The sequence below is a fragment of the Scyliorhinus canicula genome, chromosome 18 (assembly GCF_902713615.1).
Source record: "Scyliorhinus canicula chromosome 18, sScyCan1.1, whole genome shotgun sequence".
NCBI classification, from domain to species: Eukaryota; Metazoa; Chordata; class Chondrichthyes; order Carcharhiniformes; family Scyliorhinidae; genus Scyliorhinus; species Scyliorhinus canicula.
This window is the reverse complement of record NC_052163.1, coordinates 90,723,980-91,012,337: the sequence shown is the minus strand read 5'-3', so window position 1 is coordinate 91,012,337 and position 288,358 is coordinate 90,723,980. Positions and strand designations below refer to the sequence as shown.

Below are 288,358 nucleotides of genomic sequence, written 5' to 3'. Positions count from 1 at the left end.
GTTAGCAGCAAAGTTCTTTGTTTAGCATTGAGATGCCAACCTTTCATGTTGAACAAGAGCATCTCATAATCTTATGATCCTTCAGACACAGCACTAAAGCTTTCAAACCAAATCCTCTCCAAAATCATTTACTTCCAGTTTCACAACCAAATCAGCTCTTGGCCACCCATTGCTGAATCATTTATTTAGCAAATTGTCACTTCCAGAGCCAACCATTCTAATGAGCCCTTTACAGGCGTTCCATCCTTCCGAAACTCAAACTTTCTCAAAACTGGAGCATATATTCTGCCCCATTTATCAATAATTCCATCTTCATTGACCTACTCAAGCTCACAATCTTTGAATGCATTACATTTAAAGTCCTTGCTTGCATTGATAATCTCTTCATGGTTTTGAATCATCCTAGTTCTGCAATTTTCTCCAACCCTGCAGCTCTTACCAAACACTCCGATCTTCTGGTGATTCCCAATATTGTTGCAACTACTTAGACTTCTGCCATGCTAAGCATGCCAAGCTTTCAGACACTTAACTCTCTCCTTTCTGGCTCACCATCTGTTTTTTATTACTTATTTCTGAAACACTTTGGAATGCTTGTGTTAAGGTGCCATATAAAAAGAAGGGGCAAAATTCTCTGTTTGGAAGACTAAGTGTCGACACCAGGACAGAACTGCGGTTCATTTTCTCATTGGGGGCATACTAATGGGCCAACACTCTGCAAATTCCAAACAATTCCTGGTTCAGTGGATGTTCTTTTTCAAATTTTAAAATTATTTTTTTTTTAAAAACAAATTTAGAATACACAATTATTATTTTTTTCCGAATTAAGAGGCCATTTAGGGTGGCCAATCCACCTAACCTGCACATCTTTGGGTTGTGGGGGTGGAACCCACACGGAGAATGTACAAACTTCTGGCGGACAGTGACCCAGGGTTGGGATTCAAACCCAGGAACTCAGCGCCGTAGTCCCAGTACTAACCACTGCGCCACACTTCGAGCGGATATTCTGACCGCTGGGGCCGGAGTTAGTGCCAAAAGAGCCCGGCAGGTGAAGCTGTTTTCAAGCACCACTGACTACACACTCGCTGCAGCACCAAGAAGGCTTAGAGAAGACCTGCCCCCAAGGTCGGGTGTCCGAGGTAAACTCACAGCTCATGTTAGCGTGTAGCGGAGGGACACCCTCTTCCCCAGGGTGGGCCGCAAACTCTCGCCTGCCCTCCTGAACACTGCCTGGGAGGTGGTGGTAGAGGCGGTCAACCCTGCCAGTCTCACAAGGAGGAGACAGCTGGTGATCCGGTGGGGGTCACTGGCGAGTCCTCTGCCCCGAGAAGGGCAGAGAACCAGGGAAGGTTCCAATGGCTGCAGTGCAGGTGTCCTCTGGTTGAAGGCGAGTTCTGCTGATCCCTAGCTTCCTCTGCAATAGGGCAGTGCTTCTGAGGAGTGCCAACACCTGGTGGGCTTCTGATTGAGCTTGGCACTTGATGATACAGCTGGGGTATGAGGGTGTCCAGAGGAGTGGCCTGGGTGGGCTTCTAGATGACCAGAGGCCTTCTGGGCATTTAAAGGATACAGGCAGCACTCAGCAGAGAGAGCAGCCAGGAACCTGTAGCACCAAAGGGATGCACATTTAAAAGACAGACTGCAGCAATGGTGATCTGAGCCAGTCCAATACTTGTAGTAATTCGCGATTGTGAGACTTCTCCCTGAGAGGGGCGGAGAATCGTGGAGACCCAGAGCATACTGGTCAAACTCACTGATGACATTTAAATGCATGCAAATGCCAGTTTTGCATGCTGCCAATTTGTTATCGCCGCCAGCGTGAGACCGGAGCATGGCATCCGATTCAATTTTGGCCGGATGCCCGATTCTCCGCCCGATCGCCGTTCGCAGCGTCACGAGGCGGAGAATAAGTTGTTTTCCTTGAGAAGAATTACTTCGGATTTTTCTCTCACTTCATAGGCATAATTTTACTTTATTTCTACATTTATAATTTACTGAATTCTACATTTATAATTTACTGAATTACTAAATATTTAATTGTTCAGGATGAACAATTCTCAGTAACAAGGCTCATGAAATAAAACCTTTATTTATACTCAAACATAAGAACGTGCACTGTATCACCCAACTATCTTCAACATTTTAATCAAGTGCACAAGTATCTTATAGAAATGTAATCAAAATAAATAACATTTAAATGACACATTGTCATATCTCTTATGTTGTGCCATTTCATATATAATTACTTACATCTGAAACACAGTCCAGTATGCTTTTTCTTAAACAAAGCAACGCTATTTTCCAAGACATTGGGAAAAACACCCTCAATTTGTACATATAATGATATGGGATGGATCATATTTGCAGCACTCCAAACAGAGACAAAATTCCAGTTTAGTTTCTCAACTGAACAGCAGCATTTCTATCTGTGCAGCACCTGGTGTATTGTCTTGGAATATCAGCAAAGATTCGTGCTCGAGTGCCAGAATAGGCTTGGAACCTACAATCATTTACAGTCAACTCCCACTGTTAATGACCCCTTCCACCATGAATTTGTTCACCCTCACAAAAATGCTTGTACAACGTATCATGGTTCACGAACCCAAATCTTTGCCCAAACACAAGTTAACATTTAAAGCTTCTCACCTAAATACACGTCGATCCTGAAATAAATAAAAGACTGAATTTAGCAGCCATAAAAAAAATTATGTTTCCGTGTTGACATTCCCATGTAGAAAATGCACACTGCACATGGTTTGCTGCGATTACAGGAAACTAACTCCCAACCAGTATTTTGCAGTTCAGGCACAGTAAAGCACTTTACTAAAAATGAACAAGTCAGCGCCAAGCAGAAAATGTCTCAGGAAAGTAATGGCACTTGAACAAAAAAGGTCACAATTTTGGGTAGACGGAAAAGTATTGCAAATGCTACCATGGTGGCCAGGGCATACTCGGTCAATGAATGGGGTATATTACGCCATCTGAGGAAAAAAATAAGGGGCAGTGTTAGTGTTTCTTACTGCCAGGTTAAATTTTGTGAGCAGGAGAGGAAATGGTGAAGTTACTCAACATGTTGATAGAGCACCAGCATGAAAGGAGGACCCCAGTTAATGGCCCAATTATTTGAAACAAAGCACTTGAATTGTACCAGCAGATACAATGGTAGTACTGGTGTCACTAGTGATGATGTGGTGCCGAAAGTGCGTCTGCTTCAATTTCCAAAAGATTTTCAGCCAGCACAGATAGGTTTGATCGTTTTAAAAAGTGTTTTGGGCTGCATAATGGTGGGGGGACTGTTTCAGCTGACCTTGCAGCTAGAGTTTTCCAAAGTGCTGCAGGCACACATTGAGGAGTGGCTACCAGGTAAAGCAGGTCTTCAGCAGAGGCAAAACTGGCCTGGTTCTGGAAGATGATGTCAAATAGGACCTACATTTTGAAAGAAGACAGCAGCACCTGGTTTTAAAGCAGCAAAGGACAGGCTAACATTTCTACTATGTGCTAATGTGGCTGGCTTTAAATGTAAACCAATGCTGGTTTATAAGTCAGAAAACTCTTGAACTTCTAAAGGGAAAAATAAATCTCATCTGCCAGTCTTTTGGAAGGCTAAAAGCAGTGCATGGCTTACAGCAGCAGTCTCTGAAGACTGGTTTGCCAATTGCTTTCTGCTGGAGGTCAGGATTTATCAGAGGGAAAAGAACCGGTCTCTCAAGGTCCTATTAATCCTCAATAATGTACTTGGGAAGGGCAGCACTGTGGTGAAGTGGGTTAGCCCTGCTGCCTCACGGCGCTGAGGTCCCAGGTTCGATCCCAGCTCTGGGCCACTGTCCGTGTGGAGTTTGCACATTCTCCCCTTGTTTACATGGGTTTCACCCCCACAACCCAAAGATGTGCAGCGTAGGTCGACTGAACACGCTAAATTGCCCCTTAATCGGAAAAAAATGAATTGGTTACACTAAATTTATATTTAGAAAAATAAATGTACCTGGGCATCCGAACACTCTCATTGAGCCACCCAGATGTTGGCATTTTGCTTTTACTCCCAAATACTACCTCACTTATCCAACCAATGGACCAGGGAGTCATTCAAGGCTTCATTCAACCATAGAAAAGTTGCGGTGCAGTAAAAGGCTTCAGAACTCTCTTCCTTAAAAGGCAGTGAAGCGGAGTCTTTGAACATTTTTAAAGCAGAGGCAGCTAGAGTCTTGATAAGCAAGGGGGTGAAAGGTTACTGGGGGGAGGCAGGAATGTGGAGTTGAAGCTACAATTAGATCAGCCATGATCTTATTGAATAGCAGAGCAGGCACGAGGGAAAGAGTCGTCTGCTCCTAATTTGTATGTTCGTACATATTAAATAATCACTTGAACACTAAACAGGATCTAATGCTATGATACTGTTAAGAGAACAGCTGATGATGAACACCAGGGTGTGCAAAATCCCAAAAGTGAAACTTGAAACACCTGCTCTCAGCTGCATTTTGCAATTTGGTATAATGTGAGGAAAGGTGTGAAAATCAGAGGAGGATGTCCCAAACATCCTTGTGATGATTTTAAACAAAATGTTTATTAAACAACAAAATACACATTAATGTCAATTAGAAATACACTTAACTCAATGGCTGCACACAGTATTCTGAAATGTATCCAGTTACAAATCCCTTTATTATCCTAACTTCAAAGTTAATTCTCCCCAAACAACATCATATAAATTTTAGAAAAATCCAGCAATAGCTACCACACGAGGCACCTTTATCTTTCTGGGTTGCTTCTGATGTAGGGCAGAGCAACTGCTTATTCAAACAGGATTTTCTACAGACACACCTTGCTGGGAGTTCACACAACTTTTCCGGTTGTGGGCTGCATTCTCAAAACAGCTAACCTGCATATATTGAAATTGCTCCTGATATACCATTTCTTCATTATTTCTTCCCTTATCTGAACTAACCTCCTCAGAAGTCACTCGTAATTTATTTAATTTGTGAGCCCACCTTTTAGAATGTAATAGTAAAATTCACACCTTGTCTCCTCCTTTGAACTTCTAACATTACTAGAACCCTTTGAGATTCTATTCTTCATTGTTACCAGCTTGCCTTGGGTAAACATTTGTTTACAGGGCTGCTAGATTTATCAACATATCAAAAGCACTAGTTCCATCGACCTAGCCAAACTGTCTTTACCACTAAAGTTTCCATTTGAAAATAGTTTTTAAAAAACATATACTCAGCAGAATACATTGAAGTTTTAATTATTTTTAATGCAACTAGCAAGAAGAAAAACATTGCTCACTCCAATATTTCTCCTCACCTAAAAGGGGGTAGGAACAGTCCACATGTGGTTCTGCTTATGATGGTGCCACTTGACACAGGACTTCTTGCCACCCTGTGTTTTGCCCCTCTATTTGTTAACTCACTTTATAATTAACCTTCTTTAAAGCAAAACTGAAATCAGAAGAGACATGTTATTATTTTGTTGACTTTCACCTGGACTGTGCAAACTATTCTCCATTCCCTCTACCAAAAAGCACCACAGTTGTAATTGGGGAAACTCTCAGCTCAGGTTGAGAACTAAATAGTTGTGGTACAACCTTCAGCACTATCTCACGCCATCAAAATCTCATCCTATATTCATTATCTTGGAAAATTCCAAATTCAAGCCGTCCACCTTAAATATGAAGCAATGTTGGAGACACTACTGTGCAAGTAGTCCACCCACTACTCTAGAATATGGAGACAGAATATTAACTGAAGGGCCATGCGATGTGATCACAAGACTGGCTGCACTTTCGCAAATTCTGTCCTGGCTCTTTTAACGCGTCTTTTCATCCTCGCACACATTTCATATTTGCCTCTTCTTGGTTTACATGGTTGTTATGTCCCGAGAAGTGTTTGGTCAGTGTTTTTGAATGAAAGACGATAAAATGCTGACATCTTCCTTTGTTCGTGGCAGCTGGAGTGGGTTGGGGTGGGGCCCTGCTTTCAGTGATGCAGTTGTTATTGTGCGGGCTCCCGCCTTAACGATGCTGTATGAATGATGGCTGCTAACAACGATGCTATTCTGGCTGAAAATCTCAGCTTTGAGGTAGAGGTTTTTAGGGTTCATTTCCAAGAATTGCAGGGTACTATTATGGAGGTGATGGAGGCACACAAGGAGGATCTTGCAACAGAGGATCTTGCAACAGAGAGAGCACTGGCGCTGGTGGGGGGCCACCTCCATACTGCTGCATGGCTTGTCGTCCATTGTGGCAGATTCAGGGAAGAGAGGGGTGGGGCGCTGTGGTGGTATATATCACTGAGTCTTGCCGAAAGGTGATGGGTGAGTTCCCAAGTGAGTTTGCAAATTGGCTGCCATGTTTCGGTAATCTTGAAGTCTGGCCGTTATCAAATTCGATGGAGCACAACATATCCTGTCTTCAATGCCTGGGGTCGGTTTGGCCGACTAATCACTAGTCCTATTTTGGCCTGTTCCTGATGCTGTTTGGGAAGGGTTGAAGGTGCCGAACTGGTCGAGCCATCTCCCCCGGCTGGGGCCTGGGCTGTAGGTCACCTTGGTGTCGGTGATGTCATGGTGTCTCTCACTTCGATCACTGGAAAACTTGACAGATCCGGACGGGTGCTCATTGATCCTGTTTCACCCGTGGCTATGCATTCTGTGTGTTTCCGGGAAAACTCTTTATCCTAAGGACTGCCCTGCATTTCAGTCGTTATCGTGGATTTTGCTCCCGGTTGATCATTTTGTTGTTTGCTTGATGTCGTCTCATTTTTTCCCACAGGGGACTGTCTAATGCAGGTGTGATGGCCAGTATCTTTGGTTATCCTGATTTAGCAAGTCTAAATTGAGTTGAATGTGGAGAATGGGATTTGTACACAGTTTCAATCCTAAACGTAATTATGCTTTATTATGTCTGATAATTTTGTGGTGGAGGGAGGGTGCAGTGTTCTTTATTAACTCCCCCACCCCCCTCTCATTTAGGGGGAAAATAAGCACAGCCAGAGGAGGGAGAGCTGTGGAAGGTTGGGGTTGATAGGGCTAGTTTGTCTTCACTGTGATTGAGGATCACCCTCTGCCCAGTTAGAGATAATCCGTTTTGGGTTTTTTTTTTGCTTTTGAGAATCTGTGTTTTCATCTTTATTTGGCCTGGGCAGACTTCTTGTTATCCTGGGGAAGACTGGGTCTACCGACTCTCCCTTCGGATCGAGTTTGTCTTTTCTCCTAACATGGGTCACTCGCTCTCTTTAGCTGTTTTCGGTGCGATTGCAACAAATAGCGTGTCTAGTCCGTTATTGAAACAGACCATAGTGGTGTCCGTGTCTGCGGCTGGGATGAGGATGGCCTTGAGTATCCTTTGTATGGCGATGGATTCCGCGATCCAGTTTAGGTATCCCCTGGCGGGGGTGGGTTCATATTACTTCTGTTATCTGGGTGAGTGGCTGGTCCTGGTGGAGTGGGCAGGGGCATTGGGTGAGGAGGACTGACCCTCCCTCCCAGGACAACAATAGATGGATGTCTTGACAGTTCTTCTTCCGGACTGGGTGTGCATTCGGCGGTTGCCCGAAAGTTGGGGGTCTGGGCTGAATGCCGATATCCAGTGATTAGTTCTGATGGTTCTTGATATTTCTTACCCTTTTTCTCTTCTGAGACACCGTGGAGGTGATTCTCACCTTTCGGCTGGGACCGAGGCATAGCCTTAAATTCTGGGCCTCATGGTTATCCTGTCGTTCCGCCTAGGGGTGTGTTGTTGCTTGGCACTCGAGTCGCCTATTCTCCCATGGTTGATGGATACTTACGAGTGTTGTGACAAGTAAGGACCTGGGATCAGGCGGGTCGATTCTGGTGGCTCAGAGGTGGGATTCTCCGTTGCCCGACGCAGATATCGATATCGGACGGAGAATTAACTCCGCGCCCAAATTGGAGCCGGCACTGCCGGTTTGACGGCGCTCAGCCATGTTCTGCCACCTCGGAAATGACATCATTGCGTCGCGCGCCATTGCAACGCCATTGGCGCGCCTTAGGCTGGCCCTTTCGCGATGCTCCACCCCCCCCCATGGGCAGAGTTCCCAACGCCACAGGACACATGTGGTCACAATGGTCGGGAACGCAGCGAGGCGGCTGCGGACTGAGTCCAGTGCCGCCACAGTCGGCTGGGGCCATGGGGTCGCGGATAGCCGTGGGCCTTCAGCCATGCGCATGCGCGGCCAGGGACCTGGCCATTCTCCGAACATTTTCGGCACGGGAGCCAGGAGTTTCACTCGACGCCGCTGCCAGCCCCTCACTGGAACCAGAATCGGTGAGGGGTTCGCGCCGTTTTTTTCCACGTAATCCTCCTGCAAATTCTCCATTCGAGCCGGCACTTAGCTGCTGAAATGGAGAATCCTGCCCCAGGTTTTTCCCCTTTTTTTCTTCTTTTTCTATGAGAGACCCTGCATCTGAGTATAATTTCGACTTGCTGTCGCTGGTGTTTTCTTCATAATTTTGTAGTCATATGACTGATGTCAGATCTGTCCTGGGCCTGGATGGGGGGTTGATTAGTATGGCGAGGTACAAATGTAATTCCCCCTCGTGCGAATTTCCATTTTTTGTAGTGCTGGTATGATGCATCTCCATGTTGGTTTTTTATTCTCCTTTTTCATATTTTCTCCCAAATTTACACCCAACAATAAACAATAATCAGTAACGAATGTAATGTCAATCCCCATAATCAATAACAACGATCCCATCCTCCCACCAAACCCCAGACATTAGCCCGCATGTCAACATAAACAAATGACAAAAAGGAATCACCCATAGTCACCATTAACACATACAGTACCCCCCCCCCCCCCCAATGTTTGATGTGATCCAATTCTTGCAAGTGCATAATGAATAATGCCCATGAATTGTAGAACCCCTCCATCCTTCCCCTCAGTTCAAATTTGACCTTTTCAAGCATCAAGAATTCCAGCAGGTCCCCCCCTGCCACGCCAGGTTGGTGAGGTTGATCTCCACCCTAACAGAACCTGCCTTCGGGCGATCAACGAGACGAAGGCTACAACATCTGCCTCCGCGCCCGTTCCCAATCCCAGCTGGTCCGACACCCCGAATATGGCCTCCCGTGGGCCCGGGTCCAGTTTCACATGCACCACTTTAAAGATTACCCTAAAAACCTCCTTCCAGTAATCCCCCAGCTTTGGACAGGACCAAAACATACGAACGTGGTTTGCGGGCCCCCACCCCCAGCATTCACATACATCTTCTATACCCTCAAACAGCTGACTCATCCCCGCCCTTGGATGGTGTGCGCTGTACACACCTTCAGCTGTATCACACTAGGTGGAGGCGTTCACCCTCCGGAGCTCCTCATACCAGAACCCCTCCTCCATACCCTCTCCCAACTCTTCCTCCCACTTTGCCTTGATCCCTTCTAGCGGGCATCTCTATGTTGCTGATTACATCCTGCATTGGATGGAAAGGTCTTATATCCGAGGAAGCGAATAGTGTTCTTAATTCATCCTGTCTTGTCTGTTCCCATGTTTTCAAACTTAAAAATCCAATAAAAATGCTTATTAAAAAAAGATTAAGTGAATCAAAATATTTTAAAATCAATTACACAGGCAATGGCAAATAAATACCAAAAAAATTATTTGATTATTATTTAGCCTAAGTTTTCAAACAATTAAACACACAAGTAAATAAACCCATACGACTAGATGATGTCAGACTGACTCAAATTAGGATCACGTGCTATAAACATCAATAGAGCGTGCAGTACAACAAACATACCTTTTTTAATGTTGCGACCAGATCACTGTGTTTCTGCAAGAGCTGTGTCGTGACTTGCAGTGTCCGCAGTTCTTCAAGTGCCTCCACACATTTCTTGACATCCTACAAAACAACAGCAGTTAAAGCATTTGTTAACAAGTTTGGCTTCTGTATACTGTTTGCTTAGCTTTCAATTACTTTTCAGTGGAATCTCTGTATCCCTCTTTAAGATCATAAGAAATAACAGCAAGAGCAGGATTAGGCCATTCAGCTCATTGAGTCTACTTGCCCTTTTTAAAAAAATATATAAATTGAGAGCACCCAATTCTGTTTTTTTTTTCCAATTAGGAGCCAATTTAGCATGTCCAGTCTACCTACCCTGTGGTTTGGGTTGTGGGGGTGGGTCGCACACAGACACAGGGAGAACATGCAAACTCCACACGGCCACACCCGCTGCTTGCCCTTTCAATAAGATCATCTAATTGTGGCCTTAAGTCCATTTTTCTACCTGTCGTCCATAATCCTAGACTCCCTTGTTGATCAAAAAATCTGTCTATCTCAGCTTTGAATATATCCCATCACCTAGAGCGAGAAGAACTTCCTCCTCATCTCTATCTCAAATGTGGGACATCTTATTTTTAAACTGTATCCTCTGGTTCCAGATACTCCCACTGGAGGAAACAACCTCTCAGCAGCTACTCTGTCTTTGTTCAGAGTTATGAAATAGCTCTTTAAATGTTTACCATTCATTCTCTACCTATTTTGCCATTATACTTTAGTCAACTTTGTCTTCATCCCCTTGTAATTGCCTTTATTTAAGTTTAAAACACTTGTTTTAGACCCAAATTTCTCATCCTCAAACTGAATGTGAAATTGCAACATATTAACATCACTGTTAGCAAGAGGATCCTTTAATAATAATAATCTTTTTATTGTCACAAGTAGGCTTACATCAACACTGCAATGACGTTACTGTAAAAAGCCCCTAGTCGCCACATTCCGGTGCCTGTTCGGGTACACAGAGGGAGAATGCAGAATGTCCAATTCATCTAATGGCACGTCTTTTGTGACTTGTGGGAGGAAACTGGAGCACCCGGAGGAAACCCACACAGACACAGGGAGAACGTGCAGACTCCACACAGACAGTGACCCCAGCCGGGAATCGAACCTGGGACCCTGGAGCTGTGAAGCAACAGTGCGAACCACTGTGCTATTGTGCCACCCACTATGAGGTTATTAATTCATCCTGCCTCTTTACACATCACCATGTCTAAAATAGCCTGTTCACTAGTTGGTTCTGAATTATTTTGTTCTAAGGAACTGTCCCAAACACATTCCATGAACTCCTCCTCCAGGCTACCGTGGCAAATTTGATTCATACAATCTATATGAGGACTAAGGTCTCTCATATTTATTGCAGTACTTTTCATACTAGTCTGTAATTTCTTGATTTATGATCCGCTTTTGTCCATATGCTAAACATCACAAGCTGTTATACAGTCCTAAATTCTTAAATTGTCTGGCTTCCCTGATATTTCTAATTCTGTTTTTTCCACATATTATTGTACTGTAATAGTAACAGGGTAACATTTATTACTACTTTCTATGCAAAATAAGCCATGCCTGTGACTTTTAGATACACAAAACCAGAGCAATGATGCCATCCAGTGACTTGCTATGAACAGGGTGTCTGAATGGCCTGACTAGAGAAGTCACTTATTCTGCTCTCAATCTCCACAAAGAAAATAGTTGTTTTCCTTTCATGTAACAATGGATATATACAGTAATAACGCTTCCTGTTGTATTTCAATTGTGCAGCTTGAAAGCTAATTCCTATTATTACAATCCTAGAATCCTTACAGTGCAGAAGGAGGCCGTTCGGCCTATTGAGTCTGCACCGACCCTTCGAAAGACCACCCTACCTAGGCCCAATCTCCCGCCCTAGGGCCCTGTAATCCTACCTAACCGTTGGATACTTCGGGGCAATTTAGCACCTAACCTGCACATCTTTGGAGGAAACCAGAGCACCTGGAGGAAACCTACGCAGACATGAGAAGAATGTGCAAATCCACACATCACCCGGGGTCGGAGTCGAACCCGGATCCCTGGCACTGTGAAGCAGCACCGCTAACCACTGTGCCACCAGACCCCAACAGTGGTTAGGATACTGGACCGAAAAAACAATATTTTATGTTTAATTTTGTAAGATTTTGAGCAAAGGATACTTCGCTCCAGGAGTGATTACATGAAGAAATGGGGATATGGTATTTAAAACAAAAGTCTTACTAACAGTAATAAAATTGTAAGCATACCCTTATTTGCTATCTTTATTCCCACTTAAAAAGAAAATAGACCATCTCAGCTCTCAATCCGTCCGAAGTACCAATAGCACAGAAGAATACTTGCTTTACAGGCTTATTCTTTAAGAATGAGATCTCTTGACACTGCTTTACAGAACTGATCTGACTGCGGTCTGAGCCCTTTCAAAAACTCCATCTGGATATCTTTCAACCCCATTTTCAACAGGCTTGTTTCAGCTCCCCCTTATCCTCAGATAAGTCTGCTCTACTTTTTTTTTATATTCGTTCTTGGGATGTGGGCATCGCTGGGTGGGCTAGCATTTGTTGCCTATCCCTAACTGCCCTTGAACTAGTGGTTTGTTCAGCTATTTCAATGGGGAGCAGTTAAGAGTCAACCGCATCGCTGGGTGGGTCTGGAGTCACATGTAGGCCAAACCGGGTAAGGAGGGCAGATTTCCTTCCCTGAAGGACATTAGTGAACCAGATGGGTGTTTACGACAATCAACAATGTTTCATGGTGACTGTTCGACTTTTAATTTGATTTTTATTGAATTCAAATTTCTCCATCTGCCCTGGTGGTAGTCGAAACTGGGACCCCAGAGGATTACCCTGGGTGTCTGGATGACTAGTTCAGTGACAATACCATAACACCACTGTCTCCCTTTAAATATAGTTAATCTTTTTTAACTAACTTAGTGAGAACATAGAACAGAGAACGATACAGCGCAGTACAGGCCCTTCGGCCCTCGATGTTGCACCGACATGGAAAAATACTAAAGGCCATCTAACCTACACTATGCCCTTATCATCCATATGCTTATCCAATAAATTTTTAAATGCCCTCAATGTTGGCGAGTTCACTACTGTTGCAGGTAGGGCATTCCACGGCCTCACCACTCTTTGCGTAAAAAACCCACCTCTGACCTCTGTCCTATATCTATTACCCCTCAATTTAAGGCTATGTCCCCTCGTGCTAGCCACCTCCATCCGCGGGAGAAGGCTCTCGCTGTCCACCCTATCTAACCCTCTGATCATTTTGTATGCCTCTATTAAGTCACCTCTTAACCTTCTTCTCTCCAACGAAAACAACCTCAAGTCCATCAGCCTTTCCTCATAAGATTTTCCCTCCATACCAGGCAACATCCTGGTAAATCTCCTCTGCACCCGTTCCAAGGCTTCCACGTCCTTCCTATAATGAGGCGACCAGAACTGTACGCAATACTCCAAATGCGGCCGTACTAGAGTTTTGTACAACTGCAACATGACCTCATGGCTCCGGAACTCAATCCCTCTACCAATAAAGGCCAACACACCATAGGCCTTCTTCACAACCCTATCAACCTGGGTGGCAATTTTCAGGGATCTATGTACATGGACACCGAGATCCCTCTGCTCATCCACACTACCAAGAATTTTACCATTAGCCAAATATTCCGCATTCCTGTTATTCTTTCCAAAGTGAATCACCTCACACTTCTCCACATTAAACTCCATTTGCCACCTCTCAGCCCAGCTCTGCAGCTTATCTATGTCCCTCTGTAACCTGCAACATCCTTCCGCACTGTCTACAACTCCACCGACTTTAGTGTCGTCTGCAAATTTACTCACCCATCCTTCTGCGCCCTCCTCTGGGTCATTTATAAAAATGACAAACAGCAACGGCCCCAGAACAGATCCTTGTGGTACGCCACTCGTAACTGAACTCCATTCTGAACATTTCCCATCAACTACCACTCTCTGTCTTCTTTCAACTAGCCAATTTCTGATCCACATCTCTAAATCACCCTCAATCCCAAGCCTCCGTATTTTCTGCAATATCCGACCGTGGGGAACCTTATCAAATGCTTTACTGAAATCCATATACACCACATCAACTGCTCTACCCTCGTCTACCTGTTCAGTCACCTTCTCAAAGAACTCGATAAGGTTTGTGAGGCATGACCTACCCTTCACAAAACCATGCTGACTATCCCTAATCATATTATTCCTATCTAGATGATTATAAATCGTATCTTTTATAATCCTCGCCAAGACCTTACCCACCACAGACGTTAGGCTCACCGGCCTATAGTTACCGGGGTTATCTCTACTCCCCTTCTTGAACAAAGGGACCACATTTGCTATCCTCCAGTCCTCTGGCACTATTCCTGTAGCCAATGATGACCTAAAAATCAAAGCCAAAGGCTCAGCAATCTCTTCCCTGGCTTCCCAGAGAATCCTAGGATAAATCCCATCCGGCCCCGGGGACTTATCTATTTTCACCTTGTCCAGAATTGCCAACACTTCTTCCCTACGCACCTCAATGCCATCTATTCTAATAGCCTGGGTCTCAGCATTCTCCTCCACAATATTATCTTTTTCTTGAGTGAATACTGACGAAAAGTATTCATTTAGTATCTCGCTTATCTCCTCAGCCTCCACACACAACTTCCCACCACTGTCCTTGACTGGCCCTACTCTTACCCTAGTCATTCTTTTATTCCTGACATACCTATAGAAAGCTTTTGGGTTTTCCTTGATCCTACCTGCCAAAGACTTCTCATGTCCCCTCCTTGCTCGTCTCAGCTCTCTCTTTAGATCCTTCCTCGCTTCCTTGTAACTATCAAACGCCCCAACTGAAACTTCATGCCTCATCTTCACATAGGCCTCCTTCTTCCTCTTAACAAGAGATTCCACTTCTTTGGTAAACCACGGTTCCCTCGCTCGACCCCTTCCTCCCTGCCTGACTGGTACGTACTTATCAAGAACATGCAATAGCTGTTCCTTGAACAAGCTCCACATATCCAGTGTGCCCAACCCTTGCAGCCTACTTCTCCAACCAACACATCCTAAGTCATGTCTAATGGCATCATAATTGCCCTTCCCCCAGCTATAACTCTTGCCCTGTGGGGTATACTTATCCCTTTCCATCACTAACGTAAAGGTCACCGAATTGTGGTCACTGTTTCCAAAGTGCTCACCTACCTCCAGATCTAACACCTGGCCTGGTTCATTACCCAAAACCAAATCCAATGTGGCCTCGCCTCTTGTTGGCCTGTCAACATATTGTGTCAGGAAACCCTCCTGCACACATTGTACAAAGAATGACCCATCTAATGTACTCGAACTATATCTTTTCCAGTCAATATTTGGAAAGTTAAAGTCTCCCATAACAACTACCCTGTTACTTTCGCTCTTTTCCAGAATCATCTTTGCCATCCTTTCCTCTACATCCCTAGAACTATTAGGTGGCCTATAGAAAACTCCCAACAGGGTGACCTCTCCTTTCCTGTTTCTAACCTCAGCCCATACTACCTCAGAAGAAGAGTCCCCATCTAGCATCCTTTCCGCCACCGTAATACTGTCCTTGACTAGCAGCGCCACACCTCCCCCTCTTTTGCCCCCTTCTCTGAGCTTACTAAAACACCTAAACCCCGGAACCTGCAACAACCATTCCTGTCCCTGCTCTATCCATGTCTCTGAAATGGCCACAACATCGAAGTCCCAGGTACCAACCCATGCTGCCAGTTCCCCTACCTTATTTCGTATACTCCTGGCATTGAAGTAGACACACTTCAAACCACCTACCTGAACACTGGCACCCTCTTGCGAAGTCAAATCTGTGCTCCTGACCTCTATACTCTCAATCTCCCGTACCCCAAAACTACAATCCAGGTTCCCATGCCCCTGCTGAATTAGTTTAAACCCCCCCAAAGAGCACTAACAAATCTCCCCCCCAGGATATTGGTGCCCCTCAGGTTCAGATGTAGACCATCCTGTCTATAGAGGTCCCACCTTCCCCAGAAAGAGCCCCAGTTATCCAGAAATCTGAATCCCTCCCGCCTGCACCATCCCTGTAGCCACGTGTTTAATTGCTCTCTCTCCCTATTCCTCATCTCACTATCACGTGGCACGGGGAACAACCCAGAGATAACAACTCTGTTTGTTCTCGCTCTCAGCTTCCATCCTAGCTCCCTAAAGGCCTGCCTGACATCCTTATCCCCTTTCCTACCTATGTCGTTAGTGCCAATGTGGACTACGACTTGGGGCTGCTCCCCCTCCCCCTTAAGGACCCGGAAAACACGATCCGAGACATCACTTACCCTTGCACCTGGGAGGCAACATACCAAACGTGAGTCTCTCTCGCTCCCACAAAATCTCCTATCTGTGCCCCTGACTATTGAGTCCCCAATTACTATTGTTCTACTCCTTTCCCCCCTTCCCTTCTGAGCAACAGGGACAGACTCCGTGCCAGAGGCCCGTACCCCATGGCTTACCCCTGGTAAGTCGTCCCCCCCACAAGTATCCAAAACGGTATACTTGTTACTCAGGGTAACGACCGCAGGGGGGCCCTGCACTGACTGCTTCTTCCCAGTCCCTCTTACAGTTACCCATCTATCTCCAGTCTTTGGTGTAACTACTTCCCTGAAGCTCCTATCTATGACCCCCTCTGCCTCCCGAATGATCCGAAGTTCATCCAGCTCAAGCTCCAGGTCCCTAACACGGTTTTTGAGGAGCTGGAGTTGGGTGCACTTCCCACAGATGAAATCAGCAGGGACACTGACGGTGTCCCTCACCTCAAACATTCTGCAGGAGGAGCATTGTACTGCCTTCCCTGACATCACCTCTAGATTTTAAAAAAAACAAGAAAAAGAAAAAGAAAGGAAGAGCTTACCTGATATTACCTCAAACCCTGCTCCCGCTGAAAGTTAAGCAAATTTAAAGGCACTCACTCACCTTCACGACAGGCCCCTGCTCCTGCTTCCCAACCACCGTGGGGTGGGGGGGTTGGTTAGAGGAGGAGGTAGGGTGGGGGGGTTGGTTAGAGGAGGAGGTAGGGTGGGAAACACTCACAAAGTGTTTCGGGTTTAACTGTCAGTGGCCAACAGCCCCTCCACAAACCACCTTCAACTTAGGCTGACCGCACTGCACGTATGCAAATTTCCCCAGAACAGCTGATCAGTAGCTCTGCTCTGCTGCCCTCTGCTGGATGCTTGTCTTCACTCAAACTCCTTGGGTCTCCTTCGCCAGTTCACCTTCAACTTAGGCTGACCGCACTGCACGTATGCAAATTTCCACAGAACAGCTGATCAGTAGCTCTGTTCTGCTGCCCTCTGCTGGATCAAACTGCCTTACTTGGTCTCCGCTTCAGCCAGATCAGAACTCAACTGAAAATGGTTTCTCAAAATGCCTGATGCCTTAGCTCCACCCAACAATGACATCATCTCACCAAGCTAAAATCTAATTAAACCAAATTGCATTAGCCCATACTTTTGCTTGCACCTTTTAATTGCATCTCAGGCTCCTAAAAGCTGTCCTTCAAACCAAGATTATTTTAAAAACATAACCGCAGCAGTCGAACACACTAACCCAGGCTTTTAACCATTACTTCACTAACTATTTATAATACAATATATCTAAAATCCTACATTCATCACACTATCGAATCTTTGTTTCTCGGTTGTAAATTCTGCGTTTAATAAGGCAAATAATATTAGTTCTAAAAAAGTAGCGGAAATAGTGCAAGGGGTTGGGGGGAAGCACAATTCTTGTTTTTCTGCATCAGGAACTTGCTTTCTATGTAGGGGGTTACACATTTGGGGTTTCTACTGTACAGTATAGGCCTTTGGGTTCTGCATTTTGCAGCATATTCCTTTGGGTGCACTTTTGTGTAATTAAATCAGCATCCTTTATGATCAGCAATTAACATGTATGTGAACCGGATATTGCAATCTTACATCAGTCCCTCAATCTTCTGGACAGCACTTGCTTGTTCCAGGCAAGGCCAATTACAAAACAATAAACTGATTAATTTTACACATGGATGAACAGAGTAATTATACAATGATTTGTAAATAGTTTTCTTAGTGCTCCTCTTGACATAGTGTCTCCACAATATCCACATTTAGCTGGCTAAATGTTTTCTGATCCGCATTCACCCACAGTCTAGTCATACTAGATCTAAAACAAGACTGTTTTTCTTATTTACTTCCTTACTCATGCAGACTTCTCACATTCTTTCACTCACTGTGCCTCCTTAATGATGCATAAAGCAAAAATCTCTGACCCTTACTGCCACTATTATAGGCATCAGTTTCCTGTAATGATTTTCATCACATCATTCCACCACCGCCTCACCCTGCACCCAATCGTTGCTGGGCCCGCATGCATAAAGCCGTTCAGTATCAAACCCAATTTTCTGTGAGATGCGTTGAAAGATTCTAATTTGCTCAAACCGATGTGGTACTTGAGAAATACATCCTGGACAAGCACCAAGTCTAATTCTCTATCAGTTGAATAATAATCTACAGCTCCAAAGGTTGTATGTTGTGAACCTAACCTCAGTTTGACTGCATTAAACTTTTTTTTAAATATAAATTTAGAGAACCCAATTCATTTTATTTCCAATTAAGGGGCAATTTACTGTGGCCAATCCACTTACCCTGCACATCTTTTAGGTTGTGGTGGCGAACGCCAGGCAAATACTGGGAGAATGTGCAAACTCCACACGGATAGTGACTCAGAGCCAGGATCGAACCTGGGGCCTCGGCGCCATGAGGCAGCAATGGGGCTGGTTTAGCACAGGGCTAAATAACTGGCTTTTAAAGCAGACCAAGGCAGCCCAGCAGCATGGTTCAATTCCCGTACCAGCCTCCCTGAACAGGTGCTGGAATGTGGCGACTAGGGGCTTTTCACAGTAACTTCATTTGAAGCCCACTTGTGACAATAAGCAATTTTCATTTAATTTTTTTTTCAATGCTGCCACCGTGCTGCCTTGACTGCATTAAATTTAGCAGAATATATTGATGCAGGCTATCTGAAATTCCTCCAAGATGAAAACAATCCCAAAATAAGTTATTTGGTTAATTGGAGGCCTCATCTTTGTGTGGTGGGCTTCCCTTGGGAGTGTCATGGGAGTGTCTCTTTAAGAAATGTTTCTGTCTTATCACATGGCTTCAGTGATGTCATTGTGTGGGTGGATCTGGGCTGTGGCTCAGAGTTTTTACTTTCACTTGTGTTTGGACTGGTTTGAACTGCACAGGTTGAAAGAAGCGTCTCTCTTCATTTTAAAAGCTGTTTCCAAACTGCTTAATAACGTAAAAGAGATAATTGCTTTCTGGAAGGAATTCAAATCTGCTGTTTGAAAAGGGGAACAGAATATCAATAACAAGCCTTATATCAGTAAGAATGCCGTGTGCTGGACCGCCTTGAAAAAGGGGTTTCTGGTTTTTACTTGGATTTTGTTATTGAATTGGAACAGTTATGGGGGGATACATAGATTACTGTATCTGTGTGGGATCTTTATGTTTGAAATTGATAAAAAAAAGTCTTGCTGTGTGTGTCTATACAAATGTTAACTAAGTTCTTAGAAAAAAGCTTGTTTTTTTTTACTAAGAAGTCCACTGAACAACACCTGAAAGGCAGGCTCTTGTGGTCATCTTAGCTAAATTCAACAAACAGTTGTATGTCAGGTGAACTCCATAATATACTTTGGAGTTGTTAAACTCTGGTCCATAATAAGTGTCTAACTTAAATAGCTTGATGCATGTACTTGGTCCCAATCTCCAAGTGACTGGATATCCTTGCTTTAAGGCATTTGATCTTAAAATAGGATTTATCTTCCTAATCTGAATTATATAAATTAATGCAAGTGTAAACTATGATATGTCCAGGCAGGAAAAGAATTCAGCACAAAAAAAATTAAACAGAATAAAGAAAAGCTTTACACAAAACGATATTCACTTTAAAGTTGCTTGATTCTTTAAAGTGTTTGTAATTAAAAAGACAAATTATTTTAAATCCTATACAAGTTTCAAATCAGCCCCAATGGAAATACAAAGTCTGGCCTTCAAGGCAAATCTTTACTGATACTCACAGGATTGTCAACCTTCAGAGCATGTTTAATGTCTGTGTGTATCTTCTGAAGCTTCTGCTCTGCCGTCATCTCTGTTAAATAAAAGTGTCATCAGAAATGTGTTGGATCTTTCACAATGTCTTTATGAACCACAAGAGGGAGACAGCATGAACTAAGTGATCAACTCACTTGGTCTCTATCATTTAGGCAGTAGGGTTGATGTGTGCACATCAGTAACCACAAGTTAATGGTCTGGTTACTTAAAGAGGGCAAGATGTGTTTGGCATATAAAAAATCGCCCTGCTCTCAGTTACAAAAACGAGCTTCTGCAAATACAAAACTTCAGAACCCCAGATACTACGGAGAGGCTGCTCCACCACAAAATATTGGCCAGGATTTTGCGGTTGTAATGACAAGACTGTTGGCATTTAGCATCCTTAATCTGGTGAAAATGACAGCAACATTTAGGTGTCCACACATCTCAATTTTTATTTTGCTTCTAAAATTATAGAAAGAGAACTGCAAAGCCTCTAGGGCAGCACGGGATCAAAAGTGCCTAGCACTGTGGCTTCACAGCACCAGGTTGCCAGGTTCGAATTCCTGCTGGGTCACTGTCTGTGCGGAGTCTGCCCGTTCTTCCAGTGTCTGTGTGGGTTTCCTCCGGGTGCTCCGGTTTCTTCCCACAGTCCAAAGACGTGTAGGTTAGGTGGATTGGCCATGATAAATTGCCCTTCGTGACCAAAAAGGTTAGAAGGGGTTATTGGGTTACGGGGATAGGATGGTAGTGAGGGCTTAAGTGGGTCGGTGCAGACTCGATGGGCCAAATGGCCTCCTTCTGCCTTGTATGTTCTAAAAAAGCCTGATTTTACTTCTGGCTTGCTGACATTGAGAATGCTTCAATGTGATTGGCTGCTTGGCTGACTTGATGACATTACTATTTCTGAGTGTCATGAGATCCACTACAGCTGGCACTGGGATAAAATTCACATCGGGGGGAGGTGAAATCAATACCAAACAGAGTGCTAGATCTTGTGGGCAAGATGGGAGTGCTGTCACTTCATGCTGACCGGCAAATCTGGGCTATCACATTCCCTTTAGGCTGCATGTTTAAACTGTTTGTTTCCAGCAGGTCTTAAATCCTACGAGGTATGTACCTTTTTTCTTTTCTAGTTTCCTAGCTTGCAACTTTTCTTCTTTCTTCTTTGCCTTTTCTGCTTTGGCTGCCCTGCAGAAAAATGAATTACATAAATGAGAAAAGAAGCAAAAAGTCTTCAATTAGTAACTTCAATTTTGGGTTTCGGTAGTGGCATTCTTCTTCTAAACAATAAAGAGAAAGATTGCATTTCTGCAGTTTTTTGACCTTGGGGCATTGCAAAACGCTCAAAACTAGTCCAATGTAGGAAACGTGGCAGCCACTACGCATAGAATAAGGTTTCATAGTCAGAAATGTGACTTTAAAATATTTTTATTCATCTTATTTTCGTCATGTTCGCCATGCAAACAATAAAACCAGAAAAACAACAAAACAACCATACCAATGAGAAAACCGAAAACATCAACTCGCAAGTTAAAAAACGGAAAGCAAACAACAAACAAGCCCCTCCACCTCCCACCCCCCACTCGCATTCAACGGCAATCAACTCCTGAAAGTGCATGATAAATAAACCCCAAGAATTGTAGAATCCCTCCTTAACTCAAACTTCACCTTTTCCAGAGTCTAAAACTCCAGCAGGTCCCCCCCGTCACACCAAGGCAGAGGGTGGAGAAGCTGACCTCCTCCCCAACAGGACCGGCCCACGAGCGATCAGCGAGGCAAAGGTTAAAATGTCTGCCCCCGCATCCAGCTGCAACTCCAAAAATGGCATCTAGAAGACCAGGCTCCAAACCCATATGCAACACCCCCGAGATAGTGCTAAATACCTCCCTCCAATATCTTTCTATCTTCGGGCAGGATCAAAACATATGAACATGGTTTGCGGGACTCCTCCCATATCACTCACGAACATCCTCCACCCCCTCAAACAGCCGGCTCATCCTTGATTTTGTGAGGTGCACCCTATACGCGACCTTCAATTGTATCAGCTCCAACCACGTGCACAAGGTTGAGGCATTCACCTTTCACTGCATTTACATCGCTCCTCCCCCCGCAGGTCTATCTCCCATTTCGGCTTAACCCCTCCATGGACACCCTATCCTCCTCCAGATTCCTCAATAAATCACCGATACCACCCCTTTCTCCAGCCCCCCCTTCTCCAAACGCCGCCACCCCAGCCCCACTCTTCGACAGTACCGCATCCCACAGCGAGGGGCCCGGCATTATCGGGAAGGTTGAGAAAGCCTTCCTTGCAAAATCCCAAATCGGCAGGTATCCAAAGCCTTCATCCTGCGCCAACCCGTACTTCTCTCCCAGCTCCCCACAAGCTCACAAATCGTACACCCAGGAACTGATTTTTCATTTCCTTAATCCCCCTCTCCTCCCATCTCCGAAAACCTACATCCAGCCGATACCACCCCTTTCTCGAACCTATGATTCCACCTAATCAGCACCTCCCTGACCTGGCCCCCAGCTTAAAGTACTGTCTAAACTGTCTCCAGATCTTCAAAGTAGCCACCACCACCGGACTCACTGAATAACAGCCCTCCTCCATCAGGAGCGGCACTGTTGGCAGTGCCCTCAATCCCGGACCCCCCACCCCACTACGAGCCCTCCTCCATCTTAACTCATCAGACCCCCCACCCCTCCCCCCTTAACCACCCCCACACCTTCTCAGCATTCGCCACTCAGTAACAGTACAGCAAGTTTGGGAGGCCTGGTCTCCCCACCTGTCACCTTCTCTGCAAGACCACCCTCCTAACCCTGACCACCTCTGCCCCCCACCCCTCAAAATAAACAAGGTGACCAATTTGTCCACCTCCTTGAAGAAAGATTTCAGGAGAAAGACCAGCAGGCTCTGAAATAGAAACAGAAATTGTGGTTGCACATTCATTTTAACTGCCTGCACAAGGCCTGCCAAATCAGCCTTCACCATCCCCACCAAACTAGTTAAATTACACCTTCGGAGCCCACCCCAATCCTCCGCCACTTGCATACCCCAGGTACCTAAAGTGGGTTGCCGCCATACGAAATGGCAGCCTCCCCGCCTTACTGGCTAGGATAACATAAAATACTCGCTTTTCCTTATGTTCAGTTTATACCCCGAGAAAGACCCAAATCTTTGGAACAGCCCTATTATATTCCCCACCGCCATGCTCAGCTCGGAGATGTACAGTAGCAAATTGCCAGCATATAAGAATACCCTATGTTCCACCACGTCTCCTCACTATACCCTTCCACAACCCCGAGCTCCTTAGTGCGATGGCCAAAGGCTCTATAGCCAATGCAAACAACAGGGGGGGAACACAGGTCACCCCTGCCTAGTAACCCAGTGCAGAGCAAAGTAGCCCAAATTCATATTAGTGCGAACACTCACCATCAGCCCCCTATACAACAGCCGTTCCCGCGATGTGAACCTAAACCCAATCCCAAATCTTTCTCAGATCATCATCAAATAACCCCACTCTTCCTGATCGAATGCCTTCTCCGCATCTAGTGCCACCACCACCTCAGTCTCCTTTCCATCCGTCAGCAACATGATCGCATGTAGCAACCTTCTGACATTCAAGAACAGCTGCCTTTCCTTCACGAACCCAGTCTGATACTCTCCTATCACCTTCGGGAGACACCCTTCCAACCTTGTAGCCAGCACCGTTGCCAAAATCTTGGCATCTATATTCAATAGGGATATAGGCATGTACGGCCCATACTCAACCGGCTCCTTATCCTTCTTTAATAGCAAGGAAATCGAAGCCTGCCCCAACGTCTGTGGCAAGACCCCTCTACCTATCACCTCCTCAAACATTCCCACCATCAGCGGTGCCAACTTGTCCTTAAACGTCTTATAACATTCCACTGGGAATCCATCTGGTTCCGCCACTTTCCCTGACTGCATCCTCCCAATTACCTCCTGTTCCCCCACCAGCCCCCCCAGCCCTGCCCTGTCCTCCTCCCCCAACCTTGGATACTCCAACCCGTCCAGGAATTCCCTCATCTCTCGCTCCTCTCCTGGTGGCTCCGACCTACACACTTTCTTATAGAACTCCACAAAGACTTCATTGATATGCACCGGGGCCATCGCTAGCTGATCCGTCTTATCCTGTACTGGGACTATCTGCCTCCCCTTCGCCTCCCTCCAGAGTTGGCCAGCCAACATACGCCCGCCTTCTGCCCATATTCCTAAACTGCCACTGTCACCCTTCTTAATTGGCGCACCGCTTTCCCTGTGGACAACTGATTAAACTTTGCCTGAAACTCATTCCTTCTGGCCAAAAGGGCAGGATCCGTGTCCCCTGCGTATCTCCTGTCCACCTCCAGCATCTACTGTCAATTTTTAGTGCTCCTCCCTCTCTTTCTTGTCCACCTTAGCCTGAACCAAGATTATCTCCCCCTCACTACTGCTTTCAGAGCCTCCCAAACTACCAATTGCGAAACTTCCTCAGTGCAATTAAACCCCACATATTCCTCGATCACCTTCCCGATCTTATCGCAAAAACTCTGGTCCATCAACAACCCCACATCCATTCTCCACCCTGGGTTTCTGGGCCACCCACTTCTCCAGAACCACATTCACCCAATGCGGCTCATGGTCCGAAATAAATATCGCTGAATACTCCGACCCTTTGGCCCCAGCCAATAACTCCTTCCCCACCATGAAAAAAGTCTATTCTAGAGTACACTTTATGTATCGGGGAGAAAAACGAACTCTCCCCATTTCCTCGGGTGAAGAACCTCCACGGGTCCACAACTCTCATCTCTCCCATGAGCCCAGCCACTGTCTTTGCCCCCCACCCCCCCGACTGGACCATTAAGCATGGCTGTGACCTGTCCATCCTCGCCTCTTGCATCAAATCACCTCAGTCAAACTCTCAACTGTGAAGGACGTGGCTCAAGCCAGCGACACAGTTTCCGCGATCTTTCCTGCAGTCGGGCTGACCCGCTCGCTCAACAGTGAACGTTCGCTTGCCCCTTCTTCTCAGCAGCTTTTTTCTGGGTCTTCGACATTCCCCTCCCCCTCCTTCCTTAGGTCTACTTGCACCAGCTTCTTCAAAAACTGCTCCTGGAACCAGGCATTAAACTCCAAAATTCAGAGCCTCAAGCAGGGGCCACCCAATGTGCGACTTCCACCTACATGCCACCAACGGGAGTCCTCCCCTTTAGTCATAAATGTGATCATGACCAAATTGCCTTCTACTTTTAAAGTGTTGGTTGAGGGATAATTATTGACCAGGGGAGCTCCCTTATGATTCTTTAATAATATAGTCATGCCATATTTTGTTTTAAATTTAGAGTACCCAATTCATTTTTTCCAATTAAGGGGCAATTTAGCGTGGCCAATCCACCTACCCTGCACATCTTTGGGTTGTCGGGGCGAGACCCACGCAGACACGGGGAGAATGTGCAAACTCCACACGGACAGTGACCCAGAGCCAGGATCGAACCTGGGACCTCGGCGCCATGTGTTATGCCATCTTTTCGTCCAAGCGAAGATTGGGTCGCGATTTTAAAAATTTCAGGAGCTTTTTACAGGCTGTGGTTCCATGGCACCGGTAGCCCTCTGGCAGCTATTGTTTTGGGAGATTAGCTGATTCTTAGTCAAGAACATTATCTGCAAGTCGAATACTATTTTTAGCTGAGGCACTGCAAGTGCACTGGGTTACGACTGCTGTGAGAACTTTGGCTGATTTTGCTTCCTTAGTCCAGGGAATTATTCAATTGCTTGTGTGAGATCAGTCATGGATTGCTTTCTCCAAAAACAGGAAGGCATAATTTACTGAGAACTTGGATGTTTAATAGATTTTTGATCACTTTTGATATACCACTGGGTAAACAAAAAGTGCTGACGGCTGACTTCTTGTAGTTGCAGAAGTACAAAACAAAACTCACCTTTCTTTCTGACGTTCTTCCAGCTTACGTTCTTCCAGTTTACGTTTTCTTTCTTTTTGTTCTTTTTCTTTTTTCTGTTGATTCTGCTTATTTGTGGGCTCGGGGGGCGGTTTCTTAGACTTTTTCTTCACCTGTAAACAATAAAGTGATACTTATTTACTTTTGTTCAACAAACCCCGTCCACTTAATGTATCATGTTTTTCCTAAAATTTCCTGACTTTCATATATCTTAACCTTCGATATGTAGAGTTCGATTTTTCTGGTACGAAGAGATGTTCTGCTGACCAATTTGACGAAAGCAGACAAAAATCTTGTTCTACCAAAGCAGCAACTCTCTCTCTTCTCTCCAGGTGTACTCCGTAACCAATACAAATATATATTCATAACCAAGTCATCTTAGGCAGCATTTATACTACAACTTTAGCATCAATTCAGGCAGTTTGCAGTGTAAATCCAGAATCTAATTAAAGTGGACCCATTTCCTTTGTACAGTGTGAGGTGGAGGCAGTGGAAGACTTCCTCATCCAGGGTGCAGTCAATACATCAAACCAGAGGGAGGCACGGTGGCACAGTGGTTAGCATTGCTGCCTACGGCGCTGAGGACCCGGGTTCGAATCCCGGCCCTGGGTCACTGTCCGTGAGGAGTTTGCACATTCTCCCCGTGTCTGCGTGGGTTTCACCCCCACAACCCAAAGATGTGCAGGTTAGGTGGATTGGCCACGTTAAATTGCCCCTTAATTGGAAAAAATGAATTGGATATTCTAAATTTTAAAAAAAAATACATCAAACCAGGTGAAAAAAATCAACAGTTCGTCAACTTGCATGCAATGAACTTAAATATTTAGAGAGTGGAGAAAGTGACTCGCACACCAGTTAAACATTCAAAATGTAACTGCATACATTCACAAGCACACAGTTCTCTCACCTGAGCAGCAGAATTTATGTTTCAACTAGTCAATGTAAACTGCCAGCTGGAGTGAAATTGCTCCACCAAGTTGGAGTTGGGCTAATTCTTTTCACTGGCCGACACAATCCAAAAGACTGGTTAATAACATACTTCTATTCTTTTCATGTGTCTCCCTGAATGCATCTATGCATCAAAACTCAACAGCTGAGCAAGTTCCACAACTAACCAGCTGTCTATTATAATTCTCAAAGTCAAAACTGTGTCAAGTTATTGCATATGTATTAGTTGATGCATCTCTGTATCTCATTTTATCTTTGATGAACTAGCTAATTTTGTCATGTGGTGTGCTTTGCTGTGATCAGTGGCGTTTAGGAACTATTATTTGAACTGGGATACAATACAGTTCATGGGAAACCCAAACTTTGGAATCTAAATATCGATGTTTTTCATGTGGACTTGCAGAAGGTAATTCACAAATTCCCTCTTAGAGATTGTTAGCTAAAGTCGAAGCTCAACAGGGTCTGGTTTAGCACACTGGGCTAAATCGCTAGCTTTTAAAGCAGATCAAGGCAGGCCAGCAGCACGGTTGAATTCCCATACCAGCCACCCCGAACAGGCACCGGAATGTGGCAACTAGGGGCTTTTCACAGTAACTTAATTGAAGCCTACTTGTGACAATAAGCAATTTGCATATTTTTGTTTCATGAAATTGAACACACCTGGCTCGGAAATTGGCCAAGTGACAGGAGAAAGTGTAGGGATAATGGGCAAGTACTTAATTGGCAGAATGTGACCTAGTGATGTCCTACAATAATGATCTTGTTATGTGGCTGATCAGGCTCAAGATACTAAATGGCCTGCTCCTTTGTTTCAATAGAGGTAAATACAGACATTTTGCTCACACAATGTACAAAGTAACAGCTCCCGTCATTATTATTATTATCCAGTCAAATAGCTTGCCACCATTCACAGTGTGGACGCACACATCTAGTATAGCAACTTGAATGAGTATCAGTTGGCAGCTAATGGCCATAAAACGGCACCCCAAAATGAGTCGGTGCCTTCAACAATGTTAGCATGAACATTTAAACGAAAAGATAAACATTTTAAATTCAACGAATAATGAAGATGTATGAGAAAGCAGTCACCTCTTTTTCCACTTCCGAGTCAGAATCAGAGGCATATTTCAATTTAGTCCTATTTTTTTTTGTCTTCTTTGATGAATCTTTCTTCTTTATGTCATCTACTTCATTAAGTATTTTGTCCTGTTCCTCCTCTTTTTCTTTCTCTTCTTTCCGTTTCCTCCTTTCTTCCTCCTCCTCCTCCCTTTCCTTTTCTCTCAACTTCTTCAGCTCTTCTTCCTGCTGTTTCCTCCTCCTTTCCTCTATCTCTCTCTTTCGTTCCTCATCCCGTTTTTTCCAGTCGCTGATCTTGCTTTCAGCATCGCTGTCACTGTCACTGCTAAAAGTTAAATACTAAATGTAAGATACATTCGCCATTCGCCTTTTCACATGGAATTTCTAAACAACTAGTACAGGTGCAATGGGCCAAGCAGAGAAGCTGTATTTTAAATAGTTACAATTACAGGTGGGGTTATACCAATTCTTGGATTTACTAATAAACTTGTGTTCTTTAACACAAGTCATTGATTTTGAAAAATTTATTATTCTGCTCGTGTCAAGGTAATCTACAAGGCAGTAATAACCAAATTTTGACTTTAGTGGACAATTCTAGACGATTTCCAAATTATTTTTTCCTTTAACATACCAACATATACTTCATTCTGTTTCAGTAACTTTGTAAATCCAATTTGGTCTATTTGCAAAATCAAATAGTTTTGACTATTTTACTAACCTGAGGCTGCTGGAGACAGACGGTAACCTTTCAGTCTTTGGCTTCCTCCCTCGAGGTTTTGGAGTCTTCTTTTGAGTTGCTGAATAAAAAGAAAAATAAGGATGAGGTTCTGTCTAAAGTGGGCCTGTAGTTAATCTGATATTCACAATTTATTTGTTGGCTGTACAAAGCTCTGTATTTTCAACATAATAAACTAACCACATTATATCTTTAGAAAGTTAGATATTGTAGGCTGCAAAATAGCAAACAACATAATTCATTTTGTTTAATTAATCCATCATAGGAGAGATAGGTTACAAATGCTAATAATGGCAGCGACAGATTGCAAATTGATTAATGTTTAATTGTTACTATGTAATAATTAAACTAATAACAAACTAGTCCACTATCCAATATTTGGACACGACCAAGGGTTATGAAAAGAAATGCTGAAAAGTTCCAGAAATTATTGACCCTCATTGTTATACCTGGTTTCCTGCCCCTGACAGGTTTCTTTATAGAATCATCAGAGTCAGATTCTTTTTTATATTCTTCATCATCATCCTCATCCTCCTTAGCTTGTTCCAGCTTCTTCTGTTCTTCCTCTTCCTCTTCCTTTTCCTTTTCCTTCTCCTCCTCCTCCTCCTCACCCTCCTCCTGATCTTCATCATCATTCTGCTTCTCATCTTCTTCCTCCTCCTTTTCAGAATCAGACTTCTAGAAAAGGTTTACATAGAAAACAATGAATGGTTTTCCTATTCATCTTGTGGGAGGGGTGGGGTTGGAGTCAAACTACACAAAATCTGAGTGGTTGGCTTCATCCAAAAATTAGACAGCTGCTTGCAAATCACTCATAAACAACATTTGCATTTAGCACTTTTAACTAATAAGATGTCCCAAAATGCTTCACACCGAGAGAGCCAAATGAAAATAATTGTTTTGAGGGGATTTTTAAAGTCATGGAGGGAAGTCATGCAAAGAGGTTTACCAAAGGTTGAGCCACCTTCACCAAAGGTTGAGCCAACATGGTGAAGGCTCTGCCACCAATGAGGTTGCTGAAGGGAATGGGTTCAGAGAGAGAGAGAGAGAGAGAGAAAAACAAGAGTCAGAGATGGTTGCAGAAAAATTGGGGATCGTGTTTATGAAAGATAGTGAAGTAGTGGTAACGTCACTGGACGAGTAATCCAAAGGTCCAGGCTGGTGTTCTGGGGTCACGGGTTCAAATTCCACCACTGTAGCTGGTGGAATTTAAATTAATAAAATAATGAAATCGGGGCAGCCTGGTAGCGCAGTGGTTAGCACGACAGCTTCACAGCGCTGAGGTCCCTGTCTGTGTGGAGGTTGTACATTCTCCCAGTGTTTGCATGGGTTTCGCAGGGATGTGCCTGGTAGGTGGATTGGCCACGCTAAATTGTCCCTCAATTGGAAAAAATTAATTGAGTACTCTAAATTAAAACGAAACAATTAAATTATTTGTTTTTTCAATCTGGAAATGAAAGCTCGTCTCAGTAATGGTGACCACGAGGACTTCCGGTGGCAGCTATGAAGGAATAAGTGGCACATTTGGTGGCTTCCGCTCGGGTCGGACGTTTGGACCCTTTCCCCCAATTTTCTACCGGACTTGAACTGTAAAATTGAAGACAGAGGCAACTGTGTACTGAATTCCCACATCGGTGCATGGAGAGAAGGACTAGAAGTGCTCATAAAGGCACAAACAGAAAGACAGAGAAGGCTTGGGCTGAAGCTGCAGCGGGAGACAGCATGGCGGAGGACCGGACCTCTTGTCGACCCAGCGGTCAATGGAGCAGCTGAAGCAAGTTATTCAGGAAGGCTTTGCGAAGCAGAAAAAACTGTGTGGACCCGATAAAAGAGTTGATTGAGCGGCTGGAGCTTAGATAGGACGGCCAAGATTGGTCGATCCAGAAGGTGGAGAAGGCGCTGGCTGAGCAGGAGGAACATCAAGCTGATGTGGAGTTGGAGGTGGGGATGCTGAGAGACCAGCAGAAGAAGCTCCTGGAGAAGGTAGAGGACCTAGAGAATGGGTTCCACCGGCAGAACATGAGAATCGTTGGGCTCCCGGAGGGGTCCGAAGGAGCAGACGCTGGGGCACACATCGCAGATATGTATGAGAAGTTGCAGGGGGATGGGATTTTGTCCTTCAGGATTGAGGATTGTGTTCCGGACGTTTTTGGGGAGGACCAGACGGGGTTTATTAAGGGTATGCAGTTGGCGGCCAATGTAAGAAGGCTGTTAAATGTGATCATGATGCCCCCGGAAGGTAGGAGGTGGAGGTAGTGATCACAATGGCTGCAGAAAAGACTTTTGATCGGGTAGAATGGGGTTATCTGGAGATACTGGGACGGTTCGGATTTAGGCAGGGCTTTATTGACTGGGTCAGTTTGCTGCATCAGGCTCCTGCAGAAAGTGCACGGACGAATAGGATAACATCGGACTATTTTAGACTACACCGGGGGACGAAACGGGGTTGCCCCCTCTCCCCACTGTTGTTCGCGCTATAGAGCCGTTGGCAATTGCTCCGAGAGCCTCAAGGGGCTGGTCCGGGGGGGGGGGGGGGGGGGGGGGGGGGGGGGCGGCGTGCACAGAGTCTTGCTCTATGCAGACGACCTGCTTCTGTATGTATCGGAGCCGTTGGAGGGGATGGAAGAAATCATGAGGACTCTAGGGCAATTTGGCCGGTTTTTGGGGTATAAGCCAAATATGGGGAAAAGCGAGATGTTTGCAGTCCAGGCGAGGGGACAGGAGAGGAGATTGGGGGAGCTGTCGTTTAGATTAGTAGGGGGGGGGGGCTTTAGGTACCTAGGCATTCAAGTGGCGCGGGAATGGGACCGGCTGCATAAATTAAATCTGGCCAAGCTAATAGACCAAATGAAGGACGATTTTCGGAGATGGGACGCACTCCCATTGTTATTAGTTGGGAGTGCAGACGGTGAACATGACGGTCCTCCCGATATTCCTGTTTGTGTTTCAATGTCTCCCTATCTTTATTCCGCGGTCTTTTTTAAACGGGTCAACAAAGTGATTTCTGGCTTTGTTTGGGCGGGCAAGACCCCGCGGGTAAGGAAGGTAATGCTTGAGCGGAGAGAGCGCGGGCTGGCGCTGCCAAATTTTTGTAACTATTACTGGACAACGGATATAGGCATGATTAGGAAGTGGATGGTGGGGAAGGGGTCAGCATGGGAGCGTATGGAGGCGGCTTCATGCAAGGACACCAGTTTGGGGGTGTTGGTAACTGCGCCTCTGCCGTTCCCGCCGGCACAGTACTCCACCAGCCCCGTGGCGGTGGCGGCCCCGAGAGTCTGGGGGCAATGGAGGAGACATGTGGGAGCAGAGGGAACATCAGTCTGGTCCCCAATCTGTAATAATCACCGGTTTGCCCCGCAAAGTATGGATGGGGGGTTCCGGATATGGTGGAGAGCAGGGATCGAGAGGATGGGGGATATGTTCACAGAGGGGAGCTTTCCGGGTACGAGGGCGCTGGAGAAGTTTGGGTTGGCGATGGGAAACAAATTCAGGTATCTGCAGGTGCGGGACTTCCTACGTAAACAGGTGTCAACCTTTCCGCTCCTACCGCTAAGGGGGATTCAGGACAGGGTAGTTTCCAGAGGGTGGTTGGAGAAGGGAGCATCGCGGACATTTACAATGAACATATGGAATTAGAGGAGACGCAGACCGAGGAGCTGAAGCGCAAGTGGACACCAGAAGGACCTGGGAGGAGAGATAGAGGATAGCCTATGGGCAGACGTGTCGAGTAGAGTCAACGTGTCCGCAACATGTGCCAGGCTCAGCCTGATACAATTTAAGGTTGTACACCAGGCGCACATGACAGTGGCCCGGATGAGCAGATTCTTTGGGTTGGAAGACAGGTGTGTAAAATGTGCGGGAGGACCAACGAACCATGTCCAAGTGTTCTGGGCATGTCCAATGCTTCGGGGATTTTGGCAGGGGTTTGCAGATGTCATGTCGATGTGTTAAAAACAAAGGTTGCCGCTGAGTCCAGAGGTGGCGATTTGCGGGGTACAAGACTCAGGAATCCAGGAGGAGAAAGAGGCAGACGTTCTGGCCTTTGCTTCCCTGGTAGCCCGGAGACGGATACGATTAGCTTGGAGGGACTCAAAGCTACCCAAAGTCGGAGACCTGGCTACCGGACATGGCTAGCTTTCTGTTTGGAGAAAATCAAGTTCAACTTGAGAGGATCACTGTTAGGGTTCGCCCGGAGGTGGCAATCGTTCGTCGACTTCTTCGCGGAAAATTAATCGTCAGCAGAAGGGGGGGGTGGGTTAGTTTAGCTTAGAGTAGGGGGGTTAATAAAGGTGTGACCTGTAAGGGAGGGAGCCGACTTTGGCAATATGTTTATAGTTTCATGTACATTGTTTATTGTGTTGTTGTTATAATACCAAAAAATACCTCAATAAAATGATTATTTAAAAAAATAATGGTGACCATGAAACTATCAATGATTGCCGTAAAGACTATCTGGTTCACTAATGCCTTTTGGTGCAAAACATCTGCCATCTTTACCTAGACATGACTCCAGATCCACAGCAATGTGGTTGACCCTTAACTATCCCCTGAAATGGTCTAGAAAGGCAGAGTTCAAGGTCAATGAAGGAAGGGTAACAAATGCTGACTCTGCCAGCGACACCCACATCCCATGAAAAAATAAAAACAGTGTTGCATGGTTATGGGGTGACAATTGAAGTCAGCAAGAATTTAGTGTCACATCATAATTGAAGGTTCCTTTGTTTTTCTGTCTCCGTAGATAGTTCAGGCAAGTGCCCTATTGGGCCCCCTCCTCCACCAACACCCTGACTCCCTCCCTCCCCACCACCCTCCTTTCCACTCTCTCCCCACTCCCGCCCTCCTTTCCCTTCTGTTGGTACAGAGGCGAGGGTATTTGGTGTCTCCAGTGCAAAGTTTAGTGCTTGTACCATTTATTTTTTGTAGAAATGTGTTGTGAACCGTTTTAATAATCAGAGTATCCAGCCCCCTTCCCGTACATTGGTACTGAGGGCTGGGTACCCTGTTTCTCTAACACAAAATTAGCGTTTGTACCATTTGGCCTTGTATTTTTTTTTTGCTGTTTTAATAAAAAGATATGGATTAGGAAGCAAGCACAGGATTGTGAAACAGCTATGTAACAAAGTCAGAATAAGGGATAGGAGTACAGGTAGACAATATTGTGGCAGTGATAAGTCTTGGTTATAGACAGGATATGGGATTGAAGCTCAAATCAAGATCAAGAGAACATCAGTATTGCATAGCATGTTTCAGCCTCATCACTGGAGGTAAAGAATCACAGAATTGTTACAGTGCAGAAGGAAGTCATTTGCCCATAGTGTCTGCACTGGCTCTCCAAATGAGCATCATGCCTAAGCAGGAACGTTTTTCCCCTTCTACCCTCTCCAGTACCGTCATAATTTTGAACATCTCTATCACATCTCCTCTTAGCCTTTTTCTCTCTAAGGAGAACAGTCTCAATCTTTCCAATGTATCAAAACTGATGTTTCTCTCCCTGGAACCATTCTTGTAAACCTCTTCTGCGCTCACTTCAATGGATTCACATCCTTCCTCGAGTGTGGTGCCCAGAATAGTCCAGCTGAGGTCTAACTAGTTGTCTTGTATGAAAATAGTTTCATGGTCACCATTACTGGTGCTCATTTTATATTACAGAATTACTAATTCATTGACTTTAGATTAAACCAGCTGTCAAGGTGCAATTTGAACCAATGTCCCCAAAGAATGAACTAGATTTTGGATTGGTTGGGCCACTGTCTCCCAAAAACAAACCAGCCATTTAACTTTACACAAGTATTGAAGCTGGTGTCCGTAGGTTAAAGCTTCTTCTGAAATTCTCATTCCACATCTTGATGACTAATTTGTATTGGTAGTCTCTAGTTTAGCTCTTCCTTACAATCAGAAACACCGTGTCTATTCAATCAAACATTTTCATAATTTTAAAGACCTCTATCTGCCCTCGGCCTATTCTTTTTATGGGAAAAGAGACACAGTATGTTCGATCTTTGCCGATAAGTGCAACCTCAGTTTTTGAACTGGGGAGTGCGCAAATCTTATTTGCACTCTCTCCAGTTCCTCTACAACCTTTTTATAGGATGTTGGACATACTACTTAAGGTTTAACCAAAAGTTTAGTAAATCTTCTCCAGGTTTCCATTCTATCGCTTTAGAAAATGAACCCTAGTGATTAGCTTGGTTTTATTACGCCCTCATGGACCTGCGTTACTTATTTGTATACCCAGATCCCGATGCTCCTCAAACCCACTTGATTCTGATCTTTCAAGAAATATGTGACCTCAATTTTTCTTACTAGAATGCAATTCTTCACACTTGTGTTGATATTCAATTGGCAATGATATGCCCATTTTGATTCCTTGTAATTTGTACAGTCCTCCTCAGTGTTGAGTATTCTTCTCAATCAGTCATCCACAAATTTAGGAAAGCTGCTTTTGGTTCAAAGTCTAAATTGTAGAGGCCCAGCACTGATCTTGGAGAGGCCACACTTCCTGCCTTTTGCAACTCAATAACTACTCCTTATTGGAGATTGACAGATGATCAGATAGAGGTATTTAAAATGTTAAAAATATTTAATAGGGCAAATATGTAGATGCTATTTTCTCTATGGGAGGTTGGGGCAGCATTTCTAAATTTTGTGGATGACTGATTGAGAAGAATAGTCAACACTGAGGAGGACTGCACAAATTACAAGGAACTATTAATAAACTTGCAAAATGGGCACATCATTGACAATTGAATATCAACAATCAAGGTGGTCTAATTGGAGGAGCATCAGGATCTGGGTATACAAATACACAATAAGTAAAGCAGGTAAAAATACCCTATCCTTTAATAACACTTTCTTAATCTCATAATAGAAATCCACTCAAGCTCCACCAAAGCTTACACCTTTGGATCATTAATCAATCAGGCATTTTCCAATCTTCATAAGAGAACTCCATTACCCTGTCACAACCAGACATTAGTACAGTGCAATCCAGTCACAAAGTTGAAAATGCGAATTACCTTTTTCTTCCTTCCAGCTGCAGGACCTCGCCGAGGTGTTCTGGAAACTACTTTCTTTTCTAGCGTAAATTCCTAAAGGGACAAATGCGAGAGTATTCAAAAATCTTCGATGGTGACTGCCCTGGGGATTGTCCTTGGCTGCTGTGCATTCGACTGGATAGATTCGGCCTCACTAACTCAGAATCACCAAATATCATCTCACAGCAGCAATTAGCTCACCACAAACTGGGACAAGTCAGAGACCCTTCTGGCCTGTGTAGCTTAACTATTCAGTGGATAAACGCATGAGCCATCAAGAGAGCTTTCTACTTTAGAGTGAAATGGTGAGGGAGGTGGGGCGGGGCAGGGGGAGCAGAGGGAGATGACTGTCAATTGATGTGTCTGACACTGCCGAAACGGAGACCGATAGATTTCTACATATTAAAACAGGAAGCAATAGTGCGGGAAAACGGTGCTGAAGTAGATCAGTCATGATCACTCACTGCTCCAATTTCTGTTCTTGTGTTCTCCAAAAATTGTGCGCAAGTATGAAAAGGTAAAAACTCATTTTTATTATTTTCCCTTTGATGAATCACTATTTAAATGTTTATACTTACTTGGTCACTATTTTTCTCAGATTCTGAAGAACTTGCTTCAGAATTCTCCTCTAGCGAGTTGGAACCACTTTCCTCTTCCTCTTCTTCACTTGATTTACGAGCTCGCTTTGGAGGTGGTTTCTACAGATTTACAAAAAAGTGAATATATTTTTTTTTCCCCACTGATGAGCATTGTTTGCTGCGGGTTGGGATTTATTGCTTTAAAAAAAAAGGCAATTATGATTAACTTGAATTAAAGATAAATATGCTACAATTATTCCGGACACACTTTAATTAGTTTCCCATCATATGACCCTAGAAAATAGGAATAGGATAAAGCCATTCAGCCTTCAAGCCCATTCTACCATTTAATAAAACTATGGCTAATCTAACACTCACTAATTCCACTTGCCTGCCTTAGCTACAGAAACTTCAATTCCCCTGTTGATTAAAAACCTGTCAATCTCAGCCCTGAAAATGTTCAAGGACTTGACCGCCACAGCTTCCTGGGGTAAAGAATTCCAACGATTCACTACTCTCCAAGAGAAGAAAATCTTCCTCATATCTTTCTTAAATGAGCAACCCCTTAGTCTGTGACTATGCCCTCTGGTTCTCCACTCTCCCATGTGTGGAAATGGCCCCTCAACATTTACTCTGTCTAACTCACGTATACGTTGCAATCATGTCACTTCTCATTCTTCTGAACTCCAATGAGTTCAGACCCAACCTGTTTAATCTTTCCTCATATGTCAGTGTCTCCATACTTGGGATCATACTAGTAAACTTCCTTGATACTGCCTTCCAATTATAATACATCTTTCCTTAAATAGACGGACCAAGACCAAAACTGTACACAATATTCAAGATGTAGCCTCACTTGTACCATATACAGTATCAGCAACAGCTCTTCACTTTTATATGCCAGCCTCTTTGGAATAAAAGCCAGCATTCCATTTGCGTTCCCCGTTACCCTCTACACCTGTGTGCTAGCTCTCTACGTTTCATGAACAAGGACCCCCAAATCCTTTTGTGTTACTGCTTTCTGCAGTCTCTCTCCATTGAACTAATAATCCGCCTTTTAATAGTTTTTTCCAAAATGAACAGTCTCACATATTCTCATACTGAATTCCTTCGGTAACTACATAAGACTGGAGGAAATTATTTATAGTAGCTACAATATGTAACCTTTCCAATAATTTCTCTAATCCTTCAGAAATACTCAGCTTCTGCTTTGCATGAATGATTTCTTATATTAAATGCCACAAAACAACAGTGTAATTCCATGGAACACCACGCAAGACTGATTTCTGTTATTAATACCTATTTTTGGGGCAGCATGGTGGCACGTGGTTAGCACTGCTGCATCACGCGCCAAGGACCCAGGTTCAATCCCAGCCCCGGGTCACTGTCCATGTGGAGCATGCACATTCTCTCAGTGTCTGCGTGGGTCTCAACCTCACAACCCAAAGGTGTGCAGGGTAGGTGGATTGGCCATGCTAAATGCCTCTTAATTGGAAAAAACATAATTGGGTACTCTTAAATTTATAAATTAAAAAAATGAATACCCATTTCTGATTCAATTTTGACAGCAATAAACAAACCCTTTAAAAAATGTTAAAGGGCTAAATTGGGCTAACGGTACAATACTAAGATGAGGAAACAATGCACATTTATTAGCCCCATATTAGGATAGAGCATCCTAATCGAGACATCTGGAAAACAGATCAAGTGCCTACTATCTGTTTGCAGAAGGAATGACAACTGCATCTTCAATGTATTATATTGATAGTTGGATGGTAACCCTAATTTGAAAAAGTCTGGGTCAACACTGCTAAAATTGTAATCAAATTTGTCGAAATTCACGTCAGATAAGCCAGACATTTTTTTTCTGCCCAGCTAAATGAAAAGGCAGAGTTATGGTATTGTGGCTTTCTTTGAGTTAAGTGCCTGATCCTTTGAATTCAGTACCATTAATTTGATAGTTGATGATTTTCTATAGGTTTTGTTTACTTTGAAAAGAATCCAGAACCAGGTCGTTACAGATAATCTGTTTTGGGAGGCAAAGGTAGCTCATGGGAGCATTTTGAGTTTTGATTGTACAGCATTAATTTAATTTATAGAATTTTCATAACGTTAAGTGCAACATTTTTGACTCAACATAAATTAGTAGACATAAAATATGTTGATGAACTTGAATATGTTGTTGAAGCCAAGGTAGCATATTTTCTGTGAGATTTTCATTGGTGTGTGAATCAAAGGGGAAACATTGTCAATCAAAAAGACCCAGCGCTGACAACATCTTGGGCTTAGCAAGAATGGTCTTCATTCATTGTTGATGACAGTCTACTTTGTTTGTTGAGAGATCTGTTGGAAGCAATTTTGAAAATTAAGACGTCAGCATTTTCAAATTCGCCCATTTCTGGTTTTAACAGAGCCAGGATGAGGGTCAGTTGACCAATCCACACTACTGTTAACTTCTGTCGGATGACTTTCCGATCAGAAAACAGGAAAGGAAAGAGGGGCAATCTGGAGGCGATCCAGATTGTCATGTGCCTTTACATCACTGCTTGTGGGCCAGGTGGAGCAAGAGTGTTTATTCATGGCATAAAGAACTGACCCTACAACCCATCCTCCCAGACTGCCTGACCCAACTCCATGATCTGTTTGACAGCAATAAACAAACCCTTTAGAAATTGTTAAAGGGTTAAATTGGGCCTCTTTCCCACCCTCGTATCACTAAACCTACATGAAAATTTTCCTGCTTAACATTCAGACAGCTAGTCTGTCAACCAGGCTGGCTGTTGGGTGGAATACCTGGCAGAGTTTAAACATGCCTTGGGAGTTAAAAATCAGGAATTTAATAGTTCCTTTTTTTTTCTCCTTGGAGAAGTCTCTCTCCACCTGTAACCTCTTCCAGTCCTACAACCCTCAAAAATATCCAGAATTTAGCTACTCCACCATTGGCTGCCTCCGCCTCAAGCTTTAAAGTTTCCCTCAAAGTTCTCTATCTCTCTTTTTCTTTATCGTGCTCTTTTAAAGCCAAATCTTTGACCACGGTTTTGTTCTGAGAGATTCCTGTGAAGTATTTTGTAGCGCTTTACCAGATTAAAGCCACTATGTAAATGCATGCTGTTGTAATTTTCCCACTCTTGTCCAGCTTTATCTTTTTTTAAAAACTTTCTCAGCTTGTTAAACTTGGTGGCAGATTTGCTGTGATAGTAGTTTTGATGTCTGGCTCTTCATAATTACCTGGCATATTCCCACATTCTCTGATCTGTTCAGTCCTACGAAGCAGCTCAACTTCCATTTTCCAGCACTGTCCACATTTGAAATGCTAACCTGCCTTTTCAGATATTGCTGGACCTGCTCCTTATTTCCAGCATTTTCTCTTATTTTTGTTGCTGAACTGCTTAGTATATTTCCTAAGCAGCTGAAGGAGATACAAAACCAATATTTTACAGACCCACCATTATACTTCATATTCAGCACCACACAGTTGTGGTGGTCGGCAGCAAGGTGGCGCAGTGGGTTAGCCCTGCTGCCTCATGGCGCCGAGGTCCCAGGTTCAATCCCGGCCCCGCATCACTGTCTGTGTGGAGTTTGCACATTCTCCCCGTGTTTGCGTGGGTTTCACCCCCACAACCGAAAGGTGTGCCGGCTAGGTGGATTGGCCACACTAAATTGCCCGTTAATTGGAAAAAAATGAATTGGGTATTCTTTTTTTTAAAATAATTTTAATTCATATTTTCACATTTTCACAAAAAAGAAAACAATAACAGATAATTCTAAGAACAAATAAAAAGCAGAACCCCCCCCCCCCCATAAATACAAAGGAGAAACAATAAATTAATGCTCGTCATTGGCAAAAAACAGATATTCAACCCAAAACAAAAACAAAGCCCCCCCCCCCCCCCCCCCGGTTGCTGCTGCTGACCTTTTGGGCGAGATTCTCCGCAAATGCGGAGAATCGTAAAGGCTGCCGTGGGACAGGCCGTGACCCACGGCAACCTTCACGCCCACTTCCGGGGCCGATTCTCCCCCCCCCCCCCCCCCCCGGGTGGGGCTAGGAGCGCGGCCCCGTGCGTCATGGCCTTGACAACGGTCATCAAGGCCGCACGTCAAGCATCACGCCGGCTGACGCGGCCGATGACGTCGGCCGTGCATGCGCAGGTTGGACAACGCCAGCCCGCGTATGCGCAGTTGGCGTCTTTTCCCTCAGCCGCCCAGCAAGACGTGGCGGCTTGATCTTGCGGGGCGGCGGAGGGAAAAGAGTGCGTCCGTTACTGACGCACGGCCCGCGATCGGTGGGGGGGGAAGAAGAGAATAGCGGGAGGGCGTGAAAAATGTCGGGAGGCTATTCTCCCACCCGGCGTGGGGGGTGGAGAATCGCGCCCTTTGTTTTTAGCGTTCTGCCAGGAGATCTAGGAATGGTTGCCATCTCCTGAAAAACTCCTGCACTGACCCCCTCCAATTTAATAAACCCCGCCATATCGTTGACCCAGGCCTCCACGCTTGGGGGGCCTCGCATCCTTCCACTGAAGAAGAATCCTCCGCCGGGCTACTAGGGACGCAAAGGCCAGAACACCGGCCTCTTTCGCCTCCTGCATTCCCGTCTCCACTGCAACCCCAAATATTGCGAGTCCCCAGCCTGGATTGACCCTGGATCCTACCACCCTCGATACCGTCCTTGCTACACCCTTCCAAAATTCCCCCAGCGCTGGGCATGCCCAGAACATGTGGACATGGTTTGCTGGGCTCCCTGAGCACCTAATACACCTGTCCTCGGTCCCTGGCTCATCCTTGTCCCGGTCATATGAGCCCTATGCAGTACCTTAAACTGTATGAGGCTAAGCCTCGCACACGAAGAGGAGTTCACCCTTTCTAGGGCATCCGTCCACGTCCCCTCCTCAATCTCCTCACCCAGCTCCTCCTCCCATTTATCTTTCAGCTCCTCCACCGAGGCCTCGTCTACCTCCTGCATCACCTGGTACACTTCCGAGATCCCCCCCTCTCCAACCCATATCCCCGAGAGCACCCTGTCCTGGACCCCACGCGGCGGCAGCAGGGGGAACCCCGCCACCTGCCGTCTATCAAACGCCCTTACTTGCATGTACCTAAAGATGTTCCCCGGGGGGAGCCAGCTCACCCAGGCTCGCAAACTTCCCGTCTATGAACAGGTCCCCCAGCCTCCTGACACCTACCCTGTGCCAACTCAGGAACCCGCCATCAATTCTCCCCGGAACAAACCGGTGGTTCCCCCGTATCGGGGACCCCATCGAGGCCCCCACCTCCCCCCTGTGTCGCCTCCATTGCTCCCAAATCTTGAGGGTAGCTGCCACCACCGGGCTCGTGGTATACCTCGTCGGAGGGAGCGGCTCGTACCCACACAGAATGCCATCTCCAGCCTCTTCCATGCCGCCCCCTCCCCGTCCATTACCCACTTACGCACCATCGCTGCGTTGGCAGCCCAATAATACCCACAGAGGTTGGGCAATGCCAGCCCCCCCCCCCCCCCCCCACTGCCCCGCTCCAAGAACACCAGTCTCACCCTTGGAGTCCCGTGTGCCCACACAAACCCCGTAATGCTCCTGTTAACCTGCCTGAAAAAGGCCTTCGGGATAAGGATGGGGAGGCACTGTAACAGGAACAGAAACCTCGGGAGCACCGTCATCTTGACTGACTGCACCCTACCCGCCAAAGACAGCGGCAGCATGTCCCACCTCTTAAACTCCTCCTCCATTTGCTCCACCAGCTTTGTGAGGTTTAGCTTATGCAAGGCCCCCCAGCTCCTGGCCACCTGAATCCCCAAGTACCTGAAGCTCCGCTCCGCCCTTTTCAGTGGGAGCCTCCCAAATGAATTGGGTATTCTAAATTTTTATTTTTTTTTTAAAAATTGTGGTGGTAACCCAAAATACTACTTCAACGTCAATATTGTTCTATTTTATAATTATTTAAATTTGGGTTGCCTTTCAATACTCCACGGTTATCATTTGATTGATAATGTTAAGTATTAGAGAACAGTGCATGGCATGGGTGACACCCTGGGCTAGTGAGTAGTCAATTCCAGCCCCAATTGACCTGGAGTCGCAAAATAATTTAAATTAACTATTAACTTTTTAAAAAACACCCAAAGTCTTTGACTGCCCAAAAACGAGTCATCAGGTTTGAAAATTTAAACACAATTAATTTTTATTAATAACAATAACTATTAAATAGGCAGCAAATACAACTGGTTAACTATTATCTAATTCTTAATCTTCCTTCTTTATCTCACCCCCTCTGCACACACAAGACAGACAAACACAGAGGGGTGTAAAGGAAAATAACATGAAAAGTAAAAGGATAAAAGTCTCTGTTTCAGATAGACGTCTTCCAGTATACCTTTCTTCAGTCTAGGCCTCCAGTTAGATACGGTCTATGCTCTCAGGCTGTAATGGTTTTCATTGTAGATTCATCAGTATCTCAAAACTTCTCTGCAGGTTCACAAAGAGCGGGCAAGAAGCATTTTTGGAGAAAGAGAGAGCGAGAGACACATAAAGATAGGCAACTCACAGCTTCTTCTCTCAGCGTCCAGGCGTGTTCTGTCCCTCTGGGTTCTCTGAAAACATCCCATCTGGCAGGACCCAATCACTTGTCTGTCACAGGCAGAATATGGTCTTTGGCCAATCCAATGGCCACCAATCGAACTGTATCCCTCCAATCTCAGGTGCCAGAAAGTCTGAGTTCTTCGGTTGAAAATCTTCATAGCACAGTGTACTACCTTGCAAATTTTGAGTTCCTCACTTCCTCTACTCGACTTAAAGATATATGCCCATTAAATATCCATGGATCAAAAATAATAATGACAAAGTAAAAGAAATGGGAAACAAGGAAATCAACAGGATGGGCCCTTACACGGGTTCTTACTCAAATTTGAACATGACAAAAATGAAGGACAGAAAAAGCAGGATCCATCAAGCCTGCACATTGTGACCCCCATCTGCCTCATTTCCAGCCCCTCCCCTGCCACCAGCAAGCCACACAATCTACCTCAGGAGACTAAATTGTGTTCATTGATTGTTAATGTAAATATGAATTATTTCAATTTGGGAAACGTTGCAGCATTAAAATAGTGCCACGTGTCCAAGTTCATAATATCTATTGGGTTTCATTTGGTTCCAATGCATCACGATAATTCACCAGCTTTGATTACAACATTGCTGTTGAGGGATTCGATCATTTAATACTCTATAACCACTGCTTCATTACACCTATATTGCATTAATACAGAATTAAAATTGTACACATTACCTAGGACAACAGCAGCATTAATATTTAAGAGCCATTGGTCACCATTAACAATGCAATTTTACAGAGGTAAATAACAAACACTACAATGGTACCTGCTTGTACCAGTACAAATAATAGCAATAGTTTTGAACATCCCTCGATTAGTGCTGCAGGAAACATGTCATGGCATGGCATTTCCTTGTTGATAATGTGATGTTGTCAGTAAGAATACACTGCAGCTGCAAGGGAGGGAGAAAGAGAAAGAAAAAAAAGAGGGAAGGAAAGAGAGAGTGAGAGAAAAATAATGAAGAGAGAAGGAAAGAAGAGAGCGAGAGGGAGACCCAGAGAGGGAGACTTTATACATCTTCCGAATGTCCCAAATGATTCATCAACATTAAAATATTCTAAAACGATTATGCAGACAAAAGCAGCAACCAATTTGCACACAAGTTCCCCACCAATTTCAACGGTGTAATGGATTAATTATTTACTTTCTTTTTTAAGAATAGTGTTGGTTGAGGTAGAGATGTTGGCCGTAATTAGAATTCCTTGCGCTTCTTTGAGAAGGGTTGTGAAATATTTCATATCCACCGGAACAAGCAGCTGGGTCCTTGGTTTACCCTCTCATCCGAAAGACAAACCACCAGTCCCTTTGGATTGCATGGGAATGTCACCGTGGTGTATCTAAGTTCATATCAACCCGTTGACCATCAAACTCAGACGAGCATGCTACCAGCGAGACAAGCTGGCACATGCTAGCACCAAGAGTTACAATGCAGCTATATTTCAGCATGAATTAGCATCTTCAGGAGAGATGGAGATAATGTGGGGAATTAGGGTGCAGGGGCAGAAAGAATATCGCTCTTAAAAAGATTACATTTCTTAAAAAGCACAAAGACCATGTACCTTTGCAAGTAGGGGCTTCCTCTTCATTCCACTCTGTTCAATGCTGTCCTTCTCAGATTCCACATCACTCACTTCTTTCTCCACTTCTGCCCCACTTCCTGGGACTACTTCATTTTCTGGAACTTCACTGTCTGATGAACTTGATGGCTAAACAAAAGAATTAGAAATGGGGTCAGCTACCAAACCTTAGCAAAATAGAAAATAAAAGCTCCAGAGTCATTGCTTATTCATTCTCTTCATTTTCAAGGAAAACATACACGCAGTCAACAACTCTGGAAAAGCAGTGTAAATAAACAAATTACATTTGGAGAACGTTTAATAATATAAAACATTCCCAAAGTGCATCACAGAGCATAATCAGACAAAAAATGACTGAGCTGTAAAAGGAGGTATTAAGGATGGGTGACTATAAACTTGGTCAGAGACATCTTAAAAGAGAGATGTGGAGAGTTTAGTGAGGGGCTACTGAGTAGCAGTTAAGGGAAATAAGATGTTGGTGGTACAATTCAGGTTTTCACAGATACTTTATCTTGCATGCAACCTAGAGGTTTGGCACCCATTCGCAAGCTCTTAACCCTCCTGTGAAGCAAAGCAAGGTCTTGTGTGCCTGTAGTACTTTTAGATAAGTGCCTTCGATAAATATTGGCTTAATATCTCTGGATTACATATAGGCTTTCGACATGATGCCTACGTCACTTGATTGGTATCAGTCACATCAGACACATTCTCAAGTGAAATATTCAGAGGGGTCATTTGTAGAAGCTGCATTAAAAGCCAATTATGGTACAAATACCAGCCCATGAAGTTGTGGTAAATTACAATTCCCTTCTAAACAATAAAAAGTTGCTACATTCTTGCAGAACAGAGTTCTGCATAATGAAGTGCAAGAATATTCCACCGTCCTCGAATGTCAACTGCTTACTAAACCTAGTTCTTCAGAACATTTCAATTAGGCAAACCATGATTGTCCATCCCACACTTACAACTTTGATATATGAATTGAGACAAAGAAATTTGTAACGGTATATTTTCACAATTAAATAAAACTAATAATCAAATCTAGAGTTAAAGACATAGATCTTTTTCCAATTCATTTTTACAGGTGTGGGCTTCGCTGGCTAGGCCAGCAATTGTTGCCCATCCCTAATCTCCCTTGAGAAGGTGGTGGTGAGCCGCCGTCTTGAACTGCTGCAGTCCATGTGGTGTACACCCACTGTGTTATTAGGGAGGAAGTTCCAGGATTTTGACCAGCAAGTGAAGGAACAGCGATATATTTCCAAGTCAGGATGGTAAGTGACTTGGAGGGGAACTTCCAAGTGGTGGTGCTCCCATGTTTCTGCTGTTCTTGTCCTTCTAGATGGCAGTGGTCATGGGTTAGAAGGAGTTGCCTCAGGAGCAATGGTGAGTTCCTGCAATGCATCTTGTAGATGGTACACATATCTGCTGCTGTGCGGTGGTGGAGGGAGTGAATGTTTGTGGAAGGGGTGCCAATCAAGCGGGTTGCGTTTTACTGAATAGTATCAAGCTTCTCAAGTGTTGTTGGAGCTGCACTCATCCAGGCAAGTGGGGAGTATTCTATCACACACCTGACTTGTGCCTTGTAGATGGTGGACAGGTTTTGGGGAGTTACTCACTGCAGGATTCCAAGCTTCTGACCAGCTCCTGTAGCCAGTATTTATATGGCAAGTCCAGGATGTTGATAGTGGGGGATTCAGCGATGCTAATACCATTGAATGTCATGGGGTGATGGCTTGATTCTCTTTTATTGGAGATGGTCATTGCCTAGTACGTCTGTGGCGCAAATGTTACTAGCTACTTGTCAGCCCAAGCCTGGATATTGGTCTTGTTGCATTTGCACGTGGACTGCTTCAGTGTGAGGAATCGCGAATGGTACTGAACATTGTGCAATCATCAGCAAACATCTCCACATCTGATCTTGTGTTAGAAGGAAGGTCATTGATCAAGCAGCTCAAGATGGTTGGCCCTTGGACACGACCATTAGGAACTCCTGCAGGACTGAGATGACTGAGTTCCAACAACCACAACCAAATTCCTTTGTGCTAGGCATGATTCCAACCAGTGGATAGGTTTCCCCTTGACTCCAGTTTTGCTGGGGCTCCTTGATGCCATACTCGATCAAATGCTACCTTGATGTCAAGGGCAATCTCACACATCTCACCTCTCGAGTTCAACTCTAGTTCAATTATTTTGTCCACGTTTGAACCAAACAGGAGCCAAGTGGTCCTGATGGAACCCAAACTGAGCGCCAGTGAGCAGGTTATTCAAAGTAAACGTCGCTTGGTTCTGTCTATCACTTGTTGCTTATGATAGTTTTTTTTTGTAAGTGTGCCCAATTCATTTTTTCCAATTAAGGGGCAATTTAGCGTGACTAATCCACTTACCCAGCACATCTTTGGCTTGTGGGGTGAAACCCACGCAAACACTGGGAGAACGTGCAAATTCCACACGGACAGTGACCCAGAGCCGGGATCGAACCTGGGACGATAGTGGCATTTCAGGGTTGATCCCCTGGCTTGGTCATTTGCCTCGGTGCCGTGGGGCAGCAATGCTAACCACTGTGCCACCGTGCTGCCCAGTTGCTTACGTTATTTGGCATGCAAGTAATCCGGTTCTGTAGCTTCACCAGGTTGACACCTCATTTTTCAGTATGCCTGGTGCTGCTCCTGGCATGCCCTCCTGCACTCTTGTTTGAAACAGGGTTGATCCCCTGGCTTGGTCATAATGGTAGAGTGGGGGATATGCCAGGCCATGAGGTTACATATTGTGGCTGAGTACAATATTTCTGCTAAACAAAGAACAATACAGCACAGGAACAGTCCCTTTGGCCCTCCAAGCCTGCGCCGACCATGGTATCTGCCTAAACTAAAACCGTCTGAAATTTCAGAGTCTGTATCCTTCCATTCCCACCCTATTTATATATTTGTCTAAATGTCCCTGAAATGCCACTATCGTACCTGCTCCCACCATCTCCGCAGGCAGCACGTTCCATATATTTACCACCCTCTTGTGCAAAAAAAACACTTGCCTCGCTCATCTGTTATGTCCCCTAGTACTTAACACTCCTACCCGAGGAAAGAGCATCTGACTATCAACTCTGTCCTTGCCACTCAGGTCACCTCTCAACCTCCGTCATTCCAGTGAGAACAGACTGGGTTTGTCTAACCTCTCCTCATAGTTAATGCCCTCCATACCAGGCAACATCCTTGTAAACTGCTTCTGTACCCTCTCCAAAGCATTCACATCCTTCTGGTAGTGTGTTGACCAGAATTGTACACAATATTCCAAAAGAGGCCTAACTAAGGTACTGTACAGCTGCAACTTGACATGACTTGCTAATTTTTATATTCAATGCCCCAACCGATGAAGGTGTCACCTTATCCACACGTGTTGCCACTTTCGGTGATCGGTGGACATGCACACCTAGATCTCTCTGCCCGTCAGTACTCGCAAGAGTTCTACCATTTATTGTGTAATTCCTACATGCATTGGACCTTCCAAAGTCCATTACCTCACACTTGTCCGGATTAAACTCCATCTGCTATTTCTCCACTCAAGACTCCAACCAGTTGAAATCCTGCGGTATCCTCTGACAATCCTCCTCATTATCCACAACTCCACCAATTTTTGTGGTCGTCTGTGAACTTACTAATCAGACCAGCTACATTTCTTCCAAATCATTTATACACACCACGAACAACAAAGGCCCCGGACCTGATCCCTCTGGAACGCAGCTAGTCACAGCCTTCCATTCAGAAAAGCACACTTCTGCTGCTACCCTGTCTTCTGTGCCCAAGCCAGTTCTGTATCCAACTTGCCAGCTCTCCTCTGATCCCATGTGACTTCATCTTTTATACCAGTCTACCATGAGGTACCTTGACAAAGGCTTTACTGAAGTCTATGTATACAAAAATCTAGTGCCTTTCTTACATCTATCATCTTTGTCACTTCCTCAAAAAACTCGATCAAATTAGTGAGGCATGACCTCCCCCTCACAAAACCATGTTGTCCATCACTAATAAGTCCATTTGTTACAAATGTGAGTAAATCCTTATTTACAACAATCGACAATGGTTTCATGGTCATCATTAGACTTTTTATTCCAGGTATTTATTGATTCAATTTCCACCACCTGCAACGGCAGGATTCGAACCTCGGTCCCGAGAGTTTTATCCTGGGTCTCTGGATCACCAGTCCAGTGACAATAGCACTATGCCACTACCTCCCCTTTGATACTGCCTCATTTGTTTTTTTGTACCTCTGGTATAAAAAAAATATTTTCCCCATGGGGGATGCCCTGCATCATTCATGGTAATCGTACAACTACTGGTTAACAATTGAACTGACATGGCCTTTGAAATGACATTTGTAGGAAACGGTGACATTGTGAGAATGTCACAGGACTAGTAATCCAGAGACCAGGCTAATGCTCTAGGGACATGGGTCCAAATTCCCACCACAGCAGCTAGTCTAGTTCCTCTAGAGCCCTTGGAAGAATGCTGCAACTTCCCATTTTTGACGCAAGTGTCATGCTGTAAGTTACAGTGCTGGTGCAGTCCTCAACAGTGGCATATCTCTCAGCATTCACCGCCATTGAGGCCATAAAATCCATTTAAATGTCAACTGTAATTCTCCCCTTTTCATGATACTTTTATATTTTTCCTTTTGAAATATTTATTCGATTCTCTCTTTGAAAAATGTTGGAGCCTTGGTCTCAATAGCCATTTGTGGAAAGCACACAGGGAGTCAGGAGCAAGTCTAGCCTTTAAATGGTAAATAATTGGACCACTATTTTTAGGTGTAAAGGAGCCACCTTTTGAAAGTTATGCATTCTGTCCTTATTTTTAACATTCCAAACTATAAATTATGCCAAAATCTACAATGCAAATGGCATGCGTGTACATTTCCTGTAAAGCCAAAACTTAGCTTACGCATTGTACTTAGCAGAGTCCTTAAAGTGTGATTCTCATGCTACTATTGCATACTCATCTCAGACTATACAACTTTCATGGCCAAGTTGGGAATGCTCCTGTCTAACCATACTACCATTCCCATGGGCTATGGACAGGGTGCAGAAAGGCGAGATTAGAAAGGGCACCTGGGTGTCCTCAGGCTGGTATGGACAAGATGGGCCTAATGGCCTCCTTCTGTGCTGTAACCTTTCGATGATTCTATGATCTCATAGAATTGGGCCTGCCTTACCGAACTGTTACTCCACCTTTTCACTGACCCACGCCGTGACTGGGGGCCCTCAGACATTGCCCTAACCGTAAATCTCTGTCCTCCTTGCCACCACTAAACTTCAGGGGTTCTAAGCAATCAAGTGTATATTGTATAATGCAGTTTTAAGGTCCATTTTATAGAATGTTAATTAATAAATGCATTTGAAAGCCCAGTTAGAGTTCTCCGATCCTGCTGTTCAATCACCAAGTTGTCTCAAAATATGACTACGGTGTATTATCAAGCATTTGCTATTCTTAAAACACATTATTTCACAAATTCTTCTCTGGCAATTTCCATACTATCTTCACATACAGTGGAGGAAATTTCATGACAACACCACTGGCGAGTCTGCACTGTGGTTTTAATGATTCAGCAGTGCATTATAAACTATGATAAAAGGACGATAGGTTCTAAATAGCAGCAATGAAAATAATATGACTGCCTGAAAAAAAAAATTAACAACTTCTTTCGTTCTGCCTTCATGGAAGAAGCACAAATAACTTCCCAGAAATGCTATGGAATGAATGAGAAAGAGGAATTGGAAGGAAATTTGTAATACTAGGAAAATAGTCCTGGAGAAATTAATGGGACTGAAAACTGATAAATCCTCAGAGCCTGATAAGCTATATCCCAGTGTACTAAAGGATGTGGTCACGAAAATAGTGGATGCATCACTTGTCATCTTCCAAAATTCTGTAGATTCTGGAACAGTCTCGGCAGATTGGAGGGCAGCAAATATAAACCCGCAATTTTAAAAAGGTGAAGGAAAAAACAGGTAATTACAGACCAGTTGGCCTAGCAGGTAAAATACAAGGGTCTGTTAAAGGATAACGATGCAATAACAGTACACTTAGAAAATATCAAAAGGATTAGACAAAGTCAACATGGATTTTTGAAAGGGAAATCATATTTGACAAACCTACTGGAGTTTCTTGATGACATAACTAGTAGAATAGAGGAGGGTGAAACAGTGGATGTGGTGTATTTAGATTTTCAGAAAGCTTTTGATAAAGTGCCACATAAGAGATTAATGTGTAAAATTGGAGAGAATGGGATTGGGGGGTAACATCTTGGCATGGATTGAAAATTGGTTAGCAGACAGGAAAGAGAGTGTAGGAATAAATGGATCTTTTTTAAAGTGGCAGGCAGTGGCGAGGGGGTTCTTCAGGGATCAGTGCTTGGGCCCCAGTTTTTCACAACACCAATGATTTGGATGAGGGAACCAAAATTAATATTTCCAAGTTTGCTGATGACATGAAACTTGGTGAGTGGTGAGGACGATGTTAAGAGGCTTCAAGGTGATTTAGACAAGCCGAGTGAGTGGGCAAACACATGGCAGATGCAGGAAATTGTCTACTTCGGATGGATAAACAGGTGGCAGGGTATTATTTAAATGAGGATGGATTGGGATATTTTAACAGATAGGGATCTGTGTGCCTTAGTACACCCGTGACTGAAAGCAAGTATGCAGGTGCAGCAGCAGTTAGGAAGGCAAATGGTGTACTGGCATTCATTGCAAGAGGGCTTGAAAACAGGAGCAAGGATGTCCCGTCGACTTTCAGAAGTCCACTTCTATTTAGCACTCAATTGAGCATTGATTGGCAATGTGTGGGAATTCTGTCCACCTTTGGAAGGAGATCCCGCCTTGGAGAGTTGTCAGCCAGAAGAGGTACTGCAGCATCCTGCCTGGAACTAAGTACCGGAACCAAACTATCCTCAAACTATTCTCCTAAGACAGGCTCAATTAACTTATGGGTGTGTGTTTTTAAACTGCTTGGACACAATTGCAGAGCATGTCCATTTAAATTTACTAGTCTTGGATTTCACGCCACAGTGCCTACAGTCCTCAGGCGTTGAGAATTCCAAAGATTCATAACCCCCAAGTAAAGTTTCTCTTGATCACAGTCTTAAAATGGCTAATCCCTGATCCTGAGACTGTGTTCAGGCCTAGTTCTACACTCTTCAATCAGAGGAAACAGCATCTCAACACCTACCCCATCAAACTCTCTTAAGAATTTTAAAGTTTCAATAAGATCTCTAATTTTACTAAACTCAACAACATATTCCACTATTCCCATTCCACTAAATCTTTCATTAGGACAACCCATTCGTCCTGGGCTTGGTTCTAGACCTTGGCATTGAGCACCAGGAATCAAGGTGCTCTATGGGATCCATCAATGCCTGTCACACCATTTGCAGGCGTTAATTATCGCACTCCCAAACGTTTGTGTTGGGACAATGTTCTTCATAATAAGAACATAAGAACTAGGAGCAGGAGTAGGCCATCTGGCCCCTCGAGCCTGCTCTGCCATTCAATGAGATCATGGCAGATCTTTTGTGGATCAGCTCCACTTTCCGGCCCGAACACCATAACCCTTAATCCTTCAAAAAACTATCTATCTTTACCTTAAAAACATTTAATGAAGGAGCCTCAACTGCTTCACTGGGCAAGGAATTCCATAGATTCACAACCCTTTGGGTGAACAAGTTCCTCCTAAACTCAGTCCTAAATCTACTTCCCCTTATTTTGAGGCTATGTCCCCTAGTTCTGCTTTCACCCGCCAGTGGAAACAACCTGCCCGCATCTATCCTATTTATTCCCTTCATAATTTTATATGTTTCTATAAGATCCTCCGTCATCCTTCTAAATTCCAAAAAGTACAGTCCCAGTCTACTCAACCTCTCCTCATAATCCAACCCCTTCAGCTCTGGGATTAACCTAGTGAATCTCCTCTGCACACCCTCCAGTGCCAATACGTCCTTTCTCAAGTAAGGAGACCAAAACTGAACACAATACTCCAGGTGTGGCCTCACTAACACCTTATACAATTGCAACATAACCTCCCTAGTCTTAAACTCCATCCCTCTAGCAATGAAGGACAAAATTCCATTTGCCGCCTTAATCACCTGTTGCACCTGTAAACCAACGTTCTGTGACTCATGCACTAGCACACCCAGGTCTCTGCACAGCGGCATGCTTTAATATTTTATTGTTTAAATAATAATCCCGTTTGCTGTTATTCCTACCAAAATGGATAACCTCACATTTGTCAACATTGTATTCCATCTGCCAGACCCTAGGCCATTCACTTAACCTATCCAAATCCCTCTGCAGACTTCCAGTATCCTCTGCACGTTTCGCTTTACCACTCATCTTAGTGTCATCTGCAAACTTGGACACATTGCCCTTGGTCCCCAACTCCAAATCATCTATGTAAATGGTGAACAATTGTGGTCCCAACACGGATCCCTGAGGGACACCACTAGCTACTGATTGCCAACCAGAGAAACACCCATTAATCCCCACTCTTTGCTTTCTATTAATTAACCAATCCTCTATCCATGCTACTACTTTACCCTTAATGCCATGCATCTTTATCTTATGCAGCAACCTTTTGTGTAGCACCTTGTCAAAGGCTTTCTGGAAATCCAGATATACCACATCCATTGGCTCCCCATTATCTACTGCACTGGTAATGTCCTCAAAAAATTCCACTAAATTAGTTAGGCACGTCCTGCCCTTTATGAACCCATGCTGCGTCTGCCCAATGGGACAATTTCTATCCAGATGCCTCGCTATTTCTTCCTTGATGATAGATTCCAGCATCTTCCCTACAACCGAAGTTAAGATCACTGGCCTATAATTTCCCGCTCTCTGCCTACCTCCTTTTTTAAACAGTGGTGTCACATTTGCTAATTTCCAATCCACCGGGACCACCCCAGAGTCTAGTGAATTTTGGTAAATCATCATTAGTGCATCTGCAATTTCCCTAGCCATCTCTTTTAGCACTCTGGGATGCATTCCATCAGGGCCAGGAGACTTGTCTACCTTTAGCCCCATTAGCTTGCCCATCACTACCTCCTTAGTGATAACAATCCTCTCAAGGTCCTCACCTGTCCTAGCCTCATTTCTATCAGTTGCTAGTATGTTATTTGTGTCTTCCACTGTGACGACCAACCCAAAAAACCTGTTCAGTTCCTCAGCCATTTCCTCATCTCCCATTATTAAAACTCCCTTCTCATCCCCTAAAGGACCAATATTTACCTTAGCCACTCTTTTTTGTTTTATATATTTGTAAAACTTTTACTGTCTGTTTTTATATTCTGAGCAAGTTTACTCTCATACTCTATCTTACTCTTCTTTATAGCTTTTTTAGTAGCTTTCTGTTGCCCCCTAAAGATTTCCCAGTCCTCTAGTCTCCCACCAATCTTTGCCACTTGATATGCTTTTTCCTTCAATTTGATACTCTCCCTTATTTCCTTAGATATCCATGGTCGATTTTCCCTCTTTCTACCGTCCTTCCTTTTTGTGGGTATAAACCTTTGCTGAGCACTGTGAAAAATCGCTTGGAAGGTTCTCCACTGTTCCTCAACTGTTCCACCATAAAGTCTTTGTTCCCAGTCTACCTTAGCTAGTTCTTCTCTCATCCCATTGTAATCTCCTTTGTTTAAACACAAAACAGTAGTATTTGATTTTACTTTCTCACCCTCCATCTGTATTTTAAATTCCACCATATTGTGATCGCTCCTTCCGAGAGGATCCCTAACTATGAGATCATGAATCAATCCTGTCTCATTACACAGGACAGGATCTAGGACCGCTTGTTCACTCGTAGGTTCCATTACATACTGTTCTAGGAAACTATCGCGGATACATTCTATAAACGCCTCCTCAAGGTTGCCTTGACCGACCTGGTTAAACCAATCGACATGTAGATTAAAATCCCCCATGATAACTGCTGTACCATTTCTACATGCATCAGTTATTTCTTTGTTTATTGCCTGCCCCACCATAACGTTACTATTTGGTGGCTGATAGACTACTCCTATCAGTGACTTTTTCGCCTTACTATTCCTGATTTCCACCCAAATGGATTCAACCTTATCCTCCATAGCACCGATGTCATCCCATACTATTGCCCGGATGTCATCCTTAAATAACAGAGCAACACCACCTCCCTTACCATCCACTCGGTCCTTCCGAATAGTTTGATACCCTCGGATATTTAACTCCCAGTCGTGACCATCCTTTAACCATGTTTCAGTAATGGCCACTAAATGTCCATTATTCTACACAGAAGGTGTAAAAGAAATCCAAGGCACAGTTTAGAATATGTTACAAAAACTCCATAATATTGCAATTGTTCATATTTTTATTGTGATTTTATACAAGCTAATGATTTTCCCAAACATGTTTGGTTAAAATAGTGATGTAATTTAATCCCGAGTACATAACCTCTACATTCTAATTCTTGTGGGAGTCTTTCACAATCAAGCCTCTTTGATCTAGGTTAATAATCTGCATATTTGGCATCAGCAATGCAGCTCAAATGGCAAGAATCCAACTGAATCTATTGAGCTTCTTATACAAAAAGAGCAACTATTTAACCCAGTCCTCAAGTCCCTAAGCTCAGGAATGCCCTTCCTCGATCTCTACACTTGACCCAGTTCTCCTTTAAGATGCTCCTGAAGACTTACTTCTTTGATTAAGTTATTTTTCTTATTTAGGTTGGGGTCAAATTTTAAACCATAGAATCCATCGAGTCTATACTGGCCCTTAAAAAGAACACCCCACTTAATCCCATGCCTCCACCCTGTCCCGGTAACCCAGTAACCTCAACTAACCGTTTGGACACATTCGCAATTTAGCATGGCCAATCCACCTAACCTACACAACTTTGGACTGTGGGGTAAAACGGAGCACCCAGAGGAAACCCACGCAGACACGGGGCGAAAGTGCAAACTCCACAAAGACAGTCACCCGAGGCCGGAATTGAACCCGAGTCCCTGGAGCTGTGAAGCAGCAGTGCTAGCCACTGTGCTACCATGCCACCCCCAACCTGCAATCTTCTAACATCATCACTAGAATCACCAAAGTCAGTTTTGTTTGATAACGCTTCTGATAAGTGCCTTGGGACATTCTACAGCATCATATAAACACAAGTAGTGTTCTTGTTGAATTCACAATGTTCAACATACCTTTCAGTGTCATTTACACGACTGTGTATGTCAATTTGTCGGAGGATGGTATTGGGTAGAACAGAATCATATTTCATAATATTCCCACACTGAGTGTAGCATTGACATGGATATCAAAATAACACTCAGTTCAGACAGAATACCTTCTGGAAACCAATCTGGGTGAACTTTTCTAACACGGCCATGATTTTGGTATATCTTAGGGCCACTATTTCTGGATACCATAATTATACCAGGGTTTCTCAGCTGGGGCTCTACTGCCACCCCAAGGTTTGAAAGCATTCATCATAAATACAGGTACACAACTATCACAAAAACCCAATCTTTCTGCTGACCTGCAGCATTTTCTGATTTTTGATTCCCAGAATTCAGTGATTCCGTTCAGTAAATCAGAAATCACTACTGCACCTGCAATAGGTTAAATTAAAATTCCCCAGAACCAGGCAAAACAAAACTTAGCGTCTTCTAAATTCTGTCATTCGCAATCTTCTATCACAATTCTCTGCCATATCCTGGCTCACGAGCACTAGATTCCATGCCCCCAACCTCAATATTAAACCAATTACATTCCAGCTAATGTGAGAGAAACACTGGACAAAACTGGCAGTGGAACGAATAAAGAATGTAACTTGGACAGGACAATGCGTTGCTAGGGGCTGATTTAGCTCACTGGGCTAAATCGCTGGCTTTTAAAGCAGACCAATTCTGACGGTTCGATTCCCGTATCAGCCTCCCCGGACAGGCGCCGGAATGTGGCGACTAGGGGCTTTTCACAGTAACTTCATTGAAGCCTACTCGTGACAATAAGCGATTTTCATTTCATTTTTTTCATTTCATTTCAGTTGTTAGCCAAGTGAGTTCAATGTGAATTTGAGAAAGCAGGAGCACGGGTTTGTGTGCACGTTGTTGCTAACTTATATCAGAACGCGTGGGAAGAAAATTTAAGTGGGAAGGAGTTATAATATTTTTCCTGTATAAAAGGTTGCACTAAAAATTCCAACATCAAAATTTGATCATTTAAAGTGCTCTCCTTTCTGTTCAATTGTTGAAAAAGCATCAATTGTCCTGCTAACCTATTCAGCCTTGTGGTTGCTCTATCTCCTTGACAGGCCATTCCAGTAACGATGGGTGGACAATGGATATGTTTTGAGCTCTTACGTTCTTTCACTGAAGAAACATTGGGTCAGATTTTGGGAGTTGGGAAGATTCTGCGGACCTTTAAACAGTGAATGGGACCCGGATGTGCAAGTCCTGCCCCCACTTCCAATAGATTCCATTTCTGTTGGTAGGGAATTGGGGATGGTGCACGATCCATGCAGGAGAGAATCCAAACCTCAGTAGGGCCATTTGAACTCAGCCGAGTTCAAACAGATCCCATTTTGGCTTTTGTAAGGGCCTTAACCCACAGTGTGGGTGTCACAAATTTCTGAAGTAAACATTCTTGAAGGGTGGATAAGCTCTGTTTCCTAGTCATGAGCGGAGATTTTTAAAATTCGCTACTCTTCGAACTGCAGCTGTTAGTTTAGAAAATACCGCTGCTGAACTGCTTTGATTGGCAGGCCATCTGATGTAGCATCTGTTTGAGCAGTTCCAATCGAGTTCTTTGTTGACACTTCCCCAAGGGCTATTTACTTTGAATGCTTGGCTGAGTCTCAATGGCTATAATTATCTCAGTGAGGTTCAGAGTTCAGTTTGACTGACAGCTTAACAAAGCCCAACCATGTCAACCCTGCACAGTCTGTCGACTCTGCAAAGTCCTCCTTATTAACATCTGGGTGCTGGTGCTTAAATTGGAAGAGTTGCCTTACAGACTAGTCAAGCAGCTGCTGGGCATAGTCATACTCATGGAATCATACCTTCCAAATAACATCCCAGATACCACTATCTCCAGTCCTGGTATGTCCTCTTCCACCGGCAGGACAGACCTAGCAGAGGTGGAGGGACAATGGCATACCGTTGGGAAGGAGTTGCCCTATGAGTCCTCAACATCGACTCCGGATCCCATGAAGTCACATGGCTTCAGATCGAACGGGCAACAAGACCTCCTGCTGATTACCACATTCTGTCCAATCTCAGCTGATGAATCAGTACTCCTCCGTGGTGGACACCATTTGGAGGAAGCATTAAGGGGGACAAGGGTGCAGAATATATTCTTGGCGGGGGACTTCAGTGTCCGTCACAAAGAGTGGTTCGGTATCCCCATTACCGACCGAGCCCTAAAGGACATAACTATTAGACAGAGTCTGCGACAGGTGGTTTGGAAACCAACAAGAGGGAAAAACATACCAGACCTCATACTCACCAAACTGCCTACTGCAGATGAATCTGTCCACGACAGTATCAGAGGGATGACCACTGCACAGTCCTTGTGGAGACAAAGTCCCGTCTTCACATTGAGGATACCGTCCATTGGGTTGCGTGGCACTACCATCATGCTAAATGGGCTAGATTGAGAACAGATCTAGCAACTCGGGACTGGGCATCCATGAGGTGCTGTGGGCCATCAGCAGCAACAGAATTGTAGTCAGCCACAATCTGTAACCTCATGGCCCAGCATACCCTCTGCTCTACCATTATCACCAGACCAGGGGATCAACACTGTTTCAATCAAGAGTGCAGGAGGACATGCCAGGAGCAGCACCAGTAATCCGAAAAATGAGGTGTCAACCTGGTGAAGCTACAACACATACTACCTGCATGCCAAACAACATAAGTAGCAAGTGACAGAGCGAAGTGATCCCACTACTAATGGATCGGAACCAAGCTCGGCAGTCCTGCCACATCCAGTAGTGAATGGTGATGGTCAATTAAACAACTCACCGGAGAAGGAGGCTCCACAAATATCCCCATCGTCAATGATGGAGGGAGCCCAGCATGTATGTGCAAAAGACAAGGCTGATGCATTCACAATAATCTTCAGCCAGAAGTGTTAAGTGGATGATCCATCTTGGTTTCCGCCAGAGGTCCCCAGCATCACAGATGCCAGTCTTCATCAATTTGATTCACCCACACGGGCAGCACTGCAGCACAGTGGCTTCACAGCTCCAGGGTTCCAGGTTCGATTCCCGGCTTGGGTCACTGTCTGTGCGGAGTCTGCACGTTCTCCCAGTGTCTGTGTGGGTTTCACCCGGATGCTCCGGTTTCCTCCCACAGTCCAAAGATGTGTGGGTTAGGTGGATTGCCCATGCTAAATTGCCCTTAAGTGTCCAAAAAATGTGAAATGGGGGTTACTGGGATAGGGTAGATACGTGGGCTTCAGTCAGATGCTCTTTGTAAGGGCCGGTGCAGACTCGATGGGCCGAATGGTCTCCTGCACAGTAAATTCCATGATATCAGGAAACAGTTGAAAACACTGGATACTGCAACAGCTATGAGCCCTAACAATATTCCGGCAATAGTACTGAAGACTTGTGCTCCAGCACTTGCTGCATCCCTAGCCAAGTTGCTCCAGTACAACTACAACTCCAGCATCTACCCACAATGGGGAAAATTGCCCAGGTACGTCCGGTACACAGAAAGCAGGATAAATCCAACCCGGCCAGTTACTGCCCTTTCAGTCTACTCTCAATCATCAGTAAAGTGATGGGAGGGGTCATCAACAGTTCTATCAAGCGGCACTTATTTTTCAATAACCTGCTCACTGAAACTCAGTTTGGGTTCTACCAGGGTCACTCAATCCTGACCTCATTACAACTTGGTTCAAATATGGACAAAAGAGATAAACTCCAGAGGCGAGGTGAGGGTGACTGCCCTTGGCATCAAGGCTGAATTTGACCGAATTGGGATCAAGGAGCCCTAGCAAAACTGGAGTCAATGGGAATCAGGGGGTTTAACTCTCCACTGGTTGGAATCGTATTTTTCGCAAAGGAAGATGATTGGAAGTCAGTCATCTCATCCCTGGGACATCACTGCAAGAGTTCCTCAGGGTAGTGTCCTGGGCCCAACCATCTTCAGCTGCTTCAACCTAAGATCAGATGTGGGGATATTCACTGATGATTGCACAATGTTCAGTACCATTTGCAACTCCTCAGACACTGAAGCAGTCCACGTGCAAATGCAGCAAAGCCTGGACAATATCCAGGTTTGGGCTGACAAGTGGCAAGGAACGTTCACGCTACATATGCCAGGCAATGACCATTTCCAATAAGAGAGAATCAAATAATCGTGCCATGACATTCAATGGCATTACCATCACTGGACCCTCCACTATTAACATCCTGGGGGTCATCATTGACCACAAGCTGAACTGGACTAGCCATCTAAATAGTGTGGCAACAAAAGCAGGTCAGAGGTTATGAATCCTGCAGTGAGTAACTCATCTCCTGACTCCCCCAAAGCCTGTCCACCACCTACAAGGCACCTGGATGAGTTCAGCTCCAACAACACTCAAAAAGCTTGATACCATCCAGGACAACACAGCCCACTTGATTGCACCCCTTCCACAAGCATTCACTCCCGCCAACACTGCCGTAGAGCAACAGCAGTGTGTACCACCTACAAGGTGCACTAAAGAAATTTACCAAGGTTCCTGCAGCAGCACCAACCACTACCACTTAAACGGACATGGGCAGCAGATACATGGGAACATCACCACCTGGAGGCTCCCCTCAAGTCACTCACCATCCTGGCTTGGAAATATATTGCCATTCCTTCACTGTTGCTGAGTCAAAATCCTGGAACTCCCTCCCTAACAGCACAGATGTGCACCTGCACCACATGGATTGCAGAGGTTCAAGAAGGCAGCTCACCACCACTTTCTCAAAGGGATGGACAACAAATGCTGCCAGCAAAGCCAGCATCCCATAAAAATGAATTTTTAAAACCCTTTGAAAATACTTCTTAATAATGGAGAAGACAGCATCTGCTCAGACATTCTGCAATATTCAAGTTATATCACTGGAGGTATGCAGCTTATAAAAATGTTGCAACTCTGTTCTCAGTGCACTTAACCCTGGGCTCAGCAAGTGGATGTCAAGAACTACTTCAAATAGTCGTTGGCAGTACAGCAAAGGAAGCACTATTGGTTGGAACACTGCCAGTTGGTATTGATCTCCGTTGTCAAATTAAAAAGCCTTTCCTTATAGTTCCACTGGGCTTTTTGGTAACCTGATGACCTGTGCTACCCGAGTCAGCCAGGCTTTGAGCATAAAGTCAATCTGTTGAACTTGCTTAGGCTTCCCTAGTTGGCTGTGTGCTGCGAAATTTCATGCAAGTAACCCTTGTGGGCTTTGACAGGAATATCCTACCCCTGAAGCCTGTGGCCAAGCTGGGTTCAGTTGTGGAATCCCTTGCTGCACCAGGAGGCAACCGCCATCAGCTGCCTTGAGGTTGCTTCACCCTGGCTTTTCTTTCCAGCCTACACCTAGCTCCGAATAGTGGACTTCCAAATCAAGATTCACGCTGCACCCCCACAATACGTTACAGAATAATGCATCTTACTCTGGTGTACACTTCCACCGTTCCAAAATTTACTTGATCAGATGGACCTCTTATTGCCCTGAACCTGCTGCAGAACAGTCTTCCCCTTCATTCTGATCATTCCAGAATGTCTTTTCCACACTGGGACAATTAGTGTACCAGAGACAAAGTCGGATGTGTCAAAATCTTCTTCCCCTTTTTTCCAAAATACAGAACACAATATAAAAATAGGTCATTCCTAATTCCTCCATAATACATGCGGCAATTTCATATTTGACTTAGTCTTCAATCTCAAATTTCTGGAAAATTCACCAATTTGAACTGTACTACAGCTAACATAGTTACACAAGTGAAGCTTTCCTAAAGTTCATAGTATAATCTGGCTGTTGCAAGAATTTTGCAATTCTTAATCACTACAAACTGTCACATGCAGAAAGGCCACATCTCTCACTGACAAGACGTCACAGCGGAATTAAACACATGACAGGATAGTGTCTAACTCACCAGTTGTGCAGTAAAGCTGACGTTTGGGTTGTTTTGTATTTCCCACAGTCCTTCATTGAATCCTTTCCTCTTGTTTGGTTTCCCATATTTGTCTTTGTACTTTTCAAATAGGAAAATATCTTTTGGTCCCAAAAATGCCCTGGATAACCAAAATAAAACAAACTAAGCGACCAAACTAAGGCCAAGAGTCAGTGTGACCTTCAAAAATCATCTATGCATCAATATACAAAAAAACTTGCCATTATTTGAGGGGGAAAATGGAAATGGAGGGATGGGAGATTTTCACAAGGATAAAATCTGATTGATAGCAAATCAGAGTATTTTCCCCAGATAACCCTTCTTTTTCTTTTCCAGTTTTGCTTGGTTTAATACTAGAAATGCTAAATTTGAGGTTACTTTGTGGACTGTATTTCCAATCTGTATTTGCAAGGCTGTGCCCATCTACGCACCGCAATTGATGACATTTACTAGGCTTTCTAAAATACTCGAAACCACAATTAGTTTTTGAACCATACACATAATTAAGCATCATCAGTAAACCAGGTTTAGCTGCTTTTACTTAGCAGAATAAAGGCATGTTCCTGTACACAAACATTATATTGTTGAAAAGTTGGATTGAAAGCAAAAAACAATGGTCTAGTCTGGCAAACAAATCCAATATAAGGGCTGATTATACATTACATAGCTGTTGGAAAGCAGAGATACATACGTTTCGTGAGTGCCATAGAAGAAAATTGGGTACTTATTTGATGGAGGTTTCACGGCTCCCTCTGCAACATCATCAATCTGAAATAGAACAATATGGAATTAATATACTGCAGGGTTATCATTCATTTATTAATAAAAATATTCCACCAACACCAATTCTCCAACATACATAGCTCATTTTACAGGTTTGAAACAGGCATGCCCAACGATTTGTTCCAGTCATAGTAACAGTGACCAGTATTTCAGCATGCAAATTATCTGTACATTAATAATCAAGGGAACAAATTTTGCAGCGCAGTAACAATTTTCAATGGTAACTACACCCATTTTTGAACTTACTAATTACCATAATTTCTGAATTCAGTGGCAGTTTTGTGCTTTTAATTCCGATTTTCCCCTCTTTTGGCATCCACCTCCTGCTCCTTAGTCACAAGCAGGTTGGCCTCTCAGCCATGCAACCAAGGCACAAGAAAATGCTCAGGCAGGCCACATGATTCACTTGGGATTTGGCTTCCTTCCCACAGCAATGCGCCGAACCTTGAATCAACATCAACAAAAAAAACACAAACTTGGCTCCCAGGAAAGATTTTTATGCACCTCGAGGTGAAGGATTTGCATTTACATAGCACTTTTATTGACCTTGGCAAGTCCCAAAGCGCTTTACTGCTAACGGGAGTATTTTTGAAATGTTGTCATTGCTGAATAATGAGAAAACCCAAGGGGCAATTTGTGCACAGCAATGTCTGACAAATTGCAACAAGATAAATGACCAGATTATCTGTTTGAGTGTGGTTTAAGGATAAATATTATTATTAATAATAATAATAATCTTTATTAGTGTCACAAGTAGGTATAGGCATACATTAACACTGCAATGAAGTTACTGTGAAAAATCCCCCAGTTGCCACACTACGGCACCTGTTCGAGTACACTGAGGGAGAATTCAGACTGTCCAATTCACTGAACAAGCATGTCTTTTGGGACTTGTGGGAGGAAACCAGGGCACCAGGAGGAAACCCATGCAGACTCCGCACTGACAGTGACCAAAGCCGGGATTCAAACCGGGGTCCCTGGTGCTGTGAAGCAACAGTGCTAACAACTGTGCTACCGTGCCGCCCATACTGGTTAGGACACAGGAAGAGATCCAATAATTTGGTTACTCAGCCTAAATCCAAAGGTACAAATAGATGACCTGCTAAACTTCAAAGACACAACCATCAGCCCTCTAACAGCAAAGGGATTACCATGTCCTGTTGATCATAGCTCATTAAACAGCTAATGTGATTTCCACTTACAGGCTTTAGAACTTATTTGTTCCTCTTTTCACTGATATCATTTACAATTGTTTGAATTCATGCCTCTGGTGTACTAAAAATATCCCGGTGGCACAGTATGCAACCACTGCACACACATGGCCAGAGTTTAGAAACTTTTCCCTTAAAGAAGTTCTCTTGTAAACTATTTATTTATTCTTCACCTAGAAATGCCTAGCTGAGTTATAACAGCAAGCATCCAGACGTTGTAGCACAGTTTTCTGAACTCAACTTTGGCAATTAAACTGGGATTTATTTTCTTCGCCTTTTTGAATAGGAGTCAAAAGCTGCAACTACAAGAACGTATCAGTTTGGAGCTTGTACCAAAATATACAAGCAGCTCCATTCTCAAAGCAACCCAAGTATATTTTAGTTTACGGTAATCTATATTCAAGGTAATCTATATTCAAGGACCTGAAAAGGTGGTGGAAACAGATTCAAGAAAAACTTTTAAAAAGGGACTAGATCAATACTTGAAAGGGAAATAAAAATGGAGACAAGAGCTGAACAACAGAATGACTAATTGAATACCTCTTTCAAAAGAGTTGGGACAGGCGCATTGTGATCAATAGTCTCCTTCAACACTACAATTTCAAATCTCAAAGCAGCACCGTGGCGCAGTGGTTAGCACTGCTGTCTTGCGGCACCAAAGATCCGGGTTCGTCCCAGCCACAGGCCATTGTCTGTGTGGAGTTTACAAATTCTCCCTATGTCTGCGTGGGTCTCACACCCACAGCCTAAAAAGATGTGCAGGGTAGGTGAATTGGCCAGTCTAAATTGTCCCTTAATTGGGAAAAAAAAAGAACTGGATGCTCTAAGTTTAATTTTACAAATTTAAAATCTTGTTTTTTTCTTTAAACATTAGAGTCTTTTAGTGTGTATAACAACAACAACAACTTGGCTGAATAGAACCTGTAAAATTGACCCAAGCTCAAAACAGAATGCAACTTTGAAGTATCCTTACACTCTATACAGGATACGTTATGCAGTTTCTTTCAGATTATGTAGTTTGAAATATTCTCATTACATGCAAGATTTTATTTATTGAATTAAAACGCAGCATAAAGATGGTATCAATTTATTTTTGAATATTTTAAATGTATTTTCAAACAATGAACTGAAAATAAATACGCACCTTGCAATGTGTTTAAGAGGATCACAATGCAAAGGCAAAATAGGTGTTGCAGGCTTGGGTACTCTCCAACAGGTATATTTGTAATTCATTGTTTTCAGATCCAAATAATAGTTATTATTCTCTCCAAAGTTCCCAACTGATCTTATAAGAAAACAATAGGTATCCCATGTATTATTATTTCATATGATCCCAGGTCCAGATCTATATGGAGTCAGTTGATCTGTCACTGCAGCAACAAGGAAACGACAGCTGGACTGTGGAGGAAATATTACTTATTTTGCTCTATGCATTTTCCCAGTTTTTGACTTTAAGAGTCACCCAATAATTCCTGTTGAAAATGTGTGCGAGTACAGAAATCAGGAGAGTATAGCATTTGAGTTCAACTGGTTAAATAGCTTGCTCACAATTATTGCTGGGCTCAGCATTTGAAGAATGGTCTGTAAACCCTCAGGGACCTGGAGCCTCAGAACAGGAGGAATGAACAGTGAAAAATACATATCCTGATTCCCAGTTGGTAGATTTAGGTGGATTTGCAGATGTAAATAAGTAAATTTGCCATAGCCCCAGATGACCATAGACTGCTTTCCTTTTTGAGGAGGAAATCATGAAATTTACAGTGCAGGAGGCCATTCGAGTTTACACCAGCCCCAGAAAGAGCACCCTATCCAAGCCCACACCTCCACCCTATCCCTGTAACCCAGCAACCCCACTTAACTTATGGACACTTCAGGGCAATTTAGCATGACCAATCCACCTGACCCGCATATCTTTCGACTGTGGGAGAAAACCGGAGCACCCGGAGGAAACCCACGCACACATGGGGAGAATGTGCAGACTCCGCACAGACAGTGACCGAAGCTGGGAATCGAACCCGGGTCTCTGGCGCTGTCAATCAACAGTGCTAACCACTGCGCTACCATGCCACCCACAGGGAGAGCTGACTGGTGATGATTTAACCCGAGGATCACCACACCTTGGGCGAGCAGCAAGGTTGAGAAGGCATGTCTTCGCGACGCTGCAGATGATCGCCACAATCTTAGGCTGGGGTGGAAATTGGAAAATATCTTGACCCAACATTATTAAAAGTGCATATGAAGATGGTAAGAAGTCTTACAACACCAGGTTAAAGTCCAACAGGTTTGTTTCAAACACGAGCTTTCGGAGCACGGCTCCTTCTTCAGGTGAAGATGGATTACATTCAGCAGTGCTGCCCATGTGGCTCGGGGGCTTGGCAACACTTTATACAAAGCTCCTATTTGAATAATGGCCATTTGACTGAGGTATTGGAGGGCAACTAGAACCTATGCTATTGTAAACGGAGGAATTAATGGTTACAGAAAACTGAAAGCTGGTAAGAAAAGAACATGTCCACACTACTGCTCCTCGTTTCTTTAAGATAAGCCAGAAAACTTTCCATTTAGACACACCTTTAGTCACAAAAGCTTTTTGACTGTTTATTTTCCTTGTCTCCCATTTCTCTTAATCTGTAATGCATCAATTTCCCATGCTATTTCAGATACACATGCAACCTTCAGATTAAATTGGGAATAACTGGACTGGAGCATGTAGTGTAATTCAGCCTGACTTGCAAATCACATGTTCTATGCTTATATTTCCACTATAAATTCCTACATCTGTAACAAAAATTGCTCATTTAAACTTGAATCAGACCCTCACACTAGTCGGAGTGAATCTGTCTCCATTGGTGTGAAGATGTAATTACAATGCGACAAGTTTATATGAGCAGCTTCCACTAGATTCAGATAGAGGAATTTATAACTGAAAATGCTGGTGGAGATGCCTCCATATCTTTAGCGTAGACACCACCACTGGATTTGTCGAGTAACTTGCCGGCACCAATGGAAGTAGCGCTGTTACCAATGCCACCAAACTTGTCCCCCTACATGACCCTGACTTTATCTGAACCCAGAGAGCCCCCAGGTTTCCACATCACCCCAACCTCTCCCCGCTCTGGCCGCCCAATAACAATACAGCAAATGTGCCCGTCTCTCCCTCTGGAGCATCCCCTCTGAAACCTCGGGGTCAAACTCGCCCAAATAAACTTGAAAATAAGCCGCTAGACTCTTTGGAAAAACAACTTGGACAGGAACACCAGGAGAAACTGAAATAAAAATAGAAATCTCGACAAGATATTAATCTTTTAAAAAATATTTCTTTATTCTTCTCCTTTTTCGCATTTTCTCCCAAATTTACACCCACCAACAATAAACAATAATCAGTAACAAATATGTCAATCCCCATATCAATAACACCGATCCCATCCTCCCACCAAACCCAAAACACTCGCCCACATGTTCACATAAACAACTGACAAAAAGGAATCAGGAATCACCCATAGCCCCATAGCCCCTCCCCCCAACCCCCCCCCCCCCCCCAACCAACTAATTTTCCATGTTATCCAGTTCTTGAAAGTGCATAATGAATAATGCCCATGAATTGTAGAACCTCTCTCTCCTTCCCCTCAGTTCAAACTTAACCTTCTCAAGAGTCAAGAATTCCAACAGATCCCCCCGCCACGCCAGGGCACAGGGTGGAGAAGCTGCTCTCCAACCCATCAGGATCCGCCTTCGGGCGATCAATGAGGCGAAGGCTACAACATCTGCCTCCGCACCCGTTTCCAACCCTGGCTGGTCCGGCATCCCGAATATGGCCTCCCGGGAGCCCGGGTCCAGTTTCACGTGCACCACATTAGAAATTACCCATAAAACCTTCTTCCAGTAATCCTCTAGCTTTGAACAGGACCAAAACATATGAAAGTGATTAGCGGCCCACCCCCCGCAACGTTCACACACATTTTCTACTCCTTCAAAGAATCGGCTCATCCTCACCCTAGTGAGGTGTGCTCTGTACAATACCTTCAACTGTATCAGCCCCAATCTCGTGCACGAGGTGGAGGCATTCACTCTCCGGAACACCTCACACCAGAACCCTCCTCCATATCCTCCCCCAACTCTTCCTCCCACTTTCCTTTGATCCCTTCCAGTGGTGCCTTCTCCTCTTCGAAAATAGTCCTGTAGACCCCTGACACTACCCTCTTCTCCAGCCCTCCTGTCGTCAGCACCTCCTCCAGCAATGTGGAGGCCGGCTCCTCTGGAAAGTTCTGTATCTCCTTTCTGGCAAAATCTCGAACCTGCATGTATCTAAACATTTCCCCCTGCTCCAGCCCATACTACGCTTCCAGCTCCTTTAAGCCTGCAAACCGACCCCTAAGAAACAAATCTTTCAATGTCTTAATCCCCTTCTCCCATTTCCAAAAATGTCCATCCCATTTCCAAAAATTTCCATCCCACCTCCCTTGCTCAAATCTGTGGTTCTCGCGAATCAGCATTTCCCTTGACCCTGCCCCCAACCCGAAGTGTTGGCGAAACTGCCTCCAAATTCTCAATGAAGCTATTATTACCAGACACCCAGAGTACTTCCCCGGGCTGTCGGAAGCGGCGTTGTTGCTAGTGCTTTCAATCCCGACCCCCTGCACAAACTCTCCTCCATTCTGACCCACTGGGAATCAACCCCTCTTACCCAGCTCCGCACCTTCTCCACATTCAGCATCCAGTAGTAATACATCAGGTTCAGAAGACCCAAAACCTCTGCCTGCCTTGCCCTCTGTAGGAGCACCTTTCTAACTCTGGCCACCTTCCCTCCCCATATGTACGACGTAATCCTTCCCTCAATCTCTCTGAAAAAAGCCTTTGGCAGGAAAATCGTCAGGCATTGAAAAATAATCAGAAATCGTGGAAACACGTTCATTTTAACTGCCTGTACCCGACCCGCCAGTGACAGAGGGAGACCATCCCACCTTGCCAGATCAGCTTTCACTCTCCCCACCAAACTAGAAGTGTTGTACCTGCGGAGCCCCCCCCCTCACCAGCCGAGATACCACAAAATACTCACTCTTGTCTAGATTCAGCTTGTACCCTGAGAAAGACCCAAACACTCAAAGCAGCTCCAATATTTCCCCTATCGACACACTCGGTTCCGACATGTATAACAGCAAGTCATCGGCATATAAGGACACCCTTGCTTTATCCACACCCCCCCCCCCCCCCCCAACCGCACTATTTACTTTGCATACCCCTGAACTTCTTGATGCAATGTCCAACGGCTCAATCGCGAGTGCATCCCTGCCCAGTCCCACAGGGAGAGAAAAGTATCTCAAGCTGATGTTGTTTGTACAGGCACTCGCCCTAGGCTCCTTATATAGTAGCTTTCCCAATTCACAAATCTTGGTCCAATCCCAAACCGCTCCAGAACTGCCATCAAGTACCCCCATTCTACCCGGTCGAACGCCTTCTCAGCGTCCAATGCCACAACCACCTCTCTTGTTCTTCCCCTCTGCCGGTGCCGTAATGACGTTCAATACCCTTCTAACGTTTGAAAAGAGCTGCCTCCCTCTTACGAACCCCGTCTGATCTTCACCTTCGGGAGGCACTCCTCCAGTCTACCCACCAGTACCTTCGTCAATACTTTTGCGTCCACATTCAGAAGTGATATGGGCCTATACGACCCACACTCCGTTGGATCCTTATCTTTTTTCAGCAGCAGGGAAATTGATGCCTTCCCCAAGGTTCATGGCAACACCCCCTTCCCTATCGCCTCTTCAAACATCCCGACCAAGAGGGGTGCCAGCTTATCCTTGAATTTTTATAATATTCCACCAGAAACCCATCCGGCCCTGCCACCTTCCCCGATTGCATCCTCCCTATCGCATCCTTTATCGCCTGCTCCACTATCGCTCCTTCTAATGTAGCCCTGTCCCCCTCCCCTAACCTTGGGTACTCCAACCCATCTAGAAATTTCTGCATCTCACGATCTCCCCCGGGTGGCTCTGACCTGTACAAACTCTCATAAAATTCCTCAAAAACCTTGTTAATCAGATCCGGCGCCACCACCAACTTCCCTGTCCTATCCCTCACCTGCACAGTTTCCCTTGCCACTGTTTCCCTCTGGAGCTGACCTGCTAACAGCCTTATCTCCATGCTCGTAAACTGCACCCCTGGCTCATCTCAGTTGGCGCACCGCCTTCCTGGTAGATAGTTGGTCAAAGCTCGCCTGTAGTTTCTTCCTCTTTTCCAGCTTTGCTGGGTCCCAATCCTCTGCATAACTCCTATCTACCTCCAATATCTCATCTCTTACCCTCTGCCGCTACAACCTCTTCTCTTTGTCCACCCTGGCCTTAAACGAGATCACCGCCCCCTCATCCGTACAGCTGAAACCTATATATTCCTTAATTACCTTTTCAATTTGTCACAGAACATTTGGTTCTCCAAAAGTCCCACATCTAATTTCCAACCCGGCCTCTGTGCTACCCCCTTCTCCAGCACCAGATCCACCCAATGCGGAGCATGATCTGACACTGCAATTGCCGAGTATTCCGACCTTTTAGCCCCAGCCAACAAAGCCTTCCCCACGACGGAAAAGTCGATCCGTGAATATACCTTATGGACTGCTGAGAAAAACGAGTACTCCCGCTCTCCAGGGGGACAGAAACCTCCAAGGGTCCACCCACCCCATTTCCACCATTACCCCAGCTAATGCCTTCGCCCCCCACTGGTGGGACCAGCGAGCACGGCCGTAACCTGTTCAATCTTAGCTCCTGCACCAAGTTCCAGCCCCGCCCCCCAACTATCAGTTTCTGTGTGTCCAAGTCGGGGATGGCCCCAAACACCTTCTTTGCGAAATCCACATCATCTCAACTGGGGCCATACACACTTAACAGAGCCACTAACCTCCCCTCCAGTGCCCCTGGCACAATCACATATCTATCACGGGGCAGCACGGTAGCCTTGCGGATAGCACAATTGCTTCACAGCTCCAGGGTCCCAGGTTCGATTCCGGCTTGGGTCTGTCTGTATGGAGTCTGCACATCCTCCGTGTGTGTACGTGGGTTTCTTCCAGGTGCTCCGGTTTCCTCCCACAGTCCAAAGATGTGCAGGTTAGGTGGATTGGACATGATAAATTGCCCTTAGTGTCCAAAATTGCCCTTAGTGTTGGGTGGGGTTACTGGGTTATGGGGATACGGCGGAGGTGTTGACCTTGGGTAGTGTGCTCTTTCCAAGAGCCGGTGCAGACTCGATGGGCCGAATGGCCTCCTTCTGCACTGTAAATTCTATGATACCCCCCTGATCTGCCACCACCTTCTCCATCTGGAAGCGTGCTCTTTTGCTGACCATTACCACTACCCCTTGAGCCATTCCATTAAGTCGAGTGAAACACCTGACTAACCCAGCTCTTTTTAAGTCTCACCTGGCCCTTCACCCTCAAGTGAGTCTCTTGCAGCATTGCTACATCGGCTTTCAAACTTTTAAGATGCGCAAGCACCCTTGACCGGACCTCCTAACCCCCTCACGTTCCACGTGACTATCCTAACTGGGGGTCTCTCTCCCCCCCCTCAAGGTATTAATCTTAACTGATTGGACCGGGCCCATCAACGATAATGGGAGACTATTCCACCTCTACAAGTCCACCTTAACTCTACTCACCAGGCTTGTACAATTCACACTTCAAAGCTGTTCTCTGGATTGCTAGGTATTAAAAACTAGTCCCCGCCAACCAAAATGGCAACCCCAATCCGGCTCCCCTTTTTGATGCACTGACCACAAAATATTCACTCTTCTCTATGTTCAACTTGTAACCGGAAAAGGCACCAAAGTACTGCAAAATACCCATAATATTCCCTATAGATGACCCTAGGTCCCTAATATAAGCAAATCTTCAGCGTATACCAACACCCTATGTTCCACCCCCTTCTAATGATCCCACGCCATGCATTTGAGGTCCTCAAAGCAATGGCCAATGGCTCAATTGTCAACGCAAACAACAAGGGAGACATCAGACACCCTTGCCTCGTACTCCAATGCAACCAAAAGGACCCAGAGCTTATGATGTTGGTGCAAACACTAGCAAACAGGGCCGCATACTGCAATCACACCCACAACACAAACCCAGGACCAAACTCAAACTTTTCCAACACCACAAAAAAGTACCCACACTCCACCTGGTCGAATGCCTTATCCACAGCCAATGATACAATTATCTCTGGTACCGGCCTGGCCACAGGGGTGAGCACCACATTCGGCAACAACTTCTGGCCCTTCACAAACCCCATTCTTCCCCTACTACCTCCAGGAGGCAAGGCTCCAACCTTAATTCCAAATAACTTGCCATCTACATTGAACAGAGACATCAGGCGATATGACCCACACTCTTGTGGGGTCCTCATTCATTTTTTAGAGCAGCAAGATGGACTCCTGCCCCAACATCTCTGGGAGGGGGCCCCGTGCCAAAGAGTCCCTAAACATGCCCAGCAACAATGGATCCAACTGATCCAGAAATTTTTCATGAAATTCCTCCAGGAACCTATTCGGCCCCGCTGCCTTCCCTGCCTGCATTTGCTTCAACGCTATCCGACTATCCTCCAGGCCCAGTGGCACCTCCCACAATTCCTCCTCCACTGTTGGAAACTCCAACGACCCCTCTGCCATCCTTTGTTCGTCCTCTGGCGACTCCGACCAACAGCCTCTCATAAAAGGCCCTAAACACTCCATTCACATTCTCTGGGCCGGAGACCAGCCTATCCTTCAAATCCCTAGACTGAACAATTTCCCTGGCCGTCTCCTGCCACCTTATTTGGTGGGTCAAGAGACAGCTGGCCTTTTCCCATTACTCATACACCGCCCCTTTGCCCGCCTCAATTGCCACACCACCCTGCCCATTAACAGCAAGTCAAACTGCATTTGCAGTTCTTTTTCCTACATGCCAGGGTTAGGATTAGCGAATTTTAACGGCGAAGCATGAGGTGCTTTGACCTGGATGGTGCCACATTCATCCAGGCAAGTGGGGAGTATTCCATCACACTCCTGACTTGTGCCTTGTAGATGGTGGACATGTTTTGGGGAGTTACTTGCTGCAGAATTTCTGGCCTCTGATCTGTTCTTATAGCCATAGTATTTATATGGTTAGTCCAGTTTAGCTTCTGGTCAATGGATAACCACGGTGTTGTTGATGGGGTTTCAGTGACGGCAATGCCACTGAATATAGTTATTGAGCAACTATTGAGAGTTAACTTCAAAATTATTCAAACCGTCTGTCTGCGGCTGGAAGTTGCTATTTCAGATGAGTTAACATGCATAGAATTGTTACTGTATTTGCATTGCAGGCTATGGCAATAACAAGAGGAAATAAACAGAGTGCAAAGTGCAAGTGAACCAATAGCTGAAATTCATCAATATCTACAAGTTTCAAGTTTAGTCACGGTGTCTACCGAAAGTTGCAGGTGGCACAGTGCTTCAGGGACTGGTTTAACGTCACTTGAAAATACTAAATACAGGTCGTACTCTCCTGATGTTTTTTTTAAATTAAAATTTACCTACCCTGCACATCATTGGGTTGTGGGGGCGAGACCCACGCAGACATGGGGCGAATGTGCAAACTCCACACAGATAGTGACCCGGAGCAAAGATTGAACCCGGTTCCCCAGTGCCGTGAGGAAGCAGTGCTAACCACTGCACCACCACTCCAGTCCCGCTCTCCTGATGTTGTCAGATCAAAAGGTACTATGCAATACATTGACAGCGTGCAGGTTGAATGCAATAACATGTGAAACAGCAAATCTAACTGGCTGTCTGCAAGCACGTAACTACGGCTAATAAGAGTCCCATAATTCACAACTCCAAAACATGTGCGCATGGTTCGCTAGCCCCCGCCCACACCTCTCACACTCATCTGCTACCCACTGAAAGAACCCACTCATTCTCGCCCGAGTCATATGCACCCTGTGCACCACCTTAAACTGTATCAGGCTCATCCTTGCACAAGAGGTCCTGTTTACCCTTCGCAGTGCCTCACTCCATACTCCCCAATTGATCTCCATTCCCAACTCCGCTTCCCATTTCTCCTTGATCTTCACCATTATGAAAAATTGGGAAGATTCTGGGAGGGAGTATTCACCGTCTTAGCCAGGACTGTGGAGGAGGAAGTGGACCTGGACCCTTTGGTGACGATTATTGGGGTTTCAGAGAAGCCCGAGGTCATGGAGAGGAGGAAGGCCGATGTCATGGCCTGCGCCTCTGTGATTGCACGGCACCGAATTTTGCTGGTGTAGCAGCATGGTTGGTTGACCTGTACGACTTCATGCAGTTAGAGAAGATAACGTATGAGTTGAGGGGCTCAGCAGGGGAGTTTGAGAAAAGGTGGGGGATGTTTGTGACCGTGTTTGGGGAGCAGTGGGGGGGGGGGGGGGGGGGGGGGGGAGGATGGATGTTTCCAGGGGTGTTTATTTGCTGTAACTACTTTGATACAAGTTTTAATAAAATGTGTGGTTTTTTTTAAAGTCCCAGAATTCAGTAAAGCAAGCATATTGCTAAAACAGTAACAGATACATTTGTACAGTGAATGACTAGTACTAATTACCCACAACAAATTTCAGGAACATATAGATTCCATCCTGGGACCTGGTGTTAGCACTCAGTCTCTAGACAGACGAGAATCACAAAAAAATCATCAGCTCATGCAATTATTTGTGGCAAGAGGTAGGTAGGACCAACAGTCCCTGCCGAGAGAAAAAAAATGAAGGCACAAAGTGCTGGAGCACAAATGCAGAGATTTGTGACACTAATAAAGATTTTTATCACACAGTGAAGAAATCCTCCACTCCAGGGTTTATGACCTGTGTTGAACCAATTCAGGAGGTACAAATGCGAGAATCTTAGAGGCAAAAACAATCACAACTATTTTCCATCAAGAGGACTTTGTTTCTTTCACAATTAAAGCAAAAGTTGTAGAAATCAATAAAGTAAAAAAGATTGCCATTGATACAAGTTTGTCATCTGAATTCTGTAAGTTGCAAAAAAAAAGACAAACCGTCTTACACTGGTCGGGGTTATTCAATTTATTTTCTAGGCCCTTCCCTTTATCTCTACTTTTAACTTCCATCATAAGTTTTACAATTTGACTTTTCTTCCTCTTTCAAGTTCATGTGTCACTGAATAACTTCTGCTGAACTCAATCTAACAAGGTCTTAACTCAGACCGTGCGGAGCATCCTTTGAACCAATAGCAATGCATCACACCTCAAAGCTACAAACTGCAATTCTGTACGCCAAAACACTGAATCATGCTTGCTGTTCGAAATGCACACGAAATTCAAGGGATAAAAGTTTTCTTTATATCAATGTTTCTAAAATAATCCCAGACAAATACACCTGAGCAAGCAGGAGTGCAACAAAGAGATTATTTCAGTAGTACATTTTATACACAAACACCCTTTTTGTCCATAATGATCCTCAATATCCCCTTGCACACTCTGCAACCCCCACCTGACATTATCATCGCATGCCATTTTTTGCTTTATTTTAACTATTTCCTTTGTCATCCATGGAGATAGTTCCTCTTTTGGCAAATATACCCGATTTTAACGCAAACCATCTCTGCCCTGAAGCCCTGACATTGTATTTTCATGGTTTAATTGTTCTGTATCCCTTTCCATAAAAACTTCACATCTTATTATCACTATTTCCCAGATGTTCTCTCACTGGAAGCTCAACTTGATAGCTTCATTCCGTGGAACTAGATTGAACATAGTTCCTCTCTTGTTGGGATAGAAATTTGTACAAAAAGGTTTTTCAGCCTCCTTGTCCTCTACTTTGTGTACACCCCCCCCCCCCCCCCCCCCCCCCCCCTCAGTTCACATTGGCCCATTGGAATCCTGTGTGTTCTATTATATTTTACATTCCTTTGGAAGTTCTCTACACAGATTTGTTCCTCCGTCTAACAATTTGTGTGGTGTAAACACCCTGCAGCGTAACATTTTTTTTTCAGTTCCTTAACACCAATAGTTACTGAATAAATACAACTGCATTATTTTTCATAGTTTACAGTGCAGAAGGAGGCCATTCGGCCCATCGAGTCTGCACCGGCTCCTGGAAAGAGCACCCTACCCAAGGTTAACACCTCCACCCTATCCCCATAACCCAGTAACCCCACCCAACAATAAGGGCAATTTTGGACACCAAGGTCAATTTAGCGTGGCCAATCCACCTAACTTGCACATCTTTGGACTGTGGGAGGAAACCGGAGCACCCGGAGGAAACCCACGCACACACGGGGAGGGTGTGCAGACTCCGCACAGACAGTGACCCAAGCGGGAATCGAACCTGGGACCCTGGTGCTGTGAAGCCACAGTGCTAGGCACTTTTGATCCCGTGCTGCCCTAGAGGCTTTGCAGTTCTCCAATCGCTGTGAAGCGATTGTGCTATCCACAATGCTACCGTGCTGCCCTTGATCCTTGTATCCTTGATCGATACTGCCACCCCTTTACCTCAAACCTCTTCATTTTCTTTTCCAATGTCTTCCAAATATATTGTAGCCAAGTATGTCTAGTTTCTATTCCTGTCCAGGTTTCATTTTGTTACAACAGTCATTACACTTCAAACATTTTTAATTGGGGGACAGCAGGGTGGCGCAGTGGGTTAGCACTGCGGCCTCACGGTGCCGAGGTCCCAGGTTTGATCCCAGCCCTGGGTCACTGTCCGTGTGGAGTTTGCACATTCTCCTCATGTTTGCGTGGATTCCGCCCCCACAACCCAAAAGACGTGCAGGTTAGGTGGGTTGGTCACGTTAAATTGCCCCTTAATTGGAAAAAAAGCCCCTTAATTGGAAAAAAAATGAATTAAAAAAATAATTTAATTTTAAATATATATTTAATTGGTTGTAAAGAACTTCATATGCCAGGTGATCATGGAAGGTGCTATATAAACGCAAGTCTTTTTTGACTTCTGTTATAGTTACTTTATCATAAACCCATATGACAACTTGTGTTTGCAACTCATCATCCTTATTTATAATACTCATATTAATACATGCATTCCAACAATATGGTAGCCTGCCTTGCATTTTTCCTCCCCTACAGTAATTTTTTACCCCCATCAACATTATTTTTTTATTCTGTTGTTCTTTTTCCCTTCTGGCTTTCACCAGTAGTCTTTTACCTGACACATCCTAGTTTGCCTCCCTGCCAAATTAGTTTAATCCCTCCCAGAATGCACCAGTTAACCTCCCTGTGATCCCAAAGTTGCCCAAATTTAAACCGGTCCCGCTATTATCAAGTCCATCCTGCCCCAGAACTAGTCCCAATGCTACAAGAATCTCAAGCTCTCTACTCTTGCACCATTATTCAACTGCACATTCACTTGCACTGCACCACTACCCAACTTTGCATTCACTTGCACCTCACCACTTCCCAACTGCACATTTACTTGCACCACACCACTACACAACGGCGCATTCACTTGCACTGCACCACTTCCCAACTGCGCATTCACTTGCACCTCACCACTACCCAACTGCACATTTACTTGCACCGCACCACTACACAACGGCACATTCACTTGCACTGCACCACTTCCCAACTGCGCATTCACTTGCACTGCACCACTTCCCAACTGCACATTCACTTGCACCACACCACTATCCAACTGCGAATTCACTTGCACTGCACCACTTCCCAACTGCGCATTCACTTGCACTGCACCACTTCCCAACTGCACATTTACTTGCACCGCACCACAACACAACGGCACATTCACTTGCACTGCACCACTTCCCAACTGCGCATTCACTTGCACCACACCACTTCCCAACTGCGCATTCACTTGCACCTCACCACTACCCAACTGCGCATTCACTTGCACTGTACAACTTCCCAACTGCGCATTCACTTGCACTGCACCACTTCCCAACTGCGCATTCACTTGCACCACACCACTATCCAACTGCGCATTCACTTCCACTGCACCACTATCCAACTGCGCATTCACTTGCACCTCACCACTATCCAACTGCGCATTCACTTGCACTGCACCACTACCCAACTGTGCATTCACTTGCACAACACCACTATCCAACTGCGCATTCACTTGCACTGCACCACTATCCAACTGCGCATTCACTTGCACCTCATCACTATCCAACTGCGCATTCACTTGCACCTTGCCACTACCCAACTGTGCATTCACTTGTACCACACCACTATCCAACTGCGCATTCACTTGCACTGCACCACTATCCAACTGCGCATTCACTTGCACCTTGCCACTATCCAACTGCGCATTCACTTGCACCTTGCCACTACCCAACTGTGCATTCACTTGTACCACACCACTATCCAACTGCGCATTCACTTGCACCTCACCACTATCCAACTGCGCATTCACTTGCACCTCACCACTACCCAACTGTGCATTCACTTGCACCACACCACTATCCAACTGCGCATTCACTTGCACCTTGCCACTACCCAACTGTGCATTCACTTGTACCACACCACTTCCCAACTGCGCATTCACTTGCACTGCACCACTTCCCAACTGCACATTTACTTGCACCGCACCACGACACAACGGCACATTCACTTGCACTGCACCACTTCCCAACTGCGCATTCACTTGCAATGCACCACTTCCCAACTGCGCATTCACTTGCACCTCACCACCACCCAACTGCGCATTCACTTGCACTGTACAACTTCCCAACTGCGCATTCACTTGCACTGCACCACTTCCCAACTGCGCATTCACTTGCACTACACCACTATCCAACTGCGCATTCACTTCCACTGCACCACTATCCAACTGCGCATTCACTTGCACCTCACCACTATCCAACTGCGCATTCACTTACACTGCACCACTACCCAACTGTGCATTCACTTGCACAACACCACTATCCAACTGCGCATTCACTTGCACTGCACCACTATCCAACTGCGCATTCACTTGCACCTCATCACTATCCAACTGCGCATTCACTTGCACCTTGCCACTACCCAACTGTGCATTCACTTGTACCACACCACTATCCAACTGCGCATTCACTTGCACTGCACCACTATCCAACTGCGCATTCACTTGCACCACACCACTATCCAACTGCGCATTCACTTGCACCTTGCCACTACCCAACTGTGCATTCACTTGTACCACACCACTATCCAACTGCGCATTCACTTGCACCTCACCACTATCCAACTGCGCATTCACTTGCACTGCACCACTACCCAACTGTGCATTCACTTGCACCACACCACTATCCAACTGCGCATTCACTTGCACCTTGCCACTACCCAACTGTGCATTCACTTGTACCACACCACTATCCAACTGCGCATTCACTTGCACTGCACCACTTCCCAACTATGCATTCACTTGAACTGCACCACTTCCCAACTGCGCATTCACTTGCACTGCACCACTTCCCAACTGGGCATTCACTTGCACTGCACATCTTTGGACTGTGGGAGGAAACCTGAGCACCCGGAAGAAACCTGGAGCAGACACGGGGAGGAAGTGCAAACTCCACACAGTCACCCGAGGCTGGAATTGAACCCAGGTCCCTGGAGCTGTGAGGCAGAGGTGCTAACTACTGTGTCATCAGTTTTGTAGAACACACACAAATAGAGACATAATTCCAAATGTACCTTCCTATTCCCTAAAGAAGATAGACTATATTTTGCTGGTTAGTAAACAAATGCGCAATTTTGTTTTGACTCTTTCCTCTGAGCCATCACAATAATCTGGCCAGCTACTCTTACCTAGTTCTCGTCCCAATCCTCTATTCATTTTATTTTTCATTTTTAATCCCTTTATAGAATGTCTGCCTCAAAAGCTACTTATGGCAATACAGTCCACATTCCAAATAAGTTTCAAAAATTCTTCTAACCTCCCCTTTTCTTAATCTAATGATAAACCCGATTCCACGTCTTGTTATTCTGTCAGCCAGAGGGAACAATCCTCCATTAATTCCTACTTCAACAAGAGTCTGGTAGCACTGTTCCTTCAGAGGCCTGGACTAATAATCCATTCAATAAAACGCAAGCTCAAATTCAGCCATGGCTGTTTGAGGAATGATTCATTTTGAATAAAAACACAGCCAGAATAAACAGACTTGTATCAGTACAGGTGCTGTGACTGACTCTGAACTTACCTCTGAAACTGCTTAAAAATCCAGCCACTCAGTTGCATCCAGTGGTTCAAGAATACAACCTGCTGCCACCTTCTCTTGTTAACTGGGGATATGCAGAAATGCCTGGCCCCTAGAAACTGCCATTGAAACCTACATCCTGAGCTTTTTTTTAATTTGTAAAAAAAGCTCCATTAAATCCTCCCTAGATGTTTCTAGTGAATCTTTCCAGTACCCTTTCCAAGCCTGTAATATTCTTCCCAATTAAGTACCCAAAATTGTGTTGCCTTTGCCTCCTTGAAAAAAAACTTCAAAACATCCAACTACAACATAATAATGGATCACACTGCAATCAAGTGACTCAATTAAATTATCTCTGATATTCTTATTGGTTTGATTATGATTATTGATTATGTTTCTGCAATACAGGCAGCACGGTGGCGCAGTGGGTTAGCACTGCTGTCACGCGGCGCCGAGGTCCCAGGTTCGATCCCGGCTCCGGGTCACTGTCCGTGTGGAGTTTGCACATTCTCCCCGTGTTGGCGTGGGTTTCGCCCCGACAACCGAAAGATGTGCAGGGCAGGTGGATTGGCCACACTAAATTGCCCCTTAATTGGAAAAAATTAATTGGCTACTCTAAATGTATTTTTTTTTTAATGTTCCTGCAATACACAGTTCTGCAGCTAGACAAGGTTCTTCCCATACAACGGTAGCCTCCACTAAAACAGCCCTAATAGCATTGGATACAACCAAGTACATGGCTAAATCATGCCTCCTACCTCAGTATAAATCAGTCATAAGTGATGAATGCATTACAAATTTTAAAAGGCTATTCTACAAACCTATGAATAATCAGTAAATTTTACTTCAACAATGCAGAGTGGTTGATGTAAAAGCAGTATACTTTATAATGCAATTCATGAAGTAGCTCCTCCAGGCACTTTAAGAAAATGTATGTTACAACAAAAACAGGATTTGTATGTTTGACTGTGTCAAAGCGACAACAGATTGGGTTTACAGCCATAATTCCACACATCAAGTGTTCCTTTAGAGAAGGAAAAGGCCAGTGTGAGAATTCTTCTGTTCCACTCCATTCTGGCTTATTGGTTCGACAAAGATTGAATAAAGTATGGTACCTGAGAGTTTGCTGGATTTTCCTCCTTTTAGGTAAGGTAAGAATACATGTAAGAGTGTACACACAAAACTTTGCTTAGCAGCACAGTAAAAGTCATATTTACATCACGTGGAATCCCATGTGAATAGAATAGAATTTGAATCTTCCCATGTCTGTGTGGGTCTCGCCCCATAACCCAAAGGTGTGCAGGTAGGTGAATTGGCCACACTAAATTGCCCCTTAATTGGAGAAAAAAAGAGAATTGGGTACTCTAAATTTTTTTAAAATAATGAAATGGAACCATCTTCTCTACATCTTTCATAATCTCGATTCCCTCGATCAGGTCAACTCTCAGCATTCCCTCTTTTCTGGAGAAAGTAACCCCAACCCATCCAATCGCTACTGATGGGATAACCGCCATATGCTGACATCATCCTTGTAAACTCTTTTTTGCTCCTTCTCAAGTCCCTATGTATCCTATTAAGAATACGGAGACAAGGGGCGGGAGTCTCCCATTCGGCGGCAGAGTGTCCAATCCGTCGGAAGTGTTTCACGGCGGCATGAATGTACCGCTGGGAGTACCGATTCTGACCCGCTCCAGCCTCCCATCCCGGCGCAAACTGTGCGCTGCGGGATCCGCGCATGCACACTGGCGCCAACACGCGCATGTGCGATGGCCTCCCTCAACACGCCGGCCCCGGCGCAACATGGCGCGGGAGTTCAGGTGCCTGCGCAGTAGAAAATAGGCCTAGGGAGCGAGAGGCCGGCCCGTCGATCGGTGGGCCCCGATTGCGGGCTAGGCCCCATCGGAGCCCCCCCCCCCTGTTCGGAGGCCCCCTCTTCCCCCCCCCCCCCCCCCCCACAGGGCGCCCCCCGACCCTGGATGCATACTTCCCGCCGACTGCAACCAGGTGTGGACGGCGCCGGCGGGACTCTGCCCTTTTAGAGCAGCTGCTCGGCCCATACGGGCCGGAGAATCGGCGGACCGGCTTCGTACAGCCGCAGCCAATGGCCGATTCTCTGCTCCGCAGAGAAGTGCGTGCCGGCATCGGGGCGACGTGGCCCGGTTGCGAGGATTCTCCAGACCGGCCCCGGGGTGGGAGAATCCCGCCCAAGGATTGTGCACAGTACACAAAATGCACTATAGGCTCCAGTGGCGTTCAACAACACCACCTCAATAAATGTTCTTTAAACCCATAGATCTATGCATAATATCTATACTTCAGCTTTATTACCAGTCGGAAGAAAAAAAATTGTACTTGTTCTCATGTACATTTTCTACGATAACAGGGTGTTATGTCACTTCCTCCACAGTGGTACAATCTGCAACTAGTGATTCAACTTAGTTTCATACAGCATACAATGCTCTCTTCAGATTCAGTGATTAATGTTTTTTTTCAAACACTGAGCATTATGCTTTAACTACATCCTAGTGTCCAGTGTCTGTCTTGTAGTTACATAGAAGACATCAAAAAGGCCCCAATGTTAACAAATGTCATGACTGGCTGTTCCTTCCGAGGCAAATTTATACACCAATTTACTGGTAAAGCAATCAGTAAATGTCATAGCTAGCACAGCAGTCAATCAATAGATGAGCAGCTAACAGCCAAAGTAAAAACTTGCAGAAAATGTTGGACAAACTGAACAGGTCGGGCAGCATCTGTAGAGATAAAATAGAGTTCACGTTTTGAATCTTCGTCAGATCTCTGAAGACAAGTCATGCAAACTCGAAACATTAACTCTATTTTCTCTCTCCACAGACAGTGTCGGTCTGAGTTCTTCCAGATTTTTCTATTTTTGTTTTAAATTGCAACACCTGCAGTATTTTGTTTTTATTTATAGAAACAAATTGTGATGTGATACTATTCAACAAAACAAGCGTTTTTTATTTATATGGTTACTTTAAAATGGTAGGTTTAACAAAGTATTTCACAGAAGCATTAGTAAACAAAATTTGAGACTGAGCTATACAAAGTGATATTAGGTCAAATGTCCACAAGCCTGGACAAAGAGCTTGGTTCAAGGAATGTCTTTAAGGAGAGGAAAGTGGAGCTGAGGCAGAAAAGATTAAGGAGGGAATTCTAGAGACTCTAGGCAGTTGAAGTCACGAGCACCAGTAGTGGAGTGATTGAACTCAAGGAGCACAAGAGGTCAAAATTGGAGGAGTGCATATATCTTAGAGGGTCACAAGTCTGGAGAGATAAGGGTGAGCAAGTCCATGAAGGATTTGAAATAAGAACAAAAATTTAAAAACTGTACTTGGTGCGAGTTAGGGTATAGGCAATAAGGTTTAGGATGAGCTCACGTTTATGGAGGGTATAAGATGGAAACCCAGCCAGGAATGCACTGGAACAGTCAAATCTAGAGGTAACAATGGCAGCAATGAGGAACAGATCCACTGAGGCAGGGCTGAAGGCAGGCGATGTTACAGAGGTGGAAGTAGGCAGTCTTAATAACAAAGCAGATGATCATGCAGAAGGCCCAGAAGTGTTTAAAATAGTTGTTTAAATGATTGAATAAATGGGTAGAAACAAGCACAAATTTGCCTTTAGGGCATTTTTTATTTCTGTCTGGTTAATTCCTGGGGTGCAGTGATCCCCCAACTCCCCACTGAAAGATCAAGAATAAATCCGAGTCATTTTGTCCTCAATAAAAGCAGCCTGGAATCCTTGTGCCATTTCCGTTTTACTCATTATATTGTCAGAGGGTGCAAACTGGCATGTGGTAAGCAGTTCCATTCATAACGCAGAGGATATATGATCAACATTATATATTTTTTATAAAGAACCTCTATTTGGATGGCAGCTTAACTCTGGGAATGGAAAACCTACTCTGACTATATATAACTAATGTTCCTTTGTACCAGAAATCCTAGATACAGTCATAACTAGACCAATGTAATAATGAAGAAAGTAATTAGGGAAACAGATTTAATGTTTACAGTAAAAAGATTCCTATGATTCCAAACGTTTTGAGCCTACAAGCTCCATTCTGCAATAGTCTAAGAGGCTGTGGAGGTCATAGGTGGTGTTAATTAAGCAAACTCAATCTCCCCACTGATTTTAATTAGAATCAGGTCCATGATAATTAGCTGTTTAATTTATTCAGCCAGGAAGTAGCACAAAATTATCAAGAAATTATGACATAATAGCATAATTTCCTGGGATTTCTGCACCATAATATTGGTGTACACTGTAAATATGTCATTGCAGTATTCTTAATTATCAATAAATTCCAAATCTACACAATCCTGGTTTTGACTCTGTGGTGAACCACTGTACACCTGGATTAGGCGATGCAAGGTAGGACCTGTACTACAGGTTCACCGGTAGCCCCTGCCGGCTGGCTCCGCCCAGTAGGAGGTATATAAATATGCGTGTCCTCCATTGATCTGCCATTTCCCCAGCTGTAGCAAGAGGCCACGCATCTGACTGCAATAAAGCCACAGTTGTACCCAACCTTAGTCTTTGTGCAATTAATCGTGCATCAATTTATTGCAGTCAGATTTTCAACAACATGGATATCAAAATCAAACCAGATCGCCTGCAGCTGGATCCGCACTCGCCCGACGCCAGAAAGGACTTTAATCACTGGCAAGCTTGCTTCGAGGCTTACATCAACGCAGCGACGGAGGCTCAGAAGATACAGGTCCTGTATTCCTGGTTGAGCTCAGGCGTGTTCCCGTTGATCCAGGACGCCCCGACTTACGTGGAAGCCATGGCGCGCCTAAAAGAGAACTATGCGCAGAAAGCGAACTTCGCCAGGCATGTACTCGCCACTCGCTCTCAACTGCCTGGTGAGTCCATTGAAGACTTCTGGCAGGCCCTAATCCCACTCGTCCGGGACTGTGACTGTCAGGCCGTTACGGCCACTGAACATTCTAATTTCCTCATGCGAGATGCGTTCGTAACGGGGATTGGGTCGGACCTCATCCGACAACGACTGCTGGAAGGGACCACGCTCGACCTAGCGGAGACAAAGACATTGGCGCTCTCCATGACGGTCGCCTCCCGTAATGTTCAGGCCTACCCCTCTCGCCGCGCGGCCCACCCTTCCTGGACCCCGCAAACGACCCCCCCAGCTAGGGCCCTGCCTAGCCAATACGCCTGCGCCACATGCCAGTCCACGCACTCCGGGGGTCCCCGCTGCTACTTCTGCGGCCAACAGAAGCACCCCCACCAACGTTGCCCGGCCCGCGCCACCACTTGCAAGTCTTGTAACAAAAAGGGCCACTTAGCGCAGTGTGCCAGGTCGCCGCTATCGCCCCCTCACCCCTGCCAAACGCACAATGGGCACCGCCATCTTCTCCCCCCAGGGCCACGTGCGGCCAGTGGGCGCCGCCATCTTCTTCCCCTCAGTCCACGTGCGACCCATGGGCGGCGCCATCTTGTCCAGCTCTGCTAACATGCGGCCCATGGGCGCCGCCATCTTGTCCCGCCCCCCCAATGTGCGCCCCATGGGCGTCGCCATTTTGTTCCCCGCAGGACCTCCGGATGCCGCCATCTTGTCTTCCCCACGGGGCAGGAACGCCAGCGACATCCCACGACCTGGGCCACCAAATCTCTCCGTCCGAAACCTCTGACGATCACCCGCAGCTCGCCTCGATGACGCTGGACCAGGCTCGTCCACACAACCTGGCCACCGCTTCGACAATGGTGAAAATCAACGGTCACGCGACTTCCTGCCGTCTGGACTCCGGGAACACCGAAAGCTTCATACACCCAGATACGGTAAGGCGCTGCTCCCTCGCAGTCCACCCTGCCAATCAACGGATCTCCCTGGCCTCCGGATCAACTGAACCTCTAACGGACACCGGACCATCAAAACGGACATTTTCTTTCTCCCCACTTCTTTTCTAAGACACTAATTCTCAACGCTGTATACAATTCTACACCACCCCCGCCGGACTCATTTTTAACAGGGGTGAATGTGGTGAACCACTGTACACCTGAATTAGGGGATGTAAGGTAGGACCTGTATTACAGGTTCGCCAGTAGCCCCTGCCGGCTGGCTCCGCCCGGTAGGAACTGTATAAATATGTGTGTCCTTCTCGGATCGGCCATTTCGCCAGCTGCCACGCATCTGACTGCAATAAAGCCACAGTTGTACCCAACCTTAGTCTTTGTCCAATTGATCGTGCATCAGACTCCCAGTGATCATATTCAGAACTGGGAATAGAAGGAAAATCTCAATCCGTTGGCTTGAAAATAATTTCATCTCTACAATTCATTATATTCACAATTGCCATCATCAACAAAACACTCGCTCAATAAAAGTGTATTTTTAAAAAATGTTTATCTAATTATAATGACAGGGGCTTTTCACAGTAACTTCATTTTGAAGTCTAATTGTGACAATAAGCGATTTTCAATTTCAATTTTATTATAAAATGTTTATAATTTGAATGCATTAATCAAGCTTCAGAATCAAATAAATATAAATCAATCCACAAAACCGGAGCCTCTTTGCAGCCTTAATATCACTCTCCGTAACCACTATGTTTTTAACTTCTCAATTTTCCTTCCTCCCAACGAGAGTGCACTTCAAACCATCTTTGTTCCACTCTGAGCCTATCCTGCAAACTAATACAGGTAACTGCAAGTCTGCCAAGAATCACATTCTGAAATATCCACGGCATTTATATTATCATGTGAGTCGTGTCATGCCAAAAAACAAACAGTACTCCTGCTCCCAAATGACAGCAAAAAGCACAATATAAGTATCAATTACAGTTTTGGCACTATTTTAGGTTTTCCTTCCAATTTTCAGATAAAATAGATGGAACTTGTGCCTTTAGAACAATTAATTTGCCTTCATGTGACCAAGAGGCAGAAGGGTTGTGGGTCGACCTGAAGTTATTAAAGTTAAGGGCAGCACGGTAGCATGGTGGTTAGCATAAATGCTTCACAGCTCCAGGGTCCCTGGTTCGATTCCCGGCTGGGTCACTGTCTGTGCGGAGTCTGCACATCCTCCCCGTGTGTGCGTGGGTCTCCTCCGGGTTGTTGGGTTACGGGTATAGGGTGGATGCGTGGGTTTGAGTAGGGTGATCATTGCTCGGCACAACATCGAGGGCCGAAGGGCCTGTTCTGTGCTGTACTGTTCTATGTTCTATAAATTCAAGTGTTCCTTTTTATCACATCCATTACAGTGGTAAACATGGCAGTATTATGGATGTTTCAAAGCACTTTACAAGCAATGACATTTTCACTCAAATGGACTCTCCCCTAAAAGGCTGTGGATACTCAGACAAACACAGTTTTTATGGCTGACAAAAATTTCCATCAAGTAAAGTTATCAAGGGAGATGGAGCAATGGTGTGGCAATGGAGTTGGGAGGCCGGTCAGCCATGATCCAAATGCATGGTAGAGCAGGCTGCAAGGGGTTGGGGGGGGGGGGGGGGGGGTGTAATGGTCTACACCTGATCCCATGTTCCTTAGGAGCATTTGGAAGTGTAGTCCCCATAGCAAAGCCTCACAAACAACAATGAAATAAGTGACCAGGTCACTGGTGCTGTTTAAAAAATAAACATCAACAGGACAAATGAACTCTACTTCAAATAGAATCTTGATGGCAGATTTCATCTGAAAGATGGATTTCCAACAAAAGAGAAAATGCTGGAAAATCTCAGCAAGTCTGGCAGCATCACTGGAATCTCTTTGTTTCAGATTCCAGCATCCACAGTAATTTGCTTTTATTATATGATGTATTTCCAACACTGTGGCAGGCCATCAGTACTGTATTATGGAACTTCAGCCAAGATTATGCACTCCGGAGTGGGGCTTTGAACCCACAATTTTCCAACAGAAGTCAAGAAGGCTACTGAGGTAAGACTCATATTATTGTCACATCAGAATGTAAAGCTGCTAGATGGTCACCCATTATATTAATTAATGATTTTGGTTGAATCCAGTTTCAAATATCTGAAGAAATTTGACCTGAACCTTTTTTCTCCAGGTAACCTGTCAGATAATGATGATACACTGGCAGGGGATAGGTTGGCGAGAGCTCGTGTGTACATGAGAAGCCCTCTGCGCGCTGCACGCTGGGATCTGTAGTCCTGCGGGGAATCCCCGCCTGCGCGGGGCCGCTTCCACTGAGCGGGAGGGACTACAACTCCCGTCGTGTATCCCGAACGCCACGCATGCGCATTACCACCAGTGCGTTCAGCAAAATCCACTGTACATCCGTTCCCCAACAAAAAAAACTTTCAGGCACAAATCTCACGCCAAGAGACCCCCACCCCACGTTAACATTTGCTTTTTTAAAAAAAATAAAGTTCTTATGGGGGAAGAAACGACTCCCAGGGCAGCGCAGGCCCTTTGCCTTTTCCCTTAATTATCAATGGAAACAAAAGAATTAACCACGAGAGAGAGAAAAAGACAACATGCAAATGGCAGATGGGTTGCAATTTACCTCACGCTGGTTCCAGTGCCATATGTAGAATACGAAAAGTTTTGATTAGTGCTTTGTTTCTCCCCCTCCCCCCTCTGTCAGACTCTGGCTCCCTCCCGCCAAAGGGTCTCAGACAGCGGGATACTCACCCGAGCCGGCCAGTGAGGATAACCCTTCATCTTGGCGAAAACCAGGTCTCCCGCTTTGAAACTGTGAGGCATCTTCTAGCCGATCGGGTCTCGATTCGAACCAAATCTGCTTTCACGCCAACACACAGGCCGCGCGCCAGCTGCACCGCAGCGCGATTCCCAGCCTTTCGAATACTGCACAGGGCCCGAGGGGAGCTGTAGAGGGAGGGGGGGGGGGGAGGGGAAAGGGGGCGGGAAGGTAAAACCAAACCTGCTGCCCGGCACAAATCCCGCCTCCTCCCTCCTCTGATTGGCCGCCGTCAGCTCCTGGTGCCGGACCGACGCTCTCCGATTGGGGGGGGGCGCGGCTGTCAAGTCACGTGACCTCAGCGGAGGGCAGGTTCGTGTGATGCGAAGGAGAGGGGAAGGATATTTTTTGGGGGGAATGCAGCTGGACAGAATGAGCTGTGCATGTGGGTGGTGGGGTCCCTGTGCTATTGCACAGATGCTGCTAGTGCTGAAAGAAACCGATGCATTCTGTGCCCTGTCAAATCTCACTTGTCGTGGTCGTCGTGCAAATTTTATGAATTAAGTGGAATTTTGGGAGGGGGAAAATCAATTTTCCGAGATCACTCCCCACGAAGAACCATAGAAAAGTTACAGCACAGAAGGGACCATTCGGCGCATCTTGTCCACCCCAGCCCGATGACTACCCAGGTGCCATTTCTAATCCCACCTTCCTGCACCCGGCCCATAGCCCTGTAACTCATAGCACTAAAGATGCATATCCTCTGAAATATTCCTTCTATTTCTCTTTCCGGGATACTCACCAAGCATTGGCAGCTGTCTGCTATTTTGTAAAGGGGTAGATGTTGGGAGACCACCTCTCCATACTTTGGAGGGGAGGGTTGGAATTGACTGGTAATTTTGATCATGATGGGCAATTTATGACCAGCACATGCATAGCGGTTCAACATTTGCTATTATGAACTGCAGACCCCTCATGCATGCTCTTGGCTTTGTCCAGGATATTGTCCAGGTCTTGCTGTATTTGGACATGAATTGCTTCAGTATTTGGGGAGTCATGAATGGTGCTGAAAGTGTGTAGGCATCTGCGAATATCCCCACTTCTGATCTTATGATGGAAAGGTCAATGATGTAGCAGCTGAAGATGGTTGGGCCGAGACCACTACCCTGAGGAACTCCTGCAGTGATATCCTTAACGAGATAATTGTCTTCCAGCCACCTCAGCTACCTCCCTTTATGCCAGGTGTGACGCTAACCAGTGGAGAGTTATCCCTCTGATTCCCACTGACTTCAGTTTTGGTAGGGCTCCTGGATGCCACACTCAGTCAAATACTGCCTTAATGTTAAGGGTAGTCACTCTCACCTCACCTCTGGCATTAAGCCCTTTTTTCCATAGGCAACACGGTGGCGCAATGGTTAGTACTGCTGCCTGACAGCTCTGAGGACCCCGGTTCGATCCCGGCCCTGGGTCACTGCCCGTGTGAAGTTTGCACATTCTCCCCATGTTTGCGTAGATCTCACCCCAACAACCCAAAGATGTGCAGGCGAGGTGGATTGGCCACACTAAATTGCCCCTTAATTGGAAAAAAAAATTGGATACTCCAAATATATTTATAGAAAAAGCGTTGTTGTCTCACAGCGCCGAGGACCCAGGTTCGATCCTGGCCCCGCATCACTGTCCATGCAGGGTTTGCACATTCTCCCCGTGTCTGTGAGGGTCTCACTCGCACAACCCAAAACTTTATGCAGGGTAAATCAATTGGTCACGCTAAAGTGCCCCTTAATTGGGGAAAAAAATTGGATACTCTTAAATTTATATTAAAAAAGCTCTTTTGAGGGCAGCATGTGGCGCAGTGGTTAGCACTGGGACTGCGGCGCTGAGGACCCGGGTTCGAATCCCGGCCCTGGGTCACTGTCCGTGTGGAGTTTGCACATTCTCCCCATGTCTGCGTGGGTTTCACCCCCACAACCCAAAGATGTGCAGGTTAGGTGGATTGGCCACGCTAAATTGCCACTTAATTGGAAAAAAATAATTGGCTACTCTAAATTTATTTTAAAAAGAGCTCTTTTGTCCATGTTTGAACCAAGACTGTAATGAGATCAGGAGCTGAGTTACCCTGGCGGAATCCAAACTGAGCATCTGTGTGCAGGTTATTGCCGAGTAAGTGAGGCTTGAGAGCCCTGTTGATGACCTCTTCCATAACTTTGCTGATTATCGAGAGTAGACTGATGGGGACGATAATTGACGAGGTTGGATTTGTCCAGTTTCATGTGTACAGGATGTACCTGGGCAGTTTCCCACATTGCCAGATAGATGCCAGTGTTGAAGCTGTACTGGAACAGCTTGGCAAGTTCTGGAGCACAAGTCTTCAATAATATTGTTGGAATATTGTCAGAGCCCATGGCCTTTGCAGTATCCCATCCCTTCAGTCATTTCTTGATATCATGTGGAGTAAATCGAATTGGCTGAAGACTGACTTCTGTGATGCTGGGGACCTCCGGAAGAGACTGAGATGGATCATCCACTTGGCACTTCTGGCTGAAGATTGTTGAGAATGCTTCAGGCTTGTCATTTGCACTGATGTGCTGGGCTCCTCCACCAATGAGGATGGGATATTTGTAGAGCCTCCTCCTCAGTGAGTTGTTTGATTGTCATCACCATTCACAGATGGATGTGTCAGGAATGCAAATATTAGACCTGATCCATTGGTTGTGGAATTGCTTTGCTCTGTCTATTACTTGCTGCTGATGTTGTTTGGCATGCAAGTAACCCTGTGTTGTAGCTTCATTAGGTTGATGCCTCATTTTCAGGTATGCCTGATGTTGCTCCTTGCATGCCCTCCAGGACACTTCATTGAACCGGGTTGATCCCCTAGCTTGATGGTAATGGTAGTGGGGGTTATGCCGGGCCATGAGGTTACAGATTATGGTTCAGTACAATTCAGCTGCTGTGTATCTTCAACACAATGTAGGGTATCCTAAATGTGAAGACATTTTAAAAAAAATTTAGAGTACCCAATTGTTTATTTTTTTCAAATTAAGGGGCAATTTGGCATGGCCAATCCACCTAACAAGCACATCTTTGGGTTGTGGGGGTGAAACCCACGCAGACATGAGGATAATGTGCAAACTCCACACGGACAGTGACCCAGGGCCGGCATTCTGCACCCTTGCCACCCTCAGTGCTTCCTCCAAGTGGTGTCCAACATGGAGAAGTACTAATTCAGCAGCTATGGGGGGGAATGGTATGTGGGAATCAGGAGGAGGTTTTCCTTGACCTGGCGCCATGAGACTTCATTGGGTGCAGAACCGATGTTGAGGACTCCCAGGGCACCTCCCTCCCGACTGTATACCACTGTGTTGCCACCTCTTCTGGCTCTATCCTGCTTTTGAGAAGGGTGATTGTGGTGCCTGGCTCATTATCTGTAAGATCTGATTCCATGAGTATGACTATGTCAGGCTATTGCTTGACTAGTCTGTCAGACAGTTCTCCCAATTTTGGCACAAGCCCCCAGATATCACTAAGGATTTTCAGGCTTGACAAGGCTGTGTTTGCCATTGTCGCTTCCAGTGCTTTGGACAATGTCAGGTCGTACGTTCGGTTTGATCCTTTGTGTTTTTTTTGCAGCGGTTGAATACAACTGAGTAACTAGCTAGGCCATTGCAGAGGGCACTTAAGAGTAAATCACATTGCTGTGGATCTGGAGTTACATGTAGGCCATACCAGTACGGACAACAGGTTGACTTCCCTAAAGCACATGTGTCAATCAGTTGGGTTTTTATGTCAATTGATAATAGTTTAATTAGACTTTTAATTTGAGATGTTTTATTGAGTTTACATTCCATCAGCAGCCGTGGTGGGATTCGAACATCGAGGATTACTCTGGGCCCCTGGATTACAAACCCAGCTATTACAGATCCTGGACCAGACCCCAACAGTTGCTAGGATACTGGACGGAAACAACAATATTTTATTGAATTTTGTAAGACTGAGAGTAAAAAATATTTCACTCCAGGAGTGATTCCAGGTACAAATGGGGATATTATATATTTTATTGTGAACGCAGTATTATTAACTTTAATATCCTAAAGACAGTTGGTGCCGGGGCAAGATTCATGGACTTCTACGACAGCAAAACTGGCGCCATACCTGACTGATTCAACGACCGTTAAAAGACTAGCGCTGCGTCCCGTTGTCGCGCTTGGAGGTGGGGCTCCTGGTGGACGAGGATGTGAGGATGTGAGGGGGCGAATTCGAGGATGCATCGAGAGGTACCTGGAGGCCAACGATAATGAGGAGGTCCGAGTGGGGATGGTCTGGGAGGCGCTGAAGGAGGTGGTTCGGGGGGAGTTGATCTCCATTCGGGCCCACAGGGAGAGAGGGGAGCAGAGAGAAAGGGAGAGATTGGTGGGGGAGATGGTGAGGGTGGACAGGAGGTACACGGAGGCCCCGGAGGAGGAATTGCTGAGGGACCGGCGCAGCCTTCGTGCTGAGTTCGACTTGTTGACCACCAGAAAGGCGGAGGCTCAATGGAGAAAGGCTCAGGGTGCGGTGTACGAGTATGGGGAGAAGGCGAGTAGGATGCTGGCACACCAGCTCCGTAAGCGGGATGCGGCTAGGGAGATTGGTGGAGTTAAGGACCGGGGAGGAAATGTGGTGCGGAGTGGGGTAGACATTAATGGGGTCTTCAGGGACTTTTATGAGAGACTATATCGGTCCGAACCTCCGGCAGAGAAGGGGGGGATGGGGCGCTTTGTGGACCGGCTGAGATCCCGAGGGTGGAGGAGGGACGGGTGGAGGGTCTGGGGGCGCCAGTTGAGCTTGAGGAGCTGGTTAAAGGGATAGGGAACATGCAGTCGGGGAAGGCGCCGGGGCCGGATGGGTTCCCGGTTGAATTTTACAAGGCGTATGCAGACCTGCTGGGCCCCCTATTGGTTAGGACCTTCAACGAGGCGAGGGAGGGGGGGGGGGGCTTTCCCCCTGACGATGTCTCGGGCGCTGATCTCCTTGATCCTTAAGCGAGACAAGGATCCCCTTCAGTGTGGGTCATACAGGCCGATCTCACTCCTGAATGTGGACGGCAAGTTCGGAAAGATCTTAGCCACGAGGATAGAAGATTGTGTGCCGCAGGTTATCCACGAGGATCAAACAGGGTTTGTGAAGGGGAGGCAGCTGAACACTAATATATGGAGGCTCTTAAACGTTATTATGATGCCGACGGTGAAAGGCGGAGATAGTGGTGGCGCTAGATGCGGAGAAGGCCTTTGATAGGGTCGAGTAGGGGTACTTGTGGGAGGTGCTGGAAAGGTTCGTGTTTGGGGAGGGGTTTGTCAGTTGGGTGAGGCCCCGATGGCGAGTGTGGCCACGAATAAGAGGAGGTCGGAGTATTTTCGACTATACCGAGGGAAGAGGCAGGGGTGTCCCCTGTCCACCCTACTTTTTGCGCTGGCAATTGAACCCCTGGCTATGGCGCTGAGGGAGTCGGGGGATTGGAGGGGGCTGGTCCGGGGTGGGGAGGAGCACCGAGTGTCGCTCTATGCGGATGACCTATTGTATGTGGCGGACAAGGTGGGGGGAATGCCGGTGGTGATGGGGATTCTCCGGGAATTTGGGGATTTCTCAGGGTATAAGCTTAACTTTGGGAAAAGCGAGCTGTTTGTGGTACACTCGGGGGACCAGGAGGGGGGGATTGGGAGGCTCCCACTGAAAAGGGCGGAGAGGAGCTTCATGTACTTGGGGGTTCAGGTGGCCAGGAGCTGGGGGGCCTTGCATAAGCTAAACCTCACAAGGCTGGTGGAGCAAATGGAGGAGGAGTTTAAGAGGTGGGACAAGCTGCCGCTGTCTTTGGCGGGTAGGGTGCAGTCAGTCAAGATGACGGTGCTCCCGAGGTTTCTGTTCCGTGTCCAGTGCCTCCCCATCCTTATCCCGAAGGCCTTTTTCAGGTGGGTTAACAGGAGCATTACGGGGTTTGTGTGGGCACACGGGACTCCAAGGGTGAGACGTGTGTTCTTGGAGTGGGGCAGGGATGGGGGGGGGGCTGGCGTTGCCCAACCTCTGTGGGTATTATTGGTCTGCCAACGCAGCGATGGTGCGTAAGTGGGTAATGGACGGGGAGGGTGCGGCATGGAAGAGGCTGGAGATGGCATCCTGTGTGGGTATGAGCCTGGAAGTGCTTGCAACGGCGCCGCTGCCGCTCCCTCCAACGAGGTATACTACGAGCCGGTGGTGGCAGCTACCCTCAAGATTTGGGGGCGGCACAGGGGGTAAGTGGGGGCCTCGATGGGGTCCCCAATACAGGGGAACCACCGGTTTGTTCCGGGGAGAATTGATGGCGGGTTCCTGAGTTGGCACAGGGTAGGTGTCAGGAGGCTGGGGGACACTGTTCATAGACAGGAAGTTTGCGAGACTGGGTGAGCTGGAAGGGAAGTTCAGGCTCCCCCCGGGGAACACCTTTAGGTACATGCAAGTAAGGGCGTTTGGCAGGTGGTGGGGTTCCCCCTGCTGCCGCCGCGTGGGGTCCAGGACAGGGTGCTCTCGGGGGTATGGGTTGGAGAGGGGAGGATCTCGGAAGTGTACCAGGTGATGCAGGAGGTAGACGAGGCCTCGGTGGAGGAGCTGAAAGATAAATGGGAGGAGGAGCTGGGTGAGGAGATTGAGGAGGGGACGTGGGCGGATGCCCTAGAAATGGTGAACTCCTCTTCGTGTGCGAGGCTTAGCCTCATACAGTTTAAGGTACTGCATAGGGCTCATATGACCGGGACAAGGATGAGCCAGGGACCGAGGACAGGTGTATTAGGTGCTCAGGGAGCCCAGCAAACCATGTCCACATGTTCTGGGCATGCCCAGCGCTGGGGGAATTTTGGAAGGGTGTAGCAAGGACGGTATCGAGGGTGGTAGGATCCAGGGTCAATCCAGGCTGGGGACTCGCAATATTTGGGGTTGCAGTGGAGCCGGGAGTGCAGGAGGCGAAAGAGGCCGGTGTTCTGGCCTTTGCGTCCCTAGTAGCCCGGCGGAGGATTCTTCTTCAGTGGAAGGATGCGAGGTCCCCAAGCGTGGAGGCCTGGGTCAACGATATGGCGGGGTTTATTAAATTGGAGAGGGTGAAATTTGCCCTAAGGGGGTCAGTGCAGGAGTTTTTCAGGAGATGGCAACCATTCCTAGATCTCCTGGCAGAACGGTAAAAACAAAAGGTCAACAGTAGCAGCAACCTGGGGCGGGGGGGTGGGGGTTGTCTTTTTGTTTTGGGTTGAATATCTGTTTTTTGCCAATGACGGGCGTTAATTTATTGTTTCTCTTTTGTACTTACGGCGGGGTGGGTGTTCTGTTTTTTTTGTTCTTAGAATTTTCTGTTATTGTTTTCTTTTTTGTGAAAATGTGAAAATTTGAATAAAAATTATTTTTTTAAAAAGAGACTAGCACTGCGCACGTGGAATACAATCAATTCCATTGGGAAGCAGTGCCGGATTCACGAATGACACTCAGGAGGCTAACAAGCTGCAGCTGCATATACACACTTCACTCCCCATACACACCATCCCAACCAACAAGATGGCAGCGAGAAGAATAGCCCATTTTACGGGCACCGAATTTGAGAATCTGTAGGACGCCTGGGGGGGGGGGGGGGGGGGGGCGACTCTACTCCGGCTCGGGAAGGTGGCTGCCAGCTGCCGCCGTTCATCGGGTCTGGGCGCAGGTGGCAGAGGCCACCAGCAATACTGTCCAGACCGGCCAGCAGTTGTGTATTGGATGGATGTTGGAGGTGGGTTTGGCTCAGAGACCACAGTTCAGCCAGCGCTCACCCCTCTGGTGACTCCCCCACCATCTGCCACCGTGTGAAGGAATGGCGAGCTTGCATGCAAGGATCACCCAGGTGGACAGTGGAAAGTGCTACTGTGGGCAGGAGTCAGATGTTGTCAAATGATGCAGAGCACCAGAGCTCATCGCAGAGCGGGTTGTCATCATCCTCCGTCCCATGAACCAGACTCGCTGTTACTGCCAACTCAGGGCCCGTACCCCGAAGTGCAGCAAGTATGTATCATGGTGGTTGGCCGGGTGGGGATGGAATGCGGTGTCCAATCCTTTGGCAAGTTTCCCCCCCCCCCCCCCCCCCCCAACAAGTCAGTGAACCTGGAGGCGATCACCTGCGCGTTGGCCCAGGTGCATACGTCACATCGCCCCTCTGCTGCGCGATGTTCTGGAGGACCCAGCAGGCAACCAGGATGCGGCCACCTCTCCCAGCGCCATACTGGAGGGCCCCTCTAGAGCAGTCCAGGCACCTGAACAGCATCTTCAGGATGCCGAAGCACTGCACGATCACGCATCTGGTCACGACATGGGTGTCATTGTAGTGGGTCTCCATGTCAATCTCTAGCACCAGATAGACGCCATCAGCCACGACCGCAGCGGATGACTCCTGTCGCCCAGGAGCCAACCCCCCCAGATGGGTGGTGCCTCGAAGAGGCCAGGAACTATCTAATGTGCCAGGATGAAGGCATCGCTGGCACTGCCTGGGTATCAGACATGCATGATACACATGTGATGGTCACACCGGCTGCACATTCATCGAGTGGAACCCCTTTCGGTTTGTGAAAAATGGTCTGTCATCTGCAGGTGCTCATAGGGGACATGCATCCCGTCGATCACCCCCTGGACTCGGGACATCTCGGCGATGGCGCGAACCCCACTGCATGGGCATCCTGGTGGACTCGGTCCACATTAAAATGGATGTATTGATCCGCCTGGGCATATAAGGCCTCTGTGACATGCGCAGATGCACCTGTGCACCCAGATCCTGTGAGATCGCGGTTAGGTCCCCACTCGGCGACTGGAAGTGGTCTGTGGGTGTTTTTGCGTATGTGAGACAATCAAACCGTCTTTGAAACAACAGTCCCAACCAAAGCTACAGCCAGTCTGTCCTACCAAATTTTTATAGGACAGGGACATGATGCAGCCTGTCTCAGGAAAGTCCATTTCATCCCCATTGAGGTTCCAATAGGCTCTGTGGTTTCAATGTTGCAGTCTGCCTTCTTTTCTACCTTTGTACTTGGGTATTCACATTCCATTTCACACCCCTTTGACTGTGACCAGCCTCAAGCTTGACAGCTGAAGGCTATCTCAAAGGAGGGATTAGCCTGTTAGTTGTGATAGCATTTGACAGTCCCTGAACTCTCAAGTGCCTCCTTGAAAAATCAGGTTGATATGTGGACTGAATATCCTGCAATCTTTGACACTCAAACAGTGTGCCTTTCTCTAAGTGCATCAGCACCATAGAGGCAGCTGCCCACAATCAAACAGTAAAGAGCGGGGTTCACCACTGAAGATCCATTTGCGGCCAACGGGTAACTATCTGGATGAGCAGAAGAGAGCTGAGCACGACCTCTCTGACATTGCTGGCAGAGGTCTGAGATCTAGGAATTCCTGATCTGAGCAGGAGTGAGTGTGCAGAGCAAAAGTTGCAGCACATGTGGCTCACTGGATGGGACTCCGACAGAAGGCAGGACAATCATGGTAAGGGTGGGGTAGGGTTGGAACTCTGACTCCCCAATGGGCTTAAAGGCACAGTACAAGCTCTGGCAGCACAGGTGCTTTGAGTGTAATGGCGCGACAGCAACAGGATCTTGGGTTGCTGGGTATTGACCATACATAGTTGTATCTTCCTGCATTGACTCTTAGTCTTGTTAGACTACTACAACCATTTGGCCATCAGGGCCAGAGGAATCCTTTATCGTTATCTTGGATGGTGCCCACTCCTGTTTGTACAAAAGAACAGATCTATGCCATGCATATGCAAATAATCTGCCATTGATGGGCAACTAGGTCATCAGACTCTATGAAGAGCTGATGGCTGGTCAAATGAGGTTGCCCGAATGACAATGCATCTTGGCTGTACCGGGGCAACTTGTGCATCCCCACTAACGAGGTTAAGTCTGAATGGGACAAGGTAGCTCAGACCGCGGGTGTATCCGTTTAACTCTGCAGCTAGCAGTCTTTTCCTTCAGTCTGTTTACCCCCTAAATTGCCTGCAACATCTTGGACCCCATTTCTGGATCTAAGTTCTTAATATCTCCCTATCATGACACTTCCCTTCCCAGATAAAAATGAACAATCGATATACACAGGTGGCTTCATTTTCTGAACCCTTTCAATGCTAAACATTTATTAAGATTACATACAGTTGACGTTCTATATGATACATACAATTTCTTTTCATTTTTAAACAAGCAAAGATCACATGAATGTAGTCCATTGTAATCTTTTCCCATATCACAGTCGTGATAGGACATCAGCAATCACATTTTCTTTTGAATACTTTTGCAGTAGTTCTGGTATTATTAGTAGTTCTGGTATTATTAGACCTACAAGTGGTCTCGGTGGCAGTCGCCATACATTTACGCAACAAAACCTAATCAATAATTCAGTTACATGCAGTGGTTTAACTTTACCAGCAGAGTTTTTCCATTTGACCATATGACTGATTGTTGTTGCAGCATTCATCATCAGTTCGTCACATTTTGTCACTGGTTTTGGATCCTGCTTCTTTTGCTGTCTGTTGAGTTCGCTAGTGCATTGGACAGTGTCAAACACCAATCATTGCATGTTGAAAAGTTTGCTGACTATTCTGGCTACATTTGTACCAGCTCTTCAGCCTCCAGATTCCGTATTCCACCACGGACAATGCTCTCTGTGAAATGGTGATACAGCTTTAGTACTTCATCTGTTCCTCACTGTCTGTGTTCCAAAGAACACCACATCTACCACTATCATGATTTTCCTTTTTTCTCTGAGGCACACTCTCCTTAACATCACCAACAACACCTCCTCTGCGTGGACCCCATGTGAACATCTCATATCCCCAGTTCATGTTCTTCGCAGATTTATATTGATGTTGGACACAAACATTGCTTTATGAACCAATTCAAAATCGTCAGTCATTTCTTCTGCGGCCTGTCTAGCCATCTTAACTCTGCTCTTCCACATAAGTTCTCACGACTGCGAGAAGTGAATCTTTAAATTCCTCTAAAATGATTATCTCCCTAAGCGCTTCGTAACATTCGGTTTATTTTTAGTGCTCTTGTCCAGCTATCAAACGTGGCTTGTTTAATCCTTTGGAATTCTATATAGGTTTGACCTGGTCCTTTTTTTAGATTTCTAAACTTCTACCGACGGGCTTATGGCATTAGTTCATAGGCACTTGACCTGGCATTCTTCACATCATAATCCGCAGATACCTCCTCTGATAGTGAGGCAAACACATCACTAGCTTGTTCTTTATTCTATCTACCAACTTTATCCAACACTACCAACACGGTCTTTGGCCAATAGAATTGTTTAGCTACTTTCTCAAAGCTTATAAGAATGCTTCAACATCATTCTCATTGAATCTTGGCATGGCGTGCATATATTTAAACATGTCCCTCCTAAACCTTTGACTAGAGGGTATTTCTTCTTCCCCTAAAACTTCCTCCTGCCTTTGCCTCCAACACTTTAACTTGTTGCTCTCCTTGCAGTGCCAGTTTCCGAAGTTCAAATTCTCTCTCTCTTTCCTTTGTTTCTGCCATGGGTAATCACTCTCTCTCTCTTCCTTTGCTTTTCCATTCTCCTTTGAAAAACCTACTCTTTTTCTTTGGTTTAATTTGCCATCGCCATCTCTCTCAGTTTTTGCTGCATTTCCAATTCTTTTGAGGTGGTGAGCACTGCTGCCCCACAGCGCCAGGAACCCGGGTTCAACTCCAGCCTTGGGTGACTGTGTGGAGTTTGTACGTTCTCCCCGTGACTGCGTGGATTTCCTCCGGATGCTCCTGTTTCCTCCCACAGTTCAAAGATGTGCAGGTTAGATTGATTGGCTTTGCCAAATTGTCCCTTAGTGTCCAAAGTTTAGGTGGGGTTATGGGGATAGAGTAGCAGAGTAGACCTAGATAGGGTGCTCTTTCGGAGGGTCAGTGCGGACTTGATGACCGAATGGCCTCCTTCTACACTGTAGGTATTCTATGATTCTATGATTCATTTTTAATTGGATTTGAGGTCATTCTAATCGGTTAGACTGCATTATTGATAAGTTTAAATATTGAGCTATGGGTCCTTGGGCGGTGACACAGTGGTTAGGACTGCTGCCTGCACCACTGAGGACCTGGGTTCGATTCCCGGTCCTGGGTCACTGTCCGTGTGGAGTTTGCACATTCTCCCCCTGTCTGCGTGGGTTTCACCCCCACAACCCAAAGATGTGCAGGGTAGGTGGATTGGCCACGCCAAATTGCCCTTTAATTGGAAAAAATTTATTTGGTAATCTAAATTATATTGAGCTATGGTTTGTATTATATTTGACCCTTTTGGCAGGGCTAATTGCAGTTTCTTCACCAAACTCAAAAGCTTTGCTTTTGATTCTCATTTTAAATCTCTCTCAGTGATTTCCGCCACTCCCAGGACATCTTTTGCAACCCCAAGTCAAACAAAGAATCTCAATCACGGATCCCCAATTTGTTACGGACAGCTGAACAGTTCTCAACTGAGGTTAAGAGGCTACTGCAGGTGCCATATCTTTTTTTTAATTTTAATGCGGTGCACAAAGATCAATTCGTTCCAAGAGTGATAATATAAGAAATAAGGCTTGGTTATTTTATCTTTTTTTAAATGTATTTTATTACAAACATGTATCAAAACTGGTTGCAGTGAACAAACACCCTGGGAAACATGCTTCCCTATAATCAACTATACAGTTTGTACAGATTTTTCCTCTTTTTCACCCCCTCCCCCATGACGAACTGCCCCTCAAACACAGTCACAAACATCCCCCACCTTTCCTCAAACTCATACTTTATCTTCTCTAATCCGCCACTCCAGAAAAATGTGCCACCGCGCAATCAGAGAGGCGAAGGCCAAGACATCAGGCTTCCTCCTCTCCATGAGCTCCGGCTTCTCTGAGACCCCAAATATTGCCTCCAAAGGGTCCAGGTTCACCTCCTTCTCCACTATCCTGGCTAAAACTACGAACACTCCTGCCCAGAATCTTCCCAATTTTTTGCAACCCCAAAACATATGCGGGTGATTCGCTGGCCCCCACCCACACCTCTCACACTCATCTGCTACCCCCTGAAAGAACCCACTCATTCTTGCCTGAGTCATATCCACCCTGTGCCCCACCTTAAACTGTATCAGGCTCATCTTTGCACATGAGGAGGTCCCGTTTACCCTACGCAGTGCCTCACTCCATGTTCCCCAGTTGATCTCCCGTCCCAACTCTGCTTCCTATTTCTCCTTGATCTTCACCACACGCTCGCCTCCCTGCTCCCCCAGCCACTTGTATATATCCCCAATTCTTCCATCACCTTGCACATCCGGGTGCAGCAGTCGCTCCAGCAGGGTGTATCCCGGCAATCTAGGGAATCCCCTCCAGACCTTTCACGCAAAGTCCCTAACCTGCGGATACCTGAACTCACTCCCCCTCGGCAGCTATACCCTCTCCCTTAGCTGGCTCGGTTATTTTATAAACAAATGTTATTTAAACAAAAGACAAGAAATCAAAATTGAAACTTTTACTTCAGTTCTAGCACTAACTGAGTAAATTTAGTTTCTTAACCTTAGCACATTCATTCCCGTTAAACAATGCATTTAATAAACATACAGCTCTCATACCACTTACATAGACAGGCAAAGATGAGACTCGTATTTACAAAGTAAATTTAGAGGCGGCATGGTGGTGCAGTGGCTCGCACTGCTGCCTCATGGCGTTGTGGATCCGGGTTCGCTCCCGGCACCGGGTCACTGTCCATGTGAGTTTTCACATTCTCTCTGTGTCTGCATGGATCTCACCCATACAAACCCAAAGGTGTGCAGCGTAGGTGAACTGGCCACGCTAAATTGCCTTTTAATTGGAAAAAAAATGAATTGGGTACTCCAAATTTTTAAAAAGCAATTCTCTGCTGTAACCCTTTAGAACCCTTTTCAAAAGTATTTATCTGGAACAGCTTCCTTCATTTAAAAAATAAATAAATTTAGTGTACCCAATACACTTTTTCCAATTAAGGGGCAATTTAGCGTGGCCACTCCACCTAGCCTGCACATCTTTGGGTTGTGGGGGCAAAACCCATGCAAACACGGGGAGAATGTGCAAACTGCAGACGGACAGTGACCCCAAGCCAGGATCGAACCTGGGACCTCGGCGCCATGAGGCAGCAGGGCTAACCCACTGCGCCACCGTGCTGTACTACAGCTTACTTCATGACCTCTCTGGGTAATCTCCTCAGCCTTCTGCTGTAACTTAAAAAAAAAACATTTCTTCCTCTCTCTCTAAGCTCCACCAACTCCCTCAAACAAATGTTTTTCCCTGAGGTGGCCAGACTTAAATCTCTTATCGTTATCTTGGCTGATTGCCCACTCCCGTTTGTACAAAAGAACAGAGCTATGACATTAATTTGCAACTAACCTTGTATTGATGGGCAAATACGTAATCAGACTCTGTGATGGGCTGATGGCTGGGTTAAACAAGGTTGTCCTGAATGACAATGGATCTTGAGGGATCATCCTGGCTGAAGCATGGCATACTGTGTATTCCCACTAACAAGGTTAAGTCTGAATGGGACAAGGTAGCTCAGGCTGTGGGAGTATCCTTTTAACTCTGCTGCCAGCAGTCTTTTCCTTCAGTCCGTTTAACCCCTAAATTGTCAGCTGCACCTTGGACCCAAGTTCCTAATATCTCCCTATCATGACAATATTCTCATCAAAAATAATTTCCCTGAAAATATAAGTGTTTCTCTCCACATAGATGGTGTCTGACATGCTGAGTATTTGCAGCATTTTCTGATTTAATTACAGACCTACTTTATCCACAATATTTTGCTTTTGTCATTGAATTATTCATCTGCCTATTTCCTCCTCAACACATATAGCAAAGAATACAATAATTGGTCAAGAAAAACACCAAACAAAAACAAGGGTTGGAGGTGAGAAGGTTTCAGACATATACAGGGAATTGTTAGAGTGAGAAGGGGCCCCTATCAGAGAGGTGAAGAGGAGTTGGGAGGGGAGCTGGAAACTGAACTGTGGGAAAAAGCCTTGAAAAGGGTAAATGCATTCTCTTCCTGTGCTACACTCAGCTTGATTCAGTTCAAGGTAGTCCACAGGGCCCACATAAGGGTAGCCCGGATGAGTAGGTTCTTCGAGGAGGTGGAGGACAGATGTGGGCGGTGTGGGGGTAGCCCAGCCAACCATGTTCATATGTTTTGGGCATGTCCGAAACTGAGGGAATTCGGGCAGGGATTTGCAGATGTTATGTCGGAAGGTAGGGTAACTCCGAGTCCAGAATTAGCAATATTTGGGGTGTCGGAAGATCCGGGGGCAAAGTGGGGGAGGGAGGCCGATATTCTGGCCTTCTCCTCCTTGGTGGCCCGGAGACGGATCTTGCTGAGATGGAGGGACTCGGAGCCCCCGAAATCAGGAGTATGGGTCAGTGATATGGTAGAGTTTCTCAGTCTGGAGAAAATCAGGTTTGCTTTAAGAGGATCAATACAGGGATTAGCCCGGAGTTGATAGCCGTTCATCGATTTCTTTAACAAAAACTGAACATCAGCAGTAAGAGGGGAAAGGGGGGGGGCGGAAATAGGAGGCACGGTAATGTTAAATAAGGACAGGGAATTTAGTATACGGGTAATTGGGGATAGGGCGGGAGAAGTGGAGTACGTGGTTTCTTGTATGTTGTTACTTTAGGGGGCATTCTGTGCGTCGACCCGCACGGTTGTTTTAGAAATGTCAATATGTTAAATTGTAAAAATTACAATTGCATCAATAAAATATTTTTTAAAAAAGAATAACGCCAAAGTCCCTCTTGCTCCACCAATTCTAATTGTCTGTCACCTTAAATCGCTGATGCAGGGTCCCATTTCTCTCCTTTCCTCCTGAACTAAAATATATTCATTAATTCTGGTTACATAAAATCTCAAAAACCTTTTTTTTCTTTGAAGACTGACTGTCTAACAATTAACTTCTAAACAATGTCTAACGGAGCGTGCAGCAGCGGAGCATGCCTCAGAGGAATAGGAGGCACAAGGCACAACTCAGGAATGCAATGGAATACTCTCCACTTGCCTGGATGAGTGCAGTTCCAATAACACTCAAGAAATTCAACAGACATCTGCTGGAGGCATAGAACATAGAACAGTACAGCACAGAACAGGCCCTCGAGCCATGATCACCCTACTCAAACCCACGTATCCACCCTATACCCCCAACAACCCCCCCCTTAACCTTACTTTTTAGGACACTACAGGCAATTTAGCATGGCCAATCCACCTAATCCGCACATCTTTGGACTGTGGGAGGAAACCGGAGTACCCGGAGGAAACCCACGCACACATGGGGAGGACGTGCAGACTCCGCACAGATTGAATGAAGGAATATACAAGGAAGGCAAAGGATGTCAAAAGGATTCAGAAAACCAGTCATGAAGAAGGTAGGGAGTAAGTGTTCATCGTCGAGTGAGAGGGCCAGCCAGGGAGCTAGCAAGATGGCGGAGGCTGGGCTGCCGGGTGGGGTTGCACTATTCACAGCAGAGAGGATGACTGAGGTAATGTCTTTGGAACTGGAGAAGCAGTTTGCAAAGCACATGGAGGCGTTGAGGAAGGAGATGGTGGTGGCTTTTGAAGACGTTGGTGGAGGAGGCAGTTGTTCCGGTGAGGAGTAGCTGTGGCGAATACAGCGGCTGAGGTGAGGGAGCAGAGCGAGAAGGTGAAGGGAGTGGAGGAGGCCATGTCGCAGCACAGTGATCAGCACACTTCGATGGGGAATGAGCTGCAGAGGGTGGTCAAGGCCAATAAGGGGCTTTGAGCAAAGCTGGAGAACCGCTCGAGGCGGCAATATTAGAGGATTGTGGGCTTGCCCGAAGGGGTAGAGGGCTGTAGGCCGACGCTGTACTTCAGCAAGCTGTTGGCGGAATTGATGGGGGCGGAGCCCTCTCGGTATGAAGTGGACCGAGCCCATCGGTCTCTGAGGCCGAAACCAAAGCTAAATGAGCCGCCAAGGGTAGTGATCATCTGCTTCCACAAGTACCTCATGAAGGAGAAGGTGTTGAACTGGGTGAGGCAGAAGTGAGGGGTGCAGTGGGCTGGTGCTGGAGTTCGCATATACCAGGACTTGACGGTGGAGCTGGCAAAGAGGCGAGTGGCTTTCGGCCAAGTTAGGGTGCGATTTGGAGTAGTATATCCAGCAAAGCTGAGGGTGATCTATAACGCCAGAGATTTCCACTTCGAGATGGTGGAGGCGGCGGAGGCATTCGTGAGGGCAGAAGGCGTGGGACAGAAGTGAAAACTGGAACTGAGAAGGGGTTGTGGACTGCGAATGGGGAGTTGGGAGAGTGTATAAGTGTTTTAAATGTTTTGTTTTTGATCTACAATGTTCTTTATTTACTTCACGCTATTATAGAGTTTAAGTTTTTTGATTGTCATTCTTTGTTGCGATGGTTTTATCTTATTTTATTTCCATGTTTGGGTTTGGTTTTTTCCTGGGACGGGGCGGGAGGGGAGGGAAAGCCTTGGGTGGGGGCCCCCGCGCTAGCTAACTGAAGTCGGCTAGTGAACAGAGGTGAGGTGGGGGGAGGGGCTGCAGACAATGGAGCCCGGCATAAGAGGTGTGAAAGTGGGGGGAGGGGATCGATACTGGGTCAGGGTTTTTCGAGAGGAAGTGTAAGGGAGGATTCTGGGAGGGGGGGGGAAGGGGTTTGTTGTTAACAATGGATAGGGGCGGGTCAGGCTCATGGGGCAGGGCCCGGTGCTACGAAGATGGTGGATAAGAACGGGGGGGGGGGGGATAACAGACCCCCGGTTAGGACAGTTACGTAAGGGGTTGGGTGGCCCAGTCAAGAGATCAAGGGTGCTGGTGCATCTGAAAGGTTTGAAGGCCGATGTGGCGATGCTACAGGAGACTCACTTGAGGGTGAAGGACCAGGTGAGGCTTAGGAAGGGCTGGTTCAGCCCGGTGTTTCATTTGGGATTTGATGGTAGGTTTTGAGGGGTAACGATCCTGGTTAGCAAAAGAGTACTGTTCCAGATGGAGAAAGTGGTTGCAGACCAGGGAGGCAGGTATGTAATAGTGGCAGGGGCATTGGAGGGGAGGCTGGTGGCGCTGGTAAGCGTGTATAGTCCCAACTGGGATGATGCAGGATTTGTGAAGGTGTGTGGGGCCATCCCCGACTTGATAGTGGGTGGGGAATGGAACCTAGTTCAGGAGCCGAGATTGGACAGGTCACAGCCGCGCTCGCTTGTCCCATCGGAGGGGGGGGGGGGGGTTGGGGGTGAAGGCGCTGGCTGAACTAATGGCTGAACCTTGGAGGTTTCTGAACCCGGGGGAGCCGGAGTATTTTTTTTCCTCCTCGGTCCACAAGATGTATTCGCAAATTGACTTTTTTGTGGTGGGGAAGGCACTATTGGCTGGCGTTAAGGAGTCGGAATACGTAGCAATTGTGATATCGGATAATGAGCCGCATTGGGTGGATATGGTGTTGGAGAGGGGGGCAGTGCAGAGGCCAGGGTGGAGACTAGATGTGGGGCTGTTGGGGGACCGAGGGTTCTGTGATAAGATTGGGAAAGTAATCGAGGAATATGTGGGGTTTAATTGTACGGGGGAGGTTTTGCAGGCGGTGGTTTGGGAATCTCTAAAGGCAGTGGGAGGGGAGGTGATCTCGTTTAAGGCAAAGGTGGATAAGGAGGAGAGGGTAGAGCGTCAAAGGGTAATAGATGAGATGTTGGAGGTAGACAGGAGTTATGCAGAAGACAGGGTTCCAGCGCTGTTGGAAAAGAGGAAAGAGTTACAGGCGAGTTTTGACCGGCTGTCCACAAGGAAGACGGTGCGCCAATTGAGGCGGGCAAGGGGAGCGGTTTACGAATATGGAGAGACGGCTGGGCGCATGTTGGCAGGCCAGCTTCAGATGGAGTCAGTGGCGAGGGAAATTGTTCAGGTGCGGGACAGGGCAGGGACGTTGGTGGTGGCTCTGGTGAGATTAATAGTGTTTGCGGAGTTTTACGAGAGATTGTATAGGTCGGAGCTATCCTGGGGGGGATCGGGAGATGCAGGAATTCGTAGATGGTTTGGAATACCCAAGGTTGGGGGAGGGGGATAGGGACATATTGGATGGGGCGATAGTGGAGCAGGAGATAAAACATGCGATTTGGAGAATGCAGTCGGGGAAAGTAGCAGGGCCAGATGGGTCTCCGGTGGAGTATTACAAGAAATTTAAAGATACGTTGGCGCCACTGATGGTGGGGATATTTGAGGAGGCAATAGGGAAGGGGGTGTTGCCACAGACTTTGGGGCAGGCATCGATCTCCCTGTTGCTCAAGAAATATAAGGATCCAACAGAATGTGGGTCGTATAGGCCCATATCACTTTTGAATGTGGATGCTTAGGTGTTGGCTAAGGTATTAGCGGATAGGTTGGAGGAGTGCCTCTCGAAAGTGTTTGGCAAAGATCAGACGGGGTTTGTGAAGGGGAAACAGCTCTTTTTGAACATTAGGAGGGTATTGAATGTGGTTATTGCACCGGTGCAGGGGAGGGAGACAGGTTGTTGTGGCATTGGACATTGAGAAAGCGCTTGACCGAGTAAAGTGGGAGTACTTGATGGCAATTCTGGAGCGGTTTGGGAGTCGATAAGGCTGCTATATAGGGAGCCGAGGGCAAGTGTCTCCGCCCGAATAACATGAATTCGGGATATTTTACTCTGTACCATAGGACCAGGCAGGGATGTCCTATGTCCCCCCTGATGTTCGCGCTTGGGATTGAGCCAATGGTCCTCGCATTGAGGAGTTTGGAGATATAGAAAGAGATAGTGGGGGGGGGGGGGGGGGGGGGGGGGGTTGGTAGAGCATAGGGTATCTTTGTATGAAGATGACTTGCTGTTGTATGTATCGGAACCGAGTGTGTCGATGGGGGGCATATTGGAGTTGCTTCAAGTATTTAGGTCTTTTTCGAGATAAAAACTCTTTTAGAGAAAAGTAAATATTTTGCTGTGTCTCGGCCAGGCGTTGGGTTGCTAAAATTCCGTACGGCAGGGACTCACTTTAGATATCTGGGGATGCAGGTAGCATAGAATGGGGGGGGGGGGGGGGGGGGGGGTGGCGTGGCGGGTTCCGTAGGTATAACATTACTAGTCTAGTGGGGAGGGTGAAAGCAGATCTGACAAGGTGGGATGATCTCCCTCTGTCACTGGCAGGTTGGGTACAGGCAATTAAAATGAACATGTTGCCGCAATTTTTGTTTATTTTTCAGTGCCTGCTGATCTTCCTGGGGGGGGGCGAGAATTAGGGAGGTGCTACTGCAGAGAGGAAGGCAGTCGGAAGGGTTGGGTCTTCCGAATTGTATTACTGGGCAGTGAATGTGGAGAAGGTGAGGAGCTGGGTTAGAGGGGGGGGACTCCCAGTGGGTGAGAATGGAGGAGAGTCTGTGCAGGGGGTCGGGGCTGAGGGAGTTGGCAACAGCGCCGCTCCCGGTGGCCCCGGGGAAATATCTGTGGAGTCCGGTAGTAGTAGCAACTTTGAAAATCTGGAGGCAGTTGCGGCAGCACTTTATGCTAGGGCGGGGTCAAGGGAAATGCCGATTCGGGGGATTCACAGATTCAAGCCAGGGCAGTGGGATGGAAGTTTTTGGATATGGGAGGAGAAAGGAGTCAGGGCACTAAAGGATTTGTTTCTGGGGGGGCCGGTTTGCGGGACTGAAGGAACTGGAGGCAAAATATGGGTTGGGGCAGGGGGAAATGTTTAGGTATATGCAGGTCCGGGATTTCACTAAGAAGGTGATACAGAGCTTTCCGGTGGCGCCGGCCTCCACACTGTTGGAGGAGGTGCTGACGACAGGGGGAATGGAGAAGGAGTGGTGTCGGAGATTTATGGTGCGATTCTGGGAGAAGAGAAGGCACCGCTGGAGGTGATTAAAATAAAGTGGGAGGAGGAGTTGGGAGAGGGCATGGAGGAGGGATTGTGGTGTGAGATGCTCTGGAGGGTGAGCCTCAACATCGTCTGCGAGGTTGGGGCTGATACAACTGAAGGTGGTGCATAGGGCGTACCTCACAAAGGAGAGGATGAGCCAATTCTTTGACGGGGTAGAGAATGTTTGTGAGAGTTGCGGGGTGGGGGGGAGGGGGGGGGGGGTGGAAACCACGTTCATATATTTTGGTCCTGTCCAAAGCTGGAAGGGTATTGCAGGGAGGTTTTCAGAGTAATTTCGAAGGTGGTACATGTGAGGGATGAGCCGTGTCCTCTGGAGTCCATATTCGGGGTATTGGATCGGCCGGGGTTGGAAGCGGGTGCGGAGGCAAATGTTTTAGCCTTCGCCGCATTGATCGCCCAAAGGCAGATCCTGTTGGGGTGGAGGTCAGTCTCTCCGCCCTGGCATGGCGGGGGGATCTGTTGGGGTTTTTAACACTCGAGAAGGTGAAGTTTGAGTTCAGGGAAAGGATGGAAGGGTTCTACAATTCATGGCCTTTGTTCATTATGCACTTTCAAGAATTGGATGACATTGAACATTAAGGGGGGGGGGGTTGGACTGTGTATGTTGTTGATGATTATGTATGGGTGGATGGTGGAGTCCTGAGTCCTTTTCTTTGATGTTTGTATTTAAAATGTTGCGGGTTGTGTGGGAGTTGGTGGGAGGAGGGGCTTGTTGGCCAGGGGATTATCATTGTATTTGTTACTGTTGATTGTTTGTTGGATGAAAATGTGAAAAAGGAGAATAAAAATATATTTTTTTAAAAGAAGCTGAACACCATCCAGGACAAGGCAGCCCGCTTGATCGCTCCACCTTCCACAAACATTCAAACGCTCCACAACCGATGAACAGTGGCAGCTATGTGTACCATCTACAAGATGTTCCTTAGATAACACTTTCCAAACCCACGACCACTACCGTCTATAAGGACAAGAGCAGCAGATACCTGGGAATCCCACAACCTGGAGGTGCAGGAAGTGTGTTCAGTTGCAGCTCCTGCTAGACCGCTTGACGGCTCTGGAGCTGCGGATGGACTCACTTTGGAGCATCCGCAATGCTGAGGAGGTCGTGGATAGCACGTTTAGCGAGTTGGTCACACCGCAGGTGAAAGTTAATGAGGGAGATAGAAAATGGGTGACCAAAAGACAGAGCAAGAGTAGGAAGGCAGTGCAGGTGTCCCTGCGGTCATCTCCCTGCAAAACAGATATACCGCTTTGGATACTGTTGGGCGAGATGGCTCACCTGGGGAAGGCAGTAGCAAGGTTCATGGCACCGTGGCTGGCTCTGCTGCGCAGCAGGGCAGGAAGAAAAATGGGAGGGCTATAGTGATAGGGGACTCGATCGTAAGGGGAATAGACAGGCGGTTCTGTGGATGCAATCGAGACTCCAGGATGGTATGTTGCCTCCCTGGTCAAGGATGTCTCGAAGCGGCTGCAGGATATTCTGGGGAGGGGGGGGGGGGGGGGGGGGTGAACAGCCAGCTGTCATGGTGCAATAGGCACCAACGATATAGGTAAAAAACGGGATGAGGTCCTACAAGTTGAATTCAGGGAGTTAGGAGTTAAACTAAAAAGTAGGTACCTCAAAGGTAGTAATCTCAGGATTGCTACCAGTGCCACGAGCTAGTCAGAGTAGGAATGTCAGGATAGATAGGATGAATGCGTGGCTTGAGAGATGGTGCAAGAGGGAGGGATTCAAATTCCTGGGGCATTGGGACCGGTTCTGGGGGAGGTGGGACCAGTACAAACCGGACAGTCTGCACCTGGGCAGGACTGGAACCGATGTCCTAGGGGGGTGTTTGCTAGAGCTGTTGGGGAGGGTTTAAACTAAGGTGGCAGGGGGATGGGAACCAATGCTGGAAGTTGGAAGGTAGTAAAACAGGGACAGAAGCAAAAGAAAGTAAGGGGGAAAGTGCAAGGCAGAGAAGACATAGTCAAAAATCCAAAAAGGCGACAGTACAAGGTACAGTGACTGAGGGGAACTCAGTGAATAGGCCCAGTAATACTAAAAGGAATAAAACTGGAGATGTTAAGATTCAAAACAGAGGTAAAAAAAATCAACATACCTGTACTTTACCTGAATGCTTGTAGTATTCGGAATAAAGTAAATGAGTTGATGGCGCAAATCATCGTGAATGACTATGATTTAGTGGCCATTACTGAAACATGGTTAAAGGATGGTCACGACTGGGAGTTAAATATCCGAGGGTATCAAACTATTCGGAAGGACAGAGTGGATGGTAAGGGAGGTGGTGTAGCTCTGTTATTTAAGGATGACATCTGGGCAATAGTAAGGGATGACATCGGTGCTATGGAGGATAAGGTTGAATCCATTTGGGTGGAAATCTGGAATAGTAAGGCGAAAAAGTCACTGATAGGAGTAGTCTATCGGCCACCAAATAGTAACGTTATGGTGGGGCAGGCAATAAACAAAGAAATAACTGATGCATGTAGAAATGGTACAACAGTTATCATGGGGGATTTTAATCTACATGTCGATTGGTTTAACCAGGTCGGTCAAGGCAACCTTGAGGAGGAGTTTATAGAATGTATCCGCGATAGTTTCCTAGAACAGTATGTAATGGAACCTACGAGGGAACAAGCGGTACTAGATCTTGTCCTGTGTAATGAGACAGGATTGATTCATGATCTCATAGTTAGGGATCCTCTCGGAAGGAGCGATCACAATATGGTGGAATTTAAAATACAGATGGAGGGTGAGAAAGTAAAATCAAATACTACTGTTTTGTGTTTAAACAAAGGAGATTACAATGGGATGAGAGAAGAACTAGCTAAGGTAGACTGGGAGCAAAGACTTTATGGTGGAACAGTTGAGGAACAGTGAAGAACCTTCCAAGCGATTTTTTCACAGTGCTCAGCAAAGGTTTATACCAACAAAAAGGAAGGACGGTAGAAAGAGGGAAAACCGACCGTGGATATCTAAGGAAATAAGGGAGAGTATCAAATTGAAGGAAAAAGCATACAAAGTGGCAAAGATTGCTGGGAGACTAGAGGACTGGGAAATCTTTAGGGGGCAGCAGAAAGCTACTAAAAAAGCTATAAAGAAGAGTAAGATAGAGTATGAGAGTAAATTTGCTCAGAATATAAAAACAGACAGTAAAAGTTTTTACAAACATATAAAACAAAAAAGAGTTGCTAAGGTAAATATTGGTCCTTTAGAGGATGAGAAGGGAGTTTTAATAATGGGAGATGAGGAAATGGCTGAGGAACTGAACAGGTTTTTTGGGTCGGTCTTCACAGTGGAAGACACAAATAACATGCCAGCGACTGATAGAAATGAGGCTATGACAGGTGAGGACCTTGAGAGGATTGTTATCACTAAGGAGGTAGTGATGGGCAAGCTAATGGGGCTAAAGGTAGACAAGTCTCCTGGCCCTGATATAATGCATTCCAGAGTGCTAAAAGAGATGGCTAGGGAAATTGCAGATGCACTAGTGATGATTTATCAAAAATCACTAGACTCTGGGGTGGTCCCGGTGGATTGGAAATGAGCAAACATGACACCACTGTTTAAAAGAGGAGGTAGGCAGAGAGCAGGAAATTATAGGCCAGTGAGCTTAACTTCGGTAGTAGGGAAGATGCTGGAATCTATCATCAAGGAAGAAATAACGAGGCATCTGGATAGAAATTGTCACATTGGGCAGACGCAGCATGGGTTCATAAAGGGCAGGTCGTGCCTAACTAATTTAGTGGAATTTTTTGAGGACATTACCAGTGCAGTAGATAATGGGGAGCCGATGGATGTGGTATATCTGGATTTCCAGAAAGCCTTTGACAAGGTGCCACACAAAAGGTTGCTGCATAAGATAAAGATGCATGGCATTAAGGGTAAAGTAGTAGCATGGATAGAGAATTGGTTAATTAATAGAAAGCAAAGAGTGGGGATTAATGGGTGTTTCTCTGGTTGGCAATCAGTAGCTAGTGGTGTCCCCCAGGGATCCATGTTGGGCCCACAATTGTTCACAATTTACATAGATGATTTGGAGTTGGGGACCAAGGGCAATGTGTCCAAGTTTGCAGATGACACTAAGATGAGTGGTAAAGCGAAAAGTGCAGAGAATACTGGAAGTCTGCAGAGGGATTTGGATAGGTTAAGTGAATGGGCTAGGGTCTGGCAGATGGAATACAATGTTGACAAATGTGAGGTTATCTGGCTACTCCATGGGATGGGGTTGAGAGCAGAGCTATCCCCTGAGGCATTCCTGCCACCTGCCGCTGGCAGTCTTGGTGTCCCACTGCCGTCTCAACAAAGGTCTGCATTCACGTGGCCATGGAGCACAGGGAGTGGACCACCTCTGTCTGCAACTGCACCATGTTACGCTGCGACTGTGCCACCACCTTCTGAGTCTGTGCCACATCAGCACTATCTGGTGGTCATTAGATTGTGCCATCTCCCTCTGGGACTGGGTTGTTAAGGAATGGGTTAAGAGACATTCCAGTCTCATTTGTGTTAAGTATCCAATAATTGACACTGATTATGTAAAGAGGTTGCAAGTGGCACTTATTTGGTGTGGTGTGATGATAGAGTTTTATATTGATGGTGTTCGAGGAAAATAAAGATGTCTTGGGAAAGAAGCAGAACACTTGACTCTTTACTGAACAGCAGCCAGAAGCTAACAGTGGTAGCAGAAGATGGTTACTGTGCAAATATAAAGGGTTGAAAGATACAGCTTTTCCAGAATAAAAAAACAAATTCTGCATCAACCAAGGAGTGAGTGAGTAAAAAACAAATATGGCTGAACCTGGAATAAAGATATCCGGATATGACTAGCCGCCATTATTTTCTGAAAGGGGATCGTACGACCAATGGAGAAGTGCAGTTGTTATGTGGACGAAGGTAACTGCTTTTTGGGAAAGAGGAAAGAGAGTAAAATCCAAAGCAAAGTGTTTTCTGAACTGGAATTGGAACAGTTAGACTCAGAAGAAGGTCTGAAAACTCTATTGTGTTTTATGGATAAGATTTATCGAAAGGATGACTTATTAGGTGCGTATGAAGCCTGGTCAGAATTTGACAGATTTCGGAAAACATTGGATTGGATTGGATTTTGTATATTATCTCGTGTACCGAGGTACAGTGAAAAGTATTTTTCTGCGAGCAGCTCAACAGATCATTAAGTACATGAAAACAAAAGAAAAGAAATGCAAATAGGGCAACACACGATGCACAATGTAACTACATAAACACCGACATTGGGTGAAGCATACAGGGGTATAGTATTTATCAGGTCAGCCCATAAAAGGGTCGTTCAGGAGTCTGGTAACAGCGGGGAAGAAGCTGTTTTTGAGTCTGTTCATGTGTTTTCTCAGACTTTTGTATCTCCTGCCCGATGGAATAAGTTGGAAGAGTGAGTAAGCAGGGTGGGAGGGGTCTTTGGTTATGCTATCCGGTTTCCCCAGGCAGCAGGAGGTGTAGATGTCAATGAATGGGAGGCTGATGGACTGAGCTGTGTTCACGACTCTTTGAAGATTCTTGCGGTCTTGAGTCAAGCAGTTGCCATGCAAGGCTGTGATGCAGCCAGATAGGATGCTTTTTATGGTACATCTGTAAAAGTTGGTAAGAGTTAATTTGGACATGCCGAATTTCCTTAGTTTCCTGAGGATGTATAGGCGCTGTTGTGCTTTATCATAGAATTTACATAGTATTTACAGTGCAGAAGGCGGCCATTCGGCCCACCGGGTCTGCACCAGCCCTTGGAAAGAGCACCCCACTTAAGCCCATGCCTCCACCTTATCCCGGTAACCCCACCTACCCTTTTTTGGACACTAAGGGCAATTTAGCATGGCCAATCCACCTAACCCGCACATCTTTGGATTGTGGGAGGAAACTGGAGCACCTGGGGGAAACCCACGCAAATATGGGGAGAACGTGCAGACTCCGCACAGACAGTGACCCAAGTCAGGAATCGAACCTGGGACCCTGGAGCTGTGAAGCAACTGTTCTATCCACTGTGCTGCCTTTCTTGGTGGTAGCGTCGTTGTGGGTGGACCAGGACAGATTTTTAGAGCTGTGTACCCCATGGAATTTGAAACTGATAACCACCTCCACCTCAGCCCCATTGATGCTGACAGGGGTGTGAACAGTACTTTGCTTGCTGATGTCAAAGACCAACTCTTTTGTTTTGCTGCCATTGAGGGAGAGATTGTTGTCGCTGCACCACTCCACTAGGTTCTCTATCTCCTCTTGTAATCTGACTCGTCGTTATTCGAGATCCGGCCCACTATGGTCATATCGTCAGCAAACTTGTAAATGGAGTTGGAACGAAATTTTGCCACGTAAAGTAGTGTGTGTACAGGGAGTATAGTATGGGGCTAAGTACGCAGCGTTGCGGAGCTCCGGTATTGAGGACTATTGTGGAGGAGGTGTTGTTGTTTATTCTTACTGATTGAGGTCTGTGGGTCAGAAAGTCGAGGATCCAGTTGCAGAGTGAGGTGCCAAGTCCTGGGCTTTAGAGCTTTGATGTGAGCTTGGCTGGGATTATGGTGTTGAAGGCGGAGCTGTAATCAATAAATAGGAGTCTGATGTAGGAATCCTTGTTGTCGAGATGCTCTACGGTTGAGTGCAGGACTAGGGAGATGGCGTCTGCTGTGGACCAGTTGCGGCAGTATGCAAATTGCAGTGGATCAAGGCGTTCTGGGAGTATGGAGGTGATGCGCTTCATGACCAATCTCTCGAAGCACTTCATTACGACTGAAGTCAGGGCCACTGGACGGTAGTCATTGAGGCACGTTGCCCGATTTTTCTTTGGCACTGATATGATGGATATCTCTATTGAGGACTATATAATGGTATTTAACAGACTATACAAAAAACTGCACAAACACTGCCTGGAATTTCGAAGGTTAGCATTTACCTTCCTGGACTCTGCTAGAGTGACCAATATGGATAGGCTCCTGGTTTTGACAGGAATTAGATTTGGAGATAATGATACCTTATTCGATCAGATGATAGAGGCCTTGAAGAAGTTTCTGGGGAAACATCCAATTCCTAAGGTTCTTATGACACAAATGGGTCAGTCAGCAATAAATCAGACGATGGAGGATACACTACTGACAGGATGGTGAGATCGTATGGCTACAAACAGGTTACGAGAGTATGGAAGGAAATCGGGACCCAGAAATTATGAGAACAGAAACCCATTTAAAATCTATAACAGGAGGTGGGACATGGAGAATGGTAATAGGAAAATGAACCCCAGAAATGCCCGTGGTATGATAAATCGATGTTTTTGGTGTGACTCTCACTACCATATGCTTTCAACTGTCCAACATGTTATAATAGAGTGTTTGAAGCTACACATGACATGCAGTCGGAAGAAGAAAAAGATAGTGACCAGATAGAAGGCATTGTCCTATTAACGAGCAGTTTTACTCTGGTAATGAGAGTGTTGGTTGCAGAATCCTTCAATTGTGCTGTATTGGACAGTGGCTGCACATCCATTGTGTGTGGAATTGACTGTTTTAAATGTTACCTGGACCTGGGCAGCACGGTGACACAGTGGTTAGCATTGCTGCCTCACGGCGCCGTGGTCCTAGGTTCGATCCCGGCTCTGAGTCACTGTCCGTGTGGAGTTTGCACATTCTCCTGTGCTGGCATGGGTTTCACCCCCACAACCCAAAGATGTGCAGGTTAGGTGGATTGGCCACGCTAAATTGCCCCTTAAATGGGAAAAAAATAATTGGGTGCACTAAATTTATATTTAAAAAATAAATAAAATGTTACCTGGACTCTTTAAATGCTGCAAATCGTAACAAGGTTAAGGAATTTGAAAGTTCCACAAATTTCAGGTTTGGGGATAATACCCTGCAGTCGGTGAAAGGAGTGGTGATCCCTTGCAATATTGCCGGAGTGAATCATTTCACTAGAACAGATGTTGTATCAAGTGAGATACCTTTGTTTCTGAGCAGACCGTCGATGAAAAAAGCACACATGAAACTGGATATGGAACAGGATAAGACAACAGTTTTTGGAAAGACGGTGGACTTACAATTTACACAGTCGGGGCATTTTTGTATTCCGTTACTGACAAATAATATTTCAGGTGCAGTTGTTAAGGATGTGTTATTGACAGCTGGAAATGGGACTTTAACTGATAAACAGCTTGTTGTATTAAAACTGCATCGGCAATTTGCACATCTGGCTCCTTGGAGGCTGAAAAATGTATTAAAGGATGCAGTGGTAAAGGATCAAGACTATACTAAGCTGATAGAACAGGTTTGTGATCACTGTGAGGTTTGTAGGAAGTACAAAAATTAATGATCCTAAAGTGGAAGACATAATGAGAGCAAATAAAGCGTTGGTCAAACTAAAGATGCAGGAGTGTGTTTTGAGGTTCCCAGTTTTAGGTGATCTTAGGCACTTGAAAATCATAGTTTATAGTGATGCATCCTATGCAAATTTAAGTGATGGGGTTTCAAGCGCAGGAAGTTTTATAATTTTCCTTTTTGGGTACAATGGTGAATGTTGCCCTCTTATGTGGGAAACAAAGAAAACAAGGAGAGTGGTCAAAAGCACATTGGCCGCTGAGACGTTAAGCCTTGTAGAGCCGGTGGATATGGCCTTTTATATATCCCAAATAGTGACAGACATTTTGGGATTAGGGGATTTGGGTAACATACCCATTGAGTGTCACATTGACAACAAATCCCTGTGGGAAAATGGGCACTCTACATAAAGTGGGAATGAGAAAAGGTTAAGGATAGACATTGCAAGTTTGAAGCAGATGTTAGACAAGGGGAAGATAGCAAAAATGAAATGGGTCGACAGTAGCTATCAATTATCCGATTGTTTTACAAAAAGACAGGCTAGTTCACAGAAACTTTTGGATATTATGATTTCCTTCCAAAAATGAAAAAATAAGACAGGGGAAATTGCGTGTGTTTTTGGGTTTCTTGTAATTTTGGTTTTTCGGGGGAAACCAATATTTACCAAATTATTTTTTTTTCTCCAAGGAAGGAGAGACTGTTAAAGAATGGGTGAAGAGACATTCAATTAGATGTCCCATTGATGTTAAGTATCCAATAATTGACACTGATATGTAAAGAGGTTGCAAGTGGCACTTGTTTACTGTGGCATGTAGTGATAGAGATTTGTACAGAGTGTGTTCAAGGAAAATAATAGTGTCTTGGGAAAGGAGCAGAACTCTTGTCTCTTTACTGAACAGCAGCCAAAAACTAACATCGGCCAGCGCCTGGGTAATGCCGCTGATGCTCTCAGCCATGGCCCGTTGTAACTGGGCCACGTTCAGGAGTGCTGCTGCAATGTCCAAGTAGCTCTGGCACATGGCTGCCTGTGATAGGGCAGCCCTCTCTTGGGCCTCTGCCACCGAGTGCACAAATTGCCCCAAGCCTTGGACATGCTGCTCCACAGCCGAAACCCTCACCCCCAAGACCTCCACCGTGGATGCCACCCATGCGGTGTTGGCCTGGGCGATACCTCCTGCTCCTGCACACAGTTGGACACCCCTACCTTCATCTGCAGGAGCTGGATGCTCGCCGACACCCCTCATATAGTTGCTGGCACTGCAACTGCATCTCCACGATCGATAGGACTGTCCATTTAAGAAGACCGAAACCCATCTGGACAGCAGCTAGTCCCTGGGTTCGGCCAGCCCTCCGACCGTCCGCCCCCTTCGAATTCCTACCTCCACCTGATGAACCAGAGGATTTGTGTGGTGTGCACCAGATAGTGCCCAAGAGCCTCTTCAGTAAAGTGCCCAACCGAGGTGAGTGTCTCTCGGTGGTGGAGGGTTTTGGAGACAGCTGTGATGCGAAATCCGTGTCATCTTCGGACTCCAGCATCGGGGTTTCCAACGTCCCGGGTATATGGCTGCCCTCCGTGTTGGTATCCTCATCGCTACTCGGCACCCGAAGCTGTGGCTGGGGGCGAGGGACACCAGAAGGACTCACTCCATCATCAGCAAGTCCTACAAGACACAAGACAGGACGCATGATGAGACCGCTGGACGTAAGGGAGTGGGGGCGGTGGGGCTTTGTGGGACTGAGGGTGGGGTGCGGGTGAGGGTAGGGTGGGGGTGAGTGACACACTTGCCATGGAGAACCGCAACTCAGTGGGGTCTCACTTATTTGCCCTCGGCTGATCTCAATCCCGCCTACTGCCCTTTCCTCGAGCCTGCCAACCACGTCCAGGGCCCGTTAATCTGCCACCGTGAGGGGCTGCAGATCCAGCGTCTCTCTCCAGTCTTCTTCCACTCCCTGCGGTTAAAGGCGGCCTTTTCCTGGGGTGGGGGGGGGGGGGGGAAACAGAAAATGCACAGTGTTAAGACAGTCCAACGCCTGCAGACCATGGGGTTGGTGGCTTCAGTAAGCAGGGCATCCAGCAATGGCAGACGGTATGGGTGCCGGCAGGTGGCGCAGGATGGGGTTCAGCTGCCCTCCGGAATGGTAGGGTTACGGAGTGTGGGACGTGGGTTGGTGCCAGGGGCACAGTGCTGCCACCCTAAGGAGGCACCCTAGGCCACACTCCTGGGCCACCCTAAGGAGGTTGTGCAGTTTTTTATGGTACTGCAGGCTGGTCCAAATGGTGTTGCACGTGGCACTTACTGCCTCTGCCACCTGCGCCCAGGCACAGCAGTGGCTGGCATCCTCCTTCCAGGGTCGGGGTCCAGAGTGGCGCCCCACTCCTCCAAGGTGTCCAGGCGTCCATTAATCTCAGGGCCGATTTCCTTGCTGTAATCTTGTTGGCTGGATTAGTGTGTGTAGGGATGACGCCGTTTTGGAGGGGCGGAGCATCTGAAAATAGGCACTACCCCCGATTCGGTCGTAAACATGGATTCTTTGCTTGATCGCTGATTAAGATATCGGCGTCGGGCAACGAAAAATCCCACCCAGTATTATTATCTTATATACCTTAAATAGATCTCTTTTTCTTCTCAACTCGGGCCTAAACTGCACAATCTCTCTTAGATAGAACAGTACAGCACAGAACAGGCCCTTCAGCCCTCAATGTTGTGCCGAGCAATGATCACCCTACTCAAACCCACGTATCCACCCTATACCCGTAACCCAACAACCCCCCCTTTAACCTTACTTTTTTTTAGGACACTATGGGCAATTTAGCATGGCCAATCCACCTAACCCGCACATCTTTGGACTGTGGGAGGAAACCGGAGCACCCGGAGGAAACCCACGCACACACGGGGAGGACGTGCAGACTCCGCACAGACAGTGACCCAGCCAGGAATCGAACCTGGGACCCTGGAGCTGTGAAGCATTTATGCTAACCACCATGCTACTGCGCTGCCCCTAAAGGCGCTGTCTTCATAAGACAAATCCCTCATCTTTGGAATCAATCTGGGGCAGCACAGGTGCCATCGAGGTTAGCACGGCTACATCACGGCGCCAATGACCCGGGTTTGATCTCAGCCCCGGCTCACTGTCCGTGTGGAGTTTGCACATTCTCCCCGTGTCTGCGTGGGTCTCATCCCCACAATCCAAAGATGTGCAGGATAGGTGGATTGGCCACCTTAACTGTCCCTTAACCAGTGGCGTGCAGAGGTCTGGTGATGCCCGGGGCAAATCTTGATTGTATGCCCCAAAGACTCAAGTAGCACCAACCCCCCCCCCCCCCCCCCCCCCCCCCCCCCCCCCACTTTATGCGCATGGCAATAGCACTCGTCTTAAAGCAAGGTCAGTCTTGCATTGTGTCATTATAGTTCCTCCGATGCCACACTTTTGAATGCATTTCACAACGCTCTCACTGGGGCCAAGGGACAGTAAAATCCTTCAGGCAGTTACACCGGCAAACGTGTTTCCTTGTGACATGGATAACTGCACAAAATCAATTTGGTCAGAGACCGTTTAACTTTTATTAAAACCTATCCCCATATTAAGAAGCAATAAAATGCTCGAAGCCCGGCCCCCTTTTCTCTCTGTCTGTATAGAAGAAAACTAGTGATGAAAGTGAAGATATTTGTTTGCAGTGATTAATCTCCTCCCTCCCCACTCTTCCAGAAACATTGCAAAGCAAACCACCAAGGCAGCTGTGGGTGAAAGCAACCTGATAAGGCTGACAGGAAATTAAATGGAGGGATGGTGGATTACAAACTCTTCCCCGTCTAGCTCTTCATGACTTGTAAATGGAAAATGGAAATTGAAAGGCCGGGAACAAGCAGCGACATGCCAAACAATTCCAACAAGTACCGAGTGCAACTTTTATTTTTCATTAGTGGATGTCAGTCTTCTGCCATCCTGTGACCTTCACCCATTATTTGTTTCACGTTGATTGTATATTGGGAGCAAAATAATTGGGGAGGGATACATGACCTGTGGCTGTGGCTTCACGGTCCTGGTGTGGACAAACTCAAAGACATCTCCGGCTGGAAACTCCAGGAAGGAGAAACTTGCGGGCCTGGGGGGTGGGGTGTGGGTGGACAGGGGCTCTGATGTGATGCCTCCCAAGGCAACTAGCTAGTACCTGATGCCCAGACCCAAACGTAAGAACAATTATATTGGTGCATTATAGAAGATCACCCCCTCCCCTCCACGTGGATGAGGTTAGATGGAGGATGATTTGGGAGGGGGGTGGGGGTGGTTCAATGCAGTGCCCCTGAGGAATGCCAAACCCTCCCTCTTTTCCCCGCCCCCACACCTGGGGTAAACACAGAACCTAAACCGCACTGTAAATCTGTGCCAGTGCACAGGGGGATCAAATAGCTCTGGAACAAAGGGCAGGATGAAGAGAATGTGAGAGAGAGAGAGGAGAAAGGGGGAGGGAGGAGAAAGGGGGAGGGAGGAGAAAGAGGCCCAGGGGGTGGGGAGGCAGAATTAATCCAAATTCCTGCTTATTTCCTCAGACTCTTCAAAAGGTTGTTTCTCCCCAGGATTAGAAAAGGTGCATTTATAATTCACAGCGCAGAACCCTGCCCCTCCTCCTCTTCCACACTCACTCTCTCTCCCTCCCTCCCAGCCCCGGACCTTCCAACAGGATGGTTCAAACATCCAACAACAGTTAAAACTCTCCAAGCCCCGGGCTCAGCGATGGGCACATTCTGGCCAAAAGATGATTAGGACAAAATTCACAACCCCCAGGTTAAAGGAGAGAGAGAGGGAGGGGAGGCATGCGGCCGGGGAGAGAGAGAGAGAGAGGGAAAGTGAGTGAGAGAGAGAGAGAGAGAGAGAGGGAAAGTGAGAGGGAAAGTGAGAGAGAGGAGAGGGAGAAATGCACAGAAACGGACGCAAAAAAGTTTCCAAAACTTTGCCAAGTTTTTCCCTCTCTCTCCACGCGTTTTTCCTGTTGTTGTGAAACTGACTTGAAATCACAGAGGCTGAAGCAGAAATAGACAAATCCAGACACATCTCCCACCCCGGGATCCCAGCATTTCCCTCTGCATTCTAACCAGTGGCGTGCAGAGGTCTGGTGATGCCCGGGGCAAATCTTGATTGTATGCCCCAAAGACTCAAGTATAAGGCCTAATATACTGAGAAATATTATGAGAAAGGAAAACATTTTGAATATATAAACACAGATGAAACATGAAATAAACGCTTTATTCGATTTTAATATAAATTAATCAATTTAATTAAGTTCTTTTCCCCAAATGATACCTCCTGTCACAAAACACCTGAACTACTTCACTTTTTACATCAGCTGTGAGAAATTCTTTTTCAATGCTTATTAAAGCCAGGTTGGTCAGTCGCTCCTGTGACATAGAAGACCTCAGATATGTTTTTATTAATTTCAGTTTTGAAAATGACCTTTCACAGCTTGCGACTGAAAATGCGATTGTAAGCAGTAATCTGTATGAAACACACAGCGTCGGAAAGACATCCCTCCCATACTGCAGTAAAGACTCCAGAGCATCTTTAGGATCAGGGGGAACTCTATTCCATCCAGCTCGAAGGAGCATCACAAAATCAATAATTTTGTCATATAACTGAATTGCAACCACATCATTGTCATAATAATTTGCAAAGTCTGAACATTCCTTTTTTAATTTCTCTCTTTCTTGCTCATCTTCAATCACTACTGAATTCAAGTTCAGAAGAAAAGAAAATCGGTCACTGAGTCTTTGAAGACGGACACTGCGGTCTTCAATTTCAGTTTTTAATCTGTTCACAATCTCTACCATTACTCTATTCATTTCTTCTTGTGCCGTCAGTCCACTATCTCTTGCTGACTCTCCAGGCATTATTCTTCTTCTCCTTGTTCGTGCAATTGGTATTCCCCAATTTTCACAATATTCATTGGCTAAATCTATTGCATTGTGGATAATTTCGTCATTCTTCAAATTCAAGATATGAATAAGTCCTCTCAGATCACAAGAAGCTTCATGGAACCCCATTTTCGGATCCTGCAAACGTTTTGAGACTTTCTCCACTGATGATAAAACTGAGTACCAAAAATTTAATAAAGCTATAAACGGGAACTGTTGAATAGAGTTCAGTAGCGATCCTGCATCAGATTTAGTTTCCCTTGAAAATTCTCCTTCCAGCAGGTGTTGATTCGTGGATTACTTGCACAGCATCATGGCTGGAACTCTATCTTGTGTCACACTGTCTTTTCACAGTCCGAGTGACAAATGATTTTAACACTTCCCAACGAGAAGTAGATGAAGAAAAAAAAGTAAAGAGTTTTTCTAGAATGCCAAAAAATGTAACAACAACAGGTTGCACCTCACTTGCATGGACACAGGCCAAATTGAGGCTGTGGTTCTCGCAGTTCACAAACACAGCTTTTGGGTTAACTTCAAGAATTTTTTGTTGAACACCTCCTCTCACTCCAGCCATAACTGCTGCGTTATCATATGCTTGACCACGACAGTCATTCATGGAAATTTTGTCTTCTTCCAATTTTTCCTGAATTTTATTTACCAGGCTGACTGCATCTTTCTTGTTGACTTGAAAAAATCCCAGAAATGTCTCCTTTATTTCTACTTTTCTGTTTTCATCAATATGAACGTAACGCAGAATTTCAGAAACCTGATCTTCATGGGCAATATCTGGAGTTGAATCCAGCATTATGCTAAAATATTTTGCGTCCTTAATTTCGGAAATTATATTTTTCTTGACAGTTTCACCAAGAAGATTGATTATTTTGTTTTGAATTCTGTTGGACAAGTAGGTGACACTTTTTGGTTTCTCTTTCCCTCTCTGCAAGTGTTTTGCTAAGATGTCATCATATTTGGCCAAAAGTCTGATGCTAGAAAGTTGCTAGAAAGTTTCCTGTATTTTCACTGACTGTCTCCCCTGGCTCTGATAACCCAGATATTCCTTCTCCTCGATGTCCACGATAGGCCAGATTCTGTTTTGCCAGAAAGGATATAACCTCGACAATCCATTCAGTTATAGCTTTCCATCTTTTCTTTTCAGCAGACATTTGCTGTTGAAGTTCAGCATCTATCGTAGTTGAATGATGGAGTCGAACTACGAGGTTCAGGTATTCCCTCATGTGAGCTCTATGAGAAGGGCTTTTCTCATGGTCAGGTATTGTTGGATTTAATTTTCTCCAAGTGGAGAAACCGTCTTCTTTTCCAAAGTTTGACACAGACGACAAATGCTCCTTTGAAAACAAAAAGCAAACAAAACAGTAGCATGCTTTCCGATATGGAGAGTATAACAACCATTTTCTCTCCACAATTTCTCCGTTTGTGGAAACTTTATCAAACCACTGTTTGGAAAATGATCTCCCATCCTTCTCAGCAAATGGACCACTTTTATTCTGATATCTTTCAGGGCCATGTTGTAATATTGTCATCTTCAAATGATCTGGAATCGGTTTCTTCAAACAGCCAAAATCGCTTCTTTGCAAAAATATGCTAAAATCTTCTTTATTTTCTTCACATGGATCATCATCCTGACAACGAGACTGAGGAGAGAGAGTATTATGTTCTGACCGAGCTGAATCCGTATCAGAAAAATCCTTCTCTGCACCCACATCATCTTTTACTTCTCCAGGTTCTCCTACTTCTTCTTTACTTCTTTTTATCCAGGCATCTAATGCCCCTCTTTGATGGGACTCTTCTTCGACTCTGGCCCTCTTTTTTTTCCTGTTCTGTGCTCCACTCAGTTGTACACGAAATACTCGTAACATTTCATTTTCTATCTCAAAAACCGTAAGACGCATGAGAAAATGGGAAGAAAATGGTAAACAATCGGTCAGTTGCAGACAGATAAACCATATTTCATTTCTTTGTTCCTTCGTATCACATTATTTCACACTGATTCTCCACTGATAATTTTGTGCAATATATCATAGACTTGCAAATTAGTGGTATCTGTATTCGAATATTAGCATGTTAAGGAATAAATGTCTCCTATTCCGAGATTAAATGCCACAGCAGTCCTCTGCTCATCCAGGCTTCACTCTTACTACATCCCACGTAAATATTTCATTAAATATCACCAAAAAACCTATAAAAAACGTAGTTGCACCCGTTCTAGAGCTATTCACTGACCTAAGTAGGTAAAAGAACTAATCTAGATGCACAAAAAGCTGAAGAAAAGACGAGTTATGACTCGAGGAAACGCAGGAACGAACAGCCACATCTGCTTGTTGCTTTTGATGATTGCACCACGTACATCATGCGCATGCGTGTGGGGGGATGGGGAGAAGCACTATTTTCTCTAGACAGAAAGGGTACACCATGTTAAAGGAATAAAGGGCTAACAACTGCCTCGGCAGTGTGGTGAGCCTCCAAAAATTGATTTATTACCGCTGAAATTTTAAAATTACTATCTTATTTCCTTCTCTGGGGCAGCACGGTGGCCTAGTGGTTAGCACAACCGCCTCACGGAACTGAGGTCCTGGGTTCGATCCCGGCTCTGGGTCACTGTCCGTGTGGAGTTTGCACATTCTCCCCGTGTCTGCGTGGGTTTCGCCCCCACAACCCAAAAAATGTGCAGAGTAGGTGGATTGGCCACGCTAAATTGCCCCTTAATTGGAAAAAATAATTGGGTAATCTAAATTTAAAAAAAAAAATTATTTCCTTCTCTGATTGGATGCCCCCATCCAATGGCTTCCCGGGGCCAATGGCCCCGTCGCCCCCCCGCACGCCACTGATTCTAACCAGGCAATATTCCAGGGTTTAGGCAGATTGCAATATACTCACCAAAGCCCTGCTCTCAGCCAGAGGACGGACGGGACTCCCTCTCTCTGTCTCTCTCTCAAACAAAGACTAGGCAGCTGGGAGGAAGGGGAGCCTTGAGGAAGATCTGCTGATGCCCCCATCCAATGGATGCCTGGGGCCAACGCACCGTCGCCCCCCCCCTGCACGCCGCTGCCCTTAACTGAAAAAAAATGAATTAAGTACTCTAAATTTATAAAACTAAATCTCTGGAATCAATCTAGTAAACTTTCTCTGAACTGCCTCAAATGCAAATATATCCTTCCTCAAACAAAGGGACCAATATTGTATACAGTGCTCCAGCTGTCATCTCACCAATGCCATGTACAGTTGCAGCAACACTTCCCTACTTTTATACTCTATCCCTTTAGCTGGAACGGCCAAAATTCCATTTGCCTTCCTTATTACCTGCTGTACCTGCATGCTAGTTTTCAACAATTCACGCACCAGGACACCCAGATCCCTCTGCACCGAAGAACTCTGAACTTTCTCTCATTTAAATAATAAGTTGCCTTTCCATTTTTCCGAACAAAATAGATAACCTCAAACTTAACCATATGAAACTCTATCTTTCAAATGTTGGCCTACTCAAGTAACCTATCTAGAGGGTGACTAAGGGCTTTTCACAGTAACTTCTTTGAAGCCAACTTGTGTGACAATAAGTGATTATTATTATTATTATATCCGTTTGTAAATTTCTTATTTCCTCATTGCAATTTATTATCATACCTATTTTAATGTCATCGGAAAATTTGACTATCGTACCTTCTATTCCTACGCCGAAGTCATTAATATATATTGTAGATAGTGGGTACCTGAGGATCAAACCCCATGGCACCCACTAGTTACATCTTGCCAACCAGAAAAAGACCCATTTATCCCAACTCTCTGGCTTCTGCTTGTCAATTAGTCTTCTATCCAAGCTAACAAATTACCCCTAATTCCACGTGACCTTACCTTGTGTATGAACCTTTTGTGCAACACCTTATCAAATGCCTTCCGGAAGTCCATATATCTGCCAGGATCCCCATTATCCAATTGGTTTGTTACATCGTCACAAAATTCAAGCAAATTAAAAAAACCATGCTGACTCTGATGGATTGAGTTTTGACTTTCTAAATGTCCTGTTATTACTTCCTTAATAATGGGTTCTAACAATTTTCCAACAACAGATGTTAAACTAACTGGTCTATAGTTTCCTACTATCTGCTTCCCTCCCTTTGTGAATAAGGGTGTTACATTAGCATTTTTTCAATCCACTGGAACTTTTCCCATATCCAGGGAATTTTGGAATATTATATCCAATGGATCCTGGCCCGGGTCACTGTCCATGTGGAGTTTGCACATGTCTGTTGGGTCTCACCCTCCCAACCCAAAAAAATATGCAGGGTAGGTGGATTGGCCATGCTAAATTGCCCCTTAATTGAAAAAAATAATTGGATACTCTAAATTTATTTTTAAAAATTATTCCTAATCACCTGGATGGCCTCCCATCCATAAACGTCAACTGCAACTGTGCTGCACATAACCTATCCCACGTCAAGTCCTGCTCACCAATTCTGTCCTTTCTGACTGATTTTGGATCCCAGTGTCCAATTTTCATTCTCATGTCTAAATCCCTTTAGACCTTACTCATTCAATTTATTTTTCTATTCTTCTCACTCAAGGCTTGTGTATCCCCTGTGCATCACTCTGCCTTCAGCCATCTTTCTACTGAAATAGTTCCCCAAACCTCTCTTCCTTTTTTAAGACTGTAGTTAAAAACCCAACTCTGAGTGACCTTTTAGTCACACCAAATTTCTTTCTTTGATATGCTTTGGAATGTTTTCCAATGTCGAACATGATATATAAATTCATTCCCTCTGTGAGTCACCACCTTAATGTGGTGAAGAGGCTTGAGCAAGGTGGAGCAACGTCATCTGGAGCTCCTTCTTTCTGATTGGGCCACTCATGGTGGCATGGTCAGGAGGAGTTGCCAGACAAGGTGTGGTCTAAAAAGTTGGCAATCAATAGCCTGATTTGTTTGGGATGTCCATGTTCATTTTGACACTTTCATGTTTAGCATCAACCGTACAATATGTTATTATTAGTGTAGTAGCTGCTAGAGGAGCGATCTTCTGAATGATTGTGTGACCTGCTCATCCAATTGATAGTTATTGTGAGGAATCGCCGGGCAGAGCGTGGGCTTTTGCTTGGTTCGACCCAGGAGGCAGACTGACAGCATCATGACTGCATCACTCTGCACATAGCATGTTATGTAAATAAACATTCGTTGTTTGTACCTAACTGATGGAGCCAAGTTACTACCTTTAGCGATGAGGTAAAAGTAAGCAGCAAGTGCGCTTGCAAGGTCATCAGCTCAGAACTTGGTCCAGTCAAAGTCAAGCTTATGAAGTGGAAGATAGCTGCAAGCATGCCCGTCTTCAGTAGAAGATTGGTTGCGGAATGTTGAGCAAATGGAGTTGAGGAGGAGGGGGGGGGGGGGGGGGGGGGGGGAAGAAGAAGAAGGCAATATTGTTAAGTACTTGTGGGACCCAAACTTATAATTTAATTCATAGTCTTATGCCCCAAAACGGCCTGATGCAAGCTCATTTTAGAGATTGCGGATTTAGTAAAAAGGCACGATGACCCAAAACCCTCCGTGATTTTGCAATGATTCAAATTCAATTCCATGGGGAGAGCCCAGGGAAGACTATTACAACCTAGTCGCCACTTTCCACGCCTGTTCGGGGAGGCCAGTACGGGAATTGAACCCGTGCTGCTGGCATTGTTCTACATTGCAAACCAGCTATTTAGCCCACTGTGCTAAACCAGTCCCTTCCACAAATATAATCTCAGAGGATCAAACCGGTTTTGAAAAGGGCCGTCAATTATCAGCCAATATATGTTGCCTTTTAAATGTCATTCTTTCTCCCCTCCCCTGTGTGGTAGTCCCTCTTGAAGCTGAGAAAGCTTTTGGCCGGGTGGAATGGGAATATTTATCTGAGATTCTCGGGAGATTTGCATTCGGCCACAAATTTACCTCATGGATCCACTTGTTATCTAATGTCCCCTTGGCCAGAGTTCACGCAAACACTTTGAATTCAGACCACTTCCCCTTGAAAAGTGGCACTAGGCAGTGCTGTCGCTTTCTCTACTTTTATTCGCCATGGCAATAGATACTCTATCTACAGCCCAGAGGGCCTCTAGTCAATGGAGGGGTATTAATCGAGATGGGGTGGATCATCGGGTATCTCTTTACATATTTTTATATATTACAGGCCCAATTCCCTCCATGGACGGCATAATGAACACACTTAAGACCTTCAGCTTCTTAAGACCATTTAGGCACGTTACCCTTTCGCCTCTTCAATACAAGTTTTCAATTCTTGGGGGCCAGGGTGACCCACAATTGGGCCTCACTTCACAAAATGAATTATTCAAGCCTGATCAATAATGTCAAAATGGACCTAAAGAGATGGAACAACCTTCCTCTATCACTGGCGGGCAGAATTCAATCAATTGAAATGAACATTTACCTGCCCAGCTTAGAATCTGGAAATACTTTTGACAGTATTTTAAACACCTTTCCCTTTCTTCACTGGCTCCTATCTGTGACAATCACCTTTTCTTACCATCTGGGCTGGACTCAGCATTTGACTCTTGGAAATTGAAGGGACTGGAGTACTTTGGTGACCTGTTCATGAAGGGGAGATTCACCAGTTTTAGAGAGTTAATGGAAATTTTCAGTTACCTAATTCTGATCTTTTTTGCTATTTTCAAGTTTGGGATTTTTCTTGTGTGGCTGTCCCTTTTCAACTGGCTCCACATTCCTGCTTGCTGAAGAGGATTCTTTCCTCGGCTCAGCCTGGCCAGGGCAGAGGGGGTGGGGGGAGGGTGGGGGTCTATCTCAGACCTATATGGTTACATTCTCCCACCTGATCTTTCCCCACTAGATGGGGTGAGGGCAAAATGAGACAAGGAATTGGGCCCTATACTCACTCGTGAGGCTTTGAGCGAGACCCTCTACACAGTCAACTCCACATCCTCATGTGCCCAATTAAGCCGAATTCAGTTCAAGGTGCTATATAGATCATACTTGACCAAGGCTACGATAAGTGTTTTTTCCCAAATGTCAAGAACAGATGTGATCCTTTCAGCCCAGTCCCTCTGGATAGTTGGGGAATTTAATGTCTTTTTTTGCATTTAAAGAAAATTAATGTCACCATCAGGGGTTCAGTGGAGAGATCCTACGCGAGACGGCAAATGTTTATTTTGTTTTTTAAAGATTATCAGCTGTTAGGTGTTTTAGGTATATTGTTTAAATTTTTTCAAAACTTTTTCTTTGTTTATTTTACTTGATTCTTGTATTTCTGGAAAATTTTAATAAACATACTTTAAAAAGGTAGCCCCATTACAGTGGTGTTATTAAAGAACAAAGAAATGTACAGCACAGGAACAGGCCCTTCGGCCCTCCAAGCCTGCGCGACCATGCTGCCTGTCTAAACTAAAATCTTCTACACTTGCGGGGAATGCATCCCTCTATTCCCATCCTATTCATGTATTTGTCAAGATGCCCCTTAAACGTCACTATCGTTCCTGCTTCCACCACCTCCTCCGGCAGCGAGATCCAGGCGCCCAAAAAACTGCCTTGTACATCTCCTCTAAACCTTGCCCCTCGCACTTTAAACCTATGTCCCCAGTAATTGACCCCTCTACCCTGGGAAAAGGTCTCTGACTACCCACTCTGTCTATGCCCCTCATAATTTTGTAGACCTCTATCAGGTCGTCCCTCAACCTTCGTTGTTCCAGTGAGAACAAACCGAGTTTATTCAACCTCTCATACCAGGCAACATCCTGGTAAATCTCTTCTGCACCCTCTCTAAAGCCTCCACATCCTTCTGGTAGTGTTGCGACCAGAATTGAACACTATACTCCAAGTGTGGCCTAACTAAGGTTCTATACAGCTGCAGCATGACTTGCCAATTCTTATACTCAATGCCCAGGCCAATGACGGCAAGCATGCCATATGCCTTCTTGACTACCTTCTCCACCTATGTTGTCCCTTTCAGTAACCTGTGGACCTGTACACCTAGATCTCTCTGTCAATACTCTTGAGGGTTCCACCATTCACTGTATATCCCCTACCTGTATTAGACCTTCCAAAATGCATCACCTCCCATTTGTCCGAATTAAACTCCATCTGCCATCTCTCCGCCCAAGTCTCCAAACGATCTAAATCCTGCTGTATCCTCTGACAGTCCTCATCGCTATCCATAATTCCACCAACCTTTGTGTCGTCCGCAAACTTACTAATCAGACCAGTTACATTTTCCTCCAAATCACTTATATATACTACGAACAGCAAAGGTCCCAGCACTGATCCCTGTGGAACAATGGCAGGCCATTAAGAATGGATGTGGAGATGCCGGCGTTGGAATGGGGTGAGCACAGTACGAAGTCTTAAACACCAGGTTAAAGTCCAACAGGTTTGTTTTGAATCACTAGCTTTCGGAGCACTGCTCCTTCTTCAGCTAAATGAAGAGGTAGGTTCCAGAAACATATTTATAGACAAAGTCAAAAATGCAAGACGATACTTTGAATATCGTCAAACCGGTGTCTACTTCCATTAAACATGGAAGTAGAAACTGGAGTGGCTGCTACAGTAGTAGGGGAGCAGATCTACAGATATCTTCGAGAAGGGGTTCAGCCTCCCTGGCTGCAGAACACATCAGCTAGATTGGCTACTATTAGGATGGTATGGACGACCAACACACCTGTGAGCAATGGATAACAATCTGCCCCAACTTCCATTAATCCAGGTTTCTGGCCAAGGACTATGTAATGGGCCATTACTGGCTTTAAGAAATAGAATTCAACTGGTTGAAAATTTTCATAATTAAAGAAGGGACCTGCGTGACGTAATCCATAAGTATCAAGATGTTTTTCAGGATGAACTGGGAAAAATCAAAGGTTTAAAGGTAAAAATTCATGTAGACCCAGAAGCCACCCCAAACCTTTTGAGGGTTAGGCCAGTGCTCTATGCATTGCTGGAGAAAGTTGAGTCTGAACTACAAAGGCCGGAAGAACTGGCTATAATCCAGACAGTCCAGTTTACAGAATGGGCAGTCATGATATTACCTGATGTCTTTTTAAATAAATTTAGAGTACCCAATTATTTTTTTCCCAATTAAGAGACAATTTAGTGTGGCCAATCCACCTACCCTGCACATTTTTTTGGATTGTGAGGGTTAAACCCATGCAGACACAGGGAGTTTGTGCAAACTCCACACGGACAGTGACCCGGGACCGGGATCAAACCTGGGTCCTCGACGCTGTGAGGCAGCCTTGCTAACCACTGTGCTGCCCATATTACCTGTTGTTAAGCCAGATAAAACAGTCTGCATCTGCGGGCACTATCAATTAATGAAACCAAGCAGCAAAACTGGACATATATCCTATCCCAAAGGATTTATATGCAAGACTGGCTGGAGGACATTCAGAAAGTGGAGGAAGCAGTGGGGGAGCACGAGGAACAGCTCGCCTTGTTGGTGGCCGAGGTGGGGGTGATGCGAGAGACCCAAAAGAGGCTGAAGGAGAAGGTGGAGGATCTGGATACCTGCTCCAGAAGGCAAAATTTAAAGATCATGGGGATGCCCGAAGGCATTGAAGGAGCAGAGGCCGGCACGTATGTAGCCAAAAGGCTGGAGAAGCTGATGGAGGAGGGGGCCTTTGACCGGCCTCTGGAAGTTGACTGAACCCATAGGGTGTTGCTGAGGAGGCCGCTGGCAGGCAAGCCGCCATTGGCATTGGTGATGCGGTTACACTGTTTCTTGGAGAAAGCAAAGATTCGTCGGTGGGCGTGGCAGATGAGGAAGTGCACCTGGGAGGTGAACGAGCTGGGGTGTACCAAGACTTGGGATGCCGATGATCCTGGTAAACATTTATGCCCCAAATTGTGATGATGTGGAGTTTATGAGGTGGGTACTGGGGAAGATACCTGATTTGGACTCACACCGGTTGATCATGGGGGTGGATTTTAACATGGTCATGGGGTGTCAGCTATGGCGACGGAGCTGAATGGGTTTATGGAGCGTATGGGGGGGTTGAACCCATGGAAGTTTGGGAGGCCGAGGGCGAAGGAATTTTCCTACTTCTCCCATGTGCACAGGGTGTACTCCCGGAGTGACTTTGTTGTGGCGGACAAGGCGTTGCTGTTTGGGGTTGTTCAATTCGGAGTATTCGGTGATTGTGGTCTCAGACCACGTGCCGCACTGGGTGGATTTGCGAGTGGACCGTGGAGGGGGGCACAGCGCCCGCAGTGGAGGCTGGATGTAGGACTGTTGGCTAATGAGGAGGTATGCAAGCTGGTGAGGGCCACCATTTGCGGGCATGTGGAGCTGAATGGCACGGAGGAAGTCACGGCCACCACGCTGTGGGAGGCACAAAAGGCGGTGGTTCGGGGTGAGTTTATCTCAATTCGGGCACATAAGGAGAAGGCGGAACGGGCAAAGGTGGCAAGGCTGGTGGAAGAGATTCTGCGGGTGGACAGAAGAGATTAAGAGGTCGCGGAGGCAGGGTTATTGAAGGAGAGGCAGAGGCAGGGGCTTGGATGGGTTCCCAGTGGAGTTTTATATAGAATTTAGTGGGGACCTGGGGCCGCTGCTGGACATACTATTTAAAAAAATAAATTTAGAGTACCCAATTATTTTTTTCCACTTAAAGGGCAATTTAGCGTGGCCAATCCACCTAACCTGCACATCTTTGGGTTGTGAGGGTGAAACCCACACAGACACGAGGAGAATGTTCAAACTCCACATGGACAGTGACCCAGAGCCGGGATTCAAACCTAGGTCCTCCACGACGTGAGGCTGCAGTGCTAACCACTGAGCCATGTGCCACCCGTGAGGGCATACAATGAGGCTTGGGAGAGGAGGGAATCCCTCCTACACTATCGCAGTCATCCATCTCCCTGTTTCTGAAAAAAGATAAGGATCCGGAGCAGTGTGGATTGTACCGTTGAATATCGTTGTTAAATGTGAATGCTAAGTTGTTGGTGAAGGTATTGGCTTTGTCAATTGAGGACTGTGTCCCGGGGGTGACAGGCGAGGACGAAATGGGGTTTGTGAAAGGGAGACAGCTGTCGGCAAATGTAAGGAGGTTGTTTAATGTGATTATGATGCCCCCAGAGGGGCAGGAAGTGGAAGTGGCAGTGGCGATGGACGCGCAGAAGGCTTTTGACCAAGTGACGTGGAAGTCCCTGCGGGAGGTGCTGGGGGAGGTTCAGGTTCTGGCAGGAGTTTGTGGACTGGGGTCCAGTTGCTTTACAGGGTGCCGGTCATAAGTGTGCGGATGAACTGGGTGAGCTTTGGCTATTTCAGGCTGCACTCCCCTTTGCTTTTTGCCTTGGCTATACAGTAATTGGCAATGGCGCTTAGCGTGTTGAGGGACTGCAGAGGGATTATGCGGGGGTGGGGCAGTGAGCACAGGGTTTTGCTGTACACGGACGACCTGTTGTTATATATTTCGGACCTATTGGGGGGCATTGGCAGGATTTGGGAAGACTTTGATCGGTTCTCTGGGTACACATTGTACGTGGGGAAGAGCGAGGTGTTCCAGATTGTGACCGGGAACCAGGAGAGAAGGTTGGGGGAGCTGCCGTTCAAGGTGGTGGGGGCGTGCTTTAGATACTTGGGTATTCAGGTGGCACGTGGTTGGGCACAGCTACATAAGTTAAATTTGACTCAGCTAGAGGAGCAAATGAAGGGGGATTTGAAGAGGTGAGATGTGCTGCTACTGTCGTTGGTGGGACAGGTGCAGATGGTGAAGATGACGGTGCTGCCAAGGTTCCTGTTCATGTTTCAGAACCTCTCGATCTTTGTCCCAAAGTCATTCCTTAAGAAGGTTAATGTGCTGATCTCGGGGTTTATATGGGCAGGAGCAAGGAGCGGGTGGGGTTGGTGTTGCTGATTATAATGAATTACTACTGGGCAGCAAATATCATTATGGTCAGGAAATGGGTAGTTGGGGAGGGGGTGGATGGAGCAGCCAAAAGCGGAGGAGTGGGTGAGTGACCTGGTGAAATTCCTGAGGTTGGAGAAGGTGAAGTTCATCTTGAGGGGGTCGGTGAATGGGTTCATTCGGAGGTGGAAGCCATTCATTGACTTTCTTAAACAGGATTGAGGTGTCAACAGAGGAAGAGGGGGGTTTCCCAACGCCTGGGTCCCAGGTTTGATTTTGGCTTGCAGCACTGTAGGTGTGGAGTCTGTACGTTCTCCCCGTGTCTGCATGGGTTTCCTCCGGGTGCTCCGGTTTCCTCACGAAAGACGCGCTGCTAAGTAATTTGGACGTTCTGAATTCTCCCTCCGTGTACTCGAACAGGCACCGGAATGTGGCGACGAGGGGCTTTTCACAGTAACTTCATTGCAGTGTTAATGTAAGCCTACTTGTGACAATAAAGGTTATTATTACTATTCAGGGGGTTAAAATGGGGAAGGCAGGATGGGAGGAGGGGGTAAGGCAGTGGGGGAGAGTGGGTTTTAGTTATTTATTTATTTTATTCATTCATGGGATGTTGACGTCGCTGGCTAGCCAGCATTTTTTGCAATCCCTAATTGCCCTTGAAGGGGTAGTTAAGAGTCCACATAGATTATGTAGGACAATTCTTTGGCAAGATGTTTCTACTATTGGTAGAAGCCCACTCCAGGTGGCTGGAAGTATTTGAGATGATTTCCACAACAGCAGTTGCCACTGTCGAAAAGCTTCACCAGTGCTTTAAGCTCCATGGCTTACCTGAAGTACCTGTGCCAGATAACACAGCTTTTACAAGCGCCGAATTTCAAAGTTTTGTGTCTTCCAATGGGATAAAACACATTAGAACTATACTGTGCCATCCGTCATCTAATGGGCTCACTGAGTGAACAGTCCAAACTTTAGCTCTGTTCCTCGTAACGCACAGGACCATCCTTCATCGACCACAGATATATCTCCAGCAGAACCATTGATGGCTTGACATTTAAGGATCAGGCTAAAACTAGTGCTCCCCAATTTAGAGGGGCGGGTAGAGGCAAGACAGTGCATCCAAAAGAGGAACAATTATTCAACTAAAGATGCAAGATTGTTCGAAATAGATGAACCGGTCTAAGTGAGAAATTTCAGGAGTGGCCCAAGCTGCGTTCCAGGAATCATTGTGGCTAAGTCAAGACTGTTAGCTTATGAAGTAAATGTACAGGACAGGATTGTGAGTAAACATGTGGACCATCTGCATAGGAGAGAGTCGTTCCAAGAGCAAATGATTCATTGTTGGCATCTGGAGGTGTTGTCAGCTATCGAGAAGTGAAATTTCCAATCAACCTGGGACAGGAAAAAGCATTGTTTTGACTGAAACAGAGGAGGTTGAAGACTCAGGGCGCGATTCTCCGTAAAAATTTCTAAGTGTGGTAGCGAGCAGGAATTGCCGTGAGCTTCCTGGCCCTCGGCCAGTGAGGCCGGTAATGCAAGTCAATGTTAATTGGTCCATTAAACAAAGCCTCATGGGTTTCTCGCCGCAAATGAAGGCCCGCCAGCTGATACGCCGGGACCGCACTCGCCAGCCCCCGCTAACAAGGTCGAGCAGCACTTAGATTACACTTGCTCAGCCAACCCCAGCTAGCAAACAACAATGGCGCCTAGGAGACCAGCCCCAAGATTGGGGGGCGCTGACCTGGGGAGGCTCCTGGATGTGGTGGAGGCCAGGAGGGATGTCCGGTTCCTCCTGACGGTGTGCCACAAGACAGCCAGTGCTGCCTGGGCTGAGGTGGCGGCAGCCGTAAGTTCCAATAGTATGACCAGGAGGACTGGCCAGCAGTGCAGGAAGGAGGTCACTCAAGAGAACACAAACCAGCGATCTCACTCCCTGAACACAAACCAGTGATCTCACGCCAGAGAACGGAAACCAGTGATCAGGGGCTGGTTTAGCACAGGGCTAAATCACTGGCTTTGAAAGCAGACCACGGCAGGCCAGCAGCATGGTTCAATTCCCATACCCAGCCTCCCCGAACAGGCGCCAGAATGTGGCAACTAGGGGCTTTTCACAGTAACTTAATTTGAAGCCTATTTGTGACAATAAGCGATTTTCATTTAATTTTGTTTTCATGTGCCGCCAAAAAGTGGGCCGGGCCCTTGGGCCCCGGAGGACACCCACCAGGGGTATCGAAGGCAATGGGATGAGGCAAGCAGCTTGTTGCCTCCACCTCTGATGTGCATCCTGGGGAACCACCTAGACGTATTGGTAGAACTAGTTTGGCCAAGCACACTGAGGATCACTGAGGGCAGCGGGGTAGTGGGGAGGGGTTGGGGTACGTTGGGGGTGGACTGGGGAGACGCAGCTCCTTTGGTAGTAGGCTATTGTACAGCACATTAAACACGTTTTTGCACAACAGTTATGATGCCTCTGTCACTTTCTTCCACAATGTGGACTGACCTCTGGACCCTTTGCCCATCTCTCCAGGCATCCCCAACAGCTCCCCTCCACCTCCCTCCCAATGGCACTCACCCACCCTCCGGCCGTTGACACGTCCCCAAAGCTGTGTCCCATCCGCTGGGTGTTTAATGTTGCGTGAGTGGTATTACTTCCCGCAGTATTCAAGCACAGTGTCCAGCCATCAGGGTGTGATTGGAATGCTAGACAATGACTCCCACATGCTACATGGCCCGCCACCCACGGGAATCCACTTGGCATATGTCAAGTGCTCATTTAACCACGATTGTCAATTCCCTATTTACAATAGCCTTCAGCTGCGCAGCCAGAGGCCTCAGCAGTCAGTGGGGGTTATGGATGATGGATAGGGCAGACGGGCAGGGACAAGGGTTGCATCCAAAATGGGTATACATGATCCAGGGATGGCATGGTGGTGCTGCGAGCGATTGGTCTCTGGTTGCCCCCCAAGCGCATCCCCCCCCCCATGGTGGACCACCCCTGCGGAAGGTTCCCTAACCCTAGCCGAAGGTCCCCCTTCCCCCCCACCGAGCACAGGGGTGGCACTCCCAGCACCCCCGGGCTCTCTGCCTGTGAGCCAAGATGGCTATTCACCTTCTCAGCTCCCCACAGAAGCCCTTGCGCCAGGTTCACGTTTTTCAAAAGGAGTACCAATTGGCGCCACCGTGAGCACTTGCTGGGGAGGCAGCTGAATGACGGGAGGCCAGTAGATACAAGGTTGCTCTCGCTGATTTTATGGAAATGGGGCTTAAGTGGTGATAATTGGTTTTTCGCCAGGTGTCAAAAGGATCTTCGCTACAGCGAGATCCTGATTTTGCCTATGGGAGCGGACTTGCTTTGCACCAGGCGCAGATCTCGTTTTTGGCCTCTCCCGCTACTCACCGGCCTTGTTACGCCTGAGCGAGAGTGCAACAAGGCAGGAGAATCCTGCCCTCAGTTCCAGAAGAGAGATCTGGTGCGATAGTGTATACAGAGAGAGCCCCAATGGAAGCATTCCAGTCAGGGGAGTTGCACCACTCTACAACAAAGTGGAAGCCCCCAGTGAGACTGTTTTATTGATGCACTGATTGAAAATACTAATTATTGTAAATTATGGGAAGCTGTATAAGTTAACTACTATTCGGTGTATTGAGGAATTTATAAGAGGAGGGATGTAGTATCTGGCTCCTTTAAGGGGCGATCTTCTGAAAGGTCATGTGACCTGTTGCCTTTTTTACCTGCTATAAATATGGCAATCAATGAGGTTGCCCTTCTTTCTTTAGATATCGATATTATATTGCTCAGAGTCGCCAGGTATCAAATGATACCACCACAGGTTCAACCGGATATCGATCAAAGAGCCAAACACCAGTTTGTTAGTTCAAGATCAATGGTACTTTATGCACACACAAGATTAATAAAGCAACATAAACACTACTAGTTAAACTATACCTATCAACTATGATAACCTGTACTTAACTTCAGGCACCCGGTTTAGGTCAGAGGAACAGTGGCTGTTGCTCGAATCTGGATCTACTGGGTCTGGAGAAGTAACTGCTGCTCAGCTGGGCTCATCCGTCTGGTAGCGGGCGTTGAACTTGAACTTGCTTCTGGTGGCGCTGCAATTAGAAGTGGACGTTGCCAGAGCGCCAGGTCCAAGAGAGGTTGAACACATGGCAGTGCCTCTCTTTATCCTTGGGGAGTTTTGCGCTCTTTTGGGCGGTCTTTCAGTTTGGACCCCACTAATTGGGCAGTTCTTGATCACGGTCTTCGATCTGAGCCAATAAAGGGGCGGGTGCCTTGATGGCTGGGCGTGACCTAAGCGGTCACTGACCCTGTTGTTTACGCTTCCTGAGTACCGGGAGTGGCGCCAAAATGTCTGGGATTGTATTGGTTACTCAAGTATCTGTCATTTGTCTTACGGAGATGGGCCATGAAAATGAAATGAAAATGCTAATCGGTTGGGGGGTTTCGATGCTGTCTGGATTCTTTGCTCTCAAATATACATTCAGGCTCTAAGCCTACCTGAATTTTACATTGTCCCATAGGGCTTTGTTAACGTCCATGTTTCTTGTTGTAAGTGGCCATCCCAGAGGGCTACAGACCCATTCGCCCAAATGAACATTTGCTCAGTTTGATTCAGGCTGCACTACTCTGTAAATAGCATATTGTGGAAATAAATGTTTGTTGTTCATACCTAACCGCTGAAACAATCTTACGACAATTAGAACTCAGCATTATCTTCTGTCATGAATACTGATGTTTGTTATTCCCTGCATCTGTATTATCACCCTTTCTCGAGATGAGTACCATAGTATCCTATTTCCGAAGCTAGTTTCCCCCAAGCACTTTTTCATAGAAAGTTTATATCTGGCTCTCTCCATTTTCCATTATTCCCTTTTGAGATCCAGTTCTAGTCTGTCTATTATACCGATGTGTGATTCAGTTAGAGTCTTGTTCACTCATCTTTGAAAATTCATTCATTATGCACAACATTCCACAACAAACGCCCCCTCTCCTAATTATAATTCTTTATGATTCACCTCTTTTAATTTTACTTCTCTCTTGGGTCCCATTTCAATTTTTCCTCTTTCTAGTTAGCTGGTCTCTGCTGCCACTTGGAGAGTTCAGCAGGCTGCATCTCTCCCATGGCGAAATGCTACATCGTTTTTCACACTTCATTAAACTTTATCTTCAAGCACAGACAGGTCCTTAAGTAGTATTTTGCCCACTTTTATTCTGTTGTTGACTTATTATTCTTTAGCGTTAGTGCTTATTGATGCTGCTAGATTGCCTTTGAAGATCTGAAAAGACCTCTCAAGAATCAAACTCATCAGCCACTATGAGTGGGTCTTATATTTTATTGTGCTACTTAGTTATCTTATTACTTGTGACCTCGAGGTCTCTGATTGAGTTGCCTGAAATGGGTAAGTGTTCAATTTCACAGTGTTAACATGTTTCATTTTAATATGCAAGATCATTTTGTGCAAAAAGATCTATTGAAAAAGAGTGTAAATGAGAATGCTTCAACATGCTTCATTACATATTATGGACAGTAGAGCACTAAGGATTTAACATTGTGACTTGACCACTGCTGCAGCCATTGAAGTACCTTTTGTGATAACGTAGCAGCTCAGAATTCCAAAGCAATGTGCTATCAACTGAGCCAAAATTAAGCTGATATTTTAATATATGACTGAGACCATGGGCAATGACGTGTTGTAACCTGTGTCATTCTTTACTGAAATTAAACCAGAAATTTCAGAAACACAGACTGGCCTGGAATCTCTGCTTTGGGCAAACTGATTTCAAATTTGCAGGGATTTTGACTTTTTAAAAAATTTCTCAAGTTTCTTCTCAAACCCATTTTCATTTTGAATGGCAAGCTTGATAACTTGGTGTAGTTTGAGAGTTCAAAATAGGTTTATCACAGTAAACAATCAGTGTCTAGTCCACCACCTATGAGTCACTAGACTTTAAATAATTGAAAATTATTACAGAAAAATACAGAACCACTTCATATTTAGTTTATTAGCAAATTAAAAGAACTTATTGTGGTGATATGTCCATGAGTAGTATTGTACATAGTTAGCAATGCGACCTCCAACAATTGGTGGCATCAGACCTTGTTCACGTGATGTAGGTAGTAGGACAATAGGACAGTCGCACTTTGAGGAATTTAAATAACTTTGTCTGTACATAAATCTGTGGTTATCTTTCCACATGACTGACAATAAGAACTAGGAGCAGAAGTAGACCGTCCGGCCCTTCGAGCCTGCTCCGCCATTCTATAAGATCATGGCTGATCTTTTCGTGGTCTCAGAACCACTTACCCGCATTCTCGCCATATCACGTAATTCCTTTATTTTTCAAAAAAAAATCTACTCTATCTTTAAATATATTCAATGAAGTAGCATCTACTACTTCTTTCGGTAGGGAATTCCATACTTTTTTAAAAAATTTAGATTACCCAATTATTATTTCCAATTAAGGGGCAATTTAGCGTGGCCAATCCACCTACTCTGCACATTTTTGGGTTGTGGGGGCGAAACCCACGCAGACACGGGGAGAATGTGCAAACTCCACACGGACAGTGACCCAGAGCCGGGATCGAACCTGGGACCTCAGCGCCGTGAGGCGGTTGTGCTAACCACTAGGCCACCGTGCTGCCCTGGGAATTCCATACTTTAACCACCCTCTGAGTGAAGAAGTTCCTCCTTGATTCAGTCCTCAACTGTCCTACCATAAAATATTTGTTTCCAGTCTACAATAAATTATCATTTTAGTTCAACACATATATGTTCTGTGTGTAACCTTGCCAATGGTGGCACCACAGAAAATAACATGGTACTAGGAGTGCAGAACACTTAAAGGTACCAACAGAAGAGATGAAGTGAAGTCGGCTGAAGAAGTAAGAAAGAATAAATTTCTCCACCAACCTGGTGAACTACAGTTATTTGTGACTCAACAACAAACGATAGTGAAGTTTGAGATGGAGATTTAAAGGCACCTCACGACCTTCAAGTCTCAGGTAACGTAAACGAAAACTGGCACGTTTTCAAACAACAGTTTGGGCTCTATGTGTTAGCCCTCGGCCTCCAAGCGCAACCTGACGAGAGGCGCATTGCATTTCTGCTCACGGTTGCAGGTCCTCAAGCAATGGAAATCTACAATACCTTCACTTTAGATAACAAAGAGGAAAGCAGGAGCTACGATGAGGTGATAAATTATTTTGAAAAAAAACCCCAAAGTATTTGAAATATAATATACCTATTTCGGCCACATACTAAAAAAGCCAAAAAAATCGTTTGACAGTTTTGTGACAGATTTAATGTTGAAGTCCCAGTCTTAAAATTTTGATCATCTGCAGTCATCGATGATCCGTGACCAAATAGTCTTTGGCACGTCAAATGATAGACTCCGTGAGAGATTGTTGCAGGAAGACAACCTCACATTAGAAAATGCCTTCAAAACCTCCCAGGCAAGTAAGTTGGCTGAATAGCAGATCAGTAGGCTCAGCTCAAAAAGTGTTAGCACCAATCTCGAAGAAGACGCTGGAGCCATAAGCACTGTGACGCAGTCGAAAAAGAAATGTGCTCTCAGTGTGGGTGGCCATTTTAAGAGCACTGTGACACAGTCGAAAAAGAAAAAGGGCATTTAATGCACACTTGGGATGATCAACTTTGTAGGCAAATTTATTCCTAATATGGCCTCCAAAGAGTCCCACCTGCGAGACTCGATAAAGAAGGACGTGGGCTGGATTCTCCATTTTTGAGGCTATGTCCGGAGGAAGTGTCTAGTTTTATGATGAAAAGGTCGGTGGCGCCCCCACACCGATGCTCCACCCAGTGGGGGGCTAGAAGCCGCGCCACATAAAACTCCCGGCATTCCCAACAGAAACGGCGAGAGAGTTTCTGGGTCCGTGGCCACGCACGGTGATGACCTGCAGCGGTCGCTCCGTACAATATTGCGCCGGCCGCGCATGGACCCGGCCTGCCAGATAGTGCCCCCCCCCAACCCCACCCGCCGAAGCCCCCCCCCGGGCCAGCGGAACGGCTCTTCCCCCCCCCCCCCTCCGACTGTGGCGCCGCTGGACACAGTCCGCAGCCGCCACGCGAGATTGATGAAAACTCAGACCATACGTGTCCCATGCTGTCGGGAAGTCAGCCCATTGGGGGCGGAGTGTCAGGGGAGGGCCTTCAGGCGACGTCCTGAGGCTGTCCCAACATTGTGCGACGTACTCACCGATGATGTGGTTTCGGAGGGGGCGCCACCCCGATTTTGGCATCAAAAGGGATTCTCCGCCCGATCACCGATTACGATTTCTGGTCACTCATCCCCATTTTGCCATTAAACACCACACAATTGTGGTAAGGAAGGACCGGAAATATCGACCTTGAGCGGGAGCCACCAAATGTATGACCACTCACTCCATGGCCATCACCAGGGGTCCATGAGATGCTTTTTAAACAAGCGCAGAAGATTGTGCAAACTTGATTCTTATTGAATGCAATTTGCACTTAGAATTCTGTGATATTTTGGGCTGGCTACACTGATTTCCAACAAATTGCACTGGGAAAACCAGCTTCACAAAAAGAATCTTAAGGCAAGGAGACATACAGGAGAGGGTTGACGTAGATGGTATGGCTGATGTATATATGGATTTTCCAAAGGTGTTTGACGAAATGCTACACAGACTTGGAATAAAAATTACAGCCCACAGATAACAGGGACAATGGCAGTGTGTACACAAAATTTGCGAAGGGATAGAAAGTAGAGAGCGTAAATATACAGTTGAGTTCCCATGGGGTAAGTATGGGAATCAATGCTCTTTTTAACATATGTTAATGACCTGAGACTTGATATAGATCTGTCATACACCGGTGTACCGCTGTGCGGTCAATTCCAGCCCCACTTGACCCGAAGTCACAAAACAGGTGAAATTAGATTTTGTATTAATACCCATGGCTTTGGTTGAGTTAAATTGACCACAGTCACCAGGGGCGGGATTCTCCAACCCCCGCGTGTCCCGAATTCTCCACCCCCGCCGTGTCCCGAATTCTCCGCCACCAGAGATTCGGCAGGGATGGGAATCGCGTGCGCCGGTTGGCGCGCCCCTCGCGGCAATTCTCTGGCCCGTGATGGGCCGAAGTCCTGCCGCTGTCAAGCCTCACCCGCCGGCGGGAATCAAAACACCTACCTGACCAGCGGGATTGGCGGCGCAGGTGGGCGCCGGGGTCCTGGGGGGTGCGCGGGGCGATCTGACCCCGGGGGGTGCACCCACGGTGGCCTGGCCTGCGATCGGGGCCCACCGATCGGCGGGCAGGCCTATGCCATGGGGGCACTCTTTTCCTTCCACCTTCGCCATGGTCTTCACCATGGCGGAGGCAGAAGAGACCCCCTCCCCTGCGCATGCGCCAGACTGACGTCAGCAGCCACTGAATCTCCAAGGCATGCGCGGACTTACACCGGCCGGCAAAGTCCTTTCGGCCCCGGTGTTATTGAAAATATGGAAAGATGTGTCATTTGAAACATGGAAGTCTGGCAATATCTGGTCTGAGAGAAACATGAGAGAATACAGGGAAAGATCCCACGAAGGGTTAGTAACAGCTGCAAAGAGCAGGATTATAAAATGCAGATTCTTTCTCTCAAGCAGGCTTCGCAAACACACAGGATTTTTGTATGAAGCTAAAAACAATGGTTCACACCATTGAAAGTAACTATCTTTTTTTTTTATAAATTTAGATTACCCAATTATTTTTTCTATTAAGGGGCAATTTAGCGTGGCCAATCCACCTACTCTGCACATTTTTGGGTTGTGGGGGCGAAACCCACGCAGACACGGGGAGAATGTGCAAACTCCACACGGACAGTGACCCAGAGCCGGGATCGAACCTGGGACCTCAGTGCCGTGAGGCGGTTGTGCTAACCACTAGGCCACCAGCATGGATGAGAGTTTCAGTTGAGCTACGTGATAAATGTAAACCTTTCAAGTTACACCAAGTGGAGTTTTAGCATACAGCTAAAAGCCATGTTTCACACCTTCATTGAAATTAACTATCTTAGTAAACAGCTGGAACGGAAAGGATGAGGTTCAGTTGAATTTGCTGACAATTCTAAGTCTGATGCCGATATCAGGCAAATTAAAGAAAATTGGAGACAACCTGTCTACGAGAAACATAATTTAGAGCCAAAATCAAAGTCACAATTATGAGCTGGGGACACAATTGGAAAATAAAACTATAGAAATGACAGGAATTAAAAGTAACACCTCTGGAAACCAAAGCATTTTTGAATATCACAAAGGAACTTTGAACATCACAAAGGACAATGTAATCAGATCTGAGGGCTGAGGCCATGCCCAAAATGAATACTTAGTTGTATTAGAATGTTTAGATCAAAGATACTTTTTACAATAAAAATGAAATAATAGTTACTTTACAATAAAGTCAGAAAAACGTAATAACTGTTAGAAAGAGAATATAAACCCAGAGACCAGAGCAGGAACTAGCAGAACCAGAACTCAGAGAGAAGGAGAGAAGGAACAAGAGAAGCAGAGTCAGCTTACAGCCAGCTCGGTCATGAGAAAGATAAGACATAGCAGCCGAGCTAAAACAGCTAATACATCGTAGGAAGACTAGAATTTAAACAGGAGGCAGAATCAGCTCAGAGATAGCCAGCAGAGCCAGCTCTCATAGCTCAGTACATGGGATCGACAAGACATAGCAACCGAGCTAACCAGCGAATACATCTAAAGAAGAACAGATTTTAAAAAGAAGATTGATTGTCAAGTTGGGCCTGAAGGTCCCTTCAACCAACCAGAAGGATCCAGAAGCAAGATCTTTTTACCTTCCTGTAAAGAAAGTAATTTCAGCTTTTGAAAGAAAAAATATAATAATAAAATAACTTAATTTAACCTGAAACAGTGGTTATTAGTCTACTTTACTTACTTAGCAAAGCGGGACCCAGGATCGATGCTACTAAGTGGTAAGTAGATTAAATCTTCAGTGAAGGTATGTGTTATACCGGGGGATAACTTGAAAATATAGTTTGACCTGAATAGCACCCACCGAAGCCTGCATCGGAGTCAGGGAGTGAGAATCCCTGTTCACCATTTAGAATGTCGGCCCTTTTTGGTATAGGGGGAATTCTAAGAATAGTGATGAGTTTTCAACAACACCGGCTGGCGTGGCTCCAAAGGCCGTTCACGCCAGCCGGCGGAGCGGGAACCACTCCGGCGAGGGCCTAGCCCCTCAATGTGAGGGCGTCCGCACCTTTGGGGCCACTCCAACACGCCGGGACCCCCCGCACTGCCGGGTAAGGGAGAATCCCGGCCCAGGTTTGTGAAATATAAACACAAGTAACCTTTTATTATTTATAGTAATTATCGGGCAGCACGGTGGAGCACTGCTGCCTCATGGCGCCCAGGTTTGATCCATGCCCTTGGTCACTGTGTGTGTGGAGTTTGCACATTCTCCCCATGTCTGCGTGAGTCTCACCCCAAAACACAAAGATAGCACTGTTGCTTCACAGCGCCAGGAACCTAGGTTCAATTCCGGCTTGGGTCATTGTCTGTGTGGAGTCTGCACGTTCTCCCTGTGTCTGTGCGGGTTTCCTCCGGGCACTCCAGTTTCCTCCCACAAGTCCCGAAAGACGTGCTTGTTAGGTGAATTGGACATTCTGAACCCTCCCTGTGTACCCGAACAGGCGCCGGAGTGTGGTAATTAGGCGATTTTCACAGTAACTTCTTTACAATGTTAATATAAGCCTACTTGCGACACTCATAAAGATTATTATTATGTGCTGTGTAGGTGGATTGGCCAAAGTAAACTGCCCCTTAATTGGAAAAAATAAATAGTAATTATAATTAAATAGGCAAAAAATCCAACTATCTATCTACTATCAGATTTCTAACCAACCCTCCTTTTCTACCTCTCCCCACTCTTTACACCACACACTAAACACAGAAAGGAAAGAGTGGTGGAAACGGATGAGAAATAATAATAAAATAAAAGGATAAGGATCTTTGATGCATGGAGGTCTTCCAGTTAGTTTCTTTCTTTAGGTTAGGGCTGCAGTTGCAAATTTTCTTCCCTTCAGCTTGTAATGATCTTCACAGCAGACTTACAGAGACAGTAGGCAACCATCAACAGAGAGTGGGAAAAAACACACCTCCTCTTCCTTCGAGGGTCCAGAGCAGGGGTGGGCAAACTTTTCCGTGCAAGGGCCGCATTCAGAAATTCACAATTCACAAAGGGCCGCATAGTATATTAAGTAAAATAATTACTTCACCCGGTTATGATTCTGGGCGCCTCATATAGAACATAGAACAGTACAGCACAGAACAGGCCCTTCGGCCCTCGATGTTGTGCCAAGCAATGATCACCCTACTCAAGTCAACGTATCCACCCTATGCCAGTAAGTAACCCAACAGCCCCCCCACCCATTAACCTTTAAAAAAAAAAATTTAAAAAAAAAAAATTAAAAAAAAAAAAAAAAATTTTTTTTTTTTTTTTTTAAATGACTTGGTGGGCCGCAGAAATACCTTTGGCGGGCCGCATGCGGCCCGCGGGCCGTAGTTTGCCCACCCCTGGTCCAGAGGCTTCTGGCAGGTTCACTCCAAAAAAAACAACTAGCAGGAACCAATCGCTGACTGTTGTCAGGTGGATGCTGACCCTGGCCATCCCATTGGTTGCCAGTCTGCTGGGCACCGAAAAGTCTGATCCTCCCTTCCCAAATACAAAACTTGAGAACAGTGTTCCAGTAGGCAAGCTGTTTGAGACTTTGAGTCCTCTATTTCCTCCACTTGACTTAAAGGTATACATCAATTATCGATCCACTGACCAAAAATAAAAAGATAACATTTTAAAAAGAAAACAAAGTAAATAACAGGAAGGACTCTTACAGAGGGTATACCTTCAAAGTTTTTCAGATGACACAAAACTCAGAAATGTAGGAAAGCAGGATGGTAACAGACTTCAGAAGGACATAACTGGTGACATGGGCTGAGAACAGTTGATGCATTTGAACACAGATAAGTGCAAAAAGTGATTTATTTTAATATGAAAAATGAGGGGAGTCAATATGAACATAAGATTACAATTTTAAAGGGAAGCAACAACAGAGATCTGGGGTTGAATGTACATAAATCATTGAAGGCGGCAGGATAAATTGACAAGGTTGTTCAAAAAGCTTCTGGGATCCTTGGCTTTATTAATAGAAGAATAGAGAATAAAAAACAGAAAGTTATGCTAAACCTTTATAAACCAATGGTTTGGTCTCAGCTGGCATATTGTTTTCAATTCTGGGCTCCACATTTTAAGGAGGATTTCCGAGCCTTACTGGTGGTGAGTTACAGTTCACTCAGGGAGCCCGAGTTGCTGCTGCAGTCTGGAACTATGGATAGCAGTGGTAGAGGCTCCAACATTCATTCCATCACATGGCCGGCCAAGAATCGTTACCTCTCTTACTACCTGCCATTGGCATATGTTGGGAGGATTTTCAGATTGATACTCAACGTGTTTGGCTGCCTTATGATCTTATGTCCGAGGCCATCAAGTCCTGAGGCGGGACTTGATTCAGAGCCTCGGGCTCAGAGGCAGGAGAGATACCCACTGTACCACCAAGATCTCCAGGGCTTAGAGAGGGTGCAAAATTTACTAGAATGGTACCAGGGGTGAGGGACTTCAGATATGTGAAGAGTTTTGAGACACTAATGTTCTTTCTCGAAATTTAAGAGGAAATTTGACAGAGGTGTTCAAAATCATAAACAGTTGTGTCCAGTGGCAGAAGTGTTGGTGACCAGAGGATATGGATTCAAGGCAATACACAAAAGAACCAGAAATAACAACAGAATATTTTTTTACATAGCATAATGCTGTGATCTGATACACCACCTGAAAGGCTGACTGAAACAGATTAATAGAAAATAGAAGCAGGAGGAGACCATTCGGCCCTTCGAGTCTTCTCTGCCATTCATTATGATCATGGCTGATCATTGAGTTCAAAACCCTGATCCCACCTTCACCCCATATCCCTTGATCCCTTCAGCTCCAAGAGCTATATCGAATTCCTTCTTGAAATAACACAATGTTTTAATCTCAACTACTTTTTGTGGTAGTGAATTCCATAGATTCACCACTCTCTGGGTGAAGAAATTTCTCCTCACCTCAGTCTTAAAAGGTTTATCCCTTATCCTCAAACTATGACCCCTAGTTCTGGATTCCCCCACTATCGGGAACATTCTTTCAGAATCTAACCTGTCTAATCCTGTTAGAATTTTATAGGTAGATCCCCCCCACACTCTTCGAAACTCCAATGAATGTATAATCCTAACCGATTTAGTCTCTCCTCATATGACAGTCTCGCCATCCAAAGAATCAGCTTGGTAAATCTTTACTGCACACCCTCTATAGCAAGAACATCCTTCCTTAGATAATGGAAAGAACATCCTTCCTCAGATAATTCAATAGAAACTTTTCAAATGGTTTTGAATAAATACTTGAGGGTAAAACAGTTACGGGGCTATGGGGAGAGAGCCAGCGAGTAGGACTCATTGAATAGTGCTCTTAAAGAGCTGACACAGGAACAATGAGCTAAATGGCCTCCTTCTCTGCAATATCATTGTAATTGTAAGTCAGTCGGTAACCAGAACAATACCACCAGTTAGCTTCAGGCCTTCGCAGGGGCGAGAGGGCAAGATTGGTCACGGGTAGCAATATGTAATTTAGAATCATCATAGAATTTACAGTGCAAAAGGAGGCCATTCAGCCCATCAAATCTGCATCAGCTCTTGGAAAAAGCACCCTACTTAAGCCCACCCTATCCCCGTAACCCAGAAACCCCACCTCACCTTTTTGGACACTAAGGGCAATTTAGCATGCCCAATCCACCTAATTTGCACATCTTTGGATTGTGGGAGGAAAGCAGAGCACCCGGAGGAAACCCACGCAAACACGGGAGAACGTGCAGACTCCGCACAGACAGTAACCTGAGGCCTGAATTGAACCTGGGTCCCTGGAGCTGTGAAGCAATAGTGATAACCACTGTGCTACCATGCCACCCTCAAAATTAATTTGATGAATTTCCTTCATTTCTTTAAATTAGTCATTTTAGTTTCCTAACTCAATTGGTTGCGTCCCCCTATAAAGGGCGCGTTTGTTTTTAGGTTTACTGTTTTACTGGGTGATGTACCATCAATTCACTACAAGACAATGAGAGCGAGTGAACATAGGCTTTATTATCCAAGAACTTGCCTGCCTGTGACTGCTGTAACAACTGAGCCCCGCCCCCAGGCGGCCGGTCTATATACCGTCCGGGGGGGGGGGGGGGGGGGGGGGGGGGGCGGAGCCCACCAGGGTTCCAGTACAATACATGGAAGGAGATCGTATTACCATTCCTTGGCCATAGGCCATAGTACTATACACACAACATATAATATGGTGAATACATTCACCACATTCACCCCCTGTTAAAAAATGAAGTCCAGCGAGGTGAAGTGGGGTCATCATACGTTCAGTCTGTCTGGAGGCCAGATTGTTCTTTTGGACCTCCTCAGCTCTGGCGGTGCGGCGGGTACGGGCAATGTAGCTGTTGACTCCGAGAGCGTGTTGTCTGGAGATTCGGTCCGGTGTGTCGGCGACGGTTGAGGAGTGGGGGTAGGCAGGGGGGTGGTGGATGGCGGCAGGGGGGTGATGGATAGTAGCAGGCGGGTGGTGGATAGCACCAGTGTAGGCGTGGGACAGTACAGGAGCCCCGGGGTGGGGGGGGGGGGGCGTAATGGGTTGGGTGGGTGGCGGTAGGCGGTGGAGAGGGGGGCACGTTGACATGGGAACCAGCGGGGGCCAGGTCCCGGAGGGAGACCGTATCTTGGTGTGCGACGTAGGCATATTGAGGGTTGGGTGTGCAGCAGCTGGACCCTCTCGACAGGGGGTCGGTCTTATGGCTCCTTGTATGCTTCCGGAGAAGGACAGGTCCCTGAGTTGTCAGCCAGGATGGAAGCGAGACCCCGGAGAGGGACTTCCTAGGGAAGACAAACAAATGGTCGTGAGGGGTCTCGTTTGTGGCTGTGCAGAGGAGCAATCTAATGGAGTGGAGCGCGTCAGGGAGGATCTCCTGCCAGCGGGGAATCTGGAGACTTCTAGACCGAAGGGTAAGAAGAATCGCCTTCCATACCGTCACGTTCTCCCTCTCCACCTGCCCGTTTCCCTGCGGGTTGTAGCTCATAGTCCTGCTCGAGATGATGCCCTTACTGAGCAGGTATTGACGCAGCTCATCGCTCATGAAAGAGGTGCCCCGGTCACTTTGGACGTATGCAGGGAAACCGAACAGGGTAAAAATGCTGTGCAGTGCCTTTATAACAGTGGCTGAGGTCATGTCGGGACATAGGATAGCGAAGGGGAAGTGGGAGTACGCCTCAGTGACGGTCAGGAAGTATATATTGCGGTTGGTGGAGGGGAGGGGCCCTTTGAAGTCGATGCTGAGGGGCTCAAAGGGTCGGGAGGCCTTTACCAGGTGGGCCTTGTCTGGCCGGTAGAAGTACGGTTTGCATTTTACACAGACTTGGCAATCCCTGGTCATGGCCCTGACCTCCTCGGTGGAGTAGGGCAGGTTGCGGGCCTGAATAAAGTGGATAAGCCGAGTGACCCCCGGGTGACAGAGGTCATTGTGGATAGACTGAAGTCGGTCGTCTTGCGTGCTGGCGCATGTGCCACGGGACTGGGCATCTGAGGGCTCGTTGAGCTCCCCAGGATGATACTTGTAAGTATAGGTGGAGAGTTCGATTCTCCACCTCAAGATTTTGCTGTTTATAATTTTGCCCCGTTGTGCGTTGTTGAACATAAAGGCTACTGACCGTTGGTCGGTGACGAGGGTGAACCTCCTACCAGCTAGGTAGTGCCTCCAATGCTGCACAGCTTCCACAATGGCTTGCGCTTCCTTCTCGACAGCGGAGTGTCGAATCTCGGAGGCGTGGAGAAAAGAAGGCTACTGGCCTGCCTGGCTGGTTGAGGGTGGCGGCCGGGGTGACGTCTGATGCATCACTCTCTACCTGGAAGGGGACGGACTTGTCCACCGCATGAATCGTGGCATTGGCAATATCTGCCTTGATGTGGCTGAAGGCCGTGCGGGCCTCAGCCATCAGGGGGAATATAGTGGCTTTGATAAGTGGGTGGGCTTTGTCCGTATAGTTGGGGACCCACTGGGCGTAGTAGGAGAATATCCCCAGGCAGCGTTTGAGGGCCTTGAGGCTGTGGAGAAGGGGAAGTTCCATGAGGGGGCGCATGCGGTTGGGGTCGGGCCCTAGAACCCCGTTTTCCACGACATAGCCGAGGATGGCTAGCCGGGTTGTGCGAAAAACGCACTTCTCTTTGTTATATGTGAGGTTGAGGGATTGGGCGGCCTGGAGGAACCTCTGGAGGTTGGTGTCGTGGTCCTGCTGATCATGGCCGCAGATGGTAACATTGTCCAAGTACGGTTAAGTAGCCCGCAATCGTACTGGTCCACCATTCGGTCCACCGTTCTCTGGAAAACCGAGACCCCATTAGTGACGCCGAAAGGGACCCTGAGGAAGTGGAAGAGTCGGCCGGCTGCTTCAAAAGCAGTGTAGTGGCGCTCTTCCGGGTGGATCGGGAGCTGGTGGTAGGCAGACTTCAGATCTACCGTGGAGAACACCCGGTACTGTGCGATCTGGTTGACCATCTCTGCTATGCGGGGGAGGGGATACGCATCAAGTTGAGTGAACCGGTTAATGGTCTGGCTCTAGTCCACAACCATCCGATTCTTTCCCCCAGACCTGACAACCACCACTTGCACTCTCCAGGAGCTGTTGCTGGCCTCGATGACCCCCTCCCTCAAGAGTCGCTGGACCTCCGACTTGATAAAAGCCATGTCTTGTGCACTGTACCGCCTGCTCCTGGTGGCAACGGGCTTACAGTTGGGGGTGAGGTTCGCAAAGAGCGAAGGTGGCCTTAAGGATGGCGAGGCTACATACAGTGAGGGGGGTAGGGGTCCGCCGAATTTTAGGGTCAGGCTTCGGTACTGCATTGGAAGTTGAGTCCATGCAATAGAGGGGCGCAGAGGTAAGGGAGGACATACAGTTTAAAATGGGTCTACTCAACGCCCTGTATCGCGAAGTTCGTGACACAGTACTCCTGGATCTGTACTGAATGGGATCCAGAGGCAAGGGAGATTGTCTGGGACGCGGGGCAGATGTGGAGGGAGAAGTGCCTTACCGTGCCGGGGTGAACGAAGCTCTGTGCTCCTGGAGTCGAAAAGACAGGGGGTCTCATGCCCATTGACCCGGATGGCCATCATCAAATTCTTCAGATGCTTTGGCCGCGACTGATCGAGGGTGACTGCGCCGAGCTGCAGGTAGTCTGCGTGGTCGGAGGTATCGGTGTCGCACGATGGCAGCCCCCACAGGTCGCACGTGCCGGGCTGAGTTGAAGATGCCGACCAAGATGGCTGCCCCCATTGGTCGCACGTGTCGGTTGGTGTTGAAAATGATGGCCAATATGGCCGCTCCCACGGGTCGCACGTGTCGGGCTGAGTTATAGATGGCGGCCCCCACGAGCTACAATAGGCGGATGACGCGTCTAAAGGAGGCAGTACCGGCAAGCATGTAGCCACAGGTCTGCGGGCCTGTGAGTCCGTGGATCGGGCCTGGTAAGATTTTGACTTTGGGGCTTTGGATCGGGTCAGACAGACTCTGGCAAAATGTCCCTTTTTGCCGCAGACGCTGCATGTTACGGTGCGGGCTGGGCAAAGCTGCCGGGGATGGTGGGCCTGCCGCAGAAGTAGCAAGACGGTCCCCCGGGCTGCACAGGCAGCCGCGCGGCACAGGCCTGAGACGTAGTCGGGTCTGGTGAAGGCCGTGTCTGTGGTGCCCACGAGGGGTTCGCTGGGTCTGCTGGGAATGGCTGAGGCTCTGGTAGGCCACCTCCAATGAGGTGGCTAGTTTTACCGTGTCCTGTAGATCAGTGGCCCCGTTTTCCAGCAGTCGCTGCCGGATGTAGTTAGACCGGAGCCCAGCCACGTAGGTATCCCGGATCATCAGGTTCATGTGCTCATCGGCCTTCACATCCCTGTAGTTGCAGTTGTGGGTGAGTAGTCAGGTTCTCTAGATATTCGTCCAGCGATTCCCCAGCGCGTTGTTGGCGGGTAGTGAGGAGGTGCCGCGCGAACACTTCGTTCATGGCTGCACGAACTGTCTCTTTAGAATCGCGACCGTCGCTTCGTACATGGCTGCGTCCTCAATTGTACCCGAGATTCGGTGGCTCACTCGGGTGTGGAGGAGGCGCAGCTTGATGGCGTCAGAGCAAGGCATTTCAAAGGAGTCGAGTTAGGCCTCAAAACAGCGGAGCCAGTGGGAGAAGATTTCCTTAGCTTCTGCTGCTTGTGCGTCGAATTCCAGTTTATCAGGCTTCAGAGCAGCTTCCATAGTGATGTCGTTGGATAATAAATTGTTGTACCATCAATTCATTACAAGACGATGAGAGGGAGTGAACATAGGCTTTATTATCCAAGAACTTGCCTGCCTGTGACTGCTGTAATAACTGAGCGTTGCCCCCAGGCGGCCGGCCTATGTACCGTCCGGGGAGGTGGCGGAGCCAGAGGTGGAGCCCACTAGGGTTCCAGTACAATACATGGAAGGAGACTGTATTACGATTCGCTAGCCGTAGGCCACAGTACGATATAGACAACCTATATTATGGTGAATACATTCACCACACTGGGGCAAACGTTTACCATAATTGAAGAAAAAGCATCCATGTAGAGAAAAGAGAAATTGACATTTCAGGCCTAACCTTTCATCAGAATGAAGGTTGAATGATTAAACCCTGTCTAAACCTTACATCTTACATCTTAAACATTCTCTTCGTCTTTTTCATTCATAAACGCTGACTGGTCAGCTCAGCACCGATTCCTTGCTTTGTTTTTTAGGATTTTCGTTTGTTTTTGCTTAAACTTTGCTCTTTGGACCAATTTTTTATATTTTAATTACTTACAGTTTTTTTTTTTGAAATCTCACTGCCACTGATTGGAGATGGAATTGCTTAAGGTTTCCAACACTACAGCAAAGCCACACTGACGGACCTTTCCCGGTCTCCCTGCAAGAGGGACCTGACCTTGTTACCCCGGCAACGGCGTCGGTGCAGCAGCGAAAAGGTTCACTTCCGGTCCGGGCCGGCAGTGGGTTTCTGGAGTGAGAGAGGACCTTTGATGATGTGACACCTGGAGCTCAGCAGGGGCCTTGGAGGAAGGAGGGAGGGGAAAAAAATGAAGAAATTATTTGGCGACCTGAAGCGGGATATAAAGTTTAAAACCGCGGGGCCGGGCCATGTCCTGACCGAGGAGACCAGGTGAGAGGGTAATTGCGTGGACCTGGCGAGGAGGGTTCGAGGGGAAGCAAGCCGAGGGGAGCCACAGGTGGGACAGCTTCCCTCAGCTCGGAGCTTTGATTCCAGTTAAACTGGCTTCCACCTCCCCTGGATTCGCCCTTCAGTCTTTCTCACTCTGATCAGTCTCTCTCCTCCCTGATAACAACACCGGGCTGTCAGTCTGCACGGCACCCTCGCCGTAATGTGGGCGTAACGCGAGGCTGTGCGATCTGTGCCTACTTTCTCCTCAACCCACAGGAGCCACAGAGAGAAAATAGCTTTAAATCACATTTGCGCCTTACCCCTCTCTCTCTTTCTATACTGATACTTGTCAGGCTGTGGTTACTGTTTGCTCTCTGGTGCTGTGCTGGGTTCTTGTAATCGACTGTTTTGGACGGCCCAGTGAAGATTGTGGTTGAGTTTTCCCAGAAAGAGTGTTGAGGGAACACCTCACTCCCCCCACCACCCCCGTTTAACCCATGCCTGACAAAATGTTGGCATGTGGAGCATGAATATTTTTCCACTTTAAAAAAAAGTATCCCCAAACCCTGTCAAAGCTTTAATGTTTGACCAAGCTTTTTTCAATGCCTCCTGTTTTAGTGTGGTGCTAACTACTCTTGTGAAGTGCCTTGACATAGTTTACCAAGTTAAAGGTGTTTTGTAAATGCAAGTTGTTTATAGTGCTTTCTCAGTGACGGCATCCAATTGTAGCAGGATTTCTTTATTCCTGTTCTCCAATCCCCTTGAAATAAAGCCATGATGTGGCAATGCCAACGTTGGACTGGGGTGGGCACAGTAAAAATTTTTACAACACCAGGTTAAAGTTCAACAGGTTTGTTTTGAATCACTAGCTTTCGGAGCGCAGGTCTTTCGTCAGGTGAATTCACCAGATTCACCTGGTGTTGGAAGACTTCTTACTTGAAATAAAGACCATGATACAATTTTGTCTTTCCAATTGATTGCTGCACCTGTATTCCCTGTATGAGCACAAACAAGTTTATTTGAAAACCAATACTTACAAGTTTCTCACCTTTTAAAATATATTTTGCTTTTCTATTCTTATAACCAAAGTGAATAACTTCACACTTCCCAACATGATACTCCATCTGCCATCCTGTTGCCCAACCATTTAACCTGTCCATATCTCTTTGCAACCTTTGTCTTCCCCACAGCTTACCTTGTCAGTCAGCTTTGTATCATCAGAAAACTTGTATATATTATCCGCTGTCACTTCATCTAAGTAATATAGATTGTAAATAGTTGAGGTCTCAATACTTACGGCACTCAAATATTCACTGCCTACCAATTTAAAAATGCTCTGTTTATTCCCACATTCTGTTTTTTGTCTGTTAACCAATCCTGCCCCCCCCCCCCCAGCTCCATGAGCCCTTATCTTGCCTTACCTTACCTTCGCTTTTGTGTAGCATATGAATACATACCCATAGGAAATCCAGATGTACTAAATCCACCTGTTCTCCTTTATTATCCTACTCAAATTACTCTAAATTTGTCAAAAAGGATTTCCATAATTTCCGGTGGCGGCCATGGAGTGAGTGGTCGCATATTTGGTGGCTCCTGCTTCAGATGGATTTTTTCAGTTCTCCCCACCCGAATCATGTGATGTTTGATGGCAAGGGGTGCATGAATGCCCATGGAATGTAATAGTCCTCTGGTGGGACTGGTATATGGTTCATTGAATGAGGAGTGCCAGGAGGAAGAGACAGCAATTGGAGCAAGAAAGTTTTCAAGAAAGTGCTGCCCGTCCAGTGGTTGATGGGGAAGCTGGTGGAATTCCTGAATGGATTTCAGCAGCAGAGGAAGGAGGACTCGGAGGACTTGGTCAAGGCGGTGGAACCGCATAGGGTGGCGATCAAATGGGTGGAACAGAGGAAAGAGGCTCTGGTCCTGGTGATCCAAAAGGTGGAGTAGTCGATGGTGGAGCATGAGGATCATAGAACATAGGACATTACAGCGCAGTACAGGCCCTTCGGCTCTCGATGTTGCACCAACCTATGAAAATACTCGAAAGCCCATCTACACTATTCACTTATCATCCATATGTTTATCCAATGACCATTTAAATGCCCTTAATGTTGGCGAGTCCACTACTGTTGCAGGCAGGGCATTCCACGCCCTTACTACTTTCTGAGTAAAGAACCTACCTCTGACATCTGTCCCATATCTATCTTCCCTCAATTTAAAGCTATGTCCCCTCATGCTAGCCATCACCATCTGAGGAAAAAGGCTCTCACTGTCCACCCTATCTAATCCTCTGATCATCTTGTATGCTCTACTAAGTCACCTCTTAACCTTCTCTCTAACGAAAACAGTCTTATGTCTTTCAGGCTTTCCTCATAAAATCTTCCCTCCATACCAGGCAACATCCTGGTAAATCACCTCTGCACCCTTTCCAATGCTTCCACATCCTACCTATAATGCGGCGACCAGAACAGCACGCAATACTCCAAATGTTGACCTCGCTGAAGGGTATGGTGTTGAGCAGCCAGAAAAGGCTGAGGGAGAAGCTGGAGGACCTTAAGAATTGCTCCAGGAGCTCCTTCCTCGGGTGAATTCACCTGAGGAAGGAGTTGTGCTCCGAAAGCTAGTGATTCTAGCTCAATATGCGGATTGCGTGGATGCTGAAAGCAATGAAGGTGCAGACGCAGTCTGGCAAGCACGTTCGAGAAATTGATGGGGGAGGTGCCTTTGACCGGCCCCTTGAGATGGATCGAGCACACTGAGGAGGTGAGGGAGCTGCCGAGGGCAATGGTGGTGAGGCTGCATCAGTTCTTGGATAAGGAGAAAATCCTGAGGCAGAATACGAAGTATTTCTGGGAGGTGAGTGTGTTGTGGATTTACCAGGACCTGGGTACAGAGCGGGCCAAGTGGAGGGCCAGTTTTAACCAGATAAAGACTGCCCTCCACAAGAAGGGGTTGAAGTTTGAATTTTTTTTACCCCACCTGCTTGTCGGTGACAAACCAAAAGCAAGAATTTTATTTTGATTGGCCGGAGGAGGCGATGGACTTTGAGAGACCATGCACTTGGAGGACATTATATTTTGGAGAGGAGTTCTGAGTAAATTGTGGGGCACAATGAATGGATTGGGGCAGGGTATGACAGTGGAGCAGTGATGGTGAGTGTGCTTTCCCTTTTCTTTGTTTGCTGGTGGTGGAAGAGATGGGGAAGCGGTGGATTGGCAGGATGAGGGATCTCAGGAGCCTTGAGAGGGGGCCACCATGCTAGTTGGCTGGCCTAATTAACTGGAGTGAAGTGGGGGGTTGTCAGGAGGGTGTAGGGGAGGGTGGAATGGGCTTGTTATTTGTTTGGGTGTGGGGGAGGGTTGCTGACATGGGTATGGTTGGGGTGGTGCAGCTGGGAAGGGAAAGATGGTGGTGGACATCTTGGGGCGGGCTTGGAAGAATGCGGGGCGCGGTCCCAGGAGAGCTGGCTAAAAAGGAGTATGGTTGATCAGGGGTGGGGAGGTGGGGGGAGTGGAGCCTCTCTGACCAGGCTGGTTGCTCAGAATGTACGAGAGTTGAGTGGGCCGGTTAAGCGTTTGCGTATTTTCGTGCACTTGAGGAGTTTGAGGACGGACAAAGTGTTTTTGCAGGAGACGCACCTAAATGTGGGAGAACAGACGAGACTGAGGAAGGGATGGGTGGGGCAGGTGTTCCACTCGGGGTTGGACATGAAGACGAGGGGGGGTGGCGGTGCTGGTTAATACGAAAGTGGCATTTGAGGTGGGGAGCATTGTGGCTGATCTGAGAGGTAGATATGTGATGGTCAGTGGGAAGCTGGTCGTCCTGATGAATGTTTATGCCCCAAATTGGAACTTTGTGGCAGATGTTCGGGAAGATCCTGGATCTGGGCATGCCCCGGCTGATAATGGGGAACGATTTTAACACAGTTCTGCATCTGAGGATGGACTGGTCGAGTCCGAAGTCGTCGCAGGTGTCGGTGGTGACCTGGGAGCTGAAGGGGTTCATGGATCGTATGAGGGTGGGAGGGGAGAGGGGGGTACTCCACAACAGCGCCTATACTTCCTCAGGAAGCATTGATTTCTTCAAGGTGAATTGGGAGATGGGGGGAGGAGAAGTTAGCAAGGTGGGGGGTATGTTGGGATTGGGCGATGGAGGGGCCTGTATTTTCTGTTCATGTTGATGTTTGGCCTTCTGAGATTTTCTCTGCCCTATCCCAATAACCTCTTCACCTATTCTACACATCCCTGGACACTAAGGAGCAATTTAGCATTGCCAATCCACCTTACCTGCACATCTTTGGACTGGGGGATGAAACAGGGGTACCCGGAGGAAACCTATGCAGACACGGGAAGAATGTACAAACTCCACACAGACAGTTGCCCAAGGCCGGAATTGAACCCGAGTCCCTGGCGCCGTGAGACAGCAGTGCTAACTACTGTGCTGCCATGCTACCCGTATTGCCTGCTAAACCTAGCTGACATTTAGTTCACTAACATAACCGCAGAGTAGTGGAAAGCATTTTTTTAGATGCACCACTGTTCTTTTGAAGGTCCAACACGATTTGAGTACTTGGTGAAAAGGGTTGATTTTCTGGCAAAAAGAGGTGATCTCAGTGAATGAATGAATAAACATATTGAATTAAAATGTTATTAATTGATCCAAAATGGCATTTAACTCGTGGGATAGATATAGATTTGTTCTTGATTGCTTAAATATCATTTATTATGGCTCATTAAATAATAATGGGCTGTGATATGAACAGTCACAATATGTATGAAGTATGTAATTACTGGAAAATATTCTTCTGTCACAGGACTGTGTTAACAGTACTTCAGAATTGTGCTTCCTATTTGAATTAAAGTTGCCATAATCCCCAAGAACCATGGCTGATCTCCCCTTTTGAAAGAGAGCTGAGTAGTGGTGATTTAACCAGGTCACCACACCTCAGGCAAGGGGAATGGTTCAGAAGGTGGAGCCTTCATGGATAACCTCAGCCAGTACAGGAATTGAACCCACTTTGTTAGCCAGGCTCTGCATCGTGAACAAGCCTTCCAAACAACAAGCTAACTGATTTTCTACGTTAAGTTGTTATTTAAATTGTATCCATGCATATTCCTGGGAATAGGTGAGAAAAAAATAATCATATCAGTGGTTGAGCTCCACCAGTGAGAACACTTCTATAATTTCAGTGCTGATTGTTGTACACCTTTTTGTTACCGGGGTTATTTTGTTCATTTTAATCCCCTTTTAATGGCCATTTCTCTGACCACAACGTTTGCATAAACGCTAAATATTGCCATAAATTCAAGTGATATGGGGGTGCTTGTCAACCAGTTACACGTGAAAAGTAGTTTGACACCACATTGTTGCAATGTCGTGTAATTTGAGTAGGAAACCCTGAATTAAGACCACCGTTGAGATGGGTTTCACCCCGACAACCCAAAGATGTGCCGGTTAGGTGGATTGGCCATGCTAAATTACCCCTAAAATTGGAAAATAAAATTGGGTACTCTAAATTTATAAATAAAAGGAAAGAATTTGCATTTTATTGTACCTTTCACGGTATAAAGGTGTCTGAGTGCCTCACAGTCATTTAATTACTTCTGAAGTGGCACTATTATTTTGTAACTGGGGCAAAACAAAGATTTGACTGCCTATGAACATCACATAAAATTTCAAAGTTTTAATGTTGGTGAAGAGCTAAATGAATGATTGGCTTCCTGAAAGTTCAATCATCATTCAGATGCCAGTTAGTTCAGCAAACAGGATAAACAGAGCATCATTTTCATTGGGTGGAAACAGAGATACAGAAAGGATAATTTGGACCTACTACTGTCAGCAGGTGCTGATTATTCTGTTGGCCTGGGTTTCAGCACTTTTGTTTTGTCACATCTTGAACTGTGATTGTGATGTGAATATCAAAGTGATCTGTTTCATCGTTTATGGGAGTGTATATCCCTTAGATTTTCCTTCTGTTTGACTGTAAGTGAATCTCTAGTCACACTTAAGTCATAACTTCACGATGGAGATTAATATAATCTTGTAAATGCCGCAGCTGGAAGCCACTGAAGGTATCCAAATGTGAGATGCTAACTAATGTTTATAAAATTGCATTAGAGAAAATAACGAGTGCATTATGCTGCAAATTAGTTTTCAATGTTGAGTTTTCCAGTACTCTCCTTGCTAAAGTACAATTTACATAAGAACATAAGAACTAGGAGCAGGAGTAGGCCATCTGGCCCCTCGAGCCTGCTCCGCCATTCAATGAGATCATGGCTGATCTTTTGTGGACTCAGCTCTACTTTCCGGCCCGAACACCATAACCCTTAATCCCTTTTTTCTTCAAAAAACTATCTATCTTTACCTTTAAAAAAATTTAATGAAGGAGCCTCAACTGCTTCACTGGGCAAGGAATTCCATAGATTCACAACCCTTTGGGTGACGAAGTTCCTCTTAAACTCAGTTCTAAATCTACTTCTCCTTATTTTGAGGCTATGCCCCCTAGTACTGCTTTCACCCGCCAGCGGGAACAACCTGCCCGCATCTATCCTAACTATTCCCTTCATAAGGTCCCCCCTCATCCTTCTAAATTCCAATGAGTACAGTCCCAGTCTACTCAACCTCTCCTTGTAATCCAACCCCTTCAGCTCTGGGATTAACCGAGTGAATCTCCTCTGCACACCCTCCAGCGCCAGTACGTCCATTCTCAGGTAAGGAGACCAAAATTGAACACAATACTCCAGGTGTGGCCTCACCAACACCTTATAAAATTGCAGCATAACCTCCCTAGTCTTAAACTCCATCCCTCTAGCAACGAAGGACAAAATTCTATTTGCCCTCTTAATCACCTGTTGCACCTGTAAACCAACTTTCTGTGACACATGCACTAGCGCACCCAGGTCTCACTGCACAGCAGCATGCTTTAATATTTTATTGTTTAAATAATAATCCCGTTTGCTGTTATTCCTACCAAAATGGATAACCTCACATTTGTCAACATTGTATTCTATTTGCCAGACCCCAGCCCATTCACTTAACCTATCCAAATCCCTCTGCAGACTTCCAGTATCCTCTGCACTTTTCGCTTTACCACTCATCTTAGTGTCATCTGAAAACTTGGACACATTGCCCTTGGTCCCCAACTCCAAATCATCTATGTAGATTGTGAACAATTGTGGGCCCAACACAGATCCCTGAGGGACACCACTATCTACTGATCGCCAACCAGAGTAGCACCGATTAATCCCCACTCTTTGCTTTCTATTAATTAACCAATCCTCTATCCATGCTACTACTTTACCCTTAATGCCATGCATCTTTATCTTATGCAGCAGCCTTTTGTGTGGCACATTGTCAAAAGCTTTCTGGAAATCCAGATATACCACATCCATTGGCTCCCTGTTATCCACTGCACTGGTAATGTCCTCAAAAAATTCCACTAAATTAGTTAGGCACGACCTGCCCTTTATGAACCCATGCTGCGTCTGCCCAATGGGACAATTTCTATCCAGATGCCTCGTTATTTCTTCCTTGATGATAGATTCCAGCATCTTCCCTACTACCGAAGTTAAGCTCACTGGCCTATAATTTCCTGCTGTCTGCCTACCTCCTTTTTTAAACAGTGGTGTCACGTTTGCTAACTTCCAATCCACCGGGACCACCCCAGAGTCTAGTGAATTTTGGTAAATCATCACTAGTGCATCTGCAATTTCCCTAGCCATCTCTTTTAGCACCCTGGGATGCATTCCATCTGGGCCAGGAGACTTGTCTACCTTTAGCCCCATTAGCTTGCCCATCACTACCTCCTTAGTGATAACGATCCTCTCAAGGTCATCACCTGTCATAACCTCATTTCTATCAGTCACTGGCATGTTATTTGTGTCTTCCACTGTGAAGACCGACCCAAAAAACCTGTTCAGTTCCTCAGCCATTTCCTCATCTCCCATTATTAAAACTCCCTTCTCATCCTCTAAAGGACTAATATTTACCTTAGCCACTCTTTTTTGCTTTATATATTTGTAAAAGCGTTTGCTGTCTGCTTTTATATTCTGAGCAACTTTACTCTCATACTGTATCTTACTCTTCTTTATAGCGTTTTTAGTAGCTTTCTGTTGCCCCTTAAATATTTCCCAGTCCTCTAGTCTCCCACCAATCTTTGCCACTTTGTATGCTCTTTCCTTCAATTTGATACTCTCCCTTATTTCCTTAGATATCCACGGTCGATTTTCCCTCTTTCTACCGTCCTTCCTTTTTGTGGGTATAAACCTTTGCTGAGCACTGTGAAAAATCGCTTGGAAGGTTCTCCACTGTTCCTCAACTGTTCCACCATAAAGTCTTTGCTCCCAGTCTACCTTAGCTAGTTCTTCTCTCATCCCATTGTAATCTCCTTTGTTTAAACACAAAACACTAGTATTTGATTTTACCTTCTCACCCTCCATCTGTATTTTAAATTCCACCATATTGTGATCGCTCCTTTCGAGAGGATCCCTAACTATGAGATCATGAATCAATCCTGTCTCATTACACAGGACAAGATCTAGTACCGCTTGTTCCCTCGTAGGTTCCATTACATACTGTTCTAGGAAACTATCGCGGATACATTCTATAAACTCCTCCTCAAGGTTGCCTTGACCGACCTGGTTAAACCAATCGACATGTAGATTAAAATCTCCCATGATAACTGCTGTACCATTTCTACATGCATCAGTTATCTCTTTGTTTATTGCCTGCCCCACCATAACGTTACTATTTGGTGGCCGATAGACTACTCCTATCAGTGACTTTTTCGCCTTACTATTCCTGATTTCCACCCAAATGGATTCAACCTCATCCTCCATACCACTGATGTCATCCCTTACTATTGCCCGGATGTCATCCTTAAATAACAGAGCTACACCACCTCCCTTACCATCCACTCTGTCTCTCCGAATAGTTTGATACCCTCGGATATTTAACTCCCAGTCGTGACCATCCTTTAACCATGTTTCAGTAATGGTCACTAAATCATAGTCATTCACGATGATTTGCGCCATCAACTCATTTACTTTATTCTGAATACTACGAGCATTCAGGTAAAGTACACTTATGTTGGTTTTTTTACCTTTGTTTTGAATCTTAACATCTCCAGTTTTACTCCTTTTAGTATTACTGGGCCTATTCACTGAGCTCCCCTCAGTCACTGTACCATGTACTGTCGCCTTTTTTGATTTTTGACTACGTCTTCTCTGCCTTGCACTTTCTCCCTTACTTCCTTTTGCTTCTGTCCCTGTTTTACTACCTTCCAACTTCCTGCATTGGTTCCCATCCCCCGCCACATTAGTTTCATGCTCTGTTGTCTGCCAAGGCCTCATCTGACTGACCATTAACCATGCCAACCTTCCAGTGAGTTTCACCAGGCTGGTTAGCTACAGTAGACATCACAGTCAAACTTTCTGATCTCACATGAGGCCTCACATATGTGCACACGGGTTGCTGCATAGTGATATCTGACTGACTCTTGTTATTCCCAAACCCCAATACAGGGGGCACTGATGTGTCGCTGTAACCAAGATCAGCCTGCTCAAGAATGGAGGCTGGGACTTTTCTTGTCCGACTAAATCAGTTTACACTATTGTTTAATTTGTCCACTCGGCAGCAGTGTGACTTTGTCCATTCAGAGAGGTTGTTACCATGTTTTGACATGCTTTGATCAGGTACGGTCAACCTACGAACCTTGAACCCTGTTAATCTATTACTTGATGCCCAGACAACACTTATTTCTTATTCACTGATCTGTCTGGTTTTGAATTTTAAGACTACTTGGAAAATGCCATTTCAGAATGAATCCGAGATCAGAATTCTTGATAGTATCAGCCATGTGCACCTTAATGGGAGGATAGATCCAAACATTATGTACTCCCGAACCTCCTAGACGCCATAGTATGCAACTGCATGGCCTGTAGACACCTCTGGGTTTATATTGTGGTAATTTAGATCTGGGGAAACTGCTACTCTAACTTTATTAATGAAAGAGCCTTTCTGTGCGATTGCATGTGTAACAAGCCTACGTTTGCCTTTAGTTTTGTGGTTAAAATCTCTAATCTCTGTAAATTGTCGTTAAAATCGGCTTTGTATCAAGTGATTTGTAATGAAAATGCGGAATGTGGTGTATTTTACCCCTTGCACATCCTGTGATTTTATTCTTGGGAAATGAAAACCTAGGAAATGACGAGCATGCTTCATCCAGTGAGTGGTCGTATCAAAATATTTCATTCATTCCCAGAGCTACTGGTGCTCCAAGGGTCAAGAACAAATAAATTATTTGAACCTTAAGCCTGCCCTGTTCCTGGCACATGTTAAGAAACCTTAAGCAATCACCATGTAATCAGTGTTTAATACCTCTGCCCTTATTACATTTTGTTTACTTTGCTCTCTTTACTTTTAAATAACTTAATTTTTTTCAAATTTTCTTTTTGGGTTGATTTTTTGTGCTGACTAAACAGGTTCAGTTGAAAGTGCATATGTAATTAAACTAAATAGCTCAGAATGTCCTCTGTTCAATCCCAGTCTCACTTGAGTTTGCTGATTTCCTCTGGATGGCAGTAGGGATGCCATGGTGCCTCCTGGCGTCCAGTCAGCAAGAAAATAATTTGGGGTTCCCATTCCTGGTTTTTTTTTTCTTCCGCTCTCATGCCTGCATTTTCATTCTGTTTATGCTTGCGCTTTACGAGTTTGTAAATCCGGATTGTAATCCAAGAGAATGTAGCTTCAACAGGAGTCTTGGGATCTTCCTGGTCCATGTACCTTGTTATTACCTGGATTGCATAGCTTCTGCCTTATTATTACTGATAGAACTGATGCTGGGAGATCATTTTCTTATTTGTGTATGTGGTATAAAAAAGTGATATCAGGATCCGTGTGATGGCTTCAGCTAATGGGAATAGAGGATGATAGCAAAATATAATGTGCTGTCATTTTTGTAGAGAAATAATGCCTACCTGGGAGCAAGGGAGTGATCTCAGCAAAACAGGGTTCAGATGTCATAAACACTCAACTTTGAAATCTCTTGCATGTATTCAATTTTTAAAAAAATACAGGACTGGTTTAAGGTGCAAGGTTCATGGAGAGGTGTGTGCTTTTTTTCCCCCAAAATTTTATTTTCATGAAATGAAAATTGCTTATTGTCACAAGTAGGCTTCAAATGAAGTTACTGTGAAAAGCCCCTAGTCGCCACATTCCGGCACCTGTTCGGGGAAGCTGGTACTTGATGTTTCAAATGGAGTATTTCCTATATCAGACACCCAATGAAATAATTAAGCACTTCCAGGTCAAGTATAGAACAGCCCGATGCTGTTGCCCCAACAAAGTGCCTCACATCTGGGAAGGAGCACACTGTAACAGTGTGCCGTCTTTCACTTTTCCATGTCAGCCATCTTGTTGCTTTAAGAATGGTTTATGACAGCAAGCAGCACCTGCAATGGAGGTTGGAGGTAGGGCTGTTGGCAGACGAAGCGGTGTGCAAGAGGCTGAGGAAGTGCATGCTGAACTACCTGCAGGTAAACGATATAGGGGAGGTCTCAGCAGCGGTGGTCTGGGAATCGCTGAAGGCAGTGGTGAGAGGAGAGCTGATCTTGATCCGGGCTCACAGGGACAGGACGGATAGGGCAGAAATGGACTGACTGGTAAAAGAGGTTCTAAGAGTTGATAGGAGGTATGCGGAGGCTCCAGAGGCAGGGCTTTTAAGGGAACGCCAGAGACTACAGGTGGAATTTGGTTTGTTAACCACCGGGAGGATAGTGGAACAGCTCGGAAAGGTGAAGGGAACAATTTTTGAGCACGGGAGAAGGCCAGCAGGATGCTTGCACAGCAGCTCAGAAAGAGGGAGGCAGCTCGAGAAATACGGAAAGTTATTGAAAGGGATGGGAACTTAGTTGGGGACTCGGTGGGGGTGGGCAAGACCTTTTGGGATTTTTATAGCAGATTGTACAGGTCGGAACCCCCTGCGGGACCGGAGGGGATGAGGCACTTTTTGGACAGGTTGACTTTCCCGAATGTGGATGGGGGGCTGGTGGAAGGGCTGGGGGGCCCGATTGGGCTGGAGGAGATAGTGGACGGTTTGAAGGCCATGCAGTCGGTAAGGCCCCGGGACCGGATGGGTACCCAGTCGAGTTCTAAAAAAAGTTCTCCGGAATATTGGGGCCAGTGCTGATGAAGGTCTTTAACGAGGCCAAGGAAAGAGGGGTCCTGCCCCAGACGATGTCACAGGCCATGATTTCGCTCATTCTAAAAAGGGACAAGGAGCTGGAGCTGTGTGGTTCTTGTAGGCCGATTTCCTTGCTGAACGTAGATGCCAAACGTCTGGCCAAAATTCTGTCCTCCAGGATTGAGGAATGTGTACTGACGTTATAGTGGAGGATCAGACTGGGTTCGTTAAGGGCAGGCAGCTGGTGGCCAATAGAAGAAGGCTGCTAAACGTGATAATGATGCCCCTGGAAGGTAGGGAAGTTGAAGTGGTGGTCGCGATGGACGAGGAAAAAGCCTTTGACCGGGTCGAGTGGGATAACTTCTGGGAGGAGCGGTTTGGAAGGGGCTTTGTTGACTGGGTTAGGTTGCTGTACCGGGCTCCGGTTGCTAGTGTACGGACAGACAGGACGACTTCGGACTATTTCCGGCTGCACCGGGGGACGAGACGGGGATGCCCCCTCTCAGCACTGTTGTTTGTGCTGGCGATAAAGCCGCTGGCAATTGCTCTGAGGGCCTCAAGGGGCTGGTCTGGGGGGGTGGGAGCGGGGGTGGGTGGAGCACAGAGTCTCGCTGTATGTGGATGGCGTATTGTATGTCTCAGACCCAAGGTAGGGGATGGAAGAAATTATGGCAATCTTGGGGGAATTTGGCCGGTTTTCGGGGTATAAGCTCAATATGGGGAAGAGCGAGTTGTTTGTGGTTCAGGCGAGAGGTCAGGAGAGGCGATTGGTGGAACTGCCATTCAGAGTGTTAGGGGACAGTTTCAGGTAGCTGGGTATCCAAGTGGTGAGGGATTGGGACAGGCTACATAATTGAACTTGGCCCGGTTGGTGGACCAGATGGAGGATTTCCGGAGATGGGATACGCTACCGTTGTCTCTGGCGGGTAGAGTGCAGCCGGTAAAAACGACGGTCCTCCCGAGGTTCCTGTTCGACTTCCAATGCCTCCCCATCTTCATCCTGCGGTCCCTTTTTTACGTGGATTAATAAGATTATCGTGGGCTTTGTGTGGGGGTGGCAAGCCCCCACTGGTGAAGAGCACAATGCTCAAGCGGAGTCGGGGAGATGGAGGGCAGGCGCTGCCGAATTTCAGCAATTGTTACTGGGCGGCTAATATACCCATAATGAGGAGGATGCCGGGGGGTGGGGGTGGGGGGGTGGGGGGGGGGGGGGGGGGGGGGGGGTGGGGGGGGGGGTGGGGGGGGGGGGGGGAGCCGGTGTGGGTGCTCATGGAGACGGCTTCTTGTAAGGGCACAAGTTTGGGGCGTTGGTAACGGCGCCCCTGCCGTTCCCGCCGTCGCGGTACTCCACCAGTCCAGTGGTGGTGGCGGCCCTGAGAGTCTGGGGGCAGTGGAGGAGACATGTGGGAGCAGAGGGGGCGTCGGTGTGGTGGTCCCCAATCTGCAATAACCATCGGTTTGCCCTGGGGAGGATGGACGGTGGGTTCAGAATTTGGCGGAGAGGGGGGATTGAGAGGATGGGGGACTTGTTCTTAGAAGGAAGCTTTCTGAGTATGAGGCGCTGGAGGAGAAGTTTGAATTGGCAGGGTGAATGAATTCTGATATTTATAGGTACGGGACCTTCTACGGAAGCAGGTGCCAATCTTCCCACTCCTGCCGCTGAGGGGGATTCAGGATAGGGTGGTCTCTAGAGGATGGATAGGATAGGAGAGCGTCTCGGACATATATAAAGAGCTTATGGGTTCGGAGGAGACACAGACCGAGGAACTGAAGCAAAAGTGGGAGGATGAGCTGGGGGGAGAGATAGAGGATGGGCTCCGGGCGGACTCGTTAGGAAGGGTCAATGCGACTGCAACATGTGCCGGGTTCAGCCTGATCCAATTTAAGGTTGTTCACCGGGCTCCCATGACAGTGGCCCGGATGAGCAGATTCTTTGGGATGGAGGATAGGTGTGCGGGGATGGGGGGGAGGGGGCAACTAACTATGGCAATATGTTTTTAGCATGTCCAAAATTGAGGGATTGTGGCAGGGGTTTGCTGATGCCATGTCCACAGTATTGAATAGGAGGGTGGCAATGAGTCCGGAGGTGGCGATTTTTGGGGTATTGCAGGACCCGGGAATCCAGGAGGAGAAAGAGTCGAACGTTCTGGCCTTTGCTTACCTGGTAGTCCGGAGGCGCATATTGCTGACATGGAGGGACTCGAAGCCCCCAAAATTGGAGACCTGGCTTTCAGACATGGCAGCTTCCTCTGCCTGGAGAAAATTAGTTCACCATGAGAGGGTCTCTGTTGGGGTTCGCCCGGAGGTGGCAACCATTCGTTGACTTCCTCGCAGAGAATTAATCGTCAGCAGGAAGGGGGGAGGGGGGTGGAAGTTAGCGTAGGCTAGGGGGGTAAGTAATGGCAGGACCTGTGGGAGAGGGAGGTTGAATTTGCACTATGTTTATATTTTTCTTGTTATGTATATTGTTGGTTTTGTTGCTGTTATAATGCCAAAGAAATACCTCAATAAAACGTTTATTTAAAAAAAGAATGGATTCTGACTGCTGAAAATAATTTCCATGAAGCCCTCACATACCATGGACTCCAATGGCTTTGCCCTAAGTCTGTATTGGATTTGAACTCATCTTGTGGAGTATTTAACCTACTGCACTGCCCAGTTGTACGCATCTGTATTTTTTTTTGTTTTCCCTGAAAGAATCTTGCACCTTAACAGTTACAAAATTACCTTTCCATGTGTAAATTGGGCAGCATAAGAATGAGGAGCCAAAAGAGCAAATGTTCGATTAATTGAATACTGCTGCAGGGTGCTGATAACAGTGGGTAAATGTGTGAACGATCAGTGAAGAGCTTCATCACACATTTTTTTAAAAAAAAAGAGAAAGTACTGATATGCTTTGGCAGATGGATATAATACAAATCAAAAGAGATTATTTTGTTGCTGTGCAGCATTGGTCAAACTCGATTTGGTCTTCAGGGTGCAGGTGTATCCATGTCATAGAGTCCTAGATGTTTACAGCATGGAAACGGGCCCTTCGGCCCAGCTTGTCCATGCCGTCCAGTTTCTATCACTAAGCTGTGAAGTACTTGCTGGCATAGAGGTGTATAACAAAATTTATTCGACTTCCGGTAGCGGCCCTGTCTGAATAGGTCACGCACATGGCAGCTCCCGCCGGGATCGGAGTTTCGGGCCCTTAAACGGAGCGGCAACGGCACTTTGGCGGTGATTCCCGGCGTGGCAAAGGACGTTGGAGAGGTTCCCCTCACTGCTGCATGGAGGGAACCAGGAGCGGAGCCTTTAAAAGAGCGATTGCGGGAAAGCGAGCAGAGTGGGTCCGGAAAGACAAGATGGCGGCTGGCGCGGACCAAGCAGCGTGGGCCCCGTGGTCGAGAGAGCAGCAAGAGTTTCTGAGAAGCTGCTTCGCAGAGCTGAAGACGGAGATGCTGGCCCCTATGAAGGCCTCCATGGAAAAGATGGTGGAGACCCAGAAGGTGCAGGAGAAGGAGATTTAAAGAGGTGGAGAGGAAGGTATCTGACAATGAGGATGAGATCCTGGGCCTGGCGGTCAAAGTGGAGGCGCACGAGGCCCTACACCAGAGATGGCAGGAGAGACTAGATGACCTCGAATATAGGTCAAGGAGTCACAACCTGTGGATTCTGGGCCTCCCTGAAGGTGCGGAGGGAGCAGCCGTGAGCACGTATGTGACTACAAGGCTGGGGACGCTGATGGGCGCAGGGGCCTTCCCACGGCCCTTGGAACTGGACATAGAGTCCTCGCGAGGAAGCCTAGGGCGAACGAACCACCGAGGGCAATGGTGATAAGATTCCACCGCTTCACAGAGAGAGAGCGTGTCTTGTGTTGGGCAAAGAAGGAGCGGAGCAGTAAGTGGGAGAACTGCGAGATTCGCATATACCAGGACTTGGGAGCTGAACTGGCTCAGAGGTGTGTGTGATTCAACCGGGCTAAGGCGGTCCTCCACAGCAAAGGGTGAAATTCGGGCTTCTGCATCCGGCGAGGCTTTGGGTAACGTACCAGGACAGGCAACATTACTTCGATACGCCAGACGAGGCGTGGACATTTATTAAGCATGAAAAGCTGGACTCTAACTAAGGGGCAGCTGCAAGAGGGTGAAATGCTCTTGCGGGATGTGTAACCGGGTGTTGGTCTGATGTAAGATTGGGAGTAGAATTTAAGTTGTTCGCTCTTCTTTTTCTGGGTTTTTTTCTTTCTTTGTTTCTCTCAGGGTAACACCCAGGTTGTGTTTTTCGTTACACAGGAAGAATCTGGATGGCTTTGGCCCTCTTGCCCTGAGGGGGAAGGGGGGTTGGGGGCCCGAAGGAGGAGACAATAGTAAGGTTGGAGGTAGAGGCGGGAGCGGCCGGGGTCAGCTGACTTATGGAAGCATAATGGGGGGGAATCAGTGCTAAGCGGGTGCTTGGCATGGGGGTTTGGGATTGGCGGGTTTGGAGGGGGATGGGGTGCTGCTTTGCTGACTGAAGGGGAGCCAACTGTTGGGCATGGATGGAGAGTCGGGTTGGGGCTCCTCCAGTGGGAGGGCTGAAGCGAGCGGGGGCGTGTGGGCATGTGGCTGGCCGAAAAAGGGAGATGGCCAGTCGGCAAGGTGGGTGTGGGGTGGGGGGGGGGGGGGGGGGGGGGGGGGGGGGTCCACCCCCTTGTCCAATCTGATCACGTGGAATGTGAGGGGTCTGAACGGGCTGGTCAAGAGGGCCCGCGTGTTCTCGCATTTAAAGGGATTAAAGGCAGACGTGGCCATGCCACAGGAGACACACTTAAAACTCGCTGACCAAACGAGGTTAAGGAGGTGATGGGGGTGCCAGGTGTTCCATTCGGGGCTAGACTCAAAGACCAGAGGGGTGGCAATTCTGGTTAGTAAACGGGTGGCATTCGAGGCAGGGAGTATTGTGGCGGACAAGGGGGGGCAGGTACATTATGGTGAGTGGCAAGCTGCAGTGGGCTCGGGTGGTGTTAGTGAACGTCTACGCCCCGAACTGGGATGACGTGGAATTCATGAGGCACCTGCTGGGTAAAATCCCGGACTTGGAGTCAAGTAACTTGATCATGGGGGGACTTCACCACAGTCCTGGATCCGGCATTGGACCAGTCTAAGTCCAGGTCGGGAAAGTGACCGGCGGCGGCCAGGTGGGAGTTCATGGATCAGATGGGGGGGCGTGGACCCATGGAGATTCGCGCGGCCCAGGGCGAAGGAGTTCTCCTTTTTCTCCCACGTTCACAAAATCTACTCGCGGATTGACTTGTTTATGTTGAGCGGGGCGTTAATCCCGAGGGTGGAGGGTGTCGCGTATTCGCCCATTGCGGTCTCGGAACATGCCCCACACTGGGTGGACTTGCGACTGGGGGCGGAGCAAGGGCAGCACCCTCTCTGCAGACTGGATGTGGGACTGCTAGTGGATGAAGAGGCGCGTGGGCGGATAAAGAGGAACATCCAAAACTATGTGATAACAAATGACACAGGGGAGGTAACAGTAACAACGGTTTGGGAGGCTATGAAGGCAGTTATTAGAGGGGAGTTAATTTCTATTCGGTCCCAGAGGGAGAGGGCGGAGTGGGAGAGGCTGGTGGGAGAGATACTTAGAGTTGACAGGAAGTACGCGGTGACCCCCGAGGAGGGGGCTGTTAAAGGAGTGCCGGAGATTACAGGCGGAGTTTGATTTGCTGACCACTGGGAAGGCAGAGGCATAGCTGAGGAAGGTGAAAGGGGCAGACTACGAGTATGGGGAGAAAGCAAGTAGGGTGCTGACGCACCAACCTTGCAGGAGAGAGGCGGCCAGGGAGATCGGGGAGTGAGGGATAAGGAAGGTAATACGGTCTTGGGCCCAGAGAAGATCAATGAAGTCTTCAAGGAGTTTTATTGTAAACTATGAGTCAGAACCCCCGAGGGGAAGGGATGAAGTAATTTATGGATCAATTGAGGTTCCCAAGGGTGGACGAAGATCTGGTGGAGGGACTGGGCCCCCGATTGAGTTGGAGGAGGTAGTTAAGGGCCTAGACAGTATGCAGTCGAGCAAGGCCTCGGGTCCGGATGGCTTCCCTGTAGAATTTTATAAGAAATTCTCGGAGCTACTGAGTCCACTTCTGCTAAGAACCTTTAACGAGGCAAAGGAGAGAGGAACCCTCCCCTGACGATGTCGCAGGCATTGATCTTGCTCATTTTGAAGGGGAAGAAGGATCCGCTTCAACGTGGGTCCTACAGGCCAATATCGCTCCTGAATGTGGATGCCAAATTGTTGGCAAAAATTCTGGCTACCAGAATAGAGGACTGCGTCCTGGGAGTGATTGAGGAGGACCAGACAAGTTTCGTCAAGGGCAGGCAATTGAACACCAATGTGAGGAGGCTCCTGAATATTATCATGATGCCCTCAGAAGGAGGGGATGCAGAAATAGTGGCTGCAATGGATGCAGAGAATGCCTTTGACAGGGTGGAATGGGAGTACCTGTGGGAAGTGTTAGGTAGGTTTGGATTCGGTGAGGGATTCATAGGGTGGGTCAAGCTACTGTATCAGGCCCCTATAGCAAGTGTATCCTCGAACCGGCTGAGATCGAAATATTTTAGACTGCACCGAGGGACGAGGCAGGGGTGCCCCTTATCCCCGCTACTATTTGCCCTGGCAATTGAGCCGTTGGCCATAGCGCTGAGGACTTCAAGGAACTGGAGGGGGCTAGTTCGGGGGGGGGAGGAGTACCGGGTTTCCCTCTACGCAGACGACCAGCTATTGTATATTTCGGACCCGCTAGAGGGCATGGGGATCCCATGGGACTTTGGGAGCTTCTCGGGGTCCAAGTTGAATGTGGGGAAAAGTGAGCTGTTTGTAATTCACGCTAGGAGTCAGGAGGAGAGACTGTGGGAGCTCCCGCTCAAGATGGTGGAGAGGAGCTTTGTTGTTTAGGTATACAGGTGGCTAGGAACTAGGATGCCCTACACGGGCTCAATCTATCTCGGCTTGTCGAGCAGATGGAGGGAGACTTTAAATGGTGGGATATGCTCCAGCATTCCCTGGCGGGAAGAGTGCAGACTGTGAAGATGATAATCCTCCCCAGATTCCTGTTTGTCTTCCAGTGCCTTCCCATCTTCACCCCCAAATCCTCCTTCAAGTGGGTGAACAGGATTATCACAGGATTTTTGTGGGCAAATAAGATCCCGCGAGTTAAAAGACTGTTTGTGGAGCACAGTCCGGGGGGGTGTGGTGAGGGTTGGCGCTTCCAAAGTTCTGTAGCTACTATTGGGTGGCTAATGTGGCCATGATTAGGAAATGGGCAATGGAGCAGGGGTCGGCGTGGGGGTGGCTAGAGGCGGTGTCATGCAAAGGCACCAGCCTAGGGGCACTAGTAATGGCACCACTGCCGTTCTCGCTTGCACGATACACCACAAGCCCGATGGTGACGGCGACACTGAGGGTCTGGGGTCAGTGGAGAAGGCACAGGAAGAAGGAGGGGGCCTCAGTTTAGACCCCGATACGGAACAACCATAGATTTGCTCCGCCAAGATAGATAGGGGGTTTCAAAGCTGGCAAAGAGCAGGCATTAGAAGGATGGGGGACATGTTTATAGATGGGACTTTCCCTAGCTTGAAGGCGCTGAAGGAGAAGTTCAGCCTGCCCCCGGGAAATGCTTTCAGATACCTCCAAGTCTGCGACTTTCTCAAAAAACAGGTGGGGACATTTCCGTTGCTACCCCCTCGAAGGATACAGGAAAGGTTGGCGTCTGGCATCTGGGTAGGAGAGGGGAAGGTGTCAGACATCTACCAAGAGCTGCAGGAGGCGGAGGAAGCCTTAGTGGAGGAACTGAAGGACAAGTGGGAGGAGGAGCTAGGTGACGAGCTGGATGAGGGCCGATGGGCTGATGCCCTGGGGAAGATGAATTCTTCCTCATCATGCTCAGGCTCAGCTTAATTCAGTTTAAGATGGTACACCGGGCTCACATGACGACGGCGAAAATGAGTAAATTCTTTGGGATGGAGGACAGGTGTGCGAGGTGTTCAGGGAGTCCGATGAACCATGTCCCTATGCTCTGGACATGCCCGGTGCTTAAAGAATTCTGGCAGGGCCTTGCGAGGGCTATGTCCAGAATTTTAGACACGCGGGTGAAGCCGAGTCCAGTAATAGCGATCTTTGGGGTGTCAGAGGATCCGGGAATGCAGGAAGAGAAAGAGGCCGAGGTTTTGTCCTTTGCCTCCCTGGTAGCCCGGAGACGGATCTTGTTAATGTGGAGAGACTCGAAATTCCCAAGTGTGGAGACCTGGGTTAGTGACATGGCTGGGTTTCTCATCCTGGAGAGAATAAAGTTTGCCTTGAGAGGGTCCTTGCTGGGGTTCTCCCGGCAGTGGCAACCTTTCCTTGACTTTCTAGGGGAGCTGAAAAATGTCAGCAGCAGCAATCGCGGGGGATGGGGGCTCAGGTGGGGGAACTGTCTATTTAATGTATATTTTCTTTTTTATATTATGATAACAGCCACCTAGTTTTGTTAAATATTTTTCGTTTATTTTTCTGTTATTATGTAAAAATTCTGTTTGACAAAAGCTTTAATAAAAACAAACTTTAAAAAAAAAAATTTATTCTGCGCATGAGTATTTTAACTCATGAGAAAAGTTCAAATTGTGCTCCTTACTTCTGAGAAGTGACTCTGAGGTGACCTACTCGGCAATATTAATCCAGGAAAGTTGCTCACCATGATGTAGGATTAAATAACCAGGGCGCAAGTTTAACAAATAGCAAAATAAAAGTAAGAGTGACCCGGGGCTAGGATCGAACCTGGGTCTTCGGTGCTGTGAGGCAGCAGTGCTAACCACTTTGCCACCCCTCTAAGAAAGCAAGTTGAGTAGGACTTCTAGCAGGCTCAGTAGGACTTTTTTAACAGTTGGAAATCCATAAAAACTAGGTAATAAACAGAAGGGTAATGGCAACCTCAAAAGGAAATGAGATTCTCTCCGAAAGATGGATGGACACCAATCCCACAGTGCTATGGGACCATTCATGGACACTACTTTCCCTCGTGGCCTGTCTAGCTGTCAGAGAAGGCAATTAAAATAGACAGATTCAAGAGGCATGTGAAGAACATGCGTGAGGTTAATCTTGAAGAAAGTGTAGGATTATTGGGTTTAATGACCTTTTCCTGTTCCTAAGAATTAAAAAAAAAAAAATTTCATGGGATGTGGACATTGCTGACAAGGGCTGCATTTAAATCCCCACCCTTAATTGCCCTTGAACAGGTGGTGGTGAGTCACCTTTTAATTTGCTGAAGTCTATCTGGTGCAGGTACACTTACAGGGAGAGAGTTCCAGGACTTGGAATCAGCGACAGTGATTTAACAAAGCAGATAATGGTAATTATAGCTCCACGTCAGGATGGTTTGTGGTTTGTCAGGGCACTTTCAGGTAGTGCTGTTCATTATGCCTAGTTTAGGACATTTAACATCTCTTGTCATAAATGTAGCATTTTATAGTTTTATTCTGCTGCTACAACTGATGTAGAACTCATTATATGCAGCATTCGCTAAAATAATGGCTGTTTGTTGGCATAAAAATGCAGACACAGGCTTCAAAAATTTGTGGCTCTACACTGACACATATTCTGTTACTGTAATCTTCTCCAGAAACCCCACAGAAACCAAACCCAAGGGGCCAGAGAAGCCTCGTAGACCACCGGCTGAAGAAGCTCAAATGGCAGCAGCTGCAGCTCTATCAAGGATGGATATTAAGCAGCACAGGCGTCAAAATGCATCTGGACCGAGCAGCTTACGGAGTGAGGGTAGGTGGACAGGAAGAGGACCAGTGTGTACTGAGTCAGTTGGTGAAATTGGGCCGGTGACATCTCCGCACGATCTCCGCTGGGTTGCAAGCATTTAAAAACCGAGCAGTGAGATTAGATATTCGTGCACTGACAAATTGCAGCTGTGATTGGTGAACACCTATACAGAGTTGTACTTCACTGGGATAAAACACTGAAGGTGGGAACAGTGAGGGGAAGTATGAGCAGTAGTATGTGCTCTGTGTTTTATCCTTCTTCTCCCTTCCCCCATACCACTCTACTGGCACCTGTGCTGAGCAGATTTGCGTGACCATACGGTGGATCTAATTCTATATAATAGCTCAGCACACTATTGTAAGTATCAATTACTGTTGATACGTCCAACATAATCTGTGGGTCACTTATGACCCACCTCCTCTCCGTGTTAAACTCCCCAGCTGTGTATCAGGGATCTTTGATATTTTTTTTTTTTTACATAGAATTTACAGTGCAGAAGGAGGCCATTTGGCCCATCGAGTCTGCACCGGCTCTTGGAAAGAGCACCCTACCCACTACCCAAGGTCAACACCTCCACCCTATCCCCATAACTCAGTAACCCCACCCAACACTAAGGGCAATTTTGGACACTAAGGGCAATTTATCATGGCCAATCCACCTAACCCGCACATCTTTGGATTGTGGGAGGAAACAGGAGCACCCAGAGGAAACCCACGCACACACGGGGAGGATGTGCAGACTCCGCACAGACAGTGTGCTGCAAGAAGCTGCGATAAGCAATGTATATCTTTGATAAGCTAATAATTGTCTGAATGACCAACCTCACAGGGGCAATTTAGCATGGCCAATCCACCTGACCCGCACTCTTTGGACTGTGGGAGGAAAACAGAGCACCACGCAGACTCGGGGAGAAAGTGCAAACTCCACACAGTCACCCAAGACTGAAGTTGAACCCTGGACACTGGTGCTGTGAGGCAGTAGTGCTAACCACTTTCCCCCTGCCGCTGTGAAGTGGGCTTGGATTTGGTAATGACTGAAACTTTAAATGTGTGAGACTTGCTGGGTTACTTGAGGGGTTTAAGAAACAATTCTGCCACCAAGTGGTCACTGCAAACAGTGAATTTCAGAATCAGAGCGCAGTGGAACTTGGTAAAGGCAGAGGGAGCCCTTACAATTTAATATGCTACAAGAGGAATTATTCAATGAATAGGCTTAGCTTGTGATCAGTCTGTCTAGAAGACAGCCATATCATCATTGTGCACAATACCTCTGGTATAAGAATTGACTTATTTCAAATTGGACACTGGGTTTAAATTTTTAAATTATGAAATGGTTATCTAAATTGTCTTCATTATTTTTAATATAGTAAAGAAGGAACTGACAGCAGAGGCTGAATTGCCTGAAGCACAAACTCCTAACAGTCGGGTAAATATTGCACTAATATTTTACATTAGAAATAGTCTTTCTTAACTGACTTGAAATGTACATGGTTACCTTTGACATGATTTGTAATCTCAGTATTTGTTCACTATCTACTGGAGTTTATTTAACCCTAAATTTAAAACTCTTCCAATGGCTCAATTGGGAATATCATCTGAGCAATGCAGACCAAAATTCACTTTTTTTTTGGCAGTGCCAAACTGTCTTATTTATATGCCACAGTGCTGGGACCTGACTGATCCTTGATTGTACTGAAGTTAGTAATTCTGTACTGGACAGTGGCAACATTGTACAATACGCTGGTGTACCAGCATAAGGCATACATAACTCAGTTACAGACCTCTAAAACACAACCACTGTCAATTCTTAATTGAAACTACATGAGTTTTGTTTTTTGGAAAATAGTGATAAATTCCCATTTTGTATTGTTATTTGTGTTGCTTAATTCAAATTATTTTAAGCACAAAGTGCCTTGAGGCTTAAATCCCGGTCAGACTAACATAACAAAATTCTGCTTTGTCTGTAGTGGCCTTACTGAAGAAAGTACAAACTTCCTTTTAAAAAAAATAATTTTTATTAAGATTTTCACAAAATATAAACAACAAAACAATATTAACCAAACAACCATAGTAAAAACCAAAGAACAGAAACCCCCCCCCCCCCAGCACCGACAAAAACATAAAAAAGAAAACAAAAAGGAAAGAGATAACACCCGCCACATCCAACAAACCCATGTACACAATTCTCCCTCCCATCGAACCAAACTCCCACCCCGGGTTGCTGCTGCTGCCGGCCTATTTCCCTACCGTTCCGCCAAGAAGTCCAGGAAAGGCTGCCACCGCCTAAAGAACCCTTGAACCGACCCTCTCGGGGCGAATTTCACCCTCTCCAGCTTAATGAACCCCGCCATGTCATTGATCTAGGCCTCCATGCTTGGGGACCTTGCATCCTTCCACTGAAGCAAAATTCTATGCCGGGCTACTAGGGACGCAAAGGCCAGAACACCGGCCTCTTTCACCTCCTGCACTCCCGGCTCCGCTGCTACCCCAAATATCGCGAGTCCCCAGCCTGGCTCAACCCTGGATCCTACCACCCTCGACATCGTGCTTGCTACCCCCTTCCAAAAATCCCCCAACGCTGGGCATGTCCAGAACATATGGGCATGGTTCGCTGGGCTCCCCGAGCACCTAGTACACCTATCCTCGCCCCCAAAGAACCTGCTCATCCTCGTCCCAGTCATATGAGCCCTCTGCAGCACTTTGAACTGTATGAGGCTAAGCCTCGCACAAGAAGAGGAGGAGTTCACCCTTTCCAGGGCATCTGCCCACGTCCCCTCCTCAATCTCCTCACCCAGCTCCTCTTCCCATTTACCCTTCATGCTCCTCCACCGAGGCCTCATCCACCTCCTGCATAACATGCTACACGTCCAAAATCGTCCCTCCTCCAACCCACACCCCCAAGAGCACCCTGTCCCGAACCCCCTGCAGGGGCAACATAGGGAACCCCGCCACTTGCCGCCTGGCAAACGCCTTAACCTGCATGTACCTAAATATGTTCCCCGGGGGGAGCCCAAACTTCCCCTCCAACTCACCCAGGCTCGCAAACCTCCCATCTACAAACAGGTCCCTGAACCTCCTAATACCTGCCCTGTGCCAGCTAAGAAACCCCCCATCGACGCTCCCCAGGACAAACCGGTGGTTTCCCCCATATCGGGGACTCCATCGAGCCCCCCACCTCGCCCCTATGCCGTCTCCATTGCCCCCAAACTTTCAGGGTAGCCACCACCACCGGGCTCGTAGTATACCTCGTTGGAGGGAGCGGCAACGGCGCCATTACCAGCGCCTCCAGGCTTCTATTCACACAGGACGCCATCTCCATCCTCTTCAATGCTGCCCCCTCCCCGTCCATTACCCACTTACGCACCATTGCTGCGTTGGCAGCCCAGTAATACCCACACAGGTTGGGCAGCCCCCCCCCCCCCCCCCCCCCTCTATCCCTGGCCCGCTCCAAAAACACCCTTCTCACCCTCGGGGTCCCGTGTGCCCATACAAACCCCATGATGCTCCTGTTGACCCTCCTAAAAAAGGCCTTCGGGATAAGGATGGGGAGGTACTGGAACAGGAACAAAAACCTTGGGAGCACCGTCATCTTGACGGACTGCACCCTCCCCGCCAGTGACAGCGGTAACATATTCCACCTTTTAAACTCCTCCATTTGCTCCACCAGCCTTGTGAGGTTAAGCTTGTGCAGGGCCCCCCAGCTCTCAGCCACCTGGACTCCCAGGTACCTAAAGCTCCTCCCTGCCTGCGTCAGTGGGAGCCTACCAATCCCCTCCTCCTGATCCCCCGGGTTGAGCTTATACCCAAAAAAGCTCCCAGATTTGCTGAGAATCCTCATCACCTCTGGCCTTCTCTCCCCCCCCCCCCCCCCCCCCCTCCACCCCCCCCCCCCCCCCCCCCCCCCCCCCCCCCCCCCCCCCCCCCCCCTCCCCCCCCCCCCCCCCCCCCCCCCCCCCCCCCCCCACCGGGTCCGCCACATACAGCAACAGGTCGTCCGCATAAAGCGACACTCGATGCTCCTCCCCACCCGCACCAGGCCCCTCCAGTTCCCCGACTCCCTCAGCGCCATGGCCAGGGGCTCAATTGCCAACGCAAACAGCAAGGGGGACAGGGGACACCCCTGTCTCATCCCCCGGTGCAGCCGAAAGTACTTCGACCTCCTCCTATTCGTGGCTACACTCTCCATCGGGGCCTCATAGAGCAGCCTCACCCAACGGACAAACCCCTCCCCAAACCCAAACCTTTCCAACACCTCCCACAGATACCCCAACTCAACCCTATCAAAGGCCTTCTCCGCGTCTAATGCCACCACTATCTCCGCCTCCCCTTCCACAGCCGGCATCATAATGACATTCAGAAGCCTTCGTATGTTGGTATTCAGCTGCCTTCCCTTTACAAACCCCATCTGGTCCTCGTGAATGACTCCCGGCACACAATCCTCTATCCTTGTAGCTAAGATCTTCGCCAACAGCTTGGCGTCTACATTTAGCAGCGAGATCGGCCTATATGACCCACACTGCAGGGGGTCCTTGTCCCGCTTAAGGATCAAGGAAATTAGCGCCCGTGACATAGTTGGGGGCAAAGCCCCCCCCCCCCCTCCCTTGCCTCATTAAAGGTCCGAACCAACAGGGGGCCCAACAGGTCCGCATACATTTTATAAAATTCGGCTGGAAACCCATCCGGCCCCGGCGCCTTCCCCAACTGCATGCTACCAATCCCAGTGACCAGCTCAATCGGCGCCCCCAGTCCCTCCACCTGCCGCGCCTCTAGCTTCGGAAATCGCAGCTTGTCCAAGAAGCGCCCCATTCCCCCCCCCCCCCCCCCTCCACCGGGGTTTCAGACCGGTACAATGCCCCATAAAAGTCCCTAAAGACCCCATTAATGTCTACCCCCCTCCGCACCACCTTCCCATCTCTATCCTTCACTCCCCCAATCTCCCTGGCTGCGTCTCGCTTTCGGAGCTGGTGTGCCAGCATCCTACTCGCCTTCTCCCCGTATTCATACACCGCTCCCTGTGCTTTCCTCCACTGAGCTTCCGCCTTTCTGGTGGTCAGTAGATCGAACCTGGCCTGAAGGCTACGCAAAGTACAAACTTCCTAACGGTCAGCAGACATTATTCTCCATCCTGCCTCAAATAAAAACTTTGGCAGTCTCAATAGTCCTTCTAGCCGTGTTCCCAGGTTCCATGTTAATTTCAGTGATGTTTTAATTTCTGAATAAAGAAAGGAACACATGTGCTCTTGATATTAATATGTAACAATTCCAAGATGCTTCACAGGAACATGATCTAACAAAATTTGATACCACCCCACAAAATGAAATTAGGCCACCTCACCAAAAGTCTGGTCAAAGAGTTAGATTTTAAGAAGCATCGTAAAAGAGGACAGCGAGACGAAGGGATTTTGGGGAGTGAGTTTCAGAACTTTGGATGCTGAAGGGAGAGCTGTCAGCGGTGATGTGATAGAAATTGGAAGCACTCGAGGCTGGATTTGGGGGAGCACAGAAACCTTGGAGTGCTGGAGGTCTGAAGGAGATTACAGGCCATGGAGGGTTTTGAAAAACAGGATGAGGATTTTAAAATTAAATTGTTGCATAACTAGGAGTCATTGCAGATCAACGAGCACTGGGGTGATGGGTGAATGGTACTTGATGCAGTTAAGACCCAGGCAGCAGAACTTTGAATGCCCTCCAGTTTTCTGAGGATATGGTATGGGAGGCTGGCTAAAGGTGTGTTAGAACAGCGAAGCCTGAAGGTAACAAAGGCATGGAAGAGGGTTTCAGTAGCTCATGTGCTGAGGCAAGAGCAGCTTCAGTTGATATTGTGAAGGTAGAAATAGATGTCCTGAGTGCAGATATATAGTCAGAAGCTCATCTCATGGTCAAATATGACACCAACATTGTGAAAAGTCTGGGTCAGCTTCATATCGTTTATTGCCACAGAGATTGATGGTGTCAGTGGCTGGTTGGGGAATGGCGTTTATGGCACAGAAGACATAAGTCCTCCCAATATTTAGCTGGAAGAAATTTCTGCTTGTCCAATGCTTAATGGCTCATGAGCAATCTCACAGTTTAGAGACAGTGGAGTGGTCAAGAGAATTGGTGGTGAACTATAATTATAAAATTCTTCATTGTCATCTTAGGATCCAAGCAGTGCTGTGAAGGAAGATCACACCAGCTTCTCTGTTACTGGCGTGTACTTTATCTGCCCTTTAACAAATGCCTCGATCGCCAAAAGTGCAAGAGATTCACACATTAAGGAGACCATTCTTATGGTAGGTTTAAGTTGCAATCATGAAAATAAGATGGTATTTCATAATCATTTAACGTTTGGAAAGAGATGGAGTTCAGTTTTTAAAAATCTGTCTGTATTCTCATGGCCGCAGTGTAACACTCCGTTGTGGTAAAAGAACAAAACAGCTATGAATCTTGTTTAAAAAAAATTATTATTTTAAAATTCCAATTAAGGGGCAATTTAGTATGGCCAATCCACCCACCTTGCACATCTTTGAGTTTGGGGGGGGGGGGGGGGGGGGGGGGGGGCGTTTCCACCAGCAAAGCCAGCATCTGTTGGCCATCTCTAATTGCCCCTGAACGGAGTGGCTAGGCCATTTCAGAGGGCAATCAGAGTCGACTACGCTGCTATGGATCTGGAGTCACGCATAGATCAAACCAGATAAGGATGGTAGATTTCCTTCCCTAAAGGAGATTAGTGAACCATAAGACATAGGAGCAGAATTAGGCCACTTGGCCCATCGAGTCTGCTCCGCCATTCAATCATGGCTGATATTTTCTCATCCCCATTCTCCTGCCTTTTCCCCATAACCCCTGATCCCCTTATTAATCAAGAACCTATCTATCTCTGTCTTAAAGACAACCAGTGAAATGGCCTCCACAGCCTTCTGCGGCAAAGAATTCCACAGATTCACCACCCTCTGGCTGAAGAAATTCCTCCTCATCTCTGTTTTAAAGGATCGTCCCTTTAATCTGAGATGGTGTCCTCTGATTCTAGTTTTTCCTTCAAGTGCGAACATCCTCTCCACGTCCACTCTATCCAGGCCTCGTAGTATCTTGTACGTTTCAATAAGACCCCCTCTCATCCTTCTAAACTCCAACGAGTACAGACCCAGAGTCCTCAAACGTTCCTCATATGACAAGTACTTCATTCCAGGGATCATTCTTGTGCACCCCCTCTGGACCCTTTCCAAGGCCAGCACATCCTTCCTTGGATATGGGGCCCAAAACTGCTCACAATACTCCAAATGGCCAGAGCCTTATACAGCCTCAGAAGTACATCCCTGTTCTTGAATTCTACCCTCTTGACATGAATGCTAACATTGCATTTGCCTTCTTAACTGCCGACTGCGCCTGCACATTAACTTTAAGAGAATCGTGAACAAGGATTCCCAAGTCCCTTTGTGCTTCTGCTTTCAGAAGCATTTCCCCATTTAGAAAATAGTCTATGCCTAGATTCCTCCTTCCAAAGTGCATAACCTCTCACTTTTCCACATGGTATTTCATTTGCCACTTCATTGCCCAGTCTCCTAGCTTGTCCAAGTCCTTCTGCAGCCCCTTTGCTTCCTCAATATTATCTGTCCCTCTACAGATCTTTGTATCATCTGCAACAGTGCCTTCAGTAACTTCTTCCAGATCATTAATGTATATTGTAAAAAGTTGTGGTCCCAGCACAGACCCCTGAGACACACCACTAGTCACCGGCTGTCACCCTGAAAAAGACCCCTTTATCCCCACTCTTTGCCTTCTGTCAGTCAGCCAATCCTCTATCCATGCCAGGATCTTACCCTGAACTCCATGAGTTCTTAACTTATTTAACAATCTCCTATGCGGCACCTTGTCAAAATCTAAATAAATCATGTCCACTGGTTCTCCTTTGTCTAGCTTGCTTGTTACCGCCTCAAAGAACTCTAACTGATTCGTCAGACACGACCTCCCTTTGACAAAGCCGTGCTGACTCAGTCCTATTTTACCATGCACTTCCAAGTACTTGCAATCTCATCTTTAATAACAGACTCTAAAATCTTACCAATGACTGACGTCAGGCTAACCGGCCTATAATTTCCCATCTTCTGCCTCCCTCCCTTCTTAAATAGTGGTGTTATATTAGCCACCTTCCAGTCCTCTGGGACTCTTACTGCCTCCAGTGATTCCTGAAAGATCATCACTAATGCCTCCACAATTTCCTAGCTATCTCTTTTAGAACCTTGGGGTGTAGTCCATCTGGTTCAGGTGACTTATCCAACTTCAGACCTTTCAGTTTCCCCAGAACCTTCTCCTTAGTAATGGTCACTGCACTCATCTCTGCATCCTGGTTCTCCTGGAGCTCGGGCATCCAACTGGTGTCTTCCATCGTGAAGACTGATGCAAAGTAACTATTCAGTTCGTCTTCCATTGCTTTGTTTCCTATAATTACTTCCCCAGCCACATTTTCTAGTGGTCCAATGTCTATTTTTGCCTCTCTCTCTTACCTTTTATATATTGAAAAAATCTCTTCCTATCTTCCTTTATATTACGAGCTAGTTTGCACTCGTACTTCATCTTCTACCCCCTTGCTTTATCAAATGGCCTCTGCTCGCTTTTAAAGGCTTCCCAATCATCTGGTTTCCCACTAATCCTCACCACTTTGTATGCTTTTTCTTTAGCCTTTATGCTGTCCTTGACATTCCTCGTCAGCCATGGATGCCTTGTCCTCCCCTTAACATGTTTCCTCCTCCTTGGGTTGAATTTCTGTTGTGCCTCTGAAGAGATATACCATGCGGTATTAGTGAAGTCTTGCGACACTAAAACTCAGTAGAAATTTGAGTTAAACTTCTCGGATGCAAATAAGAATCTTTATTGCCTCTATTTGATTACAATTAGGAGAAACTCAATAAAGTCCGGCTAGCAAAGGACTTAAAGAGAAGTAACTTATAAACAATTTAACTTTCAAAATAATACAGAAATGGGTTCTTGCTTACTGCAAAACAGCTTGCATTTACTTCAAGAGTTAGTGGAAAAGTGAAAATAGAGAAAGCGAATAGTTAGGTCAAAGTATAGGATGATCCCGGAATAAAGATGGCCGTACGAACGATCATGTTTAAAGATAATTTTATCAGACTCCTACACCTCTATGCTGTCCTAATTGGTTTGGATGAGAATCAAATGCATTTGATTTGATGGTTAACTGTCAATCCTTAATGTGCAACATAAGCCTGAATGTTTCATGTTTGAATATTTGTGTATGTTATGGAATGCAATTCTGTGCTTTTATCAAGACCGGTTTCTACTGGTTTTCTGCTGACTTTGCTTTATCCACATTCTGGTCAATGGTGCCTTCATATTGCTATGGTGCTTACTTGGCCTTGATCTGATTACTGGTGCAGCTTATTTCTTAATGTCAAACTGATTTTGAAAATATTCATTGCTTAGTGAAAATGTTGTTATTATCGCCAATTAGTTTATGCATGTGTCAGGCTTTTGTGCCTCTGTTGAAGCTATGTGTTTTGTCATGGCCTGAGGTTATAGAACAAAGAACAAAGAAAAGTACAGCACAGGAACAGGCCCTTTGGCCCTCCAAGCCTGTGTCGACCATGCTGCCCGTCTAAACTAAAATCCTCTACACTTCCTGGGTCTATATCCCTCTATTCTCATCCTATTCATGTATTTGTCAAGATGCCCCTTAAATGTCACTAACGTCCCTGCTTCCACCACCTCCACCGGCAGCGAGTTCCAGGCACCCACTATCCTCTGTGCAAAAAAACTTGCCTCATACATCACCTCTAAACCTTGCCCCTCGCACCTTAAACCTATACCCCCTAGCAATTGATCCCTCTGCCCTGGGGAAAAGCCTCTGACTATCCACTCTGTCTAAGCCCCTCATAATTTTGTAGACCTCGATCAGGTCGCCCCTCAACCTCCGTCGTTCCAGTGAGAACAAACAGTTTATTCAACCTCTCCTCATAGCTAATGCCCTCCATGCCAGGCAACATCCTGGTAAATCTCTTCTTCACCCTCTGTAAAGCCTCCCGATCCTTCTGGTAGTGTGGCGACCAGAATTGAACCAGTGGGGACAGGGAGGGACAGCCAACTGGTAAGTTGAACTGAGCCTGTAATGTGGCAGAACATGTTGATCCAGTGAGTTGAAGTGAGCCAATGGACTGAGTTGGGGGTGTGACCCTGATACAGTAGGTTACAGTGAGCCAGTGGACTGAGGGTTGGGTGTCACACTGACCCAGTGGGTTGCAGTGAGCCAGTGGACTGGGTGTTGGGCTGCTACACAGACCCAGTGGGAAGTGGTGTCGCACTGACTCAGTGGGTTACAGTGAGCCAGAGGGCTGTGTTGTCGCTCTGACCCAGTGGGTGAGTGCTGAAATCCTTGTTTTAAAATGGGTATTAAAACTGGGTCATAATATTTACATTAAAATAGCCTTTTTACCTATCAGATCCATCAGGAAATAGTTGATTACTATCAGCCTCCCAAATAACCCCTGCCATTGCTGTAACACTGTCTTCCCTGCTAGGCTCCTTCTCCAATCAACAATCGATGATAGTTTCATGGTCACTATTACTGAAACTAGCTTTATAATCCCAGATTTAGTTATCCAATTAAATTCCACCGGCTGCCGTGGTGGGATTTTAACCCATGTCCCATCTCTGGCCTCTGCTTTACTTGTCCAGTGACATTACCAATACACCACCATCTCCCGAGCAAGGCAAATAACATGTGGGCAAATTTAAAAACACACAATCAATCTTTAATCGCAGAGCAGGGGAGAAAAATAGAAAATCAGTATTACACAGAGTATACCTTGATATTGTTATTCACATCAGATCTGTCCAAGAATCATAGGATATAGCACAGAAGGAGGCCATTGAACCTGTGTCGACTCTTTCAGACTTGGCTTTTTAAAATTGCAACTGAAATTAATTGGGGATCAGCTTTGTGTATTTAAGGGACTCCTTGTGTGACTGATGTGTGCTGACCTCATAATAGCTGATCACATTCAATGATGCTGTTTGAACCAATTGTTTAATTGGTGCCTGGTCAACAGCAGACGATAAGACTGAAATTCTTCCCCGTCAAGTGATGCGAGGACAGATTTGGGTGGGTGGTGTTGAAATAGTAAGAATCCCAAAAGAAGAGGAGGAATGATCAGTGTATTTGAGGCTGGCCAGGTAACTATTAAATTTGAACCATGAACCTGCCAAATATTTAAAGAAATTCGACCGTAATCTTAATTAAAAAGGAAAAATTCCACAAATGACATTTATTGTTCATCGGGGTTCACTTACTTGCCTAGATTCTGGTGTAAAGTAAGCTGTGATTTCCTGACACCATTATCCTTGCTGGCTTCAGCTCCCAAACCTTTGAATTCAAAGTCTTTGTTTCCAAACCCTTCAAGGTCTTGGTCCTTCTGATCTCTGCAACCGCCTCCAGCCCTATAAACCAGTCTTTTACCGTTAATCTTCAACTTTAGTCTTCTGTGCAAACTCTTTATTTCTCCTAGGCATGATTTTGGCTCTTGGGACAATTTTTCCAAAGAGAGGATTTTTAAAAATATGTTTATAAATGAGTAATGCTAAATGCTAGAGGAGATTTCCCTGGGTTTGTGTCAAGGTGTGCTGCAAATTGAGTGGGCCAGGAAACTCGCTGCCACAGCAAAAGGGGCTAAACAACTAGCCTCAGGTGCGTGGGCTGGGAAAGGACAAATCAATCTGGGATCCCACTTGTGACGAGTACACTATGGTTGCTGCTGGAAGTGCCGAGGTAGATATGTGTCCATTATATTTATGTTTTTTAGTACATTTGTTTGATGAGAGTAGAACCTGGCTTGGCTTTAATGTCCTTGACAACTGGATATTGTGGCTGCATTTGCTATTGAGATGCGTCCATGAATATAATGGGCCATTTTGGTGATGCACCAGAATAATAATATAATAACAATATAATAATCGCTTAATGTCACAAGTAGGCTTCAATGAATTTACTGTGAAAAACCCCTAGTCGCCACATTCCGGCGCCTGTTCAGGGAATTGAACCCGCACTGCTGGCATTGTTCTGCATTACAAGTCAGCTGTTTAGCCCACTGTGCTATACCAGCCCCTGAAGGTGACTAACAACTCATAAGATCAATTTCAGAAGGCAAAAATTTGTGGTTGGAGTTGGGAGGCTGGAAATATTACATTTTTAATTGGTTTCATTAAATTAAACGAGCTTCAGTGGTTCTGCATGTGTTTTATGGTGAGCTGCATCTCCACGCCATCTTTTCAATCGGGCCATCAGCCATCTCCTTTCACCCTTGTGTCCATACCCCTTGCTCTTTATTAGTGAAATGTTTTGAATATTAAAAATGTAAGTTGTTGCACATTCTTTCTCAATGGATCATATGTTTCCAACTCAGAAATTTGCTGATGATCCTGTGCGAGCCTCTATAATGATGATTCACACATTTAATAAAGATAAAGAGAGAATAAAGATTGCTTGTGAAACTCTTGGCAAGTAAGTAAACGACAATTGTTGCTTCCATTTGATTAATTTTGAACTACAGGAATGCCTAAATATAATTGTTCGTTCAATCTCTCCTGATGGGTATAATCTCTCAATTCAGTATCATTCTAGTAAATCTTTTTGCACCTTCTCCCTTGCGTCTTTGTCCTTTTTTGTAATATGAAGATGAGTATTGTTTACATTAAAGTTCTTTATTAATTTTCACCTCTGAGCTAAGTTCATGACCTCCAGCTGTTGCGGAACAGAGTTGTTTTACACCTTCACTGATAACTTTATTCCTCTGATGTTTGACTGTTGCTTTGTGAACAGTTCTGTGCTCCCCTGGATTCCTTGCCTTTTCCTGTTGTGATGCGACTCTCAGTAGCACTGTCAAACTGTGCTCATTTTGGATTAAATTTGTAGTTTATACTCTGACAGTATCAAAAAAAGTGTTTTCAGCTTCTATATTTTGTATTTTTCCAATCTTTTTATGTAAAAAAGGCATAAGTAAATTAGTTTCTCCTGCATTCAATTAACTATGTAAAATTTATTTAACATTACAGATACATTGATAACATATGCAATAATCCCAATGAAGAGAAATACAGAAAAATCAAGTTACAAAATAAAGTCTTCCAGGTAAAAGCCGTAATCGGTTTTCTTCTTTCTCTTGTCAAACCATTTGGATTGGAGCATTACTCTGAGCCACTTGTGTGTCATGTATGTTGGCTGATAGCTTTCATAAAAGAGTGGATGGAATTGAAACAAAATCTTACAAAAACTGCTGAGAGTCCAGAACGTCATTCAATAAAAATGGAGTTTAACAGATTCAGGTAATCAATAATCCTAATCAAGACCCATTTTCGAAGGGATATAGGAAGTTAACAAAAGTACTTATCCTTGAGAAAATCTGGACAATAAAAATGTTTTGAAGGTGATGTTTGGGTATTCAATTCTCCACCAGGTACAGCACTGTTGAAGTTTCTTCAACTCCCATGTCCGAGACTCGAGGCATTCTCTCCTCTCAACAATTTCCCAGTGTTAGGGTACTGGACCAGACACAAACTTTTGTTAGAATACCAGACGAGAATCCCAAACAATTTTTCGATTTATAAAGCTGTGAGGAAAGGATACTTCATCCCAGGTGTCCCAATTGTTATCATTTTTTCCATTAAAACAAACTTTAATTTAAACTCCGAATTAACCACATTAACGTCAAAGAAAATAGCATTACAATAATCAGTTTAACAGTTCTTAAATAAAAGGGAAAAACCTGAACTTACTATCTACACCTGCCACTAATTCCATTTAAGCGACTGAATGCAGTTCACATGTCACTTTTGTTAACAAAACAGGTTACTTGCTTATCTGTGCAGATCTTTGGAGAGAGTTCCTTTCAAGAGCAGATCTGGAACATAGAACATAGAGAAATACAGCATAGAATTTTGGACACTAAGGGCAATTTATCAATGCCAATCCACCCAACCTGTACATCTTTGGACTGTGGGAGGAAACCGGAGCACCCGGAGGAAACCCACGCACAAACGCAGACTCCACACAGACAGTGACCCAAGCCGGAATCGAACCTGGGACCCTGGAACTGTGAAGCAGTTGTGCTATTCACAATGCTACCGTGCTGCCCTTAAGAACAAATTAATCTACACTCCATTATTCTACCCTAATCCATGTACCTATCCAATAGCCGCTTGAAGGTCCCTAACGTTTCCGACTCAACTACTTCCATAGGCAGTGCATTCCATGCCCCCACTACTCTCTGGGTAAAGAACCTACCTCTGACACCCCCCCTATATCTTCCCCCATTTACCTTAAATTTATGTCCCCTTGTAATGGTTTGTTCCGCCCGGGGAAAAAGTCTCTGACTGTCTACTCTATCTATTCCCCTGATCATCTTATAAACCTCTATCAAGTCGCCCCTCATCCTTCTCCGTTCTAATGAGAAAAGGCCTAGCACCCTCAACCTTTCCTTGTAAGACCTCCTCTCCATTCCAGGCAACATCCTGGTAAATCTCCTTTGCACCTTTTCTAAAGCTTCCACATCCTTCCTAAAATGAGGTGACCAGAACTGCACACAGTACTCCAAATGTTGCCTGACCAAGGTTTTGTACAGCTGCATCATCACCTCATGGCTTTTAAATTCAATCCCTCTGCTAATGAACGCTAGCACACCATAGGCCTTCTTCACAGCTCTATCCACTTGAGTGGCAACTTTCAAAGATCTATGAACATAGACCCCAAGATCTCTCTGCTCCTCTACGTTGCCAAGAACCCTACCGTTAACCCTGTATTCCGCATTCATATTTGTCCTTCCAAAATGGACAACCTCACACTTGTCAGAGTTAAACTCCAGCTGCCACTTCTTAGCCCAGTTCTGCATCCTATCTATGTCTCTTTGCAGCCGACAACAGCCCTCCTCACTATCCACAACTCCCCCAATCTTGGTATCATCTGCAAATTTACTGACCCACCCTTCAACTTCCTCATCCAAGTCATTAATGAAAATCACAAACAGCAGAGGACCCAGAACTGATCCCTGCGGTACGCCACTGGTAATTGGGCTCCAGGCTGAATATTTGCCATCCACCACCACTCTCTGACTTCTATCGGTTAGCCAGTTCGTTATTCAACTGGCCAAATTTCCCACTATCCCATGCCTCCTTTCTGCATAAGCCTACCATGGGGAACCTTATCAAATGCCTTACTAAAATCCATGTACACTATATCCACTGCTTTACCTTCATCCACATGCTTAGTCACCTCCTCAAAGAAGTCAATAAGACTTGTAAGGCAAGACCTACCCCTCACAAATCCGTGCTGACTATCGCTAATCCAGCAGTGTCTTTCCAGTTGCTCAGAAATCCTATCCCTCAGTACCCTTTCCATTACTTTGCCTACCACCGAAGTAAGACTAACTGGCCTGTAATTCCCAGGGTTATCCCTATTCCCTTTTTTGAACAGGAGCACGACATTCGCCACTCTCCAATCCCCTGGTACCACCCCTGTTGACAGTGAGGACGAAAAGATCATTGCCAACGGCTCTGCAATTTCATTTATTGCTTCCCATAGAATCCTTGGATATATCCCGTCAGGCCTGGGGGACTTGTCTATCCACAAGTTTTTCAAAACTCCCAACACATCTTCCTTCCTAACAAGTATCTCCTCGAGCTTACCAGTCTGTTTCACACTGTCCTCTCCAACAATATGGCCCCTCTCGTTTGTAAATACTGAAGAAAAGTACTCGTTCATGACCTCTCCTATCTCTTCAAAATCAATACACAATCTTCCGCTACTGTCCTTGATCGGACCTACCTTCGCTCTAGTCATTCTCATTGATCTAGTCCATTTCTACTCGACCTACCAGCATTTGGCAAAACTGCTGTTCAGTTTAATGAATGGACACTCGCTTGGGTTCCATCAGGGCCCTCAGCTCCTGACCCCATTCCAACCTTGGTCCAATTGTGGACAAAAGAGTTGAAATCGAGCAGAGGTCCTCAGGGTAGTGTCCTAGGTCCAGCCATCTTCAACTGTTTCATCAGTGACCTTCCTTCCATCATAAGGTCAAAAGTGGTGATGTTCGCTGATGAATGAATAATGTTCAGCACCAATCGCAACCCCTCTGATACTGAAGCAATTCATGTCCATTTGCAGGAAGACCTGGACACCATTATGCCTTGAGTTGATATGTAGCAAGTAACATACACACCACCCATGTGTCGGGCAATATCATCTCCGCAAAACAGATTCTAACCATCTCCCCATGACACTCGATGGCATTACCATCACTGAATCTCCCACCATCAACACCCTGGTGATTACATTGATCAGAAACCTAATGGGACTAGCCATATAAATATTGTGACTAGAAGAACAGGGCAGAAGCTGAGAATCCTGCAAAGAGTAACTCACCACAACTTCCCAAAGCCTCTCCACCATCCATAAGTCAAGAGTGTGATGGAAGAATCTCCACTTACTTGGATAAGTGGAGTTCTAACAGCACGCAAAATGTTTAACACCATTCTGGACTAAACAGCTGACACCTATCCACCACCTTAAACATTCACTCTCCCCATCACTGATGAGCAGTGGCCACAGTGTGTACCATTTACAAGATGCACTGCAGCAACCATCTACAAGATGCACTGTAGCAACTTGCCAAGGCTGCTTCGACAGCATCTTCCAAACCCATGACTGCTACCACCTAGAAGGACCAGGTCAGCAGACAGATGGGAACTCCACCATCTACGAGTTCCCTCCAAGACATTGCACCATCCTGACTTGAAACTGTATTGTCTTTCCTTCACTGTTGCTGGGTCAAAATCATGGGATTCCTTTCCTAACAGCACTGTGGGTGAACTTGCAACAAATGGACTGCAGCGATTCATGAAGGCACATCACCACCACATTCTCAAGGACAATTAGGAATAGGCAACAAATGCTGGTTTTGCCAATGACCCACACATCACATGAAATAAAAGCGTGAATATTTATTCAAAGGATGCTTCAATACTGGCCTCTAAATTAAATCTATATTTTTGCTGGAATGAATGTTCCCACTTCAGCTGTTATAAGTATTTGCACGGATGAGAGCCAATTAAATCCATTCATCACATCATCTAGAAAGCTACAGCATCACCATTACAGCAACCAACTACTTCTCGAGTAACACCAGGGTTGTTCCATTTCCCTACTGGGAACTTTCTCTGTCGTGCTCTTTGAGTGAAGTCCATCCTACCATTTGTCTTTTAAATGTTGTACCTGCATCCCCTTTTATCCGACAATTATTTTACTTGGAGACAGCTTGGATGGATTAGCAGTCAGATTTTTTGAGTTGGTGTACATTGAAGTATTCTCTCTCTCATTCCACCTCCCTTCTTTTCTTGCCCTCAAGGAAAGGATATCTGAACTGGAAGGAACACATGAATTTTTACAGTCAATTGGGTTTGAAAGGAAAACATTGCAAGTAGCAGGACAAGGTAACCATGGACCTTCAGTACTCTCAAATAGATTGTTGCCGCACCTGATCAGTTGTGTATCTAGGTGTGTGTGTAAGTGGATTGTTGCCTACTTGTAACAATCTCGACCGTGTTTCAATCATGGGCTGAAGTATCATCTAATGGCCAGATGTGACTTTGAAGTAAGACAGAGTGACAAAACAGTGCTCCCATCACCACAGACTCCACCCCCAACCTTATCATCAGTGCACAGCCTAATTTCCTGGGTCAGTGCCTTCAGTTTGACTTCATGGTTGGTCCAAAGTTCTAGCTCCACTGGCAAGGAATAGAGTTCCTCTGGCATGGACACCTTCTGTTAGTACAGCATTGCAGAGAAAGTGAAACCATTGAAGTGAGATTTCAGAGTGGTAAAGAAATTGGACCTTCTATGCTGTAATATAACAAACCTTTTATTTTTTCTTTGTATAGAAAATGAAGAAGATTTTTACGTGTTAAATGAGGAATTTCTCACCACATTTGAAGACCTTAAACAGTACAAGGATGAACTCTTAAGCGCTGAGCCTGTTAGAGCACAACTAGATCGGCGGATCCAGGTTTTTCGACCTTCGTCCCAGGCAGCAAAATTCGAGTTGCCCAGCGAGTTCTACAACCTGACTGCTGATGAAATTAAACGGGAGCAGCTGATGAGGTATGGCTTGATTCACATATATGGTCACATATACGTTATGATCTCTAGTTTGATCATTGGAAGTACAGTGTTTTTAAAAATTGGGAATGTCTGCATGAAGAAGACCTGAACTCATCCTGTCAGCGTACCAACCCTAGCCGTCTTACTGCACCTTTATCTGAACTCTGCACTTTCTTAGTACTACATTGTCAGACTAGATTACACATTCAAATATTTGCATGGGCCTTGAACCCACCACCTTCTGACTTGGAAATGGACCAAGCTGGCACTGATTATTTTGGCAAAAATGGTTTGCTTAAATAATAATCATTAATTAATAATAATCTTCTCTAGTATCACAAGTAGGCTTACATTAACACTGCAATAAAGTTACTTGAAAATTCCCTAGTTGCCACTCTCACTGTGGTGCCTGTTCGAGTACACTGAGGGAGAATTCAGAATGTCCAATTCACCGAACAAGCACGTCTTAGAACATAGAACATAGAACGATACAGCGCAGTACAGGCCCTTCGGCCCACGATGTTGCACCGACATGGGAAGTCAAAGACTAAAGGCCATCTAACCTACACTATGCCATTATCATCCATATGCTTATCCAATAAACTTTTAAATGCCCTCAATGTTGGCGAGGTCACTACTGTTGCAGGTAGGGCATTCCACGGCCTCACCACTCTTTGCGTAAAAAACCTACCTCTGACGTCTGTCCTATATCTATTACCCCTCAATTTAAGGCTATGTCCCCTCGTGCTAGCCACCTCCATCCGCGGGAGAAGGCTCTCACTGTCCACCCTATCTAACCCTCTGATCATTTTGTATGCCTCTATTAAGTCACCTCTTAACCTTCTTCTCTCTAACGAGAACAACCTCAAGTCCATCAGCCTTTCCTCATAAGATTTTCCCTCCATACCAGGCAACATCCTGGTAAATCTCCTCTGCACCCGTTCCAAAGCTTCCACGTCCTTCCTATAATGAGGCGACCAGAACTGTACGCAATACTCCAAATGCGGCCGTACCAGAGTTTTGTACAGCTGCAACATGACCTCATGGCTCCGGAACTCAATCCCTCTACCAATAAAGGCCAACACACCATAGGCCTTCTTCACAACCCTATGAACCTGGGTGGCAACTTTCAGGGATCTATGTACATGGACACCGAGATCCCTCTGCTCATCCACACTGCCAAGAATTTTACCATTAGCCAAATATTCCGCATTCCTGTTTTTCTTTCCAAAGTGAATCACCTCACACTTCTCTACATTAAACTCCATTTGGCACCTCTCAGCCCAGCTCTGCAGCTTATCTATGTCCCTCTGTAACCTTCAACATCCTTCCACACTGTCTACAACTCCACCGACTTTAGTGTCGTCTGCAAATTTACTCACCCAACCTTCTGTGCCCTCCTCTAGGTCATTTATAAAAATGACAAACAGCAACGGCCCCAGAACAGATCCTTGTGGTACGCCACTCGTAACTGAACTCCATTCTGAACATTTGCCATCAACCACCACCCTCTGTCTTCTTTCAACTAGCCAATTTCTGATCCACATCTCTAAATCACCCTCGATCCCCAGCCTCCGTATTTTCTGCAATAGCCGACCGTGGGGAACCTTATCAAACGCTTTACTGAAATCCATATACACCACATCAACTGCTCTACCCTCGTCTACCTGTTCAGTCACCTTCTCAAAGAACTCGATAAGGTTTGTGAGGCATGACCTACCCTTCACAAAATCATGCTGACTATCCCTAATCATATTATTCCTATCTAGATGATTATAAATCGTATCTTTTATAATCCTCTCCAAGACTTTACCCACAACAGACGTGAGGCTCACCGGCCTATAGTTACCGGGGTTATCTCTACTCCCCTTCTTGAACAAAGGGACCACATTTGCTACCCTCCAATCCTCTGGCACTATTCCTGTAGCCAATGATGACATAAAAATCAAAGCCAAAGGCTCAGCATTCTCTTCCCTGGCTTCCCAGAGAATCCTAGGATAAATCCCATCAGGCCCCGGGGACTTATCTATTTTCACCTTGTCCAGAATTGCCAACACTTCTTCCCTACGCACCTCAATGCCATCTATTCTAATAGCCTGGGTCTCAGCATTCTCCTCCACAACATTATCTTTTTCCTGAGTGAATACTGACGAAAAGTATTCATTTAATATCTCGCTTATCTCCTCAGCCTCCACACACAACTTCCCACCACTGTCCTTGACTGGCCCTACTCTTACCCTAGTCATTCTTTTATTCCTGACATACCTATAGAAAGCTTTTGGGTTTTCCTTGATCCTACCTGCCAAAGACTTCTCATGTCCCCTCCTTGCTCGTCTTAGCTCTCTCTTTAGATCCTTCCTCGCTTCCTTGTAACTATCAAGCGCCCCAACTGAAACTTCACGCCTCATCTTCACATAGGCCTCCTTCTTCCTCTTAACAAGAGATTTAACTTCTTTGGTAAACCACGGTTCCCTCGCTCTACCCATTCCTCCCTGCCTGACTGGTACGTACTTATCAAGAACACGCAATAGCTGTTCCTTGAACAAGCTCCACATATCCAGTGTGCCCAACCCTTGCAGCCTACTTCTCCAACCAACACATCCTAAGTCATGTCTATTGGCATCATAATTGCCCTTCCCCCAGCTATAACTCTTGCCCTGCGGGGCATACTTATCCCTTTCCATCACTAATGTAAAGGTCACCGAATTATGGTCACTGTTTCCAAAGTGCTCACCTACCTCCAGATCTAACACCTGGCCTGGTTCATTACCCAAAACCAAATCCAATGTGGCCTCGCCTCTTGTTGGCCTGTCAACATATTGTGTCAGGAAACCCTCCTGCACACATTGTACAAAGAACGACCCATCTAATGTACTCGAACTATATCTTTTCCAGTCAATATTTGGAAAATTAAAGTCTCCCATAACAACTACCCTGTTACTTTCGCTCTTTTCCAGAATCATCTTCGCCATCCTTTCCTCTACATCCCTAGAACTATTAGGTAGCCGATAGAAAACTCCCAACAGGGTGACCTCTCCTTTCCTGTTTCTAACCTCAGTCCATACTACCGCGGAAGAATAGTCTCCATCTAGCATCCTTTCCGCCACCGTAATACTGTCCTTGACTAGCAGCGCCACACCTCCCCCTCTTTTGCCCCCTTCTCTGAGCTTACTAAAACACCTAAACCCCGGAACCTGCAACAACCATTCCTGTCCCTGCTCTATCCATGTCTCTGAAATGGCCACAACATCGAAGTCCCAGGTACCAACCCATGCTGCCAGTTCCCCTACCTTATTTCGTATACTCCTGGCATTGAAGTAGACACACTTCAAACCACCTACCTGAACACTGGCACCCTCCTGCGAAGTCAAATCTGTGCTCCTGACCTCTATACTCTCAATCTCCCGTACCCCAAAACTATAATCCAGGTTCCCATGCCCCTGCTGAATTAGTTTAAACCCCCCCAAAGAGCACTAACAAATCTCCCCCCCAGGATATTGGTGCCCCTCAGGTTCAGATGTAGACCATCCTGTCTATAGAGGTCCCACCTTCCCCAGAAAGAGCCCCAGTTATCCAGAAATCTGAATCCCTCCCGCCTGCACCATCCCTGTAGCACGTGTTTAATTGCTCTCTCTCCCTATTCCTCGTCTCACTATCACGTGGCACGGGCAACAACCCAGAGATAACAACTCTGTTTGTTCTCGCTCTGAGCTTCCATCCTAGCTCCCTAAAGGCCTGCCTGACATCCTTGCTCCCTTTCCTACCTATGTCGTTAGTGCCAATGTGGACTACGACTTGGGGCTGCTCCCCCTCCCCCTTAAGGACCCGGAAAACACGATCCGAGACATCACGTACCCTTGCACCTGGGAGGCAACATACCAAACGTATGCAAATTAGGCTGACCGCACTGCACGTATGCAAATTTCCCCAGAACAGCTGATCAGTAGCTCTGCTCTGCTGCCCTCTTCTGGATGCCTCCCTTCACTCAAACTCCTCGGGTCTTCTTCGCAGGTACACCTTCAAATTAGGCTGACCGCACTGCACGTATGCAAATTTCCCCAGAACAGCTGATCAGTAGCTCTGCTCTGCTGCCCTCTGCTGGATTTCAGGACTTGTGGGAGGGAACCGGAGCACCCGGAGGAAACCCATGCCCACACGGGGAGAATGTGCAGGCTCCTCACAGACGGTGACCCAAGCCGGGAATTGAACCCGGGTTCCTGGCACTGAGAAACAACCGTGCTAGCCAATGCAGTACCATCTCAAGCTTTAGGAATGCTTGGTTTTATTTGTTGTACATGTTCCATTTCCAGTGGAAAGTCTGCTATCACTATTTCCACTGTCCTGCATTACAGAGCAGTGAAATAGCTCTACATTTACTTTCACACTGAGTTATAGATTTCTTCTTTTTTTAAATAAATTTAAAATGCCCAATTTTTTTCAATTAAGGGGCAATTTAGTGTGGCCAAATACGTGCGCTGCACATCTTTTTGCATTGTGGGGGTGAAACCCACGCAGACACCAGGAGAACGTGCAAACTCCATACGGACAGACCGGCCAGGTTCTAAACCGGAACTTCGGTGCCGTGACGCAACAGTACTAACCACTGTGCTGCCCTAAGAGTTATAGATTTCTGACTTGTGTCCTACAAGGCTTAACTGCTCCCATGTACGAATTAGTGGCAGTTTCTTCACTGACACAGCGATCTCTCTGCCTTCATCCTGATCAAGCTACTTTGTCTTGTGTTAGTATTGTGCCAGCTCCTGACACGCAGGTCGTCTTGTGGCTAGCCTTAGCAAATCTGACAAGTTCATCTTTGACACTATCCCTTCTTAAATTAAAAATAAATAAATTTAGAGTTCCTGATTTTTTTTTTTTTCTAATTAAGGGGCAATTTAGCATGGTCAATCCACCTAACCTGCACAACTTTTGGGTTGTGTGGGTGAAACGCACGCAAACACAGGGGGAATGTGCAAACTCCACACAGACAGTGATCCAGGGGCAGGATTCGAACCCGGGTCCTCAGCACCGTAGCCAGCAGAGCTAACCACTGTGCCACACGCTGCCCTCTTTGACACTATCCCAAGCTGTGTCTGTCTGTGTCAGGACTCTTGGCATTGCGCAGCATTGTAACAAAACAAACATTTTAAAAGAAACTTTTAAGATTTCACGTCGCAAGGAGATTTCATGCATGTGGAAGGTGAGGAGGGATTTCTTTTTTAATTGCCATTTTTCTCTGGTGGTGGTTCCAAATGCTGCTCTCTGAGAAACATTTAACAGACTATTTGAATAACTTAAATAATTGGCAAAGACAAAGATTTTATCGAAGTTATTGTCTGATTATTTTACAGCAAAATTAATAACATTACCAAATTCTGGTTGTGGCGCTATTCTCCCAAATTATAAATTAAATGTGCCAGTGTTTCTTTGTTGTGGTTGCTAAGGGATTCATGAGGGCAGGCAATGTTGCCAGAACATGGCTATTTTCAAAAGCTGTCCCAGGCCAAGTCTTAGTGGGAGGATCAGGTTTCACTGAAGCAAAGGCAATTTAGTGTGGCCAATTCACCTAGATTGCACACCTTTTTGGGTTGTGGGGGTGAGACACACACAGACACTGGGAGAATGTGCGAACTCCAAATGGACAGTGAACCGGGCTGGGATTGCACCCGGCTCCTTGGGGCCTTGAGGCAGCAGTGCTAACTACGCCAACCTGCTTATTGCCATTTTGGCACAGTTGTGCCTCTGTAGCACTGTGATAATTAGTTTCTCTGACTTTGATGTACTATTTCTTTTGTATAACTTTCCAAAGGAATTGTTTCTCCCATTTGATAATGAAGATGTGTTTGTGAAGCAGTGACACTGAGTTCTGTATGGATTTTCTCCTATGTATCTGCTTCTGAAAATGTCTCCTGAGATACAGCTTCATGATCACTGGCAGCCCTCCAGTAGCTATACATTCCTCTCACCATCAAAATCATGTTAACCGATTGTTTGTCTTTGTTGGATGTAAATTCACTTCCGTGTTTGCTTATAAAACAGTGACAATACTTCTTTTGGTAACTCATTGGTTGTAAAGCACTCTGGGGTGATCTGAAGAAATGCAAGGCACTACACAAGAACAGAATTATCTTTTCCATTTAATGTTATCATAATTGAATTAAATACTTTCCTTGTCTTATCACCAAAGTTATTTTTAATGCCCAGAATGAGTTGTTGGCAAGTGATGGGATGGGGAATTCATAGATGACCGGTATCTGACCTGTTCTGGTCTCATATGTAAAAGATGCAGAGACATTGCTGAAGGTTCAAATGCATAAATGATTCACATGGATGATATCAGACTGAGAGGTTATAGCTATAAGGAACGGCTGAACAAGTTAGGATTTTCTTTTTTCTATGAAAGAGAAGGCTTGAGTTAAGGGGGGGATGGAAGGGTTCTACAATTCATGGGCATTGTTTATCCTGCACTTTCAAGATTTGGATGCCATTGAACATTAGGGGGGCAGGGAAGTGGTGAGTGTATTGTTTATTGTTTACCATGTATGGGATGACCGTGGATTCTCTTTTGATCTGTCTTGTTTTGTATTTGGGATGTAGGGGTGATGTTTGGGCTTGTATGTTGAAGGGGATGCTGGTTGGGGGATTGCTATTGTATTTGTTATTGGTGGTTATCTTTTGTTGGATGTATATTTGATGAAAAAGTGGAAAATGAGGTGAATAAAACTAAAGAAAAAGAAGGCTGCAAGATGATCTGATAGAGATCTTTAAAATTAAACTCTCTAATAGGTTAGCTGTAAGGAAGATGCTTTTACTTCTGCAGGAGTCCATAAAGGGTCGTGCATAAAAGATCATCACGAATAAGCCCAATTAAGAATTCAGCAGAAAAGTCTTTGAAGAATGATGAGAATGTCGAACTTGCTCCTGGATTGAGTTATCATCGTATGAACTTTCAGTCAATATTTCTAAAATTTTGAACACACAATCTGTTCAAATGGTCATTGCATATCATGTGAGCTTTTGGCTTCTGACAACCCTGAGTCTCGAACAAATACCCAATTAAATATGGACATTCACAGCCATCTGGAGACTTCACATATCCCTCTGTTTAAGGATAGGCTGTCAACAAAAGAGCTGTCTCCTTCCAACTAGCTCATCTTTCTGTTTCAACGTGGACAAACAAAACATCAGAAGAAAATACAATGTGTATTCGATTAATACGAATTGATCCCCATCGACCTTCTGTTGTATTATGATCGTTTCACTTCCAAACTAGACTTGATGAATTTCAAAGTGTCAAACAACAACACAGGATGTGTAATCATCACACCACTCCTTTTGGGGGGAGAAAGGAGTTTGAACTTGTGCCAGTCACATGGTGAGACCATTTTTGTGGTCCACCTTAAATATTCAGCAAGAAGCTGAGACAGAGATTCATCTGGCAGCCATTGAACCCACTCAAAGTCAACTAACCACCGAGATAATAAACCGCCATCCCTTGAAGCTGGGGGAAGGAGTCTCCCAAACGGGCTCCAACTTCGAGTTCACCTGAAAACTAACTTCCTGGAAATTCGACTACAAGTGGTTTACTGAAAAACCAACCTAGTAGAAGAACTTCACCTCATCTAAACTACAGCCTGCCCCATCACCTGTATCTTACCTTTGTGTGAATGATGGTATGTGTGAGTCGAGTGAGTGCGACGTCATGTTTTTAAACCTCCAGGGCCAGCCTGTGGTAAATAACCATCCTTATTTTTAAATTCACAAAAGGCTTGCCGCTGGAATTATTTAAATTGGGACAATCACTCAAATAAGAAAAAACACTTCCTCAAATGTAAGGCAAAGTGAGAAAACACAATTTGGCCATGACTGTGTGATATAGGCAAATGGCAGAGGCATTAAAAGGATAGCTAGAAAAGACTGTGAGGGAGAAAAGAATAGAAAGGTATACTGATGGGTGAGATGAAGTAAGATGAGGGTGAGAAGTGGCTAATGTGGACCATAAACACCTGCATAGACCTGGGCTGAATAATCTGGGTGGTATGAAGCTATTGGTTTTGAAGGAATGCAAACAACTAAATGTAACAAGAACATCAGTGCTTTGTCCTTTGTTGTGTTCTCATGTGCATTGGTAAATGCAAGTATTTTATATACAAACAATTTATTGTGCTACAGATTCCTAATTTCTTTCTCCTCCCTACCAAAAAGCCTATTGGCACCATCCCTACTGGCTTCGACCCAGAATTGAACCTGTTCATAATGTCAGTGCTGCAGCGGGTGCTGCATTGTTTGTGACGATCTTTGTTGTATTAATTAAAGTAAAGTGGCAATGGGGTGTGTGTTGGCAGATCAGAAGCTTTGGATAGGATGACCAAACTGAGAACGAAAGCCATGCGGGAGAGAGACGAGCAGAGGGAGATGAAGAAATATAACTACACACTCTTGCGTGTAAGATTTCCAGATGGATACATTTTACAAGGTAATCTTGCTTTTTGGAAAATTTGCAGCCAGTCTGATCATTTGAGTCTTTAAACCGCCAAAACATGTCCCTTTACCCATTTTTTGATTTTAATCTAATAATCCCTTCAATTCTTTTAAATCTTGGTGGAATTATATGTTCAACTAAGTAATTTTATTCTATAAAAGATGAACAAGCAAATATCTAACTGATATTAGAATTATCACAGTAAATAGATATGCATTAGATAGCCTCTGGAATGGTTAGGAAAAAATGTAAAGTCATAATTTTTATAACATTCTTTTGTGCACTATGTTTGATACACAGACCTTTTCTGACTGCAGGACCTTGTGTTCCATACTTTTTGTAAAGATTTCTAATGTATCAACTCTCAAGATGCGAGCAAGAGGAATTAAAACTAAATTAGATCAAATGAAGAGGCTTCTATTGTCACCAAAAAGAGTAGCAAGATTGGGAGGATTTTAGAATTTGGTAAAGAAATTGATTAGCAAAGTAAAAAAGTATTAGAGTAGCACTGGAGAGAGGCATGAAAACATTTCCAAAGGTATGGGAAAAGGATGAGATGAATGAAAGGAATCTGGGCCCATTAGAAGCAGAGGCAGAGAACGTGAAATGGTAATGAGAAATAAGGAAATGACAGAGATATTAAGACCATAAGACATAGGAGCAGAATTAGGCCACTCGACCCATCGAGTCTGCTCCGCCATTTAATCTTGGCTGATATTTTTCTCATCCCCATTCTCTTGCCTACTCCCCATAACCTTTAATCCCCTTATTAATCAAGAACTGTTTTATTTGTCTTCATGGTGGAAGACACAAAACATCTCAAATAATAGAGAATCAAGGGTCTAGTAAGAACGGGGAACTTGAAGAAATCAGTATATGTAAAAAAAAAAGTACTGGAGAAATTAATGGAGCTAAGTAGCGACAAATTCCTTGGACATCATGGCCTCGGGCTTTAAAATGGGTAGCTGCAGAGATAGTGGGTGTATGGATTTAATCTTCCAGTATTCTTTGGAATCTAGAGCAAATCTTAAGGATTGAAGGTAGCAAACAAGCCTGTTGTTAAAGGAAAGAGAAAGAGAGAAAATGTGGAACTATAGTGCTGTTAGCCTAACGTCAATAGTAGACAAGTGCTAAGAATCTCTTAATAAGGAATTAGCAACAGAGCACTTAGAAAATCATAGTATGATTGAGCTGAATCAACATGGATTTATGAAGGGGCAAATAATGTTTGACAAATCTGTTAAGTTTTTTGAAGATGTAACTCGTAGGATAGATATGGTGTGGTGTATTTGGATTTTCAGAACATCTACAAGGTATCAGATAAGGTTTTTACAGTTACGATTTGTGGGACTAGGGATCATATTAGCACGGATTGAACATTGGTCAAACTGAGAATAGGAATAAATGGAGCTTTTTCGGGTTGGGGGGCTGTAATTAGCTGGGTACTGCAAGTTTACTAACGATTAGGTGCAAAGGTAAGTGGTGAGGAGTATGCAAGGAAGCTGCAAAGGGATAAAGACAGGTTGCTGAGTGAACAGGAACTGTTCCAGTACAGCTACAACACTGGCATCCACCCTGTAATGTGGAAAACTGTCCAGGTCTGTCCTGTACACAAAAAAAAACGGCAAATCCAACCCGGCCAATTACTGCCCTATCAGCCTACTTTCCATCATCAGCAAAGTACTGGAAAGAGCCATCAACAGTGCTATCAAGCAGCACTTATTCAGCAATAAATTGCTCACGGACGCTCAGTTTGGGTTCCGGCAGGGTCACTCATCTCCTCACCTCATTACAGCCTTGGTCCAAACATGGACAAAAGAGCTGAATGGCAGAGGTGAGGTGAGAGTGACTGCCCTTGACATCAAGGCAGCATTTGACCAAGTATGGCATCAAGGAACCCTAGTTAAACTGGAGTCGATGGGAATCAGGGGAAAACTCTCTGCTGGTTGGAGTCATACCCGGCAGAAAGAAAGATGGCTGTGGTGATTGGAGGTCAATCATCTCAACTCCAAGATCACACCGCAGGAGTGCTTCAGAGTGGTGTCCTCAGCCCAACCATCTTCAGCTGCTTCATCAATGACCTCCCTTCCATCATAAGGTCCGAGATGGGGATGTTTGTGCTTGACTGCACAATGTTCAGCACTATTCATAACTCCTCAGGTAATGAAGCAGTCCATGTCCAAATGCAGCAAGACCGGGACAATATGCAGGCTGGGCTGACAAGTGGCAAGTTACATTCATGCCACATTCAATGGCATTACCATCACTGAATCCCCCACAATCCACATCCAAGGAGTTACAATTGCTCAGAAACTGAACTGGACCAACCACATTATTACTGTGGCTACCAGGGCAGGTCAAAGTTTAGGAGTCCTATAGCGAGTAGCTCTCTTCCTGACTCCCAAAGCCTGTTCACCATCAACAAGGCACAAGTCAGGAGTGTAATGGAATACTTTCCACTTGCCTGGATGAGTGCGGCTCCAACAACACTCCAGAAGCTTGACACCATCTAGGACAAAGCAGCCCGCTTTGATTGCTCCCCCTTCCACAAACTTTCAAACCCTCACCACCGATAAACAGTGGCAGCCATGTGTACCAACTACAAGATGCACTGCAGTAACGCACCAAGGTTCCTCAGCAGCACCTTCCAAACCCACTGGGGGTTCCCTTCCAAGTCACTCACCACCCTGATTTGGGCATGTATCACTATTCCTTCACTGTCGCTGGGGCAACATTCTGGAACTCCCTCCCTGATAGCACAGTGGGTGTACCTACACCCCAAGGACTGCAACAGTTCAAGAAGACAACTCATCAGCACCTTCTGAAGGGCAAGTAGGGATAGGCAATAAATGCTGGCCTAACCAACGACGCCCACATCCTGGAAATTATTTTTTTAAACTAGGCAGCCGGTCCTGGGAGAGAAATCATGCGCCCTGTTGCTTCTCCTGTTTGCAGGCCCCTACTCTCCATACCATATTTTGATTATTCTGGGTGAATGAAGGAGAGAGGGAGGAATGATACGAGTCCGGAGAGAGTAATGTTGGTTATTACACAAGGAAATGGTTTTTCTTACAGGGGCCATGGGATTTTAAAATCTTCAGCTAAAGCTGCAGGAGAGGCAAATGGCTGCTTGTTTTAGCAGCACCGCTGTCCATGCAGCGCTGAAGGTGGCTGGCCCTTAACCTGGGGGTGCTCTAGCCCTGGAGAAAGAGAGGCTTTGATTCCAGAGGCCTGGCACAGGTGGCCTCACTAATCCTGTCCTACCTTTAACATCAACTGGAGCCATTGCAAGATAGGAATCCCTGCCAGGCCCACCCCGGGACTGGCCGAATCGAGACACATTATCACAACTTGGTAATAGAACATAGAACAGTACAGCACAGAACAGGCCCATCGGCCCTCGATGTTGTGCCGAGCAACGATCACCCTACTCAAACCCACGTATCCACCCTATACCCGTAACCCAACAACCCCCCCTTAACCTTACATTTTAGGACACTACGGGCAATTTAGCATGGCCAATCCACCTAACCCGCACATTTTTGGACTGTGGGAGGAAACCAGAGCACCCGGAGGAAACCCACGCACACACGGGGAGGACGTGCAGACTCCACACAGACAGTGACCCAGCCGGGAATTGAACCTGGGACCCTGGAGCTGTGAAGCATTTATGCTCACCACCATGCTATCGTGCTGCCCAAATGTTTATTTATTTTTTCTTAAAGTGCCCAATTAATTTCTTCTTCCAATTAAGGGGCAATTTAACGTAGCCAATCCACCTACCCTGCACATCTTTGGGTTGTGGTGGTAATACCCACACAGACACGGGAGAATGTGTAAACTCCACACGGACAGTGATCCACGGCTGGGATCAAACCTAGGTCCTCGCGCCATAAGGCAGCAGTGATAACCACTGTGCCACCGTGCAGCCACTGCTCGGTTATGTTTCTGATGATTGATATCACCTGGTTTGATTCCTGCTTGTTCTTCCACTACACTCTCCATCGCTCTTCACTGGTCTGTGACTGCTTGCTTTCCCCTCAAACCCCAGCAGTTCCTGGGGCCCTCGTCCTCCCTGACATGTGACTATTAACTATTAACCCTTCACGAGGTGGTGTATACATGACGTCAGTGCCATTCATTGAACACATTACTGCAACACATGACCTCCATTGCCACCACACCTCCTGCTGCCTAGCACTTGACACTGTCACCACCAATCATCACAGTCCTATAAGACGTGACTCCCATTGCTGCCTATGGCTATCCAACATGTGATCATGGGGTCACAGCTTTAGAATAAAGGGTTGGCTTCCTCAAAATGTTTGGAATTCTCAAAATCAGGGAACTGTGAATGGCCAACTACTGAGTATATTCAAGGTGGAGACTGATGATTTTCATGTACTAAGGGAATGTGTGGATATGCGGATAGTTTGGGAAGATGCATCGGAGATCAACCATGACCTTACTGAATGGTGGAACAGGCTCCAAGATCCAAATGTCATCTTTGCCTCTCATTTCTCATGGCCTCATATTCTCTTCACTCCTCTATTAATATGTAGTCAGTTCCAATAACTTAAAAGTCCTTTGATGGGCTTATTTCTCATTCCTGCATCCTCTATGCGTAGGATATGTGCTGCACACCTTTATTAAGGCTCTCGTTGGGATTTCAAATTTGTTTGGGCAAAGGAATTGAATATTGTATCTTAATGTTGACGTGAACCTAATAGTATTATTCTTGAATAAAATGATGCTTAACCCAACAGTTTGAAAAAAATGTGTGGGATTCCACTGAGGCCATCAATGTCTGATTTTGGAAGGAAGAATGTGGAGCGACAGTAACAAATAAGGGGAGAAACTCTTAAGCAGGTGCAGGAACAAAGGGACCTTTTATGCAAGTCAATTGAAGGTGGCCGGGAATGTTGAGAGCAGTTAATAAAGCATAGAGGAGGAAGAAGGCATGTTGAACGTGTATAATATATGAGCTAGGCCTCATTTGGAGTACTGCGCTCAATTTTGGGTGCCTTGCTTGAAGAAGGAAATGAAGGCATTGGAGAAAGTACAGAGGAGATTCACAAGAATTATTCTAGTGGTAAATCATGTCTCTGGTGGAAAGAAAGGAGATGGAGGTGGTGGTGGCACTGGACGCAGAGACGGTATTTGATTGGGTAGAGTGGGGTTATTTGATGGCAGAATTGGCAGAGTTCGCGGTGTGGGCACGACTGTTATATAACCAACCGATGGCGAGTGTTCGCACCAATCATATGAATTTGGGGTACTTTGCGCTGCACCGTGGTTTGAGGCAGGGGTGTCCTATGTCCCTTCTGTTGGTTTTAGAGCCTTTGGCAATCGGGCTAAGGAGCTTGGGGTTGTGGAAGGTGATAGTGAGGGGGGGGGGGGGGGGGGGGGGGGAGGTATTTGTGGAGGACCATCGGGTCTCCTTATATACTGTTGATCTGTTACTGTATATTTCGGAGCCGAGCACATCGGTTGGGGTCGTAATGGGGCTGCTCCAAAGATTTGGGTCGTTCTTGGTGTATAAATTGAACCTAGGCAAGAGTGAGAACTTTATGGTCTCCCGGCAATGGTGGGGGGGCTGCCCTTTTGTCTGGCGGCAACCCACTTTAGGTACTTGGGGGTGCAGTGGTGTGGAATTGGGGTGGGCTCCGGAGGTATAATTTTACTAGTTTTGTGGGGAGGGTAATGGCTGATTTGGCAAGGTGGGGCAACCTCCCTCTGTCATTGGTGGGCCGGATGCAGGCAGTTAAAATGAATGTGCTACTGCGATTTTGTTCCTGTTTCAGTGCCAGGTCTTGCAGAGAGGGTGTCAGGCGGGGGGCCTAGGTTCCCAAATTTACTGTACTATTACTGGGCGGGAAACGTGGAGAAGGAGCGGGGCTGGGTTAAGGAGAGGGAGACCCGATGAGTTAAGATGGAGGAGGGGTTGTGTAGGAGGTCGGGGTTGCAAGCGCTGGCAACAGCGCCGCTTCTGATGGCACCGGGTAAGTATTCGGGGAGGATGGATGTGAGGTTTCGGAGATGGGACAGGAGGAGTTTAAGGAAATGAAGAATTTGTTTCTTGAGGGACGATTCGCAAGCTTGGAGGTGTTGTGAGAGAAGTACGGATCAGCAAATGGAGAAGGATTTAGATACCTGCAGGTTGAGATTTTACAAGGGGAGGGGCATGGAGACAGGGGTTGTGTTGGCGATCTACGGGAGGATCCTGGAGGAGGATAGGGTTACAGTGAAGTGGGAAGAAGAGCTCGGGGGAGGGGGGGGAGGTGCTGTGAAGGGTAAACGCCTCAATCTTGTGCGCGAGTCTGGAACTGATACAATTGAAGGTATTGTATAGGGCACACTTCATAAAACCAAAGATGAGCCAGTTGTTTGAGGGGGTTGTGGAGGATGTCTGTGAGTAATGTTGGGGGGGGGGGGGGGGGGGGGGGGGTCATGTTTTTAAAAAATATTTGTTTGTGGGATGGGGTCGTCGCAGGCTGTGCCAACATTTATTGCGCATCCCTATTTGCCCCTTGGGGGCAGTTAAAAGCCAACCACATTGCTGAGGATCTGGAGTCACATGTCGGTCAGACCTGCTAAGGCTAGCAGATTTCCTTCCCTAAACGACATTAGTGAACCAGATGGGTTTATAAGATGATCTACAATGGTTTCATGGTCATCATTCGACTTTTAATTCCAGATTTTTATTGAATTCAAATTTCACCATCTGCAATGGCAGGACTTGAACCTGGGTCCCCAGAACATTACTCTGGGTTTCTGGTTAACTGGTCCTGTGACAATACCAATATGCCACTGCTTCCCCTGTGCATATGTTTGGTCCTGCCCGAAGTAGGAAAGGTAGGAAGCACGGTAGCACAAGTGATTAGCACAGTGGCTTTACAGTGCCAGGGTCCCAGGTTCGATTCCCTGCTGGGTCACTGTCTGTGCGGAATCTGCACGTTCTCCCCGTGTCTGCGTGGGTTTGCTCTGGGTGCTCCGGTTTCCCCTCTCAGTCCAAAGACGTGCAGGTTAGGTGGATTGGCCATGATAAATTGCCCTTAGTGACCGAAAAAGGTTCGGCGGGGTTATTGGGTTACGGGGATAGGGTGGAAGTGAGGGCTTAAGTGGGTCGGTGCAGACTCGATGGGCCGAATGGCTTCCTGTACTGTATGTTCTATTGGCAGGAGGCATTTAGCACTATCTCGGGGGTTTTACATATGAATATGGAGCCTGGCCCTATAGAACCTGTTTTTTGGGGTGTTGGACCGGCCCGAGTTGCAGGTGGGTGTGGGGCACATGTTTTATTCTTCGCCTCACTGATCACTCGTGTAGGGGGTCTTGTTTGGGTGGAGGTCAGCTTCTCCACCCTGTTCCTCGGCGTTGGCACGGGAACCTGATGGAATTTTTGACTGGAGAAGGTGAAGTTTGAGTTGAGGGGGGGTGAAGGGGAGATCCTACCATTCTTGGGTTTGTTTATTATGCACTTATGGGAGTTGGTTGCTGTTGAATGCTAAGGGTAGAGGGAGTGGGGGTTTGTTTTCATTTTTGTTTTAGGTTTTATATTTTTGGGGTTCTGTTTTTGTTTACTTTCTTTGAATTATGTAAATTATGGTGATAAATGATTCTAGGGATAAATAACTAAGATAGACCGGTGAGGGTGGGCATGTTTTCCTTGGAGAAGAGCAGGCTGAGAGGAGACTTGATCGCGGTATTCACGATTCTGAGGGGTATGTACAGGGTAACTAGTGAGGAATGTTCTCAGTCAAGAACACATTAAGAACTGGAGGGCACAAATACAAAATAATGGGCAAAAGGAGCAGAAGTGATGCGGGGAAAGTTTCTTTCACCCAGAGGGTGCTTGGAGTCTGGAACAAATTTCCCGAGAGGGTGGTGGAGGCAGGTTAAATTGAGGGAATTGGATTGCTATGTGCAAGGTTACGGGAATAAGGCAGGAGAGTGGGATTAGGGAGAATGCTCTTTCAGCGAGCTATTGCAGACTCGATAGGCCGAATAGTCTCCTTCACTAGAAAGATTCTGTGATCTAAAGCTGATTCATCCGTATGTATCAGATTTGGTTTTTTTTACTGCATGTAGAACAAAGTAAATTTAAATCTCCCCTTTTTTTGGTGGTAAATTTATTGAGAGCATTCCTTCCTTCCAGGGACGTTCTATGCCCGAGAGAGGATTTTAGCTCTTCGGGAATTTGTCCACAGTGTTCTGGAAAAAGACTGGATTCCTTTCGAACTGGTGGCTCCTGGAGGACAGAAACTGAAAGATGAATCTGCAATGTTTATTGAAGTGGGATTGGTAAACTGCTTTACAATTTCCCCGTTCAACTTTGTTTTTTCCTTTATACCAGGGGTTAGGATGTCTCCCTGTTCCTTCATTCCATTGATGCTATTGAAAACAATTCGACAGGAGGTGCTCCTAGGTGACCTGTTCCTCCCTCACCTCTTATACTGAAGAACCATCTGTTCTTTTGGCATAACAAGCTATTCAAATTTCCTGCCTTCTGCAGAAGGGAGACGATTGGTGCTACTCATTTTATTTCCTATTATGGGTCTTTGTATGTGGAGAGTAGGAAATTGCAGGAATGCCAACATCTACATGATTGGTCCATGTGCTCTGGTTCTCTGGGCATAAAGCAAATAGTGAGCACAAGAAAGGATTGACTGGCGAAATGAGAATTGTTATAAACGCTAGTTCATGTTTCAAGTAGTGGCCTTTATGCTACTTTCCAGTTTTTCTACTTAGATATTTTCTCTACGGATGCAGATGTGAATTTCCAGTATCTTTTTGATTCATTATCATCTGATGTGTGGACAAGCTGAAAATTATGGAAGGAGGGAGAGGACTAGTATTCAGTCAATGTAGGTAATCAAAAGGATTGTCAGGGTTTGAAAATTGCAGCTATGAGGAGAGATTTGCTTAGGCTAGGGTTGTTTTCCTTAGAACAGAGAGGAGGCTGAGGGGTGACCTAATTGAGATGTGCAAAATTGAGGGGCTGAGACAGGCAAGACTTGTTTCCCCGAGCTGAGGGGCCAGTTACTGGGGCACAGATTTAAGATAGAAGGATTACAGGGGATCAGAGGAAAAACATTTTCACCCAGAAGGTGGTGGGTGTTTGGAATTTACTGCCCGAATTGGTGGTTTGAGCTAAAATGCTCAATTCATTTAAAGGTTACCTGGATCTGCATCTGAAATGCTATAACCTGAACCCTACGGATCAGGTGCTGGGAAGGTGCGATTAAAACGAGCAGCTGGTTCCTTTTTCCCTCTTTTCCTTTTGGCCAGTGCAGACACAATGGGCTGCATGGCCTCTTTCAGCACCGTAGTTTTTCTATGGTTCTATGGAGTATAGGTCTTCAAGCTATTATGGGCCAGGGTTGAGAGAACCCCAAAGTGTATCATGGAGTTCACCTGACGCACAACTTTTAATAGATTGTGGTATGGGGAGCACACGGCTCACTCTACAGGTGTGGTACAGCAGAAATGGAAAAGTGTTTTTTAAAGCAAAATAATGTTTATTCTATGAACTCAAGTTAACCTTTTAAAAACATACAGAGAACATCTTAGCAACCATTAATTCAAATACACCCCCCAAAGAATACGACACTAAGTAATCCTTAAGCTGTCCTTTTAACATCCATAAGACTTTAAAAAAACCTTTAAACAGAAGCACAGCAGGTTAAAATCACTACTGAGAGCAGTTATTAGTTTTAAATCACCAAAGGATCCATTTACAGTTTTTAGATTACAGAGAGAGACTAATAGCCCTTCTGGCTGTGACTGCAACTATCCAGCTCTGAAAACAAAACTAAAACACACCCTGCAGCAAACAGCCTAAAATGAAAGTAAAAAGCTGACCCAGCCCAGCCACACTCTGACATCACTGATAAATACCCATTTCTTAAAGGTACATTTCTTAAACACACATTTCTTAAAGGTACTCTCACATGACAAAGCCCAATGGCCCATTTTAAACTTGCAGCCCTGACATTTTGCTCTTTTTGTTTGCAGGTTCCTGCTGCTTTGCTCACCTTGACATGGGACGCAGAGGTCCTATCTGATCTTGAGGCTGCAGGACAAAGTCATACCAGCATGCTCAAACAAGAACTGCTGTCTAATGTCCAGACACTTGTATAAGTAAAAATGGACTGCCATACACCATTTGAATGTTGTATGTAAATTTATTTTGTATAATATATATGGAATCATGTTAATACTGTATCACGGGGAAGAATAATCAAGAGTTTTTCTGGAACTGTTTGAAGTGGCACGGTTCAAGGCAGGTGCGTACGTTGTGATATTAATATGCCATACTATACAGCAACCTTTAGATGTAACTTCTTGGATGTACAGTTTCCACTTTTCGCCTGGCCTATTTACGGAGGTACTTGCCAAAGGGAAGAAAAACGAAGTGGGTCTGAACCCAAGCTTTTAAGTGTAACCACAATGAGTAGTGAGGCTGATGTTTAATGGATCAATTCTTAGGAAGTTCAGCATGTTGAGTTTGAACTATGAGTGTAGGAGCATTCCTTCCAAAAATACAAGAACCTGGTTGCAAAGAAGGCAGCAAGAAAAGATTTGAGCATTGATAAACCACTGATACTGAATTTGGTTTTGAGCAGGATTTGGTCTTGGTGTTAGTTTTACTATGTTATTCACCAAAATGTCCTGAGCTTAGTATTATAGTATCAGGTAGTGCTGCTGTGTTATCACTGCCCCTTTACCTTCTGACTTCCTGGCCTGGATTCAGATGATTATTTGTAATATTGTCCAGATCTCATGATTGGATTATAGCTGATACTTGCTGAGGTCTTCTATATTCTGTAGTGTATGCAGCATGATAAAATAAGTATGTTGTCAACTGCCAAGGGTTGGCATTTTGTACTTCGTCATATAGTTTCAGAAAAGAACCTGATTTTGCAAGAGAACACCTGAGACTGAATTGACTACAAACACAAAATTTTAATTCAGTGGCAGTGGCGATGTCACTCGGTTGGGATAGTAGAAGCCCTGTGGTTTTCCATTTTTTATAAGCAGGTCTGTGAGCCTTCAGTAAAAATTGAAGCAGTTTAGTGACAGCATATGGAGTTGGTGGAAAGCTACGTTTACACAACCTTCTTCGCATTGATACAAAATGTTTCCATTTGGAATTGGATTGGACTCTACTCATTTACCTGCGAGCTGGTTGATGTATTCTTTTGCATTTCCTATTCTCATCAGGTTTGTAGAATTCTTTGGCTATTATTCAGAGGGTGAAATATGATGCTCTAATTTAACAACGTATTCCTGATGTCAAAATTTTGTCTGTAAATTATTCCACTCGCTCAGTTTCTTTTGCACTGTTTGTAGTAAACCTGTTTTGATACAGTATTAATATGTACCCGACAGCACACTATATATCTACAATATTGCTGGTTAGCAACAAATTCAATATTATTATTGGGCTAGCAATGTAGTATGTCTAACACTTAACATTTATTATGTAAATGGATTTCTAAAAAAGGTTGAAGTTATAATTTTATTCAATACTAATGTATAGTTGATCAGTCAGGAGTGTGATGTGTCCTCCAGGTGTATAGTTCATAAATTACACCAACATATTTGATTTATATGGCACCCAGATAATTTCAAAGCATTTGCTAGTTGAATTGCTTCTAAAAGTATGGTGTCTATTGTGGAACTAAACCATGCAAACCAGGAAAGACACGGATGCCCCCATCTTTCCTGAGTTTACTGATTTTTTAAAGGGGTCAACGCGGTACAGATGCAGCCATTTGCCTCAGCAGCCTTGTCTGAGTCTGGCGCAAGGTACTGTTTAGCACAGGGCTAAATCGCTGACTTTGAAAGCAGGCCAGCAGCACGATTCAATTCCTGTAACAGCCCCCCCCCCCCCCCCCCCCCCCAGCCGAACAGGTGCCGGAATGTGGCGACTAGGGGCTTTTCACAGTAACTTCATTTGAAGCCTACTTGTGACAATAAGCGATTTTCATTTCATTTTCAGGTAGGCATGTGTTCCTACACCTGATTACGTCATGTGAGTTGGGTGAGGTCAGGATTGGATGTGCTCTTAACCTCCCTGTTGAATTCTTCATCAAAACTTGTAGATCTTGTGCAAATTGACACGTTGGTAGGCCAGTGGTCATAGATTGATGCTGAACAAATATTGGGAATGGGGAACTTCCCTTTGTGCAAATGGTTGTGGGTTCAAGCATCACACCACAAGAACATAATCTAGGTTGCCCCATCGGTACAGTAGAATGAAAGTTATCATAGTTTTGGAGGTGTTTCTTTTTAGATAAAACATTGAATCAAGGCCCTGTTATTGCTGAGGTGCATATAAAACCTTCATAGCACTTCCAAAGAGATGCAGGGGGCATTCTCCGTATCTTACTCTACATTTATCTTTCACCAAAAGCAGATAAATTGATAATCACCTTGTATACAAATTGGTTCCTGCGTTTACATGCAAAATTGTGACTACACCTAAAGTAAGCATTACTGTGAAATGCCTGAAGAGGATGTAAAAGGAGAACTATAAGTGCATATCCTTCTTTATAGCACTTGGTTTTGCAACATGAAATGAAGCATTAATTTAAAAAAATGTTTTTGAACGAAAAAAACTTGTAAATGTGCTCTATCTTAATAGTTTAATATACAAATTATAAACTCAATTCCAGATTATCACCAGACCATATCCAGTTGGAGAGCAGAATTTTGAAAGTGTGATTCCAACAGTGGCTTTTAAGTTACGGTAGCACTTTAAAAAAAATATTTGTTAAGATGCATGGCCTGCGTAGACTTTACCAAACATCTGGGGCAACGTTGCGCTTCTTTGATCTGATTACGCTCTTGTGTTTCAATTACTTTAGATGCATACCATACTGTTAATGGAACCATTAAATAGTCAGGGACCCGCCTCCATCTATGCATTGAATGCAGGCTGAGCTGTTATTCTTGGGTCAGTATTAGTTTTGTATCTCTAGTAACAATGAACCTTTAGACGTCATTTAAAGGCACTTAAGTAGGCATTACATCAAAGAGCTTACTCAGTAACTGCATGTTTTTACACAGCTGTTTATCCTATTCGTACTTATTTACCATTGCAGAATGACCTTGCGTTCAAAACTAAGCGAAGCTGAGATTTGATTAAAGCAGTAAATTTTGATTACAGGCCAACCATGAATAACTTCTTTTTGTGAAAACAATTTTGCTTCCAGTCAAGAAGCTTTCCCACGTTTTAAACTTGTAAAGCACCTTGGTCACTTCTTATAGAAAGGAATGCACACTGGAAAAAGCCGTTGAGTAACCTGTTTCAAGCTTAAGACCTAATGCAGCACCATTCCGTTAGTTCAGTGCTTAGTTTCTTCTTCCTCCAGTGCTGATTCTACCTGGGGTACAGTTCAGCAGATGCTTAGTTCTCCCTTGAACGTTGCCACCAACTTGCAGAATAACATAATTGAGCACATTGTTTTTATTTGCCACTGTTCATGTTGGTGTTTTCACTTAGGATGGATTTTATTTCAATTTTAGCTTGGGCACGTATGCTAATTATTTGTAACCTCGCAGCCAAGTCATGTATTTATACTTGTATAATAACTACTGACCCAGACAATAACTAGTCTTTAGAAAGTTGGAAATTAAATTGTATCATCAAACTTCTGAGCACTGATAATATGTATTAATGATTGGCCCCACACAAAATATTGAATGTGCTGTATTTAAAATGGGGTCCCTACTCCCAGAAATATATTGTCAGTTTATGATTTTGTTACTGATGCAGAAACAGAAATCACTGCCTATTCCTCAAAGACTCACCACCTGAGAAATTGTGTAGTAGAAGGATCTTATTTTCCAAGGAGCTAGTTAATCACTTTTGTAAATTATCCCTGTAATTTACAAAGCTACTGCTGCTAAGTAATGGGTTGGGATATTAAATGTATGAAAACTGCCATTGTCCTGATCTTGAGTTTCCATAATTCACTTGTTGGACAAACTAATTACTCAACAATTTGACCATTAACATAGTTCCATATTATTGGGTTAACTGCATCTTACAGATTTATTGGTTATTAAAATTTGTCTGGAGTGCAAATCTTTATCATTGAAAGTTTATCCCAAGTGTTCTTTACCTTGCAGCTAAGGGACAATACAAGAATAACATTCACATCTTAATCTAATCTGTTCCAAGTTGAACTCTTGAGTACCAAGATGAATCTGCTGGTTGATATTACTCATTGAAGGCATGTGGTATTGAAGAATATACAAAAACTTTACACATTGCAGGATCACTGTGCAGGACCACTTTAATGTGCAAACAAACAGGAATGGACCACCCTAGTTGAGGAATATTAGAAAGTTTTGACTCCTAGGAGAAACAATAATATTTAATCTTAGTGTCACAAGTATCCTCACATTAACACTGCAATGAAATGCTGTGAAAATTCCCGTCGCCACACTCTGGCCCCTGTTCAAGTTCACTGAGGGATAATTCGGAATGTCCAATTCACCTAACAAGCACGATCACATTCTTGTGGCTAGCCATAAACAGGTTTGGGATAAGAATGGCCACTTAAACAATCATCTAGATAACTGTCCAATCTGGAATCAGTGTGAAAAGTATGGCAATGTCTATCTAGCTATGTTATTCCAATCACAACACCATTACTAATAGGCTATTGATATTAATCCTCTGACTGAATAATCTAAATCAATTTGTCTACCTGGTTTTCATATCCTTCCTTGAGCCGGTGGAATCCATTATCCATGCTCACCTGGTCTCATAGAAAATAGGAGCAGGAATAGGCCATTTGAGTCTGTTCTGCCATTCAACTCCGTAACCTATTCCTGTTTTCTCTCCAGATCCTTTGATCCAAGAACTATATTTAACACCTTAAAAACATGCAATGTTTTGGCCTCCACTACTTTGTGGTAGTCAATTCCACAGGCTTACCACTCTGGGTAAAGCAATTTCTCATCTCAGTTTTAAATACTTTATCTTGTATTCTTAGCATTCTGGCACATCCATTGGGAACACCCTTCCTGCATCTAGTCCTGTTAAGAATTTTAGATTTCTGAGATTCTATTCCCCCCGCAATTCTTAACTTCTGGTGAGTATAATTCTAACCAACTCTTAAGTCAGTCCTGCCATCCCATGAATCAGCCTGGTAGACTTTTGCTGCACTCCCTCTACAGCAGGAACATTTTTGAGACCAAAGCTGCACACAGTATTCTAGGGGTGGTCTCACCAAGGCCATGAATAATTGCATCAAAATATCCCTGCTCCTGTACTTATGAAAGCCAGCATACCACTTTCCGCCTCCTGCACAAGTATGCTTACTTTCAGTGGCTGGTTTAAGAGGATACCCAGGTAGTGTTGAACATTCACTGCTCAATTTATAGGCATTCAGATAATTTGCCTTCTGCTACATTTATCCACATCCTGCATCTGCCATGCATTTCTCTGCTCACTGAAGCTTGTTCAAATCACAAGCATCCCTGTATGCTGCTCACCCTCCTTTGTGTCATATGCAAATGTACATTTAGTTCCCTCATCTAAATCATTAATATATTGTGAATCATTGGAGTTCTGGTACTGATCCCTGCAGTTACCAATTATTCATTGCCTGCCATTTGGAAAAACATTCATTTAATCATGTTTCCCATCTGCTGCCCATACTCTCTACCCCCTGCCATTCATGGAGTTTAATTTTTATACCCAAATCGTTTGTGGGACTTTGTCAAAAGCTTTCTGAAGGCTGAATAAACCACATCCACTGACTCCGTCAACTCAACTAGTTACATCCCCAGTAAGATTTAGTAAATGCATGCCGACTAGGCCTGATCATGCCAATTTTCCAAGTGGCTCTACTAGTACATGTTTGTAATGGACTCCAGCATTTTCCCCACTACTGAAGTCAGGCTGACTGAACTCTAATTCCCTGTCTTTAAATGGTGGGGTTACATTAGCTATGCTCCAATCTGTAGGAATTGTTCCAGAGGCTCTCTTGGAAGATGACCACTAATGCGTTCTATTATTTCTAGGGGTACTTACCAATCTTCAATTCCCCCTCACTAAACCCATTGTTCCGGTACTTTATTTGTGACAAGTATCTATTTAGTTGGTCAGCCATTTTTGTTTGTTCTTTATTATAAATTTGCCTATTTTGGATGAAGGGACTTATATTCACCTTCACCAATCTTTTTCTCTTCACGTACCAATGAGCTTTTATGTTCTATGTTCATGCATTTTTCCCTTCAAATCCTAAACTGTTCCTAATCCCAAGATTTTTTTTCTGGTCAACTTGACGCTTCCCGCGATCTAATACAATCCCTTAAACTGTGTTTAGGCCACCTTTTTGGTTTCACTAACACCAGATTGGAATGAACAATTGTTGCTGTTCACCCAAGTGCTCTCTGAATGTTTGTCCTTCTATCATCATATGTAACATTCCCTGTTCTATCATAGCCAACTTGTGCCTCACACCATCATGGTTTTCTTTATTTAGGTTCCAGGCCCTAGTCTCAATCAACTACATCACTGTCTTAATGAAAAATTCTATTGTTTTGTTACTCAACCCCAAGGAGCTTTGTACAATTAGATTACCAATTATTCCTTTCTCGAATGGTCTGTTCTTCAGAAAATCATCCCATGTACACTCCAGGAATTTATCCTCTTACAGTATGGTAATTATTGATTTGCTCAAATTAAAGTCATCCATAAGTACAGATGTACCTTTATTGCTCGTCTCTCCTGCTTAAACCATTCCCAACCTCACCACTATAGTTTAGGGCAGTGGTCCATATACAACCACCACTAACATTTTTTGACCCTGGGTGTTTTCAGATCCACCCATACAAATTCCACTTATTGACAGATAGTCTGATCCTTTTCAGAGTCAAGTGCAACACCAAGGGGTGGGAGCAGTTTGGTTCAGCCTCAACAGAAACCTCAATGGATGCACTGATTGGGAACAGTTAAAGAAAATGGTTTGTTTTCCCCTAATGTTTACAGCTCATCCAGCATTGATAATTGTTGAGGCAGTGATGGTGAGATAGAGCTGGTATCACCAATTTACATGTAGAAACATTTGAGAACTAGTGGTCTAAAGATAGATCCTGGGGTGGCATAAACACCCATGGAAGAGGATCTATTGTAAATTATTCTTAGCTACAATTGGAGCAGGATAGAACAAATGACTCATCAAATTGAGAGGGCTGCAGAGATGTTGGGAGGATGGTGTGATCACTTAAAGGCTACAGCCAGATTAAAGATGATTAATTGCCTAAATCACTACTTTTTGTTTAGTGTATATATTACCCAAAACAGATCCTCAGTTTACTGCCAGTTTTAGAACCAAATTTGCAATACTTTCCTCGTTGATACCATTGTAATCCTCCTATTACTTTCAAAAAGCCTTCCCTCCCCTCAAATATCCTGCACATTTCAGAGCTGAAAAGCCCAATATGCACAGTAGCAGGGGGAAGTTTAACAGTCTAATGCCTCATTCAGGTTTTAAAGTCATGAAATCAAAATTGGATTATTACTAAGTATACACAATGCAAGATTAGGAGGAAACTGTAGATTGTAAATACAGATTAGATTAAAAAGACATACCAAAGAATTGAACAATGAATGATCCAACATTTTCACTCAATCTCAACATTGGTCCCTCGTGTTAAATCAGTTTGAGGGGAGCTTTTTACAAGACAATCATTTCACTTGTGAACAGGTGCTGATTTTAATAATCTGGACACTGAATGCACACCTGAACACACATTGGAAGCATGTGCTTATTCTTAAGAGAATGACATCAAGAAACCACACAAGATCAGTCTCTTGAGCTTCAATCCCAGCAACAATTGATGGCCGGATTTCATCATTAAGAGAGCAGTACCCTAATAACCTTAACACAAGCTCTTCAAAAAGAAAATCCATTCGTTTGGATCTATGAAATCACTTGCGTCATTACTCGAAAAAACTGCACTGCAATCAACTTCAAAATGAATACAGCAGATGAACATGGGTTATGTAATTTAATTACACACACTGTTGTGGGTGCTAGGAAGAGGTGAGGGCAAGAGGAGAAAAAAAATGAATGAAAAATCAACATCTATTCGTGAGAATATAAGACGTTAAATACAAAGGTATTCCAAAAACAGGCCATTATCTATAAAGAATTACAAACTAGGTTCTCATGGCTGATAGCCGTATTGAATGGCACTGTCAAATGAATGGATTGCATTACAATGAAATCCGGCAGTTTTGAAAATAAATCTACATGCAACAAATCAGTAACAAGGTTTAAAGTGTTTGTGGAATGTCATTATACCAACATCTTTCACATTGTACAGTAACAGGTGTCTTTATGAATGCCAAGATTTTACTTATATTAATTTATCAAATTACAAACCGATTGGAAAAGTGCCATTTTATTTTTTTATTTTTTTTTACAGAACTTCAAGTATTTTAAGTCAAAGTTTATGAAATGATACAGAAAAAGGTTTTTTAAAAAAGTTTCTAAAAGTAGCCTACGTACATACAGCTATTAGTATATATATATATCTTAAATCAATTCAGGTACTGTTGGATGGTTTGACAGCAGCATTTTCACAGGGTTCAATGTCCATCATCTGATCAGTGGTCAGGTCTGAGCTCTGCTCTGTGGACTGAGCATTAGCAGCTGCTAAACCACAACACAATTCTGCAGACTGTGCCTTGCTCTTGGCCAATCCAGAGCTAGACTTGATCGGCAGCTCCTCACTTTTTACCAACACAGAGCATAAATCTGCAGACTCACCCTTAGTCTCTGCTGAGGGGAGGATGAGGGGGAGCAGAAAAAAAGGGGGAAAAAACTCATTAGTAAAGTAGAAGCCATCTAAAATTCTCAGTTGTTTAATAGATATTCTCTAATGGTGGTGTCGCCTTCATTGAAGGTGTGAAGATAATATACCAAAAATATCTATACAATCACAAACAAATTCATTCCCTTTCTGGGGAAAGAAACAATGTCCTCAGATCACCTATCCCTGTCAGCATTCAAATCATCACACTGATTATTTTAGAAAAAAAGTCTTCACACAAAAAGTTGAAAACTAGCCCTGGTAATAATCACCTGCAACTGGGATGGGCAATAAAAGAGTCCTGGGTATACTACAGATATTAAAATTCAGCCAAATAAACCTGGAATATGTAGCTACCAGACTGTCAAAACAAAAACACATCTGATTGGCAAACATTGGGAGGAAATCTGCTCTCTTTACCCTGTCTGGTCTATGTGACTCCCAACCCACAACAATGTGCTTGACTCTTCCCCGAAATGGTCCAACAAGCCAATTGTACTCAAGGGGTGTCTCATTCTCAGCAATGGACAACTAAACTAGGCTTTGCCAGCAGCACACATTTTTCATTAAACCCAGTGACCAGTTTTGTCCCAATTGAAAAGCAAATGCCGATAAAGTTGTCAACACAGGGACCTGGCAGCAAATAATGGATGAACACAAAAAAAATCACTTGAAGATTGGCTACGAATAGAATAAGTAGATAAAGGAACTGCAAGAGATGGGAGTACTTCAAAGAATTATTCCCAGTGGAAGACTGCTACAGATAATAAAGAAATGGGTATGGGGCCAGAATGACAATACCACGCACACAGGTTTGTCCATAAGGAAAAGGCTCAGGTCTCAAATTTTCCCCAGATGGGTAGCACAGCAATGTAATGATATGCTGAGGATGCTTTTATAGTAAAATAAAAAAGCAAATGCATACCATTATCATTTGGAACAGGCTTATTTGTGTGTATTTCAACGATTACACAATCAGCATCATCATCCTCTTCTGTGTCCGCCTGAAAACCATCCGTCTCAGTTACTTCAGCCTAGAAACCAGAAGTGCATTACTAAGATTAATCTGTTCTTTCAATATCACTTGACAAAAATGAGGGATCACACATGCTGTTGCGGCTACAAAGCAAGCCTTAAATTGAGCTCCTCTGCCAAATCATGGCAAGCAGGAAATAAATTCAGCTAAGCCACAAACATATGACATGTAACTTACTAACTCAAACCACTGGCAAACACTTGGTGACACAACAGGTGTTCATTTTAAACTATACATAGCAGAAAGCAGCACACAGACAAGTAGAACATAGAGAAATACAGCACAGAACAGGCCCTTGGGCCCACGATGTTGTGCCAAACTTTTGTCCTAGGTTAATCATAGGTTATCATAGAATTTTGGACACTAAGGGCAATTTATCATGGCCAATCCACCCAACCTGCACATCTTTGGTCTGTGGGAGGAAACCCACACACACACCGGGAGGGTGTGAACACAGACAGTGACCCAAGCCAGAATCGAACCTGGGACCCTGGAGCTGTGACGCAATTGTGCTATCCACAATGCTACAGTGCTGCCCTAAAGAACAAATTAATCTACACATTATTCTACCATAATCCATGTACCTATCCAATAGCCGCTTGAAGGTCGTAGTTAACATTTGGAACTATTCCATAAGCCTTACTTTCTGCTGCAAGCATTAGTCACCCCTTTCCATCACAGTGGGTGACAGTATTTCTGGCACAGTAGGATATGTGGTTCAAGGACAGATAGTGTCCACTTGATACAAGAAAAACAGAATTTCCACGGTCGTAATTAGAAGCGGCTTAAGTTGGAATTTATGCCTTCTGTGCGCAAGGACTGTGCCAGTGGAAGAAGTCGTAAAAAAGTCCGTTGCCACAAGCCCAAATCCTCCATTTCCAACCAATACAGTTTTCCTACGGAGTTTGACAAGACAATGAAGTGGAACGAAAACAAAGGGCATAATTTTGCCTGACAGAAATCACAGCTGAAATATAAATAACAAAACGATGGAAAAACAGTGGAGCTAGAGGAGAGGATTTCCAAATTGGGGACAATCCTGGCAAGGTGGCAGCAAAAATGTATTAATACTTACACAATTATCAACAAAAGCTGTTTTTAAAAAAAACAATAGCAATTCAGTTCTTTTCTAAAGTAGAAATTTTCACCAATAAGAATTTAACCTGATCTCTCACTTCCAAGTAACAATTTTCCATTCCATTCAAGTTGTTATTGCAGATTAAGAAACAGAGAATTAAATTTAGAAATACTTCAGTAAGCACTGCTGCCTCACGGCGCTGAGATCCCAGGTTTGATCCCAGCTCTAGGCCACTGTCCGTGTGGAGTTTGCACATTCTCCGTGTTTGCGTGGGATTTGCCCCCACAACCCAAAGATGTGCAGGATAGGTGGATTGGCCATGCTAAATTGCCCCTTAATTGGAAAAAATAATTGGGTACTCTAAATTTATTAAAAATAAATACTTCAGTGATTGCAGCCTGGAGTACAGACCCGGAAGATGGTTCTTTCAGTTCAACTGAAAATTTCCATCTTAAAATATCAAAGTTTTCACTACAGGTTCTGGATGACAGAGCTATCAGATGCAACTGGAATCTGAAGGCAGTTTACACCAGCTGCCATTAAAACATATGGGATGAAAATGGAAAAGGCTGAATGCAGTTCTTGGTGGGTCGATTTTGTCAATGCACAGGCGTTTTGTGTTGTCAATGTCAGAAATGGCAAAGGATGACCAGTCGTGGTATGTGGACAATGGCACAATCCAATCGTGCTAAGACGATAAGACTTATCCATAACACTAGCCCACGACCTTTGGGCTTTCCTGCTAATTGCAGTCTGTTGCAGGCCTTGGAAGAAGTTCCAAAAATTAAGCTGAACGTTTGGGTGCCAGGGCATCAACGGCGATGTTTTAGAAGCTTTTGAATATACTTTTACTAAGAAGCTGACTACTGTGCCCAAATGCAACTGGGAAATGATTTCATGTTTAAGACACTTCTAGTTATTTAAAAATCAGGTTCCTCGTTTCCGGGGGTGCGGAGGGGCGGGTGGAGTGACTGGGGGCGCCGATCGAGGTGGAGGAGCTGGTTGGAGGGATTGGCCACGTGCGGTTGGGGAGGGCGCCGGGACCGGATGGGTTCCCGGTTGAATTTTATTAAGGATATGCGGACCTGTTGGGCCCCCTGCTGGTTGAGACCTTTGGCGGGGTATGGGAGGGGGGAGTTTTGCCCCCGATGGTGTCGCGGGCGCTGATTTCCCTGGTCCTGGGGCGAGATAGGGACCCCTTGCGGTGTGGATCATATAGGCTAATTTCACTTTTGAATGTGGACGCTCGGTTGCTGGCGAAGATCTTGGCCGCTGGAGTGGAGGACTGTGTGCCGGGGGTGATGCATGGGGATCAGGCGGGTTTTGTGGGGGGGGGGGGGGGGGGGGGGGCAGCTGGACGCTAGCGTGCGGAGGCTGCTAAATGTGATAATGATGCCGGTGGCAGGGGGGGGGCGGAGATTGTGGTGGCGTTGGATGCGGAGGGGGCCTTTGGTGGGGGTACTTGTGGGAGGTGTTGGGGGGTTCGGGTTTGGGGAGGGGTTTATTAAATGGGTGGGGTTGCTGTCCAGGGCCCCGATGGCGAGTGTAGCGGCAAATGGTGGGAGGTCAGAGTGCTTCGGGCTCTGCCGTGGGGCGGGGCAGGGGTGCCCCCTGTCCCCCTGGCTTTTTGCGTTGGCGGTTGGGCCTCTGGCCATGGCGCTCGGAGAGGTGGAGGGGTCTGGTGCGGGGTGGGGAGGAGCACAGAGTGTCGCTTTATGCAGATGACTTGCTGCTGTGTGTGGCGGACCCGGTGGGGGGAATGCCGGAGGTGATGGAGATTCTTGCTGAGTTTGAGAGTTTCTCAGGCTACAAGTTGAACCTGGGCAGGAGCGAGCTGTTTGTTGTGCGCCCGGGGGATCGTGAGGAGGGGATTAGGCCCGCTGAAAAAGGGCGGTGAAGAGTTTTGGGTGCCTGGGGGTTCAGGTGGCTGGGAGATGGGGGACTTTACATAAGCTTGATTTTACTGGGTTGTGGGCAGATGGAGGAGGAGTTTAGGGAGTGGGACGTGCTGCCGCTGTCGTTGGCGGGTAGAGTGCGGTCCGTTGACATGGCGGTGCTCCCGAGGTTTTTGTTTTTGTTCCAGTGCCTCCCCATTTTTGTTCCGAGGGCCTTTTTGGGAGGGTGAGCAGTAGCATCGCGGGATTTGTTTGGGCACATGGGACTCCGAGGGTGGGGAGGGTCTTCTTGGAGCGGGGCGGGGATGGAGGGGGATTGCGCTGCCCAACCTCTCTGGGTGCTATTGGGTGGCTAGTGTCTCGATGGTACGCAAGTGGGTAATGGATGGAGAGGGGGCAGCACGGAAACGGATGGAGATGGCGTCCTGTGGAGGCACGAACCTGAAGGCACTGGTAACGGCGCCGTTGCCGCTCCCTCCAACGAGGTACACTACGAGCCCGGTGGTGGCGGCTACCCTCAAGATTTGGGGGCAGTGGAGGCGACACCGGGGGGGGGGGGGGGGGGGGGGGGGATGTGGGGGGCTCGGTGGAGGCCCCGCTGCGGGGGAACCACTGGTTTGTCCCAGGGAACATTGATGGCGGGTTCCTGGGGTGGAACAGGGCGGGCATAAGGAAGTTGGGAGACCTGTTCATTGACGGGAGGTTTGCGAGCCTGGGTGAGCTGGAGAAGTTTGAGCTCCCCCCCGGGGAATATGTTCAGGTACCTTCAGGTCAAGGCGTTTGCTAGGCGGCAGGTGGAGGGGTTCCCTTTGCTGCCCCTGCGGGGGGAAGGGATAGGAAGGTGTCTGACATCTACCAGGTGATGCAGGAGGTGTCGTAGAGGAGCTGAAGGCTAGGTGGGAAGCGGAGCTGGGGGAGCAGATTGAGGGGACATGGGCGAACGCCCTGGAGAGGGTGAACTCCTCCTCTTCATGTGCGGGGCTTGGCCTCATCCAGTTCAGGGTGCTGCACGGGGCTCATATGTCTGGGACGAGGATGGGTGGGTTTTTTGGGGGCGAGGACGGGTGCGTTGGGTGTTCAGGGAGCCCAGCGAACCATGCCCATATGTTTTAGGCATGCCCAGCGCTGGGGGAGTTCTGGCAGGGGGTGGCGAGGTCGGTGTCGGGGGTGGTGGGGTCCGGGGTCGGGGACTCGCGATATTTAGGGTTGCGGTGGGGCTGGGAGTGCAGGAGGCGAAAGGGGCCGGTGTTTTGGCCTTTGCGTCCCTGGTGGCCCGGCGGAGGATCTTGTTGCAGTGGAGGGATGCGGGGCCCCCGGGCGTGGAGGCCTGGATCAATGACGTGGCGGGATTCATTAAGCTGGAGAAGGTTAAATTCGCACTGAGGGGGTCGGTACAAGGGTTCTTTAGGCGGTGGCAGCCTTTCCTCAACTTTCTGGCTCAACAATAGGGAACTAGGTCAGCAGCAACCTGGGGGGAGGGGAGGGTTTTCAGGGGGGCATTAAGTTAATTTAATTTATTTTGTTGTTCATTGGGTTTGGGGGGGGGGGGGGGGGGGGGGGTTCGTGATATGTGTTGTTACGGGTCCGGGGGGGGTGTTTATTATTGTTTTTATTATTGTTTTGTTATACATTTTTCAAAAAATTTCAATAAAAATTATTTTTTAAAAAAATCAGGTTCCTCCCAAGAGGAGGAAAACCACATCAAATAGCACCCAATATCAACTAATATTTTTCACTACATTTAAAAAAATTACATTTCAAAATGTTAATCCAATACAATTGATCTTGGCATTCACCAATAAAGAGTTTGAGCAGAAATTTGGTCCTCTTCATTATGGGTAACGTCAGAAAATGTGATTAGTTTCCACTTTTATGCTGGCACCATCTAATTCTACCTTTCTAAAATTGGTGAAGGGGAGAACACAAAAAAAGTGCACACAAAACACTCTACCCCATCAACTTTAATTAGTAGACATTTTCTGCTGGGCTGCACCAAGACATCATCAATGAGGAGCCTTGTTCTGTGGCCCCATGGCTCCAGCTTCATCACCATAGAATTTACATTGCAGGAGGCCATTCGGACCGTCGAGTCTTCAGCAGCCCCTGGAAAGAGAACCCCACTTAAGCCAATGCCTCCACCCTAACTCAGTCACCCCACCTAACCTTTTGGACAAGGGGCAATTTAGCACAACCAATCTACCTAACCTGCACATCTTTGGACTGTGGGTGGAAACCGGAGCACCCAGAGGAATTCCACACAGACATGGGGAGAAACTGCATACTCCATACAGACAGTCACCCGAGGCTGGAATTGAACCCGGGACCCTGGAGCTGTGAGGCAGCAGTGCTAAATCCTGTGCCACCCAACCCAAAGGCAAACACGAGACCACTGCATAGTGGGTGGCCAACTGGCAGTATGCTCTCAAGATTGGCTCACATTCTAGTCTCAAGGTTACAGTTTCCAGTGGTCATCCAACAGTACTATCAATAAGTGATTACATACGTTTGAAGTTTAACTGGTGTGTGTGTCATCTCAGCTCTATTTAAGCAAGGGGTCTCAAAGCACAGAGCTTTGCGCATGAGCAGTGGGAGATCCCGCATCCAGAGCGTGTGGGGTTATCGGGAATTCGACAGAGTGGGAATTTGGTGCAGAGCAGGAAGAGGTTTGCCCTGCTGCTGCAGTTGAGGCCACAAGGCAGAGAGCCGAGTGGGGAAGGTGGAATGGCTTTACCATTTATATCAGTTTGAAAATACTTCAGCAGTTTAGAATCTATAAAGGGCTATAATTGGTAGTAACAAGGACCAGAAAAGAGGAGGCTAGACAATTGGATATAATCTGATATCAAACATCTTCCAACCGTTTGCAAGTCACAGCACGAGAGCCCAAAGCCATGGCTTGCTCCATTTGGGAAGCCAGGAACATTTCCTGTATGTGTGCAGACAGCTCCTGGAAGCACAGGTTTCAGAGCCAGAGCAGCAGCTGGGGACACTGGGCAGCATCTGCGAGGCAGAGAGTGTCATGGATGTCACGTAGAGGTAATTACACAGTAAGCTCAGACCCCACAGGCAGGAAGGGAATGGATGACCACCTGCCACAGCAAGAGAGTTAAGCAAGCAGTGCAGAAATATCCTGCGGCCATTCCTGTGCAAAACAGATATACCACTTTGGATACTATTGAGGTGCACAACAGCCAAATACATTCCAGAGGGGAAGAGTAGAAAGTGTGGAGATGCAAGTTCTGGAGGATTCAATTGAAAGGAAACTAGATAGTCATTTCTGTGGCTGCAAACGAGAAGGTATGTTGCCTCCCTGATGCTAGGGTCAAGGATATTGGAGTGGTTACACAGTCAGTAGTTGTAGTACAAAATGGTACAAATCAGATTTATAAGAAAAAATGGGAGGAGGTCCTTAAAGCAGAATATAGGAAGTTAGGAAGTTGAGAAGTCAGACCTCAAAATGTAGTGATCTCAGGCTTACTCTCAGCCTTCAGTGGCCTTCAGATTTTCGGCAGGAGCAGTGTCCAGGGGCCTGTCGGGAAGTTAAGTTTAAGTCTTTAAAAAACCTTACAGGAGAAGTGGCTTCCAGATTTTCGGCGGGAGCAGAGTCCAGGGGCCTGTCGGGAAGTTAAGTTTAAGTCTTTAAAAACTTACCTTTAGAGCTGCAGGAAGTCGGCCGTGGGGATTTCTGGGAAGATTTGTTAGTACCTGTATACAAGTTGGGTGGTTGCTAAACCCAAGACACTACACATGCAGTGTCCCCCACCCTTCCACCTCCTCTAACCCAAGGGGTTGAGTGAATATCAGGTAAGCTCTTTCTTTTTCTTGTTTTATCTAGAGGGGATGGCTGGGAAGGCAGTGCAATGTTCCTCCTGCAGAATGTTTGAAGTGAGGGACGCCGTCAGTGTCCTTGCTGATTTCATCTGTGGGAAGTGCACCCATCTCCAGCTCCTCAGAAACCATGTTAGGGAACTGGAGCTGGATGAACTTCGGATCATTCGGGAGGCAGAGGTGGTCATAGATAGAAGCTTCAGGGATGTAGTTACTCTGAAGAATAAAGATAGATGAGTGACAGTGAGTGGCTGGGAGGAAGCAGTCAGTACAGGGATCCCCTGTGGTTGTTCCCCTTAGTAGCAAGTATACCGCTTTGGATACTGTTTGGGGGGGGGGGGGGGGGGGGGGGGAGAAAGAGACACACCTTACCAGGGGTAAGCCATGGGGTACAGGTCTCTGGCATAGAGTCTGTCCCTGTTGCTCAGAAGGGAAGGGGGGAAAGGAGTAGAACATTAGTCATTGGAGACTCCATTGTTAGGGGGATAGATAGGGAGATTCTGTGGAACGAGAGAGACTCGCGGTTGGTGTGTTGCCTCCCAGGTGCCAGGGTCCGCGATGTCTCGGATTGTGTTTTCGGGATCCTTGAGGGGGGGCAGCCCCAAGTCCTGGTCCACATAGGTAGGAAAAGGGATAGGGATGTAAGGCAGGAATTCAGGGAGCATGGGTGGAAACAGAGCTAGAACAAACAGAGCTGTTGTCTCTGGGTTGTTACCCGTGCCACGTGCTAGCGAGACAAGGAATAGGGAGAGAGCGCAGTTGAACACGTGGCTACAGGGATGGTGCAGGAGGGAGGGTTTCAGATTCCTGGATAATTGGGGCTCATTCTGGGGTAGGTGGGACCTCTACAGACAGGATGGTCTACACCTGGACCAGAGAGGTACCAATATCCTTTGGGGGGGGGGGGGGGGGGGAATTTGCTAATGCTCTTCGGGAGGGTTTAAACTAGTTCAGCAGGGGACTGGGAACCTGAATTGTAGCTCCAGTATACAGGAGGTTGAGAGTAGCGAGGTCATGAATAAGGTTTCAAAGTTGCAGGAGTGTACCAGCAGGCAGGAAGGTGGTTTAAAAAGTGTGTCTACTTCAATGCCAGGAGCTTCCGGAATAAGGAGGTCACCCTGTTAGGGATTTTCTATAGGCCTCCGAAAAGTTTCAGAGATGTAGAGGAAAGGATTGCAAAGATGATTCTAGACAGGAGCGAAAATTACAGGGTAGTTGTTATGGGGGACTTTAACTTTCCAAATATTGACTGGAAACGCTATAGTTCGAGTACTTTAGATGGGTCCGTTTTTGTCCAATGTGTGCAGGAGCGTTTCCTGACACAGTATGTAGATAGGCCAACGAGAGGAGAGGCCATATTGGATTTGGTACTGGGTAATGAACCAGGACAGGTGTTAGATTTGGAGGTAGGTGAGCACTTTGGTGATAGTGATCACAACTCGGTTATGTTTACTTTAGTGATGGAAAAGGATTGGTATATACCGCAGGGCAAGAGTTTTATCTGGGGGGGAAAAGCAATTATGATGCGATGAGGCAAGACGTAGGATGCATTGGATGGGGAGGGAAATTGCAGGGGATGGGCACAATGGAAACGTGGAGCTTGTTCAAGGAACAGCTACTGTGTGTCCATGATAAGTATGTACCTGTCAGGCAGGGAGGAAGTGGTCGAGCGAGGGAACCGTGGTTTACTAAAGTAGTTGAAACACTTGACAAGAGGAAGAAGGAGGCTTATGTAAAGATGAGACGTGAAGGTTCAGTTAGGGCACTTCAGAGTTACAAGTTAGCGAGGAAGGACCTAAAGAGAGAGCTAAGAAGAGCCAGGAGGGGACATGAGAAGTCTTTGGCAGGTAGGATCAAGGATAACCCCAAAGCTTTCTATAGATATGTCAGGAATAAAACAATGACTAGGGTAAGAGTAGGGCCAGTCAAGGACAGTAGTGGGAAGTTGTGCGTGGAGTCCGAAGAGATAGGAGGGGTGCTAAATGAATATTTTTCGTCAGTATTCACGCAGGAAAAAGACAATGTTGTCGAGGAGAATACTGAGATACAGGCTACTAGACTAGAAGGGCTTGAGGTTCACAAGGAGGAGGTGTAGCGATTCTGGAAAGAGTGAAAATAGATAAGTCCCCTGGGACTTATCTAACTATAGACCAGTGAGCCTTACTTCTGTTGTGGGCAAAGTCTTGGAAAGGTTTCTAAGAGATAGGATGTATAATCATCTGGAAAGGAATAATTTGATTAGATAGTCAACACGGTTTTGTGAAGGGTAGGTCATGCCTCACAAACCTTATTGAGTTCTTTGAGAAGGTGACCAAACAGGTGGATGAGGGTAAAGCAGTTGATGTGGTGTATATGATTTCAGTAAAGCATTTGATAAGGTTCCCCACGGTAAGCTATTGCAGAAAATACAGAGGCATGGGATTCAGGGTGATTTAGCAGTTTGGATCAAAAATTGGCTAGCTGGAAGAAGACAAAGGGTGGTGGTTGATGGGAAATGTTCAGACTGGAGTCCAGTTACAAGTGGTGTACCGCAAGGATCTGTTTTCAGGCCACTGCTGTTTGTCGTTTTTATAAATGACCTGGAGGAGGGCGGAGAAGGATCGGCGAATAAATTTGCAGACGACACTAAAGTCGGTGGAGTTGTAGACAGTGTGGATGTTGCAGGTTACAGAGGGACATAGATAAGCTGCAGAGCTGGGCTGAGAGGTGGCAAATGGAGTTTAATGCAGAAAGTGTGAGGTGATTCATTTTGGAAGGAATAACAGGAAGACAGAGTACTGGGCTAATGGTAAGATTCTTGGTAGTGTGGATGAGCAGAGATCTCGGTGTCCATGTACATAGATCCTTGAAAGTTGTACCCAGGTTGAGAGGGTTGTTAAGAAGGCGTACGGTGTGTTAACTTTTATTGGTTGAGGGATTGAGTTTCAGAGCCATGATGCCATGTTGCAGCTGTACAAAACTCTGGTGCGGCCGCATTTGGAGTATTGCGTGCAATTCTGGTCGCCACATTATAGGAAGGATGTGGAAGCATTGGAAAGGGTGCAGAGGAGATTTACCAGAATGTTGCCTGGCATGGAGGGAAGATCTTATGAGGGAAGGCTGAGGGACTGGAGGCTGTTTTCGTTAGAGAGAAGAAGGTTAAGAGGTGACTTAATTGAGGCATACAAGATGATCAGAGGATTAGATAGGGTCGACAGCGAGAGCCTTTTTCCTCGATGGTGATGTCTAGTACGAGGGGACATAGCTTTAAATTGAGGGGAGATAGACACAGGACAGATGTCAGAGGTAGGTTCTTTACTCAGAAAGTAGTATGGGCGTGGAATGTCCTGCCTGCAACAGTAGTGGACTCGCCAACACTAAGGGCATTCAAATGGTAATTGGATAGACATATGGATGATAAAGGAATAGTGCAGATGGGCTTTAGAGTGGTTTCTCAGGTCGACGCAACATCAAGGGCCGAAGGGACTGTACTGCGCTGTAATGTTCTATGTTCTAGTGCCACATGCTATTCAGAGTAGAAATAGGATATAGTGGATGAATACGTGGCTGAAGAGATTGGAGAGAGGGGGGAGTGTAGTTGTGTGGGGCTTTTTACTGGTTTTGAGTAAGGTGCAACCAGTACAACTGGACAGGGGGCCAATTGATGGCTTACAAGGGAAAATAGGAGGTGTATTAGATCCAAGGTAGAAGCATATAAATTGGTCAAGAAAACAAGAAAAACAACAGGTTTGTGGATTGGGAGCTGTTTAAAATCCATCAGAGGACCAATGGATTTATTGCGGAGGAGGAAAGATTACGAGAGTAATCTTGCAGGGAACGTAAAAACGGAGTAGAAGTTGCGAAGAGAAAAGATTAGTGATACAAATATAGGTCCCTCAGTGAGAAACAGGGGACTGTATTGAAGTCAATTAATAAATGTGGACTAGAGGCGACTTCAGTGGCTTAATGTAGGGGGAAGGCTTGGCTGAGGTGGCTCCTGTTAAGAGTACTGCACATTTTGCCCTTTTCTCACAATATCAGGTAGTATTTTGCCAGGGGAGGGTCCCGGGTTTGATTCCCGGCTTTGGTCAATGTCTGTGCGGAGACTGCACATTGTCCCAGTGTCTCTGTGGGCTTCCTCAGTGCTCCGGTTTCCTCCCACAAGTCCTGAAAGACATGCTTGTTCAGTGAATTGGACATTCTGATTTCTCCCTCAGTGTACCCGAACAGGTGTCAAGCCTGTTCTATACTCCCTCGAGAGCAAGAACATCCTTCCTCAGATAAGGAGGCCAAAACTGCAACTGCAAAGTAACAAGCAAGCCTACTTGTGACACTAATAAAGATATTATTACAATGGGGAAGTAAGCAATGGCTGACCAAGTAAACACATCTCTCTTCACAAATGAGGTTACAGAAATGTTGGGGAACAAAGGGGTCAGAGAGGGGGAAGAACTGAATATTAGTAGAGAAATGGTGGAAGTTGGGGAAATTGATGGGATTGAAGACCTATAAATTCCCAGCGCCTGATATTCTACATCCTAGAGTACTTAAGGAGGTGGCTCCAGAAATAGTGGATGAATTGTTGGTGGTGGTGGTGATCTTCCAGGATTCTTTTGAAAAAAGATTTTCTTCTCGTTTTTAAAAATAAATTTAAAGTACCCAATTATTTTTTTCCAATTAAGGAGCAATTTAGCATAGCCAATACACCTACCCTGCACATCTTTGGGTGGTGGGGGGCGAGACCCACGTAGACACGGGGAGAATGTGCAAACTCCACACAGACAGTGACCCGGGATCGATCCAGAGTCCTCGATGCTGAGGCAGCAGTGTCAACCACTGCGCTGCCTAAGATTCTAACGACTGTTTTCAAGGTTTCTAACAACTTTGAACAGTTCTTACAGATTGGAGAGTAGCTAATGTAACTCCCCTATTTAAAACAGATAGAGAGAAAACAGGAATGATGGATAAGGTGGATGTTGGTGATGGGAAAAGTCTTAGAAATCAAAGATTTTATAGCAGAGCACTGGAAAAGTGGCAGGATTGGACAGAAATTGGATTAACGAAAGGGAAATCATGTTTGACAAATCTATTGGAATTCTTAAAGGATGTAACTAGTAGATTTGATGAGGGAGGGCCAGTGGATGTGGGTTATTTGGACTTTTGAGGGTTTTGACAGAGGTCCACATAAGAGATTAGTGTGTAAAATGATAGCACATGGGATTAGGGGGTAATGTAATGAGATGGATAAACAACTGGTTGAAGACAGAACACAAAGGAGGAATAAATGGGTCTTTTTCAAATTGACAGGCAGTGACTTGTGGGGTACCGCAGGGATCAGTATTGGGACTCCAACTATTCACAATATATATTGATTTAGGTGAGGGGACAAAATGTAATGTCTCCAAATTTGTAGAAGTCACAAAGTTAGGTGGGAGGGCGAGTTGCGAGGAGGATGGAAAGGTGTTTCAATGTGTTTTGGACAAGTTGAGCGTGGTCAAATGCAGTATAATTTGATTGATGCGAGGTTATTCACTTTGGTAGCAAAAACGAGAAGGCAGATTACCCGAATGGCCTTCTCTTATGAAAGGGAATGTGCAATGATGCTTGGGTTTCCTAATACACCAGTCGCTGAAGGTAAGCATGCAAATGCAGCACGTGACGACAAATGGTTTGCTGGCCTTCATTGAGGGGGGGATTAGAGTACAGGAGCACGGATGTCTTTCTGCAATTACACTGGGCCTTAGTGAGGCCACACCTGGAATGCTGTGTGCAGTTTTGGCCTCCTTATCTGAGGAAGGATGTTCTTGCTCTAGAGGGAGTAGAGAAGGTTTACCAAGACTGATTCCTGGGATGGCAGGATGGGCGCATGAGGAGAGATTGATTGTATTTGTTGGGAGTTCAGAAGAACTGGGGGTTGGGTGCGAAAGGAGAGAGAACTCATTGAATTTCTAATAGGACTAGACAGGGTAGATGCAAGAAGGATTTTTTCCAATGCTGTGAGTGCCCATAACCAGGAGTAGGCCATTTAGGACTGAGATGAAGATAAATTTCTTCACCCAGAGTGGTGAGCTTGTGGAATTCATTACCACAGGAAGTAGTTGAAGCCAAAACATTAGTTTTCAAGATGCAGTTAGAAAAAGCATTTAGGGTGAAGGGGGGCAAAGGATATGTTTTTTGGGGGTGGGGGGAGGAGGAGGAGAAAGAGGTGGGATTAGGCTATCGAGTTGGATGATCAGTTATGATCATAATGAATGGAGGAGCAGGTTTGAAAGGTCAAATGGCCTTCTCCTGTTGCTATTCTTGATGTTTCTATGTTAATCAAATGAAGGTGGCAACAAGTTTTGGCCAGTATGCTCACGACATTGTGTCAAATATCAAAGCCACCCACAGTGAACGTCCCAAGTCTCAATTTTTCCCTCTTCCAATTAAGTTCTCAGCCATTCTTCGCTCACTCACTGGAGTTTCTGAATCATCCCTCAACCTAACGATTTGACTCATGAGGCAACAATGCTCTCCAACCAGAATCCAATTTTGGATCTCTTTTTTCTCAAGTTGCCACCCACCTAATTTTTCACCTCTTCTTGGAGATGCTCCAATCTAGTTTCCTCTTTCCACAACTAGCACTGCATGAATAGATGATATCCTGGGTAATGATGACTGGCTCATTCTCCTCATTCTCGAGCAGTCATCAACCGTCAATGTTCCAGTATTTTCTCCAATTCACCTCTGCAGCACTATTTCCTGGTTCCGTTCCTTACGCACCAATGACTCCAACGGCTTCCCCTTTGTCCACAATGACTTCCAGTATTCTTTTGGTCCACTTCACCATGAATGACTTCAGAAAAATGGGATTTATTTTCACTTGTATGCTGACACCATTTCTACCTTTCTGCCCCTTCTGTTGATCTAGAAACGTTGATGTAGAAACTGTTATACCATTCGAACGGACTAAAATGGCCCCTGGTTTCATTGACAATATCAAAGTTCCTATCAGCATCTATGTGCTTCTGATTTGATTCCGTGAACCTTCCTGGATGCCACTTTAGAAGGTTATGGAATGGACATAACTTTGAGCTCGGCTTGAACCTCGATACAAGGCTGCAACCACACTCCTGCTTGCCTCATTGAAATCCTTGTCCGTGTATCAAATTGTTGTCTGTGTATTTAACAGCTGGAGGCTGTTTGCCCAACATTACTATCTAGCTCCACCTTACTGGGCGGCACATTAGCGCATTTTTCTTAAGTCATCCATGGTGAAGTGGACCGAAAGAATACTGGAAGTCATTGTGGACAAAGGGGAAGCCGTTGGAGTCATTGGTGCGTAAGGAACGAAACCACGAAATAGTGCTGCAGAGGTGAATTGGAGGAAACACTGGAACATTGACGGTTGATGACTGCTAGAGAATGAGGAGAATGAGCCAGTCATCATTACCCAGGATATCATCTATTCCTGCAGTGCGAGTTGTGGAAATAAGAAACTAGATTGGAGCATCTCCAAGAAGAGGTGAAAGATTAGGTGGGTGGCAACTTGAGAGAATAGAGATCCAAAGTTAGCACTGCTGCCAACAGCGTTGAGGACCAGGGTTCAATCCTGGGTCACTGTCCGTGTGGAGTTTGCACATTCTCCCCGTGTTTGCATGGGTTTCACCCCCACAACCCAAACATGTGCAGATTAGGTGGATTGGCCACACTAAATTTCTCCTTAATTGGAAAAAATAATTGGGTACTCTTTAAAAAAAAATTTTTTTTTTTTTTTAAATCTAGCTCCAGCTTTAACCACTCATTCCAATGCAAACAAAATCAGTATCCCGTCACCCTAGTGAGGTTTACACATCCCTCCATGTCTTCATCTAACTCAATGCCCCTCACAACATTGTTACTCCATCTACCCGACAGGCATGAACTTATTTTCCCACTTCAACATTAACTGGTGCTTGTTCAATTCTACTCCATCACCTGTCTTTAATCTGTCTTTAAAAAAAACCTCCTCAAAAATACTATTTTTTGGTGTTCTTGATCTATACTAACCTCCTCCATTATCCCTCACCATTAGCATCCACTGTTTTGTTCTCAAGATCAAGTACTTGAGTTTTCCTGAAGAATGCGATATAATTATTATTCACCATAAAGTGCAGAGTACTGGGGAAAGAATAGGAAGAATACATGGGCCAACATTTAACGTAATTCACTTGAGACAAAATCTTACCTGACCATCAGCATCTACAAACTTGTGCATGAACCTTTTGATCGACATACTTCCAGCAGCTTTCTTCTTGCCTGAACCAGTTACACATTGCCCTGTGTTCTTTCCCAAACTGGGAGCATTCTGTCCACTTCCTGCTGCAGTGGCACTCTCCTCCTTGGCTGTAGATTGGACTTGCGTGAGGTAATTCCACTGTCCAGGAACAGGAAGGTTTTCCATCCTAAATTTTTTCAGTACCTCTTCATGTACATACCAACACTTCAGTCTGAAAGTTGTTCTTTTCTCATATACCCCATTTTCTGAAATAAGTCGTTGCAATTTTGCCTTGGACGGAATGGTCAAGTACTCATCCACTGACAGAGTCTCTGGTCTAGAGGCATCGGAGCCGAGGGGACTTGTGGAATCAGTAGGGGGGAGTGCCTGGACGTTTGTAGAAGGTTTCTGTTTGTACCACTCCTGAAATTCCTTGATTATGGCCTTTCTGCCATTCACATTTCCATGAAGAAGTGGAAGCAGGCTTATTAATACTGTCGAGGAGAAAACACACATTTCGTAATTATCTACACGCGCTCAAAACTCCACTGAATTCTGACAAGCATGGACAAGGACCACATGATCTAAATACATTAAGTCAGTGTTACACAATACAAGTATTTTTTTTAAGTGGGGAAAAGTTTGGATCTTCTATGTAAAACGCACACCCAAAGATGAAAATGCTCAGCAGACCATGGGTTATATATGTGGAGAGAAACAGTTAACATTTCAGGTCAAGGTGATTTTTCATCAGAAGGTCGTCTTGACCTGAACCGTCAACTCAGGTTTCCCCCCCACAGATGCTGTCTGACCTGCATTTTATCTTTTTATTTCAGATTTTCAACATCTGCCGTATTTTGCTGCTGTACCCAAAGTTGGATTTGAGCCTCAATAAATATTGGCCGGGCAAGAATACTGCCGTTTGAACTAAAGTCAGAAGGCTGCAGATTCAAACTCTACTGCACTTAAATGAATAGCAAACCTAGACTGATAACTCGTGTAGACAGACAGTTGTGCGTTTTTGGAGATGCTGTGTTTTGGATAAGTTGTTAAGCCAAGGTTTCACATGCGTGTTTAGCTGAACATAAAAAGATCCTATCTGAGGAGCAGGGCCGTTTCTCTTGCCGTCCTGGCCAAGTCTTACCCTTCAAAGAAACACCACTACAAACAGATCACCTAGTCATTTATATTTTAGTAGGCTGTGGGACTTTTTGCCTATAAAATAAATTAAACTTAAATACAGACAAAGTTAGGAAATACATCCAAATTTTTTAACAAAGAGGTCCATCCACTGCAATTCTGAAGGAGTGTGTCGCTCTTCACAGACACAAAGGATACCTTCCCCAAGCAGCCATTCGTCATTGGGAAGCCGAGTCGAGAGACAGTTTCCAACAGCATTCAGTTGTTTCCCCCGTCTCAGAATCACGGTAGTCACCATGAAAGGGAACCCAGATTGCTTTCCTCCTTCCTAGCTCAGGGACACTGTAGGTTAGTTTTCATACCTCTCAGCTCAGATAAATCAATTTGTGATTTAATTGCAAAGCTATGTAAACAGAGGCCACTGCAAACTTGAAACTTACGTCAGGCTTTCAGCTCTGCTGTACAGAAATGGTGCAATGCTTTGATTGATATTGGACCTTATTCGCAGCAAACAAATGTTAAGCACCTATTTTATATTCATATGGCCTCCATTCTCCAAATTATCAATCCCCACAAAAAACTTCTGATAAAAAGCATTAAAATAGAGCACCTGAATAACAGCATGTTCTGCCTTTGAAAGAGCATGCCTTTGTAAAGCATTGTACATTTCAGATATTCTGAAGCGAACACAAAAGGCATTTTCTTCCACGGACTACAGGCACTTCATTAAGATTAGCTCCTTAAGAAAATATTGTAACGTGCAGGGAACAACGTTCTAGAATTGCCAGTTTCAACTGAAATGTTTTGCTTTTCAAATTCAAGCTGTGACACTCAAGAAATGCTCTTACTTTGTTCCTCTTTTAACTTCCCATTGTGTATTCCATTGTGTAGCTGCTCATCTTCCAAATGGTGATCAAACAGGCAAACTGAAAATTGCTGAAGTATCCTCATGGCTGAGCTCTGCAAAACATCACTCTCGTTTTCCCAAAAACATCCAATCAGGGCTGGCTGCAGCACCTGGAATTTCTTCCCTTTCATCAGCTCATCCCATTCTTTTGCTTTCATCTTCTGACGAATTTTCTGCTTTTCAGGATTTCCGCCCTTAAATGAAGCACAAATTCAACTCAGAATAGCCACATTCCCTCCCCTCCCTCTTTCCCCCCCCCAAAAGGAGGCGGTATCTAACTAGAATTGATGATCTCATATCTGCATGCGCGAGTTATTTCCCTGATCTCCGATGGCCAAAGGATAAGATATAGGAGTAGGCCATTTAACCCATTGAGCTTGCTCTGTCAGTCATTAAAATCAGGACCAATTTGACTGTGGCCGAAAGTCCACTGACCTGCCAGCCTTGCATAACCCTCAACTCACTTGTAGATCAAAAATTGAACGGAGCCTGGGATATATTCAATGACCGAGCCACCACTGCTCTCAGTGGCAAGAGTTCCAAAGACAAACAACTCATAAGAGATTTCTCATCTCCACCTTAAATGGATGACCCCTTAGTTTCAAACTGTGCCCCCTTAGCAACTACCCAGTCAAACACCTTTAGAACCCATGTATTGTTTCAATTAGATCACCTCTCATTCTTGTAAACTCCAATGAGTATAAGCCCAATCTTTTCTCATAAGACAATACCTTCATCTCCAGAGTCAGGCTTGATCTGCCTCCTGTTATGGGCCAGGGTTTAGAAAACAGCAAAGTATATTACCGCATATTCCCATATCAACCTCCCCGGACAGGCGCTGGAATATGGCGACTAGGGGCTTTTCACAGTAACTTCATTGAAGCCTACACGTGACAATAAGCGATTTTCATTTCATTTCGTTTTCGTATTTTGGAGTTCACCTGACCTATAACTGTTTATTGATTTTGGTTATGATGAGCACAAGAGCCTGCCTTTCAGGTGATATTCAACAGATTTCTTAGTGCTTTTAATGAAAAAAACAAGCTTTATTCTAAGAATTGAGTCAACATTTGGATAAATACACACAGTAAGAATTATCAACTGCAACGAGCCCTACACAGCTACAGTAATCTATTTCTAACCCTTAATGAATTCCCCCTTAACTGTTCCAATTCAATAACAAAACCCAAATAAAACCAGAAACCCCTTTTCAAAGGTGTGGCCAAGCATACGGCATTCTTACTGGTATAAGACTTGTTAGTGATTTCTGTTCCCCTTTTCAAACAGCAGGTTCGAATTCCTTCCAGAAAGCAATTATCTATTTCAAGTTACCTAGTAGTCTGGAAACAGCTTCTAAAATGGAGATCGAGAAACACTTCTTTCAACCTGTGCAGTTCAAAGCCAGTCCAAAACTCAGTGAAAGTAAAAACTCTCAAGAGCCACAGCCCAGCTCTGCCCACACAATATCACTCAAGCCATGTGACAAGACAAAACCTTTCTTAAAGGGACACTCCAATACAAGTACGTCCCATCTGAAGGACAAAAACAGGACACAACTATTAGATGAGGTCTCACCAATGCCCTATACAGCTGTAGCAAAACTTTCACATTCCATCCCCCTTGCAATGAAGGGGTGCTAGGCAGAAACATCTCAGTACTCCCAGACAATGCCCAATAACATAATTTGAATGGCCGATTTACACAAGTATGTAGATATTGGCAGGCAATTTGACTGTAAAGGCAAACTCATTTCTAATCTTCTCCTCATCCAGCAGTTGCTACGATTAACTTTTCCTATCCTATCCCAAACCCAGGTGATTAAATCCAGCTGCTGGTCCAACCTCGATCAGGAATCTCAGTGGAGACAAGGAATTGAGCCCACTTTCATGATCTGCTTGGTTTCGTACTACAGGAATGCTCATGAAAAAAGGAACTCGGGTGGTCAAGCAAATTTTGTTACTATAGCTTGAAGATGTGGCTAACCACAAGTCCACTGCCTCAACTGTGAATCCTTACTTCATCACTTGCGCCTTCTCCTTCAGACAGATAGCCATGAGGAACGAAAAATCCATCATCATCATCTTCATCATCTGCCTCATCATCATCATCCTAAACAGGAAGATCCAGAAAAAGGTTAGATTTTCATAGTACTAGTTTACTGGGTTACTTGTCCTAGATTAGAAATTAGATTTCCAAACATCATGTTTTTCTATAGCAATGAAAAATCAAATCCATGGCATTTGTTATGTAATGTTGCAGAGACATTAATGTTGTGCATTCCAATCATTGCAGGCAAAGGAAAATGGTCAAAATGCACAACTCAAGTCTGTACCGAGATAAAGGTGGGCTAAGATCCTATAGAGCAAGACTCAGTTGTTTTGTTCTCCAGCAGTTGCAGCAGAACAACCCTTTTCTCTTCAATTGTAACATATAAAATGTATCATATATTCAACTGGCAATTGATGTTAAAGATTTGGAACAGACATGCAATTAGATGCCAGGTATAAAAATATTAAAATGGTTATATAGTGCACGTGTGTAATATATATTTATATCATCTTGCACACCTTGATGGCATAGCAAAGTATTTCTCAGCCGAATAACCGATTTTCAAGGTGTAGTCACTGGTTTTATGGACTGTTGCTTCTAATCAGTGAATCATATTAACAACAGCCGAAGCAAAGAATGCACGTCACCTCCTACATAAAATAACGAGTTAACGAAGAAATGGTGGGATGTGAAATAGCATCTGGTTTCATGTTTTTTTTTTAAAACATGGAGGCGAGCCAAATGAACTGCATATTTCTGTATACTTCCAATTTCAACTGGGAAAGCTCATGCAAATCAAATAAATACATTTCATCACCGACAAGAGCAACTGAAAAACTGTTTCGCTAAACATTCCCGAAACAGTGAAATACTAAATTTTAAAATTAGAATAAAACATTTGTACTAACTCCTTCACTATGGGAGAGAGATTCACCAGGCTCCTCCTCTTCCCACTCGTCATCACTATCCACCTCATAATCCAACAATTGCTGTAGGGACAAATTAAAATTTAAACAGTAGGTTAGTAAGGTGGGAAAAAGTTCAACCTGAATTTTGGAAAAATATGTAAATAATTAAGTGAACAATTCGCTCCATGCAATCTATCATAGAATGATGTCAGGGAGCAAAACATTGCTTTACATGAAAATAGAGGTAGATAGATCAGTGTAACTAGCAACAGCTCCAGGACATCAGTACCATGTATCTTACAAACAAAAAAAAATTACAATTACCTTCTTCATATTGCATTTTTCCAGTAATTTTGCCACTAAATTAAAGGAGGGGAACTTACTGCTCAAATTACCTCCCATTTAATGTCAACTGAACACTCATTTCCTTTCATATAAAGCTCAATTTTATTAATAGCACTCAACTCAAATGCACACTCAAAGGGTGCACCCTCTGAAGAAAAAAAAAGTGATGACATACCTGAGCGCAAAAAGTCATATCACTGGCTAGGAAATCTGCAACTAAGTGAAGCATTTCCCCACTTACCCTTTCCTCCTAATTTTAATTGTTCTTCATCCCAAGGTACCACAACTGACAGAGCAAGTGACACCTTTGATATCACAGCTCTTAAACCCACAAGACGTGTAGAAATGGGATCGTACAACATGCACTATTCTTATGGTTTAAAGGATAAAAGGCTACCTCTCGTATTCATCCTGCAGAAAAATATGACAATTTGTCATCAATACCCTTAACCACTGCCAGTAAAGGCGGTTTTTGAATTCCACCTGGAAGGGAGTATGCTTAGTACACAAATTCTCCTTTGCTATAACTATAACTGGGACTGGCATTACATTTTATACCGAAACGTTTTCCCCTGTATCTGCGTGGGTCTCACCCCCATAACCCAAAGATGTGCAGAGTAGGTGGACGCTAAATTGCCCCTTAATTGGAAAGAAAATTGGGTACTCTAACTTCATTTAAAAAAAATACTGAAATGTTGGTGATTTCTGGAGAAATCCCAGATTTATCTTAGTCAGAGCCTCTCCCTCCCCCTTCCCCACCCACCAATAATGTCTGCACCAAATGTCTTACCTCATCTTTAGCTAAAGGATTCCGAGGGTTCACCTTTGTACTCTTCTTCTGCCAAGTACCCCAGTAGGCAGGACGATGATTTTCACAAAACTGCAACAGCTTCATTCTGCAAGACTTTTTCCGATCAACATTTCCGCTATTTACATTAGTGTCTATCACAATCACATCACTGCTAGAAAAACAAAGGGATAAAATTTGCATTAATTTGAAATGGTGGAACATAGCTTACCTCCAATTAGAGGATTACCTCCAATCCACGTCCAAAGATGTATAGGTTAGGTGGATTGGCCATGATAAATTGCCCTTAGTGTCCAAAATTGCCCTTAGCGTTGGGTGGGGTTACTGGGTTATGGGGATAGGGTGGAGGTGTTGACCTTGGGTAGGGTGCTCTTTCCAGGAGCCGGTACAGACTCGATGGGCCGAATGGCCTCCTTCTGCACTGTAAATTCTATGAGATACGGGGAGAACGTGCAGACTCTGCATAGTGACCCAAGCCGGGAATCGGACCCAGGTCCCTGGCTGTGAATATGTTAGGTGGAGGTAAAACATGTATACAAGTGTTCAGAAAGCTTCTGTCAAGGTACTGGAGAAGCAAATAGGATTCAAAACTGGATAGGGATTCAAAACTGGATAGAAGAAAGGAAATAGAAGATTCAGTTGGCATAAAAGGATTAAGAAAGAAGTAGCGGTGTCCAAATTAACAGGTTTTAAAATTGCGGCATAGTAAATAACGCGAAGTACCAAGTAGAAAGAAACTGAAACGGTGGGAATGAGCAAGAGTGACAGGTGAAATTCAGTATATTAGCGCGAGGATCAATCAAATTAGGGTATAAAATGATAGATTCGCGAGTGAATCCATTTCCTCTGACGGGTAGTTTCAGAACAAGACGACAATCTTAAAATTAGAAGCAAATTTAGAAAGAACTTTTCCCACACTGTACTTTAAATCTTGAACCCATTTCCCAAAGGACTGTGGATCATAGAATTTACAGTGCAGGAGGCCATTCGGCCCATCGAGTCTGCACCAGCTCTTGGAAAGAGCACCCTACCCAAGGTCAACACCTCCACCCTATCCCCATAACCCAGTAACCCCACCCAACATTAAGGGCAATTTATCATGGCCAATCCACCTAACCTACACATCTTTGGGCGCGGATGCTTGGGCAAGATTGAAATTGGTAATTTTTGGTTTGTTATTTTATCCAGACATTAAATAATAGGAAGCAAAGGTGCGTAAATGATTGAGGCAAAGCTCAATCATGATCCTTCTGAATGGAAGTGCAGAAGGGTTAAATGTTCTACTCCTCCTGGACATTTTAACAAAAAGCAATTATACGTTGAAGGGGTTAAGACTGAGTGATTAGAATTAGCGTTTTCAGTGTTCAGTTTCAGAAAACATTAAAAACAGATGGCCATAGCCATTAAAAAGGTGGATAAATGCAGGCAAGCATGGGAAGGAGAGGAGACTTACAATTGTAATCTATTTATCTCCATCTTTCACACCACCAATTTATAACGAAGGGAATGGAAATTCTGAAAGTATGCAGCTTTATCTTTACCTGCATGAACTGTCTTCTGTAATGCTTATTCTAGGACTTGTAGGACCCGATGTTCTTGGCTTCTGGTTGTGTAACTCTTTAATGTAATTCGAGTTAAAGTTCTGACTTTCCAGCAGCTCATCCAACTGCTCAATAACTTCTTGATCTAAGCATATCCGGCTTGTTGGAGCAAGGACCATGTGTTCTTTGATTTCAAAAGGAGCAAACTTCCCACAGGATCCAGCTAGAGTCTGAGGAACAGATGAACTTTTGGTTAGAGATGCATCATACACTGTACATAAAAAACAGCCATTTTTCAGCTGTATGCTATTTTGTTGGTGCATTCCATGATGCACTTTTATGGATGGAAATGTGACAGCTCATCAAAAATAATTGTTCAAGTCTAAACCAATGGATAGGGAGAGAAGAAGTGACAGGCTCAAGTAAAAAAAGGAAACAACCAAATGGCTTAGATCAAAAATGGGATCAAAGCAAGCACAGACAAAAAGGGAATTCTGGGCTATACAGGCAGGGCTAAAATAGGTGCGAAATGTGGCAGTCAGATCAGACAGAAATAGGGAAACACATCCAAAAGATTAAATTGTTGTGGTTTGATGAAATCCACTTGTAGATTACACTGGGTGAAAATGAGTATCTTCCAACATACATCCAATGTCAGAAGTCTGTAGGCCCACAAATCTGTAAAAGGAGCTGCTACAATACTGGTAGAGGTTGTCCAGTTGATGGAGAGCAAAATGTGAGGTTAACCAGAGCTGCCAAAAGGTATGGACCAGTCAACAGATTGGAGGATAAATACAGTATGGACGGTGGGGTTGACAGCAGCAACAACCTGGAGGTAGAGGAAAGGGATGACCAATGGAACTGCACGACAAGAATCCAATAGCCTTAAACAGCTTCTTCAACCTAGTCCAACAAAGATGTCTGAAGCCATAGGAAGCAACATGGAAATCATTCAGCAGGATCCAGTGCAGGACAAAAGATCATAACGGCAGACTGGAGCTTTCCCAGTGGAGCAGCAGAGAATGATGCCACACAAACCGTGTGGGCAGCACGGTAGCATGGTGGTTAGCATGAATGCTTCACAGCTCCAGGGTCTCAGGTTCGATTCCCGGCTGGGTCACTGTCTGTGTGGAGTCTGCACGTCCTCCCCCTGTGTGCGTGGGTTTCCTCCGGGGTGCTCCGGTTTCCTCCCACAGTCCAAAGATGTGCGGGTTAGGTGGATTGGCCATGATAAATTGCCCGTAGTGTCCTAAAAAAAAGTCAGGTTAAGTGGGGGGTTTGTTGGGTTACGGGTATAGGGTGGATACGTGGGTTTGAGTAGGGTGATCATTGCTCGGCACAACATCGAGGGTCGAAGGGCCTGTTCTGTGCTGTACTGTTCTATATAAACCAGTCAGTCAGTCATTTAGGTGATCGAATAGCAGTCCAGCATAAAATACAGCTCTGTAGTAATGTCCAGCAAAATGGAGCTCATAATGCCAGAGGCCAGTGGAATAGAAATCAAAAAAGCAACAGCATGAAAACAGAAACTATTACGCACCAACTCCATTTTTAAAAATGATACCATAATAATATTTACAGTACAGACTCATGCATTTTGTCCAACTGATATATACCAATGTTTTAAGCTTTTTAAAAAAACGTCTGCTCTGATAGTTCCCTCTAAACTACAAGATGCACTGCAATCCAGGACAAATAGGCTGCGGACAAAGAAAAAAAAAATGAAGGGGAACATCGTCTCCTATTCTTCTTTGTCCAACCCCATTAACATATCCTTGTGTTCCTTTTGCCCTCGTGGATTTATCTAGCTCTCTTCCAAAGAGTCTTAACTACTCGAGTTACACAATCTGACTACACAGAGGTTTCTCCTGAATTCCCAGCCGGATTTATTATTGACTGTGTTGTATTTATGACTCTACCACTATCTTGCTTTTTACATTTAAAAAAGCAATTACAGTGGATAAAAACCAATGCAAATTAGTGCTCAAAAATCCCAGGCTCATTGCTGGGCTGGTTGAATTTTGGCAGGTGGGCAGTGAATGCGTAGGCCTCAACAAACAGACCATTGAAATCTTAAACCTCAAGTAAGTAATAAAAGTATGTGCTTTTACAGCCAGACATTTTAATTTTTTGTTGACTAATATTTTGTGATAAATTTGAATGCCAAGCATGGATTACAGGCAATAAATAATATGGCTAGGGATCACTTGCAGGCTGTGAGATAAGCAATTCATAAACTTTTTTAACCATTTTGCACAAAATAATTACAGATAAGAAAACACATTTAACTCACCCACCGAAGATGATTTCCAATTTAATCATCAGTAACTAATTCCGGAGTTTGCACTTCTACGACTTGATTGGGAAGCCCATTTCATATGCTGCTCACTTTGTGTGAATAACTCTTGGCATCTGTTATAATTTGATTTTACTAATTTGAACTGGTAATCTCTTTTCTTGTAATTAATGCAATGTTCCTTATTTATATTTTCTACTCAACTATCATACATGCGGGTAGCATGGTGGCGCAATGGGTTAGCACTGCACTCTCATGGCACCGAGGTCCCAGGTTCGATCCCGGCTCTGGGTCACTGCCCATGTGGAGTTTGCACATTCTCCCCGTGTTTGCGTGGGTTTCGCCCCCACAACCCAAAGATGTGCAGGCTAGGTGGATTGGCCATGCTAAATTGCCCGTTAATTGGAAAAAATGAATTGGGTACTCTAAATTTTTTTTTTTAAAAACTATCATACATGCATTTGAAATACCACTCCATAACCAGAAAGTCCAGCTTTATTATTCAAGGGGCCCTCCAGTTATTCTTTGTGGTATTTCTAGCAGTTCCCCTCTTGCTGACCAGAATCAATACTTAAATATTGTTTCAAGTCTTAGGGTTTGGGGTTGCAGCAAAGACAAGTGGTGCTTATGTTTTTCTTAACTATAATCTTGCTGAGGCATGTCCAATTGTATTCCAATATCCTCTACATCGAAGATTAGAGCGCAAAGGCAAGGCAATTTTCCTACACCGTAAGATACAAAGCCAACCTGTGTATCTTCCTGCAGTTTGATAAAGATCAATGCAACCAGAGGAACGGTAGCATTCTTAAAGCTCACTTGGCTGCCTTGCACCGTCAAACATCATCTGATGTGGTTCAGGAGCCTTATTTGGCATGGCCGTTTCTGCCACATTTTCTGCAGGGGAAGACTTGTCGGTCGATCAGCTGAGTTTTCCTTTTTTGCTTGCCTCTTCCTATGTCTCTCCAGTCAGTATCCCAATGTCATTGCTGTCAGCAACTGCCTTCCAGTTGGCAGCATCAATGTCCGCCATCTCCATACCTTGTTCCCTTGATGCTCAGCCGGGAAATGCCGCAGCAATTGCTGCAATTTCTGCCATTACCCTTGCTGTTGAACAGGGCCACGTTATTTACATCACTCATATTCTGGGGCACTGCCCCCTCCCTCCAGTAGAGGTAGAGAAGTTTGTGCAGATGCTGCAAAAGTGCTGATTTCCTGTATTCGAGTTCAGGCGGTACAGCATCAGGAACTTCACTCATGGCAAGAGCATCAATAGATTTGCCAAGTTCCTCCACTGAAAGTTCAATATTCAGCTCAAAGCTCACTTATTACAATACATTTAATCAGAAGCTGTTCCCAATTCCTATTATAAAGAGACAGCCTTTTGAGTGCAGTCAAAATACCTCAGCAAAACCTGGATGTATCAAAAGCGTTATATATCAAGTACCTGCTTACTCACGTCAGGATCAGAAAATAAAGACAGGAAAAAGACAAAAATATTCAAGCCTGTGGTCAGTCTTTTCCTCACCTGATTATGTATTTTAAATAACATAATGGCCACTGCAGCAAAAAAAAAGATATAAAGATATTGGTGGAAGTACCTTACAAAAGGACAGGATTTAGTTTGGTTTGTACTGCCTTGATTAAAGATGCAAGCATTTTCAAGTTATGAAAATAATCCTTACCTTAGGGGCTTGTGGAGCCTTTGGCTTTTGGAAGAACCTGGTTATTTCTGAAATCTCTTTCACTTTTTCTGCCTTCAAACGCTGTAATCACATTTAACATGGTATAGCTCAATAATGGCTATTCTACGAGAGTAACATTAGAACACGCAGTAAAAGCTACCACAAGAACCAATTTTACATCATTTGTAAATGGGGCACAAATTTCAATGATCAAGTAGTTCTGGAGCACATGTAAGCAGTTAATTATTGCAGCATTTGTAAAAGCAAGAAACAGGTGGTTATCGATGCGCGCCAAGATCATCCTGGGATAGTGTTGGCAGAGGTCCATTGGCACTGAATGTGGCTGAGGCAGGTCTGATGAATAGTTAAACCAACTGCAGTGTCAGTCATGATCGAGTGTTTACTCTTTGAACTTGAGGGAACAAAGATGGCGTCTGTACTGTACAAAACTGCCAGGGATGAGAGAGTGTAAAGTTTTGATGAGGGTTACACAAGGATGTAGATGAGGGAATAAATCAGAATTAAAATAGACATCTGTATCAGGGAAAACTAAAGACCAGAGATTACAAAACAGATCATTTGTCTTTACTTTTTCTTCTTCTTTCAACCTTTTCTCCTCTTCCTTCTTTTTCTTCTCTTCCAATTTGGCCCTATATAAAAAAAGAGCAATTACATGGTTAAAGCACCTTTTCATCCAGGTAAATAAATCAAAGGCCAAATACTATTCAGTTAACACTTTAAAAACATGAAATATATGCTGTACAAAATAAATAGTGGTTAGCAGAAGCAAAATACTAGAGATGCTGGAAATCTGAAAAGAAAACAGAAGATGCTGGAAATACTCAGCTGGTGTGGCAGCATCTGTGGAGAGAGAAACAGAGTTAACATGAGTCGAGTGTGACTCAACTGGTATTATAACTAGTGGTTAGTGTTAGCTCGGTTCAGCTGATAACACTCGCTTCAGAAGTCTGAAGTGGGGTCACTATGAACAAGCACGCAATTGAAGCCGACACTACACTCCTCTTAATATCCCCTGCACATGCTGTGTACTCACAATAACATTACAGTAAACCTCAAGTGCGTGAGAAATCGACATTCTAGTCAACCCAACTAAGAATTTACACAGGCTATACTAAATTGCACTGCCTCCAAAAATCATATCCAAGTATTTTCAGATTCTAAAGTTTTGGGACACTGTTCCAAACAAACAGGGATATTTTTAGAGCTTACAAACATACAACTGTGTTGTACGTTTTTATTTCACTGGAGTGAAACGTCGAAGTGGGAGACTATTGCGATATGGCATCTTAACCCGCAACAAAATAAAGTTTTACAAGCCCAAATTTTGGCAATAAGACTTCCGGTGGCGGCAATGTGGAGCTAAGTCGCACATTCGGCAGCTCCCGCGAAAAACGGACTTTGGTGCTCTTCTCAGGGCCCCCAACGGAACTTCGTCGACGAATCCCAACGTGAGAAGGGGACTGGAGTCGATCCCTACGGTCCTATGGTCTGGACCAGGAGTGGGGCAAGAAAAACGGTGGAAGCACCCCTGGAAAAGCAGGGGAAGAAAAACAAAATGGCGGCCAGCAGAGGCCCAGAGGAATGGAGCAGCAGGAAACTCTGCTGCGCTGCTTCCAGGAGCTTAAAGTGGAGTCGTTGAAGGTTACCACCAGAGAGCTGATGGAGACTCAGACAGCCCAGGGGGCCACGATCCGGGAGCTGCAGAAGCAGGCCTCCGAAATGGAGGATGAGGCCGTGGCTGTCGCGGGGAAGGTGGAGATGCACGAGGCGCTCCATAAAACGTGGCAGGAGCGGTTCGAGGAGCTGGACAACCGGTCGAGGCGGAACAATTTGCGGATCCTGGGCCTCACGGAGGGGTTGGACCTGGCGGCCTATGTGGTCATTATGTTGAATTTGCTGATGGGGGCCGAGTCCTTCCAGGGGCCCCTGGAGTTAGAGGGGGCCCACAGAATTCTGGCTAGGAGGCCCAAGCCGAACGAGCCGCCACAGGCGGTGTTGGTGCGGTTTCACCGGTTCGTGGATCGTGAGTGCGTGCTCCGGTGGGCTAAGAAGGTGCGGAGCAGCAAGTGGGAGAACACGGAGGTGCGGATCTTCCAGGACTGGAGTGCGGAGGTGGCGAAGTGGAGGGCCGGGTTCAACCGGACGAAGGCGGTGCTCCATAGACGGAGCATGAAGTTTGGCATGTTGCAGCCGGCGCGTCTGTGGGTCACCTACAAGGATCGGCACCATTATTTTGAGTCCCCGGAGGAGGCGTGGGCCTTTGTGCAGGCCGAGAAACTGGACTCAAACTGAGGGTCTAAGATGGGGGATGTTGTATAATAACATACTTGTGTTTGCTCTGTTTAATGCAAGATGTTAGTTGGCCTTAGGGTGGATGGGGTGATGTTGTTATGTCATTTTTGTATGGGTTTTTTGTATGGGTCTGGTGGACGGGTTCGGGCAGGGGGGGTAAACGGGGAGTTCGGGGAGCTGGTGGGGGGGACTGGCAATGGGAGTTGCCCTAGAGGAGGCGGGGCTGGGCAGGGCGAAAGCGTGGGCTTTTCTCAGGTTTCCCGTGCTGTGAGATGGTGGGGGCGGAGTCAGGGCTAAGAAGCGCGGGCCGTTGCTGGCTGTTTTCTTTTCCCGCTCAAGAGCCGGGGGGGGGGGGGGGGGGGGGAGAAGAGGACCTGCTGATGGGCACGAAGGAGGAGGGGTAGTCCCACGTGGGGAGAAGTCGGATGTAGGGCGGGAGTCGCTGGGGTCAGCAGAAGTTAGCTGGCTCACGGGAGTGCTGTGGAGGGAGGGGCGCGGCTAGGAGGGGTCCTAGCCTTTGGGGGGGGAGGGGGGTACCGGGTTGCTGCTGAAACGGTCAGGAAGGAGCTGGAGGATGCAGGGGGGAGTTGCTGCCGTGGGGAACTAGCAGAGCGGGGGACGCTGGCCAGTGGTGGGCAGGGGGTGGGTTATGGCTAATCGGCAGGGATGGGGGGCAGGGCACCCTCTGATCCGGCTGATAACCTGGAATGTGAGGGGGCTGAATGGGCCGGTCAAACGGGCCCAGGTGTTTGCGTACTTGAAGGGGCTGAAGGCGGAAGTGGCCATGCTCCAAGAGACACGGTACTGGATCCCCCACTGGATCGATCCAAGTCCCAGGCGGGTAGGAGGCCGGCAGCGGCTAAGGTGTTGAGGGGTTTTATGGACCAGATGGAGGGGGTGGATCCCTGGAGGTTTGCGAGGCCAAGGGCCAGGGAGTACTCGTTTTTCTCCCACGTGCATAAGGCCTACTCGAGGATGATTTTTTTGTCCTGAGCAGGGGGCTGGTTTCGAGGGTGGAGGATGTTGAATACTCTGCCATTGCCATTTCAGATCATGCCCTGCACTGGGTGGACCTCGGGCTGGGGGAGGAGAGGGACCAACGTCCACTCTGGCGCTTGGAGGTAGGGCTGCTGGCAGATGAGGAGGTGGCCAGGAGGGTTCGGGGTGTATTGAGAGGTACCTTGGGGCCAACGACAACGGGGAGGTCCGAGTGGGGATGGTCTGGGAAGCATTGAAGGCGTTGACTAGAGGGGAGTTGATTTCCATCCGAACCCATAGGAAGAGGGGGGAGCAGAGGGAGAGGGAGAGACTGATAGGGGAGATGGTGAGGGTGGATAGGAGATATGCGGAGGCTGGGGGAGAGGCGTAGCCTTCAGGCCAGGTTCGACCTATTGACTACCAGAAAGGCTGAAGCTCAGTGGAGGAAAGCACAGGGGCCGGTGTATGAATATGGGGAGCAGGCGAGCAGGATGCTGGCACACCAGCTCCGAAAGCGGGACGTGGCCAGGGAGATTGGGAGAGTGACGGATAGAGCTGGGAAGGTGGTGCGGAGGGGGGTAGATGTTAATGGGGTCTTCAGGGACTTCTATGGGGAACTGTACCGGTCTGAACCCCCGGTGGAGGGGGGTGGAATGATGGGGCGCTTCTTGGACAAGCTGCGATTTCCAAGGGTGGAGGAGGGGCAGGTGGAAGGGCTGGGGGCGCCGATCGAGCTGGCAAAAAGGTATGCGGACCTGTTGGTCCGGACTTTTAATGATGCGGGGGGGGGGGGGCTTTGCCCCCAACTATGTCACGGGCACGGATTTCCTTGATCCTGAAGCGGGACATGGGCCCTCTGCAGTGTGGGTCATATAGGCCTATCTCGCTGCTAAATGTAGACGCCAAGCTGCTGGCAAAGATCCTAGCCACAAGAATAGAGGATTGTGTGCCAGGGGTCATTCATGAGGACCAGGCGGGGGGTGAAGGGAAGGCAGTTGAATACAAACGTACGAAGGCTCCTCAACGTTATGATGATGCCGGCTGTGGAAGGGGAGGCAGAGATAGTGGTGGCATTAGATGTGGAGGCCTTTGATAGGGTTGAGTGGGAGTATCTGTGGGAGGTGTTGGAGAGGTTTGGGTTTGGGGAGGGGTTTGTCCGTTGGGTGAGGTTGCTCTATGAGGCCCCGATGGCGGGTGTAGCCACGAATAGGAGGTCGGAGTACTTTCGGCTTTACCGGGGGACGAGACAGGGGTGTCCCCTGTCCCCCTTGCTCTTTGCGTTGGCAATTGAGCCCCTGGCCATGGTGTTGAGGGAGTTGGGAAATTGGAGGGGCCTGGTGCGGGGTGGGGAGGAGCATCGAGTGTCGTTTTATGCTGTATGTGGCGGACCCGGTAGGGGGGATGCCGGAGGTGATGATGATTCTTAGTGAATTCGGGGGCTTCTCTGGGTATAAGCTGAAACTGGGCAAGAGCGAGTTGTTCGTGGTGCACACGGGGGATCAGGAGGGGGGGATTGGTAGGCTCCCACTGAAGCAGGCAGGGAAGAGCTTCAGGTACCTAGGAGTCCAGGTGGCTGGGAGGCCCTGCACAAGCTCAATCTCACAAGGTTGGTGGAGCAGATGGAGGAGGAGTTCAAAAGATGGGACGTGTTACAACTGTCACTGACGGGGAGGGTGCAGTCCGTTAAGATGACGGTGCTCCCGAGGTTTTTGTTCCTGTTGCAGTGCCTCCCCATGCTTATCCCGAAGGCCTTTTTTAGGAGGGTCAACAGGAGTATTACGGGATTTGTGTGGGCGCATGGGACTCCGAGGGTGAGAAGAGTGTTCCTGGAATGGGGCAGGGATAAGGGGGGGGGGGGGGGGGGGCTGGCTTTGCCCAACCTCTGTGGGTACTATTGGGCTGCCAACGCAGCGATGGTGCGTAAGTGGGTAATGGACGGGGAAGGGGCAGCATGGAAGAGGATGGAGGTGGTGTCCTGTGGGCATGAGCCTGGAGGCGCTGGTAACAGCGTCGTTGCCTCCAACGAGGTATACCACGAGCCCGGTGGTGGCGGCTACCCTCAAAATCTGGGGGCAATGGAGATGACATAGGGGGGAGGTGGGGGACTCGATGGAGGCCCCGATACGGGGGAACCATCAGTTTGTCCCAGGGAGCATTGATGGCGGATTTCTGGGCTGGCACAGGGTAGGGGTTAGGAGGTTGAGGGACCAGTTTGTGGAGGGGAGGTTCGTGAGCTTGGGGGAGTTAGAGGGGAAGTTTGGGCTCCCCCCGGGGAACATGTTTAGGTACATGCAGGTGAGGGCGTTTGCCAGACGGCAGGTGGAGGGGTTCCCCTTGCTGCCCCCACATGGGATGCGGGACAGGGTGCTCTCGGGGGTGTGGGTTGGAGGAGGGAGGATTTCGGACACATACCGGGTAATGCAGGAGGTAGACGAGGCCTCTGTGGAGGAACTGAAGGGGAAATGGGAAGAGGAGCTGGGTGATGAGATTGAGGAGGGGACGTGGGCGGATGCCCTGGAGAGTGTGAATTCCTCCTCTTCCTGTGCGAGGCTTAGCCTCATACAGTTCAAGGTGCTGCACAGGGCCCACATGACTGGGACGAGTAGGTTTTTCGGGGGCGAAGAGAGGTGCGCTAGGTGCTCGGGAAGCCCAGCAACCACGGCCATATGTTTTGGGCGTGCCCAGCGCTGGGAGAGTTTTGGAAGGGGTTAGCAAGGACGGTGTCGAGGGTGGTGAGATCCAGGGTCAAGCCAGGCTGGGGACTCGCAATTTTTGGGGTTGCAGTGGAGCCGGGAGTGCAGGAGGCGAAAGAGGCCGGTGTTCTGGCCTTTGCGTCCCTAGTAGCCCGCGGAGGGTCTTGCTCCAATGGAAGGATGCGAGGCCACCAAGCATGGAGGCTGGATCAATGATATGGCGGGGTTCATTAAATTGGAGAAGGTAAAATTTGCACTGAGGGGATCAGTACAAGGGTTCTTTAGGCGGTGGCAGCCTTTCCTGGACTTCCTGGCGGAATGGTATGGAAATAGGCCTGCAGCAGCAACAACCCGGGGTGTGGGGGGGGGGGGGGGGGGGGGGTTGGTTCGGTGGGAGGGAGAACTGTGTACATGGGATGTGGCGGGTGTTATCTCTTTCCCTTTTGTTGTTTGGTTGTTTTTTTTGTTTTTTCTTTTGCTTGTGGGTGTTGTTCTTGGGTTTTTACCGCGGTTGTTCTGTTAATATTGTTGCGATGCTTATATTTTGTAAAAATCTTAAAATAAAAATTATTTATATAAAAAAAACAAATTATGGCAATACTTTGCAAATGAAACATGTCAAAACGGACAATTTTCTATTAGAACATAGAACATAGAACAGTACAGCACAGAACAGGCCCTTTGGCCCTCGATGTTGTGCCGAGCAATGATCACCCCACTTAAACCCACGTATCAATCCTATACCCGTAACCCAACAACCCCCCCCTTAACCTTACTTTTTAGGACACTACGGGCAATTTAGCATGGCCAATCCACCTAACCCGCACATCTTTGGACTGTGGGAGGAAACCGGAGCACCCGGAGGAAACCCACGCACACACGGGGAGGATGTGTTGACTCCGCACAGACAGTGACCCAGCCGGGAATCGAACCTGGGACCCTGGAGCTGTGAAGCATTTATGCTAACCACCATGCTACCGTGCGGCCAAATTCTCTCAAGCAAGTAGATATATTATTGGGAGCTACTCACTCCAATGCATCTTGTTTCTCCTTCCGTTTTTCCTCCTTTAATCTCAGCCTCTCTGCTTTCTCTTTTTCTTCTTTCTCCTTTTTCTCTTTTCTTTCCTTGTCTTTTTGTTCTTTTTCCTCGTCTTTTTTTTTCTTAGCTTCTTCCTTTGCACGTTCTTTGGCAATTCTGGCCTCTTCTCTTGCACGTTCCCGCTCTTCCTTTTCTACTTGTAGTTTTTGTCTCTTCTCTTCACGCTCCTATAACAACGAAACCATAAAACATGAACAAGTGAAAAACATATGTTAAAAGCTAGTGATGTTGGAAGTTCCAACTAGGAGGTTAATCCTTTCCTATCCTATGACCAAAAACCACAAAGAGGTTACCTGTAAGAGTCTGATCGACCATGAACCACAGTTTAATCTCTGCACATAGGAACATATCCTAGAAACATACTACTCCAGTTCTTCTGAAAAATAACACGGTGTCTACGCTCCACTAAATCCATCATTGCAATCCATTCCCTCAGATGCTCGACTAGCTTCCCTTTCAATGCACCTATACTACTCACTTAAACCACTCTTTGTGGTAACAAATTCTACATTTTCACCACTCTTTGTGGTAACAAATTCTACATTTTCACCACTCTTTGTGGTAACAAATTCTACATTTTCACCACTCTTTGGTTTAAGAAGATTCTTATGAATTCCCTATTCGTGACTTTAACATTAGTGGCCTTTTAATGCTCTTCTGCACACATGGAAACATTTTCCCTACATCCCATAACAAAACCTTTCATAATCTTAAATATCTCTACGAGAATTACTACTGGGCGGCTAACATAGCCATGATAAGGAAATGGATGGTGGGTACGGGTCGGTTTGGGAGCGGGTGGAGGCTGCTTCGTGCAGGGGCACCAGCTTGGCAGCCCTGGTCATGGCTCCCCTGCCGTTCCCGCCGGCCAGGTACTCCACCAGCCCTGTAGTGGTGGCGGCTTTGCGGATTTGGGGCCAATGGAGGAAGCATGCGGGGGCAATTGGAGCATCGGTCTGGTCCCAAATATGTGACAACCACCGATTTATCCCGGGGAAGATGGATGGCGGGTTTTGAGCGTGGCGGAGGTGGGAAGAATGGGCGACTTGTTCCTGGAAGGGAGCTTCGCGAACATGAGGGCGCTGGAGGAGAAGTTCGGGCTGGCGAGGGGGAATGACTTTCGGTACTTGCAGGTGTGGGATTTCGTACGTAGACAGGTCCCGTCCTTTCCACGCCTTCCACCAAGGGGGATCCAGGACAGGGTAATTTCCAGGGGTGAGGTAGGAGAGGGCAGAGTCTCACACATTTATAAGGAGCTTACGGGAGCGGAGGACACAGGGACCGAGGAACTGAAACTTAAGTGGGGGGAGGAGCTTGGTAGGGAGGAGTATGGGCAGATGCTCTGAGGAGGGTAAATGGTACCGCAACATGTGCCAGGCTCGGTTTGATTCAGTTCAAGGTGGTTCACCGGGCCCACATGGCAGTGGCCCGGATAAGCAAATTCTTTGGGCTGGAGGACAAGTGTGCTAGATGTGGGGGAGGACCAGCTAACCACGTCCACATGTTCTGGGCGTGTCCAAAACTCAGGGGATACAGGCGGGGATTTGCGTACGTCATATCCCTGGTACTGAAAACAAGGGTGGTGATGAGTGCAGAGGTGGCGATTTTTGGGGTGTCGGAAGACCCGGGAGCACAGGAGGGGATAGAGGCTGACGTTGTGGCCTTTGATTCCCTGATAGCCCAATGACAAATACTGTTGGCCTGGAGGGACTCAAAGCCCCCAAAGGCAGAAGTATGGCTGTCGGACATGGCAAGCTTTCTCGGCTTGGAAAAAATCAAGTTCGTCTTATGAGGATCACTATCGGGGTTCGCCCGGAGGTGGCAACCATTCATCGACTTCTTCGTAGGGAACTAATAGTCAGCAGGAGGCGGGTGTAGAATAGTGTGCAGCCCCAAGTTGTGGTCCACATAGGTACCAACGACATAGGTAGGAAGAGAGATGGGGATTTGAGACAGAAATTCAGGGAGCTAGGGTGGAAGCTGAGAGCTAGAACAAACAGAGTTGTTATCTGGGTTGTTACCCGTGCCACGTGCTAGTGAAGTGAGAAATAAGGAGAGAGAGGAGTTGAACACGTGGCTACAGGGATGGTGCAGGAGGGAGGGTTTTGGTTTCCTGGATAATTGGGGCTCATTCTGGGGTAGGTGGGACCTCTACAAACAGGATGGTCTGCACCTGAACCAGAGGGGTACCAATATCCTGGGGGGGAGATTTGCTAGTGCTCTTCGGGGGGGTTTAAACTAATTCAGCAGGGGGATGGGAACCTAAATTGTAGTCCCAGTGTACAGGATGTTGCGAGTAGTGAGGTCAGGGATAGGGTTAAATGTTCGAAAGAGGGCACCGGCAAGCAGGACGCTGGTTTGAAGTGTGTCTACTCCGGAATAAGGTGGGTGAGCTTGCAGTATGGGTTGGTACCTGGGATCTCAATGTTGTGGCGATTTCGGAGACATGGGTAGAGCAGGGACAGGAATGGTTGTTGCAGGTTCCAGGATTTAGATGTTTCTGTAAGAAGATGGTAAAAGAGGGAGGGGGTGTGGCATTGTTAATCAAGGAACGTATTACGGCGGTAGAAAGGACGCTTGAGGACTCGTCTACGGAGGTAGTATGGGCCGAGGTTAGGAACAGTAGAGGAGAGGTCACCCTGTTGGGAGTTGTCTATAGACCTCCGAATAGTTCCAGAGATGTAGAGGAAAGGATTGCAAAGATGATTCTCGACAGAAGCGAGAGTAACAGGGTAGTTGTTATGGGGGACTTTAACTTTCCAAATATTGACTGGAAATACTATAGTTCGAGTACTATAGATGGGTCAGTTTTTGTGCAGTGTGTGCAGGAGGGTTTTCTGACACAGTATGTAGACAGGCCAACAAGGGGCGAGGCCACATTGGATTTGGTACTGGGTAATGAACCCGGCCAGGTGTTAGATTTAGATGTAGGTGAGCACTTTGGTGATAGTGATCACAACTCGGTTATGTTTACTTTAGCAATGGGCAGGGATAGGTATATACCGCAAGGCAAGAATTATAGCTGGGGGAAAGGCAATTATGATGCTATTCGGCAAGATTTAGGATGTATAGGATGGGGAAGGAAACTGCAGGGGATGGGTACAATCGAAATGTGGAGCTTTTTCAAGGAACAGCTACTGCGTGTCCTTGATAAGTATGTACCTGTCAGGCAGGGAGGAAGTTGTCGAGCAAGGGAACCGTGGTTTACTAAGGAAGTTGAAGCACTTGTCAAGAGGAAGAAGAAGGCTTATGTTATTTTGAGACATGAAGGTTCAGTTAGGGCACTTGAGAGTTACAAGTTAGCCAGGAAGGACCTAAAGGGAGAGTTAAGAAGAGCAAGGAGAGGACACGAAAAGTCGTTGGCGGATAGGATCAAGGAAAACCCTAAGGCTTTCTATAGGTATATCAGGAACAAAAGAATGACTAGAGTAAGATTAGGGCCAATCAAGGATAGTAGTGGAAAGTTGTGTGTGGAATCAGAGGAGATAGGGGAAGCGTTAAATGGATATTTTTCGTCAGTGTTTACACTGGAGAAAGACAATGTTATCGAGGAGAACACTCAGGTTCAGTCGACCAGGCTAGATGGAATTGAGGTTCAAAAGGAGGAGGTGTTAGCAATTTTGGAAAATGTCAAAATAGATAAGTCCCCTGGGCCAGATGCGATTTATCCTAGGATTCTCTGGGAAGCCAGGGAGGAGATTGCAGAGCCTTTGTCCTTGATCTTTATGTCGTCTTTGTCGACAGGAATAGTGCCGGAAGACTGGAGGATAGCAAATGTTGTCCCCTTGTTCAAGAAGGGGAGTAGAGACAACCCTGGTAATTATAGACCTGTGAGCCTTACTTCGGTTGTGGGTAAAATGTTGGAAAAGGTTATAAGAGATCGGGTTTATAATCATCTTGAAAAGAACAAGTTGATTAGCGATAGTCAACACGGTTTTGTGAAGGGTAGGTCATGCCTCACAAACCTTATTGAGTTTTTTGAGAAGGTGACCAAACAGGTGGATCAGGGTAAAGCTGTTGATGTGGTGTATATGGATTTCAGTAAGGCGTTTGATAAGGTTCCCCACGGTAGGCTATTGCAGAAAATAAGGAAGTATGGAATTGAAGGTGATTTAGCGGTTTGGATCAGTAATTGGCTAGCTGAAAGAAGACAGAGGGTGGTGGTTCATGGCAAATGTTCATCCTGGAGTTCAGTTACTAGTGGTGTACCGCAAGGAACTGTTTTGGGGCCACTGCTGTTTGTCATTTTTATAAATGACCTGGAAGAGGGTGTAGAAGGATGGGTTAGTAAATTTGCAGATGACACGAAGGTCGGTGGAGTTGTGGATAGTGCTGAAGGATGTTATAGGATACAGAGGGACATAGATAAGCTGCAGAGCTGGGCTGAGAGGTGGCAGATGGAGTTTAATGCGGAAAAGTGTGAGGTGGTTCACTTTGGAAGGAGTAACAGGAATGCAGAGTACTGGGCTAATGGCAAGATTCTTGGTAGTGTAAATGAACAGAGAGATCTCGGCATCCAGGTACATTAATCCCTGAAAGTTGCCACCCAGGTTAATAGGGCTGTTAAGAAGGCATATGGTGTGATTGAGTTTCGGAACCACAAGGTCATGCTGCAGCTGTACATAACTCTGGTGCGGCCGCACCTGGAGTACTGCGTGCAGTTCTGGTCACCACATTATAGGAAGGATGTGGAAGCTTTGGAAAGGGTTCAGAGGAGATTTACTGGGATGTTGCCTGGTATGGAGGGAAGGTCTTACGAGGAAAGGCTCAGGGAATTGAGGTTGTTTTCGTTAGAGAGGAGAACGCTGAGAGGTGACTTAAAAGAGATATACAAGATAGTCAGAGGGTTAGATAGGGTGGACAGTGAGAGTCTTTTTCCTCGGATGGTGATGACCAACACGAGGGGACATAGCTTTAAATTGAGGGGTGATAGATATAGGACAGATGTCAGAGGCAGTTTCTTTACTCAGAGAGTAGTAGGGGTGTGGAACGCCCTGCCTGCAACAGTAGTAGACTCGCCAACTTTAAGGGCATTTAAGTGGTCACTGGATAGACATATGGATGAAAATGGAATAGTGTAGGTCAGATAGGCTTCAGATGGTTTCACAGGTCGGCGCAACATCGAGGGCCGAAGGGCCCGTACTGCGCTGTCGTGTTCTATGTTCTAGTGTAGAGTGGGGGGGGGGGGAAGAATAGGCGGTCTATCTGCGAGAGTGGTGCTGTTATTTGCACTATGTTTTTTGTAATTGCTATCTGCACACTAATGTATATTGTTACTGTTTATAATGCCAAAAAATCTCACGGCGCCGAGATCCCAGGTTCGATCCCGGCTCTGGGTCACTGTCTGTGTGGAGTTTATACATTCTCCCCGTGTTTGCATGGGTTTCGCCCCGCAACCCAAAGATGTGCAAGGTAGGTGGATTGAAAAAGCTAAATTGCCCCTTAATTGGAAAAAATTAATTGGGTACTCTATATTTATTTTTAAAAATTAAAAAAATGCCAAAAAGACCTCAATAAAATTGTCTGTTACAGCATGCAGTTTTTAATAAGGCTAAGTCAGCACTATTCAGGAGTGGAACCAGGTTTGGAGTGGTGTATCCGGTGAGACCGGGTGACGTTTTGGTCACAAGAACATTTTTTCAATACATCTCAGGCTTTTTATCAAGAGCAAGGACATGGACTTGGTTAAATGGATTAGATTGGGACTTTAATGGATTTGGTTGGGAGGGGTTGCAGTTTGTATCTGTTGTATGTTTGGGACTATCTGGCCCCCTGGGGGAGTTTTGAGTATTGTTGGGTTTTGGTTACTCATCCATAGTCGGCATGGGCTGGGAGCCGCTGTTTTTCTTGGGTGGGGGGGTTACCTTTAAATTTTAATTAGGTTCAGCGAGCCTACCTTATTTGTTTGGTGGAGGAAGGGTGGGCAGAGAGGAGGGAGTTGTTTATCTGGAAAGCTTTTTTACACAGTTGTGGGGAGGGGGTTCTTGTGAATAAGGGCTTGCAAGTGTCATGTGCTAGGGCGGAATTGGGTGCTGTCTTGGGTGGGTCCTGGCCCCGGGTGAGCCGGAGATGGTGACCTCCGTCTTTTATCTTTAGGAATTGGTCAGTGGGTCCAGAGTTGGGATTTTTTTCCTGTCTCTTCAAGGGAAGGGAAGGGGCTTGTAAACGGTATTTTGTTTGTATGGATTTGTTTATTTTGTGTTCTATAAATTGAAAACTTTAATAAAAATATATATATTTGTAAAATTCCAGGGCACCTCTGAGCATTGTGCCCAACTGTGCAAATTAGTCCAAGAAGCTGGATCAAGGTTGCAAATTTAAAAAAAAAAAAGAGTCCACTGCAGATTTGCTCGAGCTGCAGTCACCGAATAAGCAGAAGATACCTCAATACTGCCTAGTTGTGTACATCCAGAACACCCAATAATAACCAGACACACCGAGTTTTAACACAGCTTTACCAAATAAGCAGCTGGCTATATTACAAGATGCCCTCAGCACCAATCCACAGCTTATCAATTGTGCAAGCATCTTTTCGTCAGGAACCAAATGTACTTCAGTCTTGAAGGCTACCCAACTCAAGTATCACAATGCTGTCAAAGTAAACCTCAACTGATTTGTCAGTACAGGCAAAACCACATGCACATTTGATGTGGTTGGGGCTAAAAAAGAATTCATTAATTTTCCGGTAGTATGGCGTAAATCAATTGGAATACCTGTTGCTGGTGTAGTCTCTTGCCTTGCAACTTTGGCGTCTGTGTAATCTGCAAATACAAGGCTCTTTTTAGTACAGCATATAACACTTTCATACCAAATATCAAATAAAAAGCTAATTGGCACAAATCTAACTGTCAACCCGTCCAGTTCCTCACTGCATGTTTTCATAAAATGAAAAATATTGCATTTATATAGTGCCTTTCATCACCACTGGACATCTTTAAATGCTTCACAATCAACAAAGTAACTTTAAGGTGTAGTCTTGTAGCTGTCATGTAGAAAGTGATGCAGTCAATTGGCACATAAAACTCTTGCAAAAAACACTGATAATGACCAGGTAATGTTCTGAAGAGAAATTAATATTGATCAAGGGAAGAATATGGAGTGGGACTTGAACCTACATCCTTCGCATTTAGGCGAACGCTCTACCAACAAAACCGAATTTGCCACCTTAAATGAAAATTTAACTCCAATTTATGGGATTACAATAAATTATATAATTGTACCCTCGTTATTCCCTTTTTGAAATTTAACAAATCCCACTACTAATCTTAAAATCCCAAAACATTTACACATGCATAATGTATCCTAGGAATTTGTTTAAAAACTATGATTGTTGAAGCTGGACAAAGCATCATCAGTATTGGGTCACATCCAATTAAAGAGGATGCTTTAGTCAGCAATAGTTTAAGATTGTATATAAATTTGGATCAAACGCAAGATGGTTGATTGAGATCCATTTTATCCCTACAAACAGCATCAAAAAATACCAGGATGATGGAAAAACAGGAAAGTTCTTCTAATTTGGAGATTTGAAGGAATAGCAATGTGGAAAAGAAAATTACTGCTGACCACCAGTAGCTTTATTAAATATGGATCAGCTACAAAGGTGTCAGAGTCGCTCACAAAACAACTTCATATTATCCAGGAAAATAAAAATGCTGAGTTTTCATTCAACAGATTTGGAATAGAAGCAGTGGTAATCGTCACCCAATTTCTATGGGAGTGCTAGCATGAATTTACATTAAGATTTCGCCAAGCACACAAGCTTTTAAACCGAGAAACAGGTGTACAGAAAACACTTGATTCTCCCCCTTTTGCAAGAACTCTACTTTTGGTCACATTACTTCAATTGACGTTTTACTGGGAAATTCAATGCAGCACAGAACCTGAAGCAGCAGCATTGAAACAAGCAAAGATACAGCTGCAGCCAACTGCACAGTAGCACAGTGGTTACCACTATGGCTTCAAAGCGCCATGGTCCCAGGTTCCATTTCCGGCTTGGGTCACTGTCTGAGTGGAGTCTGCACGTTCGCCCAGTGTTTATGTGGGTTTCCTCCCGGTGCTCCGGATTCCTCCCACAAGTCCTGAAAGACCGCTATTAGGTAATTTGGACATTCTGAATTCTCCCTCTGTGTACCCGAACAGGTGCCAGAACATGGCGACTAGGGGCTTTTCACAGTAACTTCATTGCAGTGTTAATGTAAACCTACTTCTGACAATAAAGATTATTATATTATTATTCAAAATTCAATCAAACAAAAAGTCTGAAAATGCATAAGAAATGGATCTGAAAGATTGCACCGAAAGATTTCCAATTCAAGAATGGTTAGTTATTACAATGGGTCTCAAATGTAGCATTAACTCTATTTTAGCTTAACTTGCAACCTTCAACATTTTACTTTGTTATTGGTTGGCTCAATGGATATAGTATGTGTAAAATTGTCAATCTACTTCCAATCAAAACATCAATGAAGCATCTACACAACACCCATCAAAAGTTCTACATTTATAGTGCAGGAGGCGAAAGAGGCCGGTGTGCTGGCCTTTGCGTCCCCAGTAGCCCGGCGAAGGATCTTGCTACAATGGAAGGATGCGAGGCCCCCAAGCGTGGAGACCTGGATCAATGACATGGCAGGTTTCATTAAGCTAGAGAAGGTCAAATTTGCCCTGAGGGGGTCGGTACAAGGGTTCTTTAGGCGGTGGCAACCTTTTCTCGACTTTCTGGCTCAACGATAGGGTACAGGGACAGCAGCAGCAGCAACCCGGGGGGGGGGACAATGACTATGTTTGTTTATTTAATTTTAATATATTTTTAAGGGGGGATGTGATACATGCGTCGATACGGTCTGGGGGTGTCACAGTTATTATGGATTATTTTGTTGCATTTCATTGTTTGTCGTTATGTTTTATATTTTCTGTAAAAAATTCCAATAAAAATTAGATTTTTAAAAAAAAGTTCTACATTTATATTTGGCACAAGAGAAATTGTTTTTTTGCTTTTTAATGACCCAGATCAAGTAAAAATTATCAGATTTGCCAAGAGCAAATCGTCCACAAGATAATGAACGAAATGCTAAAATAGGGACCTTAAATTTTAATACTTTGGCGTCCGAGACGGTCTGGGTTTTTGGGAATGGAATACATACCAATAAACTCAGTTTCAAATATTGATTATTAGCTGAATATTATTTTGGCCTGGATTATATGCTTGAGAAGTCAGAAGCTTTTAATAGAGGCGATACAGATGCAACGATGCCCTTTTCAAATAATTTCAGCAATATTTACGTACCAGTAAAAAAAAAAAAATTAAAACCAAGGAGGAAACTTAAGCAATCCCTACAATATTAATCTGGATTTGGATTTATATTAAACCAAGCTGGATTCTGAGCAAACATATTAGCCCAGGGTCAGAGTTCTGGAATCCAAGTCTCATTAAATCTTATTTGCTCACATGGAAGAGACTGTGTCAACCAGTTTACGATGGATTAAAATCCAGATTTAAAATGACAAACCTCGCATTTCCCTACAAATCACCCAATTTCTTACATCTCTGAAGAATACACATAAATAATGGACACAAAACACAAGGAATCATGATTACGAACATATAGCCACACAACACAATCGTCCAGGATAAGATCATGTAAAATGATCACACTTGAATAATTTCAATAGAATTTGCATACTTCTGGGATCCAGACTCAACTCCAGCTATTGCAAGAACGACAAAACTAGTCATGACCTGATTAATAGGGTGTAAAACATCAAATAGAGTTTGTGCAGGTATTAAAAATACACTTGCTCCTTATATCAGTGTCTCAGTGATACTGCAATGCCCTTTTAAAGACTGATAACTTTTCTTTCTATAGTGTAATCATTGCCTACATAAACAGGGCACACAAATACAATTAAGTGCTGCATTGTTAAATGTTTCAAAACTTTGATGAAGAGTTCCAGAGAATCTCAACCCTCAATTTCTCATCTCTGCCTTAAACGAGTGACGCCTTATTTTTAAATGGTGACCCCCCTAGTTCTCTGACAAGAGGAAATCGTCTCTCCTGTCAATACCCCTCAGTTTTGATCAAGTCACCTCTTCTAAATACTAGTGGATTGCAACTCAACCTGTTCGGCCTTTCCTCCAAAGACAATCTCGCCCATTCCTGGTTCTAGTCTCGTTAACCTTCTCTGAACTGCTTCGCATGCATTAATTATTTTCTTAAAGAAGGAGACCATTACTGGACACAATACTCCAGATGTGGTCTCAAGTGCCTTGTACAATTAAAGAATAACCTCCCTACTTTTGTAATCAATTCCCCTCACAATAATTTTTTATTTTAAATGGAGACTATCCAATTCTTTTTTTTCAATTAAGGGACATTTTAGCCTGCACATCTTTGAGTTGTGGGGGTGAGACCCACAGACATGGGGAGAATGTGCAACCTCCACACAGTGACCCAAGATTGGGATCGCATCTGGGTCCTCGGTGCAGTGAGGCAGCAGTGCTAACCATTGCACCATCATGCCGCCCTCCCCTTACAATAAATGAGAACAAGTGTCAGCTTTCGTAATTACGTGTTGTACCTGTTAACAAGCCTTCGGTGACTCAGGTACTAGGACACCCAGATCCCTTTGCACCTCAGCTTTACAATGTCTCACCATTTAGAACGAAGAACAATAAAGCACAGGAACAGGCCCTTCTTCCCTCCAAGCACATACTGGTCATTGTACCACCCTTGGTCAAAACCCTCAGCACTTCCCAGTGCCGTATCCCTCTATACCCATCTTATGCATGGATAGGCACATGGATTACAGTAGAATGATGGGGTGTAGATTAATTTGTTAATCTCGGACAAAAGTTCGGCACATCATCGCAGGCCGAAGGGCCTGTTCTGTGCTGTATTTTCTATGTTCGATATCCATGTATTTGTCAAGATTACTTTTGAATGATCTGTTAATGATCTGCTTCCACAACCTCCCCTGGCAGCGCATTCCAGGCATTCACCACCCTCTGGGGTTAAAAAAAATCTGCCTCTCACATCTCCTCTGAACTCTGAAACCTTTGTTTCAAGAGTGCCTGCCAATCCACTGGATCCATGCCCCTCATAATCTTACAGACCTCTATCAGGTCACCCCTCAACCTCCATCATTCTAATGCAAACAGACAAAAGTCTATTCTGCCTCTCTGTGTAACTAACACCGTCCAGACCAGGCAACATCCTGGTAAACTTCCTCTGCACCCTCTCCAAAGCCTCCAGATCCTTCTGGTAGTGTGGCGACCAGAATTGTGCACAAGATTCCAAGTGCGGCCAGACCACAGTTCTATACAACTGTAGCATGACTTGCCAGTTTTTATACTCGATGCCTGTGCAATGAAGGCGAGTATTTAGAAATGGTTTTCTATTCTTGCTGCCAAAATGGGCAATTTCACATTTTCCCATGTTACACTTCATTTGCTAGATTTTTGCTCAGTCAACTTATTTCCCGTATGTCCTCTTCGCAATTTACTATCTTACTGTGTCATCAGCAAATTTGGCAACCATGCCTTCTCGCCCCTTCATCCAAGTCGTTTATATAAATTATAAAAAGGTAAAGCCCCAGCATGGATACCTGTGGCACTAATCATGCTGCCAACCAGAAAAAAAAATTTTTTGCAAACCGTTTCCTGTTAGTTAGACAATCTTCAATCCATACCAATGTCAGCCCCTAAACCACAAGATTTTATTTTCTGCAATAACCTTTGATGTGGCACTTCCGATTTCCATAAGGTATTTGATAAGTACAATACATCCACCGGTTCCCTTTTATCCACGGCAAACATTACTCCTTCAAAGAACTCCAATAAATCTGTTAAACATTATTTCCTCTTCACAAAAGGCTGACTCTGCCTGGTTTCGCCCCCATAATCCAAGGATATGCAGGGTAGGTGAATTGGCCACGCTAATTTGCCCCTTAATTGGGAAAAAATGAACTGGGTACTCTAACATTTTTAAAAATGTTTTAAAAGATGCAATTTCATGGCATGTGCACCTGTGATTTCTCAGTTTGCAGTAAGATTGTCCTCGCCAGCTGAATAGTACACAAATGCAATCAACGTCTTGTAACTGATTTCCTTTTCTCAAAGAGCGACCAATTAGAAGTGTACAGTTGACTTTGGCTCTCAAGGTCCGAGGGAGGATAATTGTGGATGAGGGCAGGAGCAGTCCTGGGTGTGATGCCACCCATGTAAACTGGACTGCTGGCATTTGCTGAAATTGATACATGAAGGAGTGACACTGGGCTGGTATCATGTACTTTGCTTTCAAGGGAGGGATTGCACTCTAAATTTGAAAACTTAGTAATTAATATGAAATGGTTCAGTGTAACAATGGGGCCATTGAACTGTGGATGCAGGTAGACTAGATAACTCTAATTTCATGCAGCCAGGAATCTTGACATTTTGGGGCTTGGCAGAAGCCAGTAGACTTTGCAAGCACACCTATGCAGCATGCTTTTTTCTCTCATGAATCTTCTTCTGTTGATGAAATGAAAATCACTTATTGTCACGAGTAGGCTTCAATGAAGTTACTCAGGCTATTGTAGAGCTGGCTGGCAAATGTGTTTCAGGGATAGATCAATAAAGACTCACTGGCAGACATTTTTAAAAGGATATTTCAGAAAGTACGCATGCATTCCAATGGGAGAGCTCATTGTCCGTGGTTAACTAAAATAAGCTAAGGACAATATTAAACTTAAAGCCAATATATTTGCAAAGACTGGTGGCAGGTCAGAAGATTGGAAAGAATGTAAGGAATGACAAAGAATATGAGAAAAAACAAGTAACAAAGTTTTTAAAATTAAATTTAGAGTACCAAATTAATTTTATCCAATTAAGGGGCAATTTAGCGTGGCCAATCCACCGAGCCTGCACATCTCTGGTGGGGGTGAAACCCACGCAAACACAGGGATAATGTGCAAACTCCACATGGACAGTGACCCAGAGGCGGGATCTAACCTGGGACCTCGGCGCCACGAGGCAGCAGTGCTAGCCATTGCGCTGCCATGCTGCCCACATCTTTTGAAACTAAACAGGTTTTAAAAAATTAAGTTGAGTGAGCCCACGATTTCCTGACATGCGACATACAAGGAGGATTATGCTCAGAGTACAATTACAAGAAACTACCTTCAGATGCACAATTTCCAGATGGGATAAATTTATTGGTAAGAAATAAAAACCCATCAACTTCCCATGTGATGTGGGATTGGGAAAAAGACAGAGATTGACTATTACCCTCACCCATGCTATGAAAATTGCACAAACAATATGGTCATACTACAGGCCAGCCATGCATACCTCTCACAACTGACTCAAGGAACACTGACAAACCAAGGAGCAGCCTAGCCAAAATTGGCACATGGCCTGGGGCTGAAACAGGAAATTCATGCAAGATTCACAAATCCAATCGTATGCTTCTGCATTAAATTTCTTAGTGTTGCACTATCTTAAATCAATATTTTGTGTTTAAAAAGGTATTTTTTTTAAAAACAAAGAATTGTGTAAAAGTAATTAACTTATCCCAAAGTGCCTGGTTGTTGAAATTGAGCAAGGTTTGTCATTTCACATTACAATAGATACAATTTAGAAGCTGGAGAAGAGCAGGAACCAGATTATAACAATTTAGCTGAAGAAAACAGAGTAGGCCCCAGTTAAGCAGCAACTTATGACAAGAACTGCTGAAAAGTTTGACAAAAATACATTATAGGTAATATTTGGCAAGCCAAATGTTTTGGGAATAGTCATTTTAAGATGTGATTTAACAATTCAGTATACGGATTGGAAGAAATATAATGAAAACAAAAAAGTTGAATTTAGCAATGGTTGAAATATTATGTCTAGGAATATTAGTGAGACTGTTTTCCCGAGTCCAGGCTAGTGCTTCAGCTCCACAATCATTTTCAATAAAATCTTCTTTTAATTTTTCCAATTAAAGGGCAATTTAGCAGTCAATCCACCTGCCCTGCACATAGAACATAGAAGAGTACAGCACAGAACAGGCCCTTCGGCCCTCGATGTTGTGCCGAGCAATGATCACCCTACTTAAACCCACGTAACCCGTATACCCGTAACCCAACAATCCCCCCATTAACCTTACACTACGGGCAATTTAACATGGCCAATCCACCTAACCCGCACATCTTTGGACTGTGGGAGGAAACCGGAGCACCCGGAGGAAACCCACGCACACACGGGGAGGACGTGCAGACTCCACACAGACAGTGACCCAGCCGGGAATCGAACCTGGGACCCTGGAGCTGTGAAGCATTGATGCTAACCACCATGCTACCGTGAGGCCCACATCTTTGGATTGTGGGGGTGAGACCCACACAAACACGGGGAGAATGTGAAAACTCCACACAGACAGTGACCCGGAATCAAACCCGGGTCCACAGCACGTGAGGCCACCATGCCCTTTTCAAGAAAATCTTAAATGGATTAAGAAAGCGGTAAAGTAAGTCTGAAAAGTGGACTAATTTTCAATTAATACTCTATTCGTCAAGATTTCAGTTTCTGGCATTTCTTGTCTCACTTTTCTTTAGTTATATCAGTGCCCTTCATCTTGTTTCACTGAGCCTTTTTCTAAGTCTTAAAATTTCAGCATCATTTCTTTTATGCATTCACAATAAATTCAACATTGCCGATATTGCCCCTTAGAATGGCTACAATTTGATAAGGGGCCATTTTCTAACCAAATAGTGCCTTCTCAACGAAAGAGTCATCCAGTTAATTTTGTGGAAAATATGTAGACTGATCATTTTTAAAATGGGGAGACACTGAAGATTTGAAGAATGGAATTTCAGATTATCAAGCGCATTCAGCTAGAAACAAAGGCCAGACTCCCGTCGGCAGGACATTCTGCTCCACTGAAGTCAACCCCCAGCGGCAGCGCGAGCAAGCCACGCAAATTGCTTGACAATGGCTCGCCACCTCCGCCGCAGGAAACCCTATGGTGGGGGGCTGAAAATTTCCAGTTAAAGAACCAGTAACATTGCTCATTTACACAGTAGTCAAAAATAAATGGTGAAAGCCAGAAACAAGGTATGCGTAGTGCACAGCAAATTAATTAACATCTGGACAAAGATAAGTCTGTTACACCAGTCCTTCCAGCAGAACAAGGCTAATTATGACACTGATTGCTGTTACTCTTTATTCAGGTCCGACAGTTTGGTTCATTTGAGCAAGTGTGCAAGGATGAGAATAAAACCAAAAACATGGCTAGGAATGTCACCAGCCACATGTAACATCATTACAAAATCTGGCTGTATAGTTTTGCTATCCAACAGATCAGCTGCTTTTTACCTCATATAGCTGTGGTGTGGGAGTGGGTTGAAAGATTGACTCAAGGAAACAAGGTTCACACAAGTGCATACTGTACCCCTACTCTCTTTCTCCTCCTTGGCCTTTCCTATGGAAGTGGAAGAGAAAGCTCATTGCCACAAAAATTTTACTTTCTTAACTTGCATTTCTTTCCTGTTTGCCAATTCTTTTTTTCTTTTAAATTTCAAGTCCCCAATTCATTTTTTTCCCAATTAAGGGGCAATTTAGAATGGCCAATCTATCTACCCTGCACATCTTTTGGGTTGTGGGGGCGAAACCCACGCAAACACGGGGATAATGTGCAAACTCCACATGGACAGTGACCCAGAGCCGGGATCGAACCTGGGACCTCGGCGCCATGAGGCTGCAGTGCTAACCCACTGCGCCACTGTGCTGCCCCTTCTGTTTGCCAATTCAGCACAATTCATGATTTTCCAAAAGATATTAAATTACAGCCCAAGTCTTGGATCGTCCTCTTCAGCATTTTCAGAATTAGACACAAGAGGAAAAGCCGGGTAACACTAAACATTGCCTGTTGCTGGCCATCTGCAAATGTAGGAGCAACTACTAAAGAAACAAACGCTGACCGATACTTTCTTACACTGCACTGCAATTAAAACCTGTCCGTTACAAAGACATTAAGGGGTTTTAGAAAAACATGTAGGCAAGTCATAAAACTGTTTTAACAAAGAAAGGGAGGGAATTGAAATCAGTGATAATTTCATATTTTAAAGTATCAAATGCTATATGGAATTTCTTTAAAGAACATTTGATGACTGCATACAGGTTTTCTGATACATGTCGGAGTTAAAGACAGCAGTGGCTCCCAACAATAAAATAAGTAAATGGTCTTTGGGAGTCCAATTAATAAGAATCCTAACCATTTTACAAAACTATGCTTTGACATGAATAATTCTTCAGAACATCCCAATGCCAACTCTTCATAGCTGATGTTTTTGGATTAAGATGCAAGCACAAATGAAACGTCATAATTTTCTAATATTCAGGGAGCTTAAGCAAACTGCTACAGATATGAAGTAATGTGAAATCAGTTTCACAGAGGTCGAAACGCAAAGCTGAACACATTATAGAAATATTGTAGCCCGGAATGGATACAATGAAGATTCACTAAAGAAAATGCAACAATTGAAAAGAAATGCTTGACAAATCTAAGCTTTTTCACAGGGTCATTGGGGACCCGGGGGTGTGTGTGTGTGTGCGCGTGTGCGTGCGTGCGCGCACGGAAGAGAAAAGGAGAGAGAAAGAAGATCATGTGTAACTGATACTGTTTCCACTAGTTGTTCAAGGTTGGTAAAGACCATTCAATGAATGAAGTTACGAACATCTCTCTCTGGCCCACACACAGATGGTTCAACCATCAGCAATCTCAAGTGACAATTAACTGAAACTATGTCATTGAAAAAGGGAACCAGTATTTGTAAAACAACAATTGAACATGGTTATAAAAATCAAGGATATAGTAGAAGTCAAGCAAAGCTAGCAATTGAAAACAAAACTCTTTCTGCCTTTGAGAAATGTTAAAAACAGTGTCTCTAGATTGAGCGGATAAAAGCCACCTTCCTGGAGAAGTTTGAGCACGTGCATTAAAGACATTGTTAGATCGTGCTCAGAGTCCCATAGCAAGCACTTTTACTGTATGTTTCCAAGGCGCTTGCAGCGCTGAGAGAAACACCCCATCTCTATCCAACACCCATCTGCCAAATTGCCCAGGCCTGGCAGTGCCAGGCTGGCACCACCAGGGTGCTAGGTTGGTACTAGCAGTGTCAGGGTGCCACCCCAGAAGGCAAGGACCCGAGGATATCCAATCCCCTGCGAGACCCCCTCAAGTGCCGTCCGTCTGGTCCCCATTTGTGAATACCGGAATTGAATGGCGAGCGTCCAAGGTCTCCAAGGCGACGGGGATAGATCCCAACAGGTATTAGAATGAGACTAGCGGTCTTGCTCTAATATGCAAATATTCCAAAACATGATCCCACCCACAATGAGCGGGTTTCACATTACAACATCTCGCGAGATCATGTTAGATCTGTTATTTACCAGCTACATTGCGCGGCTGCTTTTGGGGCGCAGAGTAGCTGGTAGATCGTGACCATTCTAAGTAATAGAAATTGAGAGACTCTTTTAAAATAAAAATGTTTATGGCACGAGTGGGTCTTTGGAGTGACCCTACCTTTGTGGGTTAACCTAGGTTCCTGTTTCAGAAACAGTCCGACCTGCTGCTCATTGAAAGTGTGTTTCTTTCCCCTCACTGACATGAGAAGGAATAACCACTGTGCCCACTATAAGCCAGGCAGCTGGTCTAAATTTCATGAGCACAATCCTATCTAGGGAAACAAGGCAAGCATAAGTATTATAGGGAGGCGAGGTTCAGCGATTCACATTACATTAATAAAGTATGGTGCCGATTTCATAATCGAAATAATTCAGGAGAATTGAAAATTTTATGCGGTTTACAAAGAAATATTTAAACATAGTTGGTAGCAAACATTGACAAATCAAATGGCAATCTCACCCATCAAAACGAGAGGGCAACCAAAAGTGGAACAAATGTGAATTTAAAATTGGAGCAGGAAAACAAAAGTAAATTAATAGGTGCTACTACTGCACCACCCCGTTTACAAAATTGCTCTCGTCACACCTTTAAGTGGGATTTCATCTTTGTTAAATAGTTCAAAATATATATTATATACACACACACACAAATGCCTCAATAAAATAGTTTTCAAAAAACTTTTCCAGACATGCATAATTGTATACTGGCCAAGAGCCCATGGGATCTAGGGTAATTTGGCTCCAAAATTGACTTAATGTCAGAATGCAGCAGATGATGATCGACGGCTGTTTTAGTGACTGGCAGCCTGTGCCCAGTTGTGTTCCCCATTGATTGGTGCTGCATCCCTTGTTTGTAGTGTACATTAATGACCTGGTTGTGAATTGAGGAGATAGGATCAATAAGTTCACGTGACAAAAATTGGTGGTGTGCTAAGTATGGAGGAAAGCCGATGACAGGACGATAAGAGGGAAAGACCAGTGGCAAATGGAATTTAGCGTTGGAAAAAAAGTGCGGTGATGCCTTTTAGGAGGACTAACGGCATGGGAATATACAGCGAATGGTAGGATCCTAGGAAGTACAGTGGACCTTGGTGTACACGTTCATAGATCCATGAAGATAGCACAATAGTTAGATAAGGTGGTTAAAAAGGCATACGAGATACCTGCCTTTAATGGCAGAGGCATAGAATACAAGAACAGGAGGGTTATAATGGAGCTATATAAAACATTACAAGTAGTGTGCGCAGTTCTGATCGCCACACTAAAGGAAGTGATTGCAGCAGAGAGGGTGCAAAGGAGATTCACCAGGATGTTGCCTGGGTTGGAGCATTTCAGTTATCAAAGAGACACTGATTGGGCTAGGGTTGTTTTCCTTGGAGCGGAAAAGGCAGTGAGGGGGGCCTAATCGAGGTATATAAAGGAGGGGCATGGATAAGAAGGAGCTTTTACCGTTAGCCGAGGGTGGAGGAGATGTGAGTAAGAACCGAAAGACGTGCTTGTTAAGTGAATTGGACATTCTGAATTCTCCTTCCGTGTACTCCACCAGGCAATGAGGGGCTTTTCACAGTAATTTCATTGCAGTGTTAATGTAAGCCTGGTGACAATAAAAAGATTAGTATTTAAATGAGCACTTCAAATGCCGTAGCATAAGGCCACGGGCTAAGTGCTGGAAAATGGGATTTGATAAATCTGATGGCCAGCATGGACACGATGGGCCGTAGGTCCTCTTCCCGTGCTGTAAAAACTATTACTCTACTCCTAGATATTTCACAATTCAAGCAGATGTGGTGTAATTGAAATTCTCCTTAATGTATGAGTGACACTAGCTTTTATTTCTTTTCCCCCACCCCCAAATGTCAAAATGTTCAAGAAAATTAATTTCATATCAACCTTGCTTCCAGGTGTTGAAAGTGCAGATCTGGGACTTCTTTCATCCGCTGGAGACCTTGCTTCTGATGAGCTATCAGTAGCTGAAACAGAACTTGATAAGGAACTGGCAGGTGACTCGCTGCTTTCATTTGTATGTGGCCCAGTTTCTTCCACTTGCACCATGCCCTTTTCTAGACTACGAGTCCAGCATGACTTGTCAGCCATTATATCTTTTAACACCACTACTGGCACTCTGCCTTTAAACACACTGTTCGCAATAGGGCTATCACTTGCAATTTCTTGTCCTTCAATTGCTTTACTTTCCCTGCTACTCTGCCCAGGTGAACTTTTAGAATTTACCTCTTGACTTACACTAAGCTTCAGGCTATCCAACCAGTTACATTTTCTTTCAGAACCAGCTTTTGTGTTCTTACTCAGATCTTTAGCAGAAGCCAGCATTTTTAAACCTGTGGTGCCTATGCTGTGCAAGACTTCATTGCTGGAATCGCATGTCAAGTCAATCGTGGAATGGAGTTCACTACTGTGCATCTTAACCGTAGGATTATTCTTCTGAATAGAACGCAAGAAATCATCAAGAGGTCCTTTCCCATTAACAAGTTTAGAGGGAGCCAGATCTCCAGCTACTGCTTCAGAATTTCCAGTTTGGTCATCCAAGTTTATTTCGCAGTCATTTTCAACATCTTCGACAGATGCAATCAGTTTGACTGCAGCTAGTTGTGCTGGTGCACTGGTAGAAATTTTTGTCCGCTTAGCATCAGTAGTCTCTTCATTTTCTGACTTTGGTACAGGGTTGAGCCGTTTGAAAGGCAATCGTGCTACAATATAAGCATAAACAAAGTTCCTCCATTAAGTTGATATCAAAATGAGAAGCAATTTCAACATATTAGAAAATAAATCAACATTGGTTCTTTCAATTTCCTCCTCTGCCTCCAGTGCAGGGATTAACCACTCATGCTTAAGTGTGGACTTCATAACCAGCAGCAGCATGCCAGAAATTCTAAAACGTATCATTAGTTACCCTGAACAGTATCGTTGCAGACTGCCAGCCGCAAGGCCATAACACGGCAGTTAATTTGCTTTTAGATGACGGGAGGTAATAATGGTTTTGACATCGGGAAAACAACATGCCTTTTTAATGCAATCTTTAAATGTAGTTAACCAGGCAAATAGGTCAGCATTTCCAAAAATACAGCAATCCCTCGTTATACAATAGTCGCCATGCAATTTGCACCCTGGGGTTGGCTGCTACTACCCAAATTGGCTCAGCGTAGATCAAAGATGGATAAATGCCATATTGAATGGATACACCCCAAAGAAAGCCAAAAATTTGAATAGATGAACAAACAAAATAGTGTAGTTTAAAACAAAAGATATGCAGTGATCAGAAATGTAGTGCCAAGAACTCACTTCCTGGGGCCATTCATCTTGCATGATGAAGAGTTTGAAGTAGTTTGCACTTACTGTAGATTGCAGCATACATGCCAACTTTAAAGCCTCAAAATCTTTTTTAAAAGTGGGCGTCAATTATACATAGTTTAAAATGTAAACTGGTGTTAGGTGGTCACCATTTGAAATGTGAAAAAAGTCCTAATTCAAATTAAGTCAAAGCAAGATGTTTTACTGAAATGAATTAATACTGTAAGGATACCTTTAATCCACAACAACTTGCTCTATCCATCCATTTGAATTTGATATTTCATGTTTTTGAACAATCTGATGGCAGTTAATGTGTGAACAGCATCCCATAATTTGATGGCAAAACATTAAGAGGGGCAGCACGGATTTCTATTTTCTGTGAAGGCTTTTTCTTCATCAGTCTTCCACCTGTTGCAAAAATGGTCCTCGAATGACTAACTGAAGGTACACATCGAAAGATTGAACTACAGGCGCCAGACCCACTAGTATGAACAGCAATGTGGTTGCTATTTCTTTGCAGGTGAATCTGGATGTCATTGATCAATTAGGTTATGAACATGTCCCACATGAACTGCATTATGCAATCCACATGTTACCACTGATCCACAAGTTCACTTCCTCCTTTCTATATAGTCAATCTCATGGACTTGTGTAAAGTTTTCCACAAGGAACTTGTTCAGCGTGGTTATATGTTTGAAAGTAATCATAGGCTTCAATTTTATGCAGTCGGCCATGCAGATTGGTGCCCCAGTAAATCTAATTTTCTCATGTCCTGCGGTTTTCACCAGAACTGTTTGAATCTTTCCATTCCATAGCTTGGGTGCTGAGCATTTTGAAATTTATGGGCATTTATCCAAGTTTCCAATGGGACATAATGGGAACTGGTGTTTTTGCTTTCTGAAAATTGGTAATTTTGGCATGGAGGTCTTTTGGTAGTCTGAGTGATCTTGATCTTCTTCCACAACACTAGACATTTTTGTTCCATAAAGGGCTACACAAACTAGTTGCTCCTCTGAAATCTTTGCTGGACTCTGTTTAATTTGGTCCACTTAAGTGCTTATACACTCATTGCATATCTGGTGATGATGTTAGCATTCTACAGACTTAAGGACACATCCCAATCCATGCTTCAAGATCAGGCCAATGGCTGGCCCCTGCTCTCATGGCAGATTTGTTCTTGGGCATCTTTGGGATGGATGGCCGTTTCTTCCATTCTCATGTTAGTTTATCCACCATTACTGAATTCCCGCACTGCAGCACAGTTATTTGACAAGTTAGCAAATGTTACAACAACGTTTAGCTTGAAACCAGTTTTGCACATCATTCTTCTTGCCAGAGGACCTATTTCTGTTTGTCAGTCACGATGTGCGTCTCTACTCTGTGGAGTAAAGTCTTAAACTCCCACACATCATCTTGGCCTGTAACACCAGCTTGGTCCCACACGATGACTTCCAAGATGAGCAAAATATGTATTTTGGAGGAGAAAATTTCAGGGTGACTCCAAAATAAGTTTAGCATTCCTTAGCAGAAAAGCCGCATCAACTTATACGCAGTGCATCAGTCTAAAAATTTATTTTGACACAAAAAATGGAATTGTCCTTTTTCTTGGGTCGACTTACATGCTGCAATCTACAGTAATTTTACCAATGACACAAAAGTCTGAAGATTTACTGCCTCTTAATGGAAGTAGAAGATACTAAATCTATTTGCTTTTCAGAATTTAATTTATTCAGACATCAAAACTGTTCTTTACATGCACTGCAGTTACATCCCAAATTCTTCCAGTCAATATTACAAAATGCAATTGAATTATTCTTAAGACATGGGAGAGAAAAATCCCCAACAATTTTTCGATGTGCATGCAGAAACAGCAAGTTCATATTTCTCAGCAGCAACAAAATCCTTCATGGGTAACCCTTTGTTGCTTGGTCCCAGACAGATTCATGCTGACCTGCAGCTCCACTGCTTCAACAGCAGTATTTCACCCAAAGTCACCATTCTTCAGAAGTGAGCTTCGAGTAGGTTAGGAGACCACTGGAGCATCACAGCAGAGTACGATACTGTATTCAGTTAAGTGTCCACACGAGCACTTTTTGCTATGCTGGATCGTCAATAGACAAAGCATGAGGGTGGTCAACTCTGTCCTAATTATCAAACGATTTTAGGGCGGCAAGGTGGCTAACACTGCTGCTTCACGGCATCGAGGGCCCGGGTTCGATCCCTGTCCCGGGCCACCATCCACGTGAAGTTCCCCCCACGTCTGGTGGGTCTCACCCCCACAAACCAAAGATGTGCAGGGTAGGTGGACCGGCAACACTAACATTGCCCCTTAATTAGAAATATTAAAAGTTTAAACAGTCAAGATTTAAAAGTATTAAATCATAAAAATTAGCTGAAGGCACATTCAGCTATGCTGGGGTCCATTTAGTACTCGTGCTATCTTTACTATGTCCTCCTGCAGAGGTAACTTGTTTTCCATAAAAAGCAATGCTCCTTAACATCAGCATGGTGTCTCTGCATATAAAAAATTACAACTAGTGCAAGGACACAGGAGATTTTCACAGTAATGAGGCTTAGGGGTGGGGATGGAGAAATAAAGCCACAAGCTAGACTTCCAAACAAAGCACCACTTTGGCAAAGGATTTCATTTCAGAAAATCATTCAAGTGTGCAACTAGATGAAAGAATAGGGGTAAAGTTCAATCGTGGGAGACATTTCTGGTCTAGGATGAAATGTAGCTCAAGTTTTAGAAGCCTGAAAGGACCATGTTGTGACCCATTATATCACAATAAAGAAATGCAACATATTGATACCCAAGAGCTAGTTACCTTGGACCAGTCTCTTTGCTGGAGTGACTGCTTTCAACTTGCACTCCTCCATTACTGCAAAGAAAATAAAAAAAGTTATTCACAGAAAGAAACTGGGGGGGAAAAAAAAGTAGAAAACCAAACAATTTTTGAAAAATAAATAATGTCACTCTAATGTCTTCCAACATATGTCCGAAATGATTATTCACTTCATTATGTCTAATTCTATTAAAAGCAAAAACTGTAATACCACAACATTAAATTGCTAAATAAATAGTACTAGGCCATAAGTTCAAAGACAAACACTAAATATGTATATATTTTTTAAAAGGTGCACAAATTATTTTTATTCAATTTTATTTGTCCCACACATCAGGCAAAAGACAAAACCAGTGTTGTCGCCCGAACTTGAGCTGCTAATTCAGTCATTTTTTTTGCCTTATTGGCAACCAATTGTTATCCTAGCTGCAAAGTTTGCCTAAACTCTTTAAATGATGATGCATTCAAGAAAATTAGATTGCAAGTTACAAGGATACAATCAACCATACTTATTGGATGTGTTAAACAACTGGATTAATCAAGAACATAATATGGGCATTTGGTGCAAAAGAAACTGCATCGGATCTTTTGCATTGAATAACTTTGAACGAAGAGCAGAATGGATAAAGCTCAGAAAGCAAAGATTTCACTGGATAAATGTTGAAAATTGATTAAGATCCTAGAGATAAATATTCTTCATAATACCTTGCAGAGGAATGCTGCACCACTGTCCAGACTAGGTCACTGCACATCCGACATTTATAAGAAATTAGTACAGCAAGGCTCCTGTTTGGAGTGCTTCCTCCAACATATACTGGAAAGTTCAGATGTGGTTATCAAGTAAACAAAACACACCCCGAGTGTTGTGCCCTTCATAGTTGAGTAACTGCTGGCACTCTCAACGTTGGAAGATGAATCGGCAGCAATTGGAAGGATGCTCGGAACTATCAAACAGTAAACCAGCATGGGCACAGTGGTTAGCACTGGTGCCTCACTGCACTGAAGTCCAAGGTTCGATCCCCGCTCTGGGTCACTGTCCATGTGGAGTTTTGCACATTCGCCCAGTGTTTGCGTGGTTTTCACCCCCACAACCCAAAGGATATGCAGAGTAGGTGGATTGGCCATGCTAAATTGTCCCTTAATTGGAAGAAATTAATTGGGTATAAATTTATTTTATAAAAACTGCATAACAGGTATGAGTAGTGTATGAAATGGTCATTTTCTTGATCAATGGCGGAGTCATTTCACTTCCCACAGTATAGACTCCAGGTGTGCAGCCTACTTACACATTTGTCAAGATAGCTCTGAAGGCCATAAGAATTAGGAGATGACCATACAGCACTGAGTCTCCCCACCATTCAAAATAGAGTCTATCATTGCCCTCAGCTTCCCATTTCTCTCCTCGTCCCTCAAGTCCCTGCAAAGCCAAAAGTCTCAGTCTTAACTTAATTCAGTTAACGCAAAATCCATAACCATCTGGAGCAGGGAATTCCAAAGATTCACAATCCTTTGAGTGAAGAAAGATCTCATCTCAAGTTATAAATGATCAGTTCCTTGCTTCAAGGGACTTGCCCTTCGGTTCTAGATTCCTCAGCCAGAGGAAACAATCTCATTATCTACCTCTACCAATCAGGTCCTGCATAAACACTCGAGGAAGATAAGCAGTAGGACCCCTATCCAGCACTTTCAAGGCCAAATGTGGGATTTTAGCTGCATTGTTTATTTGGTCAAAATCAAATTACAGAATAGAATATTTGAACTCAACTCTGTCTGGGGTGCTGGTGAAGGAATTTTTACGAAACCCCACACATCAGGGCAGCAGGGTAGCATGGTGGTTAGCATAAATGCTTCACCGCTCCAGGGTCCCAGGTTCGATTCCCGGCCGGGTCACTGTCTGTGTGGAGTCTGCACGTCCTCCCCGTGTGCGTGGGTTTCCTCCGGGGTGCTCCGGTTTCCTCCCACAGTCCAAAGATGTGCAGGTTAGGTGGATTGGCCATGCTAAATTGCCCGTAGTGTGCTAATTAAAGTAAGGTTAAGGGGGGGGGGGGGGGGGGGGGGGGGGGGGGGGGGGGGGGGGTTGTTGGGTTACGGGTATAGGGTGGATACGTGGGTTTGAGTAGGGTGACCATAGCTCGGCACAACATTGAGGGCCGAAGGGCCTGTTCTGTGCTGTACTGTTCTATGTTCTATCTCTATTCCATCCAAATATGTATTGCAATGACATCCCCTCAACTGTGATACAAACACTGAAAGATTATGGCCAATGTACATAATATAAAAATACTATTAACTGGAGAATCAAACCTAGGATTTCAGTTTTAACAATGGCTTTTGTAAATTCTCAATTGAGTGTAAATCATGAATCTTTTCAGCCTAGTGACTTTAAAAAACACCCTGCTGTGTACAATGCTAAGTATAGCACAAGCACAAAAGCCCCTTGAATCTTTGTGAAGCATAGTCTGAGGCATTGCATCACAGAATGTTGCTTGGGCATGTCCACTCAACTTATGACAAAAATGAATTCAACAATATAAAACAGTACAAAAATAAATTGATCTACTTCAGAGACTACCTCCAAGGCATGCAGTTATATTGCAAGAATTGTTGAACTTCTGGCAACCCAGAAAATAGTTTACAAGTTTTTAAAGAGTTCCGACTGAAAACACATCTCCAATTGATCTGTGGTTCATTATGACAGGTCACTCAGTTCTTTGCGAACCCCCGGCATACAATGAAAGGGAGGTTGAACATCAAAATTGCACTGTCCAGGTTATTGGGCAAGCAGCAACATGGTTATGAGAAAAGGGGTGGAGGGCAGAAATATCCTTAAACAGCCATCCCCAAAAACTGGTCCTCATCTATAAATTACTTCATCCTGGATGAACAATGGCACAGTATGCCCTGCACTAATACACCAGTGCTGCCACCAAATTCAAAAGGAAGAAGTGCATCCCATTGAGAAGTTTTAAATCTCAGCTGACGAGTAAAAGAAAGCTACAATTAATGGCAGCTTGGGGGTGAAGCTTCAATAGTTCCCAAGTGGTGCCAGTAAAAATAAATTTCAAAGATTAACATAGCTATTGATAGAAGGAAATGTATCCCTTCAAGTACCCCCAGACAAATCTACAATAATATCCGTAATCAGTTTCAGACAGCAGCAAAATGACAATTCTATCAATCCAGCTGAAAACACTTTCTCCACATCCATAATCTAACATATTAACATTCAATTGGTACACCCCATCCATTACTTTATTAACCTCGAGTAGATATTAAAATTCCGTGACAATTAACTGCACATGCAACAGCCTTGCAAAAGATGTTGCAGTCCAGAATAATTAATGGCACCACAAAATGGTTTATTTCTACAATTTCTGGAGTCCCCATCTTAAATAACATTGCTGTGAGGAAAGCATTAAGCAATTCTCTCTAAAGATTTTTGAGATGGCATTTGGGGTGCACACAATCTTCCACCAGCAAATTTGAGACACCTACCTGGGTTGGCATGCGATAACAAAACAAAATACTTAGTACTATTCCACAATTATCCACCGAAACACAGCAGTTTAAAACCATTCAAGACAGCTGTCATTTAGGAAGTACCGTTTTGTTTTTGTAGCTACATTCACTGTTTCCTCCCTGCCAAATCATACATCACAGCCCCCAACTCTAATTCTACCACAAGTCTTGAAAGCAAGTCACCAAAGTCGAATGAAAAAGTAGACAAAATACAAACTTCAAAATAACCAGCGATGGCCAGTTTTAAAGGTGATGACTGATTTCATAAAACACAGTTCTGCGATTGTGGGGATCACTAGGATCTAGAACATATAGTGCAGAAAGAGTCCATTCGACCCTTCGAGTCTGCATTGACCCACTGAAACCCTCACTTCCACCCTATCCCCATCTAATCTTTTTTGGACACTAAGGCATGGCCAATCCACCTAACCTGCACGTCTTTGGACTGTGGGAGGAAACCGGAGCACCCGGAGGAAACCCACACAGACATGGGGAGAACGTGCAGAGTCCGCAGTGTCCCAGCGGGGAATCGAACCTGGGACCCTGGCGCTGTGAAGTCACAGTGTTAGCCACTTGTGCTACCATGCTGCCCTAAATAAATATATCTGCAATATAATTAGTTACCAACTTATGATTAAGCTAAGGAATGGATAACACAAATATTAAGCAATGTGATTTCAACGAACAAGCATTCACAAAAGGTTGAAAACCTCCCAATGAATTGCTCCACTTTTTTGATAGCAGTACATTAGCATGCACTCACGTATTACTATGGGTTTACTCTACAAGGTGGTTCAGTTTTGGCAATCAATTTACGCAGTTCAAGTCTATTCCTTGTAAAAATGTGAAATTACTCTTTAAATAGACTAAATTCCCACCTATGTTAACTGAGGCAGAAAATTATTTGAAGCACTCATTTCACTTAAATTGAAACACTGAACAAGGGATGGATGGGAAAGAAACAAAAAGTACACAATTTGGGGGGTTGGGGGGAAAGCCAGGAGACACATTGGAAAAAAAAGCGGATCACAGAAGACAAAAAAAAGAAATGACCCCAAAGAAAAGTCAACCATAAAATGAAGTCGCAAAACAAAAGTGATCAAAAACTTCAGAACCCCATCTGAAACAACAGAGTAGGATTCACACCGATGAGGTTTCCTATAAACTAAGTCAAAAAAGGTAGATCTTTATATTTGAAGCATAAACATCTCTTGGCGATTGATCTGCCCGAGATGGCTCCTCTGCCTCTCCCGCCTTTCAGCAGCTGAGTTGAAGGGGGTCAGGGGGGCCGACATAGACAGCAAACTTCCTGTCAGCGTCTGAAAATGTGGGGTTTAATCGAAAAAGAAAAAACCACAGAGTTTGTTCCCGCAGTTTGGCCTCCGTCTTAGGAGCCGGCGCTCCCTCCCCTCAATCTCTCGGTCTGACAGCGTGGACCCGCTGCCTTGTCAGTGCCGACTGCCCCGCACTCTTGAGCCGGGGCCTTGTGGCCGGCTCCGAGCCTTCTTCCCCCCCACCACTCCACTCACCTCTGTTCCCTCTCAGCGCGGCCACCGCCTGCTGCTGCCCTGGGCTCGGGGTCTGCAGCATCTTTCACTCCCTCCCTCCCGCAGCCCAGTCAGGTCAGAAGGGCCCCCAGTTGCCGCCGGCTTGGAGTGTGGAGGTGGGCAGGCTGTAGACGGGCCGCAAGGCGCTGCTCTCTTCGCCCCCTGCCCCCAAACCAGCAGCCACCTCTTCCTGGGCTGCCGGCCGCCGCTCCCGCTCCTTCCCCTCCCCCACGGCCGCCCGCCGCTCGTATTTGGCGGGAACCCACGCGAGCCGGCACCACCTCCTCCCTCATTGGCTGCCTCGTATCACGTGGCCTACCGCTTCAAAATAACAGCCGCTCGTCCCCTCTCCTTTTTAAAAATCTCAGTCGTTTTGAAGAATCGCCGCTCACTAACGACTTGACCCGAAGCCGAAAAGATTCAAATAAGATTCGGAAAGAAAAATCTATTCAACGGTTCAACCCCCTTCCCCGCCAGCCTTCCACTGATTGGTCACTGGGGCGAGGTCCGATTGACCAATCGGTTGGTGAATGGAAATGATTGACAGGTTTTATTGGGCATCTTTAGGGCTGACAACCAAAAGTTAATACAGTAGTCCCAGAGCAAGTTGAATGCTGGGGACTTGCTACAGGCAGAGCTTTAAAGCTGACATGTAGATAATTTTTTATTAAAAATCTGTGACATCTTGAGAAATATTGTCCTCTTTCAAAGAAAAATGGCTTGAGGGAGAGCCCAAAATCAAAAAAGTTGCAGATTGAAACATTGTTCAAAGCAGAAAAAAACCCCACAGAACTTATCCACAACTATGATTTCAATGATTGATAATCCTGTATTCTATTATTTGGAATAGAAATAAAGAGAGAAAATGCTAGAAACACTGAGGTCAGGCAGCATATGTGGAGAGTTAATGAGCTGGATTCTCTAGGCCCCCAGCTATGTGTTTATCAACGGCCCACGTTTGCTGGCAGTGGGATTCTCTACTCCCGCCGCTTGTCAATGGGATTTCCCATTGAAGCCAACCCCGCAACCAAGAAACCGGAGGGTGGGGTGAGACGCCGGCCGGAAAACAGAATCCCAATAGCTGGACAATTCCAGCCCATGTTTCAAGTTGATGACCTTTCCATCAGCACTCATCCAGTTTGGTTTTCAATCATCACATGTCTTTCTGTTCTACCACCATCACTGCTAAACAGTTGGAAAGTTATAAAATCCCTTTACTTGGGGGAAAACAAAGGTTGCATAAACTGCCCATTTTCAGTTGACACCCTTAATATTAAACTGTGGCCCTATTTCACAATTCAATTGCTCAAGAGAAGCACTAGCAGAGTGGTATTGTCTCTGGACTAGTAATTCTGAATGGTGCTCTGGAGACCTGGGTTCAAATCCTACCATGGCAGATGGTGAAATTTGAATTCAATAAAAATTTGGGATTAAGAGTCTAAAGGTGACCATGGAATGATTGTTGTAAAAAAACATCGCTAATGTCCTTTAGGGAAGGAAATCTGCCATCCTTACCTGGTCTGGTCCAGACCCTCAGGAATGGACAATAAATGCTGGCCCAGCCAGCGACGCCTCCGTCCAATGAATAAAGACAATTTTTTTGTGCCAAACAGAAGAACATTCCTGGATTTCATATCACTGAAATTCTTAATACCTTGCAGAAAGTCTCAAAAATATCTGTGCTAACTTGACCGCAAATGCTCGTCGAAATGCTCTATCTTTAATACAGAAAAATAATAGTTTAAAATGCAGTATGAACTCAAAAACGGGTGCAGCTTGTTAAACATTGATATAACAGCAAAA

At 45.5% G+C, this 288,358-nt stretch overlaps 3 protein-coding genes across 8 annotated transcripts in view; 1 reads left to right on the top strand and 2 right to left on the bottom strand.

Moving 5' to 3' along the window:
• hdgfl2 (HDGF like 2) overlaps window positions 1-88,519 on the bottom strand; it is a 97,142-nt gene extending 8,623 nt beyond the window's left edge. The window contains exons 1-13 of the mRNA XM_038776845.1: window positions 88,317-88,519; window positions 62,243-62,319; window positions 61,534-61,672; window positions 44,392-44,538; window positions 36,238-36,357; window positions 35,642-35,713; window positions 29,072-29,300; window positions 28,605-28,683; window positions 27,899-28,211; window positions 25,844-25,974; window positions 21,018-21,088; window positions 19,885-19,955; window positions 9,751-9,852 (exon numbers count right to left, since the gene is read on the bottom strand). Coding sequence (XP_038632773.1) covers window positions 9,751-9,852; window positions 19,885-19,955; window positions 21,018-21,088; window positions 25,844-25,974; window positions 27,899-28,211; window positions 28,605-28,683; window positions 29,072-29,300; window positions 35,642-35,713; window positions 36,238-36,357; window positions 44,392-44,538; window positions 61,534-61,672; window positions 62,243-62,319; window positions 88,317-88,388 — 1,623 coding nt within the window. The 5' untranslated portion in view covers window positions 88,389-88,519. The remainder of the gene's footprint in view (window positions 1-9,750; window positions 9,853-19,884; window positions 19,956-21,017; window positions 21,089-25,843; window positions 25,975-27,898; window positions 28,212-28,604; window positions 28,684-29,071; window positions 29,301-35,641; window positions 35,714-36,237; window positions 36,358-44,391; window positions 44,539-61,533; window positions 61,673-62,242; window positions 62,320-88,316) is intronic.
• Window positions 88,520-155,515: 66,996 nt separating this feature from the next.
• On the top strand, window positions 155,516-220,989 carry ubxn6 (UBX domain protein 6). Of its 4 annotated transcripts, XR_005457974.1 has the most exons (12): window positions 155,518-155,680; window positions 177,490-177,644; window positions 179,008-179,066; window positions 183,781-183,912; window positions 190,036-190,133; window positions 190,685-190,760; window positions 195,028-195,112; window positions 195,560-195,779; window positions 204,122-204,252; window positions 212,417-212,562; window positions 214,276-215,454; window positions 215,485-220,989. XR_005457974.1 is itself a non-coding variant. In XM_038777231.1 (11 exons), the coding sequence occupies exons 1-11, from the start codon at window positions 155,598-155,600 to the stop codon at window positions 214,399-214,401; spliced, it is 1,302 nt and encodes a 433-aa protein (XP_038633159.1). In that variant the 5' UTR covers window positions 155,516-155,597; the 3' UTR covers window positions 214,402-220,989. The 4 variants fall into 4 exon arrangements, 3 of the variants coding, with proteins under 3 accessions (XP_038633159.1, XP_038633160.1, XP_038633158.1); XM_038777231.1 differs by having other exon boundaries at window positions 155,516-155,680; window positions 212,417-212,553; window positions 214,276-220,989; XM_038777230.1 differs by having other exon boundaries at window positions 214,276-220,989.
• A 1,291-nt stretch (window positions 220,990-222,280) lies between these two features.
• On the bottom strand, window positions 222,281-286,773 carry chaf1a (chromatin assembly factor 1, subunit A (p150)). 3 transcript variants are annotated; one of them, XM_038777227.1, is made up of 15 exons: window positions 286,538-286,773; window positions 281,472-281,525; window positions 277,228-278,042; window positions 264,629-264,676; window positions 257,847-258,082; window positions 251,422-251,482; window positions 250,833-250,913; window positions 246,855-247,084; window positions 245,296-245,467; window positions 244,161-244,241; window positions 243,220-243,312; window positions 241,145-241,397; window positions 239,127-239,650; window positions 224,030-224,138; window positions 222,281-223,073 (listed from the first exon to the last, which is right to left on the bottom strand). In XM_038777227.1, exons 1-15 carry the CDS (start codon window positions 286,596-286,598, stop codon window positions 222,838-222,840), a joined length of 3,054 nt encoding a protein of 1,017 aa, XP_038633155.1. In that variant the 5' UTR covers window positions 286,599-286,773; the 3' UTR covers window positions 222,281-222,837. The 3 variants fall into 3 exon arrangements, with proteins under 3 accessions (XP_038633155.1, XP_038633156.1, XP_038633157.1); XM_038777228.1 differs by having other exon boundaries at window positions 222,281-223,070; XM_038777229.1 differs by having other exon boundaries at window positions 245,296-245,464.
• Between the last annotated feature and the right edge of the window lie 1,585 nt (window positions 286,774-288,358).

Bases quoted from the DNA above. Each gene is read 5' to 3' on its own strand.
- ubxn6 (XM_038777230.1), top strand. From the start codon at position 155,598: ATGAAGAAATTATTTGGCGACCTGAAGCGGGATATAAAGTTTAAAACC. The intron at 179,067-183,780 runs GTAAATATTGCA...TTGTCATCTTAG, and splicing joins CACAAACTCCTAACAGTCGG to GATCCAAGCAGTGCTGTGAA. The intron at 190,134-190,684 runs GTAAGTAAACGA...TTAACATTACAG, and splicing joins GCTTGTGAAACTCTTGGCAA to ATACATTGATAACATATGCA.
- chaf1a (XM_038777227.1), bottom strand. From the start codon at position 286,598: ATGCTGCAGACCCCGAGCCCAGGGCAGCAGCAGGCGGTGGCCGCGCTG. The intron at 244,242-245,295 runs GTAAGACATTTG...TTGTCCCTACAG, and splicing joins ATCCTTTAGCTAAAGATGAG to CAATTGTTGGATTATGAGGT. The intron at 241,398-243,219 runs GTAAGGATTCAC...GCTTCATTTAAG, and splicing joins GAGAAGGCGCAAGTGATGAA to GGCGGAAATCCTGAAAAGCA.